Genomic DNA, 261,942 nt, shown 5'->3' with positions numbered 1-261,942 from the left:
AGGAAACAGAGATTCAGAAATTGAACAATTTGTCCAGGGTAACTCTAACAGTAAGTACCCACCCAGGTCTGCCTGATGCCACAACCTCTGATGACATCTGAATCTGCACCATACTTCATAGACACCAATCCAGAATCAAGGCTTCCAGATGACAAGGGACAGTCCCTACCCTCTGTCCAAACCACCACTGGGCCCCTGTGGTTTGACCATGGTGGAGGAAAGGTGACAGAAGGCACCTGGCTGGCTCAGTTGGTGGAGCATACAACTCTTGATATTGGAGTCATAAGTTGAAACCCCACGATAGGTATAGAGATTACTTAAAATCTTTTAAAAAAGAAAGAAAAAGAAGAAGCTATCCTTTCCCCCACTCTGGACTCTCCTGAATGCAAGCCACCCTTTGAGGTTCTGATGCCCCCACTGCTGTTCTATTAAAGGAGAGAGTATGGAGCACAGAGAATTGCCCTCCCAGACCCCAGATTTGACACCAGCCATTTTCTAGACTCAAATTGCAAACCTCCAGCAACATGGACCTTACAGCTTCTGGAAACCTTGCCCATCCCCTGATAGTTTGGACTGTTAGAAAGTTCTTTCTTCCATTGAATTGAAGCTGATCTTTATAGCCTTTAACCACTTGTCTTTAGGACAAGTCCCCATCCTCTTCTGCAGACTCTACAGTCAAGCTTTCTGTTCAAACCACAGGATCACCCTTTCCCAGTTGTGTGACCTTGGGCAAATTTGTTAGAGGTTCAACGCCTGAATTTTGGTTGGTTTCCCACTGTTCCTCTGGAAGCTAATGCCAGATTTACCCAGCGTGTTCCTCACTGATCCACAATCTTTTCCCATTTTCTGTGCATCACTTTATACAATGCTTTTGCAACGGCAAAGTGTTTTCCCATGCCTTGTCTTACTAGACCCTGGAGAACAGGGTTGCTACAAAAGGAAGGGGGCAAGATAGTCATGTAGTTATCTCAGTTTTGCAGGTGAGGCTGGTCTCTACCCTGAATACCAGACTTACCTCCAAACGTATACTCCTCACTCCTATCAGTTAGCTTTCCAGGGCCTCCATACCCTTGCTTTCCCTTTCTTCCTGGTGTTTTTCAATGCTTACCCCTCTGTCCAAACCACCATTTCCCTTACTTCACTTTTCCCTTACTTACTCATTCTTTAGGCTCCAACAGAGGTGTCACTTCCTTCAGGGATTTCTTTGCCTCCACCTACTCACCCCCCTACCACCTCTTCACTTGTTCTTATGGTACCCTATATTTCGACAACAGAGTATTTCCCCCACTTTATTATATTTGGTTATTTGTCTTTCCCGTTTGCTGCTAGAATGTAACATCATGAAGTCAGAGACTATATCTGTCTTCTTCATTGTGTGCCCAGCACACAACACAAAGCTTGGAAAAGAGTAATAGTTTGTTAAATTAAATGTTCATTGAATTGGGGGGGGGGTGCCTGGGTGGCTCAGTCAGTTAAGCAACTGACTTCAGTTCAGGTCATGATCTTATGGAGTCCCCCATCGGGTTCTGTGCTGACAGCTTGGAGCCTGGAGCCCGCTTCAGATTCTCTCTCTCTCTCTCTCTCTCTCTCTCTGCTCCTCCCCCACTCATGCTCTGCCTTTCTCTACCTCTCAAAAACAAACATAAAAAAATGAATTAAAATGACTGTTTGTTGAATGAACAAATGAGTGACTTGCTCAGGGTTGCATGAATAATAATGGCCAAAAGTAGAATCCAGGTTTTATTTCTAAGTCCAAGAATTCTTTTTACCATCTTCTGAACCAAACCTAATTCTTACCCTTAACCCTTGCTGTTTGCCCCTGTCCCCACTTAATTCCTTAGAATCTTAGATTGTTTATCTGGAAGAAAGTTCAGAGCTCATCTGATTCAACCCCTTCATTTTGTATATAAGAAAATCATGAAGAAGAAGAAGAAGAAGAAGAAGAAGAAGAAGAAGAAGAGAGAAAAAGAAAACCATAGAGGTTAAGAGGCTTACCTAAGGCCACACAATAAATTGCGCTGTCCTTCCTGACCACCAGACTGGTGCTTTCTCAGAGCTCATCAGTGAGTTCATGGACTCACAGGGCTTTGTCTTCAGGGTGAGAGTAGTAGCAAATAATTCTACCCAAGTCCCTGCTTTTATGCTCTCTAGCTGCTCAAAAGTCCAGACCCCAAGAGTTTATTCTGAGATGTCTCACAAGCAGAAGTTTCAGACCAGACAGGATGGAGGGGGAATGTATGTGTTGTGGGGAGGAGCAGGTCATGGGAGCCAAGGATACAAACGTGAAAACCAGGCTGTGCAGCACAGCCCCACGTTGTGGGGTCCCTCGAGGCCCCACTGTGGCAACACCACTCCCTCTGCCCCTGATGCTGACCTTTGGGGCCAGAGATCAATAACCTGGGACATTGGCTTCAGCCCCCTTTAGCCCTCCAGTGACCACAGGCTGTTCAGAAGAGCTAGCAGGACTCAGGGTCATTAAGTAACTGTCACTCTTCCCCAGCCCCACTCAGGGCACTGCTGGGGGAGGGGCCAGGAATGGGAAACATCACAGGGAGACATAGGTATGGCCAGCTCTCCTCCCCACCAGGGAGTTACTTCTATCTCTTCTTGACCCCCACCCTTTCCCCAAGATTAACTCTTGCTCTCTCTGTCCCCCCCCCCCCAACATATCCCTAGCACTGAGCTCTGACCCTCCTCCCCGAACCCAATCTCTTGGTTGGGCCTCCATTCTGTTTGTTGAGCTTTATCCCTCCCTCACAGAAACCCTACATCTCTCTTAGCTGAATCTCCTGTGGTTGCCCCCCCACCCCCCAGATTGTGCTGTATAATCTGGAGATGTTTTATGCTTTTTCAGCCAAAGCAGTAGACAGGAATTCTTTATTCACCATTTTCTAAATATCTCATACCAGGTATTTTCTCATCCCCTTCTTCTCCCCAAGAGCGAATCCGCTTTCCTGTCTCTAACATTAACAGGATCCTGTTTCAGAAACACACTCACCCACCCCAGCCTCAGCCCCTCCCAACTTTCCATGATCCTTGCCCACCATTTCTTCCCCACATCCAGCCCAATTCTCCAGCCAATCACTTCTGATTGATTGATTAAGGAGGAGGAAAGAGGATCGATGGAAGAATCTGGGCCTATTCTTATTCAAAGCTAAAGGTCCGGAGGGGGGGAACGGATATTAATTGTGGGGAGGATCAGAGATCCGCTATGGAGCTGGGAGGAGGGTGAGGTGTTCTGCAGTGTGGGGGAGGATGGGTGCAAGGCTTAGACTGTTCTCTAAAGGCTGGAAGGAGAGTTGGGATGGAACTTATAGAAGTGAGAAGGCATAAATTGGTAGAAGTCATAAATGAGGTTGGGATCCCCAAGACTACTGCGGTGAGAAATTTACCACCTCATCATTCTTCCCTACTAAGAGGAAGTCCTCTGTCCCTCGTGCTCTGGTGTCCAGCAGGGGGCGCTCTGTCTCCATATTTCCCCTTTATTCACCCAACAGAACCAAGTTCTTTGCTCCTTCATTCATTCAAAAGTATTGAGCCCCCTGTGTGCCAGGCACTGTGCACCGGACACAACGCCACTGGACTGCAAAAATGCAAGTACGAACCAGACAGACAAAGACCCATTCTTTGCGGTGCTAGCAGGATAGAATTACAGTGAATAAATAATTACAGAGATTTAATTTAAGGGAAAGGGGATCAGGACAGACTTCCTGCAAAACTGACTTTTAAACTGAGACTTGGCAGATTCCTAAATCTTGGCCAGGTGACGATGTGGAAAAGAAGTTTAGATGGGTGTGTTGGGGGTAGAGAACAATGTGCAAAGACCCTGAAGCAGGAAAGATCAGGACCCCTTCAGAGGGAAGGAAAGAGGCCTTCATGGTGGCTGCATTCAGCTTTGGTCAGAGCTTTAACCCTTTGTATTGTGGAACATGCACAGCTGGAGCCTTGGGCTTTCCTAGGCTCAGTTCTCTTGATAATTGCTTTTTTTTTTTTTTTTTTTTTTTTGAGAAAGGGAGGCGTGAAAGTCAGCAGGTCGCTAGGGCCTTTCTAGAGCGACCAAGCTTGGAAGGGAGAATTCCCGTTATCCCTTCCTAAGCTCAAAACTTTTTTTTTGTCCAGGAGTGCAACAGAAGTAGATTTAGTTTCAGTAGATTTAGTAGATTTAGAAGTAGGTTTAAGCTCAGGGGCCCTCCCGTGGCTGTGGGGCAGTGAAGTCATGTGCTCACATATTTTCATGAAACGGGCCCAAATGAGATATTTTAATCACAGCTGGGAATTTGAAAGGGGGCATACCAGCAGTGACTCTGTTGAAAAGTAGTATAGAGGTGTGCCAGGCAGTTAATTAATACAAATATGTTTAATGAGGTTTGTGGTATTTTTCAGCTTTCGAAAGATGTGATTTTATCATGCCTTCTTTTCTCGTTCTAAATAAACATTCTCTAGGGGTATACATTTTATGTTTATAATCTAGTTTTCCTTTGTTTAAAGAGGACCTCCTAAATTATAAAAGCTCCAGGTCCAGTACCCCTGGATCTGCCTGAGTGGGACTCCAGAGCCCCATCTTCTGGTGCCAGATCTTAACTGGCCCCTGGCCCCTCCCTCTCCCTTTGCTCTGTGGTCCACACTCCCTGGGCAGACAGCTCATGGGTAAGGAGAATGCTAAGGGGATAGAGCTGCCCCTTGGCTCCTGGGGGAAGCATGTTGAGGGGTACAGAGTGCCAGACTGCCGCTGCCCAGCCCCTCCTGAAGAGGAGACATCTCGAACTATCCAAGGTCTTTAGGCTACAATGAGAGTCTGTGGGAGTGCTGCCATCTGCTCATTCATTAGTTCATTCCTGCATCGTGTTGTTGACCCACCCAGCAGCTCTAAGGGGCCTTGTTGGCTTTGATGTCTGTTTCACTGGTGTGTGTTAGGCTTGCGTCAGGGGCATCTCTGTAGACCCACTTCCCCAGCGGTGCTGCGGACAAATAGGGCCCATTCCACTGGAGATGCTTAGGTATTTTGAGATGGGGTAGGGGGAGGGAGGTGAGAATGTTTTGAATGGTGTGATTTCTTAGGACAGATAGAGACTCTGAGCAAGGGATGCATCCCCATTAGACACTGGATGATACTGACCCTTCAGACCCACACAGAAGATCCCTGGATCTGAGGCTTGGAGATCTGGGTTCAAATCCTTTTTTTAATTTTAGTTTACTTATTTATTTTGAGAGAGAGAGAGAGAGAGAGAGAGAGAGAGAAAGCATGCAAGCAGGGGAGAGGCAGAGAGAGAGGAGAGAGAGAATCCCAAACTGGTTCTGTGCTGTCAGTGAAGAGCCCGACTCGGGGCTTAATCTCACAAACTTGAGATCATGACCTGAGGTGAGATCAAGAGTCAGATGCCAACTGAGTCACCCCAGGGCCCCATCTGGGTTCAAATCCTGCTTCACCCGTTAATTTAACAGCCTGAGCAAGTACTCTCAGTTCTCTAAACCCTGTACCCACATTTGCAAAATAAGGATGTCACGGGACTTTTTCAAGTTGTACATGAATTGCCAATGAGATAATTGATGGCCAAATGTTATAACTTTCTAATTTGAGATCATCTCAGGCTTACAGAAAAGTTGCAAGAAGAATAAATGAATTCCTGTATCCCCTTACCCAGATTATCCAAATGTTAGCAATCTACCTCATTTATTATTATTCTCTCCTCTCCTACTTCCTCTATCACACTTAACTATTTCGGAGTGAATTGCTAACCTTATCCCTTTATCCCTAAATACGTCAGACCGTGTTTCTTAAAAATGCAAAGATATTCTCAAACATAATCATAATACAATTATCAAAGTCAGCATGATATAATACAATCTACTTGACCTTACTTGAGTTTTTGCAATTGTTCTACCAAAGTTCTAATAATGTCTTTTCTTGTCTAGAATCAATCCAGGATTACTCATTCCATTAAATTCTCACATCCCTATCTCTTTAATCTGGAATAAGTCTTTTATTGTTTCTCCACATTTTCTTTCTTTATTTGAGAGAGAGAGAGAGAGAGAGAGAGAGAGCATGAGTGAGAGAGGGGCAGAGAGGGAGAGGGAAAGAATCCCAAGCAGGCTCCACTCTCGGCACCGTCAGCACAGAGCCAGACATGAGACTCAGACCCATGAACCGTGAGATCATGACCTGAGCCGAAATCGAGTCTGACGCTCAACTGACAGAGCCACCCAGGGGCCCCATGACCTGACATTTAAAAAAATAATAGGCCAGTTATTTTGTTAAGTATCCTTCCATATAGGTTTGTCTACTGTCGATGATTAGATTCAAGTTTTGCATTCTGGGCAGGCACATCACAGAAAAGATACTCCTCTCTCAGTACATGATGTCAAGAAGGAAATTATATTTATTTGAACCATTATGTGTTGAGGTTGAATTGGTTGGTTGAAGTGTCAGGTTTCTCCACTGCAAAGTGACTATATTTTCCCTACAGGGATTTTTTAGGGACATATGCTGAGATGACATAAATATCCTGTTTCTCCAACCTTTCACCCCATAGTTTTAGCATCCGTTCGTTGGATGCTAAATCAGTTTTTATCAAATGGTGATGGTTATCAAATGGTGATTTTCTAATTACATTATCTCTGCATTTATTAGAAGAGGTTTGCCTTCGCCATTTGTTTACTCATTTATTGATATCAGAATGGACTCATGGATTCCCACTTTTCAACGGGCTATAATCCATTCTATCATTTATTTTGATGTTTAAATTGTCCTCGGTTGGGCCAGCGGGAACCCCTTCAAACTGTTTCCTGGTCCTGGGTCCTCATCTTTCTTGGAGCACTCTCTTGCTTTCTGGCACTTTCATCCGTTCCAGGCTGACCTGTGCTTTCCCAGCCCAGCACTGAGATCAGCCGTCTCTTCAAGGAGCCAAGTGTTTTACAAACTGAGAATGATAAGCGGGAGCTGTACTCCTATTTGTCTAGGGAATTGTGTTTGTAGAACCCAACATCCCAAATTTCTTAAAGAGCCTTGACCTTAAAAAAGAGCTGAGCATTGGGGCGCCTGGGTGGCTCAGTTGGTTAAGCATCTGACTTCGGCTCAGGTCATGATCTCACAGTTTGTGAGTTCGAGCCCCGCGTCGGGCTCTGTGCTGACAGCTCAGAGCCTGGAGTCTGCTTCATATTCTGTGTCTCCCTCTCTCTCTGCCCCTTCCCTGCTCATGCTGTGTCTCTGTCCCAAAAATAAATAAACATTAAAAAAAAAAAAAAGAGCTGAGCATGAACATCAATCTTGCTTAGTGGTTTTGTGATCTTAGGTAATATGAAACGGAAACAATAATGCCTAGCCCCCAGAGTTGTGGTGAGGATGTCAACTCTAAGAAGGCAAGGATCAGGGGCACCTGGGTGGCTCAGTCAGTTGAGTGTCCGACTTCGGCTCAGGTCATGATCTCACGGTTCGTGGGTTTGAGCCCTGCATCGGGCTCTGTGCTGATGGCTCAGAGCCTAGAGCCTGCTTCAGATTCTGTGTCTCCCTCTCTCTCTGTTCCTCCTCTGCTCTCACTCTGTCTCTCTCTCTCTCTCTCAAAAATAAAGATTAAAAAAATTTTTTAAGAAGGCAAAGATCATTGTATGCTTTTGACTGTAGTGCCTCTGGCACCTAGCAAACCGAGCAAGGGCCAGTGCACACAAGGAGCTTGAAGGAATGAGCTGTAGTGTGAGCATCGTGCCTGGTACGCAGCAGGCAGTGGGGACCACTGTTCGTGTTTACTGCATGTGGTCTGTTTTGTGGACTGTTTGTATATGCACAGAGTTAGAGCTGTTGCCAGGAGTCACTGGTTGGCTGGAGGCCTCTGCCCCTTTTAGAGGCAGGAAGGCTTCTGGCCGAACAAGCAGAACTGAACTAGGCTGAGTGTGCGAGGAAGAAGGCCTAAGATGGGTAGTAAAGTCCAGAGAAAGCTACAGGTGGCAGCCAGAAGGAGCGTGGCAAGGCTGGACCTGTAGCACAGGACAGGGTGGAGGGCACTGATGGAGGCAGACTTCTGGGAGATACAGAGAAGCTTTGCACGAGACTTGGGGAGATGAGTGGACAAGGCTGCGTTTCGGAGGCTCCACATGAAACTCCTGACTCAATGCAAGATACATCTCAAGGGGAGACCAGGACATGACTACCTAGGAACCCCTAGTTAGATGGGGGAGAGACAGACTCTGCTCCTGGGGATCTTACACCTTGACCTTCTCACCACTAACCTTGCCCCCTTCCTCCTCATTCTGCTCCAGATCCCCCTCCAAATCTGATTGGGCCTTCAGACCCTCGGCTTGTCCCCCATCTGTCCAGAAGGCCTTGTGATCTTGCACCAGGCTACATTTCTTAAAAGCCCCCTCCTTGGAAAACAGTTTAAACATGCTAAGATTTAGGAATTTTTGTACCCATGGACCCTTCTTGAGTCTCCAAAGAATAATCATTACAACAAAAGATGACTGGGGAGGGGCGCCCGGGTAGCTCAGTTGGTTAGGTATCTGACTCTTGGTTTCCGCTCAGGTCATGATCACCTGGTTTGTGAGATTGCTTCCCTAATTTGTGACAGAAAAAAAATGACACATGGGAAAAGGATGGGCTTTTTGAAGAATCATTCCGGGTCAATTTGTATAATGTATGAAGAAAAAATAAATTTTGATCCCCATCTCCACCTAAAAGAAATAGATTAAAAAAAAAAAAAAAAACCCACCACCACCACCACCACAACAACGCCCTCCTTCACTCAGCCTCTGGGGGTTTCCTGGAAACGGGGTGGCGCTGAGTCTGCTTCAAAGTAGCCAAGGGTTATTTTGGAAGGTGACACCTTACCCCTGTCTACCACAGCCCCCTTTCCAAAGCCATGTCACCTTCTAGCACCCACAAGTGCTCGGACAGCTGACAGGGGGGAACCAGAAGTTCAGAAGTGGAGTCAGTCTGCTCAGGAAGGCCACAGGCAGAGGATGGTGGGGGGGGCGAGGTCCCTGCTTGGCACGCCCAAGGTGGGAAGTGCAGAACCAGTAGGCCCTGGAGCCACAAAAGCAGTTACGTTGCCATGAAGTCCTCTGCCTGGGAGTTTGTCTCTAAGGGGCACTGAACAGCAGGTCCCCAGAGACAGGTATGAGCTTCTCTTGTTTGAACCCATTTTAAGGTGTAGAAACTAACGACTTGAAGAAGCTCCCGGAACAAGCCAGTGACAATATTATGCTAGAACCCACATTTCCCACTCAGTCCTGTACCTTCTGTCCACAATCCCAGTTGTCCCTTGGCTAGGAACCCATGGAATTCAGAACGCTCCAAAATGTTTTTTGAGACTTCATGTCGTTTTCTATTTTTTAAAAAATGTTTATTTGTTTTCAAGAGCGAGCATGGGCAGGGGAGAGGCAGAGAGAGAAGGGCAGAGGATCCAAAGTGGGCTCCGTGCTGACAGCAGAGAGGCCGACACGGCACTTGAACCGTGAGATCATAACTTGGGCCAAAGTTGGATGCTCAAGCGACTGAGCCACCCAGGTGCCCCTTCGTGGAGTATTTGAAAGCACAATCAAAGCTAGTGATGTTTTTTCTTTTAAAATTTATTGGAAAAGTATATGCCTCATAAAAGCTAAACACATTTCTATGATTGGCCTTGCTGTGACATGATTGCCTTTAATAAATGGTACGTTATGCCCAAGCATTGTGCATGCCCCAACTGTTAATGGCATAAATCCCTCACCACATTCTCTCCGAGGCCATGTTTCCCATGGCTTGCCCCCAGGCAGTGACTAGGCAGGCAAGGACTGAAAGGCAGGGCCATCTTGGGAGATGAGGGAGTCCTCTGATGGGCAATTTTGAATTGAAAACTCTCCCTTGGCTCTGCTGAAACTTTCTCAGAATTGTATCACGGTCTAAGACTTTTCCTGCCCAACCTTCATTCCTTCCTCTGTCCTCCATGCCCAGTCTTCTGCCCAGGCCTCCCAGCTTCATCTGGTTCCTTGCCCATTTTCCCTCACTAGTGTTTTCCCCAATAAATCTATCCCACATCTAACCATCTCTTGACATCTGCTTCCAGAGGGGCCTGAACTAACACCTTCCTACAAGCTCCACAAGCTATTCCCCAAGGAGGAAATGCATTGTTTCAGTCCAACAGATATTTCCCCACTTTTGTATTTAATGCATCCACCAACCACACACTGAATCGCATTTAAGATATTTCATAATTCAGGGCGCCTGGGTGGCTTAGTCGGTTGGGCATCTGACTTTGGCTCGGGTCATGATCTCACCATTTCGTGAGTTCGAGCCCCACGACAGGCTCAGAGCCTGGAGCCTGCTTCGGATTCTGTGTCTCCCTCTCTCTTTGCTCCTCCCCTGCCCTCGGACTCTCTCTTTCCAAAATAAACATTAAAAGAGAAAGATATTTCATAATTTCACTGTGTCCTGCAACTTTTCTTACAGTTTCAGTGGCTGGGATACTCAATGCTTGTTGTCTACCCTAAATAGGAATCGATTTTTGATTTCTTGTAGCAGTTAATTTGTGACGCCTCTGTTGCTTTGTGAGAGGCTGGGATATCTCCTTTAATCTGGAGGTCATGACCTCCTGGCAGTATTCTAATATATTCTTACTTTATGAGTGTTCTGTGGGAAATGAGTTTGTGAAGAGCTGGCCCAAACCCACCTGGAACATATGTACCCTCTCAGTTCCTGATGCTGCTCAGGACAATGGGCGTTAGACAGCTTCTTCTGGCCGAGGGCAGAGCAGTCTGCAGTCTTCCAGGATCGGTGCCTGCCCATCCCGTGCAGAAAAGAGGACCCTCCGTTTTGTCAGCCACCTTGTGTTGACCTCATTGGTTTCCTTTGATGTGTTAAGAATGACCAGATCTAGAGGTGATAACCCTTGGGGGTTTTGATCAAGGTGTCGAAAACATTTTTGAGTTAACTAAAAGATTTTTACTATAAATGGTGTCTTTAAATTTTTCTCCTATGCTTTCCAAAGTGTTTTCACAAGTTGTTCATTTAGATTATTTATTTATTTATTTATTTTTGAGAAAGAGAGAGAGAGAGAGGGCACAAGTGAACAAGGGGTAGAGAGAGAGAGAGAGAGAGGGAAAGAGAGAGAGAAGCGGGGCTCACATAAAGTGGGGGTCTTGTTTTTTTTTTTTACCCGAAGCAGGGCTCATGCTCACCTGATGGGGGACTTGAACTCTGGAATGTGAGGTCATGATCTGAGCAGAAGTCAGATACTTAACTTACCAGTGAGCCACCCAGGCGCCCTAAAGTTTATTTTATTATTTCTTTGAGTAGGCTTCATGCCCAGCATGAGCCCAATGCTGAGCTTGAACTCACGACCTTGAGATCAAGACCTGAGCTGAGATCAAGGGTTGGACACTTAACCGACTGAAGCACCTCAGCACCCCTCATTTAGTTCTTAAAAAAACACTGATTCTTAGAGTATAGGCTCTGACGTTAGGCCTGGGTTCAAATCCTTGTTTGTTATGTACCCTTGGGCCAATCATTCAAAATCTCTGAGCCTTATTTGCTTGTCTGTGGAATAGAGATGATACCTCTTCGGCAGGATGAAGCGAGGCCATGTATACTTAGTAGTGGGCTGGCCAGGGGCTCCATCAGACTAGCTCACAGACAGAACCAGGGGGTCTGGGAAGGCGCTGAAGCATTGAGTCATTAGTGGCACAGTGAGATGGCCTTCTCAGCCACGGGTGGGCAGAAGTAAAGCTCCCTGCTCTATATTCCCTCAAAGCTTTTCTCTATCTCTTAAAGCTCTTCATCATTACCCCTTATGGTGTTCTTTTCTACCCAGACCAGGAGATTTTGGTGGCCAGAAGGTGCGGAGTCTACTGAGGTTCAGACATTGTGGGCTGGAATGGATCCAGGAAGTCATTGTGTACAAGGCCTGCCCCCAGGATGATGAGATGGCCAAGACACTGAGCCACAGCCACTGGGTCCGATGGGCCAGCGAGCCCACTTGTCAGAGTTGAAGGAGCTGCTACCATGAGGGACCCTGATGTGTCAGACAGCAAGCAGTGCCGGTGTCAGCTCCCCTACCCTTTGCTGACAGAGCGGGACCCAGGTATGCGGGGGATATCCTTCCCATTTCTGAAAGCAGAACATGGCTTTGGTATGGTAGGTATGACTTGGTGGCTCAGCGCTTGGGGAGCCTCAGAAGACAGTGTCCTCGGCTTCCCATGGACATAGATGGTGGCATTCCTCAGGTGGCACGTCTGGGAGCCCACAAGACCATCCCCAAAACTTCCCAGAAATAATCCTCCTAACAGCTCCCATTCATCCAGCTTCTTCTCGGGGCAAGGTGCTGGGTTAGGACTTTCCATGCACGGCCTGCTACAACCCTCATAACAACACCAAGACTTGGATCTGTTACTAGTCCTATTTTGTACTTAAGGAAACTGAAGCTAAGGCATGTTACAGAACTTGCTCAAGGTGCAAGCTAGAGTGGCAAAGGTGGGATTTGAATGTAGTCCGGTTGACTCTGGGGCCTTGGGCTATTCACCAAAATATTGAACACCCTCAAGGAGAAATGACCGAGGGAGGCTTCAAGGTTGGGTTGGAATGAAATTTAAGTCATTTCTTTTAACATGTCCTCATTTACTCTCAAGCCTGGTAAAGCCTGGGTGTTTGGGTTACATTTGCATCCTGGCTGCTCTAGGCACCTACCTGGCATCTGTAACTGTTTGTTGTGACACAGCTATGGCAGCAGGAGTCGGGACCATGGGCTTTCCTCCAAGACTCTTGCCTCTGGTGCCCAGAGGAATCTGTCTGGCCTTGGAAGTGCCTCCTGCCCAGAGCTCAGAGGTTCTCCTAGTCCTAAGCATGAACACTGCATCTCAGTGGTCCTACCTCCCTTGATCTTTGTACATGAGCAAAGATGGTAAAAATCTTAACAGACTTGGTTTGTGATTCATTTCTGCTACTTATTGGCTGTGTGATCCTAGACAAGTTAATGAGCCTTTCTGAGCTCAGTTTCTTAACTGTAAAATTGGAGGAAGAATAGCCACCCCATAGGGTTGTGGTGAGGAATGAATGAGGGAATAGGTGTCTAGCCCTTCACTCACTAAAAGAAATCTATCATAACAACAGAAAAGTTCCAAGTCTTCTCCTCTTCATTATTACTATCACCATTATTTTGTATGGCTTCTCAACCTCATGGTTTCTACAGCCCAATAAGGAAGATTCTGGGTTCTCTCCCTGAAGCAGGGAGGCAAGTTAGAGCCAAACCTGAGAGCTGGGACACCTAAGTTCTCTCAGCAAGGCCACCAAGTTTGCCATGGAACCACGGGAAAATCACTTTCCCTCTCCAAAGACCAGTTTCCCCATTGGCAGGTATAATGGTGCCTTGTTCACCTCACTGGGCTGTTGGGAGATTAACAGGCTACAAGGGGCATAAAAGCATTTGTAAGGGGTCAAGCCCTAGAAGGGGTTATTGTGTTTCTTGAAAGAAGAGTAAGGGATACAGGAACCCAGAGGAGCCAAACCGTCTCCTGCCTCCAAGCCTTTGCCTAGAACCCATCCTCCTCCTTGTCTGCCTCATTTATTCATTCAACATAAACTGATTGGGATCCATACCAGGAAAAAAAAAAAAAAAAAGGTGCTTCAAACCTTGATCCTGGGCCGGAAAGGATCCTGTGAGGACACTCTTGCAAAAATGGCTGACTTAGTGCCTTTGACCTCTTCATTTTCACCCTCCAAATTTTATCCAAATGTATCTAAATTAGCAGAACCGTATTCACACCCAGAGTCCAAGCTGCAAGGGAGTCTGGAAAATGTAGTTCTTTTTTTTTTTTTCCACGTTCCACCTGTGTCCACCTGCGCAGTACAGGAAGGCACGCCAGGAGGAAGCAAGGGTTATAGATGCTACGCCACCATTTCCACCACCCTTTCTGCCGGGGCAGAGTCTGTACATTGAATTATTCTGGCCAGGGTCTGCTCTTGCCCACATACCCTTACAACGATGGTGTGGGGATGCTGACATATAGGTTTTAATAGAGACTTCACTGAGGACTCATTTCTTGGAGCTGCCATCCCAGCAGGAGGCATTTATGGGAAACTCCAAGAAGGCATCCCCGTGTCAGGAAAACAAGAATACCCTCATTTTTCTCTCTTTTTCTTAACAGTTTTAAGATATAAAACATATATTATGCGATTCATCCATTTAAAGTGTACAATTCAGGGGTACCTGGGTGGCTCAGTCGGTTGAGCATCTGACTCTTAGTTTCAGCTCAGGTCATGGTCTCGCAGTTTGTGGGATCGAGCCCTGCTTCAGGTTCTGTGATGACAGTGTGGAGCTTGCTTGAGATTCTCCCTCCCTCTCTCTCTGCCCCTCCCCCACTCATGTGAGTGTGCTCTCTCTCTCTCTAAATAGACTTTAAAAAGTGTATAATTCAGTGGTTTTTAGAGAGAGTTGTGCAACAACCATGATTTATTTTAGAACATCATCAGTAAAAGTAGACCTTCCTCATTTGCTCCCAAAACTGCCTGCTCTAAGCAATCACTAATCTACTTTCGGTCTTTCCATAGATTTGCGTGTTCTGGACATTTTACATAAGTGGAATCATATGTCACCTTTGTGACTGACCTCTTTCTTTCACTTAACATAATGTGTCAGTGTTCATATTGTAGCATGTGTAAGTACTTTATTTCTTTTCATGGATGAAGAATATTCCATTGTATGAGTATACAACATTTTGTTTATCCGTTCATCAATTTTTTTTTTTGAAAGAGAGAGTGCATGAGCTCTCGAGAGCAGGGAGGGGCAGAGGGGGAGAGAGATAGAATCTTAAGTAGGCTCCATGCCCAGTGCAGAGCCCCACATGAGGCTCAATCTCACAGATCGTGAGATCATGATCTGAGCTGAAATCAAGAGTGGGAGGTTTAACCAACTGAACCACCGAGGCACCATATCCATTCATCAATTGATGGACATTTGGGTTGTCTTCACTTCTTAGCTTTACAACAAATGCTGTGGGGAGGGGTGGAGATTGAGCCTCACGTTGGGCACTCTCTCTCTCAAAAGAAAAAAGCCAAACAAAAAACAAAAAACTAAAAAACTAATGCTGCTATGAACTTTGTGTGCAAGTTTTTGTATGCACATATGTTTTCAATTCTCTTAGGTATATATGTCTAAGTAGAACTGCTGGGTCATATGGGAACTCTCTGTTTAACTTTTTGAATGACACCAAACTATTTTCCACAGTGGCTGCACCATTTTGCATTCCCACCACCAGCAATGTGTAAGGATTCTGATTTCTCCACTTTGAGCCAACACTTGTCTTTTTTTATACATGCATATAATCTCTATACCCAGTGTGAGGCTCGAACTCATGATCCTGAGATCAAGAGTTGAATGCTCTACCGATGTAGCCAGCTGGGTGTCCCTTATTTTATATATAACATATAAAAAATATAATATATATATACATATATATATACATATATATATACATATATATACATTTAAAATTACAATCATTCTAATGGGAGTGAAACAGTGATTCATTGTGGCTTTGATTTGCTTTGCCCTAATGACATATGATGTTGAACATTTCTCTACATGCTTACTGACCATTTATACATCTTCCTTGGAGAAATGTCTGAATGAACACTTTTGCCCATTTTTAGTTGGGCTACTTTTCCTTTCTTATTGAATTGTAAAGGTTGTTTATATATTCTGGATACAAATTCCTTATTAGGTATATGATTTGAAAATATGTTTTCCCGTTCTGTGGGTTGTCTTTTCACACTTTAAACACAATAATTTATTTTTTTTTAAGTTTATTTATTTATTTTGAGACAGCGTGCGAGTGGGGGACAGGCAGAGAGAGAGGGAGAGAGAGAATCTGAAGCAGGCTCCGCGCTAACAGTGCAGAGCCCAACACAGGGTTTGATCTCACAAGCTGTGAGATCATGACCTGAGCCGAAAGCAAGAGTTGGACGCTTAACTGACTGAGCTACCCAGGCGCCCCTAAAATGAAAAACTTTTGTGCTTCAAAGGATTCCATCAAGAAAGGAAATTGTGGTTTTACATTTTTTTTTAAGTAAAATAAATGTTGGCAAAGTTGTAGTGAAATTGGAACACTCATACATTCTTGGTGGGACTGCAAAATGGTGCAGCTGCTGTGGAAAACAGTTTGGTGGTTCCTCAAAGAGTTGAATAAAGAATTACCATATGACGCAGAAATTCTACTCCTAGGCATATACCCAGAAGAACTGAAAACAGGTATTCAAACAAGCACCTGGATACACATGTTCATAGCAGCACTAGGATGGTTGTAATTTTTAAAAAATGTTTATTTATTGATTTTCAGAGAGAGAGAGGGAGAACGTGAGTGGGAAAGGGGCAGAGGGAGGGAGAGAGAGAGAGAGAGAGAGAGAGAGAGTCCCAAGTAGGGTCTGCACCACCAGGGCAGAGCCTGACACGGGTTCGATCCTACAAACCATGAGATCATGACCAGAGCCAAAATCAACAGCCTGATGCCCAACCGACTGAGCCATCCAGGCACCCCGGATGGTTGTAAGTTTTAAAAATAGATAATAAAGGGCACCTGGCTGGCTCAGTTGGCAGAGCATCTGATTTCTCTACATCGTTGCCAACACTTGTCTTTTATTACACACAGTTGTTTTGTAATGTCTATGCCCAATGTTGGGCTCAAACTCACAAAAACGAGATCGAGAGTTGGATAAAGACATTAGTCATTCTTGGGGTGCCAAGGACATCCACGTGCATGCTCTGTAGCATTGCATAGCAGTTAAGAGTGTATCGGTCCTACTGGATTTGAATCGAGTGTGTCACCTATCCACTTGGAAAGGGTGAGATGAGAGGATGGGTGGAATGACTCAGATGTCGTTTGAAGACATCTCTTAATTTTGTCCTCAGGACCGGGAGGTCATGGGTAGATGCAGGAGAAGATGCAAGAATTTGAGGCCCCTTCTGCAGATGTGAAAGCTGGTGCGCCCTATCTCAGGATCTCCCCGCCCTGGGGTGTGAAGCCAAAACGAACTCATTGCATCTGACAGACTGTCCAGGGAGATGAGATAAGTGGGTGTCAGGCAGAAGGAGGAAGGTGTCAACCACAGAGCAGAGGGAGGTGAGAGCATGGAGCTCCCCACCCTTACCTCTGTCCTCGGAGTGACATCGCACACAGCTGCTTAACTTCTGAACCAGTGATGGTCCCAGATCTCCTCCTGACCTGGATTGCATACCTGGTGTCCTTCAAACTATCCATGCAACAGAGATCCAGGACCCACGCGCTGGGCCAGCCAGGAGTTCAGCCGGCTGGCCAAACGTTTGGAGGTGGCCATGGTGATGGACTGGAGAAGTTTTTGAGGTTTTCAAAGAGGAAGTAGGGCTTTTGCCTGTGGGCCCATTGTTTCTCCCTCTTACTGAACAAGTCAGCTCGACACCCCTGGCTGTGCTTTGCTTCCCAAAGTAGAGGGTGCCTATTCTAATAGTAAGTCCTGAGAATTGTATCCCGCTTTCTATTTCAGCAGCAACCAACAAGCCTTCTGGTAACTGAACTGTGAATTTCCAAGGTCTAGGTCGTATTCCCACAGGCTGTATTCCCAGCAAGTAGTCCAGTGCCTGAGACAGAGTTCTCATAGTCCTGAAGGGAATCCAGACTCTACTGTTCCACGTTTGTGGCTCTTTTTACCTCTTCAAAGTGGCCCTCCAATAATTCTTTCTTGGGCTCCCCCTTCCTCCCTGGGACATTGCAGTCCCAACTTGGGTCTTGTGATCTGAAGCCAGTCCCTCTCTTTCTCTGAGTTTCAGTTTTCCTGCCTGTAAAACAGGAATAATAGTACCCACCTCGGAGGGTCACTGTGCTGACTGAGTTAAGCAAAACACATCAAAGTGCGCTGCAGGGTTCCTGGCACATGGTGAGCGCCCAAATGCCGAAAACCATAATTATTGTGGAGCGTGGACTGGCGTGGGGACAGGACAGTATTGGGTGAGCACGATGGTCTCCAACTAGGGGCGGATGAATAAAGCAATAAAACAGAATGTAGTTAATCTTTCCAAGTGTGCTGCTCAAATTCTGGTCTTTCCAAAGTGAGCCAGGAACATTCATCACAATTTTAACACTATTAGGAAGCTGCCTAACTTGCTTGCCTAACTAGGCAAAGATTGATGTACAATGTTAACATTAATCCACATTTGTCAAGTGCTTGCTTTGGGCCAGGCACTGGCCTAAGAGCTTTAGGTGAATCAACTGGAGGAATTTTCAAAAGAACATTGTGAAGCAAGTACTATTATTATCCTCACTTGACAGATAAGGAAAGAGGCACAGAGAGGTTAAGTGACTTACTGTACGGTCACAGAGCTGGGATTAAGTCCCAGCTAGTGTTCTTAATCACTCTGCATACTACTTCCATACGGAGGTCTTTTCCAACCTTGTGTGGAAGAGGGAAGAATTGAGGAGTCCACACTACAGGAATGCCAGTTGGTCCAACCCTGCTGTGGAACACTATGCAATCAGGAAAAAGCAGGAGGCAGATGTGTTTGTTCTGCATGAAATGATGGTCACAGCAGATTGTTGGATGGAAAGAGCTACAGAAAAGTATATGTGTCTTATAAACTAGGTTGTATAAAAACAAAGTTAAAAAGTGCACTTACTCGTTTGTAGGTTCATATGTAAATGTCAGGGGCTAAACACCAAAAAATTCACATTGGTCCCTAGGAAATTGTGAAGGAGGGGAGCTTCCATTTTTTTTTTTTTTTTTTGTCTTTTTGTTCTCTGCTGTTTGAAATGTTTACCGCTAGTATGTTTTATCTTGTAATTAACAGAACGAAGAAGAAAGTAAGCGTCCATGAGCCAGGAGCCTGAAGACCCTTGTCCAGCCCTCCAGCTCTTGTCAAAGGCCTCTCTGGTGCCCCCCGCTTATCCCTGAAGGCTCCGAATCCTCTCTCCCATCCACAAGCACTTCCCAAGCCCCCCTGTGGTCACTGAGGACTTGCCTTGGCCTGGGTCTCTCATCTGGGTCCAGGTATCTGCACAGGTTCCCTGGCTAAGAGGCTGTAGTTCTATGCCTGAGCTACCCCACAGGGATGTGAAACATGGTGACATCACAGTTAGGCTGATGACATCACGGTGGACTTGGAGGCTGACAGGACAGAAGACCTGGCAGGGCCCAGGAGATGAGAACAAGGAAGGGGTTGGCAGGTGGAGGCTGTTTTGGGTGGGAACTCGAGGCCCTATGTCCTCAGCCCACCTCCCAGGACATTCCTAGCCAGGCCTTTCAGGGACCGGACAGTCAGAAATCTCCAAGTCTACTTCCTTTTTTGTTTCGAATCAAGAGGTTTACAGACTTTTCTGAGAGTTGGGAGCAAGAGTGTGATGCCGGGGTGGGTGGAGTTAGCAGGTGGAAGATAGGAAGCCAAAGGTGCAGGTGACTCCTCCTCGGAGATGAGACTGGGGTTTTCTGTGGGTGCCTAGCCAGGCCCTGGCTCCCCTGTGATTCCAACAAGGCTGCGCGGGAAGGCAGGCTTGTGGCCTTGGAGGCTGGGAGGGCTCCAGCTTTTGGGGCATGCAGTTTGGGTGGATCAAGGCTACAAGCGGCACCAGGGAGGAGCTCCTTCACCAATCTGAAGGATAGTGAGAGGGCAGCTGAGAAAGGCGGGAAGCTCTTTGTACAGGTAGCTGACTACTCAGATCCTGAAGGCTCAGTATTCCAGCCTGAACGCTGTTGCTTATCTTTTGTTCTGGGCATATGTTATGGAGATTCTCGGGTTAAGCTACAGAAACCATTCCAGGAGGGTTGAAGAAAAGCAATTCCATTAAAAGATATGGGGAAGCTCACAGAATGTCTGGAAATGCTGTAGAGCCAGACTTGGAGAATGGGCTGGATCAGGAGAAGCTGAGACCACCCCCCCCCCCCACCCAGGACCCAGCTCAGAGAGGATTCTGCAACACCCTCTGAACCCCTTTCTTTCCTCTGTTGCCCTGGAAGCCGACGTGGCATGATGTGCAGAGTGGAGTCTATACTTACCTGCCTCTTTAGGGCCCCTGGTTTCTGATCCAGTCTGGATGGGGGCATCCAGTTGGCCCAGTCCATGTCATGTGCCCGTATCACGTGCTGGGTTCGGGGAGGTCGGAATTAAGTGTGTGGCCATCTTGGCTTTTATAGTGGGAGGTGCATTCTGCCTCCCTCCAGATGCATGTGTGGGGGGGGAATTCCACATTCTGAGCATCCAAGAAACCCAACAAATGTCTGCACTGGAAATAAAAATGAGTAGACAGTGGTTTCTGTCCCTGAGACACTCACAGGCACATAGGGGTCATTATGTGGGCAAATAATTCTGATGGGAAGTGATGGAGGCCATGGTGGAGGTGGTCACCAGCCAGGGGCTGGGCTGGCAAAGAAACACCGGTCATATGCCCCTGCTCGTGGTCGAGTGTCCAAGATGTCCCTGTATGCTCCAGGCCGCCTCGATGGAATGGCTGGGTGGAGTCTGATGAGTGGTTGGGCCTGTGTCACACGGGGCCAGACATTGTGTGATACGGATCCACCAACTGGGCAGAATTTGAGTCTCTAGAAATGTGTGCCTTTTCTTGCTCTCACAAATAATGAAACTGCTTGGCCTAAAAAACTGCTTCCTAACCAATGGAGCTTCTCTTTTGATATCTAGCCATTCCTTATATGCATTTTGCTATGCCACTGAATCACCTCTTACCCCTGTTGGGGTCTCAGCTCAGTATCGGGATGAGAGAAAGGATTTCTCAGGATAGGCAGATCAGAGATGGGACGAGAAAGAGGAGGGTGTATTTGCTGCCTCCGGGGCCTCTGCTCCGTGAGATCAGATTCCTTCTCTTCTCTGCTCCACTCCATATCCTTCCGTGTTGCCTGCTCTGGTCTATGTCTATAACTGTCCCTGTCCCTGTACCACCATCACTGTCCTCCCTGTCATCATCACTGCCCGGTTCCATCTTGGCCAGGCCCCTGTCTCCAGAAGGACCCCAGCTTCAGCCATTGAGCCTTGCTGTGTCCCTCTTGGCCTCACATAGCCCCACCCCACTCGCCCCAGCTCCACACACTGATATTCCAGAACCCCAGTTTGTAGTGGTCCCAAATCAGCACATTGTCCTGAAGAGTTGCCACAGGTAGGTAAAAGCTGGTGGGTGGGTCCCTCTCATCAGGTCTCACAGCCCACCCCCCCGCCTGCCCCCTTCTTCCTACTTGTGGCAACTTCAAATGAAGCACCTTCCTGTCACACTCACTGGGGCCTCAACCACAGGCAGCAGCTGCCCGCCTGCCCACCTCCCTGCATCCCTCAGAGGGAACTTCTGCAGAACCAGGTGAAGAGGCTCACGCAGGCAGGTGAAAAGCCTCTGCTGGGCAGGGTCGGGAGGAGTGGGGGAAGGGAAAAAGGAGACTGTGCTTTGGCAGGCTGAGACACTCGAGTGAACGTGCTAGGGTCCGCGTCCGAGGAGCACTGGAGGAGGAGGGAAGTGTGGCCACTGAGGAGAAGGGGAATGAGCCTTGGGACACTTGCTGAGCTGAGGTGGTCCCTGTGCTGTGTGGCCTTCGGTGAAAAGAAGGCAGAGAAGCGGACAGCTGAGCAATCAGAGAATCTTCATGTCAGGCCAGTCAGGGGACCCAGGGGACTCTTGGCCTGCTTTCTCAGACTGTCCCTGGTGAGGGAGCTGAGCCTGGGTAGTCTGGGCAGCAGGACCTTAGGGCTTCCTCTGCTGCCCAGAAAAGCTGTGTCGATGATCTCTGAGTTCACTCAGAAGTACCTTCCATGAGGATCTTCCTCTCCGTCCTCTTCCCCAGGGATGAGCATAAGGCCAGCTCAGCTCCTCACCTCTGATTGTCTCCATTCGATCTTCTTCCTGCACCTACCAAGAAAGCATCATTGGCTTCTAAATGTCAGTACTGAGTCCTTAGACATCAGCCTGTCCAACCCTCGTGTTTTGCAGATAGGGAAACTGAGGCCAGGAGGGGCAGTGACTCAAAGTCACACGGTGGTGTAGTGGAACGGCCAGCTCTAGAAGCCAGGCTCCTGTGTGGAGGTCCTTCACTGCTCACCTGTGACTGACCTGTCTTCCCATCAGGTAGTAGGGGCATGAAGGGGGAGTCTGCTCCAGAATTGGGTTGTTGCCACAAGACTCAACCTCTGGGGAGTACAGGGAGCTCCCTGTCCTCCAGCCTGGACTTCCAGCTCTGCCAAGGCAACCAGGTAAGGAGGGATCCCAGCCCAATCTTTGAGGGCAGCCTGCTTACAAAGGGAGAGGACATTAGGATGAAGTGGGGGGGGAGGGGGAAATCTGAAGGGACCAGATTCCCACTGGCCCCTGGTCCTAAGCACTCCTACCCTGCCTGGTACATCATGGAGATGTGCCCTGGGGGTGCCAGAGACCCTCTCCCATGCCCCAGGGGCCAGACCTTTCCTGTGGGGCATGAGAAGGGATAGCATAGCGCCTGCAGGAGGCTTGGCTGTATGACCACGACCTGGGCCTTAGCGGGAGGGAAGCTCAGGGCCATCTTGTGGGGTTTACAGTCTTTGATGAGGGTTTTCTCCAAGTTCATCTAGGCTCCATTCAAAACACAGTAGATGGTCTGAGACACAGTGAGGCCAAAGGGGTCAGGAAGGAAGGAAGGGAGAGAGACCAGGGCTAGGTGAGGGGTTGTAGAGGATAGGAGGAGGGCAGTACTGGGGTGGGTACAAAAGTCTTTGGGGAAATCTTCAAATGAGGGATGGGGAAGCCGTTTGAGTGACAGACATGATACAGGGTGGGTCTTAGCTTCTCCTCTTTTGGAAACCAAACTGGAGCCGGGACCATCCTGGGAACACAGGTGTCCCTGTCTCCCACCCCCAAGTCCCTTGCCCCCTGTCTGCCAGGTCTCCTCAGCTCGCAGGCCACTTCCTGACACTGTGGATGCCCATGGCTCATCTTGTGCCAGCTGGCTGTGCCCCTTGCCGCTGGCGCCAGCCAAGTCTGCCTTGCTGACCTGTCCCCAGGGCCTGGACCTATACCTGTGTGCCCTGCAGCCGGCATCGCTGGGCATGGCCCCACAAGGTCTCAGAAGCGACACCTTGAGCACAAGTAAGCCAGGGCAGAGGGCTGCACCGTGAAGGAGGCAGCGGGTGGGAGAGGACTCTTAGATTTCAGGACAGGAAAGGGAGGGGACCCAGTGTCACTGGTGAGGACGGAGCCTCAGGCATGCTTTACTTCCATATTCTGGCCTGGAGTCCTGGCCTGGGGCAGGGCGGGGCTTTCAGGGTGACACCTGAGCCAGAGGAGGTGGATGGACAGTGGCTTTCTCAGGCAAGAGCATGGGACCTGGAGTAGGAGTAGTCCGAGTCCTGGGACTGAGGATGGAGCCCTGTGCCTAGAATGTTTGAGCTAAAGGAGTCTTCATTATGAGATAGGAGCACTGACCGGGAGCCAGAGAGCTGAGGATAGAGTCCTGGTTCTGCCCTTCCCGGCTCTGTGACCTTGGGCACGTCACCGAGGCCAGTTTCTTCTTCCATGGGAGTAGGATGTCACTATACCTATGTTCTAGATTTGCTGCACTGTAACGCACCATTTCATCACACAACTGTAACCTCCTGGAGGGCAGACTGCTGCTCGGTCCCTTATTTCCCCAGTACAGAGCACAGAGTGAAACGACAGGTCAGCAAAGTTGGCTGAGCGAATAAATGAGGATCCAAGCAGACATCTACTTTGTGACCTTTTTTCTTTTCAGTATTTCACCTTATAGGTCTCCCACCTTGTCTCCCACCTCCCTGGCTGTTGTGCCTCAGTCTCCCTTCCTCGCTCTTCTCTGCCTACCTCCTAAATATCCCCATGCTCCATAACTCAGTCCAAAGCCTTCTTCTGTCCCCTCCCCCACCCTTTAGTCTCACCTCTTCTCTTCTTTCCCGCCTCTCCTGTTCACTTTACGGAGGGTAATAGTGCTGTTTGACAGCTACTTCTTTCCTGCAAGAAAGGAAATGATCCGTACTTGTGCTGTTTACGACCGTACCTACTGAGCCTTTTAAACGTGGCTCGTGTGAATGAAGAACCGAATTCTTATTGTACTTATTTTAAGTAGTTGAAACGTCATCACATGAGTCAAGTGGCTACCGTTTTGGACACAGCAGATCAAGGGTCGTCCTTATGCAGTCTCCTCGGGGTCCCTGGCACCCAGATTTATGTCTTCAGCTTGGACCTCTCTTTTATAAACTCCAAACCAAACAGATAAACAAACAACCAAACAAATTCCAAACCAATTCATCCAACTACCTACTTGGCTTCTCCACTTGGATGTCTAATAAGGTTCTTTTTTGTTTTTAATGTTTATTCATTTTTGAGAGACAGAGACAGAAGGTGGTGGGGGGGGGGGGGACAGAGAGAGAGGGAGACACAGAATCCCAAGCAGGCTCCAGGCTCTGAGCTGTCAGCACAGAGCCCGACACGGAGCTCAAACGCATGAACTGAGATCATGACCCCAGCCAAAGTCAGACGCTTAACCGACTGAGCCACCCAAGCGCCCCTCTAGTAGGCTTCCTGATCATCTTCTCTCCCTAAAATGGTTGAGCACCACAGACATACTAGGTCCTTTTGTTGGCAAGTCCAAGTGCAGACCAGGAAGGCCCAGGGAGGGGAAATGCCTGCCCAAGTCATCCAACAGGCTTGCAAGGCTATGGCGATTTCCCAGCCTGAGCAGGGCAGGTTAGATGGGGAACAGAGCTTTCCCCCAGGTAGTGGGGCCCTGACCACTGTCTTCCTTTTCCCGCTCAGCGCTCCAGCCCCCAGGGCTGCATGCAGGCTCCACTGATGGCGAGAAACTCACGGCCAAGCACTCTGCGAGCAGGGACCAGAGGGGAAGCCAATGGGAAAGAGCTGGAGAGGGGGCCCACTGCCCATCCTTCTGTCCCCACAGCAGCTCTTGCCCACCCCCCTGGCAGAACAGAAAGAGCCCCATCCCCTTAGCTTTCTGCTCCTGTCTGTCCTGCCTGCTGCCCACTCCCATCTCCAAAGAGCTCCCATTCCGCCTTCACCCCTTCTGTCCTGCATATCCACTTCTCCTGCCTCCTCTTTACCTGCTTGCCTATGGGGCCCTACCTTCTGTCCGATGCCCCTGCCTCTTCATGCAGCCCCCAGATCCCTCCCACCCCATCATGGCTATGCCCAGCTTGCTGATGAGTGTCAATGAGCCTGGGCCCCCCACGGCCCAGAGGGAGACCCTGTATCCTTACCCAGGGGCCTCCCAAGCCTCTGGCCAGATCCAGCCTTTCCAGGCCTGGAATCCAGGCCCTGGAACTGCCAGGACCTACTCCTCAGGGCAAAAGAGTGCTGGCAGGGCGGCTCCAGCGAGGCGGACCCCACTGGGCTCCCGGACAGGCACCGCAGCACTGCCTTACCCACTGAAGAAAGAGAATGGCAAAATCCTGTACGAGTGCAATGTGTGCGGCAAGAACTTCGGGCAGCTCTCCAACCTCAAGGTATCTGCGTCTTGGGCTCCGCTGCTCCCCTCGGCATCCTTCAATGACCCCGTGCTATCCTGCTTCCAGAATCAAGGGCCTTAAAGCCAGAGCAACTCCTGGGCAGCCTCTAGGCTGTGACCTGGAATGCTTCCTTTGGCCTCTCGGTGTCATGTTTGTGGAGAGGAGACGACAAAATGGCCGCCAAAAGTCCTCTCCACTCTAAGAGATAGTCTGTGAGAGCGTCCACTGCACTCAAACATGGGGAAACTGAGGGAAAGTTTTGCCCAAAGTTACTTCGATTTAATGGTGAAGTTAGGCCTTGATATTAGCCTCTCAACCTCTAGTGCAAAGCCCTTTCTGGATCCCCAGTTAAGCCTCTTCTTGTTTATTTGTTTGAAGGTCTGGTGGGGGCATAAATTTTAGTGAGCCCACGCCACCCACCTGACAACCAGCTTTTTTCACGTGGGACCCCATGAAGCAGCACAGTGCCGTTGGGACCATCATCCACATCGCCCAGAGGGGACCCCATGGGCACACCTCTGTGTGTCAGCAGAGATGGGGATCTACGCACATGTTGGCGGCACTGAAGTTGAGGAAATATTATGGTTGTTGAGGAAGGACGCTTCCGGGTCCCCAGGGCATGGGTGCTTAAATTTTAATGAGCCTCAAACCACCCAGAGAGCTAGGAAACATGCAGACTCCTAGGTTCCAACCCCAGGGATCTTGAGTCAGCTGGCCTGGGGCAAGGCCTGAAAATCTGCATTTTTAAAAAAATTTATTTTGTGAGAGAGAGAACACAAGGGAGAGAGAGCACGAGTGGGGAAGGGGCAGAGAGAGAGCCAGAGAGAGAATCCCAAACAGGATCCACACTGTCAGCACAGAGCCTGACACGGGGCTCGATCTCACGAACCGGGAGATCATGACCTGAGCCAAGATCAAGAGTCAGAGGCTTAACCAAATGAGCCACCCGGGCACCTCATTATTTATTTATTTATTTATTTGTTTGTTTGTTTGTTTGTTAGTTAATGAGAACGTGCATCTTTAACATGCTCCCAGATGGTGCTGATGCTGCTGGTCTGTGGACCACACTTTGAGTCGCACCGCCTTACCTAGCCTTCTGACCACTGTCATGTCCCCTCCTGCAGGGCAGCAGAAAGAGTGAGGGTATCCTGGGGAAAGGCAAGAGGGGCCCTGGGGGCAGTGATAGAGAAGCAAGGGGATTGAGAAGCCTCAGGGCTAAATAGGGGTCCCGTGGGGATGTGGGGAGAGATTGGGACGGGATCCCAGACCCTGCCGGAGGGGTCTGGGCAGTTGGCAACATTTGTCCCACACCTGGCTCAGGTCCATCTGCGTGTGCACAGTGGGGAGCGCCCATTCCAGTGTGCCCTGTGCCAGAAGCGCTTCACTCAGCTCGCCCACCTGCAGAAGCACCAGTTGGTGCATACCGGGGAGCGGCCCCACAAATGCCTGGTGAGACCCTACTTCCCCTCCCCTGTACTCCTGGGGGCTGGTGAGTAGTTCCAGGGCCCCGGAGGGATGGCACCTGTAGCCTCTATTCCCCAATCCTCCTGAGCAGGTGGAGACAGGACTGGAGGCAAGGGTGGAGGTGGGGAGGGAGGTGGAGGGAGGTGAAAATGACCCGAGTCAGCCTGGAAGGGCCAGAATGTGATACGGGAGCTCACTCCCTGGGCCTGGCGTGAGGAATAGAGATGAAGGCCTATGGGAGGAGAATAACAAAGTTGGGGGTGCTGGGGAGTGAATACCTATTACCTACTTCCCAGGGCTGCTGCAGAAGTAAAAGGCCCAGTGTGTGAAAGTACGCACTACGGGTAACACCAGCTTGGTGTTAGCTCCCTCTCTCTGAAACTCACCACAGCCCTTGGGAAGTCAGAACAGCAGGAATGCTTCCCCCGTTTTACAGAGGCAGTCGTGAAAGAAATATAGAGGTTCTAAGTCTGGGCTACTTGGGTTCCAATTCCAGCTCTACCTCCAGCTTGTTGTGTGATCTTTGGCTAGTGGCTCGCCTCCTCTGAGCCTCGCTCTCTCGCTGAAATACAGGAGCTATACTGGTACTTAGTCATGCTTCTCCAGGGTCCTGGGGAAGACGATGTGAGACCAACTCCTGGCATGCCGCAGCTCCCAGTAAATGTTAATTACGCCCGCTAAAGCTGTAGACCCACGCACGAGGATCCTATGTGATTATCTCGTTCAGTCCATCATCCCTGTGAGGTTAGGTGTTTATAGTAACGTGTTACCAATAAGGAAACCAAGGCTCAGACAGAAGTCACCTATGCGAGGTCACACAGGGAGTAAGAACCAGGATACTAACCCAGGTCTGCCTGGCTCCAATGGGCCAGACGCTGTGGGTCCCAGGGAGAAATCATCAGGGGAAAGCTTCCGGGCCTGCATTACAGGGGGGTGGGGAGGGGGTGTCCAAGGTGGGGAGGGGAGCAGAGCTCCTGAGCCAGCCAGGTGGGCAGAGCTGACACCAGCGCCCGTTCCCACCAGATGTGCCACAAGCGCTTCAGCAGCTCCAGCAACCTCAAGACCCACCTGCGGATGCACTCAGGGGCCCGGCCCTTCGGATGCAGTGTCTGCCCAAGTCGCTTCACCCGGCATGTTCACCTGAAGCTGCACCAGCGGCTGCATGCCCGCCGGCCCTGCGGCTTAGCTCACACCCACCTGCCCCTGGCGTCTCTTGCCTGCTTTGCCCGATGACACCAGGAAGCCCTAGGTCTTGTGGGGGTGTCATCAGAGAGGCAGCTGGGCTGGGATTCGGAAAAGGTCAAGAGGTCCTCAGCATCTGGGGCAAGTAAGGGCAGCCAGCCTGAGCCCTGGTGCCAGGACTGTCCTGGGGAGGGGGCAGGGCAGAGCGATTAAAGGATTTTTCTCTATGGCAAGTCGAGGCCTCCTGAGCTTCAACAGTGGCGGGGGAAGCCACTGTGTATTGGTCAGACTTCGCAATCCACCAGGTCAGGGGACACAGCCACGGAGATTCTGTGATGCTCTCCCCTGGGGTGGGGCAGGCAGCCATCTCCTGCTCCTGGTCTGGGACAAGGCCCTCCAATCTCAGCTTGCCAGTGGGTAGTTCGGCCTTCCAGGACTCTGCACGGTGCAGACTGCCGCCACGCACCGGGCACATTGCTCTTTTTCCTGAACAGATGTTCCAGCACCTGCCCAGATGCATGTCTGCTGCTTCCCACCACTTTCTTGTCTCACAGTTCGTAAGAAGCCACTGTGCCTCCTTAGCTGGTATTCCCTGTCACGGTCAGGGGGTGGGGTGAGCTCCTCCCTCTGCACCTGCTAGGAGCTGAGCCCCCTGTGGGGTGGAGGGACAAGAACACAAGGATGTCGATGTCTACTCATGACCCGGAAGCAAGATATCCCCCTGTGTGCCAGGACCAGCCACCAAAGAGGGCAAAGGGCTAAGGAGGTGCGAGCTCAGGGAAGAGGTAGAGGCTCTACAAGGAGTATAAGGAGGGAAGAACTGGCAAAGAGAGCCTGAGGAGCTAGGACCCTCCTGATGACCTTTCTCTCTGCAGTCCCAGAGGATGCCCTCAGATGTGCAAGGTCTTCTGCCCCCCACTTGGGAGTTAGCAACAGGTGGGGAAAGGGCACTGCCTGAGAAGCAAGATTATTAATCACAATAAACAGTAGCTATTATTGGGGTGCCTGGGTGACTCAGTGGCTAAGAATCCACCGACTCTTGATTTGGACTCAGGTCATGATCTCACGATTTGTGAGATCCAGTACAGAGCCTGCTTGGGATTCTCTCCCCCTCTCCCCCTGTGCCCCCCCCCCCAACACTCATGTGAGGGCGCTCTCTCTCTCTCTCTCTCTCAAAATAAATAAAGTATAAGAAAATACCAATAGCTATTATTAAACAGTAATATGGGAATGCAAACTGGTGCAGCCACTCTGGAAAACAATATGGAGGTTCCTCAAAAAATTAAAAATAGAACTTCCTTAGGACCCAGCAATTGCACTACGAGGTATTTACCAAGGGATACAGGTGTGCTGTTTTGAAGGGGCACGTGCACCCCAATGTTTATAGCAGCACTATCGACAATAGCCAAAGTGTGGAAAGAGCCCAAATGTCCATTGGCTGATGAATGGATGAAGAAGATGTGGTTTATATATACAATGTAGTACTACTCAGCGATGAGAAAGAATGAAATCTTGCCATTTGCAACTACGTGGATGGAACTGGAGGGTATCAGGCTAAGCGAAATTAGTCAGAGAAAGACAAATATCATATGACTTCCCTCATATGAGGACTTTAAGATACAAAACAGATGAGAATAAGGGAAGGGAAGCAAAAATAATATAGAAACAGGGAGGGGGACAAAACTTAAGAGACTCTTAAATATGGAGAACAAACAGAGGGCTACTGGAGGGGTTGTGGGAGGGGAGATGGGCTAAATGGGTGAGGGGCATTAAGGAATCTACTCCTGAAATCATTGTTGATCTATATGCTAACTAACTTGGATATAAATCAAGAAAATAAATTAAATAAACTAAAAAAACCCCAGTAATAACTGGCCAACTTCCAGCAGGGGGCCTCCATTCGCACCCCTGTGGGTTTGAGAGCGGCTTCCCCACCAGGGACTGGGCAAGATTCACCCTGTGTTGTAGGCTCCCCAGGAGCGCAAGAGAAAACTCTTATGGGGAGCCCCTCTTGTCAGGGCAATGGCGGGGTGGGCTTTGGCCTTCCCCGCAGTAATCAAGGTCCGAGTTTAAGCCCACCTCGTCACCTCTTTGGCTCTGCGCCAGATGCCAACCCCTCGGGCTAGGCCCCACCCACTCCGCAAGACCAAGCCCACACCGGTCTTGATCCCGCCCCTGCGTTCTAGCCCCTCCTTCTCGGGGGAGGGGAGAGACCTCTCATTCCTCCCTGCCTCTTGACCCCCGCAGGACCTAGGTTCCTCTTTCCCCGCCCACCTCGTGCAAGGCCAGCATGGGGGCTGCCAGCACCCGGTGTACCCCTGGCGCCTCCCCATGCCTAAAGAAGTAGCGCGGACCTGACTGAGAGCATGGCCTGGGCGGGGGTGGGCGAGGCTCTGGCGGAGAGGCCCGGGTTGGGGGCGGCCCCTGCGGAGCGCACCCCGTGCCCTGCGCCGCGCACCCCGTGCCCTGCGCCAAGGGTAGCATCTGGGTCAGTCCCCCGCCCATCCCGAGTGCGGGCGGGGCTGCTGTTTGCTCCGGGGGGCGGGCCGGGGAAGGCGTTTCCCTGCAAATAAGCGGATCCGGGTGGCCCCCGTGGCTCCGGAGCGGTCTGGTGTCCCGAAGCCCGGGGCTTTGCCTTTGCCATGGCCGAGCGGCACGGGGGCCTGGGGGCACGCCTGGCCCGCCGCTTGGCAGGGCTAGGGCTCGGGAGGAAGCGCAGGGGGAAGAGGACCCCGGAGGAGGCCAGAGCTCGGGATAGGTGAGGGGGATGGAGGAGGGCCGCAGGGGCTCCCCTTGGCCCTAGGGATGTGTGTGTGCGCGCGCGCGCGCGTGTGTGTGTGTGTGTGTGTGTGTGCGCGCGCGCGCGCGTGTGTGAGTGAGTGAGCGCGTAGTGGATGTTCAAATAAGCATGTATGAGTGTCTCGGAGCATAAAAATATACGTGTCAGTGTACTAAGATTTTGGATACGTGAATGTGAAAACGATCTTTATAAAAGTATCTGTGCTCTTTTAAAACTTTAAAACAACTTTTGCAATTCCGTAAACGCGATAGGCGGCCTGCAGACAGTGATTTCCTCTCCTGACACAGTTTAAAGGCAAATGCGGTAGCTCCCCCCGCCCCTGTGGACTTTGATTCTCACATCACAGTCCAGTTTACCTCTGGTCTTCGTTCCCTTTGTCATGAGCAGGACAGGTACCTGAATTGCCTCCAACTGCACTGCATTTGCCCTTACGTGCCACAGAAAGGATTTCCCCTGTCGTCCCAGACTGTAATAACAATAAACTTTATTTGCCTTTCATGCCCTACCTGGATTATCTCGTTTAATCCTCACAGCAGCTCTTACGAGGCAGGTATTTCATGTGATTCAGATATAGAAATGGAGGTTCAGAGAGGTGAAGTCACCTGCCCAGTCACACAGCTGGGAAGTGGCCGAGCCTGGTTACAGGCCTAAGCGGCCTGACTCCAGAGCCTACATCCTGAAAGCCCTGGATGTGCTAGAGAGATTTCAGGACTGCAGAGCCAGGGGGCCAGAGCCTCATCCTAACCCTAGGTGCCACTGGGCTTGTCACCTTGAACAAATTGCTTCCTCTCTGAGCCTATTCACTGGTGGCTAATGTCTAAGTGAAAGGGAAAAGGCTCTGGATGGCAAAGCTGAATGGCTGGGAGGGAGGACAGTGAAGAGGATCCCAGCAGCTCACAGTGGAATCTGAAAAGAGCTAGGAATGTGCTCTCAGGCACGGGGTATTGTGTATCTACGGAGTTATCCAGCAATTTGTTCTGATCTTATCATGACAGAGCTGTCTTTGGCCCCTCTGGGAGGGGTGGGAGCGTGATGGGGGCAGAGTGAGAGGAGGGGTTGTACTGTTCTTCCACACCAAAGAGAGAGGGGAGGGGAGGGCCTAGCCACCCTGAAAGCCTGGAAGCCTGGATGCCCCGGGAGGGGAGTACCCACACCCTGACACTGCCCTGCCCGCCCCCACTTGGAAGACACACCCTCTCCCATTACCCTGTATGGCAGGAACCTGCCCTATAGGCCCAGGTGGCACTGCCCCTCCCTTTCCCCACTTGAGAGGAGGCAGGGTTGGCATGCAGGTGAGTCAGGGGTTGGGAGGACAGGGGAGGGACTGCACATGCTCGTGGGCCAGCGTGATGATACATCCCATGCATGCACTTGGAGTTGATTCTCACCAGACGTGGGACTAGGACTCCAGCACTAAGGCACAGGCCTCTGATCCCTGCTGATTGCCTGGAGTTGGGCGCAAGGTGCATGGAGGAGGCAGTCAAGGCACTTCCCCATCTTGCCCCCATTAGTGCTGTGATGTCTAACCAGCTTTTGGAGTGGGACGGTCCTAGTGTCTTAACTCCAAGGGTCACTAGCTGTGTGACTCCAGGCAAGTCACTTCACCTTTCTGGACTTCGGTTTCCTTACTGAAAAACTATGGGCATGATATCGACCTTCTAGGATTATTGTGAGGCTCGAAGAAGATCATATGAGCACCATACCTAAGGCTAAGCCCGGCATGGCATGGGGAGGGCCTCCACAAATGGCAAGCTTTTGAATTATTGAGGTGCTGTCCTGCTTCTATATTCTGACCCTGCTACAGACCTAGTCCTCATTTTTGCCTCAAGCTTATCCTTGTCTCTTTCTCTCTCTTTGGGAGTACACAGCTGGGGGAGGGAGCAGAGAGGAGGCTGCTGCATAGACCTTGCCCCACTCGCAAGGTTTCAGGAGCTCAGCCTGCCTGTGTGCCCTGAGAGAAGTGGGGAAGGACCCCAAGTTCCAGTCTAGGGGTGGGAGAGGAGGAAGCTACTTCACTCCCTTCCCTTTGCTTCCTTCCTAGACCCTGGGGTGGCCAGAGCTGCCCTGACCTGGCCCAGGGCCTGGGCAGCACCAACAATGTCAGCCTCAAGGTAAGAAAGAATCCGAAGGGGTGGGAGAGGAGGAGGGCCAGAAGCTTGGGGAGGAGCTGGGCAGGCCCTGAGAACCCGGAGTTCTCTCATCCTCCCTCTGCCACTGATTCACTGTGTGACCCTGAGTAGATGTCCCCCCTCCCCCACCTCTGAACTTCAGTTTCCCTATCTGCAAAATGGGGACAATAATGCAGCTCAGAGGTGTTGTGAGAAAGAAAGTAAACATGTAAAACATCCAGCATGAGGCACTAGCTGTTCTGGAAGCATAAGCTTCGTAATGCTCAGGCCCTCTGGGGAGGCACTGAGGGCCAGTGCCTATTCCCAGGACCCCCTTCTCCACCCTCCCTCCTCTAGCTTGACCTTGTCTCATCCTTGGCCCCCGCCTTCCTGGCATGGCTCCCCAGGGGGTAAAGCTGGGCCAGTGGTTTAACCCTCTGGCCACAGTATCCCCATCTTCAGTGGGGACCCGAGCCATGGCTTGAACAGTGACAGGGTGTCCTCCCTTTAGAGAAGCAAATAGCCTTCTCTGGAAATGGCTCAAGCAGCCATGTGTCTGTGGTCCTGAATGCCATTAGTAATAACTAGCATTTAATTGAGTACTCATTATGTGCCGTTTACCCTGCACGGCTTATCTCCTACAGTCTTCACAGCACTCCCAGGAAGCAGGTACTGTTATCATCACACCCATTTTACACACGGGGACACTGAGAGTGTGCCAGGAAGTACCAGAGCTGGGATCTGAGCCCGGGTTGCCTCGCTGCAGGCCCCTACATTAACCACTGTACCCTCTTGAGGTGTTTAGCCCCTGAGGAAAGAGAGACTGAATCTATTTCATAGATGAGTAAATTGACGTATTTGGGATCAAGGGCCGCTGCTAGGAGGAATTTTGACCCCAGACGTGGCTCCTCTGTTGCCAAGGACACAAGCCTGTCCCTGAAAATTGGTGGTTTGGGGAGCAGTGTCCATATGGATCTGGGATCCCTGGCCCTGTCTTCTCATTCCCACGGCCCAGCTGGGCCCCAGAGGAAGACAGCAGATGGAGGTTAGGTTTGCCCCACTTTCGGGGGAACCCCCTTCCCTGGCTCCCCCACGGCTCAGGTGCACCTCTGCGCCCAGTGTGTTTGGAAATCTCAGGCTGTGAGGGTACTGGGGAGGGGGCTGCGAGCTGTCTGGAAGCCCGAAGCAGGCAGAGGCCACAGGCACTTGTAGCACGCATGCCCATGCAGCCCCTAATCCCCAGAGCAGCTGGTGCCACAGGGCCAGAGGCCTGTGGATGCCTGGGAAGGCAGCAGTCGGCCTGAGAGTTGGGCCCTCACTGAGTGACTTTAGTCAAGTCAGTGTCCTCTCTGGGCCTCACTTTCCTCATATGTAGAATGGGAGGGGGTGAGTTAAATGCCGTGGGCCTTCCCAGAGCTCTGCCCTTTTGTCTAGTTCTCACGGGCCTTACGGCACCTCTGCTCAGCTTCTCCTGTGCCAAGGAGGGCAGTCAAGGGTGTTCAGAGGCACTTGGGGGGACAGGAGAAAGTGCTGTTGCCGGACCCCTGTCTCTGCTTTCCCCCAGGCCCAATCCCAGAGCTGCTCAGAATGGGACCTTCGGGCAGGGAGCCGTGGTTCCTGGCTTTGGAAGAGACGACACAGCTCAGGGGGACCCACTCAACCCCTGGGGCGCCTATGGAGGCCAGCTGTGGGCAGTGCTTCTGACCTGGCCAACTGTGCCTCTGTGGGACCGGAGAGCCTGGCGCTGGCAGCAGAGACTGCTAGAGACTTGGCCCTCGTGCCCGCTGCTGCTCCTGGGTGTTTGGAACAAGGAACCTCAGGCTGCGCTTGCCTGCAACCCCCCTACACTGCTCCAGACGTTCCTCTGAGGCCTGAGCCACACGGCCACCTGGAAGACCTGTTGCCCCGCCCAGCATCCTTCCCCACGGCCCAGGGAGCAAAGGGCGAGCCTGTGCCAGCAGGGCCGGTGCTGCCAGATCCAGCCCAGACCCTGCCCCGGAGTCCCTCTGCCAGGAGGACCCGCTACCACATCACTATCACCCTACAGGGCCATGGGCAGGCACCTGGGGAGGAGCACGAGGAGCCTAAACCGGCCCAACCAGCTCTCCACCCCTGCGGCCCTGAGGAATCCAGGGGCTGGCGGGAGCCTCCCCAGGGGCCCCGCCCCATCACGGGGTGCCTGACAGACCTGCCCCAGGAATCCCGGCCGAGAGCCCCACTGCATCGGGAGATCGCAGCCCAGCGGCAGGAGCTCCGGGCCCACCGGACACCTAGATCCCCACACAGACGGTGAGTAGAGGTCAGTCCCCACATGGGGCGACAACAGGAGGGGAAACCGGCCTGGCTGTCCCGCTCTCGGGTCTCTGGTCTCTGGGCTTTTCCAATTCAAGGCTCATTCACTCAGCTCCCTGAGCATGAGCTGACTGTACCATCTCCTCCCGACCCCAGCTCTGCCCTCCTCTCCCTCCCCTCACCCACAGGCTGCCTCCAGGAACGACTGCCGCTCTCCTCCTCTGTCCACCTGAGGAGGGAGATAGCCTGTCATAGAAGGGATGGGGGAGGGTCACCTTCTCAGCAACACCCACCACTCACTCCCTGGTGCTGTTCAGGAGACCTCAGACCCAGCCTGCGAATGGACACCCAGCCTAAGCGCTGGGTGTCCGGGGGCAAGCTGCTTAACCTCTCTGGGTCTTGAGCTGTTGAGTAGATTTGGTAGCTGGAGGTGAGGAAGGAGGAGGTGGACACAGGACATGCTTTGAACTCCAGGAGTTGGTCTGTCCAAATAGTAGGGATGCTTGTTACTAACGCCTCGGTCGCAGCGTAATTACCCTACCTGGCTCTGGGGTGGCTACCATAGGAACAGCGCAAGGCTCCCAAGCCTTCGTTTTTATTTGTATTGAAATGACTCTCCTGAATCTGCCTGGTAGGCCCAGAGCTAGAAGGGTGGGTCCCCTCAAACTCACTGAGGAGGGGGTAACATCTCTAGGGCCGCCAGGCCTCAAACCGGGCTCTGAAAAGTTCCTAGTGATGATGGTGGTGGCTATTATTTGTGGCTTGTTTTCTAAGCATAATTCGTTTCAGTCCTCAAATAGCCCCATGAAGTAGGACTAAAGTTGCTCACCGCCCCCATTACAATAGGGACACTAAGGCTCAGAGAGGTTACATCACTTGCCCAAAGTCAACTAGAAAGCAAAGGGGTCCGATATTTGAACCTGGATGCCTGTGCTCTAACCACTGCTTTATCCTGCCTCTCCCGGAGGCTTCGCTGGTCCTGTGCAGACAGCAGAGGGTGGAATGCGGTTGCCGTAGAGGGTTTTCAGGGACCTCGCGGAGGTGGATTTGGCAGCAGCAGGAATGCCCAGACCCCTGGGCAGGAGTTGGGGTACCTCGTCCTGTGGCAAGGAAGAGGGAGAGGTGGACCCGGGCTTGCTCAGAGACCTGCTCCAGTGCCCCAGCTGGGAGAGAAGGGCTGCAGAGAGAGGGAAGGTAGGCAGCAGAGGCAGACCTCGGAGAGGAGAAGGAAGAAGCAGTAGGTTCAGCTGAGGGGACCTGGGCTCTATCTGCCACTCCCTGGCTAGTTGGGGACTCGGTAGCTAATGACAGACTCTAACCAGAGGCTAAGGCTCAGGTACAGAAGCAGGAAGCAGACCTCCAGGGATAGCCTCCTTCTAGGTCCCCTTTCTGGGGAAGCATGTCTGGGCCAGGATTGGCAGATATTGGGACAGGGGGGAGGCGCGACACAGTTGGGGCTGTAAGTGGGAATGTGTAAGATACGTGTGCGTCCATGTGTGTGTCCGTGTTCAAGTGCAGGCAAATTTCACGAGGAGGAGGAGGGGGACGGCTGTGAGTGGCCTGTGTGTCTTGTGAACAGGCACGTGTGTCATTGTGTCTGTGTGTTTCCGTGCGTGTGTGACCTGCATGTCCGCTGTGTCTCTGAGTGTCTGTAACTCTGACTCTGTGTCTGACCGTGTGGGTCCGTGTAAGCGTCCCGGTCTGTCTTTGTGCCTGGGTGACTCGGTGGGTCCGTGCTAGTGACTGTGTGTCAGTGTGTGCCTGTATGACGCAGCGTGTGTTTGTGGGCCTGTGGGCCTGTGGGCTGGTTTGGCCTAGTTTGGGGGTGACTCACAGGTAAGCGGGGAGAATCCAGGACTTGTTGGGTTAGACAAGGCTCTTTCCCACACTCCCCCCACCCCCTCCTCAGCCTCTCCCTTTTCCTGCCCTACACACCTCGCTTGGAGGTCACAGTCACCCTGCCAACAGGTCCATGTTGGTCTGGGCCCCTGAAAAAGAGATGGCTGTGGGAATGAGGACTTCTGCTAGCCTAGAAAGGGCATCCTGGGTCATCGGGGGGTGTCTTCAGAGCAAGGATGAAAGGGGGAAGCTATGGGCAGGCAGATTTCCAGCAGAGTTTGAAGAACACTTTAGCAGTCATGACTGTCCAGGGATGGGACAGGTCAACTGTCAAATGGTGACCTCTGTATCCTAGAAATGTGCAGGCAGAAGGCGATGAGCACATGTTTATGGAATGAGTGACTGGCAGGGGTGTTGCTCACGGGCTGGGCTGGCTTGAGAAAGGCGTGGAATCCTACTTGCTGGCAGGTCATTTACAGTATTTGATCTGATGACCAGTGGCTTCCTTTGAAGCTCTTCTTCAGTTGCTTTGCCAAAACCAATGGGGCCTTCCAAATGTGGTTCCTGTTTTTAAATCGAATTCTTTGATCCCTGGACTCCTAGGATACCACTTCTGGGTACAACAAAGCAGGGCCTAGCACATCACCTAAAACTGTTAGCATTGGATGAATGAATGAATGAATGAATCAATCAATCAATCAATCGATCAATGACTTAAAACCCAGGCTCTGCCACTTACTATCAATGCCCCCGGGGGTAGGGAATCTCACTGAAATCGTACTTACTATTTTTTCAGAAATTAAGAGGAGACTCAGTGGGGGGCTCAGCGAAAAGGTGAGCTCCTTGTCAGGAGTCCCAGCAAGCAGACAGGGTTCTGATGGAAGAAAAGGGACCCCTTAGTGAGGACAGGAGGAGGCCAGGGCCTCAGCCAAGGGCTGTGATCTAGGGCCTCAGGCGTCTGGTTGTGTCCTGCTCTCAGGAATTCTGGTCTGAGGAAAGGATTGGGGATTCATGTCAGCCCCCTACCTTTCCCATTCACAAGGCCGTTCCAGGGCACTCATAGCTTCCATGGTTCTGGAGTCAAGCAGGCTTCCCTGGGCCTCAACCCCTTTCATCTCTGCTCCTCATAAAACCTGAGTCACTGTGAGGGCCACAGAGCAGGATCAAAGTTCTGGGTTCCACCAGGCTCTCAGGAGGGAAGAAGATAGAAATGGGGGAGGGAAGTTGGGGGCATAGGTGCATTTCTGGCCTTAGCTTCTCTTATAATGGCCCTCAGGGGCTGCCTCATGGATAGGAGGAGTGGCCTTAAAGACAGGCTGGCCCTGAGGCTAAGGATGAAAGGCCTGACCTCTTGGGTCCTTGAGATCTGACAATAAGACTGTCTAGGTCAGTGCAGCTTGGAAGTTGGGGTGGGGGCTGGGTGGTCCCTCCAGGACTACTGTGGTTCCCTTTAAAAGTAAATCTCCAGGGGCGCCTTGGGTGGCTCAGTCGGTTGAGCGTTGAGCGTCGAACTTCTTCAGCTCAGGTCAGGATCTCGTGGTCTGTGAATTCGAGCCCACGGGCTCTGTGCTGACAGCTCAGGGCCTGGAGCCTGCTTCGGATTCTGTGTTTCCCTCTCTCTCTGCCCCTTTCCCATTCATGCTGTCTCTCTGTCTCTCTCTCAAAAATGAATAAATGTTTAAAAAATTTAATAAAACAACAAAAAAAGTAAACCTCCAAACCAGGGTCTCCGTTCACCAGATAATTACATTAAGGAGTTTGGTTTGGTGGTTAAGCATATAGAGTTGGGGTTCAGTCTTGCCTCTGCCGCAGTGTGATTCTGGGCAAGTTTCTTTTTTCTTTTTGAGAAAGACAGAGAGAGTGCAAGCAGGGGAGGGGCAGAGAGAGAGGGAGAATCTCAAGCAGGTTCTGCGCTGACAGCGCAGAGTCTGGGCGAGTTTCTTAACCTCCCTGAGCCTTTTTTTGTCCTCTTCTGCAAAATGGGAATGTTTGTTTATAAGTTATTCTTTGAGGCATCAAATGCATGAGATTCTTTTGAAGATTCAGTAGGACAATGAACATAAAGCAGCTAGCAAGCCTGGCCCAGAGTAAGCCCTCAACACATGGCTGTTATTATTACTATTACCATTCTTTTTAATGTTTATTTATTTTTGAGAGAGAGAGAGACAGAGCAGGAGAAGAAATGGGAGGAGATAGCAGAGAGAGAGGGAGACAGAATCCAAAGCAAGCTCCAGGCTCTGAGCTGTCACCACAGAGCCCGACGCGGGGCTCGAACCCACGAACCGTGAGATCATGACCTGAGCCGAGGTCGGATGCTTAACCACCTGAGCCACCCAGGTGCCCCTATTATTACTATTTCTATTAAACCAGAGAGATTCACCTGAGAGTTTCTAGAGAACAGAGGTCTTCTTCTTAGGCAGTTGGTATTATGACCCCCTATCCAGTAAAGGAGGTAATGGAGACCCAGAGAGATCGAGGGAGTGTCAGAAAACAAAATAAGACCCAGGCCCCGGCTCTCAAGATCGGAATTTGAGATGTGTCTACTGAAGAGGCTCACAGGAATAGCAGGATATGCTCAGAGCCTTGGCCTAGGGGACAGGAGGAAGCCGTCTGGACACGGACTCAGATGTGATTTCTTTTAAAAAAAAGATTTTTTTTTAACGTTTATTTATTTTTGAGACAGAGAGAGACAGAGCATGAACGGGGGAGGGTCAGAGAGAGGGAGACACAGAATCCGAAACAGGCTCCAGGCTCTGAGCTGTCAGCACAGAGCCCGACGCGGGGCTAGAACTCACGGACTGCAAAATCATGACCTGAGCCGAAGTCGGCCGCTCAACCGACTGAGCCACCCAGGCGCCCCTCAGGCGTGATTTCTAACCACAGCCTGGCAACTCAGCATCTCCCTCACCCTGGGCCCGCCGCTCCTCTTCTCTGACCCTCAGTTTCTTCATCTGCACAAATAATCCCAGAGGAGAAAATTGAGGGAAAATACATTCAAATCCAAAGTGCTGTGTCCTGCAGGGCTTCGTTCAGGCCCACAGATGCACTCAGATGTGCACTTAGGCTTGGATAGCTATCACCAACATGCTCTTGCCGGTACACGCGTGTGCACGCCTGCTACCATTTGGTCACGGTTCTCCGAGGCGACTGTGGGAAATCTATGCGCCAGTGGTTTCCTTTTTACTTTTTAATGTTTACTTATTTTTGAGAGAGAAAGAGAGAGCTGGGGAGGGGCAGAGAGAGAGGAAGACAGAGGATCCAAAGCAGGCTCCGTGCTGTCAGTGCAGAGCCCGATGCAGGGCTCGAACGCACGAGCCACGAGATCGTGACCTGAGCTGAAGTCAGACGCTTAGCTGACTGAGCCACCCAGGTGCCCCAGTGGTTTCATTTTTAAGCGACTTTTCATTCTTTTTCTCTCCTGGAGCCGGACAATAACTATGAAGCATATCCTTACCGTTCCAGTTTTGTGGCTGGGGATCCTGAAGCTCGAAGGGGAGAAGCGGTCGGCCCAAGATCATCCAGCTAGTAAGCAATAGGGTCAGGGGAAGCTCAGCTTTGCCTGAGGTCACAGCCCACCTTTCCTTCCCTTCCCTTATAATGGTCAGGAACAGGATCAAAACAGTTGCCTGGTTTTCTAGTTTTTGGCTCCTTGGAGGACTAGACCCAGGGCTCCTTGGGCAGAGTTGCAGCCCCTTCCATAGACCAGTGAGTCTGCCCCATATGCTTTTTTGCCGTCTCCCTTCTCTCTCCTTTAGGCTCAGGCCTCAAGTTCACCCCTTGAAGAACCCCTGGCATTGGGGACCATCTGAAAGTGGGGAGATAGTGGGAGAGCTGGGAGTATCACGCCCATTTTACAGATGAAGAAACAAAGACCCAAAAAGTCAAATGACTTGCCTGGGGTTACTGAGCTCGGGCTTGGCAGGGGTGGTGCCTCTGTCCTGCCGAGAATCACTCTCACCACCCCCTGACTCTGTCTCTCTTCTTCCTGGCACCATCTGCAGGCAGCTGGACTACAGTGAGCCAAGGACGCCTCAGGACAGGTTGCTGGGGCCCAACATGGAGGAGGCAGGTGGGCCCCCAGCTCAGGCTGAGGCTCCAGTGGTGAGTGCCACGCTGATGTGGCGGCGGCCCCCTGCCCAGGAAGAGATGAGACACCGTTTTCACAAGGTGTCCCTAGTGTCGGGGGCCCGGATAGAAGCCCCCCCGGAGGAGATGCTTGAGTACAGCCACGGCCGAGAGGAAGTCAATGGTTTTGCAGCACGGGAAGAAACAACGATAAATTGCCAGGGACCCCGGGATGAGGCTGACTCCAGGAGCTTCCAGAGCCATGGGCCCATCTTTTCCAAGAAGTACATACTAGCCCCCAAGGAGAAAAGGCCAGTGGGAAGGCTGAAGGAGGCCGTAGGCCAGGGCGATGGCAGTCCCCAGGAGCCCAGGACTGAGCCAGCAAGCCGGGGAGCCGTGGCCAGGACTGAGATTTTGGTGCCCCTGCCTGGGCCCCGCGAGCCAAGCCCCCACCCGGGTGTAAGTCTCATCAGCGGGAGCCCCCGGAGCCTCGAGGAACGGCGAGTGACACGCACTGTGCAGACCACCGTGGTGGTGGGAGGGCACGTGGAGCGACGGGTGAACAGCTCTGTGACTGTGGGGCCAGTGCTCTCGGGCGAGGCCCTGCCACGGGGCCGCAATGTTGCTCGCGTCGCACGGGCAGTGGCGGTGAGCCCCCAAGCTGAGGGCTCACCTAGCCGCAGTCAAGCCCGGGAGCTGATTAGTAGCCTTGTGCCTGGCGAGCGTAGCCTACCTGCCAGCCGGCTTCCTAGGCCCACGGCTGTTGTGCCAAGGAGCCCGGGTCTGGGCAGCACGGTGGGGGCAGCCTTGGGGCAGCTGCCTGACACGGGGATGGCAGAGCCAAAGGACAGATCTGCTCTGGCCCCTGCACGCGTCCCAGAGGATGTACACCCACCTCAGAACCTGGACGTCCCTGCAGCTCACCCAGACCAAGACCAGAGCAGAGCCCCAGAGGCCAGAGCCTCTGAGGTCCCAAGGGTGCAGGGAGCCCCCCGCTCCACCCAGCTCCCTCTCCAGACTTCTCAGGACCATGCACCATTACCTTCCTCTCCCAGACACCAGGCCCATCCCCCCTCCCTGGGCCCAGCCCATCCTCCAGAGCAGCCTGTGGTGCCTACTCACCCTAGGACCCAGCTCAGTGGCAAGCCCAGGGGACCCCAGGCGCTGCCCTCCGTAAAGAGGGAAGGACTCACAGATCCCTCTGCTCTCACCATCCCGCCCGCGGTGAAGACCGAGGTTGTTGTTACAGTCCCTGGACAGCCTCTTGCTCCATCTTCTACAAGGAGGAAGGCTGTCCCCAGCTCAGGAGGGCTTTCTGCTTCGTCCCCCCCAAGGAATAAGTTTGTTCAGGACTCTGAAGATGTCACTATTTTCTCCTTTACCCAGAAAGAGGGAGCACAGGGCCCTGGTGTTCTGGCTGACCCACCCTCCGCCCAGAAAGAGGTTGTGCAGGGTCGCAGTGCTCCTGTCACCTCATCCCCCAAGCCAGCCAAGGTTGTCCAGGCCCCAGAAGGCAGCCCTAGCTCCCAAAAAGAGGCTGTCCAGAGTATGGAAGGCGGCCTTGCTCCTCTCGTCAAGGATGAGGCTGTTCGAGGCCTGACTGCTTCCACTTTCCTATCCCCCCAGCAGGGTGAGGTTGTTGGCGGCTCTGCAGTGAGCCCCATCTCATCTCCAACCCAAAAGGAGGCTATCCAGGGTCCTGGTGCTTCTGCTGCTCCGTTCTCCACCCAGAAAGTGATTGTCCAGGACACTGCTGTTCTCCCTGCCCCCTCCTCCGTAGGCAAGTTGTCCCCCAGCCCGGGAGGTCTTCCTGCCCCAGTACTGATGGGGGCAGAGGCCAGTCTAGAGTCGCAGCTTGTCCCTGACTCCATTGAGGGCAAGATGCTCCCAGAGACAGCCAAGGAGGAGGAGGTGGCCCTGGCTGCTGACCTGGAGATTTTTCTGGATACTCTGCGGAGCATGGAGCCCCCGGAGATCCTCCGTACTCACCGGCTGCCACGAGCCCCCCGCTCCTCCTACCTGGCCATGTACGCCACGTTGCCCGCCATCGAGGAGGACCAGCCTGGATCGTGCGTGCTGGGACCCGGTCCCCAAGAGGTGCCCACACGAGAAGAGAAAGAGGAGGAGGAGGAAGAAGAGGAGGAAGAACCAGAGAATCCTTACTTAAGCGATGATGAGAAGCTCCAGCGTAGGCAGGAGAGCTCCAGGCCCAGCTCCTCCTGGGCCTCTCGCCCTGCCAGGTCCCCCCAGGCCTCTAGTTCTCCTCTGGAGATGATGAAGAAGCACGTAGCAGATGCCAAGGGCCCCCACCCAGAGCTGGGGCCCGAGTGGCAGGCGGGGAGCAGGCCCATTTCTCGTCTTGGAGGCAGCCTTCTCTTTGGAGGTCGGGCGCCTGGCACCCAGAAGGCCCCCGCCTTGGAACCACTGGGCACAAAACTGTCTGCTCTGCCACCCCACATGGCACCAGGGCTCAGGAAGGTGCCAGGACAGCTGCCTCTGCTCTGCAGTGAAAGGCCACTGCCAGAGAAACCTGCATGTGCCCGGCCCCTGGAGGAGTGGGTGAGTGAGGCCTTGGGTGAGCAAGGGAGGGTGCCTGGCCTCGCCTGGGGCAGGGTCTGGATGGTATGAGGACCATGGTGCTGGGAACAGAGTCTCGAGAAGCCAGAGGATTGGGTCTGATGTCTAGTTCAGTGTGACCTTACACAAGCCACATCTTTCTGGGCCTCAGTTGCCCTATTCACACAGCAGAAGGTTTGCACTGTGAAGTCCAAAGGGCTTAGTGGCCCTGATCTCTTGGAAGCTGGGGAAGGGGAGCAAGAGGCACCCACCCCTGGGATGGGGTGACAAGGTCCCTGGAGGTTGGTGACATCCTCTGCAGGCCAGCTCCTTGGGAGTGGAGGCCAACAGGGAATATGTGGGATCCTCGGAATGGCAGGTTGTGGGAGGCGGTAAGGAGGCAACTCCGTAAGACTTTTTATCACCTCCATGCCAGAGCCCAGCATTGAAGACCCAGGGCAAGCGGAACACCAGGCCTGGAAAGGTAGGGTGGGCACGTGGGGTGGGGGGGCAGCCGGAAGCAAAGACCTAGGGACAGGGCCTGAGGATTTCCTCTGTGTCTTCTCCAGATGATCCTCTTCTCAGAGCCTGGCTGCCAAGGCAGCAGCAAGGAGGTCTGGCAAGACGTTGCCGACACCTCCGGCTGGGCCAGCATGGCCTCCGTGAGGGTGGTTCGAGGCTGGTGAGCGCAGACTGCCAGGGTGGGGCTGGGGGGCTGCTTGTGGACCTGGGGGATGCCGGGGCAGTGAGATGTGCCCAGGCCAACCTGGCAGAAACCCCTTTCAACCACCCTGCCTGTGGGTACGTCCTCTCCCCATCACTGACCCTGGGTCTCTGTGCCCACAGTTGGGTGCTATACGAAGAACCAGAGTTCCGGGGCCGGAAGCTGGTCCTGCCGGAAGGAGATTTGGAACTAGGAGCCCTGTCGCCAGCATGGAGCAAGCAAGGCATTGGCTCCCTGAGGCGGGTTGTCCGGGTGAGTGGCTGGGAGCGGGGGTCAGATGTTGCCCTGCCTTCCCCAGGCCCCAGCTCCTGAGGAAGGGGACAGCCGCAGGTGCCTGGAGTTGTCTATAGGTAGTCACCTCTAGCTTCTTGACCTCCAAGCCACCTGGGGAAGAAAGAGGTTTTGGGGTGCACAGCCTGGCTTGGGGAGGGGCAGGCAGAGGCCAAGCCCCAGCTTCGGAAAGCAGCCTGGGGAAGTCTGAGCTGGCGTTGGAGAAGGTTCGGTTAGAGCAACAGAAATGAGGGGAAGGGTCTGTGGGTGCTGGCCCACCACCCAGGGCCCAGGATTTCAGGCCCACATGCAGACTTAGGGTGCCACAGACGTCTGTTCATTCATTTGCTCACTGATGCTGCTTAGTAGTTTGCTGTGTGCCAGGCACCATGCCAGGCAGTGGGTTGGAGGAGGAGACCTGCCCTCTGCCCTCTGCCCTGCAGGACTCATGCACATGAGCGTATGAGGGTTGGGTTTGAAGCCGGAAAGCCATATAAGCAGATTAGGGATTTATAAACATCCCTCTGGCTGCTGGGAGGAGAAATCCCTGAGCCGGGAACATGAGGCAGGGCTGTGATTTCCAGGTGAGGAACCCCTCTGAATTTTGAGGGAGAGGTGTGTGGTTTGAAAAGGCATAGTCAAGGGGCGCCTGGGTGGCTCAGTCGGTTAAGCGGCCGACTTCGGCTCAGGTCATGATCTCGCGGTCCGTGAGTTCAAGCCCCGCGTCGGGCTCTGTGCTGACAGCTCAGAGCCTGGCGCCTGTTTCAGATTCTGTGTCTCCCTCTCTCTGACCCTCCCCCGTTCATGCTCTGTCTCTCTCTGTCTCAAAAATAAATAAACGTTAAAAAAAATTAAAAAAAAAATGAAAAGGCATAGTCAATATTCTAGTTTCATATCCGTAAGGTGGGGGAAAAATACCGTTTTCATAACCCAAATTTACAAACTACCAAAATTAAGCTGGGTAACACCATCTTGACCACCAGGGAGACACAGAAGAGAAAGCAATAGCTCTGAAAGCAAGGCCGATCAGATTTTTTTTTTTTTTTTAATGAAAGTACAAATAACCCTAAGACAGAGCTGTTGCAATCCTCCTGGTAAGAGAGGACGAGAGCTGACGAGTCTTAACTAGGGCAGTGGCCCAGCTATGCGAAGGGGGAATAGTTTTGAAAGCCTCTCCAGAAACACCCAAGTGTTTGTGGACAATTTATTGTGAGCTTCTCACAATAAATTCATCTTCATGTAGGAGGTAACGAGGTACGGGAGAAAAAAAACAAGGGCTTTGAAGTCAGGTGGACCTAGTTTCATGTCATTCGTTCAGCATTGATTGGGCGCCTAGTGTGTTCCAGGCACGTGGGAGGTGCTGGTTGCAACAGAGAACAAAAACTACATTGCTCTGTTCTTTGCCCTGCTACGCACAGGCTTTGTGCCCTCAGGCAGGCCGCTCAACTTCACTGAGCCTCACTTTCCTAGCCTGTGAATGGAGTCATAACTCCCGTTGGGAGGGCCAAGTGGGATGGGGTAGGGCACGCCCTTAGCAGCGTCCCCTGCCCTCAGTAGATACTTCCTAAGCGTTTGATGAGGAGTGAGGGAATGAAAACGATCCTAGTGGGGAAGAAACACCCAGAATGCAGATAGGATCCGCTGCTGCCTAGGATAAGATGTGGGTAGAAGCCAGTCTGGACAAGGGCGGGAATTGTATACAGAGGAAGAGTCAAAGTTAGGCCTCAGGAAGTGGCTGTCCATCCAGTTCGTCTCTCAACCGGGCTGGAAATCAGGCTATCCGGGGCATGGCAATTGGCAGGCTCTTGCTGGGAACTTTGGTAACCGGTACCAAAGGCCCAGCACCAAAGAAAGGGCTTTGGTCTCAGGCTTGTGTGGCCGACCTTGCAGAGAACACCCCAGTCACCTTCCTGGCTTCTGCGGAGATGGCCACAGAGGTTTCCCAGAAGTTCCCTGGGGCCTGGGCTGGACAGACTTGAGGAAGCAGATACTGGTGGGGAGGTAGTCTCTGAGGGGTTCTGTTTTACTCTTCCTTTTCCACCTCTCTCCTTCTGCAGGACTACATTACCCCAGAGATCATCTTGTACTCTGAAGAGAGCCTCAAGGGGGAGCAAGTGAAGCTAACAGATGCCTTGGAGGACCCCCAGGGCCTGGAGAGGCCCCTGCGGGTGGCATCTGCCACTGTCTCTGCAGGACTGTGAGTCTGGGCTATTCTGGAATCCCTTCATTTGGCATTCATTGTGCTGGGGACATAGAGGTGATAGGACACAGCTCTTGCCCTCAAGAAGTGCTTAGTCTACTGGAGGCAACAGTCGAGTAAGAAGACAGTGGCAGAGTTCTGGGATGGGGGAGCATAGAAAAGCACCAAACCAGAGAAGAGCACCTGAAGTCAGAGAAGCCTTCTTGGAGGAGGAAGCACCTCAGCTGGGGTGAATTGGCCCCAGAAGAATCTCAGCACAGTGAGAGCAGGGCACGAAGGGCTTTTGTATATTTTGTTCACTGCTGTATCCCTGATGCCTGAAGCAGAGGCCGGCACAGGGTTGATGCCCCTAAATATTTGTTAATTGAATGGGGAAGAGTATATCTAGCAGAGGGAACAACACCCACCAAGGCCCAGAGGTGAGAGATCTAAGCCTTGAAAGTTCAGTCTGGCCCAAGAAGGCAGCAAGTGGGGAGATGTGAGGCCCAGGAAGAAGGCAGGGAGACAGATCAAAGGGCCTCTGTGCATCTGGGCTGTATTGTGGGCTAACGGGGAACTACTTGGGGTCCCTAAGTGGGTATGTGTGCAGGAGAGAACTCTCCAGCTGCTGCATGAAATTAGAGAGTGCCAGGCCAGAGGAAGGGGGGACTGATGGAGTGGTTACTGCAAGAGATTATGGGGGCCTGGGGTGCCTGGGTGGCTCAGTCGGTTAAGCGTCTGACTTCGGCGCAGGCCATGATCTCTTGGTCCATGAGTTTGAGCCCGGCTTCGGACTCTGTGCTGACAGCTTGGAGCCTAGAGCCTGCTTCAGATTCTGTGTTTCTGTCTGTCTCTGCCCCTCCCCTCCACCGTGCTCTGTCTCTGTCTCTCTCTTTCAAAAATAAATCAACATTTTAAAAAATGAAAAAAAAAGATTATGGGGGCCTGAAATATCCCCCAGCATCCCCTTGCTGGGGGGCCTCTTCTCCTAAAACTTCTTCCCTCTAAGCCTTCCCCCCATCCACCAGTCTGTGTCCCTGGGTATCTGGGATACAGCCGCCTCTCTGCCTCCCCCCCCACCAGGTGGCTGCTGTACCCTAAACCCTTCTTTGAAGGCACTCCCTACATCCTGGAGCCTGGAGAATACCCCACCTCGGAGGCCTGGGGTACATCAGACCCCAGTGTGGGCTCCTTAAAGCCCATGAGATTGGTAAGGGGCAGGTGGTCCCAAGTTACCTTGTCCTGGAGCCTGGGGGAAGAAGCAGAGCCTGGGAGCTGCTTCTGGGGACGGGGGCTGAGGACAGGGGGAATTAACCCAAGGGATGGGGGAGAGGGAAGTCACGGGGTTGGCCATTTTTAGGGGGGTCTCAGGATCAAGTAATTCCTGAGTCACCAGCCCCATCTGTCTTCCTCTATCTCTGGGCTGGTGTCTCAGCTCTGTCTCCTCTGCAGGGGTGCCCAAATGTGGAGAAGCCAGGGGAGCCCAAGGTAAGAGTCTGGGCTGCAGGGTCAAGGAGGGCCTTTGGGTGGGTTGTGTGTATTTGTATGGCTCTCATAGGCTGAAGCGGAAGACAGGAGAGGAGAGTGCTGGGAAACAGAAGCTGAGAAGCTGGGTCTGGAAGGGTGGAATCCTATGAGCTCACTGGGAAGTGGCTTCTGATGTGTAAGGACCAGGTCAGAGGTCAGAGAAGAGGCAGGAGTTACCTAAGGGAATGGAGCTCAGTGAGAGAGTAGGAGGACTTAGCTCTGGGCTGACGCTGGGCAGAGCCATCTGGGCTGGCTGAGTGTATTTGGGTCCAGATGCCTCCCCACAACCCTCCCACCACCCTTTCTGCCAGGTTGTGGTTTATGAGGCCACAGGCTTTCAGGGCCAGAGCTGGGAAGTAAGCAGAGACATCTACAACCTTCAGCAGCCAGAGGACAGCCAGAGCCCCCACCTGGCCTCCGTGGGGTCCCTGCGAGTTCTTGGGGGCTGGTGAGGACTCAGAACCTTTCCTTCTACTTCATCCTCCCTTCTGGCCTCTACCCTCAGAGATGGGGAATGCCCCGGGCTGCCTAGGGGTGGGGGCAGCTGTCTTACCCACCCGAGGTCCTTCCCTGACCCTGTCTGTCTGCCTCTGCCTTTCCCCAGCTGGGTGGGCTACCAGAAAGCAGGCTTCCGGGGCCACCAGTATCTGCTGGAGGAAGGGGAATATCCTGATTGGTCACACTGGGGAGGCTATAACGAGGTGCTGACCTCCCTGAGGGTCATCCGGACGGTAAGCAGGAGCAACTGGGCCATCCCTCTGCCTGTGGGTACAGGCGGACTCCCCCCAGTACAATCTGTTGAGCGAAGAGTTTGTGCTCTCTTTCCCTGTTCTCCAGAGCAGCTGGAAGTGTTCCCTGAGGTCTAGCTTCTCTCCGGCCTGCTGCCTTTCCCCGGGCCACACTCACTGATCGCCTCATTCCAAAGTCCCCTGGTGGGCTGCGTCCGCGGGGCCTGGGCACTCCTTGGGGTTTCCGTGGGTGGGCAGGAGAAACCTGACTATCCCTGGGGCCCAGGACTTCGGGAACCCGGCCGTGGTGCTGTTTGAGGCCATGGACTTCGAAGGGCACGGCGTGGAGGTGAGCGAGGCATTGCCGGACGTGGAGCTGGCGCGACACGGCCCCCACACGCAGGCCATCCACGTGCTCAGCGGCGTGTGAGTTACCCTGGCTCCGGGAGCTAGGCGGGTCTGGAGCGGGTCCAGCGGAGAAGCCGGCCTCGTCCTGCTGACCCGCGCCCCGTCCTTCCTGCAGGTGGGTGGCCTATGAGAAGGTGGGCTTCTCCGGGGAGCAGTACGTCCTGGAGAAGGGCGTGTACCGCAACTGCGATGACTGGGGAGCGGGCAACAGCGCCCTCGCCTCGCTGCAGCCAGTCCTGCAGGTGCGTGCCGGCGGTGGGGCGGGGCCATGGGGGAGGGGCTTAGTGCCTGGGAGGTGCCCCCACGGTGGGGGCGGGACTGGAAGAAGCCGGCTCGGCGCGCGTGGGGCGGGGCCTCTGGGAAGGGGCGGAGCTAATGCCTGCCTGAGAAGCGGGAGTGCCATAGAAAGGGTAGGGAAACTGAGGCTAGAGTCTGGCACTCTCCTTGAGTCTCGAAACTTTGGGCCCTCCCTGCAGGTCGGGGAGCACAATCTGCACTTTGTCTCAAAGGTAAGGAGCCTGTGGGGGTCTGTCTCCTTTTCCCCATTCTCTCCCACTGCATCGCCCTCCATTCTCATCTCTTTCTGTCTCTACCTCCAGATTCAGTTTTTCTCCGGCCCCAACTTCCTGGGCGACCACATCTCCTTTGAAGATGACCAGACCTCTCTGCCTGCCTCCTTCCAGCCCCAGTCCTGCCGTGTCTACGGCGGCAGGTGAGGACGTGGGGGAGGTGGGAAGTGGGGCGCACCTGCCCAGAAGTGCTTAACTCAGCTTGGAGATCTGGGCTGCAGGAAGGTCTTTCAAATGATTTCTTTCCTTGGGCTTCCTTGAGATAAGCTATTTTGTCCCGAAGCATTCAATCTTAACACAAAGTAAAATAAAGTTTTAATGGAAAACCTAAAACTTGATGGTATAATATAAAGAACCCCAATCTTGTTTCATGTATCTCTCTGCCTTTTCTTTTTTCTTTTTTCTTTTCTTTTCTCTTCTTTTCTTTTCTTTTCCTTTCCTTTCCTTTCCTTTTCTTTTCTCGTCTCTTCTCTTCTCTTCTCTTCTCTTCTCTTCTCTTCTCTTCCCTTTCCTTTCCTTTCCTTTCCTTTCCTTTCCTTTTCTTTTCTTTTCTCTTCTTTTCTTTTCTTTTTAGTGGAGGATTTAAAATCCCCAACCCTTGGGGTGCCTGGGTGGCTCAGTTGGCTAACCATCCAACTCTTGGTTTCAGCTCAGGTCATGATCTCACAGTTTGTGTGTTCGAGCCCCTCATCAGGCTCTGGGCACTGGGCTGTCAGCTCCGAGCCTGCTTGGGATCCTCTCCCTCTCTCTGCCCTTTCCTTGCTTGTGCGCTCTCTCTCTCTCTGTCAAAACAAATAAATAGACCAAAAAAAAAAAAATCCCCAACCAAACATAAAGTTTCACAGGTAAATACTTCAATATATATCTCTAATAAGAAAGAAACCCTCCCAACTCGCATAGCCACAGTTTATTATCCCATTTTCTAAAATAAATACTTGTTAATATTACCTAGTGCCCAGTCTATGTTCAAATTTCTCCCATTGTCTCAAAAAATGCCTTTGTGAAATTGGTTTGTTTTTCTCAGAATCCAAACAAGGTCCACACATCGCTTTTGGTCAATTGGTCTTTAATTTAGAGTAGTTCCCCTTCCTTCCCTTTGTTTTATACCATTTGTTTGTTTAAAGAAACCCAGTAGGGGCGCCTGGGTGGCTCAGTCAGTTAAGCGGCCGACTTCAGCTCAGGTCACGATCTCGTGGTCCGTGAGTTCGAGCCCCGCGTCGGGCTCTGGGCTGATGGCTCAGAGCCTGGAGCCTGCTTCCGATTCTGTGTCTCCCTCTCTCTGTGCCCCTCCCCCGTTCATGCTCTGTCTCTCTCTGTCTTAAAACTAAATAAAACGTTAAAAAAAAAATTAAAGAAACCCAGTAATTTGCCCTGTAAGTTTCCCATCTTCTGTATTTGGCTCATTGCTTCCTTGTGGTGTCTTTTTTTTCCTTTGTGCCCCATATTTCCTGTAAACTGGTAGATCTGAAGGCTTGATGAGATTCAGGGTGTTTTCTGGGCAAGAAATCTATGTAGGTGGTACCCTGTACTTCTTACTACATTACCTCATGCACAGGTCTGGCTGTCCCACCTTTAATGATATCAAGACGCCTACATTATAAGATCTGCAATTTATCTCTCACCTAATGGTTTTAGCATCCACTGATGATATTTGCCTAGACTCACTATTTCTTTAGAGGTTACAAAATGATGGTTTTAAGATTTAGGGTATTCCTTCTATAGATGTTATCTGGAATACTTCCATAAAAAAGAACTTTCCTTTTCAACTATTTGCTTACCTGAAATAGTTTATACAAAAAAGGCAGTTTGCTCCTTTTCCAAGGATCAATTCTCTTGATCAATTTTCAGGATAATTTCTGAACTGGTTGGTGCCCTAGCAACCTCGAGAGCTGAGTAATGAAGTATTTTTTTTTTTAAGTGTTGTTACGAATGCATGGATTTATATGCAATTGAAATGTCTTAGTGCATTTATGTGCTCTAATCATTCTATCTTTGGCAAATGGGAGCCCCTTCAAATTGCCTGCTTCTGAGATGACTCCAATAGTTTTTTGTGATTTCCTTGTTTTTCTGGTACAATAAGATGCTCTAGGATCACTTTGTACATTTTTCCCCTAAACTTGGAGTCAGTTATGTACCAAGGGACTCTGATTCCAATGGTATTTAGATGGAAGCTGGGTGTTTCAAAACTATAATACTAAATTACTACTAACAGCATAAAGCAGTGAATGCTGTTTGAGGCTTCTCCATGGTTCTTTTTGTCCTCGGGACATTCACTAAAATCCCTTTTGGTATGAACAGTTCAAAATATCATTTTTAAGACATTTGAAATAATACTTTTGTGTGTGTGGTTATGCCACCAACCTGATATACAGTTAGGTTCATTTGTTTTATTTAATTTATTTAAATTTTTAAGAATACTTTTCATTTTTATTTATTTATTTTTTTTTTTAGAGAGAGAGCATGCACAAGTGGGGGAGAGGGGCACAGGGAGAGAGAGAGAGAGAGAGAGAGAGAGAGAGAGAGAGAGAGAGAGTATTTTAAGCAGGCTCCATGCTCAGTGTGGAGCCGACATGGGGCTCGATCCCATGACCCTGGGATCATCACCTGAGCTGAAACCAAGAGTCAGAAGCTCAACCGACTGAGCCACCCAGGCACCCCTAATTGTTTTTGCATTACATAAAGCATTTACAATATCCCTGTCTTAGCTTGGGCTGCTAACAAAATATCATAGACTGGGGGTGGGGGGTGTGTTTGAACAACAGGAATTTGTTTCATCACAGTTCTGGAGGCTGGGAAGTTCAAAGTCAAGGTGCAGGTTCATTTGGCTCTCCTGTGAGGGCTTGCTTCCTGGCTGGTAGCTAGCAGCCTTCTTCCTGTGTCCTCACCTAGTGGAGACAGCACTTCCTCCTCTTATAGGGACACTGTTCCCATCATGGGGCGCCACCCTCCTGACCTCATGTGAACCTTCCAAAGGCCATCGTTTTTGAGGTTAGGGCTTCAACATGTGAATTTTGGAGAGACATTCAGTCCAGAACAGTTCCAAAGCCAAGTCAGTCAATAAGATCTATCTCTATCCCTGCGATCTTTCCCCCCCTCCTTCCCCATAGATAATCTTTTTATTTTTATTTCTAGTGTTTAGTTAATTCATCTATTGTTTTTTCTAATGAAAATATAAGCAAATATACTTTCTTACATAAATTTGCATCTAACTATAGAAACCAAATATATTTGTTGCCCTTCTCCCTCATTTTCTTACACAAAAAGAAGCATACTACAACCTGGTGAGTATACTGAGGACCACTGAATCGTACAGAGTGAATTTTATGGTATGCGAATTTTATCTCAAATTTTTTTTTTCAACTTTTTTTTTTTTTAAATTTTTTTATTTTTGGGACAGAGAGAAACAGAGCATGAACGGGGGAGGGGCAGAGAGAGAGGGAGACACAGAATCGGAAACAGGCTCCAGGCTCCGAGCCATCAGCCCAGAGCCTGACGCGGGGCTCGAACTCACGGACCGCGAGATCGTGACCTGGCTGAAGTCCGACGCTTAACCGACTGCGCCACCCAGGCGCCCCTCAATTTTTTTTTTTTAAGAGAAGCATACTATAAACGCTGTTCTGCACCTTTTTTCCCTAACAGTTTGGAGATCACTTTACATCCCCTTAAGAGCTCTTCCTCATTCCTTTTTACCGCTGTATTATTATACTCGACACTCTTAGTTGATTCAACTATCCCCCACTGATGGACACTCAGGCTGCTTCCACTCTTTGTCCTTGCAGACAGTGCTGTATGAAAAGCCTTGTGCGTGTGCCATTTCATGTTTTTGAAGGAGGTTTTGAGATTCCATGAAATGGGATTGCGAGTAATTGTGAATAGAGTTCTGCTCGATGTTGCCAAATTTCCCTCCATAGGGGCAGTAGGATTTCATCCAGTCAGTTCTTAAGTCTTGACCTCAGTCTCTGCTGCTCAGGGCCTGTTCATCCTTGACCTCCCATAGACGAGGGGTGGCGGGGGGTGGTCACAATCAAGTCTGCATCCACTCTGCTGCATCTCAGAGGGTCTGGGAAGGCCAAGCACAGGACAGGGCAGGCTCAAATACCTACTTATGCCCTCCTACTCTTCCCCTTCCCTAGCTGGATCCTGTTTGATGAGAAGAACTTTGAAGGTGACCAGCACATTCTCTCCGAGGGCGAGTTTCCCACTCTCACAGCCATGGGCTGCCTAGCCTCCGGAGTCCTGGGCTCTCTCCAGAAGGTACCCCTGGTGAGTACCCTTGTCCAGTTCTGGGCAACCGCTGAGGCAGGGGATGCTGCTGGGGGAGTGTGGGCGCCGAGTCTGTCCTCACTGTCGGCTCGGCTGCTGGGGCTTGAATCCAGTCTTCCTCAGAACGACCCCAGCTTCCCCTGACCCCATGGCTTCAAAGTCAGTTCCACTTACTAGAGACTTATTGAGCACCCACTGTGACAGGTCTTGGGGACACTAACACAAACCAGACAGAGCCCTGATGTCAAGGAACCCATGACCACACTGACATAAAGATTACAATGCAGAGTGGTGTGTCCAGATGTAGAGGTGGTATGGGGACAGTAGGGACTAGTGCCTCTGGGGTGGGCAGGGGACGGCAGCCAGACTGCTGAGGTGGGGCTTCTGTGCAGGAAGGAGTGGAACAGAGAGCCATCTCTGCTGCGCGGTGGAAGACAGAAGGGTGGGACAAGGCAGTGGGGTTGCTGCTACAGTAAGCCAGAATAAACGATGATGTCCTGCACCAGGGAGGAGACGGAGGGAAGTGACACAGGCCATGTTAAGGAGTCAGAGTCTATAGGACCGGGTGGGCCTGCTGTTAGAGCACAGCAGACAGCTGACCACTGAGCCCCTACCAGGCTCTGGGCAGTGTTTCAAAGGCTTCCATGCACTAAGATGTTTAGTCCTCACCAAAGCCCGAAGAGGTTTGTTACTACCATCCGCTCCCTTTTCCACATGTGAAACTGAGGCACAGAGAGGTCATGCGACTTGCCCCAGGTCACACAGCTGGTAACAAGCAGAGCCAGGTTCTCCCAGAGGCAGCCCCGCTGCTGAGTCCAAGCTTTACAACTATGTGCTGGGCTCTGAACGCAGACAGACTGGATTCTGAAGCCCAGCTCGAGGGATTTGAGCAAGTGGTTTAATCTCCTCCAGACTCAGTTTCCCCTCTGTTAAGCAGGGATAATCAGAGCACCTACCTTATAAGGTTGTTGAGAAGTTATAACGAGGTCAGGTAAAACACTTAGCACAGAATCTGGTGTGTGGTAAGCCCCGAATATGTGAGAACTGCCATAATTACCCATATTATTATTATTACTGTTCTTAGAAGTACCATGGACTGGCACTAGGGGGAGGTTTGAGGGGACAGTAGGGGGCCCAGTCTGGTACATGCTGCATCTGAGAATCTGGGGGACACCCAGCTGGGGGTGTCCAGGAGCCCAGGACCCTGTGAGGCAGACCTCAGGAGGGAAGAGGGCCTGAAATACTGATCTGGGAATCGGAGTATCTGGAATTGGGGGCTGAGTCTGGCGCCGGGGCTCTCTCAGCCTCACCCCTTCTCCATACCCCTGGCCCCAGCACTTTTCAGAGCCCTCCATTTTTCTGTATGGACTGGAGTGTTTTGAAGGGAAGGAGATCGAGCTGGACAGGGAGGTCCGCAGCCTGCAAGCCGAGGGCTTCAACAACCACGTGCTGTCCGTGCGGATCAGGGGGGGCGTGTGAGTGTGTTGGGGGGGCATAAGGGCGGGGGCTGCTAGGGAGCGAGGGCTGGGTCTCTGGCCTCTTGCCCCTTCCCACCTCCCCTCCACTCCCCACCCCCATCCAGGAGGGAGGGAAAGGTTCAGGCTAAGGAGGGTCTTGGACCCCAGCCCAGGTTCTCCAGGACCCTCCTCTGCTCTGCAAACTGCCACTTCCCAGCCTCCCTCTCCTCCCTCGGGACCCTAACACCAGGCAGAGGAGTCTCAGCATGAGAGAAAAGGAGATGGAGAATGTTCTCTCATCTGTGCCTCCTCCTCTGTCTGTCTGTCTGTCTGTCTTCCTCTATGCATCTCTGGCACCTGCTGGACCCAGCTGGGTGCTGTGTGAGCACAGTGACTTCCGGGGACGCCAGTGGCTGGTGGGCAGCTGTGAGATCACCAACTGGCTGACTTACAGCGGGACGCAGAGGGTGGGTTCCCTCTACCCCATCAAGCAGGTGGGTAGCATGTCGGGTTGTGTGTTTCCCACATTTCCCAAACTCAGCCTTTGTGTATTTTTGTCACAGTTTTGCCACGTTGTCACTCCTCTTGAACCATTATCTACTTAACACTGTTCTCTAAACCAACTCACTTGTTTTTTACACTTTGTCCTTATCCTAAGGGCTGATAACCATAAAATCATGGGTTTGATGTGTATGTATGATTTTTCTTTAATTGACATGATAATAAACACAGTACCGTTGAATTTTTAGCAATAAGTTCATCCACTTAGGGTTAAAAATCACCTCACATACCAATCAGCAATAATAAGCAGGCCTCACTCTGGGAGACACTATCCACTCCTGAGTTTCTCCGTCTGTGAGCACGTGTCTGGACCTGTTTCTCATTTATGTGCATGTGCATTGAGGTGGAGGCATGGCTGTGGTGTGTGTGTGTGTGTGTGTGTGTGTGTGTGTGTGCAGGCGTGCACATGCCTGTCTGAGGATATTGCTGTGGCCGTGATATCATTTGTATCCATGTGTCTGTGCTTCGCAGGTGACACGGTTGGGTGTGAGGTGTGTATATGACCACACATGCCTGTTTTTGTGACACTGTTGAGACAGTATGAGGGTATTTGTGTGGCCCTTGTATTTACACTCTTAGGGCATCATTTCTAGAAGAAACGTTGGAAGTTGTCTCCAGCCCTCACATTTACAGTTGGGAAAATAAAGGTCCACAGAAGGAAACAAGGATTCGCTCTGTAATCTTGGGCAAGTACTGTACCTCCATGGACCTCAATGTCCTCATCTTTAAATATTAAAAAAGAATTTCTTAATGTTTATTTATTTTTGAGAAAGAGAGAGACAGAGTGCAAGCAGGGGAGGGGCAGAGAGAGAGGGAGACACAGAATCTGAAGCAGGCTCCAGGCTCTGAGCTGTCAGCACAGAGCCCGACGCGAGGATTAAACTCACGAACTGTGAGATCATGACCTGAGCCGAAGTCGGATGCTTAACCAACTGAGCCGCCCAGGCGCCCCTCAATTTCTTCATCTTTAAAAGAGGGATAACATAGGGGTGCCTGGCTGGCTCAGTTGGTAGAGCACATGACTCTTGATCTCAGGGTCGTGAGTTTGAGCCCCATGTTGGGTGTAGAGATTACTTACCAAAAAACTAAAAAAATAAAATCTGTTGAATAAAATAAAATGAGGGGGTGCCTGGGTGGCTTAGTCAGTTAAGCGTCTGATTTCGGCTCAGGTCATGATCTCACCACTTGTGAGTTCAAGCCCCGTGTCGGGCTCTGTGCTGACAGCTCAGAGCCTGGAGCCTGCTTTGGATTCTGTGTCTCCCTTTCTCTCTGCCCCTCCCTCGCTCATGCTCTGTGTCTCTCTCTCTCTCAAGAATAAATAAAACATTAAATTTTTTAAAATAAAATAAAATGAGGATGACATATATGATGGAATTTTCTGGAGGACTAAAGACAGACAGTGTTTATAAAACCCGCAGGATGGTACTTGAGTGGGTAGGCATTCCACACACGTTAGGTATGATTCTTCTGTTATTACCATCACCACTATTCAAGGCCGCCGGCCGATTTGTGGCAGAGCCTGGTCTGATGTGTGACAGCTGGATGCCCTCCCCACCATGGTACTTCTTCAGCATGGACACGTGTGTGTGTGTGTGTGTGTGTGTGTGTGAGTGTGTGTGTCTGTATTCCTGCATACATCCATCCTTTTAGCAAACATGGGGTGTGGGGTAGGCTGGGGGAGGGGCCTGCACATCAGTTAGGAAGCGTGTTTGCACGGCTGTGTGTATCTGTGTGTTTGTATCTGCCACAAACTTCTGTGCAACCGTGTGGACCTTGGGTGTTGCTGCCAGTGCGTCCCTCTGCACATGGCTGTGGGTGTTTGTGGACGCGGAGCCGTGTGGCCGTGGGTGTGCACCACAGATGTGCTCCCCGGTGCGTGGGTGTGAAAGAAAGGGTGGCTTAGAAGCAGGGCCCAGGAAGGGTTCAGGGCATGGAGGAGGGCTTGGGAGCTTGGGATCCTGGCGGGTCCAGAGTTGAGGGTGTCAGGGGCCCAGTGGGAGCATCCCTGCCCAGGGGTCCCTCGCTCAACCTCCCCTGCTCACCAGCGCCGGGCTTATTTCCGCCTCTGGAATACTGCACTGAGGGGATTCCTGGCCATGCCGGACCATGTGGAGGACATGAAGGCGGGCCGTGTGGTGGTCTCCCAGCCCCAAGAGGGAGGCAGCTTCATCTGGTACTATGAGGACGGGCTGCTCAAGAACCAGGTACGAGTTGAGGGGCGGAGACAGTGACCCCAGAGCCTCAGGCACTCAAAGGCCCATTTCCAGGGGAAATGCCAGCCTGCCCGTCAGAAGCAGGACCTGCCCTTGGGCCAGAGAGATAGAGAGATGCCAGGACACAGATGCCAGGACCCTGGGCAGGTAGAGGATGCAGGCGCCGCTTCCCTGGGCAGTTTGGGCTCTTCTCTGGGCCTCGGTTCCCCATCTGTAAAACGAGAGCGTTGAACCAGACCCTTCTAAGGGACCTGCCAGCTCTGATATCCTGGGGAGAACTTGGGTCCCATTTGTAATGACAGATTCATGGGGCGCCTGGGTGGCTCAGTCGGTTAAGCCTCCGACTTCGGCTCAGGTCACGATCTCACGGCTCGTGAGTTCGAGCCCCGCATCGGGCTCTGTGCCGACAACTCAGAGCCTGGAGCCTGCTTCAGATTCTGTGTCTCCCTCTCTCTGCCCCTCCCCCACTTGTGCGCGCGCGCGTGCGCGCGCTCTCTCTCTCTCTCAAGAATAAATAAACATTAAACAATAATAATAATGATGATAGATTCACTCCACAAACATCTCCCGAGCACCTACTATGTGCTAGGCCCTGTTCTAGGGGCCGGGAATACAGCAGTGAGAAGACGGAAATGACTCCTGCCCTCCCGAAGCATACATCGTGGCGGGGGGAGAGACAGAGACAATTTAAATGAGTCAAATATCTCTGTGCCTTGGGTGATGCGAAGCGCAGGAGAAAAAAGTAACTAGAGGAGACTAGGGAGTACCGGTAGCTGTGACAAGGCCGACTCGCCCCCAGAGGGTGGCATTTGAGGGAGCCATCTGTGTAGATGTGCGAAGGAAGAGTGTTCCAGGCAGAGGCAGCAACAAGTGGAAAGGCTCTTGGGAGGGAAGGTTACGGCGGTGCGCACCTTTGTAGGCCATCGAAGGGGTTTCGTCTTTTACTTACCCTCCATTTCATAGGTGACGAAACTAGAGCACAGAGAAGTTAAGTAACAAGCTGAAAGTCACACAGTCAATTAGTGTGTGAGAGCTTGTCCGATGTTAAATCCTGTGCGTTGGGAGTCAGCCATGAAAGTCTTCCTGGACGAGCTACTTTTTTTCCAGACCTTTGATGGTCTTTCACACCGAACCCTCACAACAGCCAGCACTCAGGGATTCCCATCCCCAAGGGAAACAAAACTCAGAAGAATTAAGAGATTGGCCGAGGGTCACAGTCCACGAGAGCCAGGATTCAAAGCTGGGCGTGTCAAGGGTGTCGGGCTGGAGGAGACCCTGTGGGGAGGAACAGTGCCTGATCACCTGCTGGGGCCTCAGGTGGCCCCTACCATGAGCCTGCAGGTGATTGGGCCCCCCAGCACGGGCTCCAAGGTGGTACTGTGGGCTGAGAGCCGCCTGCCCCGCCAGACGTGGAGCATCAGCGAATCGGGCCACATCTGCAGCGAGATGTTCGAAGGCCGGATCCTGGATGTGAAGGGTAAGGGGGCACATGTGCGGGAGAAGGCACCTGAGGCAGCTGCGGGCAGTGGAGTCCTCAGCAATCTCTGACCATCTTCCCCATCTCTTACCCCTTCCCACAGGCGGCCGGGGCTATGACCGGGACCACGCAGTGCTGTGGGAGGTGGCCAAGGACCGGGCGTCCCAGATCTGGACAGTCCATGTGCTCTGACCACCCCCACCTCCCAGCCCTGGAGGCTTTCCCTGGGATGAAATGTTTTTATAGGTTTTTTTGTCGTTGTTGTAACATGAGCTATTTTCTAATATGCTCCCAGGTATCCTCATCTTTGTGCACCTCGATATTTGGGGCTGGGGTGCGGAATTGTTCACCTGCCTTCTTTGCCCCGTACTCGCCCTACTTTTCTCCCAGCTCAGGTTCTAGGGCTCAGGTGTAAGGCCTCCCTCTGCCACCAGAGGGAGCCCTGGGCCCAGACTAACTGTGAGTGTGGTCTTTAAAGCTGTCTATCCCCCCTCAATTGATGGGTTCCAAGAGCCTGCTCTGAGACCAGTCTGGCGCTGAGCTGTGGGGCACAAACACGGGCCAAGCCCCTTGGTACCTGCCCTCAGAGAACTCACAGTCCAGTGGCAGATTTTGACAGGTAGGGTGATACACTGAGTGATAAGAACGGAAGTAGAAGGATGCACCGGGGAGGAACCTGAACCACTTAGGGGCACAGGGCAGGCCGCTCGGAGGAAGGGATGCTCCTTCCTGAGGTGTGGAGAATGGGAAGGAGTCAGCCAGGCTAGGGGGTGGTACAGGGAGAGTGTTCTAGGGAGGCAGACAGTGTGATGGGGTCACAGTGGGCCAGGCAGGGGAAGTGAGTGGGAGACACAACATTCGCCTTGCCCACCAGCACTCCTCTTAATTTCCCCCCGCTCCGGTCTCAAGGCCTAGAGGTCTGGCCTCTCAGTCAAAGAAGCTAGGACAGGGGGTCTGAGTTCTTAACCCAGCCCAGAGAGGGCAGGACCTAGAAGAACAGCCCCCTCCATCACCCAATTGAGCCAGCACTTCCCGGTCCCTTGGCCAAGGTCTTCTAGGAAGAGGCAGAAACGGTCAAGGCCCTTGGGGGCTTCTCTGGGTCTCCCTTCCCTCCTCATAGCTCCCAGTACCACCACCGCAGACACAGGAGGGTAGAAGTGGTTAGAGCAGTTGTGCGTCCTTCCTGCCTTCCCAGCCTGGGGTCGGCGGGGAGGAAGTGGGCGGCCTCCTCTTCATCCTTCTCAGCACCCCTGCTGGACCAACATCCAGTATCCGGTGAGGACAGGAGGGTGACTGTGGGGCTGAGCCCTTGCAGCTGGGGACGTCCAGGGATGGGGTTGGGGCTTCCTCTGGGACCATCGTGCCCAAACACCCAGGGATGGGTGAAGCAGGTGCAATTAAAGAGGTTGGTGAGGGTGGCAGGCTCTGGGCCATGTCCCTGCGCAGGGATCCTAAGGGGAGAGGCCAAGGCACTGGGACTTCAAGGCAGGAACGCTGGGGTCAGCGCCCTCTGGTGCTACCTCTCCTCCTTCCCCTGCATGAGAAGGTCCTTGGTGCTACCGCCAACCTGGCTCTTGGGGCCCAGTGACGTCCAGTGACCACACACGGGACCCCACTCCAAGTACAGGACAACTTTATTGACCTCCAGCTGGGTGGTACTTGCCCCCTGCACATCAGTACCTCCTGGTGTTGGTCATGCCTCCAAGGCACTACCTGTCAATTCCCACAACCTGGTCATCTCTGGCACCAACCCCTCCCAGGGGCTGGGTGGGAGGAGCTTCTCTTGCTAGAGATGATGGCAGCCGAGCGATGGTCTCAGGGGGCACGGGGCTAGGGCTGAGGCATGTCACCTCAGCTGAGGTAGAAGAACTGGACGAGGATGTTGGCCAGGAAGAGAAGGACACTGCCGCCGCTCAGGCTGCTGAGGGGCGGGGTCGCACTCTTGGGTTTCTTGGTGGTGGTGGCGGCGGTGGTGGTGTTTCCCAGGACTCCGGTCTGTATCTGCAAAAGAAGAAGTAGGACGAGCTCGGGGCACTTACAAAGCTCATGTTATCTAGAGACCTAGTTCCCCTACCCTGATACCATAGTTCTCAATTCTCTGTCCCTCATGACCACGACTTCTGCCGCAAGGCCCTGCAAGGACAGTTGGTTGCTTCCTGCCATGACACAGCCAAGGTGAAAGGGGGTTCCTCCTCCCCTTACCACGGGACCTTCCTTTCACCTCCGCTAAGCCACCAGCTCCTCCAGGGCATGGGGGATGGGAACCTGTGGTCTAGGCGCCTGACCTGACTAGCTGGGCTAGGGTCTGAGACTCTGAGCCTGTTTCCTCGTCTTCTGAATGAGCCCATCATATAGTCTTGAGGTCCTGTGTCCCACGGCCGGGCGGGGAGAAGGTACCTGGCAACGGGTGGGTGGGTGCGGAGGTGGGGAATGTGTGACCTCTTGCTGGAGGAAAGCACCAGATGGTTGATCAAACTGTTCTCAGTGCTTGATCAGGCTGCAACTAAAGCTGCTCTTGATGGAGATTAAGCTGTTTTTGATGGTGATCAAGCTGTTCTTGATGCTTGATCAAGCTGTTCTTGATCAAGAACTTGATGGCTCTGGTCTCCTACCAGGACTAGTGCCCTCAGGGCACATGGGATACTGTGAAAGCTGCCTCCTGGAATAGCAGCTGAGTCTGAGTCTGCGGCTGTTTCTGGAGGGGATTTCCTTCTTCTTTGCATTCCCAGACACACTGGCTTCTCTCCCTGGGGGGATCCCTGCTATCTCCACGACCAGGTCTGGCTCCACCTGAACATGTCTTGGCCCCTTCCCAACAGGGCCACTTCCCCAGCTCCCCGCGGATTGATGCCTTCCTCACTCAGAGATGCTTCAGCCCTTATCCCACAACACCCCCTGGCGTGCCTCAGTGTGCCTGGTGCCCTGTGAATGCTCCCCAGCCTCAGGTCCAGGATTCTGCCCAGAGACAGACCTCAAGCAGTCTGACCCCAGCCAGAAGGGCTGGAATGCTGGGACCAGGCCCCTGAGTCCTCGGTTCCCCTGCTGGAGCCTGTGTTCCCATGCAAGAAGGCTCAGTGCCGGGAAGCCTGTATTTCCTCCCTCCCATGCCAGGCAGGTCTGGAGAATCCTGGGTGGTGGTGCCAGGGGCTCCCAGGGTCTGTTCTTACCTGAATCATAACCAGGAGACTGATGGTGAGTAGGAGGAAGAGGAAGCCCTTCATCTTGGGGGAATCTTGGTGGCTCTCTTGGTAGCAGCTTTTAGAGATGAAGGCAGGGTTGTCTGCAGGCTGCTTGGCTTGGCTGCTTTTGAACCAGGAGGCAGGGGAGGCGGGGTAGAAGCGGGAAGAAGGAGGGCCCAGGGGTGGGGGTGCTGCTTCCTTTTTACAGAATTCAGGATTGAGTACACCAGGCCCTAGATTCTTAAGGCCCCCTGTAGATGGTGGGTTCTGGATGGGAACCGAGGCCAGTCTGGGGACGGAGGTGGGCAAAACAATGCAGCAGCTGCGGAGACAGTAAGCAGGGCTCTGGGCCTGGAGTCATGCAGAGTGGGCACGGAATCTTGGTTTAATCGCCTATCAACCCTGAGACCCTGGGCCAGAAACTGTCCCTCTCTGACTTTTAACACAAGAGCTGCCAGGGATTAAATGCAATGTAATTAAGACCAGAGCAGGGGAGGGGAGCGGATTTAAGACCTAGAATTTTGTAATTTGGATACAGAAAATAGCAGATCGGTTGTTTGTACTGTCGACCTTAAAACATTTCTTTGATCAGCAAAAATGGGTTTATTCAGGAAGAGCAGAGAAGTGCAATTTGGGATAAGCAAGCGACACCCAAAACCAGAAGATAGATAAACAAAAGAGAGAAACTTTATTTAAAACAGAAGGAGGAGGAAGTTGGGAGGGGTTGTTTTGAACAAAAGTGCCTGCAAGTCCAGAGTCATGATGATTTCTCATTGGCTGAGTTGCTGGGTAGTCAGTTTCTTTTAGGAGTTTGCCGTGTACAGCTTTTCCTGTTGGGGTCTGTAAACTGACAGTTCTTTCTGTCATTGAGGTTGAGTGGTATGGCAGGAGAGCTCCCCCTTCTAGCCTCTTTGACTCCATTTTACTGAGGTTTCCTTTTATATCCACATTTCCTTCTTCTGATCAAGAACTTTCTTGAGAAGCATCTCTGATCAAGAGTCAGGTTTTCCTAATTCAGTGGCCTTTTGTCCCTCAGTGCCAGGAAGTGCCTTTCCTGGGTGTCATGTCCCAATCCGAGGGCAATTGTACAGGCTGGAAACTCACATTTGAGTGAGAAGGAGGGGAATCAGGAGAATTCTCAGGCATTTCCCAGCTAGAGTCCATAGTTATCAAGGATGTAGTATTGGAGATCATCTCTTTATTGGGTACATTATTTTACAAAGGTTTGACAGGCAACAAGCATAGAAACAAAAGTAACACGACAGGGGTGCCTGGGTGGCTTAGTCAGTTAAGCATCCAACTCTTGATTTCAGCTCAGGTCATGATCTCACGGTTCATGAGTTCGAGCCCCACATTGAGCTCTGTGCTGACAGAGCCTGTTTGGGATCCTCTCTCTCTCTCTCTCTCTCCCTCTGCCCCTCCCCCACTCATGCACACACACACACACACACACACACACACACACACTCTCTCTCTCTCTCTCTCTCTCTCTCTCTCAAAAGAAATAAACTTAAAAAAAAAAAAGGTAACACTACAATTCCAAATCGTATGGTGGTTCCAAACCAGGAGGACCCTTGCTCTGAAAGTAGCCAACTGAAAATATTGGCACGTATTCCAACTTAGGGGAGAAAAGTTCTCCCTGTGGAGGCAAAACCCCAAGTCCCGTATGCCTCCTGGAAATGCCTGCTTAACTTGGCCACAAAAGCAGAACAGTGAATACTCTGCAAGAGCCCATTGAAAGAATTAACTGATTTGCAAAGATACAGTGCAGGTGTGAACATAAAGCTCCAGTTGGTGAACTTTTTGCAAAACAGCAAAACTTCAAATGTGTTTTTTGTTTTAATTTTTTTTAACGTTTATTTATTATTGAGAGAGAGAGACCGAGCAGGGGCAGAAAGACGGGGAGACACAGAATCCAAAGCAGGCTCCAGGCTCTGAGCTGTCAGCACAGAGCCTGATGCGGGGCTTGACTCACAAACCGTGAGGTCATGACCTGAGCCAAAGCCAGACACTTAACTGAGCCACCCAGGCGTCCCTCAGTGTGTGTGTGTGTGTGTGTTTTAAATGTCTATTTACTTTTGAGAGAGTGAGTGGGGAAGGTGCAGAAAGAGAGGGGGACAGAGGATCCAAAGTGGGCTCCATGCTGACAGCAGAGGGCCTGATGCTGGGCTCACGAACTGTGAGATCATGACCTGAGCCAAAGTCGGATCCTTAACCGACTGGGCCACCCAAGCGCCCCCTACCAAAGTGTGGTTACTTTTAATGGAAGCAATTAGGCCTTTGCAATATTGAGGTATATCTCCTTCTATTAAATGTGGGTCAAAGGAGGCAGGGGCCAAGTGCATTGGATGTCCTGTGACTATCCAGGGGGTGGATCTGAGATTTAGAAGGAACAATGGCAATGTGTCAGGCCAAGGTATTTGGAGGGTTTCTACAATCTTTGCCAGTTGAGGTTTATTAGTGCCATATTCAACTGGCCCTGAGGGTGGAGGCACAATTGTGTGGGGCTCGAACTCATGAGCTGTGAGATCATGACCTGAGTTGAAGTTGGACGCTTAACCAACTGAGCCACCCAGGCGCCCCTTAATGGTCTTTCTTTTAGGTGACTCATCTAGGGTACAAGTGAGGTGGTTTGCCAACTCAGTTAAATCTGGAGTAGACATAGTTTCCCATTCCATCCTGGTCCTTTTAACTAAAAGAGAAAGATCCTGGCTTAGCCCATTAATAAATTTGAAGGTCTCCCCAAGAGAATCTAACATCTAAAGGAAGACCAGAATTTTCTTTGGAAACAATCTGAAGTTAATTTTAACAGTCATGAACAGGTTCATCAGATTTTTGTGTGCAAGCCTGAATTTTGTTCCCATGACAGGTTTAGGAAAAACTGTTGCAATTGCTCGGTTGAACTTTTTGGCAAGTGTTCCAGCATTTTGCCATGAGTTAGGGGCTTGTTTTTTAAAATCCTGTTCATGATGTTCCCATCAGGCAAGCTTTATCCAAGGTTTGGCTTGGTCCTCACCAACAAATCTGAGAAACTGGTCTGGTGAATTTGAATAGCTAGTAATTCTTCAACAATCCTGTGAGGGTCTTCAGTCAGTTTCATAGGAAACTCTTTAGCTATGACTCACAATTCAGCCTTCATCCAGGGAACAGAAGACTTTTGGGGGTAATTGAATCCTCAGAAGACTTTCTTTTTATTATTTTTTTTAAAATCCTCAGATGACTTGACTTTAAAGGGGTCATGTGTCTGGAAACAAAGAAAAGGGGAGAGGGAAAAGAGAGGCCTCATAAGCCCTTTGTCTTTAATTTTTTGCCTTGGTCTAGAAATTGTATTTTGCCGAAAGGCGATTTTAGATTCCTGATAACATTTGGAAGCTTTAAAACATCAAAAGAGGCATCCCATTCAGTTTTGACAATTTTAGATCCACGGTTGTTCAATTCAGTTTTGAGAAAAGTAAGTTTGAAGATATCGAAAGTTCCCCATAATGAGCATTCATGTTCTAAATTTTGGTTAAGTGATCCATTTAGTTAGAAATGCACATGAAATTTTTAAACATAATTTTTAAACATAAAACCAGCTGGTGTGCCAGAAAGGAGGGACACATTCTCAAAGCATTTTGGTTCCTGGGATCTCATTTGATACAGGTTTTTCTAGAGGGGAAAAAATATATATCCTAAACAGTCTAGTTCCAATGGGAATAGTTTCAAAAAGCAGTCAAACCAAAACCCAAACAAGTACTCTAAGAAAGGACAAATCCTTAAAACAGATCCTGAATAAAGCCTAGAGAGCTTAAAACACACTAATGAGTGGAGCTTGAAATCCAACAGTTACCTGCAAGCTCCAGTGTCAGTGAGAAAGCAGTGAGCTCAATGGTCCTGGTAGGTACTAGCACCTGTTTGCTCACCAGCCTCAGAGTTGTTGAGGCGGTGGGGTGGGGTGGGGAGGGGATAGGGTCATCTCTGGATCCCACTTCTGACACCAAGTAATGTCAACCTTGAAATAAAACTATCAGTTATTCGGGGCGCCTGGGTGGCGCAGTCGGTTGAGCGTCCGACTTCAGCCAGGTCACGATCTCGCGGTCCGTGAGTTCGAGCCCCCCTGTCAGGCTCTGGGCTGATGGCTCAGAGCCTGGAGCCTGTTTCCGATTCTGTGTCTCCCTCTCTCTCAGCCCCTCCCCCGTTCATGCTCTGTCTCTCTCTGTCCCAAAAATAAATAAACGTTGAAAAGAAAAATAAAAAAAAAAAACAAAAAAAACCTATCAGTTATTCTACTAGCAAAAATGGGTTTATTTGGGATACTAGAGAATTACATTTTAGGACAAGCAACCTACAGCAAATACCATAGGCTAGTCCAACAAGCAAAGAAGAGAAATGTTATTTTATGAAGAAGGAGGAAGTTGGGTAGAGTTGTTTTGAACAAAAGTCCAATAGAGAAAAGCATGAGATCAAGGTGATGACAGTTTCTCATTGGCTGAGTTGCTAGTTCACTTCTTGTAGGAGATGCAATGTACATCTCTTCCTGTTGAGGCTATAATTCATGGTTCTTTCATACTGACAATTCTTCTGTTGGGGTCCATAATTGACAATTCTTCCTGGAATTGGCCTTGAGTGAGATGGCATGAGAGCTCCCCCTTCTGGCCTCCCGACCCATTTTAATGAGGCTTCCCTTTATTAATTTTCACAGTATCAATCTAGGATGGATGGGAGGAGGGCTAGTTGAGGGACAAGCAGGTGACTAAAACTGTAGCAGAAGGGATTCCGGGTAGGGATGGCCATGAAGTTCCAGCATGGGGTGGAGAATGAGATAAATCACAAAACTGCTTAGATTGTGCTCTATTCTATTTTTTTTTAATTTTTATTTGTAATGTTTATTTATTTTTGAGAGAGAGAGAGCACGCGAGCTTGAGTGGGGGAGGGGCACAGAGAGGGGTAGATACAGAATTCGAAGCAGGCTCCAGGCTCTGAGCTGTCAGCACAGAGCCTGAAGTGGGGCTTGAACCTACGAACCACGAGATCATGACCTGAGCTGAAGTCTGGCACTTAACCGACTGAGCCACCCAGGTGCACTGGTGCTCTATTCTTTATGCATTCTCTTACTTTATTCTTTCAGTGGGGCTCTACAATAGGTTTTATAAATATCCCCATTTTCTGATGAAGAAACTGAGACTTAGATATTAAGTGACCTGTACAACGTGGCAAATGGTGGAGCCAACCCCATTTGAACTTGAATACCACAGCCATGTATGTAACCTCTGGGGCTTCCCCAGAAGTTACTGTTTAAGTCTTGATTTCCCGCCCCTCTCCCTCCTAGAGGACTCAGTGGTTGACTCAAGCCCAGCCATAGCCTCACCCACTCACCCTTCCTTAGTCTATTTTGTGCCGTATTTGCATGGCAGGTAGTAAAAGAAAACCCCTTTCACTTCCCTTCTGTGGTTTTAAGCCTCATGTTGCAAGCCTTAGAAAAACCTGAGTGGGCCTTAGGGGCCTCTAACCCTGGCTAAAAAGAAAGAAAAAAGAACTGAGAGTGGAGACCCCTGGGAGAAAGCCAGGAAAGGGAGGGAGCAGGAGTCTTGAGGCCCCAGGGGGGAGGGGGGTCCGGAGGGAAGTGGGAGGAGCTCTCAACTACCCATCACTGGAGTCTGAGCCTTGGGAGGAAGAGGGAGGGGGTTGCAGCACATATTACAATATGGTCTGTCCTGCATCCTTCATCCCCACTGAGAGAGGGGTGTGATCCAATAACACCACAGAGCACTCTAAGGTAAATCTTCCTCAATCCGCCCATCCATCCACCCATCTGCCTATCCATCCATCTCAGGCAATATATTGACACCTACCGTGTGGCAGGCAAGATGAATGAGTGAGGGTCCCTTCAGGTGAGGACTTCATAGAGGGAGACAAATACCGTAATAATCACAAAACTGAACAGGAAATGCTGTAACAGCAGCAGGACTATTAGAATGCACAGTGTGATTCTGGTTGGGAGGAATGGGGGTATTCATGGAGGAGGGGACACTGGAGCTAGTTCTTGAAAGATCAAGGTGGGTTTTCCCAGGGGAAAAAGGCAAAAGTATATGTTCTCATTGAACACAGGACAGAGCATGATAGTTTCTGGAACACTGAGAAGGGTGGAGGGCAGAACTCATAATCTGAAGGCCCTTTAAATGCCAGGCTAAACTAGAGATGGTGGGTGCTTGACTCAAGGCAGCCTTGATATGGGTGGGGGAGAGGGGAAGTTGGGAGAGATGGCCAGGGTTTTATTCAGAAGGAATGTATGGACTCGGAGGATTTCTCTCTCCTTTATTATTTACTTTTCCCTCCTCAGCTGCTAGGACCCAATAAACTCTTTAACCCCAAAGGAGTCATAATTGATAAGGGTCTTTCAGGAAATGATCTAAAAGCAAAGAGGACTCTGTCCATTCTCAAGAAGAGAGACTTCCACCACCATCTAATGCCAAGTCTGGGGTCTACTTCCTCATCTTACAGGTGGGAAAATAGGCCCAGAGACAACCTTGTTCTGGGCCTCCTTCCTGTCAGTCCAGGATCTGTCCACTGTTGTCAAATAGTGAACACCCACCCCGGGACAGAATGAAGAAGAGGCCGAGTGGCCCCCACCCCAGAAGTCCAGAGGGAATCCTTGGAAGCCAGACAGAATGGCCTCCAATATCCTCTCACACCTAAGTCTTATATGAGCCTGGAGACCTCGGAAAGATTTCCAGAACCATCCAAGGTGAGGGATAGTGAATTCTAAGTCCAAAAAATAACTATGAGGTGAGCTTAGACTCCCTTGTTTTGTTTTCCTAACTTTGTTTCTAGAAAGCAACTTTTTAAAATCAGGAATGTGACAACGGTATGAGATTTCATTTGCACAAGAATCCTATAAGGTGGGTTCTGTTAGTATCTCTATTTTACAGATATGGAAACTGAGGTTCAGTGAAGTAGCTTGAGCAGGAACAGCCAGCTAGCAAGTGACAGAGCTCAGCTTTATAGACTTGATAAGTTATGCTGGCCCATAATATATCCTCGATAAATGATGGCTATAATTATTTGCAAGTTTCTATGTGAAATGTATACTTGTTTTATAATAAGGCTCTTACTTGTTGCAATAAATGTTTTTTAAAAGACTAATAAACTGGCCTACTGGGGCAGAGGGCTCCCACCTCTCTCACAAGAAAGAGATATTTACTGAGTGTCTGCTGTTCCAGGATCTCAGGCTGGGCTTCAGGCTCTGGGTAGGAGGGAGTTATGTGGTAAATCCTGATGCCAGGGTAAATGCCAGTTCATGCTCCCCAGTCTTGTTGAGGTGGGAGGCAGTAGACAGACCACAGCAGTCTCATGAGGCCAGAACCCCTTCCCTCTGACTTCCCCATGCTTTGGTCCTTGCTTACCTTCAAGAGAAGAATGAATGTAAGCGAGGTGACAGTATAAAGTTGCTAATCCCCTGACCATGGCTCCAACCCCCCAAAAACACTTGGCCCAGGATGACCTCAAAGTTTCTCAACTCCTATACCTCAAGCCTCAGAGAAATTTCTGGGAGCAGCTCAATGGCAAGAGAGCTCTCCCACCTCCGACTTCCAGTCACACCTTCCACCTGAATCCCTACCTTGGCAGTGGGCCTGGACCACCAGCACCTTGGCTTATCTTTGCCTGCCTGTTTTACCAAAGTGGGAGCTTCTAGAAAGAGCACAGATTTTGGAGGCAGACAGTTCTGGGTTTGAATCTACTTTTACCGATCACCTGCATAGTCCCAAACAAATCACTTTCCTTTCCCGAGCCTGTTTTCTCATCAGTAAACCTCATAATGTTGGCATCTGGCACTTGGAAGACACACATTAATTCGTAGTTGCCTCTCACTCCAATGGGTGGGTAAGGAACCCCTCAAGTTGCTGCCCCTCCCCTGAATTCAGTAGTCAAATGGAAAATGTTACAAAGTGCAGTCTGAAATATGCAGAGAGACAGTTTTGGTGGTTGAGTCCAGGCATAAGGAAGTCGGTGCCTGAGAGTAGGAGTCATAGGTTTTTAGACCACCGCAGCTGAAAGGTTGAGAGGCAATGATAAAGATAGTTAAAAGCAGGAAATGTTTTTGAAAACTTACTTTGAATGGGTGTTGTGATAGGTACTGTGAATACGTTATTTCCTTTACTCCTCAGGGCAACCCTGGGGGGGAGGGTATTATCCCCATTTTACAGATGAAGAAACTAAGGCGCATAACTTGCCCAAGGACACACAAGTCAGACACCTGGACTCCTGAGACTAGAGTCCATGTTCTCTAGTTGATCTAACCTAACATCTTACTTTTTAAGATGAAGCTGGGGAGAATTGTCTCATTCAAAGTCAATGTCTTATCCAAAGGCAAAGGGAGTCTCACCTGAACTTTTACACAAAGGAACAAGGATTTGAGCATCCCTGTAGGGCGCCATCTGGTTAAGAAGTGAGCAGAGAAATTCAGATTTAGGAAACATTTATTAAGTACTTGCATCATTTCAATTCATGCTCAAAAAAGCCCCCGTGATGTACTGTACTGATCAGATGGGGAAACAGACTCAGCGGGATAATCTCCCCCAAAAATCAACTTAGCAAAAACGGTTGCACTGTCCGATTACACATTCAGGTTTCGGCGGCTTCGTGAGTCTCCCCGCTTTCGCGGGGGGAGGGAATAAAGAAAACCTCCATTTCTCCAGACTCCCGAGTCCCTTCACAGTGGTGGATTCTGGGATTTGCAGCATTCCGCGAAGAGTTCAGACTCGTGGGCCAATAGAATCCGAGCACAGGCGGCGGTACTCTCGAATTAGCCAATGAGAAGCGTACGGGTCCCGGTCGCCTGGGAAACGGCGTGACAACAAGATGGCGGCGCCGCGGGACGGCTGGGTGGCCCTGCGGGGTGAGTCTTTGCTCAAACCTTTGCGGCTCCGGAGTCTCCCACGCAGGCTGGGGTCCTCGCTCCGAGAGCCCGAGGACCCGCGAGCCCCACGGCCGGGTTGCCCAGCAGTCTCCCGCGTCATGGGAGCGGCTTCGAGTCCCCGCCGACCGTGGCTTCCCGAGGAGGCGAGAGGAGGCGACGCAGCTCCCAGGGAAGGGTTAGGTCGTGACAGAAGTCGCGTCGTGAGCGCTTCCAGCTGTAGACAGAGGACTTGAAGGCGTGCAGGCGGCCGGGTCCTGTCGGCGCTGGAGAGCACTGGGGCCTGGGGTGGGGGGTGCCAATAGGCTGAGTACGTGTGACGAAGGACGTTACCAGTCAAGCACAACCCTGACTTGGGTCCCAAAGATGTAGGGGCATGGGACACAGCTTTCCTCTCAAAGTCCCGGTCTGAAGGGGAGACAGTCCAACCTTTAGGAGCCTCCAGCCTGAGGGGGGAGGTCACAGCCCCTGGAAGCCCTCTCGTGAGGGGAGTAGACGTGGCTCTATCCTCCGGCCCACCCGCGGTCGGAGGGAGGAGACGGAGTCCTGCGCTGAGGAGTCCCCAGACTATAGGGAGAGGCAGCCGTCACCCTCAGGGGTCCCTGATAACCCATGGGAAAATTAATCTGGAGACAGTGTGTTGGATTGGCCTGGAGTGAGACAGGAATCAGGGAAGTCAGGTGGCCTCCGTTGTGATAGCCCCAAGGAAGGGCAGTGAGAGCCCCACTAGGATGACCAAAGTAGGCATGGAAAGGAGGAGCTCTGTGGGAGACACTGCAGTTTAACCCACAAGATATGGTAATTGATGGGATTAAGAGAGAAGGAAGGAGAGGAAAATTTTGTGGTTGGATGATGTGGCCCCATTAAGAAGGGAGAAGTGGGAGGAGCTTATTTTGAGGGAAGATGTTGGGTTTGGTTTGGGGACCAGATCCCTTTTTTTCTGTGATAGCTTTGTTGAGATATAATTCCCATGCTATGTATTTCACGCCTTTGAAATGTAAATTTCAGTAGTTTTTAGGATATTCATGAGAGTTGGGCAACCATCACCACAATTTAGAACATTTTCATCAGTCTAAAAAGAAACTCTGTACCCTTTAGCACTTACTCCCATTAACCCCCCCACCCCCACCCCCACCTGCTGCGCCCAGCCCTAGTCAACTAATCTACTTTGTGTCTCCAGATTGTCCATTCTGAACATTTTATATCAGTGGGGTCATAACATGTGGTATTTTGTGATTGACATCTTTCCTTTAGCATAATGTTTTCAAGGTTCATTCATGTGGCAACATGGGATTCATTTCTTTTTATTGCCGAGAATACTCCATAGTAAGGATGTACCAGATTTCTTTATCCATTCATTGGTTGATGAACATTTGGGTTGTTCCCATTTTTTGGATATTATGAGTAATGCTGCTATGAACATGTATACAAGTTTTTGTGTGGACGTAAGTTTTCATTTCTCTTGGGTACACCCCTGGGAGCAGAATTGCTGAGCCAGGTAGGTAACTGTTTAGCCTTTTAAGGAGCTGCCAGACCATTTTACACAGCCACTGCACCATTTTACATTCCAGCTAAGGTTCCAATTTCCCCACCTCCTCACTGACACTTGTTAATTTCTGTCTTTTTTTTTTTTTTTAACCAGTTTCTTTTGAAGGGTCATTATGGTGATGAAAATTTGGAGAAGGGGGAATGATCGGGTTCGATGAAAGTTCGTGGAGGGCAGTGTTAGCCACAAAAGGAACATCGCCTGTTAGCACGATAAAAACGTTCTAAAAATTGATTGTGGTGATGGTTTCACAAATCTAAGAATATACTACAAACCACTGAATTATACACTTTGAAAGGGTTAAGTATGTGAATTAGATCTCAATAAAGCTCTTTTTTTTTTTTTTTTTTTTTTTAGGTCAGTACTGTATGATTCCATTTATGGAACATTCTTGAAGTAAGAAAACAGTAGTGGTTGCCAGGGGTTGGGGATGGTAGAGGGAGGAGTGTGGGTGTGACTAGCAAGGGGCTGACATGAGGGAGATCGTTATGGAAATGGATGAGCCGGCAGGGACTGGGGCAGGCTAGGGGCATATTTGGAAGGCTGGATGATGGGGGCATGAGTCCCAAACTCCAGAAGGCCGTCTCCAGCTGGTACCAGTCCCCTTGCTGGGAGGCTTCAGGGGCACCAGTGGAAGCCAGTGCCACACATTTTCAAAGTGGAACTGCCTTGGATTTGTCCTAAAAAGACTTGATTCAAGCCCTGATAGAGGTCCTTTGGTTCTAGGATTTCTAGATACTAGCCACATAATATACTTAATTCATTGAATAGAGTAGTGGTCTTTAATTCCATCCCTGATGTGCATTCATCTTTCCAGAAGGAAGAGGGAAGGAAGGGAAAGAGGGAGGAAGGGAAATGAGCATGTGTGAGTGCCCCCGTTGTCTAATAACAAACATCACAGCAGCCACAGTTCACATTAAAAAAAAAAAAAAAAAAATTTTTTTTAAGATTTTATTTTAGCTTATTTATTTTTTTAAAGATTTTTTTTTAGGGGCGCTTGGGTGGCTCAGTCGGTTAAGCGTCTGACTTCGGCCCAGGTCATGATCCCGTGCTTTGTGGGTTCGAGCCCATCAGGCTTGGAGCCTGGAGCCTGCTTCCGATTCTGTGTCTCCTTCTCTCTCTGCCCCTCCCCTACTTGCGCTCTGTCTCTCTGTCTCCCAAAAATAAATAAATGTTCTTTAAAAAATTTTAAAGTTATTTTTTATTTTTAAGTAATCTTTATACCCAACGTCGGGCTTCAACTCACAATCCTGAGATCAAGAGTTGCAGGCTCCACCAACTGAGCCGGCCAGGCGCCCCCACAGTTCACATTTTTAAGTGTTTCCTTTCAGTGTGGCACTGGGCTCCGTGCCTTATGTAAGTTTTCCCTGAATCCCTTGATAACCCTGCCTGGCTGGTACTACCACCAACCCCACTTTATACCAAGGAAGCCAAGGCACGGGTTATTCTGGTGGATGGCAGAGCCTGTGCAGAGCCTGGGCCCTTGACCTCCCTTCCACAAAGAGTGCCTTGGCCGCATTCTGCCCTTGGGTTGCCCCTCTGTGGCTCTGAGAATCAGTGATACCTGGGTTCTTGTGGGAGGGGAGGGGACATTTGGGCTTTGTGTCAACCAGCTCCTTGATGGATAGACAAAAACTCCGGGCCTTCTGGGTAGTCTTATGCCCCGGCTCTAAGTTGGGAGAGTCCCAGGCTTCCAGCCCATCTCTGTACCCCACCCCTCCCCCATCGCCCTTTCCCAGCCAGGCCAGGGGCCTCCAGGATCAGAGCAGAGAGCAGGATATCCAGAGGATCGGGCAGACATCCAGCACAGGGGGCCTGAGGCAAAGCTGCCTCCAGAAACCTCTTCAGGGGAGTGGGAAGAAGTGAGGGGTGCTGCTCCCTGGACAAGGCTCCCTCCTGGGACAAGGGGCCAGGAAGAGGACGTTTCCCTGGTCCCGAAGCCCTGGGTCCCCTCTGTCCCCAAGGACTGACTTCCTTCTTCCTTCTTTCTTCTCAGGGAGTTCCTGACAGCTAAAATCTAGAAGCAGAACTATGAGCTCGCCTTTGGCCTCCCTTGGCAAGACCCGAAGAGTCCCCCTGGAGTCAGAGCCTGTGAATCCAGGGTAAGGAGCCAGCCTCAGGGGGGGTGTCTTTGCGTTCATGCCCCTGCCTCCTCTTGCCACTACCCCCCCCCGCCCCCGTCCCCCAGTGGACTAGGAGAATGGCTCCTAGTGTCTCAGGGAAAACAAGGAGGAGTCACATAGCTTTCCCTGACCCCTTTATCTTTCTCAAAAATTTTTAACTCCTTCATCACGTCTGAGCAAACACTGGGCTGGGCCCTGTGGTAGGTATGGGCCGGGTGGGAGAGGCACAGCCCCCATGTTAGTCTGCAAGCATTGATGGTACCCCTTCTCCGGCCCGGCCATGGGGGCGTGGGAGGGTGGGGTCTCTCGGCAAAGGGAGTCCTTTACATCTGTCCAGCACTTTCATCCTTTCGAAGCATTTTCTTTACCTCTCTCCTTTCTCTTCTGAATACCGCTTTGAGTCATTTGAAGGCCAAGGAGATCCAGAGCGGTTAAGCGACAGGCCTGGGGTCCCAAAGCCATTTCAGAACAGAGCTGGGGCTGGGCTCCTGGGCCTGGGATCTCTTGTCTTCCACCCAAGCCTCTGCCCCTCAGCCCTTCCCCTCCCTTCTCCGTTGGGAGGAGGGGACACCTCAAAGCCTGTCCCTTGGCTTGTCCCAGTGCCAGGGATGGGATTCGGGGAGGGGATGGCCCTGGGAGGCAGAGGCCCAGCCTCCCTCTCCTTTAGGCTCGGCTGGGGATCTGGTGCCCAGAGCCACTCCCCTGATGACACTCCTAACTTGTCTGTCTTCCTTCTCCTTCCTGCCCGGGTTCCCAGGAGGCGAGGGATAAAAATCTACGGAGATGGTAAGTGTGGGATCTTCCCTGTGTGTCCCCCTCACCTCCCACCTGCTGGGTCTTCCTGGGGTCGGGCAGGTGGAGAGAAGGAGAGCGATTGCTGCACTGCTCCCTGTGGCTCCCCCAGCCCTCGAGGACAGGGCGTCCTGGCAGCTCTCTGATCAGAAGGCCCCACACCCTTAGCAGAGGTGTCATTGCTAACATTTGAAGCCCTCCACTCGCTGTGGGGTTGGCTGGTGGGGTTTGAGCCCCATCCTCCTCCTGACAGCCTCCTCTAGCCCATTACAGCCTTTTCTCCCTGAAGCCCCATCCTTGCGTTGCTGACCCATCCTCGCTGCAGGCTCAGACCTTTGCATCCCAACCCCATTCTTGCCTCCACCGTGCTGCTGGCATTGGCCACTCGGGTCCCCTCCAGAGCCAGGCCGGGACAACTGCAAGAAGAAGCCTGTTCTCGTTGGATCCTTGCTCCCTGATGTCCCATGTGTTCTATCCGCATATACTTGGGGGTACAGAGTACAGGCTGCTTCATCCTGGCCAGAGCCCAAGGCCGCAGTTTCCTCCGAGGCTCAGCCCCAGAACAGTGACCTGGGCATCTCTGTCTGCAGAAGACGAGGTAGATATGCTGAAGGACGGACGTGGCTCAGAAGAAAGGATCTCTGTCCCTTCCTGCTATGGAGGTATAGGTGCTCCAGTGAGTAGGCAAGGTGAGAACAGAGGCCTAAACAGGTCTGGGTCCCCAGCAGCAGGAGAAGGGGCGAGGCCCAGAGACTCATGGACCTACTCTGGCCTGTTCTGGGTGAGCCCACGGTTCCCAGGCTGCCCTCCTTACCTGGCCTGCACTGTCTCCCAAGGGCTGTGGTGACACTGACCCCAGAGGTGCCCAGATGGGGCTCACAGGGAAGCATCCGGGAGGAGGGAGAATGGAATGGGCCTGGGCACAGGGGAGGCATGGGCGGGCAGGGGCGGAGTTTGCTGTGGGCCTGGAGGAGCTGGGCATGAGGTCAGAATGTTCTACTAGGTGTGATATCTTGGATAAGCAACCTCCTGTCTCTCTGCCTCCACTTCCTCTGTGAGGTGGGAGGCAGTCCTGCACCAAACACCCCTCCTTGTTATAGGACAGGGAACTGAGGTGGGAAAGGAGACCAGAAGCACCTGGCCCCACAACCATTCAGACACAAAGTCGGGATCTCCTGCATCCCAGCCGAGGACACTTTCATTAGTAATCGCAACAACCAGGGCTCCTTGAGGAGCCATCCTGCGCGCTCTCTGCCTCTCCCCTGGCGCTTGCTCCCCACCCCACTCTCAGCTGGCATTTGTCCCCACCAAGGTCACAGTCCAGGACTTGCCTGCCTGTCTGGCTTCTGTGCACAGCAGCATTCCACATCGGCCACCAGGCACCGTGCCCTCCTCCGATCGCCCTGGGCTCTTAGCTGCCATGACACTGCTCTCCCAGATTTCTTTCTGCTCCCCAGGCTCTTTCCTCTCTTTGCTAGCTTCTTCTTTTCCTCCCAGCTTTTCAGTGTGACGCTCCTCCCCTGGGTTCTCCTCTCTCTCCCCGCTCCGCCTTGGGAGCTCATCAGTGCTGTCTGTGCTGACCAGGCCCAGAGGTCTATATATCCGTTACAAAGCCTTGACTACAAGTCAGAGAAAACTCTTCTGAACATTGAGGAGGACTTGTCCTGCCCACCAAGAAGTCCAGGAAGCAGCTCCAGGGTTGTTAATCCATTGACTCGAAGACATCCATGAACAGGTTTCTCCGTCTTTCCACTGAGCCATCCTTGACATGTTAGCCCATGTGGCTGGATGGTGACAAATGCAGTTCCTGCTTCACACACAGGGCAGCACGCAGGGGAAGGAGAGGACCCATTCCTTCCCGTGTGTCTCTCTTGTTTTCCTTCTTTTCTTCCTTTCTTTCTTTCTTTCTTTCTTTCTTTCTTTCTTTCTTTCTTTCTCTCTCTCTCTCTCTCTCTCTCTCTCTCTCTCTCTCTTTCTTTCTTTCTTTCAATTTACCTCCAAGTTAGTTAGCATATAGTGCAACAATGATTTCAGGAGTAGATTCCTTAATGCCCCTTACCCATTTAGCCCGTACCGCCTCCCAGGACCCCTCTAGTCACCCTCTGTTTGTTCTCCATATTTAAGAGTCTCTTATGTTTTGTCCCCCTCCCTGTTTTTATATTAGTTTTGCTTCCCTTCCCTTGTATTCATCTGTTCTGTGTCTTAAAGTCCTCATATGCTTGAAGTCATATATTTGTCTTTCTCTGACTAATTTCGCTTAGCATAATACCCTCCAGTTCCATCCACGTAGTTGCGAAAGGCAAGATTTCATTCTCTTTGATTGCCGAGTAATACTCCATTGTATATATATACACACCACATCTTCTTTATCCATTCATCCATCGGTGGACATTTGGGCTCTTTCCATACTTTGGCTATTGCTGATAGTGCTGCTATAAACTTTGGGGTACATGTGTCCCTTCGAAACAGCACACCTGTCTCCCTTGGATAAATACCTAGTAGTGCAATTGCTGGGTTGTAGAGTAGTTCTATTTTTAATTTTTTAAGGAACCTCCATACTATTTTTCAGAATGGCTGCACCAGTTTGCATTCCCACCAACAATGCAAAAGAGATCCTCTCTCTCCGCATCCTCGCCAACATCTGTTGTTGCCTGAGTTGCTCATGTTAGCCATTCTGACAGGTGTGAGGTGGTATCTCATTGTGGTTTTGATTTGTATTCCCCTGATGATGAGTGATGTTGAACATTTTTTCATGTGTCGGTTGGCCATCTGGATGTCTTCTTTGGAGAAATGTCTATTCGTGTCTTTTGCCCATTTCTTCACTGGATTATTTGTTTTTTGGATGTTGAGTTTGGTAAGTTCTTTATAGAATACTAACCTTTATCTGATATGTTGTTGTATGTAAATATCTTCTCCCATTCTGTCAGTTGCCTTTTAGTTTTGCTGACTGTTTCCTTCGCTGTTGCAGAAGCTTTTTATTTTGATGAGGTCCCAGTAGTTCACTTTTGCTTTTGTTTCCCTTGCCTCCGCAGATGTGTGGGGTAAGAAGTTGCTGCGGCCGAGGTCAAAGAGGTTTTTGTCTGCTTTCTCCTCGAGGATTTTGATGGCTTCCTGTCTTACATTGAGGTCTTTCATCCGTTTTGAGTTTATTTTTGTGTATGGGGTGAGAAAATGGTCCAGGTTCATTTTTCTGCATGTTGCTGTCCAGTTTTCCCAGCACCAGTTGCTGAAGAGACTGTCTTCAGCAAGGATATTCTTTCCTGCTTTGTCAAAGATTAGTTGGCCTTACATGTGTGGGTCCATTTCTGGGTTTTCTATTCTGTTCCATTGATCTGAGTGTCTGTTTTTGTGCCGTCTTGTTTCCTTTCCCCAAATTTCTAATTTTGAGGAACTTGCAGCCTACAAAGCAATTAAAATAATGGTACAGTGCACACCCATATAAATGTCTGTTATCTAGATGCCACAGTTGGTGATATTTGGCCACTAATTTGTTTTCTCTCTGTCCATATACACATATGTACGAATGTAAATGTCTTTTTTTGAGGAACCGCTTAGAAATCAATTTTAGATATCATGACATTTCACCTCTAAAAACTTCAGCATGCATCTCCTACAAAGGAGGACTCACGTGACCCCGGGACCGGGACCGCACCCAAGAAGGCGCAGGACTCAGGACTGCTGTGGAGCACCACTTCTGCGCTCAGATCTCCCGACTTCCGAAGTAGCTCATAGCTATTGTTTTTCCTGATCTAGGTTCTGGTCAGGGCCGTGCACTGCATTTGACTGTTAACACCTCTGTGGAACAGAGTCCTTGCCTTTTGAAAAAGTGACACGGACTCTGTGAGGAGCCAGGCCATGCGGGTCTGTGTACTTGTTTGTCGTTGGTGCGGACTTGCTCCTCTCTCCGCTGTGTTCCTGTAAACGGGGGGTGGGGGTGGGGGTGGCAAGGTGTAGGCGCTTCATTTGATTGAGGGTGACTTTCTGAAAATGCTTCACTGGTCATGTGACCTGTATGGTACAGCACTCACTCATACTCATTGGACACCTCACTGCACCTCTGCCTCAGTTTCCTAAAGCAGTTCATTTCCTCAGGGGCACATTGTGAGGACAGCATGAGCTGATATGTGTGAAGTATTTAGGACAGTCCCTATTATCTAAGTGGCAGCTGTTAGTATCACCCTTATTTCTGCTTCTGCGGACCCCTGTCCCCCCTCCACTGGACCCCCACACTTCAGCCTCAGCTCCAGGACTTTGTCTGTTTGGTAGTCCCTGTATTCCATGACTCGGAGCTGGTGGCCACCCTGTCGAGGAAGTTGCGGGACCTGGAACAGCAAGTGAAGGCTCAGACTGATGAGCTGCTGTCCAAGGTGGGACCCCCAGCGGTGGGGGTAGGCCCAGGGTCTGGTCTGAGGGGTGGAGGGGCCCAGGCTGGGGAGGCCAGTGAGTTCACTGCCACAGTAGGCCAGGGTGGGTGGGTTCTAGGACCATCTCTTCCACTGAACTTCCCAGTTCAAGGGCCAGGTATGGCCTGGGGCTGATCTGGGTCCCCGGGAGCTGAGCAGAGAAGCTAAGGGTCTTCTCTATAGCTGAGTAAGGCCACTAGCCTTGGACCACGTGGCAGCAGTGACTGCTGAGCGCTGGGCCACTTGGGCACACTCCACGCCTATCCCCATTTCAGTGGAACCACAAGGATATCTGAGGCATAGGAGCAGCGGCTGTGCCAAAGGATGGCAGGGGCAGGGTCTTTCAACTCCCCGGTGCCCCACAGAGGCAAAAAGTTTGGATCTTCCCATCTGGAAGATGGGTTCTCTTGTGCTCTGGGAACCCTCAGGCCTGCCTGCTCCCCCTTGTCTTGTTGCTGTAGGATCGGAAGATACGGGCCCTGGAGGAAATGTTGCAGACCCTCCGGGAGCACCAGGGTAAGGGGCATTCCCGGTGGGCTGGTCAGCCTTCCTGGGGCACCTCCCTTGGGCCGGTGGCTCCTGGACATCAGGGCTCCAAGAGCATCAAGCTGAGTCCTATGGTGAGGCCTGGACAGCTGAGCCCGGAGAGAGGCAATGACGCACTCAGGGCAGTGCCCTCCTATGTGGGACCGGGTCCCCCCGAATGCAGACATAGCCCAGCCCCGAGCATAGGGTGCGCCATGTCGGGGAACATGGTGCCCTCAGGAGCCCCCGGGTCGGGGGGCTGAGAGGGGTGGCTGGCGGTCTCCTGAGAGTCAGTCTAGGCATCCCTGCCTCAAGGTCAGGGGGAGAGTTTTCAGGGGACCCCTCGAGTTCTCAAGGGGCAGCCTCTCCAGATGACCCTCAGGGCAGAACGCCGGGCGAGGCCAGAGGTGGTCTGGCAGCCTCCTTGCTGGGGCGGCAGAACCCTTCCTGATCTTTCCCTGAAGGCAAGGTCACCCTGCAGCGGCAGAAGCAGCTGGAGACCACGTGCTTGCAGCTGCAGCGGCAGGTGGGGGAGATGGAGGTAAGAGAGGCGCCTGCCCCTCAGGACCTGGCTGGGAGCCCGCCTGTCTGGGTCTCCCTCCCATATATCCCACGTGGGGCCCTGCCCCGTGTTTCCCTCCTCGGGACTAACCTGAGGAGCTGGGGCAGAGAGGATGGATTTGAGTCTGCTTTGCGGGTGGCGCTCCCGGGCCTCTCAGGGTCGTGGCTGAGGCCCGGGTGGAGGGGCTGCCACTGACTGAGACCCGGAGGCGCAGAGGTTTAGGAGGCGGGGGGGACCCGGAGTCGTGACCGTTGGGGATGAGTTCGTGTTGAGTGAGGCAAGATGTCTAAGCGAAGACGGCTGGGAATGTGAAACCGAGAAGGGGTGATGTGTGTTGCAAGAGATGAAGACGGAAGAGGGCCGCTGGGTTTGGCACCAGGCAGGCTGTTGGTGGCCGCACCCGCGCAGTTCCAGTCAGTTGTGGAGAAAGGGGCTGGGTAGAGTGGGTTCAGGAGAGAAGGAGCTGAGGAAGCAGTGACAGGAAGTGTAGACAAGTCAGAAGTTTTCCTGTGGTGGAGGGGACGTGAGGCCCGGCCCTAGAGAGGCTGCGTGTGGCTCACCGCGTCCTCAGTCCTGTGCAGCCCGTGTCCCTGCCGCTCCTCCGCTCAGGCCAGATGCATGGGGTGCCCCGCTGCCATCAGGGCCACCTTCCGTGCGGCCCTCCATGCCAGACCCTGCTTTAAGCACTCGGCCTGAATTACCGTCCTGGGTCCTCACAAGCTTATGGGCCAGGCGTTGTCATCTCTGCTTTCCAAGGAAGAGCCCGAGGCTCTAGGAGGTGAAGTGGCTTCCCAAGGTCACAGCCAGAAAGCTCCCAAGACCCTGGGGCCCATCTTTTCTGCCCAGTTGACTCTGGGAGCCGAGGCCTGAGGCTGGGGCCTGGGTGGATGCTGCCTGTTCCCCGAGGGGCTGAACTGACTGTGCCCCCTGGGACCTTTCCCTTCTCTTTGCACAGCGGTTCCTCAGTGACTACGGGCTGCAGTGGGTGGGTGAGCCCGAGGACCAGGAGGACTCAGAAGACAACTCAGACTCAGAGGATGGCAACACAGACTGGATGACAGCCAAGAAGTTCTGGAAGCCAGGTAGAGTAGGGCGTCTGCCCCTGGCCCCTCCTACAAAGGGAATTCTCCAACAACACCTTCCTTTGGGCCAGTAGCTGTCCAGAGACCATGCCATTCGTGCTCCTGACACAAGAACTGGGAGGAAAGGCCTCAGCCTCCATCACTGACCACCTAACCCGCCACCACTTTCTTCCTGTGGTCTTGCCTCCAACTCTCTCCTGGCTCATCTTTCGAAGGCTCCAGGGACCCTGAGATACAAGATGTAACAAGACCCCAGGCTTTGTCTCAGGCTCCACTCCATAGTTTACAAAATATCATCCATCCAGAAGATTTTCAAAAACGATTTCTCTGCTTTGGAAGCTGCCCCTCAGTCCCAGGGCTCAGTCCCCTCTTTGGACCTCCTTTATTAGCTTCACTTCCAGCCAGACCGTTGAAAGGGACCTGTTTCCGTGAGATTCCACCAGTCTTTATTTTTAACTTGACTGCTAATATCTAGAGGGCTGCACCCCATAGATTTGGGGCCATAGAAAGCCCGGGTCCATTCTCTTCAAAGCATGGAGGTGATTGCCTAGAAGGTACACTTCTCCAGGCTCCAGAGTCAGTCAGCCCGGGGCCCTTCTCTTCATTCCATCACCCATTCCAGGTGTGGCTTGGGCACGTGACTTCTGTCCTCTGAGCCTCCAGTCCCCCATCAATAAATGATGGTGTACCCTTCCCCGCAGAGTTGGAAGGAGTCAGTGGGTTAGACGCAGAGCACCTAGCACTGACCTTGCATATCATCAGCCCAACAAGTAGGGGGTTTTATTGTTCTACACAGTCAGATGGCAGTGGCAGCCTCATAGAAGCACTGATGAGCATAGCTCCCGAGGGGAGTGTTTGGAAGATGACAATACTGTCCTGATTTCAAGACAGGCTTGTTGCTGAGTGAAGAATGAGACTCAAAACATGGGAGTCCTGTCTCCCATTCAGGCCTGCGTCCTGGCCAGACCCCCTAAATCTTAGGGCACAGCTCCCTCACTGCTTTGTTCTACTAAACACGTCACTTCTCATTGGAAGTGGAGCTTGCAAAGCATTTTCGTGAATAGCTTTGACGTGGGCCAGGGCTTGTTCCATTTTATAGATGGGAAAACGGAGGCACTTAAGTCTCTGACTGTTGAGTGAAGAGGGCAAGACTTAAGGCTGAGAGCCTATTTAGGAGGTAGGTACAGTCATCCAGGCAGACAATGAGATGATGTCCTGTGGAAGGGTGATCCTGGCGGGCAGGGCGAGGAAGGGCAGGGCAGAGATTTAGGGGGTGGAATCCATGCCCTTGGTGATTGTGCGTTAGGGAGCTGACAGGAGGAATTGGGGATGACCCTGGGACACCCCCTCCTGCGGTGAGAGGCCAAGCCCTGGAAGGTGACTGCCAGATGCTGTAAGGGCGTTTCTGGGGTCCAGGGCCAGAGGCCTGCCAGCACCATGCCCTGGGCCCCCCGCATGTCCCTGCTGGCTGGAGGGCAGGCTTCCTCCTGGCCAGTGGGGGCCTTGCTGCTCCTTTGGGGGTCAGACCAGCCAGCTGGTTTCCGGACCTGGCCCTGTGGATTCCCACCCTCTCCTGCCAGAAACAGAGCTGACTTCACTCTGCTCTGTGTTGTTTGTTTATGCCCACAAGAGGCCGGCTCTGAAGCTGAGTGCCTCACAGCCAAAGCAACTTGTGAAAACCCTCTGCCAAAACTCCATCTGTGTGTCCTCTTCCTTTGGCTTTCTTTTTATTTATTTTTAAAATGTTTATTTATTTATTTTGAGAGAGAGAGAGAGACAGAATGGGGAAAGGGCAGAGAGAGAGAGAGAGAGAGAGAGAGAGAGAGAATCCCAAGCAGGCTCCACACTGTCAGAGCAGAGCCTGACATGGGGCTCGATCTCACGACTGAAATCATGATAGCTGAAATCAAGAGTCAGACACACTCAACCGACTGAGCCACCCAAGCACCCCTTCCTTTGGCTTCCTGATTCTTCAACATGGAGGGGCCTCAACTGAGCTCTTCTGCCAGATGAACGAGATGCTTTTCATCTCCAGCAGCTTTTCCTCCTGGTCCATTCCTTCTCCTCCCCCTGCTTTGTCCCCAGGTGCCAGGCTGCTTCTGCCCCCGGGGCCCTCGGGTACACAAAACCGGCCCTTTGCTGGCCCCATACCCTGGCTCGTTTCTCTGGCTCTCCCTCTGTTGGATACCACTCCCCGCAGGTTCCAGGCAGCAGACCGGTTGGGGGTGGCCCAGGGCATCTGTATTGGGCCAACCAGTCTAGAGGCAGGACTCCTGCCTTGGGGAGGGCAGTCCACTGCCCTTTAAGGGGACCCAGCACAGGGGAAGCCTTGCAAGGACTTGGCCTCAGGCTGGATCATTCACCCTTTCCCACCCTCCCCGCGGGTAAATTGAGCATTAAATAGGATGCCAGGTGCTTTGGGGTATGCGGAGACATGAAAGGGACAGTCCTACTCTGGTCACGACCCATGGCCAGGTGTTGAGCCTCAGGGCTGAGAGCTCCTCACTCCCCCTTGTCCCCTCTGAGCTCCCTGCTCTCAATCATCTCAGTCGTCTCTGAGCTCCTCCTCCTCCTTCTCTGTCCCCCGTGAAGCTGCTCACTCTCCGACCCTTCACCAGCAACTTCCTGCCATCCCCCTACATCCCCGCTCCCCCTGCAGCCTCTGCCTGTCCCCTGGCACCCTTCCTCCCAAGCCCCAGCCTCCTGCACCTGGGTGGAGCCTCTTCCCTCCCCTGCCCGGAAGCTGTGCCGTTTCCAGTCTTCACTCATCCCTGAGCCTCCCTTGAGTCCCTGGAACTGGCCTGGATTAGACCCTAGGCAGGCTAGGCTCCTCCCCACCCTCAGCCCCCCCATCAGGCCTGTGCTGTGTCCCCCGAAGTGCCTGGTCCTCTTTTGTCCCCTCTTTGGAAGCTTAGCTCAAACCCAACCTCATGGAGTACCTGCTCGAGTGCCTGCGGCCAAGACTGTGCCACCTGCACTGTGCCCAGCATGTGGGAAGGGGCTCTGCATTGGGGTGACAGGGTTAAAGGCTCCAGCTGAGGAGTGGGGGACCTGTGTGGGCAAACTGTTTCACCTCTCAGAGTCTGTGTCCTCATCTGTGGAGCGAGGAGATGGTGTGTGACGCCCGGGCCCCTGAGAGCACCGAATGCCACAATGCACGTGGGGGTTCTTGCAGGCTGCTGCATGGTGGCTGATCGGTGACCACGAGCATGGCTGCTTGGCCCCTGTCAGGCCCCAGAGTGCCCAGCACGGTGCTTGGCCTGTGGGCAAGGGCTTGGGCCCACGCACATATTGGTGGGGGTGCCTGGGTGCCCAGGCCTAGAGAGTCAGGCATGCCAGGACCGTGCAGAGCACGGATGAGGTGGGAACAGGCAGTATGATGCTCAACCGTGGGGGCCAGAGAATTGGTTGTGGTCTCCCCTGGCAGTGATCAGACTCTGAGGCCTTGTTTTCTTTCCACTGGTTCCCCTGAGGAGCAGAGTGAATGCAGGTCCCCAGAGCAGGGCCAGGCTTGCAGGTGTGTGGAGATAGCGGGTCTATTTCTGGTTCAGCCTTTGGGGGAGGTGGTGGGGACAGGCCTGCTGGGGCCCCGGGGCACCACGTTGGTATTCACAGCAGCACGTGTGTCCTTCCTGCAGGGGTGATGAGCCAGCCCAGGGCAGGCCCACCACTCACCTGCTGAGAGTGGCAGGGTCTGGCCCTCCTCTGGGCTCCGCAGCCTCCACGGTGGCACTTACCACGTGCCATTGTCCCTGCTGTCACCCTGTCTCCTTCATTCAAGTATGATCTTGAGGGGGGAAGGACTCTGGGTATGGGGATACCCATGATTCCCAGGGCCTTGCAGAGCTTGGACGCTCCGGACATGTTGGCGGGATGGAGGGATGGATCCAGAATGTGCTTCCTGAGCACCCACTAGGGCTGGATGCTCTAGCCTGCATTCAAGGAGTGCCCTTGTGGCTGGCAAGACCAGCAAATGGAAAAGGACAACAGCCTGTGCCAAGGCCCGCAGGCTCCAGGGACTCGGGAGGCTTAGTCTCCAGGAGAGGGGCTCCTGGCAAGGCGTCTCAGAGGGCATGGTGAGTGAGCACACTGAGCCAGTGATGAGCAAGAGGGTGTGGTGTTAGTGACAACAGCCACCATCTGCCAGGCACTTCCTGTGAGCCTCAGAGCCACCTGTGAAGTGAGGACTTTTATTATCATTTTATAGAAGAGGAAGCCAAGACCCAAAGAGCTAGGCCCGCTTGCTCAGGGATCACACAGCTTGGAAGTAGTAATCCTGGCACCGTGGCTCCAGAGAGTGATGGGGGAACAGGCCGAGGGGAGGCTGGGGTACCCGGGCTTCGAGGGTCTCAGGAGTTGAGCCAAGGAGCTTGATCTTGGTCTCCATGCCTAACTCCTCTTTTTAATAGAATCACGGGCTCCCAAAGTTGTCTGAGGCCTCAGAGATTATCTCTCCCTGAACCACACCCCTCCTGAGAAAGGGACCCCAGGGAGCAGAGGCAGCCTGCATGAGGCACCGAGAACAGAAGCTTAGAGTCACCTGGGCCCTGAAAGCTGCAGGAGCGGGAGCAGGTCGCTTTCCAAGGTTTAGTTTCCTCACCTGTAAAACGGGAGTGGTAACAGCTGCCTCTAGGTGCTAGGCACAAAGTAAACACCGAGTCGTCCTTACAGTCCGTTCCTCCTGCTGGATCTTGCGGGGCGGGCGGGATAGAGGTTCCTATTCTGTCCCATCCCAAGGAAGAGAGAGAGAGGAAATGCCTCATTAGACCTCTGACCTGCCTCACCCCATGTGACCTGGCAAGAGGCCGGGCTTCTTGTTGCGTACTCCCGGCTGGCCATGCCAGGATTCCTGCCTTATTCTCTCAGCCCAGGTCCGCCTGGTGCTGTGGTTCTATCTCCTGGGCCCCTTGTCTCCCCCTGGGCTGCTGCACCCCATACGTGCCCAGCCCACCTGGCTTTCACTTCTCCATGCCTTAGCCCCACTGGCTGAGAGCCTCCAGCACTATTTTCCTCAGCAAACTCTTTTCCCTCTAGTTGCTTCTTGGCATCCTCCCCTGGGCTTCCACCAGCCCTTTCCACTGCCGACCATCCCGTGCCCATCAGCTCTCTGAAAAAGCCTTGGCCCCAGCGTATCTGAGTGGTCCTGGGTCCGCTTGATGTGATCTCCGTGGGCCAAGTCATCTGACTTTTCTGGGCCTCACTATCTCCACCTGTAAGAGTACAGGGGTGGGGACAGGAGTTCGATGAGATGAGCTTTCGCGTTATTTTTAGGCTTACCAATGTGTTCTGAATGTAGTTTGTTGTTAAAGCAAAATAGTGGCTTGATATTGTTCTGAGTCATACCAGGAATGCCCAGAATGTCCTGTGAGTTTTTCTTGGGAATCTCAGGAACTCTAGGGGACCCCAGGAGGAGGTGGGGGGCCGGTGCAGCCCCTGCAACCTAGGAGATGTAGGGGAGGGGGAAGTCCAGCTGGGGCCTACCATTTCAGCAGCCACAGAGGCAACAGGAAACAGAGCCACCCACATCTGTACTTCCTCCGCACAGCCACCACACCTATAGAGCCATTGCACCACTCTGAGGAAAGGAATTCGGTCCCCAGAGTCCCGACCCACATCCTGTCGCAGCCTGGCTGTCCTGGTGAAAATAGCATCCAAGAAGGCCCTGAAAGTCACTGAGGTTTTGTAGGGTCACACCCCTAGTAGATTGGGAGCCAGATCGACTAGGGACTAAGGCCCTTAGTCAAGGACTAAGGACTAATAACAGGCCCCTGGCCTGTCCCTCTCCAGCATCCCACCTGCCCTCCAGCCTTTCCACTCTGGCATCTGTTGTGGCTGTCCCCACCACCCCCTGAAGCGTATGCACCCCTGTGTGCACAACACATTTTTCAGAAGAGGAGGCCAAAGCGTCTTTCAGCTTCTCAAAGGGATGTGTGACCCCGGAAATAGTTGTGTGTCCCCTAGCTGTTCTGTCCAGCAGCTGTCCTGACATCCCCCCCCCCCCAGTAGCCACGTGTCCCTACCCCCAGGCTCCCCATCCGGATGGTGCCGATGGGTGGGAAAAGCAGACTCTAGAGTCAGTTCCTCCTCTAATTTGCCAAGTGACCTGGGGCAAGTCATTTTTTATCTCCGTGGGCCTGTTTCCTCATGTGTAAAATGGAGATCAATGACTGCTGCGTCATAGCTTCTGGATCGGCCTGAGGTCCGTTTGTGCAAGGTGGGGTTGGTAACAGTAACCAGCTGGACAGAGTGCTTGCTCCGAGCTGGCCCTCACTTGGCCATCTTCCTGGACCTCGGTAGCCATCCTGGGAGGCAGACACTATCACAGCCTTCTAGGAGAGAATGCTGTCGTGCAGAGCATTGAATGACTTGACCAAGGTCACACAGGTGGAAGCCGCAGAGCTGGGATTTGAACCCAGACAGACTTCATCCAGAGCTGGGAGCTCTGCATTGCGTTTTTCAGTGGCTGACCCCGTGCCTGACATGGGCAGAGCTGGGATCAGATCCTGCTCCTGCCACTTACTCCGTGCATCCCTAGGCAGCCATTAACCCCTGACCTGCGGTTTCCTCATCTGAAGAATGGGGGTGATTGTAGCCCCTACAGCATAGGGTTGGTATGAAGAGACAGTGGCATTATAGGCATTAAGCCTCTAGCATACGGCGAGTGTTCAATACAAGACAGCTATTATCTAGTGGTAGTTGTCCTTCTTCCTCCCCAGGTGGCCACCTAAGGAGGTGCGAAGGCCACTGCTTAGCATGCAAGGGGCCATGGAAACCAGGGCTGCTGGGGCACACAGCTGCCATGAAGAGAGGCTCATGGGTGTTTATCCTCTTTACCAGGGGACTCATTGGCGCCCCCCGAGGTGGACTTTGACAGGCTCCTGGCCAGCCTGAAGGATCTCAGTGAGCTGGTGGTAGAGGGTGACACCCAGGTGACACCAATGCCCGGGGGAGCACGGCTCCATGTCCTTGAGCCCATCCCACTGAAGCTCTATCGGAATGGCCTCATGATGTTCGATGGGCCCTTCCGGCCCTTCCATGACCCCTCCACACAGGTAGGAGGGGTGGGGAGGGGAGACAGGCCACTCTGGTGCCCTTGCCCCCTCCCCTTGCTCACCATTAGTTGGTGGTGGGGGGCCCAGCCCACCCCCCACAGGTACCCAAGCCCACGTGCAACTTGCAGAAACAACCCCTCCCCCCCACCAAGTCCTGGGGCCCTGAATATGTGCAGAGTGTGACCCACTGGGTAAGCCCGGGGCCCGGGGCCCGCCGTCTGGACAGGAAGCAGAGCGGTAGGTGCCGCACGGGTCCAGTCGGGCCTCACTCTTCTGATCCCTGCCGCAGCGCTGCCTCCGAGACATTCTGGACGGCTTCTTCCCCTCAGAGCTCCAGCGACTGTACCCTGACGGGGTCCCCTTTAAGGTGATGGGCTGCTCCTCAAACCACCCTGTGTGGGGATTTGGGAGGGGGTGGGGACAAACAGCTTCCTCAGGCATCACCCGATCTGAGGTGGGAAGCCACTGCCCCACCTAAGGGGACCCCAGTCTCTGATGACCTCTGGGGAGGAGGGTGAGCCTGAAGCCCAGCCAAGAAGGGCAGGGAGGCTGCAGGGGCTGCAGTTGCCCGGTTAGCAAGGGCACCGGCGTGTGGCTAAGCGGCAGGCAGTGCCCCCTGCTGGCACCCTGGAGGCACAGCCTTCGGCCTTGTAGGCCCAGTGCCCCTCCCCAGCGCCCAGGACACCCTGACAGCCTGGGGTCCCTGAGACTCCATGCAAAAGTGGCCTGACTTGCCCCAGGGGCTCCTGAAGCCATCTGATGGGTACGGAAGGCAGTGCCGTGGGGACAAATGTGGGCCTGAAGGACACGGCATGAGCCATCCCCCTGCCGGCGGGGGTGAGATGAGGGGTGCAGTGGGGGGAACTCCTGAGCCGCAGCCGGAAGGCGGTGCGTCATGCCACAGCAAGGGTGCACGAGGGCGTGTGTGCCACCCCCACCCCCCCGGGCTTGGAAAACCGTGTGAGTCACGACTGGAGGTGTTGGAGGTAGTGCCTGCCAAGGCGGACTCTGCCCTCTCCTAACACCCTGGTCCCTTGCTTCCTGGCTGGCTCCTGAGAGGGGCTGTCTGGGGAGGATGGCAGTACAGTGGCTCTAGCTGGCAGTGGCGAGGGGTGCTTGCAGGAGGAGCTGAGCCCAGGTAGGTGAGAGCAGCATGAACTGCAGCTCTCTTGGGGCCTCAGTTTCTTCATCCGTAAAATGGGGATTGCACCAGACCGTCCCTCGAGCCTGTTCCTGGGGGGGGGGGGGGGTTGGGAGGGCGTGCTCTGGGCGAGCAAGGGTGGGGGTGGAGCCCAGGGCTGAAGGTCGAGGCCCACCGCTTTCACCCTTCCTTCTTGCCAGGTCAGTGATCTGCGCAATCAGGTCTACCCGGAGAATAGGCTGGAACTGTTCCCAGGTGAGGGCCGCGTGGTGGGCTGGCAGAGGATTCGCAAGCCCGTGGACAGGATGGAGCCCCCAGGTGAGCTTGGCCCTGAGGCCGAGCCAGGCGGCAGGGCCGCTGTGTGGGACAGGCTCCAGGTGGCCTCCTCCACCATCACCCGTCACTCCCAGTCCCTCCCCAGGCCAAGGCTCCCAATGCACTCCCTGCAGGCTCCAGGATGACTGCTGAGAAGTTTCTGAACAGGCTCCCCAAGTTTGTGATCCGGCGGGGCGAGGTGATTGACATCCGGGGCCCCATCCGGGACACCCTGCAGGTGAGGCCAGCCCTAGCTCCCCCAAGCCATCTTGGGCTCCCTGGCCCAACCTACCAGAGCAGTGGCTTGTCTGGAGACTCAGGCTCGAGGGCTGCTGAAGGGGGCCTGGAGGGAGAAATGAGGCTCTCAAGGCAGTTCCACTGTCTCCTGAAAACAGTCTGGGGAGGGCTGCATCCAGAGATGGGCTGTCTCCGTGGCAGTATGGCTGTAAGAAGGGGAGAGCCAGAGTCTAGGCCAGGGGTGAGCCCAGGGCCCACGCCACCCCCTCGAGGTCCAGACCAGACTATCCAGTTCAGTCCTGGATACCCCTTCCTGGCCCTCAGAAACATCCTCCTCCTTCCTCACTCCCCATCCCGCGGCTCCTCCCCGTCTCCACCCGTGAAAGTAACAAACCTCAGTTTCCCACCACACCGCCTCCTTCACCGCACATTGCCAGAATCCACGTCTTCTCTCTGTTCCCTCCGCCCGCCATGCTAGTCGAGGCTCCAGAGTAGCCCTCTCAGATACCTGCAGTGGCCTCTCACTGGCCTGCCACCTCCCCTCCTGCCTTGTCAGCTGTCCTCCCCCAGCAGTCCTTGTGCTTCTGTAAAAACATAAGTTGGATCTGGGCCTTCCCTGTTGAAACCCTTCAGTGGTTCTCGGGTAAGGCCAAGCTCTTATCTGGCACTCAAGGCCCACCACTCCTTGTCGGTCCTCTTCCCACCTCTAACCTTTTCTTTTTTCCAGTCCAACCTGATTCTCAGCTTTAGCCACATGAACTGCTGACACTTTCCCAAATAGGTCACCTCCAGAGAAGCCTTCCCTGACCAGGGGATCTCTGCCCATGTTGTCTGGAACATCCCTGTGCCCATTCCATTTCTATGGACTCCTCATCCTTAGTCACTGCTCAGGGGTGGTTTCCCCTGGGAAGCTGGTCATTGTGTGGGGTTCTGTCTCCCCCACTACGCTGAGGGACTTCAAGGCTTCTTAGGGGAATGATGGGGTTGCCTTCCAAAGCTTCCCTTCCATTTCTTCTGCTTGGGCCCCAGTTTACACAGAACACCCCTCCCCTTTTGGCTCACTGGTCTCATCCATCCCTGGTAAGGAATAAGTCCCCTCTAAGGATTGGGGGGAAGGGTGTGACTCTAGCAGAGCCCAGGGCTCTGTCCTCTTTCATCGATGCCTTCCAGAACTGCTGCCCGTTGCCTGCCCGGATCCAGGAGATTGTGGTGGAGACACCAGCCTTGGCTGCTGAGCGTGAGAGGTGAGGGCATGGTGAAGAGGTGAGGACCTTGGGGTTGGGCCACCAGGGGGCACTGATGGCCTCTAGGTCCACAGGAGCCAGGAGTCCCCCGAGTCACAGACGCCCCTGCTCTCCATGCTGCGCATCAAGTCTGAGAATGGCGAGCAGGCCTTCTTGCTGATGATGCGGCCCGAGGACACTGTTGGCGATGTGCGCACCCTGCTTGCACAGGCCAGGTGGGCATGGTGTGGGCCCGGCAGCTATGGGGAGGGGGGTCTCTGGTCCCAGGACACGGCCTGATCAGTTCTGCCCGGTCCCCAGAGCCGTGGACGCCACAACCTTCGAGATCATCAGTACATTCCCACCCACGGTCTACCACGACGACACGGTCACGCTGCAGGCTGCAGGCTTGGTGCCCAACGCAGCGCTGCTGCTTCGGGCTAGCCGGGCCCCACTGCCTGCCCCAGGCCCTGGCCCCTGATCCAAATAAAGCGCCCGCTCCCACACTGGCTGCTCCGCGCACACAAGGCTCTCTTGGCGGGGGCAGCCCAGCTGGGCGCCAGAGAAGGCTGGGGGGAAGGGGCGGTGCAGACCCGCCCCTCGGTAACTCGAGCTCCGGCTGGCGGGCCTAGCTGCTGGGTCTTTGTCCTCTAGGTTCCTTTCTCCCCAGAAGGGCTAAGCAGATCCAGTGGAGGGAAGGCAGGCTCCAGCTCAGCCTCAGCTGGTGCAGAAGGGCCTCATGTGCAAGCGTGCCGCGAGCAGGTCCCTGTGCACAGACACAGAGAACCACACGCACATGTGGCCACTTCCCCAACATTCTGCACAAAGCCACTGTGCCCAAACTGGCAGAACTGCGGCCATGAACCCACTTCCATGACACGCCCATACTTAGCCAGGATGCTGGAACCCAGGCAGGCAGCCACATGGCGCGGTCACATTACCGACAGGCATACAGATGTGCTACACTCACCAAGCCGGGCGTGTCAGGACACTATCACATGCATGTGAATCAGGAAGTGACCCACCCACACTGTTTGGAGAAACGCTGGTCCACACAGTTATGCATATGCCAGACATACACCCACATACGTGCGCAATCATACACAGAGGTGCCACACAGGAGACGGCCCGACCGACCTGCCCGTGGGACCACGGCCTCAGACAATCCCATCTACCAGCCTTGCTCAGACCAAGGACTCAGGCCATATCAAACAGACACGGTGTCAGTGGAATGGGACATTTAATTGTCTCTAGGGGACAAGGAATGCGGGGCCTTTGGCAGAGCCCTGGCTAATGGAACCCACAAAGGTGCCCATCAGCCAGTGCCAGGCAGGGTGGCAGCCTCAGGGCCTGGCTGACAACAGCCAGCACTTGGGCTGTTGCTTAAGACAATTTCTGAGACTAGTGGGTAAGGAATGTTGCCTTTGAATGGAGAAGAGGGGGCTAAATTAGAGAGGGGGAGGAGGGGGGCTTGGGTTGCGGGGAGAGATTCTAAGGTCGGAAGGCTAGGAATGACAGGGAGTTGGTCACAAGGTCCTTCATGGCCGGCGGTGGCTGCGGGGGGACGTGGTGATGGAGTCCAGTGGGCTCAGGCCAGTTTCAGGAACTCCTGCAGTGTGTTTTGTTCCACAGCCTCCACGAAAAGCTCATAGTCCTAGGCGAGGGGAGGGGAGAGATGGTCAACCTGACTGCTGGTGTTTTGTCCCAGGTCTGACTGACTTCTGAGTCAGCAGAAGTCCTACACTTCCCCACTCCCAACCCCCGGGGTTCATACCCCACAGTACTGGTCCCCGTTGACAATCTGGGGTGGGGTGGCCTTGGGGTTGCCCGCCAAGGCTCGCATCTCATCCCGCAGGGCGTTGTCCTGGGAGATGTCCACTAGCTGGTACTGGATGCGCTTCCCATCCAGGATGCGGGTCACCTCGCTCTGCTGGGACTTGATCTGGGGGTAGAGGGCGGGCAGGGGTTAGTGAGCAGGCTGGAGGATTTACGGGGGAAACCTGGGCAGAAAGACAGGGACTGTGGCCAGTAGTTTTTGTGTCCCTCCACACCCTGGGCGAGGGTTCTGGCCACTAGGGAGTTAGGAGGATGAGTCAGGTTTGCAGCGGGGCAGGATGAGAAGAGGGACCACCATGAGGAGGGGAGTCAGAACGAAGGGAAGTGGGATAAAGTTCAGAGTGGAGAGAACCAGGAACTCAGCGAGGGGAAGGCAGGGCAGGCCTTGGTGGAGGCAGGTTAAGGGGCCACCCCTGCCTAGGTACACACAAAGTGGGGGAGAGGAAGAGCACGATCAGGACGTGATCGGGGTCGCAGGGGGGTTGCAGAGAGTGCGTGTCTGAGAGATGGGATGGGCGCGGGCAGCTCGTCCCGGGGCTGCTAAGGATCCAGGATGCCCAACGGAGGAGTTCAAGGCACAGACTCGGGGCCCGCGTTGGGACTCGACCCAGGAGGCCGAGCCCCGCACCTTCTCGCCCCCCGCTCCGCCCTGGGGGCGGGTCTTCGGCGCCGGGCCGTAGCGCCCGGACTCCGCCGCCCAAGCTTTCACCCGGGGCGTGCACTCACTTCGCGGGAGCCGGTGACCGACGTGCTGTAGACGCGCAGGCCGCTCATGCTGCGGGTGGACTGGCAAGCCGACAAGCGGACGGATGGCTGGCTGTAGCGGCAGCCGCACGGCCTGGAGACGACGCCGCCGCGCTCGGGAGCGGTTTCCTTCCTGCTCTGCCCGCGAGTCACCGCTCTCAGGACCAATGGGCGGCGCGGGCAGGCGTGCGGCCGGGGCGGAGCCTGAGCGACCCCGCCCCGCGCGCCGCTGCCCCCTCCCCTCCCCCTCAGTGACGGGGCGCGCCGAGGACCCTAGTGCTGCGCGAGGCCGTCCCCCTCCCGCGCCTTCCCTGATCTGGGGTTCAGCGTGAGGTGGGGGGAGGGGGCTGGTGGCCGGAAAGGCCAGGGAGGGCCTGGGTGACGGCTTGGCAAAGGCCTTTTCAGCGTCGCCCGGGTTTACTGCACCCAGCTACCCACCCTCAGTGCCACGATAGCACGGCGCAGCTGGAGCTTTGAAGGCTTGGGCTGTTTTGAAACCTACAGTTCCTTGGCTAGGGAATCTTGCTCCAAGGGACCCCTTCCCACAGTCCCCGGGTGACACTCATACATGGCTAACCCCATGGCACACCAAAGCAGGGACAGCCCCTGCTGGGAGATTTCCCCACAAGTTCCTCTCTACTCAGGCAAGTCTAGACAAGGAAGGGTGGTGGCCGGAGACAGGGCCACACCCTCAAGGCACCAGATGGAGGCCAAGGTAAGAGTTTGCTAGCTCTAGAACGGGTGGAGGCAGCAGTTGGTCGGGACTCCGGGGAGCCCGGCCCGCCCTTGTTCAAGATCCACAGCTGGTCTCAGGGTGGCCCTAGCTCAACTCCAACCCCAGATGGCATTCTAAAGCTGCTCCTGCTCCCAGAAAAAATCCAGGGGGTTGAGAGACTCATCAGCCCAAATTGGGCTCAGCTGTCTGTCTGGGGTTGGCCAGGACTGCCCTCACAGGCCCCCCACCCCACCCCAGGGCTCAAATAGCAGCCCAGAAAGACCACTTTAGCTCCGTGAGGCAAACAGGGCCCTGCCTGGCTCCAGGGAAGCCACTTCCTCACAGCAACCTAGAAGCAGACTTCCTCTCAGAGACTTACTGAAACTCTTTCCAACGACAGACTTGCTCAATGACTCAGGGCAGCTTCACCCAATAGAAAGTAGTGTCAGAAGAGATCTTATTTGTCCCCATAGAGAACACCAGAGGAGCGGAAGTGGTAGAAACACAGATGAGAGCCTGGACCTGCCAAAGGTCCCTCCTTGCTGCTGTCTGGGGAACTTGGCTAAACACCCGGGCCTTGGTTCCAATAAGGCAAAATGAGGGGTGGAGTAAGGGATGGTGATAATGGTGATAGAAAACTGAGGAGTTTGTTAAATATTTTATTTTGTAATCAAAATAGGCAATACAAACCAGTTGACATAACAAGGATTCATATAAATAACTGCTTATAAACTTTGAGGAAAAATACCCGTGAGCATGGTGGCTGGGCTCCCAACACAGGGTGGAGACCAACCAGGCAGCTCTGCTTTTAGGAGGCAGGAAGGAGCCCAGAGGCTGAGGGGATGGCTGGGTGGGGCTGCTCTGAATGGAAGGGATACATCACTCCATAAATAAGACACAAAATTGTAAAAACACTTAACGAGTCTCATTCAGACCCAAGAATGAGGTCCAGGATGCTTCTCTGACAGCTCAAAGCTTAGCAACAAACTCAGTGGCTGGCTTCTGAACTGCTCAGTGCTCCTCCATACCCTTACAAAGCCTTGGCTTGGCCTGGCTCCAGATCTAGAGGAGGCCTGGGGCCAGCCCAACAACCGGATACAAACAATTGTGTTCTGAGATGCTCCATACATGAGAAGGCAAGAGAAAATAAAAAGCACAGGGTCCCCAAAGGCCCCAGAGAAACAAAACCCAGCAAATACGGAAAGCTAGAACTTAGAGCCAAGCTATACCGGGTACTCTGAACTTTCAAAGGGGCCCCAGAGCAATAAAGGGAAAGGACCCTGCCCCTAAACAAAAGAGAGGCACAAATCAGGACTGGGCTCTGGCCTCAGCCCCAGGAGGAGGAGGTGAGTAACTTGACAGTTGCCCTGTGGCAATATGAGGGAAAATCCTGCCCAAACCCAGAACCATAGAGAAGAGTTTACAAGGGGGCTACCTGGATGGCCTGAGAACAAAGGAGAAGGGAGCTGTGCTAACCACATGGCCAGGGCCCCATGGGACAGAGCAGCTGGAGAATGGGGTATCCTGCAAAATGGCATGACAGCTCAGATTAAGGAGACCTGGATACAATCCCTAGGCCAATTCTAGTGGGTGCTTTGCTAATAAACAGATCACCCTGAGGCATCTGTGAGAACAAGAGTCCTGAGGAAGCAGCAGTGGGACCAGGCCAAAGAATACCCCGAAAGCCAACTTAGATCCCAGGCAGGCTAGCCGACTGGTCTGAGAATTCTCACATGGCCACTGTGACTGGTACTCAGCCTTTCCAGTGGACATCAGCAGGACCAAAGTATGGAGTGGGAATGAACGTGGATCCATCCAGAGGACGGAAAAGGGAAGTGAGCAGCCTGTTTACCTTTGACGTCAGCCTGGGGCTGGGAACAGTCTGTGAGGACTTACCAGTTAACCTGCAAAAGTTAATTAGTAACTCACCCTCAAAGGGTAAATCAGTATGACAGGACAAATGCAATCCAACAAGGCAAAGCCAGTGTGGGGCAGGGCAGGCACAGTTCCTTAATCAGCCCTTGGCCCCAGATGCAGGTTCTTACCCCCCTCCATCCCTTCTCTCTGGGAATAGCAGCAAATAGGAGGCAAGAGATTGTCAGGGCAGGACCTGCAAGACTGGGCTCTCAGCAGACCAGATCTTCCCTGGGGGAACGGAGTCTATGCCACCCCCAGCATTCCTCACTGAGTGACACAGTTTTCTCCCATATCCTGGGCATATCTGTCTGACATGGTGGTCCTTAAGTCCTCGATGTCACGGCGCAGCTGTTGAACCTCTTCTAGTTTCCTCCTGATCACATCTGGCTTCTGCAAATCTAGTTGAATCCCTGGGTGCTGTGCAGCTGGGGAGAAGAGCATTTCAAGAGAATGTTAGTGAGTCAGTTAGGAGATGCTTTCAATGGAGGGGGTGGTATGGATACGCAGTACTTTGAGACCCATGGTCTTAAAACACATGTTTTTAAAAAAGCAGATGGGGACAGTGGGCTGAAAACTTGCTAAGGGCCATTTTCTGTTTGTCCCGCATTCAAGTACCCATAAGGATGACTGCTTCCAAAACAGATCTACTGAGTATCTACTTTGCAAAACACATAAGCTCCCAGGGGCAGTGACCAGGTCTACAGAGCCTTGATCACACAAAGGATGGGAAAATTGGATGGGGGTGACAGAAGAATGAAAGCCACTCTCTCCTGTGTCCCAGACTGGCCTGAGGACTCACAGTGAATGCCCAGGAGCAGGGAGAGATTGGGGTCATGGCCCTGGGCCCTCTGGGTCACAATGCTACAGACAGCCTGCAGATCTTGAAGGCAACTGGCCAACTCCTGGTGCAGTTCAAATGCCAGCTGGGCTGTATCTGGTGAAGATGGAGACCCTGGTTGGGCTTGACGCAGGTGTTCCTGGAGTGTCAGATTCTTCTCGATCAGGTCCTGGTTCTGTACTGAAAGCTGAGCCGACAGATGGGCAAACACATTAACCCAAGCCCAGGGAAGGGCAGACTATTTATACATGTACGTGAATACACGAGTCACAGGGGATATCGCCCCTCCCCACCACTACCAACAGGCTTAGCACTCCCCCTATTCCCAAAACTGGGCCTAAGTTCTCCTGCAGGTAGGTCAGGCCCATAGGGTTCCAGTACTGGCGTCTTCCCCAGCAGACTCTGAGTCATCAGCCTCCAGGTTTCTGTTCAGGAGCCAGAGAAGATACTCCCGCCCCTCGGAACTCTATCTGAAGGCAGTCCCTCAGCCAACTCTGTTAACCAGGCTATTAGAGGAGGCTTAACGTGAACTGTGAAATCTGAGGAGACACTGGTTTCAATCTCTCCCTGCCACCCTGACAAAAGTGGCCACCAGCCAGCCTGATCAGAGTGTGTCAGAGGAATAAAGGGGGCAAGAAAGACAACAATACAGCTAGTGGCCACTGGGTGGGGGCCTGAGGGAGCTAGGAACCTGGAGGACACAGCACTGGAATGTGCCCTGCTTGCATTTTTACACCTTCACCTCAGTAGAATCAGGCTTTTCTACAAAGACCAGCTATTCATGTATGTGTCTCCTTCTCTCTCTCTCCCTGAACAGCTTAACCCATTTTCCCCTCCCTCCCTCTATTCTGTTTTAAAAACACTGAATAGAGTTCTTCCTCCAGTCCCAGCCTTTCACGTACACTGGGCCATGTGACAATCCCAGCTCTGAGAGACTCCTTCCTAGGTCAGTGAACTTGGTCACCCCTTGCTGACAGCTCTGTATACTCCATGAGGACCACCGAGCTCTCAGTCTTCTTGAACCCTTCCTCCCCAACCCCACAAACCTGTGGCTAAAGGAAAACAAAGGGAGAGAGACTGACTTCTTGCATCCAAAACACTTTCCTGGGTAGATATGGCCTAAGATGGGATTACGACCTTTAACAGAAAGGATGATGCGGCGTCCCTTTCCATTCTTCTGTCAAAAACAGCTGTTCAGCAGGGACCTCTCAAACATGAGGGCTCTTGTGGGAGTAGGGATGGGGAAGGTACACTGAGAAACCAGGCTTGTGGAGGCAGTACCACGAGGCCCAGATGCTGCTGCTCACCTCTTTCACGGCTGTGCGAAGCTGCTGCAGGGCTGTCTCCCTCCGCTGGGCCTCCTCTTTCAGGGCCTGGCTTGCTCCTTCTTCCTGAGCCACCTCCTGCTCTAGGCTCTGAATCCCAGGGCAAGGAGTGGTAGGATTGCATATGAGGAGTAACACATCTGGTTTAGACCATGTCACCTCTGGCCTGGACTCTATAGTAAAGCCCCACCCCGCCCATACACAGCTTAGCGATTATCTTAGAAAAGCCCTCATCTGCTACTTCCCTTTGAAACCCTCCTATAGTTGCTGACCAATTAGAGGTCAGCTCCTCAGCAGGGCATTCCAGACTAGTCTGGCCCTTACCTACTTTTCTAGCCACATCTCTTTTCACCTTCCACACAGCCTCTACTCCAGCCACATCAAATGACTGCACAGCCTTCATTCCCAAAGGCTCTAGCTCCAAACTTGCTCACTCTCCTTCCCCTTTGTCTAGGCTACTCTTCTGCTCTATAACCCAGGAAACCTTCAAGGCCCACCTGAGCCTTCCTTAATCCGCAAATCAGATTCTATTAATCCTACTCTCGCCCTGCTACTCATACTTCCATCATGGCTCATGAGTACACTTGTTGGCAGTGCACATGGTTCCCCCCCCCCACAACTTTCTTGAGGGCAAGAAAGGTCTATTCAGTTGAGTTCAGTACTTACTGAACACTGTGACAGGCACTGAGGATACTGAAAAGAATACCAAACAATACCAGTCTTTGAGGAGCCCACAGCCAAAGCCCTTGAGAATACTGTGTATTAAATGCTTCTGACAGAGATAAGGGGTAGGAGTGCTCCCACAGTCACCTAATCTAGTTAGGAGGGAGAGGGGGAGAGGGAGGGAGAGAGAGAGAGAGAGTGTGTGTGTAGGGATGGTCAGGGTCAGGGACAGGGAGGTATTTAGGTTTGTTATTTTTTGCCTCTCATTCTATTCATTCCAACTCCCCTCCCCCAATTTTGAAACTTATTTGAATAAAGTATTTAAAAATTTTCTGAATTTTCCCATTTTGTATTAATAAAAAACTGCCAAAGGAGAACATCTCATCACCATGAAATACCCAAGGTGACAGTTTTGAATCTACTTGATTCCAGCAAATTCATCTGATATTTTAATTTGCCTGAGAAGTTTCATCATGGGTCAATGTAAAAGGTGGGGCTTTTTTGGGGCACCTGGGTGGTTCAGTTGGTTGAGCATCTTACTTTGGCTCAGGTCATGATCTTGCAGCTCGTGAGTTTGAACCCTGCATTGGGCTCTGTGCTGACAACTCAGAGCCTGGCACCTGCTTCAGATTCTCTCTCCATCTCTCTGTCCCTCTCCCACTCACGCACTCTCTCTTAAATATAAATAAAGTATTTAAAAAATATATATATATTAAAAAAAAGTTGGGCTTTTTCAACCTTTTTGAGAGCTGAGGGTTTCAGGGTATGTATTTGAGACACATTAAAAGCTCTACTAGGAACCTGGGATTTTCAATGAATATAAACACTCACTAGGCTTGACTATCTTCTTATAGGACTTGAAATAGGGGAACTAGACAGACGTAGCCCAACCTACATGATGGCAAAGGCAGGACTGCAGCTTTGAGCTGCTCTCAGAGTGAGTGCATTTCACAGTTTTGATGAGAAAACCTCTTTTGGAGTCCAAAGAGTGCACCTGCTTTATCTAGGGTTTTTTGGAGAACCCAATTAAGGACACCTCCCTACTCTGGCCCAAAATAGAAACCAGGAGTTGTCTTTAGTTTTTCCTTATTCTCTAACCCCCTACATCTTGTCAGTCACTGATTCCTCTTAATTCCACTTCCTAAAATTCACTTGAATCTGTCCCTCACAGCTTCTTCTCCTTGCTATGCTGCCAGGTTCCTTCATCATCTCTCACCAGGATTTCTGCAATAATCCACCAGCCTCCAGCCTTGTTTCTCTCCAAGTGCCAATCTTTCCACACTCAAGCCTGAGTTGCAAATCTGACTACCTCACACCTAAATTACATTCTATTCGCACTGTCAGTATGGAGCCCGATGTAGGGATTGAGCCCACGAACTGTGAGATCATGACCTGAGCCAAAATTGAGTTGGACTCTTAACCGAACGAGCCACCCAAGTGCTCCGTGTGCTATTCCTTCTATCTGGAATTCTAAAACCAAAGTATTCAGCTCTTCTTTGCCTAGCTAACTTTTCCTCCTTGTTCCAGGCTCATGATCTCCAGAAACCCTTCCTTAACCTGCCCTGCTTTCACTGACTCTTCTATGCTCCCCCAAAGCAGCAAGGACATTGTTCTCATAATATTGTGCTAAAACCTCTTCCCCACAAGATTGCAGGCTAAAAGCACTGATTGGGTCTCATTCTTGCTATACTCCTAACACTGAGCAAATTGTATGACACAGAATATAGAGTTGGCCGAATTCTAGAGATTCCATCAAGTCCTGCTCACCGTGTCATAAGGACACCAGCTCACCTGTACTTGTGAACGCAGCTGATCCATCTTCTGTTGTTGCTTCTCCACAATCTGAAAGGCAAAGTTATCAAGGAAGGCTATAAGCACAGGCTGATGGTAAGGTCAGAGGGCAAGAGGCTACATCAGGATCTACGGTCTATTAGTGCCACTGTGGCTATAGCCAATCAATAGTGAAACCAGGGTGAAAGCAATTTAGCTCTACTTACAGAAAAAAACCCAGATTCCCTATCCTAGCTATAGCTAGCTAGCTTCACACTTCTGTACTCTACTCACAAAGAGGTTTAAACTGGAATGTAATGTGGACTATGACCACTACTGGGAGGAAGTGGGGAATTCACTCGGATAACTGTGGGCCAGTAGAATAAACTTTATATATAACCAGTGTACATTTTAGTTCTTTAGTAGAGGACAGGACCAAAAATTCAGTTTAATGAAGTCTGGCCTATCCAGAGCTGTGATGAATGCTATTATTTATAGCTTTGGTCACAAGGCTGTTCAAGGAGAGACCACGAATAGGCCATTTCCTGTCCTTTGAGACCTCAGGTATTCTCTGAACCATTTCTGGGGTATATTTATTTATTTTGAGAGAGCAAGTAGGGGAGGGGCAGAGAGCGGGGGGATAGAGAGAGAATCCCAAGCAGGCTCTGTGCTCTCAGCACAGAGCGCAAGCGGGGCTCAATCTGATGAGCTGAAAGATCATGACCTGAACTGAGATCAAGAGTCGGACACTTAAACAACTGAGCCACCCAGGTGCCCCTCTGGGTCTTTTTTTTTTTTTTTAACCTACCTATCAGTCTCACTAATAGGTTTGGACTCTTTCTTCTCTGCTAAATTAGGGCCACTTTGCCAGTTAGAACTCTGCCCAATGCAAGAGGTTCTGTGTGGGGCCTAAGCCATGAATGAAGTGCACCAAGCATCAATGTACCATTTTGGAGCATCTAGTTTGGATGTTCAAAAGCATATCCTCTCCTAATTCTGCTTGCCTGTTGTAAGAATAAATATCTAAAATGCAAACTTATTATGCAGGGGTGACTTCTCAGAAAAGAGAGGAAAGCTCTGGGTAATGCATCTTAGGTGGCCCAGGGCCAGAAATTCATGGTTCCTTCCCAGTACACAATCTTCTCTTCCTTCTCAGCCTGCCCTCTATTACAGCCTGGACACACTCAGTCACCTTTCGGAGGGAATCACATTCTTTCTGCCAGGACTCCATTTCCACTTTTGGACCTTCTCCCTGTTGGGCTGGACCTTCTCCACTGGCCTCCTCCACACACTGCTTATCTTGCAGGCTGAAAGACAGTGGCCTCTTTAAGAATTTTGAAGTCAGGCAGATGTGGCTTTGCCTCCTGATTCTATTATTTATTGTACGTTTGGGGTAAGACACTCAGGCCCTTCCAAGCCATATCTGGGGATAACGTGTTAGGTCTGTTGTAACATAGGGTGTACCACACACAAGTTGCCTAGCGTATGTTAGTTCTCTTCCCTAGAGGCCAGCATCTATCCACTCTTCCACCAATTCTCTACCTGCCCAATGCTCTTTTATATTTGTTTTGATATTTAAAAATAAACACTCATCACATGTATTTAGATTATAAAAGTCATACATGTATACTGTAGAAATTTTGGAAAACAAAATCTTTTTTTCTTGGCACACATAGTCTGGGGCAGGGTCAACTTTGACCCCAACCTCTCTTCTGACTCCAACCGAAGGTCTCCTCCAATGGATCCCCACAATCACTTTCATTATGGCTCATCTGCTGAGACAAACAACAGGGTCACTATGGTTGAATTTGGGATGAGAAATCCAATCCATCCCATTAGAAACTGGATTTGGTCCAAGAGGCTGTCGAAACACAGCCATCACATTTTCAGAAACTGCAACTGATATGGAAGAGGCTCTCAAAATACCCTGAGAGTACATTATGGCATCTTGTTTTGTTCTTAGAACCTGTTGTGGCAATCGAGAACAATCCCTAGGGCTGAAGAGAAACAGATGTTCCTAGTAGCCTTTAGCTTACAAGGTTCAAAATGTAGATCACCCCCCACCCTTAACATCAGGATCTGCTTTTGCAAATATACAGTTAACTAATTTCCCAGTATATAAAGTAGTTCCCTTCGCTCAACACATACATACTCAAGGATTACTATCATTATTATTATTATTATTATTATTATTATTATTATGCCAGGCACTGGGTTGGACCTTCCAAAGGATATAATGACAAACCCCCACTGCACTACTACACCCTCCACTCTCCATCTCAAAGACCTATTCCTTGCCCATAAGCAGCTATCCTATTATTCATATTCCAAAGAAACGAAGCTCAGAAAAGTAAAGTGATTTGCTCTAAGTCACACAGGTAGTAAGTAGGATAGACCTAACTCTCCACTCCTTTCCTCAACTACACAAGAGTATTTATTTACCTATGTCTACTGGAGAATTCTGCTCCTCTCTGTCTCAGGCTTTCCAGTTGACCCTCCTTCTCTCTGCAGGCTGCCTGGGTTTCCTCCAGCAAACTCTCCAGCTCGGTTACTCTCTCCTGCAGCTCTGTACTCTTCAATTCAGAATCCTTAAGCTGAGAGACAGGATCCCATACTTACGGTCAATAAGCCAAGGAATACTGCATATCTCAAAAAAATGTGCAGTCCAATTGCAAATTGGACAGATGTGAGTCTGGACTTGACTCCTTTGGGTTTTTCCTTTAGGAAGCCACAGGGTAACTGCATACAGCAGAGGCTGAGGAAGTCCCCCTGCTTGGCCACTCCTTGCTAGCCCCAGGTATGCCCAGACATTGCTGCTACCTGCTGGCTCTGCTTCTGATGATCTTCCAGGGTGGGCAGGTCAGCCAGGTAACGCTCCAAGGTCTCAATACGCTGCTGCTTCTCCCGGTTCTGCTCTGACTCCTTCTGACATTTCTTTTTCAAATTATTGATATGTTTATCACGACCCTTGACCTAAGGAAAGAAGTCAAGAATCTGTCTCCACTGACTCCTCTAGGACTCTGAACATCACCTTTTTTTCTGAAATGACCATTGTCTCTGCCCTTAGAGCTGTAAATGTCGTTCTACTACAATGAAGACAGGGAGCTGTTCAAATTTTGCCATTTGAAATTAGGGCATAAACTGCAGAGTTAACACACCTGAACGTTCCAATCAAGGGTAGGAAAGAAGGGCTCCTTGGGGAGTTTTTAAAAACTGGTAGCACTTCTACATACAGGCATACCTGGGTGACGCTGCAGGTTTGGTTCCAGACCACTGCAATAAAGTGAGTATCACAATAAAACACGTCAAATGAATTTTTTGGTTTCCTAGTTCACATAAAAGTTATGTTTACACTACACTGTAGTCTATGAGGTGTGCAATAGCATTGTGTCTAAAAAAACAATGTACATGTCTTAATTAAAATATACTTTATTGCTAAAATAGGCTGATCATCATCTGAGCTTTCAGCAAGTCTTAATCACAGATCACAGGTCACTAAAACAAACATAATCATAATGAGAAAGTTTGAAATACTGCAAGAATTACCAAAATATAACACAGAGACATGAAATAAGCAAATGCTGTTGGAAAAATGGCACCAAAAGATTTTTATCAAGGCAGGGTTGCCACAAATCTTCAATTTGTAAAAAATGCAGTATTTGAGACACACGATAAAGTGAAGCACAATAAAACAAGGTATGCCTGTAATAAAGAATCCATCTGGTTTTTGTCCTGGGGTTCTGGGAAAAAACTTCTATACTCTTAGGATTTGCCAAACAATATGAGCATCTCTGTTATTCATAGTGGTCTGGTCTGTTCCAGTGAAATAGGTAATGCTTTCTTCCCTGAACAGAACATGTGATTTAAAGCTAAGCAATCATCTGGAAGGGCTAATGAGACTGTAAACTTCTTGAAAGGAGGAGCTGTGTCCATTTTGCTTATTATTATAGCCCCCACACATAAAAGCCATAGCTCAGTGCTTGGCACAAAGTGGGCACTCAACCAAGATTTGCTGAATGTACACTTTTTCTCCACTATTACGGTTTTTTCTTTGGCTTATGAAAAAAGGATGCTAGAGAAAGTAGAGAAAAAGTAAGGCATATCTACTGATGTCAAAAGGAGACACAGACCTAATTTAATCCAAAGGTAAGAAAGTACTAAGAGTGGATCCCTGAAAATCAGCCAAAGGCTGTATCCCAGGTATAATCTCTACCCTTTCAAGCTCTAAACCAGTGAGTCTCACATTTTAATATGCATCAGACTCAGCTGGGAAACTTATTGAAAATGCTGATAACCAACTCTGAATTTAAAAAAATGGTGGATTACCCAAAGACCTTTATCTCTTCTTCTAAAACATCTCTCAAATGACAGGAAGGAAATTAGAGTACTAATTTTAAAAAGCTAATAGAGGAAGAGATAAAAGTATATGAGAGATTTCAACGTGTTTACAGAAGATGAAAGTGGACAGGGGATAAATTACTCAAAGAGTTATAACCACAGTGGGCATTACAGACAATTTGGAGAACAATGTGCCCTTCACACCGTCCCAGTACTTTTCAACTCAAAGCACCAGGTACATCTGAGGCAGGTATCAGCCATATATCTGAAAAATAGGGCACTCATTGGAAGTTTATATACAGGTTAGCTGGATACCATTTTCACCCTAAGTTTCCCCAATAGGAGACTGCAGATTTATTCTCCAGAGAAATCAGAGAGATTCCAGACTCAAGGATATCAGTCACAGCAGAGTGTGCAGCACTGGGTTGCAAGGAAGTATAAGTAAAAATCTATATAGAGAACTGTGGGACTCTAAGCCTAATCTCCTTCTCAGTATTGAGATCCTAAAAGCCAAAAGCATTCCTGTCCCTAGCCTCACAACTAGGCAGGAGGCTGAAGATTCTTTTCTGGAGAGAGTGAGGTAAGATACTCAGATACTAATATTTGAGGGTCCTCGAGAGAGAAGGTAGTCCAAGTCTGATCATCCTATAGTGAACTCCACCAGTCAACTATCACGAAGCTAGAGCTTCTATCCAGTTTTTAAATACTTCATTCTTAAACAGAAGTGCCCATTCATTCAAGGATCACTAAGCCTCTGACATGAAAGACACCAAAACAAAATAAAAGGTTCTGAAAAAAACAAGAAACAATACTATAAGCAGATGTAGACATGCCAAAATTATAATCAGTATTATCAGAGAGAGAAGATATTGCATCCATGAGACAAAACGAGCAAAAATCTCAGGAATATACTCAGAAATATAGAGAAAAGAAGAGTTAAGGGTAGAAATCTTTGTGGAGTTGAGCTGGGCACAGAGCTACTAATATTTATTATAAACATATTGGTATTTTATTATTTCAACTTGGATACACGTATTTTGATTAAAAGTTTTTTTTAACAAGCCTCTAAGTCCTTGCTATACCAGTGGCACCAACATCACCTGGGAACTTGTTAAAAATGCAAGATCCTAGGCACACCCCACCCCAGAATTACTAAATCTGGATCTGTATTTTATTTTTATTTTTTTAAATTTTAATGTTTATTTATTTTTGACAGAGAGAGAGAGAGAGAGAGAGCGAGCATGAGCGGGGGAGGGACAGAGAGAGAGGGAGACACAGAATCAGAAGCAGGCTCCAGGCTCTGAGCAAGCTGTCAGCACAGAGCCCGAGTGAGGCTCGAACCCACAGACTGGGAGATCATGACCTGAGCCGAAGTCAGACGCTCAACCAACTGAGCCACCCAGGTGCCCCTGGATCTGTATTTTAAACAAGATCACCCAGTGATTCTTAGGCGCATTAAAGTTTAAGAAGCACTGATCTGGTTGATTTTGATGCAAGTGGTCCAGAACTAAACATTATTAAACTGGTTTCCAAGAACATCTGCATTAGAGCAAACTGTGAACAGAAGCAAAGATTTTAAATTGGCTCCTTCTATGATGACCAGTCTTGGCCTAAGGCAATTCTTTGTTTTGTTTTTTAATGTTTATTTATTTTGAGACACAGAGAGAACACAAGCAGGGGAGGGGCAGGGGGGGGGGGAGGGGGAGGGGGAGGGGAGGGAGAGGGAGAGGGAGAATGAATCCCAAGTTGGCTCTGTGCTGTCCGCACAGAGCCCAACAACACAGGGCTTGATCTCATGAACCATGAGATCATGACCTGAGCTGAAATCAAGAGCTGGATGCTTAATGAACTGAGCCAGGCACCCAGGCACCCCACTCTAAGGCAATTTTAAGAGCACTAGCACAAATGTAAAAATTCCCAAACTGGCTGCACACATGGAATTCTTCTCTACTTTTTAGGCAGAATAAGGAAAAACCAGTCTGAATGATATAAATTTACCACAGGTGTTTAAACACTTGCAACAGTACCATCTGGTATGACTGCCCAGGCTGGTTTTCTACCCAAGCCAGCTGGGGGCCTATCACAACCTGGGGTAGTGAGGGACTTTGTCTGTGGTACTTTTGTGGAGATAAGCAAAAAGGAGAGGTGCCATTTCCAGTAGACCAGTCCTGCATGAAAAGTCAGTGTAAGATCTCACCCAGTTGGCTCCTCCTAGTGTCAAGAATGGGGGCCAGAAACAGCTTAGGGTTTGACAGGAGAGGGCTGACTGCCAACTCCTTTGTGAATTAGAGAGCTACCAGCTCCTTAGCTCACCCTTTCTTCCTGTTTCTTCCCCTCCTCTGAGTGCTTCTGCAATGCCACTTTGAGTGATTCTCTGATGAGCTGGATTTCAACTTCTGAAGCAGAGAGTTTCTTTTCAAGCTCCATCTTTTCTTTGCTTAGGGCTTCTGTCTTCTGTGCAAACTGCGCACGTAAGAAAGTGTTCTCTCGCTGCAATTCCTGCATAAAGATTCTGGGTATGTGACTGTTCCTTACCCTTACAGCCCCATGTACTTTACTTATCCTCAGTATTCTTTGTGGTCAAATATCATCTTTCTCTAAGAATTTCTTTAAGTAGTGCTTCTCACCGTGTGGTTCTAGGACTAACATCTTCAGCATCACCTGGGAATTTGTCAGAGATACAAATTCTTGAGCCCAACTCCCAGCCCACCAAATCAGAAACTCTGGGGATAGGGCCCAATAATCTGTGTCTTAATAAGCCCTCCAGGTGATTCTGATGCACACTCAAATTTCAGAATCACTGCCTTAAAGCAACGCCTGAGGTGCTAGTAGTAAAATGGAAGGAACACAGGATAAGATCTCAGAAGACCTGTGCTCAAGGCCTGGTCCTCCTCTATTTTCTACATGACCTTAGGCAAAAATTCTTCCTCTTTCTTGAGCCTCAATATTTTCATCAGCAAATTAGAGGACTGAACTAGATTTTATATAAGGGCCCTTCTCACTCTAACATTCTGATGCCATAACATAGAACACAATCTTAATAGGTCCACTAGGTGACAAAGCCAGTACTATAATCTGCCTAATACCCATCACTCAAAAGCTCATATTGCAGAAGAAGCTTGGTCAACAAAGCAAGATTTTTTTTTAGGAGCCATTGCCATTAGTGAAAACATGGCTTCCTTTAGCTGCTTCTAGACATGGAAGAATAAAAATGAGAATGGCTGTAAATCCCGTTACCTCTGCCTCCCCCTCCATTTGGCTAAAGGCTGGGAGATTAAGACTTAGAACATCACCCAACTCTAGAACCTTACTATGTACCTTGCTCTGCCTTCCTCTTCTCCCAAGTATGTCCTGACACCAAGGCATACCTGATTTTACCCTTAAATCTTTTCTGCTCCCACAAAGGCAGAACAGGGGATGCTTTATAATTAGGATGTCTACTCTTTGAGGGCTTTGCTTTGTCCTTCCTTTGAGGGCAAGGACATTTTACATCACTTGATCCCTTTTCTATCTCCTGGATACCTAACAGTACGAAGCAAAGGGAAGATACTGAGTTATGACAATCAGAGTACCATTCTGGCTGCCAATGCTTACCTGCAGCCTCAGCAAGCAGACATCCCCGAAGGGGGCAGGGCGGCCCAAAAGGGCACTGTGGACTTGTAGTTCACTCTCTCGTACTTTCTGCTCCAGCTGAGAAATGTGCTTCCTTTGCCTGCAAAAGCCAGCAGAATGAGGTCCAGGGTCCTGACACTAACCTACTTGCAATATGAGCCCCCACCTTCCTTAGTTGAGTACAATTCATAGTATATAAAACAAAGGCCTTGCATTATGGGCAGTATTGTTTTACTGAAGGAAGAAGAGAAAATAAGAAAACTGACTTGGGAAATAAGGAAAGATCAGCTGCAAAGAACTGGCTGCCCCCTACAGGCACTTCCAGAGCCCCTGAGGACACACAATTGGCCTATCACATTAGTCAGATAAAGGACTCGGTGCTTATCAACCTAGCTCTACCAAGAGGCAAGGTGTAGACCCAAACAGAGGGGGATGTGCTATCCTTGGGAAGACCTCATTAGGTGCCATCAATGGGGGCTGGGAGAGCAGAGGCTGATCTTAGGGCACCCCTTGCCCTCTTACTTGTCAATGAGGAGCTCCTTTTCCTTCAGAAGGTGTTCATTACTGTTCAAGATGCTGATCCATTGTGCTGGTTCTAATGTGGGCAGTGGAGGAGCAAAAGCAGCGGGATGGTGGCAGACGGCTCCATTCTGAAGCTGGAAGACAAGCAGGCCCAGAGAGGCTTGACCTTGACCCACAAGCACCTGAAAACACCTGAGGAGTACCCAGCTGGGTCTCTAGTCAAGGTTCACTTTGGCTCAGCCTGAGAAGGCCCAGTGTTTATGAAATAATTTTAGCTCTGATGCATGACTGGAAAGAACCTGCCAGGGAGACTTCTGCCAACTGGACACTCCCTGCTCAGAAAGGCTCTAGGTTCTAAGAAAAGGTCACTTATCTTTCATTATCTGGCAAGAGAGGCAAACCAGGAGCTAAGATGTCCTCACCAACCAGGAAAGGAGAATGTATCCTGCTTCTTTCCTTTCCTTTCCACTCTTAAGCAGTACAAGGCCTTTTTTTTTTATCTTTTTAAACACAAAATTGATATAATAGAAGGAAAACAGGAGTTTAGAGATGGGTTTTAAACCTTAGCTCTGCCACTTACCAGCTTTGTGACTCTGGACAGATTACTTATTCTAAGAACTTGGTAAAATTTTTACATTTACCTCATCAAAGTGCTACAAGATTTAAATAAGATTCTGTATGTGAAAGTCTCTGCCCTAGTGACTGGTACACAGTATGTAGTACATGATCATTGTTAATGTTATACTTTTTGGGGTCTTCTGCTGTAACCCTCTACTCTGGAGGACCTATCTGGTGTTTAATGAGACCACCAACATGGCATTCACAAGCCTTCACTTCCTATCTACAAACATCTTCTCTTTTTCTTACAAATGTTTTCTTTAGAATCGAAATTTATAGGACAAAACCTATATAGTTCTAAGATCTGCACAGAACCTGTGAAATCCAAGGAAAGGGGTCTCTACCTGCATTTGCTCCATCTGTAAACGGATCAACTCCAGCTGCTGTCGACACGTGCTGAGCTCACAAGATCGCTCACGGGGATGCCAAGGGTCAGGGTTCGGCTGCCATACCTGAGAGGGTATAGGCTTGGAGAAGCCAGGAGCAGGCTGGAGTCCCAAAGGGAGCACTCCACTGCTGTTAGGGTGAGGTCCATTCCGCTCACATACCACCCCACTGCCCGGTGCCTTCTTGGTCTCAGGCAACACTTTGTATAACTCCTTGTTTGTGTCGGCTCTTGGGTTGTGGAAGTGGACTTGGTAGTGGGGATCTGAATAAAATGTCTCCATCACTGCCGACTGATTAAGGGTAGACTCCATACTGGGAATATCAAACTTCCTCACCTCTTCTTCTCTTTCATGGCCCACTGCTGGAAACCAGGACTGCTCAATTCCATTTTCTCCGGTAGCACCACAGAGATACATGAAATCTCTAGATAGGCCTGGAGAACGTTTCATTGCACCAAGGTCTCCATTTCTTGTCATCCCCACACCTTCAGCCAGCCCTGATAAAGGGAGTTTGGAGGAAGAGGGTCCAGAAGGTATAGAATTTGGCTTGGCAGGAGAGGTCCCCAAAGTAGAAGGTATCACATGGGCTGTTGGAATGGTTACGTGGCTTTTGATGGGCTGGAAAGGAGGGCTGCTACTTGAGCTACAAAAATCTGCAAAGAGAATAGATTTCCGTAAGTCAAACTGAAGGAGCATACTTTTTTGAGTATGGCTGCCACACCAGACATTCTCTGTCCTGAGACCAGGCAGAGTGGACACTATTATCACAAGTATCAGGCAGAAAGACAAGGCAGCCTAACTTAGAAGTATGTATTCTAGGATCTCAAATGCCATTCACAAGGTAAACCAACCAAAGGCAACATTAGCTTTACTTTTAATTTACACTCTGTCCTTTGTACATGAATAAAAAATCTTGCCAGTCAACAAACAAAGCTTAAAACTGAACTTAAAAAAAAAAAAATCACTTACTTAAGGGAAATGGATTAGGTCTTACTCTTCTGGGAGTTGGGGAACTCTCAAGCTATAATCCAATCCAATAAAAATATTCTTTCCAAGGGAGGGCTGCCAGAATCCTCTGTGGCCTCCAAAAGCTTCCCAGCAAAGGTAAGCAATGAATCTAAACTATCCAAAGAAAAGGGTACAGTGGATAGTGCTGCTCTGTATCCAGGACAGGGAGTACAGCATCTGAATCAGGATTCTATTCTCTCTCCCACGCACCAGACCTGACTGCCTGGATATGTGAAGTTATTCTTAGTAACTCTCAGGTTTCACTCCAGCACAGTAAGCACTCTCAAGTGGGTACACACTGAAATCCTCTATTTTATATTTTGCTTTTCACTTCCCCCTTGTTTGTATCTAACTGTGACTTCTCACTTTTCCTTTAGATTCGATTTATGTTTCCTTTAGCTCTTGATTGGTCTTGGGAGACAACTCTCTGATTAGCTCCGCTGCAAAAGGTTCACATTTCTACATTACTTCCAACTTTCAAGTACTACTCTGAAAAAGATTACAGGGTCACAGAACTAATGTGCCAAGGAAGTGGACTGCAAGCAAACAACAAGACAGTAACATTAGGAAACATACCTGTTACTTTCACCAGGAAAAAACTGAGTAAGGGGACAAGGAATAGAAATGTCTTCCTTTTTCAACTATGTCCAGTACTCATTTCCAAACCAAGCACATCTACCATGGAGAAGAATGGACTACCAATTTAATTCATTTCTCTTTTTCCTTTCCATCAACCAACACAGAACACACTCAGCTAATGAAGACAGATACTATAACCTTACTATAGATTGGCTACCATCTTCTGATATGCATTTGTAAGCAGCTCTTTAAAAACATGGACATGCCAAATTATCCCTTATCATGTATGGGATAAGGCAAAGTATCTAATCTCCTATACTCAGATGATCTTGGGGATATAAAAAGCCATACTAAAACAAAACAAAAACCAAATCAAAACAACAACAGTTATTTCTGATAAATGTGTCTGCCTCTCAGGACCAAGACAGAAGAACATTTCAGAGGCAAAGGATACAGTTTTTGATGTCCCATAACATAAACATAGGAATAGTCAACAAGGATAAGGTAGACTGGTGGTGATGAAAACTTCCAAGGATAGTAAGCTCCCAACTTGAAATCCTCTGTTAACAACATCATAACATCCACTCTCACCAAGGGTCTCTGCTCTCAAAGTATAATTATGGAACAGAAGACAGTGAGGTTGCAGCATATGAGGGGCTGCTATTACACTGAACTCTGCGACACCTCCTTCCATTCTTCATCTACAGCACCATTCACTCTTAAGACTCACCAAATTCAGTTTTGAGCCCACAACTCCCAAAGTAGTAATGCCAAAACCAAAGCCAAGAAGAAAGGTACCAAATGACCCAGGAGAATATGGTTTTCCTAATTTTCTAGGAGTGTGTTTCATCTACAGACAAAAGAACAGAGGAAAATCTTGGGGCGCTCAGTTGGTTAAGTGTTTGACTCTTGATTTCGTCTCAGATCATGATCTCACGATGGTGAGATCAAGCCCCATGCTGGGTTCTGCACCGATGATGTGGAGCCTGCTTGGGATTCTCTCTCTCAACCTCTCTGCCCCTCCCCAACTTATATGTGCTCTCTCTCTCTCTCTCACACACGCACACACACAAACTTTTAAAAAATAAAAAAATAAAAAGAATAAAGTAAAATCTTCATCATTTGTCACTTATCTATTAGGTTTATCTACTTATAGTAAGGAATCTGCTGTGATTCTGATAAACTGGTATTAAATGTCAAGTTACACCCTAAGTCTGGTTTGTATTTTGAAACAAACAGCAACACTTATTTTCAAAAGGGCCACTTACCTTCTACAATTTTCAAAGGCTTTCAAAATTTAAAGTATAGGATATGTGATTTTTTGGAGAGAAAAGTCTACAGTTCTCAGAATCATTGGGTTTTGGCCACTTTAAGGGTATTCATATTTCTAAATCTCTCCTCTCAACAATACCCACTGCCCTGCTCCACCCTCTCTCCCCCAATTCTAACAACTCTGCTTTCTTGGTAAGGGGTAGATTTCCCTATAACTAAATCTTTTTTTTTTTTTTTTTTTTTTTTTTAGTAGGCTTCACGCCCAGCGCAGAGCCCAATGTGGGGCTTAAACTCACCACCCAGAGAGCAAGATCTGAGCTGAGATCAAGAGTCAGACACTTAATGGAATGAGCCACCCAGATGTCTCAGCTATTGCTAAATCTTGATCATTTCTGTCTATATCTCATACTGGTTTATGAAGTAAGGTAGTCTGAACTAAGCCAGAGACTATTTCAGTCTTTAGCAAAATGCTGAAAGCCTCTGAGTTCTCAAGTATATATCTCTACCAGTCCCTTGAGAATCTTCAAGGTAAAACATCTTAATGAGGGGTGGAAACAAAACCAAGCCTGTTTAGTTTAAAGATGCAACAATGAAAAAAAAAAAAAAGATGCAACAATGAACTATATTTTATACCAGTCAAAAGGGTTCTTGTCAACTGGGCTCCAAACAAAACCAAGCTAGATTCATAAACAAAATGAACAAGAATTAAGATAAAGACCATTGTACAAAACTGTTTTGGCAGAGAAGACACCTTGGATCCTTTAAAAAAAACAAAAACAAACAAACTTCTAGACCAATGGCTTTGGTCACTACATCAAGGCTACTATAATTTTGGGGTGCTTGGGTGGCTCAGTCAGTTAAGCGTCTGACTTCGGCTCAGGCCATGATCTCGCGGTTCCTGAGTTCGAGGCCCGTGTCGGGCTCTGTGCTGACAGCTCGGAGCCTGGAGCCTGCTTCGGATTCTGTCTTGCTCTCTCTCTGCCCCTCCCCTGCTCACGCTCTCTCTCTGTCTCAAAAATAAATTAAAACATTAAAAAAAAATTTTTTTTAAGAATGCACAAGAGGAAATATATATATTTTTTCCCCAAAGGAATAAAAAGCATACAATCTGTGTAATGATGTGACTGAATTAAATACAGTCAGTCAATTCAGTAGGCAGAGTATCTAGACCACAGTTTGATTTTTAAAAGATTATTTAGTCAAAATGAAAAAGGTTTCATGACTGCACATGTAGACAAAACCTAGGGGCGCGTGGATGGCTAAATCAGTTAAGTGTCCGACTCTTGATTTTGGCTCAGGTCATGATCTCATGGTTCCTGGGATCGAGCCCGCATCGGATTCCATGCTGACAGAGTGCAGTCTGTTTGGGATTCTCTCCCTCTCTCTCTGTCCTGCTTGTATAGGCACACACGCTCTCTTTCTCAAAATAAATAAACTTAAAAAATTTAAAAAACAAATATAACTCACATCCATTCAATTCATCCACTTGAAGTGTACAAGTCAATGGTTTTTACTATATTCAGTGGTGTATAACCATCACAAAAATCAATTATTGAACATTTTATCACCACAAAAAGAAACGTCTTATCCTTTAGCAGTCACATTCCATTTCCCCTAACTTCCCTAGCCTTGGGCAATCACTAAGTTATTTTCTGTCTCTATAGATTGGCCTATTCTAGACATTTCACATAAATGGAATCATACAATATGTGGCCTTTTGTGTCTGGCTTTATTTAGCATAAATATTTTAAAAGTTCATCCGTTTTGTAGCATGTATTAGTACTTAATTTCTTTTTATTGCAGAAAAATGTACTATTATATGGATATACTACATTCTACTCATCCATTCATCAGTTAATAAACATTTGGGGTTGTTTCCATTTTTTGGCTACTATGTATAATGCTATGAACATTCCTATAACAAGATTATGTGTGGAAAGGTGTTTTCATTTCTTTTGGGTAGGTGGAGTGGAACTGTTGAGTCATAGGGTGACTCCATGTTTACCTTTTTGAAGATCTGCCAAACTGCTTTCCAAAGCAGCTATAACATTTTACATTCCCACCAGTACTGTATAGAGGTTCCAATTTCTTTAGATTCTCACCAACACTTGTTATTATGTTTTTGATTATAGCCATCCTAGTGGCTGTGACATCTGATCAAATACTAGTGACTAGTTTTGTGACTTTAATCAAGTCATCTAAACACTTTGAAATTCAGCTTTCTCATCTGTAAAATGGAAATAATAAAATATTTCATAGAGTTCTTAAAGACATTAATGAAAAATGTAGAAAAAATTTAGTATAGTATCCATCACAAAGTATTTAATAAATAGTTTTTAGTTATTATTATGAGGTCCTCTGCCCTCTAAGAACTCACTATCTAAATGCAAAAATAAAATACTCTTGGGGCACCTGGCTGGCTCAGTTGCTAGAGCATGTGACTCTTGAGCTAGGGGTTTTGAGTCTGAGCCCTACATAGGGTATACAGATTAAATAAACAAACAAACTAACTAACTAACTAAAAAGAAAAAACTCTTGTAAAGTACTGTCTGGCAGTTATTACTTAATTTATGTGCCCCCAAAATGGCAGGCACAATAAAGATACAAGATTGCAGACAGGGAGATCAGTAATGGGTGGAAGGGATGAGAAAAGTCTTATCATACCCTTTACTAGATTTTGAAATATAAGATCAGCATAGCTGGGAAGGGCAAGAGGAGGTGGAAACAGCACGAATGGGCCCAGATTAAAGAAGGAAAGCACTCAGGGACATGTGGCTGGCTCAGTAGGTAGAGTGTACAACTCTTGATCTCAGTTGGTGTTGTGAGGTCAAGGCCCATGCTGGGTGTGAAGATAACGTAAAAAATAAAATCTTAAAAAAAAAAAAAAAAAGGAAAGAGTTCAGATAGCCAAAAATAACAACAACAAAAGTTCTGTGCTTTTTCATAACATAATAAAACACCATACTTGGTGACAGTTAAGAAATATGTCTGAATGGGTGGAATAAGGCCAGATCACAGAACTCAGCAAGGCTCCTGAACTTTATCCTCCAAGTAATAGAAGCAGTTGAGAATTTACAGGAAAGGAAAACTATGAAATCAGGCTTTTAGAAATTAGTCTGGCAGTAGAGGGAAACACTTGAAGCCAAGAAACCTACTAGAAAGTTGTTTAAGATAGGACAAACAGTAAAAATTGAGAGGAAAGGACCAGTTGTAAGAAACATGGGAGTAAGAAAAATCAAGCAAACTCCCTGGCTGAAGGGACTGAGTTATGAATACTCTGGAAATGACAATATACCTGGAACACAATGTGAAAATGACAACACATATTGATAATCAAAACATTAATTCACACTTACCCTCTGCAATGTCTGAGCATGATGTGCCAATGGCTGTGTCCCCACTGTCAGCTACACTTGAACAGCGGCTGAAGCGACTCCGAAAAGCCTCTGAGATAACTGGGGTCTGCCATTCAGTCCCCAGGGAACTGCCCTTTTGAATTACACCGGAACCTGAAACAAGTGTCATTTCCCACCTTTAGTGTGAACCAGCTGATATAACCCCCACAAGACTGTTTAAATAAATCACTTAAACCTATGAAAAAATAGCAGCACCCTACCCTTCTCTCTCCTGTACCTATTTCAGTTACTCTGAGTTAGTTAATTTTATTTTTTTATTTTGAGAGAGAGTACAAGTAAGGGAGGAGCAGAGAGAGAGGGAGAGAGAATCTCCACGCTGAGCATGAAGCCCAGTGCTGGGCTCAATGTCACGACCCTGAGATCATGACCTGAGCCTAAATCAAGAATCAAACGCTTAACCAACTGAGCCACCCAGGTGCCCTTGAGTTAGTTAATTTTAATGGAAATAGCATGAGAGTTGAGAATGTTCACAGACAGAAATAAGACTTACCAAGAACCCAGAAGTACTGGGATGGAAAACAATACTATTTAATAGTAGCTACTACCATGTTTTGAAACCTAGAAGCCATAACACTTTATCAACATGATCTCATCTTCCTTACTGAACAGTATCATCACCCCTATTTTACAATGGATAGAGCTGAGATTTGAACCCAGGTTGTTTAGATTCCAATATCCACATTCTTTCCCCTTACAGGGTTGCTTTTGGCATTCTGAGCATGACAATTCTTCAATGTGTAGTCTATAAGTGGCAGGATGGCTTAGTATCCCTGGTCACTATTAAAAGCCAGTAGCAGCCCTAACCCCATCCCACCATCACTGTGAAACCTGAAAATACCCCATATGCTTCCAAATGTTCCCTAGGTTAATAGGCAGTCCAGTCTGTTGTTGAAAATCATTGCTTGACTGAACAAGGATACCCTGTGGGCAGGGTGAATCCAGATCAAGGTAAGTCTTGAAAGTCAATCTGAAGAGTTTAAGACTTTGAGTGCAATGCAAAGAAACCACTAAAATTTCCGAGTGGGTAAGACAAAACAAGACTAATGAGATATTTTTAATTCTGTTAGCTTGCTATTTAAAGGCCAGTAAGTAGAAAATATTCAGTAAATAATTTGCTAGTATTTATTGTTAAAAAACCACTAATTTTCTAAACTGTATCTGATGATCAGTGTAAACAGACAAAGAGGAAATGGTGTCTACTTATCCATTTAAAGTGTCAGAGTTTGAGTTGAAATCAGAAAATAAAGTTCTACAGACTCTTTGATTTAGTGGGAAGCAAATGATATCTCAACACAAACCACCCTCTCTCTTGTTCCAGTTTTAGTGCTTCTCCCATCTTTTTCACCCACTTTCTTCTAATTTTGCTACACTTCTGCTTTCTACTGAAGGCACCCTAACTTTCTCCAAGGACACCTTTTTATTCTTTGGGTCACAGTGGACTGCCTGATTTGAAAGAATTTATACACATGCAGTAATCAGTAATAATCTTTCATAGAAGATATACCCAACAATCAGAGCTTCTGATCAGCCTAAGATTAGCTGGTGTTACTATCTGTACTAAGCACTAGAAAGAAAGTAATCTGACTTCTTGATGAGTCTATATGGCGTTCTCTCTCTAGTTAGCTTACAATTTGCCAGACCCTTTGAAATAAGGAAAACTGATTAAGAGCCTCTATTACCATCTTCCTGGCCTCTTACTGGAAATCACTTCTTGTTTTACTACTAACCTTCCATTCTTTATGGGTACCACTTTTCTATCTGCTCACTCCACACATCAATTCGGAAGAGGTATTTGTTAAAATAAAATTTTATTTTGATATAGGTAAAGAGGCTTATGCTTACTTCCAAATTCAAATTTGAAAGCAAAATTTTTTGTGTGTTATGTCACATGTCCTATCACCAGCATCTTCATCAAAATATTAAGACCATCATTAATTGAATGAGAGATTACTAAAGACAAAAGCCATCAGAAGAGCAGTGAGTTTTGTTAGAAATTGCTACATCCCAAAAACTTGTGTGTTATACACATAATTATCATAAGAAATTGTACAATCCAGCCCTGAAACAATGTGTGGCATATAGCAGATGATCAATAAATATTTGCTGAATGAATCTTGAATTGATTCAACAAATGCTTTTTAAAATGCATAATTTCTGCAAGGCAGCATGCCTAGGAGAATACAACAAATATCTAACAAATGTCTGCTGTAAGGCACTGTGGGATTTTAAAGTTAAATAAAGCATATCCTGGGGCACCTGGGTGGCTCAGTCGGTTAAGTGTCTGACTTTGGCTTGGGTCATGATCTTGCATTTCATGAGTTCCAGCCCCACACCGGGTACTGTGCTGACAGCTCGGAGCCTGGAGCCTGCTTCGGATTCTGTGTCTTCCTCTCTCTCTCTGTCCCTCCCCTGCTCACCTTCTCTCTCTCTCTCAAAAATGAATGAAGATTAAAAAAAATAAAATAAAGCATATCCTTAGCTGAATAAAATGTACCCTTTTCTTCATAAATACCCCAGATTCAAAAAGTTATTTTTCTATGCTACTTCCTACTTGAATATACTGTATCTACTTAATATGTTTATTGTGTATACATATATTTATATATGTTTAATATACTTAATATATCCACTTAGTATATCTGCTGAGCTTTCAAAATCTTGTCAATCCACTCTAAAGATAAATTCCTGAGTCTCTAGTGACAACATAACTGAGACTGTAGGCATCCAAGAAGAATTCCAATCTTTGTGGGCTAGCAGATGACTGACACACCCACAGGACTACAAAGACAACATAGAACACAGTAATTTATGCTGTGTTTTTCTGATTTCAAATGAAACTATGTTCCAAAGTCATTCTGTTCCTTCATGTGTCCTCCCCTCCAAAACAATCACGTGGGCTTGTTGGAAGCCATGTAGGACCCGAGATAAACAGTTGTTCTCTTGGAGAGGACTGTTTTTCTATTGAATATAGCCTCCTGTTATTTTTGTTCTTTTCAAGCATTTCAGTGAATGCTTGTTTGCTGAATATTTCCTTTAAAGGAAACTTGTTACGGAACAACAGAGCAAAAGTCAGAATTTAAACCAGAAAACTTTGACTACTCACCTGGTGAAGTCACATGAGAGATCCTCTCACTTGGGTATTTCTCCTGCATGGCCATCAATAGTTATTTGAGCCAACTGCAGAATGAAGGAATAACCAGTCAGATCTCTCCATTACTTTTAATTCCCTATAACTCACTCCCATTCAACCCAAACTGCCAAAACCACACAGAATAGTCTTTAGTCCTCCACTTGTTTTACTCCTAAAGATATTTTTTAAGGCAAAGCAACTCCTAATACTCCCTCCTACTTCTCTTCCTAAACTAAGGGAGAGAAAACCTAGAACCAAATAGAGATTCCCAATACTGATCCTACATGATCCTAGAACCCCTCAATTGCTGCAAAAATTAAAAATGATATATTTTTTAAATGTTTATTTTGAGAGAGAGAGCATGAGCAGGGGAGGGGCACAGAGAAAGGGAGAGACAGAATCCCAAGCAGGCTCTGCATCACCAGCACAGAGCCAGAGGTGAGGCCTGAACTCACTATGAGATCATGACCTGAGCTGAAGCCAAGAGTCACCAGGCACCCCCAAAATAATATTACTTTTATTTATTGTTTTAAGTTTATTTATTTGAGAGAGAGAAACAGAACACATGAGTGGAGGAAGGGGCAGAGACAGAGGGAGAGAGAGAGAATCCCAAGCAGGCTCTGCACTGTCAGCGCAAAGCCCAATGTGGGGCTCAAACTCACAAACTGTCAGATCATGACCTGAGCTGAAGTCAAGAGCCAGATGCTCAACCGACTGAGCCACCCAGGCACCCCTAATATTACTTTTAATTAACAAACTTTGCCATGGATTTTCTTAGCCATGAAAATAGGATGGGGGAGTGGAGTGGAGAAAGAACTAAACAACCAAACCACCAGTGGAATATTATACCTTCAGTTACAATTAACTTAAGTTCTCCTATTCCTCCAGTAATGAAAGTTAGTCATATGATTCACAAACAGAATTCTTGGTCATAAGCATAACTCCAATTCTCAGCTGGGAACATGAGGTTTTCTTCCCATTTCCCCACTTCTTAAAACACATTTATTCTAATGTTAGGCTGTGAGAATTCAGCATAAGTCTGATTACTATCTGTGTAAACAAAAGCTTTAATTAACTGTACCTAAAAGTAGGAAATATCTTATTTTTGAATAGTATTTAAGAGGCATGGCAGTACAGGGAAGTGGTTCAGAGTATGCACGTGTGATCAGACAGCCTGAATGTGAAGTCTGACTTCTCAATTAGCTGTGTAACCTTGGGGAAATTTCTTAATATCTATGTGCTTCAGTTCCTTCATATAAAAATGAGGATAAAAACAAAACCTAATTCATGCTAATTCATTTAGAATTAATTCAAAACAGTGCCTGACACATATTAAGTGCTTAATTACATTTTTATTATTATTACTTGTCAGTTTATGTCAATAAAAAAGAGGTACATTGTGGTCCCTGGAAGATAAAGTATGAATTTAGAAACTGAATTTATAAGAGCTCCCAAAGAGTTTGGAACAAAATCAGTCAGTAGATCACAATTCTTAAGAGGTGAAATTCAACTCTGAAGGGAAAACAAAGGCTATATGGGTACAGATTTCTCTAGTATGCTTTACTGACCTCTATAGTTTTCTCTTAGTAACAACAACCCAAACCCTCACTTATTCACTGCATCTACATTAATGGTACTATCCCCTGAAATCCCAGGTCTTGACAAAGTGGGTAAGAGATTGTTCAGTAAAAGCTTCAACATATACGGCTATTATCATTCAGTGTGTTAATGGTGACACAGAAGGATTAGATTATCTGCCTAGTAGTGATATCAAATGGTCACTATCAAAATCCTTTCCTTCACTCATTTCTTTAAAGTGTAACAAAAATGGTAGTAGGCCCATTGGATTCTGAGCCCTTTGCAAATTCAGAAGAGTTGAAGATAGGATGACAAAAGAACTCTCAATTAAAGAGTTACTCTAGGGGCACTTGGGTGGCTCAGTCAGTTAGGTGTCAAATTCAGCTCAGGTCATGATATCATGGTTCACGAGTTTGAGCCCCACGGTTGGCTCTGCTGACAGCTCAGAGCTTGGAGCCTGCTTCGATTCTGTCTCCCTCTCTCTGACCCTCCCCTGCTCATGCTCTGTTTCTGTCTCTCTCAAAATAAATAAAAACATTTAAAATTTTTAATAAAATATTTTTTTTAAAAAGTTACTCTATAACTCAGCAATTCCACTACTAAGTATATGTTCAGGAGAAAAAAAAAACATGCTCACACAAAATCTTGTATATGAATGTTCAGAGCAGCATTATTTATAACAGCCAAAAAGAAAAAAACTTCAAATGTCTATCAACTGATGAATGGATAAATTCCACTTATATGAAATGTCCAGAACTGGCAAATCCACATAGATAGATTAGTGGTTGCCAAGGACTAAGAGGAGGGGCAATAGGGAGTGACTGCTAATGGATATGGGGGTTCTTTCCAGGGTGATCAAAATCTCCTGAGATTTGATAGTGGTGATGGCTGCACAACCTTGTGAATGTACTAAAACCACTGAATTGTACACATGTAAAATTGAATTTTATTGTATGTGAATTATAATTAAAAAAAAGAACTCCCAAAAGAAGCAAAACAATATGGAAGAGATCATTCTTAACTTTTTCCTACTAAGTTCAGAAGTAGATGAGCTATTGGTGGAAGTTTTTAGGATCATTTGAAGGAGATAAAGATTTCCTGAAATAAAAGTGAGAGAAATGAATATACAAGAAGTAATGTAAATAACCAATTACACAGCCAAGAAAGGTAGGAGTGAATGGAAGCAGACAAAAAAAAAAAAAAAGCACTCAACATTGATGGTTTCTATCTTCAAAGCCCTTTAAACTATTTATTCATCCAACAAATTTAATATGTATTCAGTACTTTCTACCCACCTATCACTATGCTAAACACTCTATAAGTATCATGTCTTATCAATGCTCACATCAAACCTATGAGGCAATTACTAGTATTACCCTCATTTCATGGATGAAAAAATGAAGGCTTACAGAGGTGAAGGTCATACAGCCAGAAGAGGCTTCAAAGCCAGGACTGTGCTCTAATGCTAAAGGAGTCTAGTTAGCATTTTTCTGTGTGTGACAAAAAGAAATACAGGAAGTTACCAAGGCACCACAAGTTGGGGGTTTCTGCTTCAGACCCAGCCAGAGCAGCAAGCCCCAAAGAAGTTGGGAGCAGGGACAGCTCATACAATTTCTTCACTTTGCCCCTGGTCACCACACAGGCTCTCTTTTCCAAGGTGCTACCCAAGAGTTAGGTTTTGACTGTTATATTTCTCTCCCTAAAGAATTATATAATCTTAGTGTGGAATGTCACACTTGGCAGCTGCTGAGAACCACATCAAGACAGGAATGGATTTGAAAGGATACACAGCTGACACAAGCACAGTAAGAATCTCACACCATCAGGGTGCCTGGGTGGCTCAGTCAGTTGAGCCTCCAACTCTTGATTTCGGCTCAGATCATGGGCTTGCGGTTTGTGGGATCAAGCCCCGCATCAGGCTCTGTGCTGTTAGTGCAGAGCCTACTTGGGATTCTCTCTCCCTTGTGCATGCGGTCTTTCAAAATAAACAAAGATACATTAAAAAAAAAAAAAAAAATCTCACACCATCACACTGTCATGACCATGATCATTCATTAAACCATACCTAAAGAAAGAGAAGCCAAATCCTTGCCAAGAAGTTATCTTTACAAAGTCCTGAGAAAAGGACTTTGGATAAGTAATGAGGCATGGTTATCTTAATCATCCTGGTATTATCGGCCCTCCTGACCCAGCACACAGTATTCAATTCATCAACCAAAATTTACTGAGTGCTTACTATTCGCCTGGCTCTGTGCCATATGCTGGAAATATACTGGCGTAAAAGACAAACAGGGCTCTGATCCTCCTGTTTTATCGTGAAGTGCTGGATACCTTCTATTGAACAAACATGCTGTAACCCACTAAACTTATGGTTCATCCAAAGCACCAGCTCCTCCTCGTCTAGAGCAGGGTTCGGAAAATCGGGATGCTCCTGGCATTTTCGGTCAGATAAGTGTTGGGGAGAGCCGGGGGGGGGGGGGGGGGTTCTGTCCTGTGTAAGGTGGATGTTTAGCGGCATCCTTGACTTCCAGATGCCAGGAGCAATCCCCGAGCTGTAGAGCTGCAAATGTCTCCGGACGTCGTCAAATATCCCGTGGGGAGCAAAGTCGGCTCAGAAACTCTAGCCTGGCGCCTTCACAAGTGCTGTCTGTCCCCCAACCATAACTCTCTACTCACCCTTTAAGCCTCAGCCTCAACTTCGCTTCCTCATGGAGGGCTCCCTGCCCTCCCGAACTACGCCGGCGCCTGGTGCTTAGCGCTCTGCGTACTTGACCAGCCCACACCACTGAGTGCTAACGAACGAGTCGTCACCCGAGCAATGTCGCCTCTTCTCCCGGGACTGCGTGCCGCGTGAAGGCAACCAACGTGCTTCCCGCCGTCCCGCCGGCGACTGGCACGGGGCCTACCCTTTACAAAGGTAAAGCAACTGTGTGGAGTGAAGGATGGAGAAAGCCAGGCAAAGAGGGCGGGGACGCGAGCGAGTCTCGAGGGGGCGTGAGCGGGGTATTATTTTAGGAAGCCCAGCGGGTGAGAGACCCATAGAGGACGGCTTAGCGGCTCTGCGCATGCGCCTCGCTGTCCTGCGGCCCCCGAAGGCGGCAGGTCAGGAGTGTTTCTGGGGCTCCTCCGGGGCTCCCCAAGGTGGGGCGGGGTCTGTCAGCCCGTCAAGGGCTCCTGAGGGGAGGAGGACTTACGTGGGGCCGAAAGCGAGCGGCGAAATCCCTCACCCTGGGACGCCGACTGCGGCCACCACGTCAGCCGCAGGCAGCAGTTCCCTCCCTCGGCTCGCCTAACGGCCGTTACACACCCGCCAGGACGCGCGCCTCAGAGCGCGCGCCGCCCCGCCCCCGCCCCCTTCTGCCCGCCTGGGGCCAATCAGGAGTCGGGCCGCGCCGGTGTCCCGCCCCTGCACGCTGCGCTCGGCGCCGGGAGCGGACGGATCTCTCTGCGCATGACCTCACCGCCCTTCGGAACCTTCTGCCCTGCCCCTAGCCAGGTCTCGCCTGTGGGCGGAGCCCTCCAGACTCCGGTCTGAAGTGGTTTGCTGGGCTTGGGCGGATCAGGAAGCTGGATGCCAGGGAAAATCTTTCAGGAACCCCTGCCCCCAACCGGTCCCACCCTTCTCCCATTCCCCACTACCTATAAGTGGGCCCACCTGAGATAAAGCAAAGGGTCAGGTGGTGGTCCGGAGTTAGGGTGTGGCCTGGGTCACTGCCTCATCAGGGTTAGGGCTCATCTGTGTGGCTGGGGCAGGGCGTGGGCTGGGTTAGGGTCGCCAGTGGTCAAGACTGTGACCAGGACTCAGGTTGAAGAGTAACTAACAGATCGATCTTGCCTCCCTACCCAAACTCCGTCCCCAGGAAAAGAACTAAGTTCATTTGCGTTAATGTATACTTCAGAATCAGACCGGGGAATTGTTAAAAGGAGGAACAAAGCCATCAGCCAAAGGATAGTGACAAATTCCGGGTTTCTGGAAACCTGACCTGGGAGGGAGAGGCATTAAAAAGTTGGGATTTCTTAACTTTGAAGAACCAGACTTAAAGAGAATTAATTACTGGATCAAATTCAGTCTAGAGTTAGGACTCTGGGGATGTGCTCCAAAGTTCTATCCCCACCCTGGTCTCATAACATTTTAAGGTAACAATATAGAAGGCATAAAATAGCAGATTTAATGGATAATGAATCTGGGTATGATGTGATAGATGCATTTAGGGGATATTCTCTAAATTAGGACCAGAAACCTTTCTTAAATAGTAAGGATAGGTGTCTAAATGAATAAATTTGTAGACTGGTGGGTAGGAGATAGACTAATGGGTGGTGGAAACCTCTACTTGATTGCTTCTGTTTCTTTTGTGGAAAACATCTGTGAAGAGGGAGGGAACGGGCATATAGGGGACTGAGAAGAACGGAGAGCATTTGAAGAGCTGATACAGAGAACGGAAGACAAAGCTAACTGGAAACAGTGGAAGTGCTGAGATTTAAATTTACAAATGGCACATAGTGCATTTATGCAGTTTTCTCCAATGGATATCTGTCCTTTTTTTTTTTTTTTTAATTTTTAGGGGTGCCTGGGTGGCTTAGCTGGGTAAGCATCTGACTCTTGATTTCAGCTTGGGTCATGATCTCGTGGTTGGTGGGTTCAGGGTCAGGCTCTGTGCTGACAGTATGGAGCCTGTTTGAATTCTCTCTTTCCTCTCTGTTTCCCAGTCTGCCCCTCCCTCACTTGCTCTCTCTCAAATAAAAAAAATAAACTTAAAAAAAGATTTTTTTTTACGGAATCTCTACACCCAATGTGGGGGCTCAAACTCACAACCTGGAGATCAAGAGTCAAATACTCCACCTTGACTAAGCTGGCCAGGTACCCTGGATATCTGTATTTTAAAAGTAACTCCATTATCATACTACTAATTTTCAAATGTGAATGAGTCTTCATGTCTTAACAAAGATCAGATGTTAATTTCAGAGAATATTCACAATCAGTTTTTAGATATGAGATAGTCTTAAATCTTCAGTTACTTTATTATTTTTAAAAGACCTGGCGTTCCTGGGTGGCTCAGTCAGTTGAGCGTCTGACTCTTAATTTCAGCTTGGATCATGATCTCATGGTTTGTGGGTTCAGGCTCCATGGGGGGCCCTGTGCTGGCAGTATGGGGCCTGCTTGGGATTCTCTCTCTCCCTCTCTCTCTGCCCCTCACCCACCCGTTCCCTCTCTCTCTCTCTCTCTCTCTCTCTCTCTCTCTCTCAAAATAAACAAGTAAAAAAAAAAAAAAAAGACTTGCTGCAAATTTAATAAAATTTGGAATTATCACCTGAGTGAAAAAAGACTTGGCCAGATATATCCCACCCCAGCTTAATCAAAGAAAATAAGAAAATAAACTAACTGCATCTTAGTTGTAATCATATCATTAGAGATACTGCTTTCACATGCATTAGTGTTGTCTAGTGGCTTATATTATAAGCATCTATTGTTACACAGCACAGAGGCTTCTTTCATTGGTCAACTAAATATAGTTTAAGCTCAGTAGCTTCTTTGTTTACTTGATTTTGTTTCATTCTATTTTTTTGAGATATTTAAGCATAGCACAATCAGTAATATTTTGCCTTTTTCCTTCAGGATATACATACATATATATATATATATATATATATATATATATATATATATATATAATGTTTATTTATTTTGAGAGAGAGCAGGAGAGGGGCAGAGAGAGGGAGAGAGAGAGAATCCCAAGCAGGCTCTGCACTGCCAACACAGAGCCCGATGTGGGGCTCGAACCCATGAATTGAACCGATAGATCATGATCTGAGCCAAAATCAAGTCAGACACTCAATGGACTAAGCCACCCAGGCACCCCACCTTCAGGATATATTTTAAATAAGGGCAAAAGTGGGGCGCCTGGGTGGCTCAGTCGGTTAAGCGTCCGACTTCGGCTCAGGTCATGATCTCGCGGTATGTGAGTTCGAGCCCCGCGTCGGGCTCTGTGCTGACAGCTCAGAGCCTGGAGCCTGTTTCCGATTCTGTGTCTCCCTCTCTCTCTGACCCTCCCCCGTTTATGCTCTGTCTCTCTCTCTCTGTCTCAAAAATAAATAAACGTTAAAAAAAAATTTTTTTTTTTAAATAATAAGGGCAAAAGTTAAGATTTAAATAGACCAAAAGGTCTATTTAAATACTCTACTCCAGGCCTATAAAGTGAATATGAAATCCCAATGAAATGTAATTACTTGCATGCTGATTTAATAAATGTGTGACTTTTTGGGTGCCTGGGTAGCTCAGTCAGTTAAGGGGCTGACTTAGGCTCAGGTCATGTTCTCATAGTTGGTGAGTCTGAGCCCCATGTTGGTTCTGTGCTGACAGCTCAGAGCCTGGAGCCTCTTCAGATTCTGTGTCTCCCTCTCTCTTCCCCTCCCCTCACACACTCTTCTCTCTCTCTCTCTCTCTCTCTTTCTCTGTCAAAAATAAATAAACATTAAAAATTTTTAAAAAATGTGTGATTTTGGTGTGCTTAAAATAATATAGGGGTTCCTGGGCGGCTTAGTTGGTTGAGTGTCCGACTCTTGATTTCGGCTTAGGTAATGATCCCAGGGTCATGGGATCAAGCCCCACATAGGTCTCCATGCAGAGCATGCAGCCTGCTTAAGATTCTCTATCTGCCCTTCTCCCTCGCTCGCATACACACCCTCTCAAAAATTTTTTTAATTAAAATTTTAAAAATGATAATATGGACTGATCATCTGATTTAATTTTTAGGAGCTATTAAAGCATTAAATGAGAAGAAAAGTTCTTGCAAATAAAATGTTAAGACTGTTAAATTTGACTTTTTTTAACGTCTTTTTTTTTTTTTTTTTTTTTTTTGGGAGCACAATTGGGGGAGAGGGACAGAAGGGAAAAGAGAGAATCCTTTTTTTTCTTTAAGTTTATTTATTTTGAGAGGTGAGGGGGAAGAGGGACAGAGGGAGAGGAGAGAGAATCCCAAGCACGCACAGCCCAATGCAGGGCTCAATCTCATGAACCATGAGATCATGACCTGAGCCAAAATCAAGAGTTGGATGCTCAATCGACTGAGCCACCCAGAAGCCCCAAGACTGTTAAATTTAACTTTTATTGTTTGTACCAAAATACTTTCCCAAGAAATTGATTTCCAAAATGGTCATAGATATCAATCAAAAGTATTTCAAAAACAAAACAAACAAAAAAGAGGCACAAGGGCCTTCTTGTGGTTTTGTAAAAGTGCCACTCTGCCAACCTGTTAAGCCTGTCCTGTCTCCTGGTCCACACCACCTACTTCCTGCACTCAGCTGTCCTTTCTGTAAGGTTAACAACTGTGTCTTGTGTAGGCTTACCACAGGAACTGGGGCATAGTAGGTTCCAACCCATTTTTGAATGGATACATGATAGTAGCACAAACACTGATGCCTATAGAGAATAAAGTGACTTCTCACAACTACACACACTCATGAAGTGCTGAAGCTTTGTAGTCAGATTACACAGAAAAGGAGTCAAAGTAGGAAAATTCCTTGTTGTTTATTGGCTATACTCCCTGCCCAGTCCCCTACCGTATTGAGCAGCCCAATCCTATCCTTGGAAGAGTTCCAGAGATGGGAAGGGATGGTGGGATGAGGAAGCACAGCTTGAGGCTCAGCAGCCACATTCCTTACCAGATAGTAGTTGGGACACACTGGGGTTTCATCTTGTCTCCCTAACTAGAGGACAGACTACTCGTCTCTCCCTACATCTTCCTCTACCCCACCCTTACTTCAGGCAACAAAACTAGAAGCCAAGGGCTAGAGTTGGGGAAGATATCTCGGCAGGATTTTATCACAGCATCAAGCCTATCACCATCAGAATAAAGACAGCCATCCAGGCTTCTGCAGGAAAGAAACAAATGATTACCAACAGGGTTCAGTGGATTTAGGCTTAGATATTCCACTTTGGGGAATTATTTAGTAATCCACTCATGCATTCTTTCAACAAAGGTTTCCCACTGTCCCGACAGTCCCTCCCTTGGGGGTGAGAGATGGAGTACAGGGATGAAACGTACTCTAGTTCAATGTGGACCCCACTCATCTCCTCTCACTTATTACCTGCCTGACCCTAACCCCCTACTCTAAGTCATTTCTGTCTAGTCTCAGGTTCTGACAAAGTGTAAAGCTCTAACTGTAAGTACCAACAACCCACAATGACAACTCTGCTGTGTACTGCTGAGGAATCTGAGACTCTAAGAGGGTAACTGACTTTTCCCAAGTCACACAGAGATGAGCAGAGATAGGATCCAAGACCAGCACCAGTCAGAACCCAGTGTGCACCCCCCAGACCCTGGTGCACCCGCCAGAATTTCACACCAATCCCTGTGTACCAATCTGCCAAACACGTGCTGCTGGAGGCATTGAACTCAAACCACATAGAAAAGAAGATTGAACTCCAGGAAACATTCTGACAGGATTCCCATTGTTGCATCAAGATTGGGCAAGAGGGCTGACCCTTTGTTGAAGCAGGGCCTCACAATGGTGTGATGATGAGTCTTCTGCCTCTAATAAGAACGGACTTACTAAGATAGGCTTTTCCATGAGGGTCGGAGTTTTGGAGGACTGTTATGAAAGGAGAGACTGTTCCAGACCAGCAAGGAAGATACACAAAAGTAGGCTGGCACAAGGGACAAACAGACTACAAGAAGAGTGAGCTGGTGTGGCGGGAAAGGTGGGAGTAGGAGGAGAGGAGTAGAAACTGAATGAGAACATGATCCGTGAGGAGAGGGGACCCTTCCTGAGCAGAGGAGAAGCTGAAGAGGATATAGGTTTGGGGAGGATATGGACCTGGATTAAGAGAGGAGTGTGAGGACATGAAGGTAGGAGGGGTCTCAGAGCAGGTCAGTGGGATGCTTTGCAAGAGGAGTCAGAGAGGCGCCTAAATGACCCAGTTACCGCTAATCCGGATGGGCTCCGAACGCCACCCAGCCAGCGCCGGTCTTCAGGCGCCCTTGCATCGGAATCTCCCAGGCTCGATTTCTCCCAGGCGAACTCTTCTGCCTACAGGTCGGCGGGAGACAAGCAAGCCTCAGGGTAGCGAGGTCCCTCCCCGCCCCAGCAAGGGCGGGCATTTGCGCGAGACTCCGGGGAGCCAGGTGTGTTCCCCCAAATCCCGCCCCTTAGGTCAACCACTGGACCCTTGCAACACAAGCCCCGCCTCCGGTTCCTGCCCCCGGCAGGATAGGCCAATCCCCAACACCGCCATCCTCCAGGCCCCGCCTTAGTCCCGCCCCCAGGGTGGCAGCATTGGTGTATTGCTACGTGTCTGGCTCCAGTGGGCCGCCTCCACCGGCGCCAGGCGTAGGCTAAGGAAACTGCCAGGATCCCCCAGGGCTGCCAGCTCACCGGCTGGCAGGGGTGTCCCTCCCGCTTGTCACACAGGGTCACTCGGCTGCGTAAGTAGAACGTGTCGCTGGTCACGAAGTGGAACAGGTTGAAGGCCAGCGTCACCTGCAGAGAGGCCCCGTTGGCCCGCAGGCCTCCTAGCAGCCGGTTGCTGACTGGGCAGCTGTGGAAAGAGGCTGCAGTCATTGTTAGGAATCCTGGCTTGGGCCAGCGGTGTGGACGGACAAACACTGATTTCCCCCTTTTCGCTTGTGCTGTTTGTGAACGCTGCGTGTCGTACTGAGAACTTTACGTGCATTATTTGATTTCATCTTCACATCAATCCTATATGCTTTATATACTTTTGCCTCTTCCCCTTTCTCTCCTCCAACTCCTTTCTTCCCTCCATTTCTTTCTTTTCTTTCTTTCTTTCTTTCTTTCCTTTCTTTCTTTCTTTCCATCTTTTCATTCCTACTATGTTTTTATTTCTTCTCCTTCCCTTCTCTTCACTATTATTATTTTGATGGTGTGTTAGGGGTAATTCATGGAAAGATAATCTTTTAGTTTTCTTTGTCTTAGTTTTGTTTTTCTAAGGCTCTCTCCTTTCGATAATTTTTTGCTTGACTGGGCATAGTTTATCAGTGATCACTTATTTAGCAATAATTGTTCCAAGTTGAAAAAAGAAACTTCAGTTATTGATGGCAATGTAGGGATTAGTGGCAACCTCTGATAGACATAGAAAATTCTGAGCTAAGGGATTAGGAGCCAATGGTCTGAACTGTCCATGCTATTGTCATGGTGACTTTTTTGAGGTGACAATAACCTAAATGTAAACGCTTCACTATAACTAGTAATATTTGGATCGGCCTGTGCTATAGACTTCATGGTGGAAGGAAACTCTTACTATATACAGGTTCTGTTCTAGGTCCTAGGTCCTTGGGAGAATTAGGGAACATGAGTGAACAAAACAGACCCAAACCTCCTATTCTCTTGTGGTAAGGGAAGACAGTAAATAATTTAATTTTTTAAAAAGCAAATTATCTCATGTAATATGGCATATAGTTAGGAGGTGATACACAGATGAAAGAAACTGATCTAGAATGGATGAGGGGAGCGTAGTTGCAATTTTAAATAGCATGGGCCAGTAGGCTTCCTTGAGATGGTAACATTTTATCAAAGACTTGAAGGAGATGACAGTTTTCCCTATGGGTATCTGAGTTGAGGGTTTCTAGGAAGAGAAACCAGCCAATGCAAAAGCCTAAGGGACAGCAAATTACTTACCCACTGAGTTGCCTGTCCACACAGATGCCACCTCCTTTGGGCATTAGGGAGTCACCTGTCTGATCTCTGTCTCTTGTACTCCTCAAAGCCCATTTAGTCTTTTTACTCCATGGTCTTTATTCTGGGGCTCAAGCTCACCATCAATAAGTCCATTCTAGGTACCACCTTGACAGAGCCTTTCCTTTTTAAGGAGATAAGGAAACTGAGGTTCAGAAAGGTTAATTAGGTTGCTCAAGTTTCTTCAGGGAGCAGCCTGGCTGCTGTGCCCCCCCCCCCCATACCTTTAATCACTAGGTTCTATTTACTCCTGACAAAGGAAGAATTACATGCTAGGACAGATTTGGTGGTGTTTCAGAACCCGGACTCTAAAGTGTGAATAGACCAACGGTGTGCCCTTGGTCAGGTAATTTCAACTCTCTGAACCCACTCTAATCCCCTCATCTGGAAAGCAGGGGGAAATAATACTTCCTAGGTCTATTTTCAGGAATCAGTGAGGTAATGAATGATTCACTGTGCTCTGTGAAGATCTGTTAATATTAATGAAATACAACCTAGAAGTCAGGAGACCCAGCTTGTTCTTCTGACCACAAGCTGTTAAAGGTAAAGACCTGGCCTTCCCAGCACCGAGAAAGGTCTACCAGTTGTGTGAACTGAGCCTCAGTTTCTCCATCTATAAAATGGGAATAAAAATGCAACGATCTCATACAGTGTGTTGTGAGGCTTAAAGGAATTAATATATGTGAAGTAATTTGAACATGCCTGGCATGGGGTAAATGCTGTGTCAGTATTAGCTATTAAATGTAATGCATGTCAGGTATATTGCATAGTGTGTAGCGCTTTGAAATGTCAGTTTTGGTTTTGTTTTTTTACATCTATCATTGTAGGCCCTTAATACTTGAAGAAAAAGTAAAAGGAATGAATGTTATTTATTGGCTGTAATCTTGGACAGGCTTTAATCTCCTTGTGCCCTAGTTTACTCATCTGCAAAATGAGAATGACAATACTTGCATTCATTCAACAAACATTCACCCAGTACTTTACTTTCTCCCAGTGTTTATGTACCCAGGATACAGACGAAAGAGACAGGATCTGTGCTCATGGGAACAAACGCACTCAGCACAAGCCACAGACCAAGAGCTAGTGTGGCATTGGTAGGAAGGTACTGTGGCCTGACAGACACCGCTCCTTCACAAAGTGGTAGATGGACTTAATGGTACCAGTCCTAGAGATCATCATCTGGCAAAGGCCTCATTGGCCACCAGGGCAAATCTGTCTGGATCAATGCTTATGACTCCGAAAACCATATAGAGACGTTTGCCAAGAGGAAATGGTCTGTTCTCAAGTACAGATGAGAGCTGAGGGTCCATGAAGATGCCCAGGATGATGATGACATCCCCAGTGCACAGAACAGGGATGGTGGCATATCTGGAGAGTGACCAGAGTGAGACTCTCACCATGAAACTGCAGAGGGAGGGACAGTCACTCACCTTCTGCCTTGCACCCAAGGTCACTGAACACTGGTAGCCATAGTAAATAAGGGGACAGGAGGAGCAAATCTGCTAACATTCCTCCTGGACTTTCTGAAAAATGAGGGGCCGCCTAGGACCATTGAAGCCATCCAAGCCAACCTACCTCATGGTAATTTACATAAAGGACCCATAATGCATTACTTCATGGGAGCATTTTCTTTTTTTTTGTTTTGTGATCTCATATATTTCAACCTAGACTTTATATTGTTATATTACGTACTTTCATTTAATTAATTAAAATATAATTTATTGTCAAATTGGCTAATATACAGTGTGTAAAGTGTGCTCTTGGTTTTTGGGGTAGATTCCCATGGTTCATCGCTTGCATACCACACCCAGTGCTCATCATTGGAGCATTTTCTTTCTTCCACAAATGCTTTGAGTTCCAATCTAAGAGGTGCCTATGATTGGTGGTTGGGCATAGGGGGCCAACATCTTCAGAGTATTGACTCCTTTTGCCTGGATTAGAGGTAGCAATGAGAACTCAGGAAGCTTTGCAGAGCCCAGCCCAAGAGGCAGTTGACAGAAAAGAACTCACGGGAAGACCTCAGGGTTGGACTGAAGCTGAGCATTGTGGAGGCAGTATTGATGAAGGCAGGGTGAACCTGCAGAAGAGGCATCTCCAGAGAATAAAGGTTGGTCTAGGAAGAAACAGGGAGGCGCCCATTACCTTCAGATCTCCAGGGGAAACACCTCCCATCTTCACTGGCTGCAAGTTGTTTATTGAACTAAAAGTAATGGGCCAAGTTTACTGAGCATGAGCTGTACGTCAGGCACTGGGACCTGACCACAACTCTCTGAGGAGGGTTATTAGTTATTAGTTCCTATTTTACAGAAGAGCAAACTGAGGATTAGAAAGTTAAAAGACTAGCCCAAAGCAAGTAACAGAGCCAGAATGTAACATCTCTCTGATCCCAGAGCCCATGTTCTTAACCTCTGTGCCAGTGGTTCTTAAATTTCAGTGTGCATTTTCTCTTGGAAAATAGGTAAGGAATCACTGGAGTCCGTGGTTAAAATTGCCAACTCCTGGTCCCTATCCCAAGATTTGGATATCTTTTTGGTATTTTATTGTTTTCTCTAAGAAAATCAAAATGATGTTTTTTGTTGCTATGAACAAGGCAGTTTATTAAAAAGGACACCGATAGAGAGTTCTGGGGGCAGAGCAGTGGACTTAAGTTATTGTAAACTGAAACTGCCAATTCTGTCCATGACCTTAAGCAAGACACCCCATGACTCTCTGGGTGGCAGAACTAGACATAATGGTAGACACTGAGAAGAACTAAATGATCCCTTTAGGACAAACTCTGGTTTTCAAACTGATTCCAGGAGCCCCAGAATCTCCCTTGAAGGGACAGGAAGCCCATCTACACACTGGGGAGCTGGTTTAGCAGAGGTCACCCTTCCTCCTCCCCTATTCAATCAGAGCTCTCCTGTTTTTATATTTGGCTTTTATGTAAGATCTCTTCCAAACAAAGGAGGTGACAGCATCAGTGAGCAATTAGGAGCACAAACCAGCCCTGTTAGTAACTAATTGTGTGACTTGGGAAAAATCGCTCTACTTCTCGGAGCCTTAGATTGTTCATCCGTAAAATGGGAACTTCACAGGATTATCGTGACGCTTTAAGGATAGGGCATAAAAAAAGATTTTGACCCACAGCGCATGGCAAGAAACCAATAAATATTGGTTGTGATTGCAGTTGCTCTTGTTTTAAAGGGTTTTTGTGGCTGTCAAGTTTGGAAACCAATATCTCAATCCATCGAACATGGCGTCATTTATAAGGACATTCCCAGTCTGATGGGGGACAACATGGTCTTTTCCCCAAAAAAGACTGGTCTGATAGCTAAGACTTGACTCCATTCCAGAGAATTTTTCCTCAGTCAGATGGATATAAAGTCACAACTGGTGCCCAGTCACCCATTTCTCAGTCCTCCCTGCACCCCACTCCTCCCCTAGACACTCCCCCATTGTTAACAGGCAGCCCGTCCCAGCTTGCTTACAGAGAGGCAGAGTCCACAAGTACCCTCCTTCTTCTCCAGCACGAAGACCTGCACACGGTGATCCTCCTCTATCTTGCTGACACTGGGACATCCTGAGAAGGTGCCTTCCCTAAGGATCCAGCGGTAAGTCTTCAGGAAGCAGCTGCTCAGAACCACCTCAATTGTCTGTGGCTGGCAGTGCAGGGCCACCAACACTAGGGACAGTTCTGCAGGAGGACAAGAGCCAGTGCAAGGGCTCCTGGGATGATGCCATAGGAAAGGGTACTAGTTCTAATCTGGGTAGAAGAGACATTGTGGGTGTATTAGCCTAACCCACAATGACTCCCTTAAACAAAGACTCCCCTCACGGGAGGTGAGACCCTTATACCATGATGGCCCTGGGGGACCCTGATCCCTGGCCTCAACTGATCCACTCACAGTCTCTTTCCCAGGAACTGAGCCTAAAAGAAGGTGATATAAAGCTTGAGATTCTGAGACAGCAGTTCTTGGTCATGCGTGCTAAGAGGCAGGGGAGCCAGTGTGTGGAGAAAGGAACAAAGTAGGTGTAGGTGCAGAATGAGACAGAGGCAACTCCCTGGTTCCTGCCACTTTGACAGTCCCAAGTCCTAGACCCTGGAGAACCTGCTTGGAGCCTATCCATGGCCTCCAGGAGACACCTTATAATAAATTCTCCTGTCTTCCCTGAGCAGCCCAACCAAACAGTTGGTTTCTGTCACTTGCCTTGCAAGATTATTTTTAGAGATGCTAATTTGTTTTGTTCTTTGATTTCCCTCACATTCCAACAGGTAGCCTGGGCCTTGGGGATTTTGAAGGGCTTACACTGCTTGAATCAAGGCTCCTGTCTTATAAAGGTCGAATCTGAAGAGACAACACAGGGGTGCTTGGCTGGCTCAGTTGGTGGAACATGTGACTTGATCTCGGAGTTGTGAGTTCGAGCCCCACGTTGAGTGTAGAGATTACTTAAAAATGAAATCTTTTTGGGGTGCCTGGGTGGCTCAGTTGGTTAAGCGTCTGACAGTTGATTTCAGCTTAGGTCGTGATCTCACGGTTCCTGAGATCGAGCCCCAGGTCAGGCTCCACACTGACAGGGCGGAACCTGCCTGGGGTATATCTCTCTCCCTCTTTCTCTGCCCCTCCCCTGCTTGTGAGCCTGCTCTCTCACTCTCAAAACAAATAACCTTAAAAAGAAAAAAAAACTTTAATTTTTTTCTTATTTTAGAGAGAAACAGAGCTGGGGAAGGGGCAGAGAGAGGGGGGGAGAGAGAGAGAGAGACAGAGAGAGAGAGAGAGAGAGAGAGAGAATCTCAAGCAGGCTCCGTGCTCAGCACAGAGACGACATAGGGCTTGATCCCATGACCCTGGGATCATGACCTGAGCTGAATTCAACTGACTGAGCCTCCCAGGTGCCTTCCCGAAAATAAAATCTTAAAAAAAAAAAAATGAAGAGACAACCCTGAGGGAGGGGAGGGAGCGCCTTTGGGAGCCAGGAGCAGGAGGCTGGGGTGTTTTCAAGCCCTCTTCAGGACTTTTTAGTCTCATGAGCCAACAAATTGTTTTATTTCATGGTTTCAATTTTATTTATTATTTATTTTGCTCAAGCCAATTGGGAATAGGTTTTCTGCCACTTGCAACACACTGTGTCCTGATACCTTTTTTTTGGGTGATGAATGAGAAGCTGATACTCAACCCTTCCTTCCTTTCTGTACCTGCTCTTTCCACACTTTCCACTGAATTTGAGATGACCTGTTTAAAAGTCATTAAAAAGCAAAATGTAATGGAGATATCAGTGTAAAATATTTCTGGACTTGTTTTATTATTTTGAATTTAAAGACTTTACCCCCTTTCCTTTTTTTTTTTTTTTTAACATTTATTTATTATTGAGAGATGGAGAGACACAGAGCGTGAGCAGGGGAGGGGTAGACACAGAATCGGAAGCAGGCTCCAGGCTCCGAGCTGTCAGCACAGAGCCCTACGTGGGGCCTGAACTCACAAACTGAGAGGTCATGACCTGAGCCGCAGTCGGCTGCCCAACCGACTGAGCCACCCAGGCACCCCACCCCCTTTCCTTTTTAAATAAGTTCACTGTTTCTGTTTTGGCAGGCATATTTGGTCAGAGGGATGGGTTACAATTTAAGGGCAGGTGTGTGAGACGGGGCAAGGTGGGGGTTAAGTCAGCCACATAACTTTCTGCTATTGCAATCAATAGTATATTGTGATACAGAATGCCAAATAATAATATTGATAACAGCTAACCCTCAAACATGAATGCTATGCAGTAAATGTGCTCTTAACCCCGGCAGAAGAAAATGAGGCACAGTTCAAACCCAGACAGTCTATCTTGCAGACTTTATGTTCTTAGTAACCTGGAAAAAAATTAACACAAAAAGAAAAGCTGTCTCATCCTTAGTGCACAAAAACACAATAATATGCTTCATAACTTCTGTGGAGGGATACACACAGTATTTCACAAGTGAGCACACTATCCTGGTCTCACCAAGACAATTTGTTGACATGGGGACAACCTTCTAATGAGCCAGCACCTACTCGGGACGTGGCTAAAACCCCCTGGGTTGGACTTGTCACCCCAGTCACTTCTGCCTGCCCAGCACTGCTCTACTCTCATCTGAATTCCTCTCCTCTGTCGCCAGGTGTATTCCAAGGTGCTGCATAAATGTTCCTCAGAATGAGGATTCTGGGGACAGATAATCTTGGGAAATGCATACTATAATCTGCTTTCAAAATCTGATTTTTAAGGGAGTCAATGGTAGATGGTGGAATATTAAAGCCTCTAAAAAGTCCCGAGTCAAGAAACCATTTTGTTTAATCCAGTATTTCCTCCAATATATTTAACAACAGAACACCACCCTTTTTTTGTGTAATGTCTATCGAAATCCCAAAGCACTGGTGTCCCACAAAACACAGTCTGAGAAATACTGGCCTGTAAGTTAAACACTGCCTAGCTGTGAATGTAATGGAAACTTCATCCCAAGGCTAGATTATCCAGAGAGCAGAAGAGGAATGCTAAAGAAGTATTTTTTGAAGGAACTTGATATTTGGAATTTTTTAATGTTAATTTATTTTTGAAAGAGAGAGAGAGAGAGAGAGAGAGAGAGAGAATGAGTGGGGAGGGGCAGAGAGAGGGAAACACAGAATCCCAAGCAGGCTCCAGGCTCCCAGCTGTCAGCACAGAGCCTGACGCCGGGCTTGAACTCACGAGCCGTGAGATCATGACCTGAGTCAAAGTTGGACCTTTAACCGACTAAGCCACCCAGGTGCCCCTGAGTTTGAGATTTTAAAAAGCAGAGTAGTCATTTTAGGAAAATAAGAATTTTATAAAATTGAAAGGTTTGGGAGTTAGAATTATTTTGACTATGGGGGACATAGATTTGGGGGATACTATCATCTTTTTGATTCCCAGGACCCAGCTTCTGCCCTGCCAGAGGGTGAGTCTGGGAGTTAGTTGTGCCACGTGAGGGAGGCCCTGTGAACTCAGCCTCTCTGTAGTATCTGCCACACTGGTCTTGTCCCATCAACTATCTAGCCCCTCCTGGCCTCTTCTGGGGGCTACAGCCTTTGTCTTTCATGGATCATCAGTTCCTTCCTCTGGGAAGATTCATTCTCTGGACAGTATTGGGGCCCTGGGAGCTGATGAATTATCCATTCTATCTCTGATACGGAGTGAATTTTTATGCTCCCCCCCCCCCCGCCCCAGCAATCCATATGTTAAATCCTAACACCTAATACAAGGGTATTAGGAGGGGAGGCTTTGGGGGTGATTATATCATGCAGATGGAGCCTTCATGGATGGGATTAGTACCCCTATAAAAGAGACCCCAGGGGGCACCTGGGTGGCTCAGTCAGTTAAGCAGCTGACTCTTGATTTACATGCAGGTCATGATCTCATGATTTGTGAGATTGAGCCCCACATCAGGCTCCACCCTGACATCAGAAAGCCTGTTTGGGATTCTCCTTCTCTCTCTCTCTCTCTCTCTCTCTCTCTCTCTCTCTCTCTCCCCCTCCCCCACACATTCTCTCTCTCCCTCCCTCTCTCTCTCTCTCAAAATAAATAAAAAATATTAAAGAAAATATTTTCTCTCTCCCTTTCTCTCTACCCTCCCCGCCCAACCCAGAAAAGAGACCTCACAGAACTCCCTTGCCCCTTGCACTATAAAGAAGATAGCTGTCTGTGAACCAAGAAGTGGGCTCTTATCAGATACTTAATCTGCCCGTGCCTTGACCTTGGACTGTGAGCCTCCAGAACTGTGAGAAGTAAAATTCTGTTGTTTATAAGACACCGGGTCTGGTATTTTGTTACAGCAGCCTGAACTTACTACAACAACCTCATGTGCTCAGCTACCTAGCCTCTTACTAGAAATCACCTCTACCCCAGTAGACTCTTTAGAGGCCAATGTCTGACCAAATCTCACTGGCCCTCCCATGGCCTTTGGACACTCATTTGTCTGGGCCTTCACAGAGTTCTGATGTCCACTCTGGCCCCCACCTCTTCTTTGCTGTACAGACACGAGTTGTTCAGACTCACCCGAGTAGGCATAATAGCTGTTATCAGCTACTCCCCCTTCAGCTGGGTACTTGTCCGGAGCACAGGCTCATGCTCCAGGACTACTGCTCTGGGTGGGTTTAGGGGAAGCTTGACTGGACCCAGTCCTATCAGAGGGCTGTGTTGTCCCTGAGGAGCTGGGGATAAGGGCTATCAAATGAGCAGCTGCTGTCTCAGGTGACTGGGCTGCTGCAGTGAGGGCACCAGGGGCTGATTCCACTGGCCCAGAAGGTGTCCGTGTGGCAGAGCCGTGATGTGTTTCAGACAGCGTGCTCACCATGCTGGGGTGGGGGTGCGCCTATAGTTTCTCCTTCCTGAGTCCCAGATATGGTTGTTCTAGAAGCAGCTGTCCCTAGGGTGGTCAGGGTCAGTGTGGATAACTGCACTCGTTGTCCTGGATATAGAGATTCTTTCACATCAGTGGTCTTGTTCAATGCTGTTGAGGATTTCATTGTAGCTGACTTCTCAGAGACAGTGGCTGTCATGGACCTTGATGATGTAATGTCATCGCCTGGTATGTTTAACGCTGCTGGAGCAGTGATCTTGGCTGACATCTGAGAGTCAGTGGACAATGATGATTCCAATCCATTGATTATGGAGCTTGATGCTAAACGGGGTGTGGTTGGAGCTCTCTGATTCTGTTTTAGGGTCTTAGCTGAAGTGGCCATGCTGGACAAGGCCGCGCTTCTGGATCTCTCCTCTTGGGTCTCATGTACGGGGGTTGTCTGTTCAGTGGACCCAGCAGAGCGGATGGCTTGTGGTAAAGTGGGAGGAGTAGCTGGTGTTGTATTCTTCCGGGACTCTGACGTTGCTGTCCTCCTGATTGTTGGTGATGCGTTAATCGGAACTGCAGACATGTTGTCTCTCCCATTGCTGGATGGAGCTGAGGTTGTCAATGAGGATACTGTAGGTCCCTTAGGCAGAGAGACTTTTGTGGAGTCTGCTGTATTTGATTCAACCCCCTGGGTTGTAATAATGCCTGTAAACAAACAAAAAGAATCCAATGCACCTGTTCTCTCCACCAATCCAGAGTTCTTTTCAAATGTTCTCACTTGACCAAGTATCTTTTTTAAAAAAAATTGTTAATGTTTATTTTTGAGAGACAGAGAGAGAGAGAGAGAGAGCGCATGAGCAGGGGACGAGAGGGAGACAGAATCTGAAGCAGGCTCCAGCCTCCAAGCTGTCAGCACACAGCCCGATGTGGGGCTCAAACTCATGAATCATGAGATCTGACCTGAGCCAAAGTCGGACGCTTAACTGACTGAGCCACCCAGGTGCCTCTTAACCAAGTATCTTTATTAGAAGATTCAATAAAGCGGCGCCTAGGTGGCGTAGTCGGTTAAGCGTCTGACTTTGGATCAGGTCAAGATGTCACTGCTCGTGAGTTCAAGCCCCACATCAGGCTCTGTGCTAACAGCTCAGAGCCTAGAGCCTGTTTCAGATTCTGTCTCCGTCTCTCCGCACCTCCCCTGATCTCTCTGTCTGTCTCTCTCTCTCTCAGATAGAACATAAAAAAAATTAAAAAAAGAAGATTCAATAAAAATAATATCAGCACCAACTACATTATTACTGCCTCACATTCATTTATGTGCCAGCTCTGTGCTAACACATAGTAACTGATGCATGATCTTAATTCATCTTATTTTTTAAATGTTTTATTTTTATTTTTGAGAGAGAGAGAGAGAGCGCACGCGTGCAAGTGGGGGAGGGGCAGAGAGAAGAGGGAGACACAGAATCCAAAGCAGGCTCCAGGCTCTGAGTTGACAACATAGAGCCTGACGCAGGGCTCAAACTCACGAACCGTGAAATCATGACCTTAGCCAAAGTCGGATACTTAACTGACTGAGCACCCAGGCACCCCGTCCTAACTCATGAATTTAACTAGTGCTGGCAACTATGTCTTCTGCTCAATAACCACTCTATTTTTTTTTTCACATTTCTTTTTGAGAGACAGAGACAGAGCATGAGTGGGAGAGGGGCAGAGAGGAGGACATAGAATCGGGAGCAGGCTCCAGGCTCTGAGCTGTACACATAGAGCTTGACGCAGGGCTCAAACTCACAACCATGAGATCATGACCTGAGCCAAAGTCAGACTCTCAACCGACTGAGCCACCCAGGCACCCCTCAGTGACTCCTCCAGAGATAGCAAAAGGCAGAAATCTGCCATAGCATTTGGTCTTTGGTATCTGGCTGCCTTTTTTGGTGTGAGTTTCCTACTGCATTGAATATGGTTCTAATATTGAAAGATATATGTTATTTTTTAAGAAGGCTCCAACACCCAGTGCAGAGCCCAACACAGGGCTTGAACTCATGACCCTGAGATCAAGAGTCAGATGCTTAACCAACTGAGCCAACCAGGCACCCCAACAATATTTTGGTATAATGTGAACCCTAATTGCAAACCAAGTGCTTTATTTAATGCAATAGCAGTCCAGGATAGTTTTTGACATCATTCAATTTCACCTTGTCCAAGTAAGGCCCTGCTTCAATGCACGAGCATTGGTATGGTGAATCCTGACAAAGAACCTGAGGTAAGGATTATTATTTCTTAAAAAAAAATTTTTTTAATGTCTATTTACTTTGAGAGAGAGAGAGAGCAAGCGGGGGATGGTCAGAGAGAGGGAGACAGAGAATCCCAAGCAGGCTGGGCACTGTTAGTGCAGAGCCTGATGTGGGGCTTGAACTCACAAACTATGAGATCATGACCTAAGCCAAAATCAGGAGTTGGATGCTTAACCAACTGAGCCACCTAGGCGCCCCAAGGGTTATTATTTCTATTTATCAGATGAAGAAACTGAGGCTCAGACAAGTGAAGAGGTTTGTGCAAGGTCACACAGCCAGGAAGTGGTGACGCTGCATTTGAAACAACGTCCATCAGATTCGGGAGCCCGGTGTCTCCCCTAACACACCGTACCAACTTGCAAAAACACAGCTTCCTTCTCATGGTTGAGCCAAACCACTCTCTCTAGAGAGAAAGGCCCAAATCAGCTATCCTGAGCTGGATCCCTTGGAAATCTTCCTCTTTCCCTTGCGCGAAGGGCAGAAATAGGTCCTTGACCTGAAGCTCTGTCATTGCATCCTTGGCACAGTAGCCAAAGGGCTAATTCAGAAAACTAGAAGTTGACTCAGCACAGGTAGCAGGCTCGTCCTTCCCACAATCTAGGTCTGAAGAGGCACTGACCCTCGTGTTCAATTCTGCCCCCACACAGCACCTGCTCCTTCCACACTCCACTTTATTCTAGCTCTGTGCAGAGCTGAGGGGTCACAGTAGGGCAGGAGAGCTGGCCAGAATGCATGAAAGAGTAGACCAAGGCTCTAGACCTGGCTCTGTTACTGACTTGCTGTGTCATCTTGAGGAAGACCCAAACCTCTTGGTACTTCCATGTCCCCTCAAAACGGTGAGGAACAGAGAAGTCCTTTACACTCTAGTGATCTGTGGGTTTGCAACATAAATCCTGGCTGTAATGAAGAGATGTCTTGCCACAGGCGTCTCAAGGTTTTATTTGCAGGGAGAGATGTTTCCATCGGATCTGATTTTGTTTTTCCCGCATCTGGTTAACCAGTTGTTCCTGCTGCCTTATGGAAAAGTCCATCCTTTCCCCGGTGATTTGTCACGCTGTCATTATGTATCCAGACCAACTTCCATGCTCTTTCATCCCATTGGTCTGTTGTCTATCACTGTACCGGCACCGTGTTTCTTTCACGTAAATCTCAGGATCTGGTAGAGTGAGTCTCCCATCTTGCTCTTCAAAATTATCTTGGCTTTTGTTTGCCTTTGGTTCTTCCATATATTTTAGAATCTCCTTATCAAGTTCTACACAAACCCTGTTGGGATCTTGTTTGGAAGTGTGATACTTAGTAAGAGCTGACAATTTCATGATACTGAGGTTTCCTGACCACAGCATTTTTTTTTGAGAAGCAGTGGAGTGTAGACTGGCCTCTGAAGTCAGACCTGGCATAGAATCCCAGCTCTGTGATAGGGGACAAATCACTTCACGTCCATGAGTCTCAGTATCCTCAACTCTACAACAGGGATGATAATGGTCACTGATGGTCATGGGGGTTAAATGAGATAACACCTGTAAAGCACTTAGCACGGTTCTTAGCATATAGTACGTGCTCAATGAATAGAACCTGTTGTTGGTAATGACTGTCCCCTTCTCCTCTCGCCAAGATTTATATCTGCTTCCTGGGTGCTTTGCCAAGGATACTTCTCCCTTGCAAAAGCTATGGACTTGTGGGAGTGGTGAGATGTGCAATGTCCTGCGCCTTCCCAATATCTACCTTCATACTGTCCTAGGAGCTCAGTGTCCAGGGCTGTACTCCTTCTTCAGGCTCGGTGAGGCATTGGAGGTGGCAGTTGTTCTTTGTTGGAGGAGGGCAGGGGATGGCAGCAGGGGTCCAAGATCTTGGGTCCCCAGTTCTGGGCCATCTTGGAGGGAACTAGTTTGCTGGAACCCCAAGCTCTTGGCCAGGCCCAGATGGGAAGGATAGACAGCAAGGGAGACACAACTGGGATGACAGACAAGATGGAGTAGACAAAGACAACATCCTGGAAGAGGATAGAGGGGCAAAGCCAGAAGTCCCTTGAAGGTTATCCTGTCATGCTCCTGCCTCCAAACTCATCGGTGCCTCAAGCCTTTCAGACAATTTAGGATTGGGGCTAGTGATGGCTGTGCTCACATTGCAAGATTTTCCTGGGTACACTACCTTCTGTCTCTTCTTCTCTTGTCACCTTCTTCCCTTGTCTGGCCAGCCAGAAGAGGGGCTGTGAGAGCCCCCCCAGAAGAGGATAGATAGAAAGGGTATATGGGGGTACTCACCAGGAAGACTGAAGGCTCCATCCCCAGTAAATAGCAGTTAGCAGTAAAAGCCACTGGATGCCCATGGCTCTGCCCATGTTGATGGTCCTGGAAATCATGGATAAGGAGTCTCAGCTTGAACAGGGGAACAGACAGCAGCTCCAAGACAGTGAGGCACTGCTGGCACTGGTGCCATCTCTCATCTGCCTGCTGAGTTACCACCCCACCCCCAGCTGTCCAGACTCCTTCCCAGCTGGCCCCAGGGGGTGCTTTACGGGGCTGGAACCAATGCAGACCAGAGGGGGATGGAGGGTGGATTTTCTCATTAGTTGCAATCAGTGGGCCTCTGGGGACTCCCATTCCAACTGGTGAATATCCCTAAGGCCGCTAACTGTTAGCCTTTGTTGAACAGCTGGGCAGAACTCTCGGCCTTCCAGGCTTCTCCCCAACCCAACCCAAGGGAATCTGAGTCTCAGGGACGTGGATGATCTTACTGGTCTCCCAACTCTTGAGCTAAAAGTTGGCCATTTGATTTTAGAGCTGGAGAGCAATCTCCCCCTCGCCCCACTGCACAGGTGGGAAAAATAAGGCCCAGTGACTTACCCAAGGATGAGAATCCAGTCCTCCAAGGCAGTTCTTCCTATTGCCCATGACTTCCGCAGCTCTCTCAGACTCTTTGCATTACCCAGCTCAGGAATTTGCTGTGGCTCTCAATGGTCTTTAGTGTGAAGGTCCCAAGACCTCACAGGTCCTAGGTTCCCCACTAGACCTCATTCACTGGACCCACAGACTCCTCCTGCTATCTTCCAGCAAGTTCCAGTGCCCCTCTCCTCTGAAAAGCCTACCAGGACCCATGCTTTGCCAGTTACTCTCCATTGCCCCAGCATAAAACTGCTTGTATTTGCACGACTTGATCAATGGTGACCTCAACAGACTAGGGCTCCCCAGAATAAGGACCACTCTTCTCTACCTTCAGAGAGGGAGGGTAGGGCTGTCTCCATCAGACCAGGCTCCTAACCATGAGGACCAAATTCCCTCCCACTGCCACCCCCCCCCAACCAAAAAAAAAATTAGAACACTAAGGGCAGAGATTATATCTCTACCATTAAGTCACAAATTTTCAGGGTGCAGATTCTCTCTCCCATTAGATTAGAAGCTCTAGAGGGCTGTCAGTAACTCTCCCACCAGACAAACAGGCTTTTGGCAAGAATTGCCCCAAGGGGTTTGTAGAGCCACCATTCAGACATACTGATCCCAACGCAAAATTTTATTGTCAATACACAGATGCCTGGCCCCACTGGCCTCACCTTTCTCCTCTTGGTGCTTAAGCCCACTTAGGCCCCATCTAGCTCTGGCCTAATGCAGAGGACCAGGGATGCCCATCCTTAGGACAAACCCTGGCTGCCTTAGCCAGCACCCCCGCTAGGTGCTCATCCTTGCTGTGGGGCTCCCTCTCTCATCCAGCATCCTTGTCCATCTGAATTCCTCTGAACCTGGGGCTCACAGGTACAAGCCCTGGACATGCCACCCCCTTCTCAGCCCCAGGCATCTGCCGAGGTGTAAGGGAGAGGATGGGCTCAGACCAGGCTGTGCCAAGTCACACTAGAGGTGCAGGAAGATGCAGCAGCTGGGTGTGTGTGCGCAGGTCCCTTGGCTCCCGTCCTGCCTCTCAGCGGCTGGCCTTGTGTTTGTTAAGGAGCAGGTTTGTGTTGGATTCCTGAACCTGCAAACCAAGGGGTTTTCTTGTCGATCCCTCACCTTCACATGGCAAACACTGCCTTGCTCCCCTCCCCTCCTGGCAGCTACCCTGCCAGGCCTCCCAGGGAAGTCCTTCATATGTCTGACTCTAGCTGCCTTAGTATCCACTCTGAGCTTGGGAGCCCAGGCTGTGGACATTCACAAGGCTCCAGGCCATTCTAGCCCAGTCAGGTGGTTTTGGGAAGTGGAGAAAGGAAATTAAGTTATGTGGGTGTGTGCCTTTTTCTCCCTAAAAGCTTCCTCCCTCAGGAGGAGGCTGTGTGTGTGTGTGTGTGTGTGTGTGTGTAAATATATATATACATATATATATGTATATATATATATATATATATATATATTTTTTTTTTTTTTTAAGAGAGAGAGAAAGGGAGCACAAGCAGGGGTAGTGGGGCAGAGGGAGAGAGAGAATCTTAAGCAGGCTCCATGCTTATCCCAGAGCACAACACAGGGCTCAATCCCATAGCCCTGGGATCATGACCTGAGCCCAAATCAAGAGTCAGACCCTCAACTGACTGAGCCACCCAGGTGCCCCAAGAGGAGGCCATTCTTATGCACCCTGGAGAGAACCCAGGGGCCCTCTGCCCCCAGTGGGCCTAGGTATCTGCCACTAAGCAGAAACTGAGCTGGCTCAAGCCACCCTAGGAAGGGGTAGGTTTGAAGGCATTAGAAACATAAGTGGCTCCATGGGAGGAGCCTGAAGGGAGCCGGCAGAGGCTCTCTGAGGAGGAAAGGGTGGAACCTAACCGATCAGCTGTGGCTGAGGGAGCGCAGTCCGTGCACAGAAGTCTAGAAGGTAGACCAGTCTTGAAATCGACAGAAAGTTTGACTAATAGGGCAGAGCCTGAGCTGGGTGGGGTGGCTGGACGAGCACTTATTGGGTAGGAAAGGGAAGCTGCATGAACCTTATCCCTGTTGATGAGCGCAGTGATCAAGTCTTGCTGGCAAGTCATGTCGTGGATGTCCAGGGAGGACCCACTCGCCACCGACAGGCTCAGGGACACATGCTTGTGCATCAGCTCCTCCTCCTGCTCCTGGTTGAAGCGGATGGAGCGCACCTCCTCTACTATCCTGGGGGCAGAGGGGTGAGTACTTTCCAAGGGCTGAGGGAGTTTGGAGGGGAAGGAGAAAAAGGGGGGCAGACCCCACATCTCTTCCCTGGCATCCACCCTGCTTTGCCCTCCCCCCTCACTCCTATGGAGATCCAGCCAAAGCTGTGCGCTCACTTGGATGGAAGAACAGGGAGGTCTGGAGATTCTAGCTCCTGCACCCACAGACCCCGGTCAAGTAGGGCCCCAGGGTCCGTGGTATACAATGGTGATGGCCCCGAGGTCTGCGCTCAGCCCAGACTTACGGGACTCGGGGTACCCCCAATACCCGGCCTACATGTTAAGCTCATCTCGGATCTCCTTGTACTGCATCAAGTTCTCCTGTATTGCCTCGAGCACCAGGCAAAAGTTGTCACAGGTGTTTTCCGAGAGGTTAGACAGGTTGCCCCCCGTAAGTGGCTCCTGGGGGAGGCCAGACATCTCCAAACGGGCGACCGCACAGTGCACCAGTGGCAGGTAGTTACTTCCAACCTCCTCCTCCTTGCCTGTCTGGGAAGAGGGAAAGGGACAGAGCTCAGCCGGCACCCCTCCCCCAGTCCCTTCCTGCTTGGCTTCAGGGAGGATGAGTCTCCTAGGATACCAGGGTTCTAATGCCCCTCATTGAGCTCCAACAGATCTTAGCCTCCCTACGCTGTTGTTGGGAGGCTTCAGATGCATAAGCCCTTTCCCTACCTCTTTGAAAATTCTTAGCCCCTTTTTAAAATTTAGCACCCAGTTTCCCTCCTGATAAATCCTACCCAGCCAACTTCTAAAGCCCTGTCTACTCTGAAGTCATAGCCCACAGCCGTCAACATTTTGGAAGTACTCCACCCTCCACCCCCACCGACCTTTTGGAAGTTCTACCCCTGAATGAGTAGCACTGCAGCTAACATTTAATGAGTTGTATGTGTGTGCCAACTACTGTTCATTTATGTCCATAATTCTCATAATAGTCCTATGAGAAAATAACTATTATTATTCCCATTTTGCAGAAGAAATTGAGGCTTAAATTGGTTATCTGCCCAAAGGTCACCCAGCCACTCAGTTTTGAGTTGCCATAGAAATAAGGCATCTAGGGGGCGCCTGAGTGGCTCAGTCAGTTAAGTGTCAGCTCTGGTCATGATCTCATGGTTCATGGGTTCAGGTCCCATATTGAGCTCTGTGCTGGCAGTGTGGAGCCTGCTTGGGATCCTCTCTCTCTAGCTCTCTCTCTCTCTCTCTCTGCCCCTCCCCCCTTGTGCACGCGCATGCTCTCTCTCTCTCTCAAAATAAAAAAACTTTAAAAATCTAGGAAATCCATACCCCTCAGATGTCACTCAAGGTAGGGGATGCTGCCCCCAGGTCTCAGGCTTGACTTTCCCCAGGCCCTCGAGTGTGGAAGCATGTGCATGTGCGCTCACATACACACATACACACACATATGTGCACATATACACAGTCAAGTCAGTACATTCTGCCCCCTCCTCCCTTCTGCCCTCCCATCCCACTCACCTCACGGAAGGTTGTCTGATGCAGTTGTCCATGCTCGCCTGCCTTCATCATCTGCTCCAGATTGGTGGTCACCACAACGACCAACAGGTTGATGCCAATGAAGGCACCGATGGTGATGAAGATGGCGAAGTAGACAGCACCCCCAATCTCCATTGCGTACTCTCTTGTCTCCATCCTGGAGATGGCAGACAGGGGCCCCATCACCTCCCTGGCCCTTTGAGCCTCGATTTCCCCATCTAGGAAACGGGGACACTACCTCAAGGCCCACTGGGTCTTCTGCTACCTCACTGCTGTTGTGCTGATCGAATGCCTGTTCCTGACTGTCATAGAAGCTGCTCTTTGTTGAGCACATAGGGCCTCAAGCCAGCCCTCTAAGGTGGGGATGTGTCCATCGGCATTATCAAGTTTAATCTATTGGCTACACTCTTTATTCATGATTTTCTTATTTTAAAAAATAACTCAAGCTCATAATAGGAGAATTAGAAGGAAGATATATAGGAAAAAAACCCCATCTACTATTAATACCTTGTTATGAATCTCCTATAAAATATTTTCCTAAAGAATAGGTCTTTCTTTCTCTCTTTCCATACACACACACGCACACACGCACGCGCGCGCATATAGAGATACTCTGTGCCAGGCTCTATGCTAAGAGATTTAAATAGATTTTCTCTGTTGATCCTTACAGCAATTCAGACACAGTTAATTACAATAATTCCCAATCAGCAGGTGAGGAAGCTGAGGCTCAGAAGAGAGATGAAGGAATTTATCCAAGGTTGCATGGCTAGTGTGATGGAGCAAAGACTCAAAAGCCCAGCCTCCAGTATACCTTTATTGTACACTCTATGATTTTCCCACTACCTACGTCATAATGGGTGGTGCCCACAGAAAGCCTTTACCAGCTGTGCTTCTAGTCTCACAAGAGATAAAAAGAAATCAGTCAGGAGGACCCACTTCCTAGAGTGCACTGGAAACAAATAGGGTAATGGAAAAGAACAGAACCTGGTGGCCATCTATGGCCCCAAATGGCCTTGGGCAGCAGGTGTAAGAATGAAATGAGGCTCTGAGTTCCCAGGAATCCAGGCAGCTTGGTGGGCTCAGATGTGGGCTGGGAGGCTGTCCTGAAACCACAGAGCTGCTCTCTTGCTCAAGACCTACCCAGTTGTTTAGCATGACAGGAGAATGATGAACAGGCCTGCAGTAGGACTTTGAACAGGTGGAATTTCAAGGGGAACAACACTTCAAGCAGGCCACAAACCCAGAGGCCCCAGTCTCAGGGGTCTCCCTTTCCCCAGTTTGAAGTTCCAGGCACCCCCCTCCTGCTGGGCACATCCTCATCCCAAGCTCTGGACCACCCACTCCCACTGCCTCGCCCCACTGGGCTGGAGGCCCGGAAGCCCCACAGACACTCACTGAAAGTCCCTGTAGATGTCCACCCAGCCATCTTGGGTGATGCAGATGAAAAGGGTGTACAGGGCAACCTGCATGTTCTGGAAATGCATGGGCACAAACGCACCAAAGAGAGTGACCCCGAACACGGAGAACACCTGCCAGAGAAACCAGAGAAGATGCCTGGACTTCACCCAGGGACCTTGGGGACAGGACATGCACATGCCACGCAAATGAACACCGCCAAGGGAATGACAGGGATTCAGGCCCATAGGCCTCTCCTCTTCTTCCAGACACCCCTGTATCCCCAATGACCCAGGGGCCCTGCTCAGGGAAGGGGAGGATTGAGGGCAAGGGAGGGCACTGACCAGCATGAAGAAGAGGATGAGGGTCATGATATTGGCCATGTCAGGCACCGACTGCAGGATGACACGGATGATCCGGGCCAGAGGCTCCACCGCCATGCACACGTGCACCAGACGAAGCGCCCTGTGGCACAGCCTCTCAGGGGTGCCCCCTGGCCCCTCCCAGGCCCCTCCTCCCCCCGCCCCTGACCTGCCCAGCCAGGCAGAACTGATCCCCACCTCATCTCCTTCCCGGGGTCCAGACAGTTCCCCTTCTTCTCCCGAGTTCCCAGCTCACCTGAGAGTATAGGTGATAGAGATAGCACTGAGTTCATTAATGAAGAACCCCAGGAGCAAGATAAAGATGATAAGGAAGTTGAGGATGTTCCAGCCGTCCTGGGGGGGTTGGGGGGGCCAGCCCCAGTGGGGTCTATCAGGCCCAGCCTGTGGGGACATCCTGGGTCTGCCCTCCCACTGCCCCAAGGTTGGGAGGCTCAGTGTTCCTCTCAGAGCAGGGCCAGTCATCTGCCATCCACTGCTGTTACTTATCTGCTTTCCCCAAACGTGCCACAAAACACACATGCCCTCCCTGTCTCGTCCGTGTGTCCACAGCCAAGTGCAGTCTCAGAGAGACACAGTGGAGACTCTCACGTATACACAGCTAGTTCCTAAGCTGAGCAGCCACCTGGGCTAGCGCACTGCTGAAAATGGCCTGGCCCTACGGTTAGGTGACAGGAGAGTGTTTGGATGCTCCAGGCTTTGTGTGGCTCACACTATAATTAATAATACAATAAAAGTAAATACTAATAAAAACATTCAAGAACACTACTTCGGTAGCCAGTTCAGAAGTACACTGGCCCTCACTGTACGAGAGAGAGACAGAGACAGAGACAGGAAATTTTTACAAGCCTTCTGTCCAGTAAGGCACAACGTTACATAGGGGTGGGGACTGAGGAAGGAACCTCATGTATGAAAAGTTCAAGCACAGCCACGAAAGGGAATTTATCTAACAAATTTATCTAACAAACAGTGGATACATTTATGTTTTAGCCAGTGATCCCACTACTAAAATCTGACCCACGGAAACTCTGGTTCAAGTACAAAATGACACCTGTGTAAGGTTGAAAACAACTAAAGTGTCCCACAATGAGACACCGATTGAATAAACCACGGAACATTTATTCAATGGAGCGCTGTGTAGCAAAAAAGACAAATGGGAAATATCTCCATGTACTGATACAGAAAGGTTGCCAGGATCCATTAAGTGACAAAAGCAAAGTGCCAGGGGAGGGAGGAGGAAGGCAAAGGCAAACAAAGGAAGGGAGGGAGAGGAGGGATGGAGGACAAAGGCAAAAGAAAACCAAAGTATACACACATTAGCTTATGATCGCAAAGTACACACCGATAGGCTATAAATCTAAAAAGATTACCTGGGGTGGAGGGGAAGAGATGAAGGGAGGGAGTGGAAGGAAGAATTCTCTGTATACCTTTCAATATAGTTTTCGACCAATCCATATCTGCATTCAATATTCAAAAAGAAAACTTTTTTTTTTTAACGTTTTATTTATTTTTGACACAGGGAGAGACAGATCATGAACAGGGGAGGGTCAGAGAGAGGGAGACACAGAATCTGAAACAGGCTCCAGGCTCTGAGCTGTCAGCACAGAGCCCGACGCGGGGCTCGAACTCACGGACCGCGAGATCATGACCTGAGCCGAAGTCGGCCGCCCAACCGACTGAGCCACCCAGGCGCCCCAAGAAAACTTTTTCTAATGGAAAAAAAAAGTTCTTAAACGTATCAGGTAGAACAGTGAACACAAGCCCTCCTGGAATCCCACATTCGGCGTGCCTGTGCCTACACGTACATCAGGAGACGCAAGTCAGCCTGGCCACAGATCCGGCGCTCTAACCAGCCAGTATTAAGCTCCTACTATATGCCAGACCCTGCACCAGATCCTGAGGATACAAGAGGACTTCTGCCCTGCAGGGCACACAATTTCCAGGAAGACAGATTGACAGTAAATTGAAACTCCATGTGAGAGAGATTGTCAGGAAGACACAGTAACACCTAACCTGGCCTGGGAGAGGCGGGAGGACTTCCTGGAAGAGAAGATCTCTGAACGAGTCTGAAGCTGTAAGCAGGAGTAGAGCAAATGAATAAAGTGGCAGGGAGCTCATAGACGAGAAGTCAGCTTGCACAAAGGCATGGAGGCGAGAAGCAGCGGTGTGTGCGGATGCGTGAGGGTGCGTGCGCGTGCGTGTGCGGGTGCGTGCGGGTATGCGCTGGGGAGTGCAGCTGCAAGCAGTCTGGTAGCCGGAACTTCAAGGGCAAGGCAGGGAAAGATGAGGCTGCAGAAATAAGCAAGGGCCACATCGTGGAAGGCCTTAAGCACTATAAAGCCTTTGGACCTGATCCTATAAACAACAGGGAGCCAGGGCAGGATTTTAAGGATACTTTGGCCTGTGCCTTGGGGAGATTACTTTGATGGGGGGGGGGGGGGGAGGGGTATCCTGGAGGCTAAAGCAACATCCTAGTGGGAGAAGACCAGGCAAGAGCTAGAGAGGGGTAGCAAAGATGCAGAGGCGGCAAGACGTTTGAGAAATCGTTAGGCGGTGAAACTGATTAATAGGCTGTGGGGGTCAGGAGGAAAAAGGAATCCACAAGAGTAGAAGAAAAGGAAGAGCTGGGGACAAAACTTTGGGGATTCCTACATGGTGGGGTCATATTTTGAGATCTTAATTTACAGGCTTTCCACTTTCCTGCATTTTCTCTTTCCCTCCCCCAGCCTCCCCCCTCCACAACGGCCAGGGGGGTGAGGGAAGAGGCAGAAACAATCTCTAACAAACCCTGGTTTTCACCCTGGCCCCTGATGAAGGTTAGGGTTTAGGACATGAGTTCTCAGCCAGAGATGATTTTGCCCTCCAAGGGACATTTGGCAATGTCTGGGGACATTCTTGGTTGTCACAACTAGGAAGGTGCTGAGGGGCATCTAGTGGGGAGAGGCCAGGAATGCTTCAGAACACCCTCCAGTGCACAGGACAGCCCCCACAACAAAGGATCATCCAGGCCAAAAGGTCTATAGTGCTGAGGTTGAGAACCCTGGGTTTAAGGGACAAGCAGAGTGGCTGGGAGGAGCACAAGATTCTCAGGCTTGCTTCAATTCCCTTGTCCTAATGAAAGCCTGGGGGTTAACCTTGAAAGTGCAGGCCCCCTGGGGTGCCTGGTTGCTCAGCCCATAGAGGGTGTGACTTGCGATCTCAGGGTCCTTTGTTGAGTTCAAGCCCCACAATGGGCGTGGAGCTTACTTAAATAAAAATTAAAAAAATTAAAGAAGCATTGCTAAGAAAGTGCAGACCCCCTACTGCTGCTGAAAAAAAAAATCTCAAGAAGATACAAAGGAGGAAATGTTTTCTCTTATGGAACAGATGTCTGCCTGCCCCCAGGGCTAATTCTGATAAAGTGGACCATTGAAATGTTCACACAAAGCACGGTACCTACTCCCCTCCCATCGAGTGAGGAAACACTAAGGGTGTGCACCATCCCTTCGATGTTCTGTTAATGAACATCCTTGCAAATGTTATTTGCACAAAGCAGTCTTTAAGACGCCCAGACTTCAGCAATGTTGTTCTGGGTTCAACTACACCGTGTTCTGTGAACCTCTGACCCCTGGAAAGCTTAGAATTCTAACTGGTTGTCCTAGTAATGGTATTAAAAAAATTTTTTTTTAATGTTTATTTATTTTGAGAGAGAGAGAAAGAGAGACAGACTGTGAGTGGGGGAGGTGCAGAGAGAGAGGGAGACACAGAATCCGAAGCAGGCTCCAGGCTCTGAGCTGGTAGCACAGAGCCCGAAACGGGGCTCAAACCCACAAACCGTGAGATCATGACCTGAGCCGAAGTCGGCCGCTCAAATGACAGTCACCCAGGCGCCCCCTGGTAACTGTATTTAAATGATACTTCCTTTTTTTGAAAGGTATAAAGACTTGATAGTCTTGTTGTTGTTGTTTTCTTTTAATATTTTATTTTAGGGGTGCCTGGGTGGCTCAGTTGGTTAAGCAGCTGACTGTGGCTCAGGTCATGATCTCGTGGTTCATGACTCGAGCCCCATGTTGGGCTCTGTGCTGATCGCAGGAGCCTGCTTTGGATTTTGTGTCGCCCTCTCTCTCTGCCCCTCCCCTGCTCATGCTCTGTCTCTGTCTCTCTCTCTCAGAAATAAACATTAAAAAAACTGTTTTAGGGGCGCCTGGGTGGCTCAGTCGGTTAAGCGGCCGACTTCGGCTCAGGTCATGATCTCGCGGTCTGTGAGTTCGAGCCCCTGGAGCCTGCTTCCGGTTCTGTGTCTCCCTCTCTCTGACCCTCCCCCATTCATGCTCTGTCTCTCTCTGTCTCAAAAATAAATAAACGTTAAAAAAAAATTTAAAAAAAAAACTGTTTTATATGCCTGAAAAAACATATTTTATTTTAAGTAGTCTCTATACCCAACATGGGCTTGAACTCACAACCCTGAGATCAAGGGTTGCATGCTCCACTGAGTGAGCCAGCCAGGTGCCCCTAGTAGGTTTTCTTAAAATCTCTTCTCAGACATGGCCAAAGGCAAAATAAATCCCTTGACTTCAGAAATGACTTGACTATAGGGGTTTGCACAAGTGCTCACTTGTGAGGGGCAAAGAGAGAGGGGCAAAGAGAGAGGGGTAGAGAGAAAATCCCAAGCAGGCTCCATGTGGTCAGCTTAAAGCCCAATGAGGGGTTCGACCTGGGGCTCAAACTCACGAACTATGAGATCATGACCTGAGCCAAAATCAAGAGTCAGACACTTAACTGACTGAGCCACCCAGGTGCCCCAGTACAAATTACTTTCTACTGCATCACAGACATCTCAGAAGTAGTTGGTCTCTCTCTCCACACAACACACACACACACACACACACACACACACACACACACACACAGACCCTCGGCTCATAGGACCAGAAGCCCAGGAGTGGGGTGCAGTCCCTAAGGAGTTGGGGTGATGGCCGAAAGGACCCAGGATCTCACCTTCCAGAAAATCCAGAAGCCATTTAACCAGCCGAGGAGGACCTCACAGATAAGGATGGTCAGCACAATGTCATCTATGGTAGAGAACAACTCATAGTGTTTCTATATGAAAGACAGAGAAAAAGAGAAGGGCAGAGAGGTCAGTGGAACAGAGCCTGGGCAAGGCTGGGCAGGGGGGCATCTGTGGGGGGAAGGGCAGGCCCGTAATCCTGCTGCTCTTCATCCTCAGCAACTTGGCAGCTGCCTTTAGTCCACATTGTCCATGTACATGCCAGGCACCGTGCTAAGGCCCCACATGTGTCATCCATGTCAGCATCACCATCGTCCTCCAAAGTGGGCTTTATTCCCGTCTCACAGATGAGGAATCAGAGAGGTGCCTGAGGCCACAGAGTTAGCAATAAAGACTGTTGTCTGACTATAGGGGCGCCGGGGTGGCTCAGTTGGCTGGGCGTCCGACTTCAGCTCAGGTCGTGATCTCGTGGTCCGTGAGTTCGAGCCCCACGTCGGGCTCTGTGCAGACAGCTCAGAGCCTGGAGCCTGCTTCCAATTCTGTGTCTCCCTCTCTCTGGCCCTCCCCCACTCACACTCTGTCTCACTCTCTCTCTCAAACATAAGTAAACATTAAAAAAAGAATTAGGAAAAAAAGACTGTTGTCTGACTATAAACCTTTGCTCCTAACCTCTGGAGCAGGGATACTTGAAAAAGGGAGGTGGCTGAGAGGCAGAACAGGCTCCAGGATTGGAAGGAAAGGCCCTGGCCGCTGAGACAGAGGGCACCAAGCCTCATCCCTCCTTCTCTGGTTGTCCCAGCCACTCCTGCTGCTTTGTCTCCCAAATCTCCCAGACAAGGCCTGACCGACTTCCTTCATATGCCACCCCCCACCCCACCACCCCGCCGCCGGCCTACTCACGGGTCCAGTTCCCTGGGTGGATGGACTCATGGATGGATGGCCATGACCTTGAATTCTGTTTAAAATCCAACTCACTGGGGCGCCTGGGTGGCTCAGTCGGTTAAGCATCCAACTGTTGATTTCGGCTCGGGTCATGACCTCCCAGTTCGTGGGACTGAACCCCACATTGGGCTTGGCACTGACAGCATGGAGCCTGCTTGGGAATCTCTCTCTCCCACTCTCCCTGCCCCGTTCCAGCTTTCTCTCAGTCTCTCTCAACATAAATAAATAAACATTAAAAAAAAAAAAATCCAACTCACTTTCCCCCAATCTCCCATGAAGCTGTAACCCTACTATAGTTTGTGACCCTGTTAACAGCTCCCAGCCTCCAACTCCACCCTGGCAGTTACCAAAGTCCCTTGGACTCCTCTCTTTCTCCACTTCCATGGCCAACAGACTCAGTGCCTCAAGGTTCACTACCACACGCAGAGGCCTCCTGGTACCCACAACCTTGCCCTCACCCATATCCACTGGCCAGTGAGAGGCTGGGCAGAGTTTCTTAAACCCAGATGGGAGATTAAGGTTTTGGGCTCCCTGCCTGTTCCAAATTCCCTAAGGGTGTCATGGGCCAGGGATGTCGGTCTATAACAAGGAAGAGCTTTCTGTCCCCTCAGCTCCACCCCGCTGACTCCCGGGGGCAATAAACTCTCTGCACTATTTGCTGCAAGAGCTTCCTAAATACTCCATCCGCCTTCTCCAAGTCATGAGCATCCATGGCTAAATCAGAGTTGCTTCCTCCACCCACAAGCCTGCTATGGCTCCCAATGGCATAGGGACAAGGTTCAAAACCAGTCTGGTATTCACAGGCCATGACCTTCATGGACACATATCCTACACCAGAGCTTTTAGCTAGCATTTTTTGACTGGGACCTATAGTAAGAGGTGAATTTTGTATTTCACATCCTCCCTCTTTCCCCCTCCCCCACTCTCTCGCGTGTGCACACACGTACAATTTCTATTTCATTCTTTTTCATTCTACTTCATTCTGTATCAGAATGCTGGTATCTGCAGTCTAAACTGATTTCATGATCCGTTGAGGGGTTGAAGCTGCCTTGTAGTTCTACTCGTGCTGCAATCTTGGCTGTTGGGTGTCTGCCTCCACCACATGGGAGGCAGCTCCTGTCAAGGCCACAGGAACTAAATCCAAGGGATGCTCCATGATCCTTCTCTGGCCTCCTCTCTTGCCATTTCTGGCCCCAGACCAGACAGCACACTCTCCTGGGTCCTCCCCACTCTACTGGTCACTCCTCCTCAGTCTCCTTTCATGCACCTCCTCCGTTCTCTGTCCTTCAGTTGGAGACTCTCCTCAGAGCTCCGTCCTGGCGTTCTTCCCTTCTCACTGGATATGCTCTTCCCACGTGACCTCGTCTACTCCTTTAGCTTCTGGCAACCATCCACCCAGACGCTGGCAGCCCTCACGTTGGAATCTCCACCCCCGAGCTCTCAGCAGGATCTCAGAGTTGAGCTCTAACCTCTCACTAGACATCTCTATGTGGATATTGCATGGGCGCCTCAAATGCTACTCAATTCAAAGTGACCTCGGCATTCTCCCCAAACCCACTCATTGTCCTATGTCCCCACGTCCCAACAAACAGCACCATCCCCACACAGTTACTCAAGCCACTTCTTGCTCTCCCCTTCCCTACACGTGTGAGACGATGATGTATGTTAAAAAAGGTGGCACATAGGAAGTGCTTATGAAGTGTTTGCTATAAGGAAAAGCAGTCGGGAGGCCCATGGATTCAACTCCTGGAGAGTTTCAAATGCATGTGACCTCTTTTACCAACGGCCATGGCCCTGGTCCAAGACCCACCATCTTTCACTAAACACCACAACACGGTCTTGCCAGACCATCTTTTCCCATTCTTGGCACCCTCCCTTCCGTGGTCCACAATGTAGCAGCCAGTGTAAGTTTTCTGAAACACACGTCTGGTTATGTTACTTTTGCGCTTTAAACCCTTCCCTGACTTTCCAACGACATAGGATAGAGGCCATCCTCCTTAAGATAACTTAAAAACCCCGCACCATCTAGCTGCTGACCATCTCTCTGAAATCATCAGCCACCATATTGGACATTTTTAAAACACTGACTTCAAATAGCATAATTCACGTATGTAGTATACGCCTTGTAAAGAAATTAAAACATTGATAAGACCAAAGTCATACTGGACTTCCAGACCGACACACAGAACTCGCTCACGAGCTGTTTTGCCCACCCTAAACACTCTTTCCCACCGCTCTTTGCCTGGCCAACTCCTACTCACTCTTCGTTCTTAGCGGAAGCATCCTTTTCTCCAGGAAGGCTTCCCTGACCCTACCGGGATGCTTACTCTGAGCTCCCATGTACTCTGACACTCAGGCATTTGTAATGACATGCACGAGTCTGAGACAGGATTGGGTCTGCTATGATCATGCCCGGAACCCCAGAACAGAGTGATTCTCACTTTGTGACTATTTGTTAAAATGGGATACCCTTGGTGTGCCTGGGTGGCTCAGTCGGTTAAGCCTCCAACTTGGGCTCAGGTCATGATCTCACGGTTCATGGATTCGAGTCCCACATTGGGCTGTCAGTGCAGAGCCTGCTTGGGATTCTCTCTCTCTTCCTTGCCCTCTATGCCTCTCCCTCACTTGTGTTTTCTCTCTCTCTCAAAAATAAATAAACTTAAAAATGTGTGTATGTACATATATATGTGTATACACACACACACACACACACACACATAATGGGATACCCTTCCCAACCAGGCACCCATTTGTCTGCCTCTGCTCACACCATTTTTCTCCTGCCCTTCCTCTCTACAAATCCAATGCCTTCCTCAAATCTGGGCCCCCTCCACCACGAGGTCTTCCTTGATCTCTAGTTCCCTGGAACGTCAGAATTGACAGGCCCTTGAAGAACATTCAATCCAATCACCATGAACAGATGAGGAGTCTGGGGCCCCGAGAGAAAAGTGCCTCACCCAGCCCTTGCCCCATTAGATCAGTGGGAGCAGAGGTCAGGCTGGAGTCCCACCTGGCCAAGGAAGGAGTTGGTGCGCAGAGCAATGGTGATGGCGTTGACCACCAGCAGCAAGGCCAGCAGCAGCTGGAAGGCTGGGTGACGAAGCAGCTGCTTGATGTACATGCGAGTGATGAACTCCTGCATGTCCCAGGTATCCTGGGAGAGGGCAGGGGACCTTCCTTCAGGCAGGTGTCACGGTGGGAGGCCTCTGCCTGGACGTTTGTTCTCAGTGAATGGGGTCCCGGGGGGGGGGGGGCCACTCTAAGGGGAGAAGTTGCCTGAGAGGGGTCATGAAATGGGGGCATCAGTGTAGGGGTAACTACCTATACGGCCACTAAAAGCGGGTGACTGTTGGGGGATCTTTGTGGGGATCATTGGAAGGGAGACTTCTGGGGTCTCTGCTGGTGACTGTCATTATATAAGGGTTCCCGTAGGGAGCACTGCCTGGAGGTTACTAACATGCCAGGAGGGGGCCAACACAGGGATCACTGCTGGGGAGGGTCCTCGGGGGTTGTTTAGAAAATAGAAGGGGCAGAGTTATTCTGATGGCCTGTTGCCCCCTGGGCACAGCTGCAGAAGGGTGACTGTGGGGTGGGGGTTGCTGCCGGCTGCAGCCCAGGCCTCCTCCTTACCCTCGTGCTAGTGATGTCTCTGCGGTTGATCAGTACTTGCTCCTCCGGCCGGGCATAGGGCTCGTGAGTGGCCCTCTGTGAGGGTGAGGAGAGGGCCCATCAGTGCGGCCACTGCCCCTGGGGACCCAGTGCGGTGTCCTGTGCCCCACCCTACGCTGGTATGCCCAGCTCGGGTGGGCCGAGGCAGGGGCCACCTACCATGACGTTCAAAGGTTTGATGTTGATGTCGGTCCACTGCTGCCACCAAGTCCTTCGGTTATCCATCATAGCTGCTCCGTTTCCTCCCACTTATCAAAGAAACTTCATTCCAAGTGGCCTTGCTCCCCCTCGTGGTGAAATCATAGAGGACTCTGTGACCTCCAGCTGTCTGCATTCCACCAAGGAATTCTGACTGTAAGAGAAGCTCCTCCCACTGACTCCCCTTGGTCCCCAGGGAGGAAGCCAGGGACACTAAGGGGCTGGGCTGCGGTCAGCGGTCAGAGGCTGATGGGAACAGGTCAGGTCTCTTGTGCGGCCTGGATGGAGAGATACAGGGGCATGTCCCTGCTCTGGGTCCAGGAGCTGGAGGTAAGACTTGGAGGAGTGAAGAGCAGTGTTTGGCCCAGAGGCCCTCCTCCCAGCAAACCTCAACCTGTGCTCCTCCCCGTGGGCTAAACCATCCACCGCCCTAGTCTCCAGGCCCGCCCACCCTGCCCTTCCATGCAAGATGGGTTTCTCTATCTAGAGTAAAAGGCTGGTTTCTGTTTCTCTTTGAGCCCCCGGGGATGGGGCAGGAGAGCACCCTCTGGTCTTCAAAGGGCTGGGGAGAGATGGGCATGAGTGGAAGCCCTCACTAGCACGGATCAGAAGCCCATCATCCTGGCAGGCATGGAGCTCCAGGAATAGGGCCCAGGCCAGTGTGAACGCATGGCAGACTAGTTACCAAGAGCATTCGTGCCCTTCTGACATCTTTCCATGGAAGTCAAAGGCACATGTGGATTCATTTTAGATAAACTGATTTTATTCTGTTGAAAGTGTCTCTTGCGTGAAATGAACACTTACACAGGCTGGCTTGGGGGAGGGAGAAGTGTACAGTCTTACGCCCCTGTAGGTCAGAGGGGGAGAGAGAATTCCTTAGCCCCGCTTCTCACTCCTTAATTGGCAAGAGAGGATGGCACAGAGCTCACTTCACCTTAGCCCACTCTGAGGGACAGAGGAACAGAAATGGTGGACGCCGAGGCAAAGGGGGGCACCTTGGGGTGATACATGGACTAGTGCTACCTTCAACTTTGAATAGAACCCGGGGATGCTCTGTCCTGGGCATGTCAGAGGCTGCAGGCTGAGGTGGTCCTCAAGGCCACAGGTCAGGAGCCAGGGTACTAGCCAGGGTCAGAGGTCAGGAGGTCCGCGGTTGCTCTCTGGGGTCAGGGGGCAGAGATGGGACTGTTCCTCGGGTTCAGAGGGCAGGGGGTGGGAAGACTGTTCTCTGGAGTCAGAGATCAGGACTTGGGAGTGGCCTTCAGCCTGCATCAAGCCCCAGGCTCCCAGGCTCTCTGAGTAGAGCTCCTGGTTCCGCTCCTTCCACCGCCGGAACTTCTCTCCAGTCAGCTCAGGGTCGCCTAGCACTTCCTCCAAGGCCTGCAGCTCCTGCAGCTTTGCCTGTGAAGAGGGTGGGGGCTAAGGGGTCATGATCACCCAGGGAGAAGGGCAGAGCCCAAGCCCAGAGCTAACTCTGGAGTCCGGTGCTTAGAACCCCGCACCTGGCCCGGTCTAGCACTGATCCTTAAATTCAGAGTCTGGCTCCGGGAACCTAGAACTTGGCCCAGCCCACAGCTGAGCCCAGAGCTCAAGGCCAGGAACCAGAGCCGAAAGCCCAGAGCCCAGTCCTTCACCACGCCCAGTGCCCTCCAGCTGACCTTGAGTGTGCTCTGTAGCGCGCGCACACGGTGCACTCGTTCATTGAGCTGGGGGTCTCGGTTGCGCCGCATAAAAGAGCTCCGCCATTGTTCATGAGTGAGAGGCTGTGGCTGGCCCAGGAGGGACACGCCACCCTGCCTCAGCCCCCACACCATTCCTTCCAGTGCCCCTTCACTGTTGTCTGTGGGAGGGGGGAGCAGATGAGGATGTGCCCATCCCAGCCTCCACCACCCCCACCCCACCATCCATCCCAGCTCCCAGCCCCAGCACAGCACCTGCTGGTGGGCCAAAGGAAGTCCGTGGGCCACCCTGCATGGGGGTGGCTGCAGGTAATGTGTCTCCATGGAGTGGACTCCAAGCTCGGGCTTGGCTGGGCTGTGGGCAGGGTAGAAGGAGAGAAGGGTGGCATTCCGACCCCCATGGTCTGCCATTTGCCCCCTACCAGTCTCCTACTCACCGAGCCCGAGCGGGACCCAGCCTCATCGTCAGGATCTTCTGCTTCTGTCTCACTGTAGCAGTCTGGGGGGGGGGGGGGGGGAACAGGAGCAGTTGGGGAGCCCACTCAGCATCACAGGGTTTCGGGAGGCCAGGGAGTGGGCTAGAGCATTAGAGTTCCCAGCCCCCATTCCAGGAAAGACAGAGGCTCAGCTGAGACCTGGTGAGACACCCACCTTCCTCGCGGGGCAGGGAGGCCCGGCCTGGAGACTGGTACTTGGAAATGCAGGTGATGAGATGGCGCACCCACCTGTGGAGGGGCAAACGGGTCTCAGGGAGCTGCCATTTACTATATGTCTGGGTTTTCCACCTATATCGTCTCCTGATTTAATCTCTAGAGCACTTCTGAGAGGTAGGAACCCTTTATTTTATTTTATTTTATTTTATTTTATTTTATTTTATTTTAAGCAGGCTCCATGCCCAGTGTGGAGCCCAACACGGGGCTTGAACTCATGATCCTGAGATCAAGACCTGAGGTGAGATCAAAAGGCAGACACTTAGCCAACTGAGCCACACAGTCACCCAGTCCAGCCACGCAGGAACTTTTATTAACCCATTTTATAGATGATGAAACTGAGGCTCAGAGAAGTGAATGCCTTGACTAGCTCCTATCTGAGAGCTGGGATTTGAATCCAGGTTTCCAAGCACCCAAGCACTCATGTGGAAGCTGGGAGGTCAGGGGGGTGGCACTCACATGCTCAGATCCTCCAGGGTATCAGCAGCAAAAATGAAGGGTTTGTACACGTCATGGGTGAGCTGGAACACACTGCCAGGGAGCACAGGGCCTGGGTCAGCCTGGCTGTGCCCATCCAGAACTGGACTGGGAATCCCAGCTACCTGCTGCCCCCGCTTCCCCGCTCTCCCTTTCTTGCCCGACCCCCCCCAGCTTATCACAGTCCAGGACTTAACTACTTTTTCTTCTGATCCTGTCCACTTTCCAGACTGTAGTTGGAAACATTGATGAGGCCCTCAGCCTTCTCATCCTGGGGGGGAATCATAGCGTGAGGGTCAGCTCGAAGGCCCAACACCCTCGAGGCCCAGTCAGGTTCTTGGAGCGGGGGAGGGGAGAGGGTGTGTTCTGGGCTCTCCAACCACAAATCTCCCCTTGCCTAGAGCTCAGGGCAGGAATCTGGGGTGGGGGCAGGGTTATGACCAAGGGGCACCTTTGAGACAGCAAAGGGGAACCAAAGATATCCAGGCAAACAGCCAGAGAGAAAAGACTGGCTATACATTTGTTCTGTCATTAGACACACACGAAGCTGCTTCATACCCCTGAGCTTTGCAAATGCTGCTCTCCGTTCCTGGTTTTTTTCTCCTTTCCATCCAACTAACCCTCAGGCATTGATTTCTCAGGGGGCCTTCTCCACTCTTCAGGCTGGACTGTCTACCTCTGCTGAGCTGCTCCCCATCCTTGGGCTTTTCCTTCATCACGGCCTGTGTCCCCTGAACTGTCCTTGAGTGTGTGTACATCCTCCCCCCACCAGCCTAGAGGAGCAGGAACTGCCCAAGTCTTCCCTGTGTCCCTAGTACCCGGCTAAGAGCTGGGTGCACGGTAGGTACCTGAATGTTTGTTGAATGAATAAACAGTTGAACAAATGGCCCATCACTAGGACAGACAGAGTAACAGAAGAGGAAGGAGAGGTGGGCAGAATAAACGTGATTCTTTCTGCACTGCCCGCGATACCTTTCCCAGACTGCTTTTCTACACATATTCACTCATTTCTCTCCAAAAAGCATCCTCGTTTTACAGATAGGGCTCGGGGGGCAGGGGGGTCTGCGGCCTGCCTGTGACCACAGATGGAGTGGATGGTGGAATAAGGACAAGAACCACGGCTCTGACTCACTTGCTGACCTGTGTTGGGGTGGGGGGTGGCGCTCACCTGGGGCTGGCGGTACCAGTAGAGCGTGTGTCTCTTGAGCACGAACCAGCAGCGGCGCCAGCGCGGACCCATGAAGCCACCAGCCACCTTGCGCAGCAGGAGCCAGCCGTCACAGTCTGGCTGGCCCAGCTCCCGGCATGACACCCGCCGGCGACTCAGCCGCGTTGCCACACCTGCAGCACAGCACGGCCTGGGTGATCAGGGACCGGCAAGGCATCCTGGACCCCCAAACCTGCTCCCCACTCCCCCACCAGCGTTCCCCGGTGGTATTGCTGAACCCAGACTCTACGCCTGAAATGTTACAGGTGTCTCCCTGAGGTAGGGCTGACTCTTCCCGTTTTATTTATTTATGTATTTATTTATTTTTGAGAGAGTGCAAGTGGGGGAGGGGCAGAGAGGGAAGGGACAGAGGATCTGAGGTGGGCTGTGCGCTGACAGCAGTGAGCCCGATGCGGGGCTCGAACTCACAAACCACGAGATCATGACCTGTGCCGAAGTCAGCCACTCAACCGACTGAGCCACCCAGGCGCCCCCAGCCCTTCCCATTTTAGAGACGAGGAGATGAAAAATCAGAGGATAAGCCATTGGCCCAAAGTCACAGAGCAGGTGAGAGGGCCAGGCTGGGAGCACAGGTCTGTCTGACCCCAGAAACAGCTGTTCAAGAGAAGCTGTGTGTGAAATGTGAGGGGTGGTCTTGCCAAGCATTGTAAACACTTCTAAGAGCTCATATCAGGGGACCTCCACCCAGTCAGGTACATCTTTTACCTTTTGACTTCTTCTGACGAGGGACAGGACTCTGAAAAGACCATAAGGGGGGTTAGAGAAGGATCTGGGGCCGGAGCCACACACCCCTCCTCGCTGAGCCCTCACCTTACCTTGTCAGGGTGCTCCTGGGGTTCCCGAGTCATTGCTACCCCTGCTGGGAGTGTGGCTGGGGGTGCAGGGAAAATGGGTAGGGATTCAGGGTCAAGGGAGGTAGAGTCTGTCAGGGAGGAAGGAGAGAGAGGAGGGCCCATGAGCCTAGCCCCAGGCTGGGCAGTAGGGTGAGGGTGTTGGAGTCTGGGGATCAGAGCCAAGCATCCCACATGCCTTGCCTGGGGCATCTACCACCTGGTGGGAGTTTGAAACTACCTGTCCAGGCAGCGCTGGGTCCAGGACTTGGGTTTGAAGTCAGGTCGAAGGCAAAGACGTCTTCGGGTGGGGCCCTGGGGAGAGCAAGGGGAGATGAAAGGAGTGAGCCCGTGGCTCCCCCTCCTCCCCTTGCACCCGCAGCAGAGCCATTACCTGGGAGACTGTGGGGTGAGAGCCAGCGAGGAGATCGTCAGCTGTGGGGAGCCGAGGGCCCGAGGAGGGGTCTGGGGAACAACCAGAAATGGTGACAGAGCTGATGACGATGGGGGTCTGAAAGCAGTCTGTGGGCAGGGCTGAGGGACAGTTACCTGTGGGGGGGTCTTTGGTACTGGGACCTTCTTCAGCACTAAGCTGACCCCGGCTGGCTCTCGAAGCAGCTCCCTCACCACGTTCTTATGGGGCCAGCCCACCTGGGGGACAGGGCAGGGGGAAGGACAGGGACTCTGGGATGATGGAGCTGGCCAGGAAGCTCTGGAGTAAGCCAACAGCCCTCGCCCTTGGCCTCCTGCCATTCCTCCTCCAGGAGGCCTCCATCAGCCCCTATACCTTGCCTCTGCCAAGGCCACTCTGACCTGTGGGAGCTGGTTCACTTCACGGGAGGCAGCTCCCACAGCCCTGGTCTCCCCAAGGGACCCTCCCCACCCACCAGCCCTGGGCTCTACTCAGTAGCCCCTTCACCTCCCGCCGTGTGCCTCTCTCCCTCACTCACCACCACCTGCTCGTTGACCTGGACAATCTCGTCTCCAGGCAGGATCTGCAGCCGGGAGTCCGCAGAGACCTGGTATGGGGGGTGGGGCTCATAGGGTGTGCTTTCCATGGGCCTGAAGCCGGCTCAGCCGGAGGGTAAGACGGCAGCTGAGAAGAGCGTGGGATTCTCACCTGAGTGCCCACGCGGGACACGAAGTGCAGGCAGTTACTGGTGGTGTGGATTTCCAGACCCTGCCAAAGCAGAGGCTGCAGTCATTGAGAGTATGAGGGAACTGGGATTCCTGGGTCGGGGGAATGGGGGAGAGAGCTGGCCCCAGATTGGCACTGCCCACCTCGCTGTGTGACCTAGGGCCTGCCACTCCTCTCTGGGCCCCTGCCTCCTCCTCCAGTAAGGGCCAGAGGGAAGCTGGTCCCCTGACTAACGAAGTAGGAGATTCTCAGCAGCCCTCCTGAAGGGACAAGCAGGGATGGGGCAGGGACAGGGCAGGGCTGGAGGCTCCTGTTTTCCTAACTAGTCAAAGATTAAGGCAGAAAAGTCCATGTCCTTTCCCCAGTCCCCTAACCTGCCAGGTCTGTGTCCAGGACTGGAATGTGTCACCTGAGACCATACCAGCTAAAGCCCCTCAGGACTGGAGAGAGTGCTGAATGACAGTGTGTCCCCAGGAAAGTTCTCTGGGCCTTTTTTAACAGCTGTACAGAAAAGGCCTTCCAGCCATAACAGTACAGGGTTCTGTGGGATGCTATAGCCAAATCCGAGGGCCCGGACAAGGCCGCCAAGGGGTCAGCGCTCACCAAAGGATCGTCCAGCTGCACACGCTCCAGCACAGCCGTCTGCTCTAGAAGCTCCTGGGGGCTGCAGCTCAGGATGGCATGGCAGATCTCTACCACATGGCTGCACTGGGGGTGGGGGAGCAGGATGTCTAGCTTGAGCCCCCATCCCACCGCCACCCCTACTCCCCACTCAACCCCACACTCACAATGCTCAGGACTTTGCTCTCCTTCTCAGCTGCCGGACTGTTCTGGAAGCAGAGAGGACAGTTTTCTCTGAGTCGGGGGCACTGCCTTCTCAGAGGACAGGGTGGGCTTCCCCAAAGTCCCTCCCTGCGTCCTGTATGCTGGTCTCCTCCCAGAACTACAGGGCCTCAGAGCTTTGACTCCAAGGTCTTGTCCCCTGATGCCAGGCCCCAGAAGTCACCATACATGCCCTCCCCCACCCCACCCTCTCCTGAGAGTCAAACTTTCTGAGCTGCCCCTGCCAGCTAGGAGACCCCAGGCCCTCATTGCCCCCTACCCAGCGGCCAGGCCTCTCTTCTTCCTGCCTCTGCCTCTTCCCAACCCCCACAGCCGATCCTGTGCTGATTCACAGGTTATAAAAAGCTCTAGCCTGACTTGGTCCCTACAAACTGGGCCAAGCCTGGCCCCTGGTTCTTCTACCTCCTGCAAGGCCTGGCCCAGCTCCGCGCACAACTCCCCAATCTTCTGACAGGCCGAGAAGTCGTTTAAGCGAGAGAAGAGGTACCTGACGGGGGAAGTATGGAGCAGTGGTTAGGAGGCTGTGCTGACCGGTCAAGTCATGGAACCGCTCAGAGCCAACGACTCATTTGGGGATAGATAACGCTTACTCTGATGGTTTTGATGGGGGCAAAGAAGATGATGGATAAATCTAAAGAGCTTAGCACCAGACTTATTTGTCAAGTGCCTGATATGTCCCAAGGCCTGTTCTAGGAACATGATTACAGCAATAATGATATAACTTCAGCTGCTGTGAGGTGTCTGGAGCTCTAAGAACACCCAACAGGGAAGGCTTCCCAGAGGAGGTGACATTTGAACTGGGACCTGTGGGACAAGCAGCAGCACTGAAGAGTGGAGAAGCTCTCTATGCAGTGCTATGAATGAGTGGGAACCCAGGCATCCCGGTGCCCCTGCACTGACCAAATAACCTCTTCGCCCTGCTCCACAATATCTGAACAAGAGCCAAGCTCTGTTCTCTCCCACACCCCGGAGGAGGCCAGGGATGAGAAGGGTCCCTTCACCGTCAGCCCAACCAGGGTCCTGGGAGGAGCCCGAGGTACCTGTTGAGCCAGAAGAGGAGGGCACGGGCCTCATGCACCAGTTCCACAGCCGCGCTAAGGACATCAGCAGGGGGCTCAGCACAGCCTTCCAGGTGGCCTCCGACTAAGCTCTGGAAGGCCTGGGTCACCTCCAGCAATCCCTCCGTCAGGCTCTGCAGATTCTCTGTCTGTCGCCCAGAGCTCTGCACCAGAGTAAAGGCAGATTATCTCCTGACAGTGGCCAGCCCCCCCATCAGCAACCCCCCAGGTGGATGGAAGCTGCAGCCAGTGTGGCCACCATTCACTCACCAAGGCCCGGAGCTGTTCCACCCCCTCCAGGATGAGCTCCTGGTGGCCCAGAGGCCATACGGTCAGAGCCTCAAGGCTTTGGGGACAGAGCTGGAGCAGGTACTTGCCAGGCAGCTCCCAGTCCTCAAAGCAATAGTCCTGCAGGGAGTCATCGAGGCCTGGAGGGAGAACAGGGGCCAGCATGGAGGGAGCCGGGAGTGCCAGGGCCTTTCAGGCCACTTTTTCACCCCCACAAAGCCCCTTTCCCTCCCATCTGTTCCTACCACAATCTGGGGACCCATTTCACAGAGGGAAACTCTGAGTTGCCCTCAGCTACTGAGTTGAGTAGAAGAGTAGGGGATAATGGCTCTCAAAGGGTCTCCAGAGCACCTGCAGTGACAGCCTCACTGGAGAACTTGTTAGAAATACACAAATTCTCGGGGCGCCTGGGTGGCTCAGTGGGTTAAGTGTCCGACTTTCAGTTTTGGCTCAGGTCAGGATCTTGCGGTTTGTGAATTCAAGCGCCACATGGGGCTCGGCGCTGGCAGCGCGGAGCCTGCTTGGGATCCCCTTTCCCCTCTCTCTCTGTCCCTCCTCCACCTGCAGTGTCCCTGTTTCTCTCAAAAATAAATAAATGGACTTAAAAACCCCCACAAATTCTCAACCCCACCCCCTGAATCAGAACTCCGAGTAGGCACCGCATTTTGCATTTTAACCAAATCTCCAGGTGCTTTACTCAAGTCTGAGAACCATGGGGATGGTGATAAGAGCACAAGACCTTGGAGTCAGGAAGACCTGAGGGCTAGTACGTGAGCAAGTAACTTAACTGCTCTATGCCTCAGTTTCCTCACCTGTGAAATGGCAATAATAAAAGCACCTACCTTCTAATCCTGTGCGTATTAAGTGACATGACTGAGATATTTCAAACACTTGGCCTATTCCCAGGTTCATGGTAGACAGTAACAGCCACCACAGTATTATCACCAGACTCTTTAGCCTGGTCTGCAAGGTCCTGTATGATCCGGGCACTAAGTCCCTGTAGTGTAACTCCTGAGATGCTCTTCTGCCTCAGGGTCCTCGCATGTCTTATTTCTTCTGCCCAGACTGTTCTAGCTCCCTCACTCCCCTTTTTAATTCAACTGCCTCCAGGAAGCCTTCCATGACTTCCCAGGGTAAGTCGGAGGGCTCTCCTGCTCCCTCTGCCCCTGTGCCTCCACTAACACCTGCACTTGAGCATCGACCTCTCCCACTTGGTCACCCCCTCAGGCTCTGGGCCATAACTAACTGTTCATCTCTAACTCCAGCCCATGTCTGGCACAACGCGGGCCTAAAATAGGGAAAATGTCTATTGAAGGCTTATTATGTGCTGAGCGAAATGTTAAGGGCTTTACACATATTAACACAATCGGTTCTCACTGAACATAGGAGTTAAAGATTATTGTTATCCTCATTTTATAGGTGGGAAAATTGATAAAAATAGAGATTAAGTAGCTTGCTCACTCTTTGAAGGAATTCCTTCCATTCCAAGTCAGGCTCCATCATTGGGGAATGTGAGTGTCACTGACAGCTCTCCTTCATCCCCTTGTGTGACATTAAGAACACTAGACTAAGAGTTCATGGACCTGTTACTCCATGAGCAGCTCTTTGCCACGTACAGTGACCCTGTTGTGCTGCCTTCCTCCCAAAAGGCTCCTACATTGAGCCACACATACGAGGCACCTGCCATGAATGTCTCGTTTTGTCTACTTCATGAGATCATTGTTGACTTTCTCATCATGTGGATAGAGAAACTGAGACCTCTGGTCACAGAGCTGGTGAGTGGAGGGGCGTGGCCTGGAACCCAGCCTGGGAGTCTGACTCCAGCCCCGAATCCCGCTTTTTAGGGGCTGGTGGCCTGGAGCCTGCCAGCAGCCTGCCAACAGCGCACTCTGCTCCCATCAGGAGGGGGACTCCCCTCCCCTCTCCCAGCTGCACTCCTGGCCCGTTTCCCACCCACCGGGGCTCACTGCCTCTGGCCAGCATCTCCTCCCCTGAGGCTCCCAGGCTGGGGTTGTGCCAACCCCTTCAGTGTGACTGGGGCTTCTGCTTCTCTCCCTGGGCGCCTCAAGGTGAGAAGGGAAAGGACAGGAGGGCCGGCCATATTCCAAAGCCCGAGCAAGTCACTTCCTGGCTCAGTGCGTCAGTTTCCGCTTCTGGAAAATGGGTTTAATAACAGCCCACTGAGCTCTGGGGCGGAGGGGAGATGAAGGAGATTGAGTGGGCGTGGGCCACCCCCCTGTTTTCATTACACAACCACCCCGCCTCCCCACGGCCACCTTGGCAGCCCCTTGCGATGCTGGGGCGATGAGTGACCCCCTTCTGAGTTCTCGGAACCCCCGGGGTCATCTCGCCTATCCTGCCTAGCACAGTCCCGGGTGGGTAAAAGGCAGACACTCTATAAATTGTTGACTAACCGACAGACCTGGAATGTCCTTTTCCCCTTTCCTCTCCCCGTCCCCGGGCCCCTCAAGCCCAACTCTGCCCAGGCCCCACCCACCTCTCAGCCAAGCTGCCACCTTCGCGGGGGTCCAGGTCGCCACTGGCTCCATGGCCGAGACCGGCCCGCTGGGATCCGCTCCCGCCCGGTCCCGCCCGCGCAGGAATTTCCGCTCCCGGAGTCTGGCCTGGGGAGAGGCGGGGGCCGGCCGGGGCCGGCCGGGGCGGGGCTCTGGGCGGAGCCACCAGCTTACCTGGGCCCACGTGGACGGCCAGGTGAGGCGCGGCGACAGCCATTGGCCCCCCCGGCCTGTCCGCCTCCTGCCCCGCCCTTCAGGCATCCTTAGGCAGCGGGGCCGCTGGACCCGGAGGCGGTGTCACTGGTGACTCAGGCGACTTTAGAGCGCGCCTGGGATCCCGCCCCAAGCTGGATTGTCCTTTAGGTTCCGCAGGAACAAAACAAAACAAAACAAAACAAACACAAAACTGCATAAAGGTGAGCAGTGAGCTCAGCAGCAAAGTACAGAAGTTCGAGAGCCAGAGCTCTGGCTGCAAATGCCAGCTGTACGGCTAGTTAGCTATGTGCCCCTATCTACCATGTCAGTTTCTCTGTTAAATGGGTTGCGGTGCAGATACCTGCGTTATTAGCTCTCAAATTTCTCGAACAGCGATTTTTAGCACCCCCCGTTTCTGCACACAGACGCTTTTGGCTATGGACCATTTCTCAGAATAGTGCTTTTGGAAGCATTAAAAAATGCTGGAGATTACAAGGAAGAGAATTATAACCAAAATATACTTAAAGACACAAATTTATGATTGGGGCGCCCGGCTGGCTCAGTCGGTAAAACATGCAACTCTTGATCTCCAGGTTGTGAGTCTGAGCCCCTTGTTGGGTGTAGAAATTACTTGAAAAAATAAAATCTTAACCCCCCCCCCAACATTTATGATATAGTAATGGGTTTATTAGCATGAAATAACAAGACTGGAAGTTAAAGTTAAATTTTCCTTTTCTTTCATGCTTATTTTTATTTTTGAGAGAGAGAGGGAGGGAGGGGCAGAGAGAGAGGGGAGACAAAGGATCCAAAACAAGCTCTCTGCTGACAGCAGCAAGCCTGCTGTGGGGCTCTAACTCACGAACCATGAATTCATGTCCTGAGTCGAAGTTGGACACTCAACTGATTGAGCCACCCAGGTGCCCCAAAATTTTCCTTTTCTAATGATATCAGCTAAACTGTGGGGTGGTCTTTGACTCACCTTTTCACATGTATTTATCAGTTAACCACTAAATATAAGGAATCAGAAGAATAATGGAGAAGCCTGGGTTACTGGTGTGAGAACAAGTGGATTTACCATTTGGTCACTGACCTTCTACTGGGCTCAGAGGTGCCCAATCAATGGCAGCTATGTCGCAGGAGTGTCTGAAGGAGTGTGATTTAATGGTGGGCTAATAACTATCACAATTCTGAAACAGTTATGAGCATATATAATGTTGAGACACTTGCAATAACTACAATTTGAATGAAAAAATCTGTGATTTAGAGGCGCCTGGGTGGCTCAGTCAACTGAGCGTCTGACTTTGGCTCAGGTCACGACCTTACGGTTCATGAGTTCAAGCCCCACATCGGGCTCTGTGCTGACAGCTCAGGGCCTGGAGCCTGCTTTGGATTCTGTGTCTCCCTCTCTCTCTGCCCCTCCCTCTCTCAAAAATAAACATTAAAAAAAAAAATAAATATTAAAAAAATTTTTTTGGGGGGCGCCTGGGTGGCTCAGTCGGTTAAGCGGCCGACTTCGGCTCAGGTCATGATCTCGCGGTCCGTGAGTTCGAGCCCCGCGTCAGGCTCTGTGCTGACAGCTCAGAGCCTGGAGCCTGTTTCAGACTCTGTGTCTCCCTCTCTCTGACCCTCCCCCATTCATGCTCTGTCTCTCTCTGTCTCAAAAATAAATAAATGTTAAAAAAAAAATTAAAAAAAATAAAAAAAAAATTTTTTTAAAAATCTGTGATTTCAATTGGTGACAAAGCCACAGATACTGCTAATACTTCAATCCATATAGAAGGAAGTGGTAAATTTTGGTTACAGTTTAGTGAAAATATATCACTTTTTTTCCCATCCGAGTTTATCGGCCCTCTGTATTCTGAATCCCAGTTAAGAGCTTTTCTCTTAGAACAATAATCTGTGACATACGATTTGTAGCTATCACCACCACCACCACCATCCCAGGCCAGGAGACTCCCAGGACTTTGGAATCAGACAGAATCACTTCCATTTGCTATGTGACTGCACCCAATTTCAACACCTCTCTGAACTGTTCCTTCCTGTCTAAAACAAAGACACTTAGACCTTAGTGCTGTGAAGATTTCCTTGAAGTATTTTGAAATCTGTCAAATGGGATGGATCTGAGCTATTATTATTGCTTTAGTTCTATGGAGAGGGGCCTGGGAAGGCTTCCCAGGGCCTGCCCCTCTGACTGTGTCACTTTGGAATCCCTACCAGTGCCCCAGTACCCAGCCTTCAAAGCCTGACATGATCTTGCCCCCAAATCCAAATTCTGCACTTGGCCTACGGATGGCCCATATAATGGGTGTGTTAGTTGCCATCATTTAATAATTTCACATACAAATTGAGTTCTCTGGAACTTAGCCCGCTCCCCTGGCTCCCTCCTACCATTACATGTGGCATCAAACAAGAATGCAGATTGTTATCTGCATCTTTCAGGGTCCTCGAAGGTACCTGCAGGCTTGACTCCCTCTCTGGTGAACCAGCAGGCTCCACTGTGCAACACAGCCCTCCCCTCTCTGGCTTTGTCCTTGGCCCCATTCATGCATCCTCATACCCTGAGCTGCACATGTCCTTTCATCACTCCTCCGTTTTGCCCTCTTCCTTCAACAGCCTCCCTGCGGCGCTCTGGGGAAGCCCAGGAAACACACACCTGTCTCCACCACCCTGATTTCATCAAACACCTACCCTGAGCCAGCCTGAACACACAGTCTTGTAGGGCAGAAACAGACAGGAACTCACCACTCACATGCACCCCTAAAAGGATTGGGGGCCTGACGTCCACAACATTGCCTTTATTTTTAAAAACTATTTATTCATTTAAGAGGTCATCTCTACACCCGACGTGGGACTTGAGCTCACAACCCAAGATCAAGAGTCGCATGCTCTTCCAACCGAGGCAGCCAGGCACCCCACATAACCTTGCCTTTATTTTCTGCTCCTAGCACCTGGCAGGGCTAGGCAGTTAAGGGCAGAGTAAATGGTAGCTTCTATTTTAACGTTTATTTATTTTTGAGACAGACAGAGACAGAGCATGAACGGGGGAGGGGCACAGAGAGAGAGGGAGACACAGAATCGGAAGCAGGCTCCAGGCTCTGAGCCATCAGTCCAGAGCCCGACGCGGGGCTCGAACTCACGGACCGTGAGATCGTGACCTGAGCTGAAGTCGGAGGCTTAACCGACTGAGCCACCCAGGCGCCCCAAGGTAGCTTCTATTTTAAAGGTAGTTTTCTGAGTTTATAAAAGTTCCTTCTGCATCTTTGTTGTAAAATATTCAAAGGTTAGCAGTAGGTCATTATATCTCTATTCTAGGCCCAAGTGGGGACCACTGTAAAGTTTCCATTCTCTGCATATGCAGGTACTCTGTATACTATTCTGAAAACATGTTGTTGTTGTTCATATTATAAGATAACCAATACCAAATGAATTAATACATGTTAAGTGCTTATAATACTGCCTGGCACAGTCAGCTGTTTTTTAACATGCCATGGACAGCTCTCTTAATCAGTATATGCTAATTTCCTTTTATTATTGTCCCCAAGCCAAGAATAGGAAAGTCCCTGTGGGAACTTCATCTTGCAGAAAGAAGTGATATGTGCCCTCCCCCCGCCAAAGTAATGGGCGTTGATGTAACAGAAACCAAGTGAAAAGGCTCACCAATGTTCAGGGCGACCAGGGACGGCTAATAAGGCACCCTGCCCCTCCTATGCTGAGGGCTGACTCGTGATATCCGACCATCTGAGGAGTAGGGATAGAGCCAGGACCCGGGCTGGGGAGACCCTCCCAGTACCTGGTCCAGGTCTAAGACTCCTGAGCGCTGCCAGGCAAGGCCTTTCCTGCCCTACCCAGCCTGGCCTCCCTGGTGAGTGGGGGAGGTGCTGCTCAGGCCTGATGCTGATCTCTCTTGACAGCTGCTCCTGAAGCTGGCAGGATGGGCAGGCGGGGGAAGGGACCAGATTTAAAGGTTCAGCTGCCCCGCCCCCTGCCAGACCTGGGAGGGCAGACGCTGGTGAGCATCCTCTGAGGTATGGCTCCCATGGATATGAGAGGTCAGACACCTCTATGCCCTGATTTCCACTCCTTGGTATTATGAACACCACTAATCCTCATTCCTGCTTCCACCCCACAGGCCGCCAAGGAAGACTAGTGGCACCCACCATGAGATTTCGACGCCTGACCCCTGGCTACTTCCGGGTGCTACAGGTAAGTACCTCTAACCTACGGCTTCAGCCACGGACCCCCTCTTTCCCCTACCATAGCTGGGCTAACACCCCCAGCATCCAGGCTGTCACGTTTCCTGCCGCCTGAGCGGCCAGGGCCCAGATGGGCAGTGAAGCGAGAGGGATTGGGGTGGAATCTCCCTGGGGCAGCAATGGCATCCATATCTCCTTCACCCAGCTGTACCCTCTCAGCTCCTTCCCACCCCCCCACCTTCCCAGAAGTCTCAACTGACCCCTCAGATGGACCCTCTGTGTACCTCCAGATGCAGATAGCTGGGGAGCTCAAAGCAGAGCCCCGGAGTCCACTGGCCGGGGTAGTGGCTACACTGCTGGCTGTCCTTGGACTGGGTGGCTCCTGCTATGCTGTCTGGAAGATGGTGGGGCAGCGGCGGCCGCCACAGGCCTGATGATAAAGTAGGCAGCCTCATGCCCGGGTCCTGGGGGAGGTGACTCAGTGGGGGCTGCAATCTCGGGAGCCCACTTCTTTTCTGAGGGTCAGTCCCTGATCTTCCCTCTCCCCTTCACTGACCTGGGCTCCATCTTGGGGCTCCAGCTCAGATGCCAGGACCCCTGAGGGAAAGCAAGGCTGTAGGTTCCAAAGCCGGACCAAGTGGGGAATGGACACCGTCAGCCCTGTAAACAAGAGTTACAGAGAAACCCCTACAGGGCAGGAGTTTGGAGGAGTGGCCTGGAGGTTAGAGTCAGAGACAAGTCGTCTTCATCCAGTTCCTTTATTGGGGGTGAGGGCACCCAGAAGAGGCCATCCACTTCCCAAACCCAGGGCCAAAATAGGTTGGCACAGTCTTTGCCAGCCTAGCCCTTGCACCACTGTCCATGGGCAGTTCCCCTGCCCTACATCCTCAGGCCATGTCAGGGAGATGTGTCCATCTCGGGGGCCTCAGTGGATACTTCTGTGGGCACGGCCAGCCGCTGGGGGGGCACATAAGAGCCCATACCCGCTGCCCTTTCGGCCTCCTCCTGACTGTAGGGCTCCACGCTCAGCTGCTTTAGCCTGGTTGAAAGAAGAGAGAGAGTTGGGAGCTGACCAGATGCAAGCCCTGTCTGCCCAGCACCCGTCCACCAGTCCTCTCCTTACTCCTTCATACCTCTTCTTGTGGTCTTTGGATCGGAAGTGGGTCTTCAGGGTGGTGGAATCGACGAAGTACCTCCTGTAGGGATGGGAGGTGGGTAAGGAGGAGAGTGAGGTGATGCATCTCAGGTATGCCTATCTCTCTGACGCGGGGCTCTGAGCCTGAAGTGATGGGAGGTCAGCAGAACCCGCGCGTCCTGGGACCCGGACCTCACGCCCCCGTCCCGTCCTGCGTACCCTTCTCCTCCCCAGGCCAGGCCCGGCCGGGACTCACGCGCAGGCCAGACAGCGATGCAGGCCGCCCCCTGGCAGGTCGGGGTCGGGCTCGGAGCCCAGGTCTGGACGAGACCGTGCGGGAACCTGGGGCCGCAGCTCGCGGTGAATTTCGTCCAGGTCCGGCTGCCGCCGCTTCGCCTTCATCTGGCGGGCCAGGGAGTGGGCTCGGTGAGCACCCGTCCGACGGGAGCGACCCATGGCCAGTGACGGCGGGGCCAGGGGGCCCAGAGACGGGTCAGGGGCACACGTGCGGGCGCTTCCGGATTGCTGGATGACGTCAAGGACGCCCGGGGGCGGAGCAGGTTCGTCCAGACTGCCTCAGATGACGTCACTCGCGCAGGCCGCTCCTTGAGCGCCCCCAGGCGGCGGTCGACGTCAGAGACGGAGCGCCGGGCGGGGCCCAAAGCTGCGGCTTCCGCCCAGGGCGAGGCTTTGGCCCGGGAGCGGCTGGGTGGTGCGGACCCCCGGGGGATTCCGCCCCCTGACCTCCGGTCCCTTCTGGCCCGACCTGTCTCTACTCCATCCCTTGGCACTATCACCCCATGCTTGTTCCCAGATCTTAGACTCCACGGTCAGCAAGGGGAGGGAATATGCCTTGAGCATCTCTGGGAGGCACTGAAAAATGTCTGTGATGTGAATAAATGAATTAATGAGTGCGAGTGAGTAAGTTTGGGATCTGGCCCCCACAGGGACTCCTGAGATACCTCCAGTTCCTGACAAAGCGCTCACCACTTCTCACCGTTCCCCAGTTATTCCCTTGGGTTTCCGTCCTTCGTGCACCCCCTGTCAAATCCGTGAGCAAGGAGTGCTCTGCTCAGGCATCTCCTCAGACTGCACGGGGTCAGCAACTCTCACAAGAAGTGGAAGGGCTGGCAGAAGCACCTCTCATCTTTGCCCCCTTTCTCTGAGCCCTGGGCTCCCTGGTGTGGGCTGGCAGCAAAGGCAGAGATACAGCCTAGGTATTTTGTGCTCAGAGTGGGGGGAAGGCCAGAGAGCCTTTCTCCGTTCATTGGAGCCTGGTGCCTTCCTGGCTGACCAGAGGAGCTCAGCAATAATTCAGGGGCTCCAGCTCTTTGGAACCTGTTGCCAGGAAACAGGGAGACATGCACGTGCGTCCCTGGGGAGAGGAATCGGTTTCCAGCCCAGACAAAGCAGAGAAATGTAAGCCCAGGGTGCTAGCCAGGGGCTTTGAGACCTCCCCACTCCAGTTCACAGTTGAGTGGGGACATAGGGCAGGCCCTGCTGAAGGCACAACTGGTATGGCTACAGTCACAGGGGCACCAGTGTGGGTCTTGGGCCCAAGGACTTTATAAATGGACTTTGTGAATGCAAGCAGATTTTTTTTGGAGCCATTGCAAGAGATCAAATTCAAGTACCCGTAGGGCCAGGAAGCGGGCCTCCGTGGAGAGAGATGTCTCCATTATTCTTAGCCAATATGGGTCAAGACGAGGGGCTGAGGCCACAGAAGCCAGCTCTGTCCTGTCTCCACCCCAGACTCCTCTGGATCAGCTCACCTGCCTGACAGTGTGCCAGCTGGGGAGGCTGGTGCATCTTTAATGAAGTCACCTGATCCCTGGGACAGGCTCTGGGCCTCACCAAGTTCCTGGAGCCAGACCCGCTGGGTGCCCACTGAGTCACTGCCTTCCTGAGCTTGGGTGCCAGGTCTGTTTTCCCTGCAGCCATGAACCAGGCCTTCTGGAAAACCTACAAGTCCAAAGTGTTACAGACCCTCAGTGGGGAATCTGAGGAAGACCTGGCAGAGGAGGTGGGTACCATCCATGTTTGCTGGGTGGGTCATGGGCAGAGAGAGCAGGAGTGAGATACAATGAAGAGCAAGGGACAGGCTCTGTGAGGGGAGGCACATTTGTGCAGAAACAATTGGCACCTTCAAGGATGACAGATGGCCTGGTGCCGAAAGCCAGGATATTTCAGGAAACTGAGGAAGAAGATTGGGGGGCCACGGGAAAAATGGTCATTGTCTCCCACGACAGACTCCATCTCCAAAGATGGCAGCCAAGGGCTGCCACATGGAAGAGACCAGGAGGCAGTAGCCACATGGGGCACATGCAGCTTGACACAACTTCCTAATGGGCAGAGCTAAGCAGAATTGGGATGGCTTGCCTGGAGAGGAAGTGAGGCCTATGGTCCTAGAAGTCGTGCTTGCCCTTAGAGGGTCACTGTTGCAGCATCAGATCAGAGACAGACTTGGAGCATGTTTATTCTGACATTTAAAAAAAATCAAAAAGGCTCTGACACTGGGAACGGTCTTACATCTAGAGGCTGTAATAAGTAGCAGTTCGTGCAAACAGATGTGGCAGGGGCAGGAACTAGTTCTATAGGGTGTGTGTGTGTGTGTGTGTGTGTGTGTGTGTGTGCGCATATCTCCATCTTTGTGTCTGTGGATGGGTGGAGAGGTTTAGTGTGCTGTAGATGGGCCTCTGTGCTGCTGCCTGCATTTCTGTAAGTTCACAGGTGTGAATGGTATAACAGTGTACGTGTCCTTGTATAGGTGCCTCACAGCACGTACAGCTATGTACAGGCGAAGAGGCATAGCCCTGTGGAGGCATGCTCATGTACAGGTGTGTGTCTACATCAGCATGCATGCCGTTGTCCACACATTTTTGGGTGTGTGTGGATACGTCCATGGGTGGGCAGGTATGTGGGCTCGAGGGTGTCTGCAGGGGTTTCCTATACAGGTAAGGTATGTGACTGGTGACTTTGTGTAGAGGTACACTTGTATGTATTTATGGAGGGCGTGAGGGGACCAGATGGGTGTTTAGTTGTGGGGGGTTGGGGTGCCGGGGTGTGTGTACCAGGCTAGCAGCGGGGGAGGGAAGTCCCATTCCTCTGGGACCTCTCTCATGCTGGGAGGGGTCTTGTGTCCCAGAGAGGGAACCCAGCGTTAGTGGACTCTGAGCCGGCAGAACCTACCGAAGAGGCTTTCCATCCCATGTCCCAGTTGGCCCGCCGGGTGAGTTCTTCCTTCTTTACCCCAGCCCTGGGGAGTCTGGAGGAGGCTGCTGTGGGATCCTGGGAGGTGGTGCTATGACCCTTCCCTGACTCCCAGCCCCTTCCTCCTAGGTTCAGGGGGTCGGGGTGAAAGGTTGGCTGACAATGTCGTCTCTGTTTAACAAAGAAGATGAGGACAAGCTGCTGCCACCGGAGCCCTGTGCCGACCAGTACGTGTTGGTGGGGGCTGGGATGGGCCTGGGGTCTCCCTTCTCCCACATCCTTTCCTTCTGGTCTATTTGTCTTTCTGACCAAGGAGGGAGGGGGAGAGGCAGCCACGGGCTGTTTCAGTTTCTCTCAGCAGGAAAGAGGCCAAATCATCATCTCTGGAGATTAGGTTAGATCTCAGGAGGACTTTAAGGGCTGTTGGGATTGAGGTGCTAGAAGGTATTTTAGGCTCTTTTTCCCCATCCACATGGGAGGGGTCATCTCCCTACAATCAGGGAACAGAAGACAGAAACTTTAGGCTCTTGGAACTGAGGGTGGTCCAGATCAGTGGTTCCCAATACCCTCATCCTCCTAGGGAATTTCTGCCAGACCCTCCTTCAAAGATTCTGATTCAGCAGGTGCAGGATGAGGCCTGGGGTCTATATTTGCAGCCAGGCTCCTGAAGACCTGAGGCAGGCTAGTCTAGGGACCACTATCTTGCTGGGGATTAGGGGATGGTACCCGGGCCAGCTCCTTTCTCCTAGCTCTATTTTGGCACACACTGCCTCCCTGCCCTTTCCTTCAGCCCAGTCCTGCCTCCTTCCTCTGACATTCCCTTATTCCTTTCTCCCCTCCAGTCCCCCTGACCCACCCATCTCTCCAGCTCCGGGGTTTCCTTTCTGTCCCCTGGCGCTCATCTCTTGTCCCTCCCAGAGCTCCAAGGACCCTTCCTTAGACCTGAGGCTCCCACCTCAAGCCTCATCACCGTTCCTTGACTGCCCTTCCCCTCCATGCCACCTCCCCAGTCCTCCTCCCGGCTAAGCCTCTGATCTAGGCGTTTCTCATTCCTCTGGGTCTCCTCACCTGTCCGTTTCTCCAGGGTTCCCTCATTTTCCTAGTCCCCCTTTCCCTCCACCCCAGAACATTGCCCCTGCCCCCGCCCCCGCCCCCGCCCTGCCTCTTTCCCCAGCGCTGCAACCCCGGCTTCGAAGATCCTTTCTCGAAGAGTCTGACCTCGCCCCTTCCCCCGGATGGCGACCTGCGCGGGGTCTCACTCCTCCCGCTAGCACCGCTGGGCCCCGCCACTCTCTCCGGTCCCCTCCCACAGCTTTCCGGACCCGGCACCTCAGGCTTCCCTTCTCTGGCCTTGCCCCTCTCCCCGAGTTCCTTCCCTAAACCCCGGACCCCTACTCTCTCCCCAGGGATCTTGGTCTCGGCCCCCTCTTCTCAGACCCCTCCCCTAATCCCCTGACCCTGTCCCACTCCGGCCTCCTTTCCCAGTGCCTCTGAACCCTCCCCTGGCCTCCAGGTCCTGACCTGCGTCCAGTCTCCCGGCACGCCCCCCCCCCCCTCCCGTCATCTGACCTCACCCTGGCTTCCCCGGCCCCACTCTTAGCGTCTGCACCCCGTCTCCCCTCTTCGTCCTCTCCTCCCGCCTCTCGGCCGGCCCCTGACCCGTCCCTCTCCCGCAGCCCGCTGGCGGCGAAGTCTCCCTCGCAGGCGGTGGCCGCGGCGGAGGCGGAGCCGCGAGGGTCCGGATTCTGGGACACGTTCGCCAGCAGGTGGCAGCAGCAGCAGGCGGCCGCGGCGTCAATACTGCGCGGCGCCGAACCCACCCGGGAGCCGGACCCCGAAGCCGGGGACGAGGCCGCGGAGGAGGCCGCCGAGCGCCCGGAGCCTGGGGAGGCCGACACTGTGGCCGGCTTCAAGTGGGGCTTCCTCACCCACAAACTGGCCGAGATGAGGGTGAAGGCTGCGCCCAAGGGTGACTAGCCGGCCGGTCCAACAAGGCGCCTGCTCTTCCCCTCGCCCCCTCCCCCCCCCCCCCCATAAAAGCCCTGACCCTGACCCGACACCCTGTGTGACCGCGTGCTTTTGTCCGGACCTCAGGGATGACTGCTTCTGGGTGGGCAACCTCAAGGCGGGGTCCAGCTCAAAGCGTCCTCCCCCTCTCCCCCCAAAAACGTACAGGGAGAAAATGACCAGACAGTCCTGGTGTCAGGAAAGGTTGTGTCCCATTTACACTACAACTTTCCAGGAAGCTGAGGAGCCCCAGAGGACAGGGCCCGTTGCCCTGTTCAGCCTCTTTTCATTAGACAAACGTTGCCTGTGGCCCTTTTATGTGCACAGTCCCTGTACTCGGGGAAGGAAGGTCAGAGACAAAGGAAAGAACTCAAACTACCAGCGGGTCCCACACAAAGTGACAAGTTGAGGCATAAAAATAAGGCTGTACTTGGGAGCTCGGAGGAGATGAGGCCGATTGGGAAATTCAGGAATTTCTGAGGGAGAATGAATATATGTAATCTTAGAAGGATGAGTGGAAAAAAAGGGGAAGGTAACTCAAGCAAAGGGAGGATGACCGTAAACAAAGACTTGGATGTGTGGACGTGTGTGAGGCAAACAGGGGACCCTGTGTGTCTCTGACGGAAAGGAAGACAGTGGCAGGATGTGAGGCTCCTGGTTGGCAAAATCCTCATTTGAAGAGTCCCTTCCTTTACTGTCCTCAATTCTGCATTCTTCACATCTCAGCCCATTCATAGCCAGTAACCAAAAGGGGGCAGCAAATCTCCAGGAATGCCGGCGGCCTTTCCGGGCGGGGGGGTGGGGGGGGGATCCCAGGTTTTGGGGGCAGACCCCTCGGCAGAACTCCCCAAACGCGCTATTCCAGGCTCCCAGCTTTAGTTTGGACCGACCTCAGGTCAGGATCAGTGGGGAAGATGATCATAATAGAGATACTACCAATTCAGTAGCGGTCTTAGCGGCTGTCGTTTATTGAACATTTCCTATACGCCAGCCACTTGGCCATGAGCTTTAGGACCCTTTCAAAAATACTTTGATCACCGAGGGGTGCAGCTGTGATTCGGAGAGGTTAAGTGTCTGCCTAGGGTCACGCAGTGAGCCTGGAACCCACACTCCAAACCCACGCACCTAACCACGCAAGTCCGCCCCGCCTCTTTCCTCAATATGGAATCGCTAATCCAACATCACGACTCCTTTAAATAACATTGTGGCTTTATTCAGCAGATTCTCTGATCTCCCACCCCAGACCTCTCTCCCCAGACCCGGCCTCCACAGGGGCCACATAGCTGCCCCCTCCCCCTCCGCCGTCTGCGCTGGGAAGGGCCTTTGGGAATCATTTTGTCCCAGCCTCCCAAGGTTCACAAGGGGAAGCCCAGATCCAGAGGGAAGGTCTCGCCCCACGGCACCCGGCGCGTCAGAGGCAGGGCGTCCCTTCCGGTGCCCGGGTCCAGCCCCGCGCCCACCCCTTAACCCTGCCCGGACCCCGGACTTCCCGGAAGCCCGCTCCCGAGCGGCCGCAATCACACCTCGGACTCGCGCGGCGGGTCGCGGGCGCGCTGGCAGCCGTACAGCCACTGGATGACGCGCGCGTTGCGCTCCACCACGGACACCGGGGGGCGCCCGTCCCGCGCCGAGCCCGCGGCCTCCGAGCCGCCGCCGCCGCCGCCCCCGCCGCCGCCAGCACCGTCCGGACGATCCGTGTCGCTGGACGTCCAGTCGCTGGTGTCCCCGGAGCCGGGCGGCGGCGGCGCCCCGGGCTGGGGGCTGGCGTCGGCGCCCCAGCTCTGCGGAGAGAAGCGCTCAGCGCCCAGCACCTCCACCAGCGCGCGCTCCAGGCCGCAGTAGTTGAAGAAGCGCTCCTTCTCCGACAAGGGCAGTGAGCATGTGGGGCACAGCGCCCGCTTTCCTGACGCTTCCGGGGCATCTTGGGGAGCGGCCCAAGCCCCAGGAGCCGCTGGTCGCTCGGTTGGGCCGGGACTGCTCGAGGTGGCGTCGCGGGGGGCCCCCAGGAAGAGGCGCCGCACCAGCCCCTGGCCCTTGGCGTTCTCTTTGTTCACCGAAGCCTTGCAGTCCCGCTTCTGGCGGTAGAAGATGAGGGAGTCAGGCCTTGGCAGCCGCCTGCCGCTGCTCCGGCGGGCGGGCCTGGGCGTCCTGGGCGATCCAGGGGGTCCCAACTCATTGTAGGGGTGCGGGGAGAGCGGTCCGGGACCCCCACGCAGGGCTGGCTCCTGACGTCGTGCTATCACTTGGTGTGTCTTGACATACTTGGCTTTGTCGGCCTCCAACCTCTCCACAGCGCTGGGGGTCCGTCCCCTGGACGGGGTGGAGGGAGAGGCCAGGATCATCTTAGCGGAGCTGGGCAGGATAGTACCCCATAAGCCACTGGAGGGAGGAAGCCAGTTGAGGAGCCAAGAACAATTGGTCGGGACTCCCTGGTACCTACAGGGAAGGAGGAATGGTCAGTGGGAAAGAGTAGATGGCCCTGCACCTCTCCTGTAGGCATTCCTGGGAATAGGATCAGCCAGCCACCCCTCCCCCATCCAAATCAACCAGTGCCGTGTCCAGGGGGCAGAAGCTCAGGCCACCTCTTCCCCTGCTCTCCTATCCCTCAAAGAGGTTGAGCAGGGGCTCCCTGGCCGCCCAGAAAAAAAAATGCCCCTTTGGGGCACCTGGGTGGCTCAGTCGGTTAAGCACCGACTTCGGCTCGGGTGGTGATCTCACAGTCCGTGAGTTCGAGCCCCGCGTCAGGCTCTGTGCTAACAGCTCAGAGCCTGGAGCCTGCTTTGGATTCTGTGTCTCCCTCTCTCTCTGCCCCTCCCCTGCTCATGCTCTGTCTGTCTGTCTCAAAAATAATAAATAAAAACATTAAAAAAAATTTTTAATGCCCCTTTGAGGGTGCCCTAATCTGGCCACGGAGCCATGCCAAGCAAGCATCAGCAAGCAGGACACTTGGAAAAGGAAGTGGGGCTGGTCCCAGCTCAATTCCCGCAAGTGGCCTCAACCGGAAAAAATACCTCTTCCCAACCCAGCAACTTTGAATCCTAGACAAGAAGGCTCCCCAGCCACAGGCTGGCTCTGGCGGGGCCCACCCTTCCCTCCCTGAAGCACTGGGGGTCAGGGATATAACTACAGGGTAGGAACCTCCAGTAATTGCAGCCAACTGCCCTGCCCAGTCCCAGCAGGGCCATGGGGAAGGAGAGAGAGCTGGTCACGAGGTCAGATCAGCCAGCTACCTGCCACCTCTGTACCTCTGCCAAGGAAATTCCCCAATGCCCAACTGTAAACATCACCTCTGCATTTCCATTTCACGGAGAAGGAAACTGATAGAGAGCAAGGGGCTTAATCAGGTCTTACTGAGAGTTAGGAGACGGGTCTCTAACCTCTCACTGCAGCACTAGTCCAGCTGGCGCCTCTCCTTGCCTATCAGAACTTCCCTCTTGTGTTTTGCTTCTATTCCTGCTGCTATAAAACCAAGCAGTTTCCATGAGATGTGGGCCCTTTGCCTCACTCAAAAGTTCCCTCCACAAATTCTTCCCCATAACCGGCCAGCATTCCCGGAAATCTGCCCTCGGGGTCCCTGCCCTCTTCTCATCCTGAGACCCTGTGACCCTTGTCCGCCACCTCCACTCGGCCACTGGGGAAGAGGACCTGGAGCGGTTGTAAATCAAGAGCTGACAGTTCCACTGGCAGTAACAGAGGGGGCCACCCACATGGCTCAGCAAACCCCATGCCACCCCTGCTCCCTGAATCCTCCATTCAGTTGAAAGGGAGACATAAGTTCTGGGGGCTGAGGGGACCTGACCTCCAGTCTAGAGGCAACAAAAGAACAGAACTTGCCAGGGATAGAGGGAGGGTCCCCGCCCCCAGAGGCCTTGGAACAGAGACCCTGCCAACCCCCCCAGCCCAGCATAGCCAGTTCAGCTTTACTGGCTCTGTCTCTGTCTCTCTCTGTGTCTCTCTGCCTCTGTCTCTGTCTCTCTGTCTCTCTGTCTCTCTGTCTCTCTCTCTCTCTCTCTCTCTCTCTCACACACACACACACACACACACACACACACACACACCTATCTAGTGTTTAGTAAGTCAGTCCATAGGTAGTTGGTGGCTGGGAACTCAGGCAGCAAGGAGAGCCTGGAAGTGTCCTTCCTCCCAGCTCTCAAGAAATAACACCAGGCAATGGGTCAGATTCCAAGGTCCCAGGAGGGCACTGTGCTTGTCTGACCTCATGGTTATCCTCCCATCCCCTTCTCCTCTTCCCAGCCCAGAGGAGCAAGGCTATAAAAAGTCCTTAAACACAGGGACCAAAATAATCTGCCGTCCGCTGTCTCTTCCCTGCCTCCTGGGTTGGCCCTGATGCTCGACCACAGATGTTCCACCCTAGAAGCCTGGCAGACATTAGGATGCCCTCCGTCCATTTGCCCACCTTCTCCCAGTCCTGTGGTTAGTGGTCTGAACTTTGCTCGCGGCTTCAGCTCTGGACATGGGCTGGGAGATTTGTTCGCTGGCTTCGTGTCAGCCTCCCAGCTCTAGGGTCCCTGAGTGCCTGCCCACCCCAGCCTGGGCTCAGGATGCACTCACCTCTGAGTATGGAGGCTGAATGCAGGGGTCCCTGGGAAGGACCACAGGAGGCCAGGAGGGACAGCAAGGACTGGAAGTAACTTTGGTAGCAGCCAAACCTCACTCTCCACAGGAAAAGGCGAGAGAGCCTCCACCCCCCCCCCCCTCCAGATTAACCCTTGCCTTCCTGACCAGGAGCCTGGTCTCCAGTTAACTCCTTCCTGGTCACAGTCTCAGGGCTGGAGAGGACCCTTGGACCAGGTCCAGCTCCTTTATTTTACAGCTGGCCACACAGGCCCTGACAGGTTAAATGATTTGTATGGAGGCACAGTGAGCTTGGGACACTGCCAGGACCCTAGATAAGGTCTCCTGATTCCCTAGCTTCCTCCAGAGGCCTGGGGTAGGGACATTCTATTCATGTGGGGCCAGTCCCCTCTGCTAGGCGTTTGCAGAACCTCTTGGTTAAATGGGAAGGCAGAGCAGGGTCCTAACTGACTGTGCTGTTTCCTCTGTAGCAGGTTTAGGCCTGTCCTGATTGGGGTGTGTGGATGGTGTCAAGCCTGCTCTCCCTAGGGGTGAGGCCAGGAATCTGCAGCCTAAGGGTGGGGGCATGGGTGCCGCAGATGTGCGGGGTGAGCCTGTCCTAGCAAGTCTTGGGAAGACAGCCACCTTGGAGCCCACTGGAGGTGCCTCTGCCCATGGTCCTCTTATGGCCAATGAGATTGGCTGGGAAGAGGTGGTGAAGGAAGGATTCTGGGGCCAAGCCTGGGTCCTTTGGTCTCCTTTCTCCCTTGTCCCACCAGGGACTTCTAGAGCTGACATCTCATGTCTCAAGGGGGAGCCCTGTCCCCGCAGTGCTTGGTGCCAGGAGACCTCTTTCCTTCTCCCCAGTAAACTGCAGCACCCAGAGCAAAAAAGTCAATGTCCCTGCCAAGGGGCCCCTGCCCTCCTTCAACTGACCACTTTCCACAAATCCCTTTCCCTCTCATGTAGAACTTTCAATGTCTGCAAAGTACATTCACACCTGTGCTCTTGGATCTCCTTTGTCTATCCTAAAAACCCTAGGGCCCCCCCCCCCCAGCAGAGGTGACCATCCCACTTGATGGATGAAGAAACAGGATCTTGCCAAAACTCAACTCCAAAACCACTCTCCACTGTACCCTCTGTCTGTAAAGTAAGGTAATGAGACTGAAAAAATCAGAGGCCCATTTGCTGGTAAGAGATTTTTATCACCTAGTTAAAGGAAGGTTTTTGTTTTTTGGGTTTTTTTTGGTCCATGATAGTTCCATATTGTATTATTACGGCTCTTTGAGAAGTGCTTTCATCTACATGATCACAGTTCATCCCTCGGACAATCTTTGGGGAATAGTAGGTTTTAGTTCCCCCATTTGACAGTTGAGAATACCGAGACTCAGAGATGTGAAATGACTGATCCAAGCTCACACAAGGCAAAGAACTTCTACTGGGAGATTAATATATGCTGGACACTGTTCTGTGTGTGCTTCATGCCATGACTAATACGTTTAATTCTCCAAACAACCCAGTGAAATGGGTACTTTCTTTCTCCTAATTTTATAGATGCAGGTTGGAGTCTTGGCCCATAGTGCTGAGATCTGGTGGTGAAGGGGTTAAGCGTGGAGGCTGGGCAGGGCCCAGCTGGGATGCTGTCAATGGCAGGAAACCTGGCCCGTGAAGGAGGGGGAGGATGGGGCTGTTGTGTCTGACAACCCCCATCCCTTTGGTCTTAAAGGAGCATCCGGGTTGGGAAGGGCAGGTGGGGTGGGGTGGGGAGTGGGCTTCTCAGCTCTTTTCTAGGACAGATGCTGGACTGCAGAATGAGGGATTCAGAGTGGAACGCAGGGGCTGCCCTGGGGCAGCCCCTGGTCTGATGAGGGTGACTAGAAGGGACTCTGCTTGTAGGAGCACTCCATCAGATGGGGGAGGCAGCCCCAGCCCTCGGAGTGCCCAGTCAGAGGGGGGAGACACAGCTCTGGAGTCCGAGGTGGGGGATGGTCAAGTAGCCTTGCTCTCACCAGCGCACAGTCTGAGGGGTGACAGTACCCTGTCCCGGGATGCCAATGGAAACAGACCCTCTACTGTGCTGGCGGAGCAGGCTCATGGAGGAGAGGTCAAACTGGATTGGCCTTCTGGGTAAGAGAGCCCTGCAAGTCAGTGAGAGAGTGAGGAGTGGGGAGATCATGAGGTGGAGCTCCAGCTGCCTGCCCCCGCCCCGTCTCTGGGTCACACTTGCCATGAACGGATCATCTGTCTTTCTGGTAATGGATCCCTAGGGACATCCTTAAAGTGGCTCCTTCCGGTGCTAGAGGCAGGACCCTGGGCCTGTGGGAGGCCAAATCTGAGAGATACTTCCTTCCTATTTCCAAGCTCATTCCCGGATCACCTTGATGATCAGTTGGAAATGGGCTGAGTCAGAACTGGCTCCTTCCGGAGAAGAGGGGCGGGGTGGGGAGGCTGGGGGAGCAGCTCTGGTCAGTGTCGGGAATAATGAGAAGGCTCTGGGAGGCCTTCAGATCCAGCCTCAGGCCCCCCCGACCCACACTGTCACCTCTCTTAGCAGCCAGCTACAGGCCCCTCACCACAGCCACACACACCTCAGCCCCTGCCTTTGATTCTGACCCTGGTGTAACCGCTCACTGGCTGTGTGGCCTGGAGCAAGAACTCAACCTCTCTGAGTTCCCTTCTGTGTAAAATCGGAATGAGAAGACCCCGGTCTTGAGTGGCACAAAGAAGTGGCAGCTGAGAAAGCCCCTGGTGCCTCAAGGTGCTCATAAATGTTAGATGGATCTGCCTCTTAGCCCCTGCCCTGCAATGACACCTCCGGCCTAAATTGTTTCTAACCCCACAGTCTCAGCTGCTGTCAACAAATCATTCTGAACTCTGCTCTGCGCTGTGGGGTCAGCAGCAGGGTCAGACCGGTTTCTGCCCTCAGGGAGCTCAGCCTGCTTAGGGGTGGATTGGGGGGCTGGGGCAGGACAGACTGATCACAACTTCAGCCAGAGCAGCGCTTCTTTCTGTGACGGAGATGAACAAAGCAGGGGAGAGGGGAGGACGTGTGTTCTGCCACAGAAGAGGGGGGGTACGTTTTTCAAACAGGGGGTATCTGGGCCTGGAAGGGATTTCTGGCAGGGGTGGGATGTCTGGTGGGGTCTGGAGGAGGGGGGTGTTGGGGGAGGGATGGTGAAAGCTACAGGCCCCAAAACAGCAGGAGCCAGGGTGTCAGGGAGGGGACTGCAGGGGGTGTGGAGAAGGGAGGGGAGGAGGGGGAGAGAGAGGGAGGAGGGGGAGAGAGGGACAGAGGGAGGGAGAGGCTCAGGAGGGCTGAGAGACAAGATGAGGTGCCTAGAAGGGAGGAGATGCGTGAGGTGGTGGGGGGTCCTGAGAAAAGGCGGCTCAGAGGAGAGGGCTCAGGGAGGGGTCAGGAGCTGCCAGCTGGAGGGGCCCCCTGCGCCATGTGCGCCCCCACGGAGATCAGAGCCGCTATCCTGTAATTCGGGACCTTCCGTTTAGGAAAGAATCTCAGCCACAACAATAGCCTGGCTCCCGCTCTGCCTCCGAGGGGTGCGGCCTCTGGGCAGAGCCGTTGCCCAGCACCCACCGGGGGAGGGAAGGGCAGCGGGGTCGCGGAGAGGAAGGTGTCATGACACGCTGTTGGTGGAGCCCCTCCGCGTTGCCAGTGAACACAGTGAGTAAGAGAGAGGCTGTCCGCTCGCACAGCGCTTCCAGCCCAGGGTTAGAATAAGGAAACCAACTCCATTTACTGTCCGCTGTGCGCGAGGCGCTGCGCTCCTTGCGACACCTGCTTCTTCCCAAACCCTAGGGGGTGCGGGGAGGGAGCGGGCAGAGGCGGAGAAGTGACTCGGCCAGGGTCACACGGCTTGGAGGCGGCAGAGCCGGGCCTGCAGAGCGGACTCGCACCCACAGGGCAGCACCCGCGGCCCGGGCTCTTGGGCAGATCTGCTCTCCCTCGAGGTGGAGCTCGGAGTCTTCCGGACGCACGCACGGGCGGGCACGAGGGCAGCCCCCGGTGGCAGCGCTTCCCCACCTGCTGGCACCTCCTCCGCCCCCACGCCTTTCTCTGGTCACCCTCACTTTCCTCCGCTGGCCTCAGCGAGGGCGCCTCTTGATCCAGTGCAAGGAACCCAAACCATCCAGTCTCCGCTTAGCGGAGTAGGGAACACACACATGGGAGAGCAGTCGGGGGCAGGGTTCGCGTGGAACGCGGCGGCAAGAAATGTATCCTCCTGCAAACATTGACAAATATGCGTTCATAATGACAAGTTGAAAAATATGTCTTGGTGTTTCTTTTTAACACAGAGAAAGCCATGAAAATATCAAACATGACTGAATTTAATTATTATTGCACACGTATGGGTATTTTGGTCAAGGGCCAACAATAGTGGATGAGTAAGAAAATAAACATGGGAGTAATTCACAAATTGTTCTAGCTTTATTCCGTAAAATCTATTTTTCTTGTCTTGATTTAAGCAAAGTTACTAAATATGTTACTATAGTGAAAAGCTTCAGGGGTGCTTAGCTGGTTCAGTCATTAGAGCATGTGACTTAATCTCAGGGTCATGAGTTCTAGACCCAGGTTGGGTGTAGAGATTGCTTAAAAAAAAAAAAAAGTTTCATATCACTCGCGTTGTACTGGCAGTAATGCCCTGCTAGCCTCTCTGCAGTTGTTTTCTTGTTAGTTTTTTTTAACATTTCTATTTGGTGAAAGTTTGATCTGTTGACATAGTAGGAAATAGAATTGAACATAAAAATTTTAGTGTTTTTAATGTTTATTTATTTAAAAACATTTTTAATGTTTATTTCTTTTTGAGAGAGACAGAGGGTGGGGGGGTGAGGAGCAGAGGGAGAGAGAGAGACAGAGCGAGACTGCGCATGAGAGAGAGAGAGAGAGAGAATGAGCGGGGGAGGGACAGAGACAGAGAGAGGGAGACACAGAATCCAAAGCAGGCTCTAGGCTCTGAGCTGTCAGCACAGAGCACAACGCAGGGCTCGAACTCAGGAACTGTGAAATCATGACCTGAGCCAAAGTCAGACACTTAACCCACTGAACCACCCAGGCGCCCCTCAAGCATTTATTATTATTTTTTTTTTATTTTTTCAACTTTATTTATTTTTTTTAATTTTTCTTTTTAACGTTTATTTATTTTTGAGACAGAGAGAGACAGAGCATGAACGGGGGAGGGTCAGAGAGAGAGGGAGACACAGAATCTGAAACAGGCTCCAGGCTCTGAGAGGTCAGCACAGAGCCCAACGCTGGGCTCAAACTCACCGACTGCGAGATCATGACCTGAGCCGAAGTCGGACGCTTAGCCGACTGAGCCGCCCAGGCGCCCCTCAACTTTATTTTAAGCAATCTCTACATCCAACGTGGGGCTTGAACCCAGGTGCCCCCAACATAAAAATCTTAAAGCAATACTTAAATTTAGAGATGAACTATTGCACTTATTTTTAAGAATGTTTATTTATTGTCGAGAGTGAGCAAGCAGGGGAGGGGCAGAGAGAGAGGGAGAGAGAGAATCCCTAGCAGGCTCTGCGCTGTCAGCACAGAGCCTGATGGGGGACTCCAACCCACGAACCATGAGATCATGACCTGAGCTGAAGTCAGATGCTTAACCCACTGAGCCACCCAGGTGCCCCAAGGTGATTTTGATATCGGGACCCCTTTGAAGAGCAGGGATCCCTCTAGTCAGTTCTAAGGGTGGCACAGAGCTGTGGGTGTGTGTCACATTGAACACACCCAATGGTGGGGACCTACCCTTCTGTATGTGAGGAGGGTAATTCCCGGAAAAGGTGGAGGTTGAGAGCTGGGCAGATACCCAAAAAAGTGAGTATTACAACCATCATCCCTAATATCATCACAGCATCGTAACTAACACCTTAATATTGTCACGGGTTTATAATCGTCACCTTCTTCACAGTCATTGCCAGCTTCTCCATCGTTTCCAGCACCATGAACCTCTGTGGTTTTGGCCACTCAGCAATTACCCTCACCCTACCCTGACCTTGGCCACCTGTGCTCTTAGAATGGAGAAACTTGACTCAGGGTGGGGTGCTTGACCTAGGCTTGGGTCAAAAAGCCTATCACATTTCTCTGGCCCCAGTTCTTCATTTAAAGATGGGCATGTAACTCAATTACAGCCGAGGGGAATTTTGCCGAGACCGTTGAGACAAATCTCTCTCCTCTTTGCTGTGCAAGAACCTGGGAAGACAGAGCCCAGAGAGTCCAGCCTGCCCGAAGACTGCGTCAGCAGAGAGGAAGCAGTATTGAGAGTCAGAGACAGTGAAAATGGACCTTGATGAGTGGGGCCTTTTTATCTAATCATATCTGAAGCAAACCTCTACGTGGTCTTCACAGTTGGGGAAGCCAATACCTTTCCCTTTGGCTTAACCCTGCTGGGTTGATTTTTCAGTCACCTACGTCCAAAATAAACTGGAAGGAAACACCATTCTCTCCAAAACCAGGGTCATAATCAGAGTGCCTGCAGCATTGAACATGAGAAGCCTTCGTTAGCTTACCATTCTAACCTATCTCCGCACTAATTTCTCAGGAATGTTGAACAAATGCTTCCAGGTTTGTTGTGAAGCAGACTCAAGAGAACAGAAGTTCTCATTAAGGAGTCAGGAGACCAAAGTTCTGGTCCTGACTTTGACATGAACTCACTCTTGGTCTGGAGCAAGTCGCTCTGTCTTGAGTGTCAGATTCAGATCTATTAAAAGGAGGAAAGTGGATTATACCAGTGGCTCCCCAGTGCTATTCCTTGGTGGATTCCAGTCGGCTACATAAAATTTACCTGGGGAGCTTGCTAACAAGACAGATGCCAGACCTCTGTCCTTGGAGAACCTAATTTAATAGATCTGGTGGGGAGTCAAGACGGAAAGACTAGGGGCGCCTGGGTGGCTCAGTCAGTTAAGCGTCTGACTTTGGCTCCGGTCATGATCTCACAGTTCGTGGGTTCAAGCCCCGCATTTGGGCTCTTTGCTGTCAGCATGGAGCCTGCTTTGGATCCTCTGTCCACTCTCTCTCTGCCCCTCCCCTGCTCACGCTGTCTTTCAAAAATAAACATTAAAAAAAAAAAGAAGGAAAGACTATAACAGTGGCTCAGACTGATTTTATTGATATGAAGTACCTTCCTAGAGATTCTAGATGTAATGTGTTATCTCTTGCAACTGAAAGTAGCTCTAATATTGCTTGTTCAGTTGACTGAAACATGAGGTGTATTTAGGGAGGTTGAGATGTTGGCATATCTCTGGTGAATGTGTCTCATGTCTAAGAAGATAGGAATGTTGCAGAAGATTTATCATGTGAAATTGTATATGTTCCCTAATCCCACTGAGTACATCCCCCTACCCCCCGCCCCCCACAAGAGGGCTCAGAGGGTAGTTCTTCACCTCCGTGTTGAGATAAGCATAAGTGAGAACACCAGGATCCTTGGAAAATTTTATGGTGGATGTGCTCTGCAGTTGGGGTATATTGGGAGAGGAATCACTGAGATGGGTTCCCCTGATTTCATTAGGGGTGATGGGGTCCTGGAGGAGGAGAGGCCAAGTGGCAGGGCTGAATTGCCAGACTCAAGGCGGATGTTTTCACTGCAGGATAAAGTGATCACCAGCATGTTTTGACTTGCCGGGATCTTTTTTTTTTTTTTTTTTTTTTTTTTTTTAATGATTTTTAACGTTTATTTATTTTTGGGACAGAGAGAGACAGAGCATGAACGGGGGAGGGGCAGAGAGAGAGGGAGACACAGAATTGGAAACAGGCTCCAGGCTCTGAGCCATCAGCCCAGAGCCTGACGCGGGGCTCGAACTCCCGGACCGCGAGATCGTGACCTGGCTGAAGTCGGACGCTTAACCGACTGCGCCACCCAGGCGCCCCTTGCCGGGATCTTTGATCAGAGTGTCCTAGCAGTGAAATAGACGAGCAGCTTATTCAATTGATACCACTGACTTATATAAACACCTCCAAGTCTTATGGCCAGAAGCCAAAGGTGAATTGTCACCGTGGAGCATCTCAGCCTTGTGTCCTATGTCCAGATCCAAGCCAGTTCACAGAGCTGATGTCCTGATTGAACAGGAGGCCAGGTTCCTTAAGGGAGGACCCTGTAGCACTGCCATAGTGTATAGTGTGTGTCTTTCTCCAAGGAAGGGGGAAGCGAAAACTCAGACCTTTCAGGAATTACTAGACATTGACTTTGAATTGACGCTAAACATCTGGGAACCCAGGATTGAACATGTCTAAAACTAACCTCCTGATCTATCTCTTATCACCCCAGATCCATTTCAGCATCCTTCCAATTGCTCAGGCCAAAACCTTGGAGCCCTCTTGGACACATGTCTTTCCATCACATTCCACATTTAATCCATCAGCAACATCGGTTGGCTCTATGTTTACAACACATCTGGATTTATGTCACCTCTGTCCCACTGCACTCCTATCACCCCGGTCCAAACAGTTGTCCTCTCGTGCCTGGATCGCTGCAGTGGCCTGTAAGGCTCCCGCCTAACCTCATCCCACTCAGCAGCTAGATGAGTCCTTTGCAAGTGGAAGTTAATTACCTTATAGCTTCTCTGCTCAAGTTCCTGAAAAGGACTCCTCCCTGAGTGAAAGCCAACGCCCTCAAAGGCTCACAAGGGTTTACATAAGCCCACCTTATCTCTGGCTGTCCTCCCTCTCAGCCACTCTGCCCCAGATACTTTGACCCCACGACCGTGTCTACCTTAGGGCTTTGAGCCACTACCTGGAATGCGTTCTCTTTAGATCTCTGCTTTGCTGACTCCTTCAGCTTGTTTTAAGCCTTTGTTCAGCTCTCACCCCAGTGAGATCTCCCCTGACCATTTTATTTAATAATTCTCCAGCATCTTTCTGCAGTATTTGCAACACATTTTATTCTGCTCTTTTTCTTTGCATCTACTTATTTTTTTTTTAACTTAGCACATTCTAACATACTAAATAATTTACTTATTTACGTTCATAAATATCTCCCCCACCTAGAGTGTAAGTTCAGTGAGGGAAGGGACCTTTGTTTTATTCACTGATATATCCTGAGTACCTCGAATCAGGCCTTGCACTCAGTGGGTGCTCAAGATACTTGTTTCATGGATGGATTTTGAAGAAACCCTGGAGAGACTGTGAAGGGGGCTCGAGAGGGTCCCTTGAGAGGGTAGGTCTTGGGACCGAGTGATGCAAAATTCAGGTCCCAGAAGGCCTTCTAAAACCATACAATTTCCCCTTCTGGCCAGTGAGACTCAAGGGAAAGTCTGCTGCAGGAGCCTAGGGAAGTTTTCCTGCTCTCAAGGAGACCCAGGGAGAAATGGTCTCTATCCTCCTCTAGGTGAGCTGTCTAGATGTGATTCTTATAACTATTTTGGTTGTCTGGGACCCTGAGGAGAGCGAGTCTAAGGAAAAAGCAAACAGTGGGTGTGTGTGGATAATCTGGGTCCTTTCCTCATAATGTGCCCTCAAGGAATGGCTTACTGTCCCCACCTGTGGGCTGTGCGGTCAGCCAACTGTCAGTGCTTGTCACCTCCTTCAGGGTCTGCCTCTGCTGCTGAGAGTCCCTTTACTCAAGGACAAGCCCTTCCTAGGGTGGCCCCCCAACTTGTGATTGAGGAAGGTGAGGGTATAAAGATCTGGCCTTTTGGCCCCAAGTGGCACATCAATGACACTGATGGGCAATTTTATTCCAAAGCATCGACCAACTCAAAGACTTTTACGTGACACTGTGTCCCCATAGGAAGAAAACAGGAACCAAGGGGTGAAAGCAGGAGCGATCCCATTTGCTATTATTCTAATAACCCAGTGAAGACCTTTTACGTCCCAGCCCTGCCACTCTGGGCCCTGCTGGGTGAGAGGTCCTCGCTCTCAAAAGGATTTGCATTGAATTATAAGCTCCGTCTGCCTCCTGGGTGTTCTGAGCTTCTTGTATCTAGGAACCAATGGTTAAGAAAAGGGGTCACTGTCGTGGCAGAGGTGTTTGACCCTGTTTATGAATAGGAATAAAGCTGCTGTTCCATAATTGGGATAGTTGATTCCAGGTGACCTACCTGGGTGCTTCTTGGTGGTCCCTGGCCCAGTTGTGACTGTAAATGACCACGTAATGCAACCCTGGCCTGAGAAGGCCCTGGCGACCAGGGGCTCAGGCTCCTTGAGGATGAGGGTCTGGATCATGCCACCAGGTGAGCCACTGAGGCCAGCAGAAGTGGCACCTGGCGGGGGGGGGGGGGCAGTGCGGGCGGATCTAGAACGGATAGAAGAGGAGGGACATCAGGAGTCTCCATTGTGGCCCTGAGACCATCTGCAGCAGTGGGGGATCTAGTTCGCCCCACTAAAATTCCTCTTCCGAGTTTCTCCTCCTGGGACTCCCTGGCCAGTGGACTCCTGAAGGAGCTGCCTTTCAATTGTTTATGGGGAAGTGGATTCAAGCAGCTCCACGATGGTCTGTGGTAGACCCCAATTTTCTTTCTTTTTGTATTTTAAGTTTATTTTGAGAGAGACAGAGACAGCGTGAGCGGGGGAGGGCAGAGAGACAGGGTGAGAGAGAGAATCTGAAGCAGGCTCTGCACCGTCAGCACGGAGCCTGATGCAGGGCTCGAACTCATGAAACCGTGAGATGCCGACCTGATCCAAAACCAAGAGTCAAAGCTTAACCCACTGGGCCACCCAGGCGCCCCGACAGTAACTTTCAAGAAAGGGCTTGCTGCCCATCTGTGGCAAGTGCAGTCGGCCTGAAGCTGTCGCCTCCTTTAGAGTGGGCTTCGCCTGCTAAGAGCCCCCTCACATAAGGTCATACCCTTCCCAGGGCAACCTGTGTGTGGTGACCGGAAGAGATGGGGTGTGAAGGTCTGGCCATTCCAGCCCGATGCAGGACACCGACTGGCGATGCTCACGCCAGAGCTCTGTGCCAGGACCTCAGAGCGAGGTCTCGCCAGCCTGCATCGCAGTTCAACTTCTTCCCCTGCCTGAGCCTGGTTCCTGCCCCTTGTTTCATAGGGGTTGTTGCCGAAGAAACATCTTCTGCCTGAGCTCTGTCTCGAGGTCTGCTTTCAGAGAACTCAGCAATGTATTATTCTTGGAACACACCCAGCCTCCAGGAACAATTTGCTGTCTCCAGCCCCCTCCAGAGACCACCTGAAGGGGGCTTCTGAGCAGCTCCCCCAACACGTCTTTCTACTCTATTTGAAATTTAGCTCTACTCTGTTTGAAATAATTAAGCACCCACTAGTTTCAGAGCCTTGATAATTTTTTAAGTGCCTTCCAGGGAGACTGGGAGTAAATATTTTCTCCATAAAGGGCCTAGACCCTGAGTGGTCGGTTCCCCCTCGGCCTCCTGAGGTTTCAGCCACAGGTAGAGTGGCCATCCTTGCCCGCCCTAGTGATCTGAAAGAGATGGCTTGTCAGGAGCCTAGGCCAAATCCCTTCCATGACATCTGTGGTTAGTCACTTAAAAAAAAATTTTGTTTTTTAATGTGTATTTATTTCCTGAGAGACAGAAAGAGTGTGAGCAGGAGAGGGGCAGAGAGAGAGGGAGACACAGAATCTGAAGCAGACTCCAGGCTCTGAGCTGTCTGCACAGAGCCCGACGTGGGGCCGGAACCCACAGACCGTGAGATCATGACCTGAGCCGAAGTCAGATGCCTGACTGACTGAGCCACCCAGGTGCCCCTGCGGTTGGTCACTTCTTAGAGACTGCCCCCAACAATACTCTGAGATTAGGTGAGCTTGGCACCGTGAGACACAGGCCACAGTGATAATTTTGTTTCCAAATTATCCCACTCTACCCTCCAATGTTTACAGGAAGCAGGTCGGTTGAGTCAAGGAGATGTAGAGGCTCAGACTGGGGAGAGGTTTCCCAGGGACACGCACAGGGCACCTTGCCTTTGAGCAAAGTATCCCAGGCTCATCCACCAGAGGGCAGGCTTCACCCTTCAAGGAGCCTTTCTGATTCGCCTTCACCTTGGGACTCTCTTTTCCAACCTCCAATCGCCCCAGGGTCCACACGGCTGCCAGGCATCTCTCTGCACATCCTGGACCTCCTTAGTGCTGCTGTTCCCCCTGGTGACCACTCTGATAGTTGTTTACCTGGACGCTTGGTGTTTTGTAATGCCAGTTAACCGGTAAGAGCAGTAATTCCTTCATTTCTATTTTTTTTCCTGTAGTTTATGAAATATCTTCACATACATTATCTCATCTGGTTTGCAAGGCAACTTGGAAACATAATTTATTATATGGTCACTTAAAAAATGTTTATTTGGTTTGAGAGAGCGAGTGAGCGGGGGAGGGACAGAGAGAGAAGGAGAGAGAGAATCCCAAGCTGGGTCTATGCTGTCAGCCCAGAACCAAGGCAGGGCTCAACTGCACGTGAGATCATGACCTAAGCTGAGCTGAAATCAAGAGCTGGATGCTTAAGCGACTGAGCCACCCAGGGGCTCCTGTATATGGCCACTTTTTGGAAGAGGTAACTGAGGTTCACAGAGGTGAAGTGGCTACACTTGGTAAAGTCACGTAGTGAGTTTCTGGTGCTACTATAATTGACATCTGTTAAGCATTTGCTATGTGCCAAGAATGGTATACAAGCTGGCTTGTAATTTACTTCATTCTGCAGTAATGGGGACCGTGGAGTATTGACAGCAGGGATAGACAAATAGATGACTGGAACTTACAGAACTTATTAATTAAAATCTCCAATGTTCTTACTGGGTATTTGTTTCCTTGATCTATCAGTTTCTAAGAGGGCTTAGATCTGCCTTTTGTAAACAGAACATCATTGGATTTTGCTCTTTTATTTGGTCTGACATCCTTTATCTCTAAACTCATTCATTGAGATTAATGTATATTTACTTTTCTCATCTTCTAATGGGCATTGTATTTTTGTACTCCCCCCCTCTTTTTTTTCTTTAAAACATCTTTGGGATCGACCCCCAACTGCCTGCCTCTGTTCATTTGGAAATTATAGGTTCCATGCCTTTGAATATTTTTTCAAGTGTTACGTTGGCCATTCTAACCTAATAATTTGCTGAGTTCTCGGTTTCAATTAGCATATTTTTCATTTTCAGAAATTGTATTTGGTTCTTTTTCAGGTTTACTAGTTCCCACATAATATCAAGTTTCTCTTTTAGTTTATGAATATATCAAGGTTATTTTATGTTGTGTGTCTGATGATCCCAATATTTTTGAAGGTCTGTTTCTACCGTCTCTCAGTTCTATGTGTTCTCCCTCGTGGTGCCTTGTTACCTTGTGTGTTTGGTTATTTTTCACTGTGAGCAGCTTGCATTTCCCTAGAAGTTTGTAGGAATTATTTGAAGCCTGTGTTGACATTGACAATATGCATTTATTTCTGTCAATAATGTGCTGGTACTACCCCCCCACACCACTTTAAATTCTTTGTTTAAGGATTTTAGGATTACATAAGTAATGTGATTTGACTTCGGATTTCAGAAAGGGGCTGGCTTGCAGATTGTGAATTTTTTTTTTTTTTTTTTTTTTTTTTTTTGAGAGAGAGAGAGAGAGGGAGTGCTTGTGTGCAGGAGGGGCAGAGAGAGAGAGAACCTTAAGCAAGTTCCATGCCCAGTGCAGAGCCCAACACAGGACTTGATCCCATGACCATGAGATCATAACCTGAGCTGAAATCAAGTCGGATGCTTAACCAACTGAGCCACCCAGGCGCCCTGAAAATTATGAATTAAAAAAAATTCTTTAAACGTTTATTTTTGAGAGACAGAGAAAGACAGAGCATGAGTGGGGGAGGAGCAGAGAGAGAGAGACACAGAATCCGAAGCAGGCTCTAGGCTCTGAGCTGTCGGCACAGAGCCCTACAAGGGGCTCAAACTCTCAAGCCCTGAGATTGTGACCTGGGCCAAAGTCTGATGCTTAACCGACTGAGCTACCCAGGCGCTCTGAGCCTGTGCATGAGAGCAAATGCTAGAACAAAAAGACACAATAGTTTTTTTTGTTTTTTTTGTTTTTTTTTTTTAGCTTTGATCACAAATTTGTATTCCTCTGCTTGTCTTTGAGGACCTTTCATAATCTGATCACATTGTATTCACCCACTCTCTTTTTCCTGACATACGTGCCCCGAAATAGTCCTTCTGGGCATCTTCGTGATCTCTTTAGTTTGTGACTTGCTGCAGCGCAGTGAAGAAGCAGTGACCACCGTCGTGGGCCCTCAGAGCCTAGGCTCAGATCCTGAGAGAACTGTAGACCTCCGGCAGGTTACCCACCCTCTCCTGGGCTTCTGTTTCTTTACCTGTAAACTGTCAAAGAACAGTAGGCAGTTTGCAGGGTTAGGGGATTCTATGAGTCAATGCAGGTAGAACAGGTGAAGTAGGGCCTGGCACATAAAATTGCAGGTGTTGGGGCGTCTGGGTGGCTCGGTCAGTTGAGTGTCTGACTTCAGCTCGGATCATGATCTCATGGTTCATGAGTTCGAGCCCCACGTTGGGCCCTGTGCTGACAGCTCAGAGCCTAGAGCCTGCTTCCGATTCTGTGTCTCTCTTTCTCTCTGCCCCCTCCCCCACTTGCACTCTGTCTCTCTCTCTCTCTCTCAAAAGTGAATAGACTTTAAAAAACATTTTTTTAAACTGCAGGTGTGTTTTAGCTGTTACTACTAATCTCTCCTATGTAGTGGGTTGTTATTAGTTCCCTATAGCTCATCTGTAAACTGGGAGAGGATTCTCGTGAATAAAATAGTTTTATTATCACTTTAAAATTTTTTATTTATTTTAAAAAATGTTATTTAATTATTTATTTTGAGAGAGAGAGAGACACAGAGAACACAAGCAGGGGAAGGGGCAGAGACAGAGGGAGAGACAATCCCAAGCAGGCTCCGCGCTGTCAGCGAGAGCCTGATGTGGGGCTTGATCCCACAGACTGAGAGATCCTGACCTGAGCCAAAATCAAGAGTTGGGTGCCCAACTAACTGAGACACTCAGGCGCCCCTAGTTTTTTAAACCAAATATTGTCACTTTTTTTTTTTTTTTTGTAATTTCAAGTTTTTATTTAAATTCCAGTTAGTTAACGTACATAAATAAAATAGTTTTAAAAAGTACCTAACGGGGTTGCCTGGGTGGCTCCGTCGGTTGGATGCCCGACTCTTGATTTTGGCTCAGGTCATAATCTCGCAGTTGGTGGGCTCCAGACCCCGGGGCAGGCTCTGAGCTGACAGCTTGGAGTCTGCTTGGGATTCTCTGCCTCCCTCTCTCTGTGCCCCTCCCCCACTTCACACTCTCTCCCTCTGTCTCTCTCAGGATAAATAAATAAGCTTAAAAAAAAAAGTACCTAACACAGTGCCTGGCACATAGTAGGGCTAATTTTCTGGAATGGCAGTTTTCCTGCTGCCATTTTAAGAGGGTGATAGCGCCCTCTCTACTGAGGTCTAGGGCTTCGTTTGTCCCTGTGGAGAGACAAGTGCTTTGCGTTTCAAGTCTCAAGGGCAACGAAATGGCTCAAAATGTTGAAAGACAGAGGAACGAGCAACCCTACCCACCTCAGCAAAGGTAGTAACTAGCTCCTGAGACCGAGGGGATGGACCGGTGGCTGATTCTGTGAGAATTGAGCTCCAACTGACCCATGGTAGCAAGATTTCTAACTGGATGGAATGTGACTCCGGCTCCGGTGTTTCAATAGGGCTGGACTGTGGGGATTTGGTCCATAAGCATCTTAGTGGACAGCGTGAGGATCAGAGGCCTTTCTCCAAGTCTTAGGGATAATTCTGGAGAAGTTCCCTCTAATCTTGGCTGTTTGAGGAGGATGAATAAATATGATGCTTCCTATCTCTTGGTGTCTTGGAGGAAATTTATAGTGATACATTGTATGTTTTATTTTCTCAATGGAGGGCAGGGATGTGCGTGACCTTCCTCTGTAAATCTCACAACCCTTTCATTAGTACTTTTCCGTGTTGAATTGAATCATTAAATTTTAGAACTGGAAGGGCTCGTAGAAATTATCCCAAGTGAGTACTGACAGTAATGAATTATTCTGAAGGCCAACGATACCATCCTATTTGATTCTTTTTGTCCTATGTGTCTAAAAGAAATCCTGAAGTCAGGAAGTTTCTTCTCTAAGGACTGGGCTTAGGCTGAAAGGTGGGCCCAGGTAAACATGTAATTTATCTTCAAAGAACATTTCCTTCTCCACAGCCCATTGTAGCCCACGGGCACTGACGTTCTTTTGGGAAAGACTAGGAGAACCACCGGTTTTGATGTGATTACAGCAGAGGGGTTGAGGGTCCACCAGATTGCACCAGCTTCCGGAAGTCCTGCCTGCTAGACCGGAACAGGCACGGCCCAAGACAGGTCTCTGGAGCAGGCCCATTAGTTAGCCAGCTGGAGAAGGACCAGAGCCTCTGCAGACAGAGTAGTGTTCTGACATGTAGACCTAGACAAGAATGGTTGTCAACCAGTCAACCTCCAGCCTGCCCTGGGCTCATCTGTGACTTAGCTTTCCAATCTCTTCGGTGTCCATTCTTCTCCTTTCAATATCCACTCCATTTTCCCTGCACCCAAAGTTCTCATGCAATAGTCCCTTATGTGCCCCTTTGTTAAGGGGCGCCCTGGGTGGCTCAAGTCAGGTAAGTGTCCGACTCTTGATTTCGGCTCAGGTCATGATCTCATGGTTCATGAGTTCGAGCCCCGAGTTGGGCTCTGTGCTGACAGCGTGGAGCCTGCTTGGGATTTCTCTCTCCCCCTGTCTCTCTCTGCCCCTCTCTGGCTCTCTCCCCTCTTGTCTCTCAAAAATACACAAACATAAAAAGAAGAATTTGCTATGCTATGAACTGTTCTTATGAAAACATGCTTATTCACATAAAATTTTGCTTACAATTCTAGTGGGTCCACTGACAATCCCGGATTCCTTTGTTGGATTCCTGCTTAAGAATACCCACCCTTGAGTAACGTACCTGATAGTGATTTAATGCATTACCTCTTCTGTTTCTCAGAAACACAGCTGCTGTTCTACTATGAGGTAGACAGTCTGAGAGTGAGGATAGGGACTTGAGTTTGGGATGGGGTGCGGAAACGTGTCTGTGCTGTTGGTTGTTAGAGGAGGTAAGCGAATCTAAAAAACACTAGGACTTGTTCTGCCTATCCCACAGTCTGAGCAGTATTGTTTCAATTGCACTATTTTAACCTGTTTTCACATTAGAATTACTAATACTTAAAAAATATTAACGTGCATGCCCTGCTCACTGAAATTCTTTTATTAATATGAAATGGATCCTAGGCATCAGTGTTTTAAAAATTTAAATGGCTTTATTGAAGTATAATCGATGTAAAATAAAATGCATAAATTTAAGTGTATAGTTTGGTGAATTCTATGTATGAAACCCATGAACGTACCCATCATCCCCAAAGTTTCCCCTGAAATTACAGGCAAACATTTTCCTGAGGAAAGTAACGCCTTCATCACGTTATCCCAAAGGGGAGAAGAATCAAAGCCACAGCTGAAGACTGGCTTATCGGGAACCCATTCATTCATTCAACATATTGTCAAAATCAGAACCCAGTTAACAATAATGGCGACGATTTGAGAAGTTAATGTACCAGATACTATGCGAGGCACTTTATGTGTATTATCTCTGACCCATACAAAAATTCTGAAATGTAAATACATCATGTCAGTTTTACAGATAAGGGAACTAAGGCTCAGAATGAAGTGACTTGCCCAATGCCACATATTATGTAGGTATTTGCAAAAGCGAGTGTTCAGTAGGAGATCTGCTATAGTGAACCTGTGCTTCAGCCTCTAGGCCATGATGCCTTTAGTAATACCAAGTTACCTAATTCTGCTCAGAACAAGTTAAGCTTGAAATACCAGGGCTGAACAGGAACCGAAAGAGTGAAGTCAAAGACATCTTTTTTTTTTTTTTTTTTTACAATTCTCTTCTAACCAATGAGAAATCATTACAAAAGAGAAAGTACTGCCTTTAAAAGACGCCAGACAGCACTGTGCCCTCAAGAGGTGTGGTAGGTTTTCTCAAGTTGTTATCTAACCACAAACCAACTGTCTATCATTACGCTGCATTTTAGAGGACATCTATGATTGGTTGGCTAAGAGAGCAACATTTAAATTTAAAGACCAAAACAACCAGGGGTCATTTTCAGTGGGAAAGATAAAGCTTTGTTATTAGAGAAAACTCCAGCTGGAGTCTGAGATTAGGCATTAAAACCCTTACCATTACCTCACTAACTGGTGTACTACTATTAATTTCTTCATCAAGAAACCAGCCCGTATTTTAAGTAAAACCCACTGCAAAGATATGTTAAAAACCACGTGAAGGCTCTTTGTAAACTGCAAGGGATTACAAACAAGCTAGTAAATACAAATATTTATAGCTCAAGATTTAATTAAAAAATTAGTCTCAAAACAGAAAGCAAAATTTGCCTGTGTACAAAGGTTATGCCAGGAGAAGGTGGCAGAGTGAGAAGCAGCCACAAGTCCTGATGCCTAAGTTCCTACTTGCCGCTGGATCACATGTAGCGTTAATGTTTTCTGCCTCCAGTTTTTCCCTCTGCTGGTCTATTGGGCCACTAAGTGCACTGTATCCTCAGTACTTTGTTTATTCTGGAGAAGACATACACAATAAAACCTATAAAAGAAAAAAAGCGGGCCAGATGACTTTACAGAAAGGAAACCATGGTTTCAAGTTATGGATTGAAAAATGACTTCCTCTTGGTACATTTACTGTACTTCATTCTGAGTCTGGGATGCATCCTCAGCTTAAGGAGATAGAAAGATTAATGGAAAAAAAAAACATTTATTTCAGGCAATATAAGTTCTTCTGACAAATACAGCAAGAGAGTAAGCATTAAAATTTTAGAGAACTTGAAATGCTGAAATTCCTATAACCCAATCATCTTTTCCTCAGTAATAGCTTCTATTACAGAAAGTTTCACTTAATAGATAAGGCTGAAAATAACATTGTTTCAAATTTTGTACCCTCTATTTTATGTTCATGAGGTAAAGCACTACAGAACTATACAGAGCCACCAAATCAGCAATATAGAATTTCAGGGTTTTTTTTTTGTTGTTGAAACTCACTTTATTTAAAAAAAAAGTCATGAACAATAAATTACAATCATTTCCCCCTTTTATAAATTCTTCATAAAATATATTTGACAATTTTAAAAGAAAATTTCAAAAGTTGCTTTCATTTTTGAAGTGCTGATGACTTATTTTTTGACCATTTTGTCATGCTGGTGAATTATTTTGTAGCTGCTACAATAGTTTGATTGATAAACATTTTACAATTAAAAACAACAACAACAAAGAGGAAAAAACAGACCAGCAGAAAGAACTATTCAGTGTGCTATTTATCTGACACTTAACACTTACTTCATCATAATGACAAAGTATCCCTTAGCACCAAAAATCTACAGGAACCCCATCTTTCTAAGTGACATCTAGTGCAAAATAACATTCTAGGAACTAACTGTACAACCCCATATTTTAACTGGCCACAGCTGCCTATGAGCTTATTTGAAATATTTGGTCTTTTTTCAATTAAGACAAATTTCATAAAACACTATAAACCATGGCAAGAGACTCTGAGGAATAATAATTGTTTATTGAGTACCTATTATGGGCAAGGCACTGTGCACAAATTCTCGCTTTCGTTTTTCCTCTAGCAAATATCCAGGAATTTCCAAGTATCGCTAACCTTTTATTTCTTACTCCTGGCTGGAAAAGGCTTGTAGGGTTATATACCATTTTTAAACTGTCATTTTATCAACTGACCTTTAGTGCTGAGCTCACAGTAGGTACTTAATAAATACCTCCTGACCAAAAGAACAAATAGAGACAAAGAATTTACTATCATTTTGCTTGGTATCATAGGCTATTTTAGAATACAAGGACTGAGAAAATTCCAGAAGAAACCTCCTGATCACCTCATACCTTTGCTGCCAATGAAAGAAAGATTTCCACTTCACAGGTGAAATCTTTCAAAATAGGTAATTTAAAATTAGCTATTTTAAATGAAGCAAGACCAAAACTATGTACTTAGGGAACCATGACTCTAAGCACATAGATATTTGAAGAGCAAATGAAGCACCGGCATGCTATCACCTGAATCATCATGAATCTCTGCTGAAGTGCCACCTTACTGGTGTGACACTAGAATACTTTTCACTTCCAATAACTCAATCCCCTTGGCCAGATCTGTGTTACAGTAATTTGGTGATCCAGAGGGTCAATGGTCATGAGGTTCCAGTGTATTTCCACCTCTAATTTCCAAAAAGCTTCTTGTATTTATTGGCTTGAAAGTGATGTTAAAAGTATATGATTTTTTTATTTTAAAAGGTTTATTAAAAAAAATAATAAAAGGCTTTAGTTCAATAAAGCCTTTCAGTCCCAATTTCAAACTTCCAGATCAAGTAACACATAGTTCAGAAATTTTACATACTCTAATTTTTTGTGCTTTTTCACCTTCTCTAGTCCCCAAATACACTTTAAGGAAAAAATTATGTTAGCAAAATTCCAAAAGTTGTAGAAGTTCAAAAAAACAGAGGAGACACATTGGGTGCCAACTATGCTTCAATTAAAAAAAAAAAAAACTCAAGAAAAAAAAAAGCGAGGAGACTATGCAAACTATTAACAATTTCGGTATTCTAATACTTTTTTTTTTTTTTTTTTTACTTTTGACCAAAGATTCTAGTGCTTTATAAAGACTAACCTAGATACAATGGTCTTAAAGTCTATCTAACCTTAAAGGCTAATATTGTTTTAGGAAAACTTTCCTTAGATTTTAATTATCTGCATGTATATAGGAAAGCAAACTGGAGACAACCATACAGGGTTAAAAATCAAACTAACTTCAAGAAGAGTAACAGTCTATTGGTTTTTTACATAGACCATACCAAGTGTGATTGTATAAAATCAATAATGTTTCTACTTGAAAGATGTAATTGATGCCACAATATTTTATCCATTTGTCACACTGTATAGGTATCATCTCCCACTTTAGAAAAAGGTGATCAACATTTAACACAACCATATCACTACCGTTACTGTGTCAAATTAGACAAGAGAAAATAGCATTAGTGCTAAAATGAAAGGAATTCCAGTGATTACACAAGAGACCATATCAGGGCAGGCGATGTGAGGGTAGATTTCTTTTGATTTCTTCAACTTTATGCTGAGGCTTAGACAAAGTCTTGAAATCAAAAATTAATATATCAAGTAGGGCAGTTCATATATAGCAAAGTTTTCAGAAACAGAGGAATCCTGTGTTCAGATTTATATCAGATTGCAGATGCTCAAGTGCAGACATGTTCCAGTGCAGTGGTTTAATTGGTTAATTGAATGCTTGGTTACTTAAAGAAGGTGATTGAATCAAGGTCCTTGCCAACCTGCTACCACATGATTGCATGGCTAATTCAACTCCTGCAGCTATAGGGCACTGGAGAGCTCAAACATACTTCAGCAGCTTTGGATCACTTAATTTTATGTTTAGTTAGATAATTTTAGACCCTCCAAAATGATGCCTTAAAAAAAAGCTGTATAATATTACAAAAATAAAAAATGTGGTATGATTTCATTAGAGGGAAGGACAGGGTAGGAAGATGAGGGAAAGTTCTTTTATTTTTCATCACTGAGTTCACCAGCAAATCTCAAAAACCCAAACCTACATCAAATAATTTAAACAGAAGTGGCATTTTCTTCATATGGAATGCAAAATGCACACATTCACATACTTACATATACATAAATATATACATATATGTTTCCTTTACAAAGCTTCAAAGGTTGCATTACCAGCATGCAAACCTCTTCTTCCATGGAAATTCCTAATACTGACAAGGAATGTCTAAAATACTTAGAGACTTATTTCCAGAAAACTGGACTTTCTTCTCCTCTTGGCTCTTAGAGAATTTTCCTGCCAAACTTCCAATGATCATTTTAAAAAATGTACACCCACATTGGTAATACACACTTAAAACATACTAACAAAATGGCCAGCTTGGACTTAAGAAAAATGAAAAAAAACACCCCACAATAAAATCTAAACCCTTAGAAGGTGGAGTTTAGCTTTTTATATTCTTTTTCAGCCACATTATGTTGTTGCATCACTGTGAAAACATAAGCAGCATACCATCCGAGATATTTGCAAACAATGTATGTGTCACGTTTCCCAGCTGCTATCTTTAAATGCAATTTGTACTAATCTGAGTTCTAGTTCAAAAGCATCTGGGCGATCCTGAGGGTTTGCAGCCAGCATTTCCTTAATCAGTTGTTTCATTCGCCCATTCATAGACTTTTTCTTCACAGGAATGAGAAGTTCCATTTTGGGATTTTCCAGAAGCGCCTCTCCAACGGGCACAATCTCAGTTCCTTGTTTTACATAACTCCCTAAGAGTTCCTTCTTTGTCTCTGTGTCTATGAATGTGATCCTTTCCAGCATTGCCCAGATGATAATCCCCAGAGCAAAGATGTCAGCTTTTGCTGTGTAATGTCCCTCCCACACTTCAGGTGCCATGTAGAAATCTGTTCCACACGCTGTGGAAAGGAAACACTTGTTTACACTGACAGGTTCTTCTGGGTTCTGCCCAGAGGCTGAACAAACTTTACTGAGACCAAAATCGGCCACTTTCAGTGTGGGTTCCAAGTCACTGGTATCCAACCTGCTTTGAGAAATCAGGATGTTATCAGGCTTAAGATCTCGGTGGATGATCTGGTTTTTATGCAAGAAAGCCAGAGCACTGCTCAGCTGAAGCATAAAGCTGGTGTTAGTTTTACGATTGGGTTTCCTGGACAACAGATACTCATTCATATCTCCGCCGTCGCAAAAATCCATCACAAACCACAAGTAATAGGCGCTTCTGGGATCAAAGGCAATTTCTCCTTTTAATGAAGTCTCTACAAGCTATAAGAGGGAAAAAATAAATGGATTACAATCATCTGCACAGTTTATAAAATTCAGCTATAGGGGCACCTGGGTGGCTCAGTCGGTTAAGGGTCCAACTTCAACTCAGGTCATGATCTCACAGTTTGTGGGTTCGGGCCCTGCGTCGGGCTCTTTGCTGACAACTCAGAGCCTGGAGCCTGCTTTGGATTCTGTGTCCCCTCTCCCTCTGTTCTCCCTGCTCACGCTCTCTCTCAAAAATAAATAAAAAACATTAAAAAAATTAAAATTCAGCTATAGAAAATAAGTGACTGGTTAAGTGAGACTCCCAATTTTAAGTGGAAATTCCATGAATGTTTTATTTGGTCAGTGCTTTTATATGTGCATTTTATTTTAAACTTCAGTACTTCAAACTGTCATTTTGCTCCTAATGAATACCACCAAAGCTCTAAGTCAAGACATAAAAATTTAAAAAATAAAATGGCTTGGGGTGCCTGGGTGGCTCAGTCGGTTAAGCATCTGACTTCGGCTCAGGTCATGATTTCATGGTGGGTGAGTTGGAGCTCCGCATCAGACCCTGTTCTGACAGCTCAGAGCCTGGAGCCTGCTTCCAGATTCTGTGTCTCCCTCTCTCTCTGCCCCTTCCCTGCTCATGCTCTCTCTCAAAAAAATAAACATTAAAAAAAATTTTTTTTAAAAATTAAATAGCTTTAGGGGTGCCTAGCTGGCTTAGTTGGTGGAACATAGGACTCCTTATCTCAGGGTCATGAGTTCAAGCCCCACATTGGGTATAGAACTTACAATCAATCAATCACTCAATCAATAGCTTTATTTTGAAAAGTGTCCAACTGGCTATATATTTTGTGTGTGTGTTAATGGAGCTGAACTCTACCCACCTAGCTAATAGCTTCATGAAAAAGTCAAAGTTTTTGGGGCGCCTGGGTGGCTCAGTTAGTTGAGCAACCGACTTTGGCTCTGGCCACGATCTCATGGTTCATGAGTTTGAGCCCCGTGTCGGGCTCTGTGCTGACAGCTCAGAGCCTGGAGCCTGCATCAGATTCTGTGTCTCCCTCTCTCTCTGCCCTTCCCCCACTCATGCTCTGTCTCAGAAATAAATAAACATTAAAAAAAAAAGTCAAAGTTTCAGCAGCCACATCTGGGAGACTGCCAGCTGGGATATAAACATCCATTAGGAATTTCTATTCAATTAAATGGCCTGAAATAACTTTCTTGTTCACTGGGACATACACTATCAAATAATCTGTGATATTAAGAGAAAAATGATCAAGGAACACTAGTTGTTACAGAAATAAAGCCTTCCTGTAGCCACTGATAAAAATAAAGACTGACATTATTGCTTCATAAACTTCTACAGGCAGAACGCAAATACATTGGCAATCACTGGAGGCTTCTAAAACCAATTTATAAAAAAACATTTACATTTTGAAATAAAAATTCAAATCTGAGTTTGTAGATTTCTTTTATACAAGCTGAAAACCTAGAACAAATTGCTATTTCATTTGTTATGATTATCTAACTATAACTCTATTACCTTAAATTCAAGAATATTACTTCACTGAATATGAATTGTCATTCTAAAATATAGATACAGTGCTTTGAAAGCATTTGTCCCATAGTGTCCTTTTCAAACCCACTGAATAGAAGCTCAGTAGGGAAGATGAAGAGTTGTTAAAGAATGAATGAACTGGGGGGGCACCTGGGTGGCTCAGTCGGATGAGCCTCCGACTTTGGCTCAGGTCATGATCTCATGGCCTGTGAGTTCGAGCCCCGCGCTGGGCTCTGTGCTGACAGCTCAGAGCCTGGAGCCTGCTTCAGATTCTGTCTCCCTCTCTCTCTGCCCCTAACCCACTTGCATTCGGTCTCTCTCTCAAAAATAAGTAAATATTAAAAAAAAAAAATTTAAAAGAATGAATGAACTGCTAATTTTACGTTTAAGTCCACTAGTACGTCCTCTTGTCATTTTGGAGGGCAGAAGCAAAGAGCACCTTTTCATGCCATCTCCCCCAATGGCAAACAGCTGTAATTGCAACTGTCTGCAGATGTCTTTGGCATGCATTTTCTTTGTTGTATGTGTTTGCCAGTGAGCCAGAACAGTCTAGAAAGGTACAAATCACACAATTATTTACCAAGTGCACTATTACTAAATATGCTGAGATTAAAGACCAGCGTCATCACTCCTTCATTTCCTCTCTTCTGTCTTTACTCTCAAAATCAAACTTCCTAAATAGCTTTGAGCAATGCAGAGTCCTAAACCATTCAAAGAATGGTTTAGAATAAGGCCAGATAAGTAATGGTCAAAGTCCATTCAAAGAATGGTTTAGAATAAGGCCAGATAAGTAAATATTTTAGGCTTGATAAGCCACATAAGGTCTCTGTTTCATATTCTTTTTCATTTTTTTTTCTTTTTCTTAAAAACTCTTTAAAAATGTAAAAACTGGGGGCACCTGGGTGGCTCAGTCAGTTGTGTCTGACTTTGGCTCAGGTCATGATCTCATGGTTTGTGAGTTCAAGCCTTGCACCAGGCTCTCTGGGCTCTCTGCTGACAGCGAGGAGCTTCTTTGTCCCCCTCTCACTCTGCCCCTCCTCCCACACTCTTTCTTTCAAAAATAAATAAACATTAAAAAAAAAAAAACGCTAAAAATTAGGTGTGCCTGGTGGCTCCGTCCATTAAGTGCCTGACTTGATTTCAGCTCAGATCATGATCTCATAGTTCGTGGGACTGAGACCCATGTGAGGCTCTGCGCTGGCAGGGCGGAGCCTGCTTGGGATTCTGTCTCCCTAGCTCTCTGCACCTCCCCCGCTCACATTCTTTCTATCTCTCAAAATGAATAAACAAACTTAAAAAAAAAAGTAAAAACTATTTTTAGCATCTGGGCCATATAAAAACTAGCTGAGGGCTATAGTTTGAGGGTCACTGGTTGAGAGCTATAGAAGTACAGTGCCCAATCTGCTTATTTCCACGTGTAGAGGATGTCATCAGCCATAGGTTCTCTTGGCTCAAGTCCTTCAATAGCTTCCCTGATCTCTTAGGATACAATCTAAGCTCTTTAACATGGGCTATGGGATCCTCTAACCTTGCTGATATTTCCAGTCTCATCTAAAACAACTCTCCCAGTATAGTATAGCCTTATTATCTTCTTTCACTCCTTAGAATGTTTTGTACTTTTTGCTTTAAGATATTTGTACGTACAGTTCTTTCTGGCTGTGAAGTTTTCTCACTCACTCATCTGGCTAACTCCTCTTTATCTTTCATGTTTCCACTGTTTCAGTTGAAACAGTTCCTGTGTGTGTGTATGTATGCATATATATTTGAGAGACAGTGGGGGAGGGGCAGAGAGAGAAGGAGAGAGAGAGAATCCCAAGCAGGCTCCACACTGTCAGTGTAAAGCCTGACGTGTGACTCGAACCCACAAACCATGAGATAAGACCTGAGCTGAAGTCGGAGGCTTAACCAACTGAACCACCCAGGTATCCCTCAGTTGAAAGTTCATAATTCCTGAACCCCAGAATTATGTCAGGTTCTCTATCATATGCTCCTATATCATCCTGTACCTCTCATTCACGACACTTATTATAAGTTATACAGACTGGCCACTAAGTTCCTATGGTGAGACTACATCCTCTGTTAATTATTTGTTTTACATTTTCTTCTAGGTAAGGTTTTTAGCTATTAGGAACTGGTTTAATCTTTTAGAACAAGGAAAATACTTAGAAAAACACAGAGCAAAACAAAAATTCGTGTAAAGAATGGAGAAAACCAGGGATAGGGACTCTGTGGTCACATTATAGATTTAATTGTTTTTATCAGACGTAAATTTAGAGAAGGTATTTGCTAAATGTGTTGATCAATGTCTGGTGAACTAAATAAATCCATAGAAAAGACAATTTTAACAATGACCTACTATTGAGTACTTCCTATGTGCCAAATATTATACCTGCATCATCTCTAATTTTGACAACTCCCATGGAAGGTAAAAATTATTATTTCTATTTTACGTCTGAAGATACAGATGCTAGGAAGACATGAGCTATTTAGCCAAGGTCATACAGCTAGCAAAAGTGCTACAAGTCGAACACAGGTCTACCAAGCTTTCAAAGATGTAAGAGTACAAATAAAAAGGTGCTTTAGATTAAAAAAAAAAAAAAAAGCACTGAATCAAGTCTGGAAGTACTTTACATCTTAAAGCCTTGAAAGACCACCTAATGCCTAGCTACTATGAAGGTTGCTTGATCTGGATCAAGGATACCATCAGCAATAAGTCATTTATTTAAACGTCTTTGTATCTGTAGTCCAAGAGAGATTATATATCTTGGTCTCCAAAATTCAACGCAAAGTTCAGCAAGGTTCTATTCACTTTTAAGAGGGAATGTGGTGAGACTGTTTCTAATATCTCCTATCAGTGCAACGGACATAATAAGCACTTTTAGAAATGTAAATAATAAATCAAATAGAGGCTAAATAGTTGGGCTTTATAGTCACTGCCTTAAGAGGTTTCATGGCAGAGCATGCTAAACTACGATATAAATTAGGTTCTCAAGATTGATATTTGTTTACCATATGATGAAACCTGCAGGTTTCTAATTACACAGATTAATGTGTTTGTCTTCCTTGTTGTTCCTAGTCCAAAGGCTTTTGTTATTTTAAAATCATACTTCTGTACCCTGATGGTAAATTCTGAATTTAGACATACTCATAGAAAGTTATTTCTTTTTCCAAGAATGACTGGACTTAAGAAATTTTCGTCTGGCCTTTAACTACCTATGTTTTAAATACCTTTTCTATGCAGCAAGTATAGGCCTCCTAGAGATTTTGATCTATGTCAGAAGCCAACCTAAAAAAATCTAGCAAATCTTTTCTGTTTTCCTATGTTAATGCTTTCTCCAGGTCTACAAAAAAAGTAATTTGGAGGCAAGAGTAATTTGGAAGTTAAGGGAACACAAGTTTTAGCAGTCAGATAGTCTCCTATATTCAGCTTCCAATTCTGTCACTTGCTAGATAGGCGACTTTAATAAATTCATTATTTATTCTAAGCCTCAGTTTCTTCATTTGTAATGATGATAATAATAATACCACCTTCACAAGACTGTTCTGAGCAACTGCCTTTAAAGCACTTAGCACAGAACTGAGTAGGAACCCAAACATTAGCGATTAGCACTATTAATAACATTCAAGTGTTATGCCACATACCTCATGAAAATTAACTGGAGTTGCATGGTTAAGAAACCACGTAACCCTCTAAAACAGCAGAGGCTTTTGTTCAAACTACTGATTTATAAAGAAATGCCCAATTATCCATATGGGTACTGCTATTGATTGTGGAGTTTTCATTTCTTCTGTCTTCTGTTCCCCAAAAGATTGATTTCAAATAAATGAATTTATTAGACTCTGATCTCAATCACTTCTCTAGTTCCTACATTGCCCCATTCCCATGCAGATTGGCAAGTATCATGGCATAACAGGTGGCTTATGTTATTTTTAGGTATTTGCATCATAGGTTTAAATAAAACCTTGTTTTAAAGCAAACATCTACTCAGTTCTTGGCAGACCCCTATCTACTCCTAACTATATAAACACCTGCATTTAAAAGTACAAGTTTATCTGACGCTTTTATTTCTCTTTTTGCTGACCAATGCTATGTTCAAGTCACTTCTATTTCCCATTCAACCACACATACCTGTAAATAAAGGGAAGAATTAGAGCCATGGGACATTTTTTGCACCATCCCATCTTTTTGTAAGATGCATTCCTCCAAGTGAATCACATTTGGATGTTGGCTCTTGATACTGCTTAGGGCCCAGAACTCACGCAGGGCTAATTCAACATTTTCAGGTGCATGGCATCGAATCTTCTTCACTGCCACCCGTGCAGAGGTCTTTCTGATGACTGCTTCATACACAACACCGTAACTGCCTCGGCCTACCTCCCGTATTAGATCGTACTTTGGCTGGCTACTCACCATCTTCAAGGTCAAAGTTTCTGGAAAAATCAACAAAGTTTGCTCTGTTGAAATTAAGTATACTTACTGGCTTATATACCTTCTTATGTATGATTTAGTTATCTGTTTCACTGTTTGTACTGCTTGAAGGGTAACTGTTATAACTTAGGCAAATCTAAATATTTTAATAATAATAATAATAATAATAATAATAATAATAATAAATCAGCTAACACTTAGGTAGTACTTACCATGTATCAGGAACTGTTCCAAGCACTTTATAATATTAAATTCATTTAATCCTCACAACAATATTTTGAAGCAGACACTATTATGGTCATTTTATAGATGAGAAAACTAAAGCACAGTTTAAGCAACATGTCTAAGGTCAAACAGCTACCAACTGGTGGACCTGGGATTTGAAACCAGGTCATCTGGCTCTGACCCTCATAACTGTAACCACTACGTTATACTGCCTCTTACACAAACTGCTTCAAAATATTACTGTTAAAAACAAACCAAAAAATTTGTTTTTTCTTGATCAGTAAGTAAAAATGATAAACAATACTCCAGCTTCTCCTTAAAGCTGACACACACACACACAAGTTCACAAAAATGTCAAAACAAAAACAAAAAACCCCCACAGTTAGAAATACAAACACCTGGCTTGGGCTTAAGGACTGAAAGTGAACCACATTACATATAGAACTGAAAATGTGTAGTTGTTCTTTTTTTTTTTTTGTAGTAAACTGTCAAACTGTATATGTCCTTAATTTAATTTTATGTTATTTCCTCATTTCTTGCAAAATAAATGAAAAGAAAGTTTGTGGAGAAAAATGGTCTTTTAAAAATAAAGCGCCTGGGTGGCTGAATAGGTTGAGCAACAGATTCTTGACTTTGGCTCAGGTCATGATCCCAGAATCCTGGGATTGAGCCCTGCATCTGGCTCTGCGCTGAACATGCAGCCTACTAAAGATTCTCTTTCTCTTTCTCTCTCTCTCTCTCTCCCCCTCCCTCCCTCCCTCCCTCTGCCCCTTTCCCACCCAAGCTCGCGCTCTCTCAAAATAAATAAACTTAAAATAAAATAAAACAAGCTACTTGGAATATGGTTACCTTTCTGTTGTTGAGTTTGACAACAGCTATTTAGATCTAGACCATTTTTGCCACCAAAACCTTCTCCTCCATATGAAGGGGCTCTCTGGCAGAGATCTTTCAACTTGAAAAATCATTTAAAGGCAGAAGCAAAGGCCCTACCCAGAAATGCTCGCGAGTTGTATCAAGAAAGTTGAAAGCATGCCACCTCATTCTCCAAAAAATGTTGAGATTCTCACGAGCTTCGGGAACAAATCTCATTTGCAGCTGGCCACGATGCGCAAGAGATCGTGCAATCTTCATAGCGGACAGTTTGGGGGGTACAAGAAGCTACTGACTCTTGACCCTGAAAAACTGGGTCCAGCTACTCTAAGTCCATAGGGAAGATTTAATAAAGAAAATGAAAGCTTCTGAGATTACTTCTTCGTCCCACTTCCTCTAACTGGAACCCCCCCCCCCCCCGTTCAAATTCCTATTGCATTTCCTAGTGTCTGATTTCCTGCTACGGAATCCGTGCCCCAGGTCCACAGCAGCCTTTCTTTCCCGCTCTCCGTGGATCGCCCATTACTCTCCGTGTCAAAGTGGCTCGTGGCCTGCAGGCTGGCCCGTACCCCCACACGAAAGGGCACCCCAATAAGCGGGAGGGAGGGCGTGTATGAAATCCCTGGATGCGAACCTGAGCGGCCGGCCGGCCCTGCTAGCCCAGCGCCGGGCCGCCGGCCGGCCGGGCCCCACACCTGCCGGGCCCGGGAAGGGCCAGCCCTGGGCAGAGGTGTTGCCCGACGCGGCGGCTCAGCGCCCCGCTCATTGGCCGAGGATCAGGCCCTCCCCCTCCTCGGCGGCGTCCTGACCAAACCCGGAGGGGATCCTCCCGAGGCCCTTCACCCCGAGGAGCCAGTCCTGCAGCTGCCCTGACTCCTGGGGCTGGCGGCTGAGGCCCAGAGCCTGGGCAGGAGGCCAGGGGCAGAAAGGGAGGCCGCAGCCGGGGCCGGTGGCCTGAGGAGTGCGGGCCGGAGGCCTTCCCTAGGAGGATTCCGCTGACAGGTCTGTGACAGGCCTCCCGGGGAGGGAGGCGCATGCAGGGCTCTCGGCTCTGCAGCAGGGCCTCTCTGCCAGCCCTTAAGGGCCAGATTTACCTCAGGGTAGCCGCCGCCGCTTCTCCCTCTCACGGGCTCTGCAGGCCGCCATTATCGGGCAGCTCGCGCCTCAGCCGCGGCGGCCTCCAGTCAGAGACCGGCGCGCGCCCCCGTGGTGCGCGCGGACACACCCCCTTACGCCGTGCGGCCCCGCCCCCCCTCCGGCTTTCCGTAGCGCGAGCCGGGACGCCGAGCGCCATCCTTATTGGGCGCGCGCCCCGCGCTCCGCGGTCCTCCTCCCTCTCCCGAGGCTTTCAGGAGCCGGGAGTCGCCGAAGGTGTGCGCGCCCCGGAACGCACCACTAGTGCCCCTCCCCGCAGGGGTGGCCGGGTCCGGGAACGCGGAGGCCGCTGCACGCCGGGACTCGGTATCCGTAAAGCCGCAGCGGGCGCGCACGGCCCGCGGCCCCTGGGATGGTCTGCGGCAGCAGGTCCGGGCCTGGGGGTGCGCGCGCCCGGCGCAGCCTCCCCGCTCCCTCCCCGCCCCCCTTCCCACCTACCGAGCTGCGGGCAGGTGTGCGGGGGTCGCTGGGGCGGAACGCCTGGTGCATCTTCTTCGGCTCGGGCCTGGGGTGCCTGCGGGACGCGGAGCTCTTCGGCGGGCCCGCGGGGAGGCGCGGCCCGAGCTGGGAGGCCTGGCGTCCGCCCCGCCGGGAGGGAGGCTGCACCTTTTGTCAGAGTCACTGAGCCATGTTTGCGGACGGTGCAGTTGCCCAGGCGGCGGCGGCGCGGGACTGGGTGCGATCATCTGGGAGGACGCCGTCCCCTGCCCCGCCGGCGCGGTGGTATCTCCCTTAAAGAACCCGGCGCCTCATTGTTCCCGGGCCCCGGCCGCCGGGAGTCGGGGGCGCCCTGCCCGGCGCCGAGAGGAAGGGGAGGCGGTGCCGGCCCCTGGCGCCCTGCCCGGCGGCTGCCCCCGCGTGGAGTCCGGATCCAACCCGCGAGCGGCGACGGGCGGCGGTCCGAGGCAGCCGGGGCCGGGATGGACCGCGAAGACGGCTGTACTCTCGCGGCCAGACTGACAGCGGTCCGTCAGATCCCGGCCCTCAGTCGCCTGACAGCCAGCCCGGGACTGTCAGCGACTCAGAGGCTCGGACCAAACCATTATTCAGTTAGTTACACAGATCAGTAAGCATCCGCCAGAAACGTCCGTTCCTTGTTTGCCAATTTATTCTGCATCTACTATTTGTCAATAAAGTGGCTGTTCCTCCTCCCAGTGGTGCATTGGCACGATGTGCAAAGCATCCCTGTCACCAATCTCAAGGATCAACCACTTACCCATTTTATTTTCTGTCCTCTATTTATGGACCTTCTCCCGAGAGTCTGGGACTGGGTTAGGTCTTTAAATTAGCTTTACTAATCCTGACCAAACCTCACAAGGGCAGGCTTACTAATCCTGTTTTTACAGGTGAGGAAACAGACCTCTGCCTTATTTGACCAAATGGTGTGTTTTTGTGGGGTGTGTGTGCCTGCTTTGAATACCCACTCTCCTGGTGTAACTGCCTCCCGCACCCCCCCCCCCCCACCAACCCTGCCCCAAACCCAACAATACCTGGCTCTATAATCGGTTCAGACTTTTGTTTTAAGTACCATCTACCATTCTTTAGCTGTCTGCTGGGAATACTGACGCTAGCCAAGGCTGTTTCTGCCCTTGAAAGTAGAGGGAAACTATGGAAGGCCTTATTACCTGTGTGGGTAACTGATCAGAATCAGGAGAGGGGTATCTCTTCTGGTCAGAAGAGCCTTTTTCCTTTTGTTGTGTCAGTAAATACAGGAATCCCTCATCTGACGCTGACTGCAGAACAGACTTGAAATCCATCCCCAGAACCCCCAAAGATAGGCAGTGAGGTGAAATCAACGTGTTACGGAGGATGAAGCTTAAATAATTTGGGGTATCTCTTCAGGAAAAACATTACAGAATGGCTCCATGAACACACTGCTGAGACCTTGGAAAGTGTCTCTATAGGGGACTCAAGCTTAAGCTTCATTAGCTTCAGGGTAGATCTGCCTGGCTTATTAAGTTACAACATTATTTGTTTGCCCATAGGACTTTCACTAGACTGAGAGTTCCTGGGGACAGGAATCTTATCTATCTGTGATTCGTCTCTGAAGCCTCCTCTATCTGATATGGGACCAAAACACACCTGAGGATAGTACTACATTGCTTGTGAGGAGACAAAACAATGTAACTCATTAAGAAAATCTGGCAACACAAAGCCACTCTATGTATATATTTACTATTTCACCCAGCAATCCTAAGCCAAATCCTAAACTTCTTAGAATCAATCCTAGTGATACATTGGCAAAAATACAAAAAGCTGTATGCACAAGGCTATTATTCATTATGGCATTTTTTTATAGCAAAACACTGGAAACTGCTCACAGGTCAATAAAGAACTGGCTGAATAAATTACATTACATGCACAGGATAAAGTGCTAGGCAGCTATAAAAAGATATATGAAAGACTTCTTACATATACCAATAAACATACTAACCTGGAGTGATGTCGATATATATTGCTAGTGAAATAAAATGCACAATAGTGTTTAGATGCTATCTTCTGTATAAGTAATGGAGTGATATAAATTTACATTAATTGCTTATATTTACAAGTTAGACAATGGAAGAATAAACCCCAGTCTTCTAAAAATGGTTGCCTTTGTGAGATGGAGAGGGCAGGGATGGAAATGAGACTTCTGTGAATGTACTTTATGATACAGTGACTGTTTGGGAAACTTGTAAATGTTTTGCATATGTATAAAACAAAGTTAAGTAAAGAGAATAAAACACTCCACAAAAATAAAAAACAGATGGGAGCAAATGAGCCATTACATGTCAGACTGATGGCAAAACTACACGGAGAAAATCATTTCAAGTGGCTTTATGCGTATTTTGACTGTACTTCTCTAATGGGATATAATCGAAGGACAACTAGAACTGCATACAAATATTAAATTTCACTTACTAGTCTGGTTGTTAGTAGTAATATTGACACTGCTATTTTGAAACTATGATAGCTATTTAAAGATAAAGCCAATAAGCATGTTAATGTCATTAGGCATCAAGAATTTCAACATATGAGAAAAAGTTAAAAATATTAAACAAGCCTAGGATAATTTTAGATCTGAGTTAGATAGCAGAATGAACAAAGTACATATTGTCCTCTTAAAAAATGTTTTCTAGCTCTCTGCTGAAAAGGCCTAGAAACAATCACGAACACCCCTAATAACACCCCTAGTAACAAACACCCCTAATGCACCGATTTGATCTCCACATACCATTTTCCAGTTTCAAAAAAAGTAAAAAGTAAGCAAAGAGAATCAAGGCTCCTTAGATAAATGGCTGGTTCCAGATCTGGATCATCTCATGCCTGGAAGCCAGGAAGCCATCAAAGACTATTGGGGTCACGTAAGGATGACTGAGGAACCGATATGAAGGGGTCCCACTGGCCAAAGATGGAACAATTTCGGCATTAAAAGAACAATAATGACTTCAGTAGGTTAGAACACATACAATATATAAAAACCCATTAGTTAATAATAATGATACTTAAGGAAAACAGCATGTTTGTTACCCATGGAGTTTTATAGGGAGTCAACTAATTACTGTGAACATTGATAAAAGGAAATAATCAAACATTTTTTTTCTGGTCATTCCTCCGGTTATATTGTACGTAGGCAAATAGTAGGTAAAAGTTATTTTTTTGGTAGAAGAATTCCGACTAATAAATGCAAAAGAAACGATAGGATTAGAAAATCATGATTTTGCAAACCTTAGTGAAGTAATGAGTCTGGGTGAGGATCATGAAATGATGCTAAAACAATTGGATAAAAGGTGTTGGGGAATTTTGTAATGGAAAGCTTAGGCTGACAGTGCCTGAACCCAGTGATCAAACTTAACATCACCAGGATTCAGCACTCTCCAAGAAATATTGTTGCCTTAAAAAGCAAAAAAGAAGCTAAGTCTAATCAATCCAAGATCTAATTACCGGTTTACCAGAAATAAGGGAGATAGACAAATCAGCCATAATCAGCCAAACTCAAAATGTGGGACATTCTACTACACAAGTGACCTGGTTTTTGCAACAAATTCATGGTGTGAAATTTCAAAAGGAAGACAGAACGTTAAAGCATAAAAATCAAGATACTTGCCAAATGCAATAACCTTATTTGGATCCTGATTCAAGCGAGCTACTGTCAAAAGACATGTTTGGTACAATCAGGGAAATTTGAACATGGACTGATAGATTAAATTAAGGAATTATTGTCCTTTTTCGTTAGGTGCAATAATGGCATAGTGCCTGTGAAAATAAAAGCCTTTTTCAATTAGAATAGCACATGGATGTGTTACGGATAAAGTGTAATGAGGTCTGGGCTATGCTTTACAACCCCACAAGCAGTATAGCAAACAAAAAGAGGGAGGAAGATTGGTAAAATGTTGATAGTTGTTGAAACCTGGTGCTGGGTACATGGGGTCCACTATTCTACTTTGGTATATGTCTGAATTTTTCCATTATAACAAGTTAGACAACTATGCTCAAAAAATTAAATGACAGTTTTAGACAGGTGGGAACTTGGATGTAGCAATCCTGCCCCCTTGTGGCAGGTTCTATTAGTACGGCTGGTGCCCCAGCCTTTAAGGCAGGTCTGAATTCCCAGACGGGCCTAGAGCCACGTTGTAAAATCTCACAGGAACCCTGGGAAATGAGTAGTATTAGTACACCATTTCTAAGCTGAGAAAAGGGAGACTTAGAGGAACTCAGTAACTTAAGTTCCTAGGAAGTCATTGGTGGACCCAAGACTCCAGGTCCAAGTCCTATAAATTGCTGTGTTTCCAGACTTTACTTTTCCTATCTGAACAAAGGGGTCCCATGCAAAGAGGCAGGTGGAGATGCCCCTAATTACGATAGGTCCATAGGAAGCAAATCACTGGGGAGCAATTTTGCCTGTAAAATACAGATAAATATAAATAGGTACTATAAATGTAAATAAAATAGGTAATATTCATATTCCTCCCTGTGCCAGCACTGTGCAAACAGGACACTTTTACAACCGAGGAAGCAGTGGTTCTAAGAAGACAGAGTCACACAGCTAGGAAATATCTGAATTGGGACTTGAACCCTGGTCTGACTACAATGCCCATGTGTTTTTTAATTAATTTTTTGAGATATAGTTTGCATACAGTGGAACGCTTACATCTTAAGAGTATAACGATTGTGTTTTGAAGTTCAACTATTTTAACTATAGTATCCTGCTTGTCTCACTTTTAGCATGGATAGAAATATTAATTTTTTCATGGATAGTTTTTTTTTTTTTTCTACGTAGGAATGGGAGCCATGAAAGAGAAGAAAATGGTCAAGAAAGGAAGCTTGCATGGTAAGGTCAAAGTTCACAGTTCTGCCTAGAGCTGACCAGCCCTCTGATAACTTTTTTTTTTCCTTATAGGAGAGGGTGGCTCCTATTTTTATCTCCTGTCTTCTTTTAGAAGAATCTCCTCATGCCCTCTCAGCCAGTTAAACATACAATTAAGATCATACAATGGATCTCAAATGGGTCAGGTTGCCTTTCAGGGCCATTTGGCAGAATGTCTGGAGACATTTTGGTTATCACACTGGGAGGGTAGGTGCTGCTGACATCCAGTAGGTAGAGACCGAGGATGCTGCTACAATGCACAAGAGAGTCACCCACTGCAAAGAATGATCCTGCTTAAAATGTCAATAGTGTGGAAATCGAAGTAACAGCAGTAGACCAACTGTGCAAATGCAGCTTCAGGGCAAGTCTCAGTCTCCTTTCCCACCAGGCTGCTGGCCCTAAATTCCTCCTCTGCAGAAATTCTGGAGACATGACTGATGCTTTATCAGAGACATGGTACCCTCTGAACTCATCTCACCCTAGGCTAGTCACAAGGTGTTATCAACATACTACTAAATTATTAAGGATGACTAACCAGGCTTACTAGTGACTGGGGAACAGCTCCTATCTCGCCATAGCAGGGAGAATCACCATCCATGTTCTCTCCCCTCTCCTTCCCAGCCACATCTCTGCAGGGGGAGGCTGATGGAGAAACTCCTTTAAGGAGAGTGCCAGCTCTGGCACTAACATGCTTTGTGACCTTGAACAAGTCTCCCTGTTCCGTGCCTCAGTTTCTTCATTATACATAATGAGGGGACCAGCTCATCTCTACAGATCTTTCCAGCTCTGACATCTGATTCTTTAGTTCTACACCTCCACCAAGCAGATTGAAATGCTTATTTCTGATCCAGCCCCCAAACAAGTGATTTAGGGTACCAAGAAGGTCGTGGGCCAGGCACAACTTCAGCTGTTTTGTCTTTGGATGGGTCCTAGTTGTCTCCTCAGTGAGGACTGAGAACAGCTGGAGCAGCTAGTAGTTAAGACCAACCTCCCCATCCCCTGTCCTTGGTGCCAAGAGCTGCTGCTAGGCGGTGTCCCCATCTGATAGCCAATATGGTTGAGGAGGGCCACAAGACAAGGTCCCAAGAGCATCTCAAACTGAGGATTCATTCAGCTCCTCAGCAGATACTAAGATGTTGGAGCTTTGGCTGCCCCTGGCCTTTCTGGAAGTTGTGTTACAAGGGCAGAAACCCAATCAAACTGACTTAAAAGGAATAGTTGGCAGGTGTGCCTGAGAGGAACTGAGATGGGAATACCAGTTGTAGGAAAGGTTTGATCCAGCAGCTCACATATCACCAAAGACTCAGCTTTCTGTATGCTGCCTCCCACTTTGCCGACTACATCTTAAGGCCGGCTTCTCTGATGGGCCCAGGTGGTAGGCAGCAGTCCCAGGGGTTCAGCCTCAGGAGTTTGCCCCTGCAGGAAAGAGAAAGTCAGCCACTCCATTCCTCAACAACAGTCCTGAGATTGAGTCTTTGGATCTGATTGGCTCACTAAGGATTGTGGGCCTTCCTTGATCAAGCTCTGTGTCCTGGAGAATACGGTTTATTTACTGGTGGGGGCAGTTAGCAAATATCACTTCACAAACTCCTCCCAAAGAGTTAATCTGTGCCTGGCACATGGTGGGCACTTTCTTCATCCATAAGTCAACAGCTATTTAGTGAGCAACTACTATGTGCAAGAAATTATGCTAGATGCTGGTGAAAAGGCAGTGAACAAGAAGACAAGGTCCCTGCCCTCATAGCCTAGCCGGGGTGACAGACGCCCAAACAACCGAAGACAGTACAATGTCATTTAGTGCCACAGGAGGTTACATGAGCCCAGAGGAGAGACCCGAAATTGTTCTTACGTGAAAGGGATACAAGATCAGGGAAAGCTTTAAACAAGAAGTGACATTTAAATTGAGATTCAAGGGGGCACCTGGGTGGCTCAGTCGGTTAAGCATCCGACTTCAGCTCAAGTTATGATCTCATGGTTGGTGAGTTCAAACCTCTCGTTCGTTGGGCTCTGTGCTGACAGCTCAGAACCTGGAGCCTGCTTCAGATTCTCTGTTTCCCTTTCTTTCTGCTCCTCCCCTGCTCACACTCTGTCTCTCTCAAAAATTAAACATTTAAAAAATTTTTAAAAAGAGTCTTTTGTGTTTTGTCCTGCTCTGTTTTTATATTACTTTTGCTTTCCTTTCCTTATGTTCATCTGTTTTGTATCTTAAATTTCTCATATGAGTGAAGTCATATATTTGTCTTTCTCTGACTAATTTCGCTTAGCCTGATACCCTCCAGTTCCATCCACGTAGTTGCAAGTGGCAAGATTTCATTCTTTTTGGTTGCCGAATAATACTCCATTGTATATATATACCACATCTTCTTTATCCATTCATCCATCGATGGACGTTTGGGCTCTTTCCATACTTTGGCTATTGTTGATAGTGCTGCTATAAACATGGGGGTGTATGTGCCCCTTCGAAACAGCACAACTGTCTCCCTTGGATAAATGCCTAGTAGTGCAATTGCTGGGTCATAGGGTAGTTCTATTTTTAATTTTTTGAGGAACTTCCATACTGTTTTCCAAAGTGGCTGCACCAGTTTGCATTCCCACCAACAACGCAAAGGAGATCCTCTTTCTCTCCCTCCTCGCCAACATCTGCTGTTGCCTGAATTGTTAATGTTAGCTGTTCTGACAGGTGTGAGGTGGTATCTCATTGTGGCTTTGATTTATGTTTCCCTGATGATGAGTGAGGTTGAACATTTTTTCATGTGTCGATTGGCCATCTGGATGTCTTTGGAGAAGTGTCTATTCATGTCTTTTGTCGATTTCTTCACTGGATTATTTGTTTTTTGGGGTGTTGAGTTTGCTAAGTTCTTTATAGATTTTGGATACTAACCCTTTATCTGAGATGTCATTTGCAAATATCTTCTCCCATTCCATTGGTTGCCTTTTGGTTTTGTTGATTGCTTCCTTCACTGTGCAGAAGCTTTTTATTTTGATGAAGTCCCGATAGTTCATTTTTGCTTTTGTTTCCCTTGCCTCTGGAGACGTGTGGAGTAAGAAGTTGCTGTGGCTGAGGTCAAAGAGGTTTTTGCCTGCTTTCTCCTCTGGGATTTTGATGGCTTCCTGTCTTACGTTTAGGTCTTTCATCTATTTTGAGTTTGTTTTTGTGTCTGGTGTAAGAAAGTGGTCCAGGTTCGTTCTTCTGCATGTCGCTGTCCAGTTTTCTCAACACCACTTGCTGAAGAGACTGTCTTTATTCCACTGATATTCTTTCCTGCTTTGTCGAAGATTAGTTGGCCATACGTTTGAGGGTTCCTGTTCCTGTTTCTTAATAGGGCCCAACCCCAGTTGAAGGGGGCAGAGGTGTGCTGATCAGCCTTAAACGTCCAACATGAGGCAGGAGCCAGATCCTGCAGGGTCCGGTAGACCCTGTTATGGATCTTGAGATAAAAGTGAGTCATCGAAGTTGTTTTTTTAAATTGTGGTAAAATATATATAACATAAAGTTGACTTTTTTTTGTTTTTAACCTTAAGTAAGTCTCCACATCCAGCATGGGGCTTGAACTGACGACCCTGAGATCAAGAGTCACATGCTCCACTGAATGAGCCAGCCAGGTGCCCCAAAGTTGATCATTTTTAAGGGTACAGTTCAGTGTTAAGTACATTCACAGTGTGGCACAGCCATCACCATCCATCTCCAGAACTCCTTCATCTTCCGAAACTGAACCTCTGTCCCCGTTAAGCACTAACTCCCCATCCCCTCTCCTTCTCAGCCTCTGGCAACTGCCATCCTACTTTCTGTCTCTATGAACTTGCCTGTTCCAGGTAACTCATAAAAACACTGTATGATATTTAAGCGTATTTGTCCTTTTGTGTCTGCCTTCTTTCACTTAGCATAATGCCTTCAATTCATGCATCAAGCGTCAGCATTTCTTCGTGTTAAGGCTGAATAATCTTCCATTGTATGTACACACCACATTTTGCTTACCCATTCATCCTTCCATCACCGACGGGGTTTAAGTAGAGATTTTAAACATGATCAGATTTGCAGTTTAAAAGATCACTTAGCTGCCAGGTGGAGGTTGGACCAAGGGTGGCGGAGGAACGGCGGGAAGTTGGCTGCAAAGGTCTAGGCCAGAGGCGATGGGTGGTGGCGTAGATGAGGCTGTGACCAGGAAAGAGGGGACAATTAGACTGAAGGGCAGGTGGGAGATTGTACAGGATCTGGGGTTTGGAAATTTGGCATGAGAAGGAGGAATTGTCAAAGAATGTGGGGCTGACCTCAGTTTTCCTTAAGGACCCAGATCTGAGGGAGTCCGCTGAGCTGAAGATAAGATGTCCTCTCCTCACATGTCAGAGCTTCCTTCTCACCAGCCCTACCTTCTGGGGAACACAGACTGAGCCACCGAGAAACTTTCTCATAAGCTGGCTTTCCCTGTGGCCTTCTAACAGAGAGAGGGCACGCCAGTATGCACATTCTTGTTTCCCTGACTGTTCAATGTATCTTGGTAAATTCCTAGATTGATATCTGCTTTAGTGATTGAATCTGCCTCTGCCGCTTGGTTTTTGTTAATCCATCGGTGAAAGATGAATTCCCTTTCAGTGTGCTTCGAGAAGTCATGGTTCTGATGTGGTAAAGCTCAGCCCCAAACTCAGGACCAAGAGAGATCCTGCCTAGTGAGCCTTTCTCATGCCCGTCAGACCTCTGTCGCACTGTATTATATGCCGGGAATTCTTAAAATTCTAGGCGATTCTAGCCAAGAAGGCAGGTGCCTGAGCTGCACTCTGGTTATGCTGTGTGGTTGTAGCTTGCTCCTCCCACTGCTGGTGGGACCCTACAACATTCTAGGGAAGCAACCTGTCAATGTTTACTAAGTACCCTTTCAAAAATCAATCCCATTTCTGAGAGTCTAGGCTAAGGAGGTAATTGAAAATGTGACAGTCCCTGTAGCATTACTGATAACAGTGAGAAACTGAAAGCAAAAAATGTGTCCAACAATATATCGATAGGATGGGATATTCTGCAGCCATTAGAAAGTAGGCATTCCCAAAAGAGTAGGTCCTCTTCTTAAACAGGTGAGACTAATCTTTGTGGAAGTGGGGTGGTTATTGATGGGGAAGGTGAAGGAGTCTTCTAGGGTGATGGAAATGTTCTGGATCTTAACCTGGGTGATGGTGACGTGGATGAGTACATATGTAAAAATTCCTTGAACTCTGCATTTCCTGTTTGTGTTCTCTGTTTGTGTGATGAGACCTCGATGGAAAAGAATGAGTTCTGAAGGCAATGCCCGCTAGAATGTAAGCTCCTAGAGGGGATGGCTTTGTCTGTTCCCGCTGGTGGCCGTGTGCCCAGAGCCCAGAGCCACGCTCAGCACGGACCAGGCCCTCAGTTCAATCCTATTGGACGATTATAGAAAACGTTTGGGATAACACGTTAAATGAAAAACAAGTCCCAAGGCTGCACGGCTTTTCAGTACGCTGTGACTGTCGAGTTGTAAAAATGATGGACAGGAGAATAATCGGAAGGAAATGGAGTAAATGTGGTTGTGTTGAATGGTGCAGTATGGGAGAGGAGTTTTTAAAGTTTCCTTGATGAACGTCTCCTTTCCCTTCTATTATTCTGCACGGAACATCGCTTAGAAATAGCCGATGATGGAGTCTAACACTGATTGAGCGCTTATTCTGTGCCAGGCTTTTTTTTTTTTTTTTTTTAATTTTTTTTTTAACATTTTATTTATTTTTGAGAGAGGGAGAGACAGAGCATGAACAGGGGAGGGTCAGAGAGAGGGAGACACAGAATCTGAAACAGGCTCCAGGCTCTGAGCTGTCAGCACAGAGCCCAACGCGGGGCTCGAACTCACGGACCGCGAGATCATGACCTGAGCCGAAGTCGCCGCTTAACCGACTGAACCACCCAGGCGCCCCTGTGCCAGGCTTTTTAAGCTTGCAGAAATGTACCCTTTACTTTTATTAACTAGGCTGATTTTCACAACAACCCTATGGACGTGGGCGTTTCTCCCTGTTTTACAGACAGGGGAACAGAGGCACAGAGCAGTTCAAGAACCTTACCGAAGCTACACAGCCCTAAATGGCAGACCTGGAAGGGAGGCCCAGCAGTCTGGCGGTAAGTGGTTAAGCGACCACTGTGCCACGCCGCCCCTCGAAAGCTAATGCCAAGCGCCTAGATTTGAGGCCTTTGTGACTACGAGCCCAGGGACAAATGGGCCTCTTTGCTTTCCTGTCCCTGTGATTGACTGTCTCTCCCAAATAGTCAAACACCTCAAAGGAGTGAAGAGATGTGTGAGGGAGGGAGAACCAGAACGGCAAGAGAAGAGGTGAGCAGAGGGGTAATCACAGGCCTGGTTTCCCTGTCACCCGCCTCCCCACACCAGAAGCCCGGGGAGAGCATCTCCTCTCCCAGGCTGGCTCTGGCCCTGCCCCTCGGACGAACAGGCCCTGTCCTGCCTGGAAGCTCATCCCTTCCCATCCCCGGTACGAGTCAGCTCTGCTCCTGGAGGTTAAGGGGACGGGGCCACCGTGTTTACCAGGACTCGAGCAGGACACACGTCTTTGGCTCCGTCACCCACAGGAGCGCTTGCTGCTGTTGGCAGACGGTTTTGAGTCCCTGCCCGGCTGCTCCCTGCTGTGAGGCCTGGGGCAACTTACTTGACCTCTCACCAGCCTCAATTTCTCTGTATATTAAGTGGAGGTACTAAAAGTACAGGTAGGGATTGAACGCAACAGTGTGGGTGATGCATTTGGCACTGTGGCCCTCAAAGCAGGGTAACTGGTATGTCATTATCATCATCATCATCATCATCATCATCATCATCATCATCATCCTGCCACCCTCATCCTCTTCAGGGTCATGGGAGGCTTGGAGAGATGGGCTGAAAGGCATTCAGAGTCTTGGCTGCCAGGATGCCTTTCTAATCAGCACCAACGTCAGACTCCAGCTATTAATACCCAGCCAGCCCCACCAGTCCGTAGATTTAGCGTTCCAAAGAGGAGGTACAGAGGTGGAGAGGGCGGGTCTGGGGAACAGGTGGCTGAGGACTGGAGAAGGAGCCCTTTCTCTGTGGGAACAACCCTTCCCAGCCTCGCAGGCCGACTTGGCCTGTCCCCCAGACACCCTCCACCTGTGGTCTAGGGTCTGGGAAGGTGTGAAATTCCTGCCTGAAGCTGAGCTGCAGGCAGTCAGACTGTCAGTCCCCTAAGGGCACAGCACTGTCCTTCCAGGAATCCAATGTCCCGAGTGAGCAGGGCCCCCCACTTGGGCCTCCAGAAAAGACAAACCAGCTCATGGCAGTGTGGAACGTGAGGGCGGAGAGAGCCCCCGGAGCTCCCAATCTCTCCTCCTGACTTAGAGCACAGCCTCCCATACACAGCTGGGTGACGGGGCAGATGGATGCGCCCCAGCCTTAGTTTCCTCCTGTTCCCTGGGAATAATCATTTTCAACCCTTTCGCACCATAGAAACATTTTCACTCGGCTGTGGAAAGAACAAATGGAATGATTCACCTGGAGCACGGGGCTCAGTGCGCAGTAAGTGTGCGGTGAAGAGAGGCTGTTGGGAGCCCAGTTTCTTCATCTTATACATGACTTCTCGTTCCTTCCTGCATGAGCGGCGGCAGACTCAAGGAGCAAAGATCTTCCGGGAATTTCCCAGTCCCCCACCGGAGCTAAGAATTCTATCCATGAATGTTTCTTTGTTTTCTTATACTGATTAAAAAAAAATTTTTTTTTAATGTTTTATTTATTCTTGAGGGAAAGAGAGACAGAGTATGAGCGGGGACGGGGCACAGAGAGAGGGAGACACATAATCCAAAGCAGGCTCCAGGCTCTGAGCCATCAGCCCAGAGCCCGACGCGGGACTCGAACTCATGAATCATGAGATCATGACCTGAGCCGAAGTCGGACGCTCAACCGACTGAGCCATGCAGGCGCCCCTCTTATACTGATTTTTGAAAAATGAATAACCTATTTTTCATTTTTTAATGTGTATTTATTTTGAGAGAGAGAGAGAGACAGAGAGAGAGAGCGTGAGCAGGGTAGAGGCAGAGAGAGGGAGAGAGAATCCCGAACAGGTGCCACACTGTCAGCAGAGCCCGATGTGGGGCTTGGCCCCACTAACGGTGAGATCATGACCTGAGCCGAAATCGAGAGCCAGATGCTTAAATGACTGAGCCACCCAGGCACCCCTAATAACCTATTTTAAAAACATTATTTATTTATTAAAATTGTTTTCAATGTTTATTATTTAATTTCAAGTGAGAGAGAGAGAGAGAGACAGAGAGAGAGAGAGAGAGAGACAGAATGCGAATGGGGGAGGATTATAGAGAGGGAGGGAGACACAGCATCTGAAGCAGGCTCCAGGCTCCAAGCTGTCAGCACAGAACCTGAAGATGCAGGGCTGGAACTCATGAACTGTGAGATCATGACCTGAGCCGAAGTCAGATGCTTAAGTGACTGAGCCACCCAGGCACCCCAATAACCTATTTTTTAGAGCAGTTTTACATTCACAGCAAAATTGAGCAGAAGGTGCAGACAGTCCCCATATATCCCCTGTCTCCCCCATCAATATCCACCACCATCAACATGATGCACCAGTGTGGCATATTTTTACAATCAATGAACCCGCTTTGACATGTCATTATTACCCAAAGTCCTTAGCTCACATTACAGTTCACTCTTAGCATGTAAGAGTTTCTATAAATGTATATGACATGTATCTACCATTATAGTATTATACAGAATATTTTTACTGCCCTAAAAATTCCATATGCTTCACTTATTCATCTCTCCCTTTCCCCAAACCCCTGGAAACCACTGAACTTTTTACTGTCTCCATATTGCCTTCTTCAGGATGTCATAAGGTTGGAATCACATAATATATAGTCTTTTCAGATTGGTTTCTTTCACTTAGTAATATAATATGCCTTTAAATTTCTTCCATGTCTTTATGAGTGGCTTGATAGCTCGCTCTCTCTCTCTCTCTCTCTCTCTCTCTCTCTCACTCTCTCTCTCTCTTTGTGCTGAATAATATTCCACTGTATGGTTGTACCATAGTTTATTTATCCATTCACTTGCTGGAGGACATTTGGTTGCTTTCAAGTTTTGGCAATTATGAGTAAAGCCTCTATAAATATTTACATGCAGGTTTTTGTGTGGGCATAAGTTTTCAACTCATTTGGGCACATACTGAGGAACCTGATTCCTGTATCTTCTGGTAAGAGTATGTTGAGTTTTATAAGAAATTGCCAAACTGGGTTCCAAAGTGGCTGTGCCATTTTACCTCCCCCCAGAATGAATGAGAGTTCCTGTTTCTCCACATCCTTGCCAGCATTTGGTGATGTCAGTGTTTTGAATTTGGGTCATTCTAATGGACGTGTCATGGTATCTCATTTTTGTTTTAATTTTCAATTCCCTAATGACATATGATGTTGAGCATCTTTTCATATGCTTATTTGCCATCCATATGTCTTCTTTGGTGAGCTCTTCAGATCTTCTGTCCGTGTTTTAATTGAGTTGTTCATTTTCTTATTGTTGACTTTTAAGCGTTCTTTGCAGACGTTGGGTCACGGTTCTTTATCAAACATGTCTTTTGCAAATATTTCCTCCCATCCATGGCTTGTTTTCTCATTCTCTGGATTGATTTTTATTACTGATTCTGTTTTTTTATTCTTGCGATTGAAAAAAAAGTATTCTTATAAGTATGTGTTACATGAATAGAATGTAGCTTGGTTTTGCCAGTGCCTTCCTTCATCTATGAAGGACCCCACTTTTGTCAGATGTACCAGGCAGTCTGCATGTTCAGTATTGTGGCCCAGAGAGGGAGCGTAACTTGCTTGAGATCGCACAGCATGTTTGCTAAGATGATATATCCCTCTCATGTGCTTAGCCTTCCCAGTAATCAGAGAACTGTCTTCTTTGGTCTGTGTGAGACTCCTGGAATGCTGCTTCTTTTTTCTTAACTTTAAACGAATTAGGTAGACCGTCAGGTGACAATAGCAGGTATTTTTCATAAAGGAAAAAAGAAATTAAAAAGGCCTCATCATCATGCCACCTCAATAAATCTTTTTCACTTTTCTGACAGTTTTGTCCGTCCGTCTAGCAAAGGCTGGGACGAGGTGTGCACAAAACTGTCATAGTGATCATCGTGGTTTCTTCTTTTTTATGTTACCTTTTCCCAGGTTTTAGTTTGCAAAATGATATTTGAGAATGGCTGCTTAATATATTTTTTAACTTTTTTTATATGTATTTTTGAGAGAGAGAGACAGCATGAGCAGGGGAGGGGCAGAGAGGGAGACACAGAATCCAAAGCAGGCTCCAGGCTCTGAGCGGTTAGCACAGAGCCTGATGCAGGGCTCGAACCCGCGGACCGCAAGATCATAACCTGAGCTGAAGTCGGATGCTTAACTGACTGAGCCACCAGGGCTTATATCTTATTTGAAGCAGCCCCCCTGACTGTAAGTCTCACTCCATCCCACTGTCCTGTTTTCTTCTCTTGATAGTATTTATTACTCTCAGAAATTATCTTTATTTATTTTCATGTCTGTCTTCTCCTAACAGAGAATGTAAGCTCTGTGAGGCCAGGGGACTTTTCGATCTCACTTGCTCTGTGTCTCCAGTGATTACAACAGTGCCTGGCACATAGCCTATCAATAAATATTTAATTGACTCAAGAATTCAGAAGACCACAGTTTTCTGAGTTGCTCATTGACTACCCAATTTTTTTTTTTTTTTACTGACTAGTCGACTTGTTAGTTTATTTCAAGGGAATCAAGTGGTTGGGGAGGAGGGTTTTGGATTCCTCTCTCCCCTTTGTCATTTATTAACTTTGTGACGTTGGCCAGTATATTTAGCTTCTCCGAATCTAGGTTTCCTTATTTGTAATGAGGGTAATATCAGTGCCTGTCTTGTAGCCACTACAAGGTAGTTACCGTGAGGATTTAATAAAAATAATACGTGGCAAGTGCTTAGCACAATGCGCATGAAATACAGCACGAGTGACATTAGCCGTTCATCACTGGCACCCTAAGTACTCCCCAGGTGTTGTCTCATGTGATCCTCAAAACTGCCCAGATTACAGGACCATATTTGTATGTGTCTGTGAAAATCCACTGAGTTGCACATTTATTTGTATACCTTTCTGTATTTGGATTGTAGTCGATAGAAAGTTTGCCTAACAACAACAAAAAGCCAATGAGGTAGGAGCCGTCATCATCCCCATTTTACAGATTGGGAAACTGAGGGTCAAAGAGGTAAGTCATTGGCTCAAGATCACAAGAGAGCTGAAGCTCTGCGACCCGTGCTCTTAACAACAGCTCTTCATGCCCCACGTGCTGCCTGGCCTGTTCAAACACTCAGTAAACAAACAGTAGCTTTTATTGTGGTTAACATTCAACATTTTTGTTGTTGAAAAATTTTCTTCTATTTTCTTTTATTTTTTTTAAGTTAATTTATTTATTTGTTTTGAGAGAGAGAGCAGGGGAGGAGGAGAGAGAGAGGGAGAGAGAATCTCAAGCAAACCCCATGCTCAGTGTGGAGCCCAACGTGGGGCCGAACCACGACCCGAGCTGATATCAAGAGTCGGATGCTTAACCTACTGAGCCACCTGGGCACCCCTACATTTTTTTCTTCTATTTTAAATAATGCTTCAGAGTACATCTTTGGGCATTTTTGGCTTTTCTCTGCTTTTGAATTATTTCCCTTAGATAAAACCCCAAGGATAGAATTAACGGCGGGAAATGCCTAGAGAGCTGAAGTGACTTTGCTCAAGGTCACATATAAGTAGTGGTGCTTGGAGTAGGGCCATCATGCACAGTTAGTTGTACAGGTTGTTCACTTCACAAGGGCGATTGATCCAGGGGTAAGTGGGCTTCCCAGAGGGGGTCCAGTCCAGGTCCAGCTGAGCCTTTGGCAATGTTTGAAGGGGCAGAGGTAAAAGGGCATTCCAAGTAGGGGCACATAGGAGAAGAGAATGAGGAGAGCGTGATGGGGAAACCAGTTTCAAAGGAGCAGAGAATCAGAAAAAGGGGGATATGAGGAGATAGGTAGGGCTGGGTCATTCATTCATTCCCTAAATATTTGCTAGGCTCCTACTGTATGTTGGGAGCTGTGGATACAGCAGTGAACAAGCCCATCCAATCCTGGTACTCATGGAACAGGTACTTTATTGGTTGGGGGTGGGGACGACAATTGACAAGGAAATTGAGTAAAACAATTATAGATTTTGAAAAATAGTGGACAAAGTAGGTGCTGAGTCCAGGAACAATGCGATGGGGACCTATTTAAATAGAGTGCTAAGGAAGGCCTCTTTGGAGAGGTAACATCTTAGTTGAGAAGGGGAAGACTATTCCAGGCAGGGCACCCAGCACATGCAAAGGCCCTGAGGTGGGTGCTACAGAGAGGACATTCAAAGCCAGACACGAGAGGGTCTGGAGGAGTTGTAAGTTCAGAAGTCATTTCAGACAGTCTCAAGCAAAGGACTCTTGTCTCCATCCCAGTCTGATCTTTCTTCTAGGTTCAGTTTCATTTTGTCTACTGGTTGACCCCACAAAGCAGTCACCTCAAAGTTACACATCTTCCCCAACTAGCTTTCTATCTCCAGTTGTCCTTCTAGTTCTCTACACTCTCCCAGACTGTTGCCAAGCTCCTTGATTCTTCCTTCCTCATTCCCTCACTTCTATCCCTGCTTTGGCCACCTTCCTAGACCAGGGAAGCAGCCAGGTAGTCTCATGCAGGGGGCCACACACACAACAAGCACTTTGGAGGCATGCAGACATGGGTTCAAATCTCAGCTCTGCCATTCAGTATATCTCATTGGGGCTTGGTTTACAGGGAGTTAGTTATATGGCGGCTAGGGAGTCAAATGAGATGATGATGTAAATGACAGCAGCTGGCACACAGTAGGTATTTGATAAGTGACAGTGCCTTGCCCTTTCCCTACCAATCTTGGGAACCATCTTGTTTTCTTCATACCTTGACTCTTCATATTTGGGAAGCAGAGAGATGGTAAAGGTCGGGGTAACCACCAACTCCCTAAATATCTCTTTGGGGGAATCAAATCCCCAAGTATCCCCTTTTCCAAGAATTTTAAACAGATAGCTTAATTTGTAAGTACAATACCTACTATTAAGTGAAGGCTTACTACGTGCTGGTTACCGTGCTAAGTGCCTTACATACACTCTTTTCTTGTCCTCATGACAGTCCTGTGAAGGTATTTCCATTGCTATCCCCATTTTATAGCTCAGGAAACAGATTCAGAAAAGTAAAGCGACTGGTCTAAAGTCACAAAGTTCAGGGATGAAATTGGGACTTGAGCCCACATTTTTCTGGCACCATAAAAACCTGTGTGCCCAACCACCAGGCAATCCTGCCTCATAGCCCATCCGGCTAAAGCAGGGAGAACCAACATGTTTCATTTCTTGAGTGCAGAAGGCCCAGAGGTGAGAGATTTCCTGAATCCCATAATGGACCGGACACTAAGCTGCAGACCCACAACTGCCCCAGCAGAGCAAAATCGGTGGTCTAAGACCTCAGGGTGGCCTAGACCTTCATCCCTAGTGCTGGAGGACCTCCCCACGGCAACAGAGCCATAAACACAAGCAGCTCTTTCAACAGGACGCTGAGCCTGAGTCATGGAGTATTTATAGACGGGCCTCTACTCTTCCCTCAGCTCTGCCAGGATTTATCAGGTTCACTTGGGGCTCGGAGGGTGACAACTTGTTTATCATCCAAGGTGCCCAAGCGGGCTGTTGGGACATTCTCCGAGAACGAGGTCTGGTGGCCTGCCCGTGTTTAGACCTGACCTGACCCCCATACATCAGACTGAGGCAACATCAGCTGTTCCACCTTCTCCCAAATACCCCCACACCCAGCCCTCCCACAACCACACCCACACCCAGTGAACTTACGGTCTCAGGGTAAAATGGGACGGAAATGTTACTTCTTTTGGGAAGACATCTTGGATTACTCTGGAAAGGTTAAAAATTTTCCCTAGCCCCACTGCTCTTGGGAAGTGAAGCCTCACATTGGTCAGATAATTGAATTTGTCATAATAATGTTAACTAAGGACCTTCTCTGTACCCGATACCATGCTAAGAGTTTTAACATTACTTTGAAAAAGCCTCAGAATAACGTTACAGGTTGGATATTAATTTAATATCACCTTTATAGATGAGGCAACTGAGGCTCAGAGAGGTCAAGTAACTTGCCCAAGACCGCCAATCAGTGGGGCGAGCCTCAAAAATCTAGGTCTTCCTTGGTTCCAGAGCCAAAGCTGTGGGTGACCTTGGGCCAATTACTTCCCCTCTGAGCCTCTGTTTCTTTATCTGTAAAATGGAGTACTAATACCTACCTCTCATAGTCGTAAGGACTGAATAAAACTGGTATGTTGTAGGCTCCCAACCACTGATTGTGGACCCTAGCCCCCAGCCTCAACAATCGGTAATTTGGCTTGTTCTAAGCCACTTAGGACAATTAAGCAGGTCACACTGGACTCAAACTTCAGGGACTTGAATCCAGGACCCAGACTCTTCCAGTCACCACTGCCCCACCCTTTGTTCCTTCCCAAGAGTAGGGGCAGAGGAATGAGGGAGTAGAAGGGGCGTTGGGAGGTTAGGGGGTGGCTGTGCTCAGAGGCACAGAGGAGAGACCATGCTCTCACTCTTGGGATCTGTTTTGGATGGTGCCGGGCTCCAGGCTGCTGGCAGCCAGAGCTGGAGGTCTCAGTGCTGAGTTAACAGAGCAGCCCCTGGGGCCATATTTAGTGGTTGAGTGCTGACCCCAGTTGGGTGGCTTGGCTGCAGGCACTAGGCAGAACCTGCATTTATAACCCCTCATAGGTGGCCCCTGCAAAAAAACGGTGGGCTGGCTTTCTGAGTCTGAGTCTGAAGGCAACCCGCTCCTCTTTGCTGTCTTGGGCCCCTCCCTCCCCAGCCCAGTGCAGGGCACCCAACTCAAGGTTCAGACAGATTTGGGTTCAAGGCCTGGCTCTTCCACTTACGACCTGTATGACCTTAGGCAAGGTACTTAACCTTGGCGTCCTGATCTAGAAATGGAGATCATCACACATGCTTCATAGGGCAGTGATGATTAAATCAGGTCCCCTTCTTTCTTCCCCTCCCCCACTACCACTAGGGCCCATGACCTCTAAATGCACTCCCTAAGGCCTTGACCTGGGTGTTCCAGGGGTCCTAGGCTGCTCACCTCTCACAGTGCTTCCAGAAACCCTACTCCTAAGTCCCCTCTGGCCTGTTGGCCAGGGCCCAGCTCTGACAGAGGTGACGGCCCAGCTTCCTCAGTTGCAGCTCAGGTTTCCTGCTGGGCTTCAGTGAGAAGTCTCAGCTCTTTGAGACTTAATCCATAGGAACAGTGACTTTTTAAAAAAGTGGGATTTCTTTCCAGCCATTTTCTATGCCTGTACAACATTTCTGATTTCTACGCTTCTTTACATAAACATAGATATAATCTTAACAGAAAAGAATCAGATTACATACAAACGACGTCTGTCTTTCTGCTTGTGGCTAACAATATATTGCCGACATCTTTTGATACTGGTATTCAATATAGAAAGCTCAAGGTCATTTTTTAAAATTAGAGAAATACTTATGTATATATGTACTTTATGCATGGGCAGTCGGAATTCTTATTGGGGTATGCTTTGTTTTATTTTTAAGTAAACTTTTCCTTGAAGTATAACATACATTCAGAAAAGTGCACAATTCACAAGGATACAGTTCAAAGCACCCTCACAAAGGGAGTGTACCTGAATAGCTCAAACTGAGATCAAGAGCCAGATCATGACCAGTGCTCCAGAGTCTGGCTTGTGACCCCTTCCGGCCCCTGCACCAAGGGCAGCACTCTCTTGATTTCTAACAGCTCAGATTAGTTAGGACTTTTTTGAACTTTATAAAGAGAATCATGTACGTACTCTTTTGTTCAACATTCTTTGAGATTCATCTATGTTGTTTCCCGTGGCAATATTTGTTCATTCTCACTGGTGTATAGCATTCACTGTGTGACCACACAACAATTTATTTGTTCGTTCCATTGATGGACATTGGAGTCGTTTCCAAAGTTTTGCCACTACAAGCAATACTGCAAAAAACATCCTTGTATTTAAATGGATCTATGGATCTGATTATCTATTTAACTGTCTCTAGTTGGCTAAATATATCTTTCTGTCATTATCTTTCTAGGATTTTGATAAGATAGATGCCTCAGAATAGAACTGCTGAGTCACATGTATAAATACTTTACAGTTTGATTTTGTAAAATCGTACCCCCGCCCCAAAGTCAAGGGTAGTGGCAGTGTCTATTGCCCTACACTTTCACCAAAGTTGTATATTATTAATTTTTAATAGTTTTGCCAATCTGGTAGGGGGAAAATTAGATTTTATTGTGGTTTTAATGAGATTTTGAAAATTAGTGAGGAGAAGCCTCTTGCTTGTTTTTGTTTTGGGCGAGGGGGCATTGTCATTTATTCTCTTGTGCATTGCCTTTTTGTATCATTTGCTTATTTTTAAAACTTTAACGTATTATGGGTATTGACACTTGGTCTTTACGTGTGTTTCTACTGTTCCCAACGGTCACTTGTCTTTTAGCTTTGTTTATGGAGCAACTGCCAGTTTAAATATAGTTTGTTTTCCTCCTGCTTACTGTTTATGATCTGGATCGTCCTGAGGGTGTGTGTGGCAAACCCCAGGTTCAAGCTGGTGGGGGGAGAGCAGCAGGCCAGGTGGGGTGGGCAGGTGGCCCCCAAGACCGTCTCTCTGGAGTACAAGTACCTGAACATTCGGGTCAGCACTGAGCCCCCGGGAACCTTGAGTTTGCTGCAAGCCTTCCAAATGCCATCTGGACCCTACTGTCAGGGGAGTCTCTTTGCACAGCCCAGGGCCAGCATTAACTGGGCCGTAGAGGGAGGGCAAGTTTGAGAGCAAGGGTAAGCAGCCCGCCTCTCTGAGTTCAAGTCCTGTCTTCTCCTGCTCAGGCTGCCATAACAAAATACCACAGGCTGGGTGGCTTAAACACCAGAAATTTCTCATGGCTCTGGAGGCTGGGAAACCTAGACGAAGGCACAGGCAAGGTGGGCTCCATTCTGAGGCCTCTTCTCTTGGCTTGTAGATGGCTGCCATCTTGCTGTATGTTCACATGACCTTCCCTCAGTGCATGTGTGTGAGAAGAGAGAGAGAGCGAGAGCAGGCTCTTTTGTGTCTCTAAGGCCACTAGTCCTTACCTCCCAAAGGCCCCATCACCAAATATGATCACACTGGTGTTTAGTACTTTGATATATGATTTTGGAGAGACACAAACAATGCCCCAAGCCATTTCCTAGAGGTGTAACCTTAGGCAAGTTACCTAAACTCTGTGGGACCCAATTTCCTTATCTATAAAATGGGCATGATAGTAGTGCCAACCTCATGAATTAATAAAGAAATTAATAGCTATAAAACACTTAGAACAGACCGTGATAGCTGTTCAAGATAGCTGTCAAGGTTTCTTGCCTCCTGGTATTCATGCCCATCTGTGGTCCCCTCCGACACTATATCATGGTTGGTCTGTGTGACCAATAGAGTATAGTGGAAATAATATTGTGTCGTGTCTGAGGCTAGGTCATTAGAGAACCTTCGCTCTGTTGGATCACTCCATCTGGGGGAAACCAGCCACCATGCTCTGAGGATACTCAAGCAACCTTGTGGAGAGGTACACGTGCTAAGGAACTGAGGCTGCCCACCAACTTGCCGACCATGTGGGTCGGCCATCTTGGAAGTGGATCCTCCAGCTCCAGTCAAGTCTTAAGATATAAGCTGCACTGCAGCCCCAGCCAACATCTTAACTGCAGCCTCCTTAGAGGCACTGAGCTGGAACCACTCTGCTTAGCTGCTCCTGAATTCCTGACCCACAGAAAACTATATGAGATAATCAATGTTTACTATTGTTTTAAGCTGCTAAGTTTTGGGAAAACCTGTTGTGTAGCCATAAAGAATACACAGACCATGGGGTTATTCATAGTAACTGTTCAGTAAATGCCAGCCGGTGTTATTCCCTTGACTGTGAAAATCTTAGCCACGGTGTTTTTCAAGTGTCTGTCACGTGCCAAGTATGTGCCATATGCTGGGCATATGGACTCCTATCTCTGTGCCATCAATTTTCAGCAAGGCCTAGAGTGTTGGGGGCAGACAGTCACCCCAAATCCTAGACTCTTGGGGTTGAAAGACCCAGAGCTATTGTTACTCAACCCAACTCTCATTTTCAAGATGAGCAAACTGAGACACAGAGGTCGTGTAACCCACCGTACGTATCGGAGCTGATATAGAAGAGCCTGAACCAGAACCCAGATCCACTGGTGCCTGGGCAGCCCCTTTTTTGTTGCTCTGCCTTCTAATAAGGGACAATTGCATCTTACAGTTTATAAAGCCCTTTCAGTATTTTATTTGGGGATCATCAATGCAGAGCTCCCTCCAGACCCTATTGGTATCCATATCCCTAGGGCAGTCTATTTCTCTAAAGGCCACCCACTCCCCAGAGCCCTTATAGCTGCCCACAATGGCTGTCTGGACCTGGAAACAACAGGAAGAGGCCTGTGGGGCTCCCGGCCCTGAGTGATGAGAACCTGAAAACACTCTGCTCTTCTTCCACGGCACGTGGGCTTTACCCTGGCACCTGGTTCGTTGCATCACAACCCCAGATCCCACTGATCTGCCTCTGCCAACTGTTTGGTCTTTAGCTTCTGGATAAAGGACCTATCAGTTTGATCCTGTGATTTGGGATGACTCTTTGTTGAGGATGACACTGAAGCATGTGACAGAGAGCTCAAGCTGTAAGAAAAACAGTCTTCGTCCCCCACCCCCACCCCCCACCCCCGACTTCTGAGGGTGTTCAGGCACCACAGAGGCTCCAGGGGAAATCCAGAGGAAGAGGCAGGGCAGATCCACCCTCTGGGACAGTCATAGGGGCCAGGGCAGGAACAGTACATGCATGGAAGGGATCCATGGTGTACCAAGGAAACGTTTAAGCAAGCCCAAGCTATGCGGAAATGAAAGGCGAAACGGAGGATTGCTTCCTCTCCAGCATCGCCACCCCCAGGCCTGTGTCAACCAGTCACCCACCCCTGGAAGTCTTCCTCTGAGAACCAGGCCACTGAGGACATGCGGACCCTTGGGGATCATTTCTTAATGGTTGCTCCATTTGGCAAACAAGAAACTGAAGGTGGGTGTGGCTGGCTGGGCATCACATTGCTGGTCTCTGGTAGTTTTCTCCTCCAACCAAGAGGTCTCAAAATCTCAGGTTTCCAGAAAGTTTTCTCTCTAGTGATAGTCAAAAATAGCACAGACGTTGGGGTTAAATCGTCCTTTCAGCTCTGCCTACACTAACTGCGGGACTTAGGGAAACTCCATAATCAATCTGTGCCTCAGTTTCCTCATCTGTAAAATGGGGATAAGTATGACCTACTCATGGTTGTTGTGAGGACTGAATGAAATAGTACCATGAAGCTTTTAGTAGATGCCCAGACTCTTGCAAGCAGTATATCAATCAAAAATAGTGTAATAATTGGGAACGCAAGCTGGTGCAGCCACTCTGGAAAACAGTATGGAGGTTCCTCAAAAAACTGAAAAGAGAACTACCCTATGACCCAGCAATTGCACTACTAGGCATTTATCCAAGGGATACAGGTGTGCTGTTTTGAAGGGACACATGTACCCCCATGTTTATAGCAGCACTATCAACAATAGCCAAAGTATGGAAAGAGCCCAAATGTCCATCAATGGATGAATGGATAAAGAAGATGTGGTGTATATATATATATATATATATATATATATATATACACAATGTAGTACTACTCAGCGATGAGAAAGAATGAAATCTTGCCATTTGCAACTACGTGGATGGAACTGGAGGGCATTATGCTAAGTGAAATTAGTCAGAGAAAGACAAAAACCATAGGACTTCACTCATCTGAGGACTTTTTTTTTTTTTTTTTTCAACGTTTATTTATTTTTGGGACAGAGAGAGACAGAGCATGAACGGGGGAGGAGCAGAGAGAGAGGGAGACACAGAATCGGAAACAGGCTCCAGGCTCTGAGCCATCAGCCCACAGCCCGACGCGGGGCTCGAACTCACGGACCGCGAGATCGTGACCTGGCTGAAGTCGGACGCTTAACCAACTGCACCACCCAGGCGCCCCTATCTGAGGACTTTAAGAGACAAAACAGATGAACATAAGGGAAGGAAAACAAAAATAATATAGAAACAGGGAGGGGGGACCAAATACAAGAGACTCATAAATATGGAGAACAAACTGAGGGTTACTGGAGGGGTTGTGGGAGCGGGGCTGGGCTAAATGGGGAAGAGGCATTAAGGAATCTGCTCCTGAGATCATTGTTGCACTGTATGCTAACTAAGTTGGATGTAAATTAAAAAAAATTAAAAATAAAATTTAAAAAATAGTGTAATAATTATTATTACTTCCCATCACCTCTTTTTATTGTCAGGTCCAGACCATTGCCCCTGCTGCTTTGCCTAACCCCTACCCAGCTGGGACCCCCTTGGGTACTAAGCTCCTCCCACTAGTAACAGACTTTGGGGGCAGTCCCAGATGAAGTCTGTCTCTTAGCTGGGTGATGTTCTGCAAGTTACTTAACTTCTCTGAACTTCAGTTTCTGATATGTCAAAATGAGGATCATAATACCCTGAATCATTCTCTGACAAATCAATGGCACAGAAGAATGGCAGAGAAGGCAATTGCTATAGATTAAAAGCCATTGATGAGATGAAAACAGTGAATTATCATGTGGAAGACCTTATTTGGATCTCATTTGTAAAACTAACTGTAAAAAGACATTTGAGACAATCAGCATCCTTGGAAGATGGTTTGGAAACTAGATAATATTAAGAAATTCTTGTTATTTTTGTTAGATGTGATGATGGCATTGTGATTATGTACCAAGAAAATCCTTATCGGTTAGAAATGCTTACTGAAGTATTTATGGATAAAATTGCTTGATGTCTAAGGTCTGCTTTAAAATATCAGACAAAAGAAGTGTGTGGGGTATTAGATGAAGTAAGATTGGGGAACTGTTGGTAACAGTTGAAACTGAGTTTGGTTATATGAGTTCATTATACTATTCTCTCTACTTCTGTGTGTTTAAAATTTTCATTAATAAACAGTAAAAATAAAAAATAAAAGCATAAACAGAGGCACCTGGGTGGCTTAGTTGGTTGGGTGTCCAACTCTTCATCTCAGCTCAGGTCTTGATCTCTGGGTTGTGAGTTCAGGCCCCATGTTGAGCTTCATGTTGGGTGTGAAAAAAAACCAATCAATCAATCAATCAATCAATCAAACAATAAAAAGTAAAAATAAATAAGCAAGGAGACATGAAGGGAGGGAAGCAGTAAAATGTAGTCGTCAAAAGCTCTGGGCTCAGATGCACCACTGATATTCTGTGTTTGTCTTTTCATCTGTCAGGCCATAGCTTTCTAGTATGTTCCAGTAACTGGTAATGGTACTGGTTTATAACTTCCTGGTTCTGATCCTGGCTCTGCCACTCACTAGCTGGGGTACTTTGCCAAGTGACTTAACCTCTCTGAGTCTCTTTGCTCAGCTGCTTTTGGGAAAATCATGATCAGTGCCTCACTGAGTTATTTTGAGGACTGAACAAGGGAGCGTGGATGGGAAGGGCTTAGCACAATGCCTGGCATGCAGTAAGCACTCAATAAATGCTTTGGTGTGAGGAGCACAGGTTTAGGAGTCAGGCTAACTTGGATGTGAACCCAGCTCTGCTGTGCCACTTGTGGCTGTGTGACTTTGGCCAAGCCAATTAATTCTCTGAATCTTGTTTCCTCCTGGGAAAACGAGGATCATAATACCTCCCTTGCAGATCTGTTGTGAGGATTAAATGGCAAGATGTGTTTTGATGCCCAGCATGGCCCACGTGGGAATTCCCCTTCCTCACCCCTTGACTTTCAGCAGTGCTGGCCTGGCCAAGGCCCAGGCTGGAGTCGATCCCACTGTCCATTTGCGTGGTTTTTGCACCTGGACTGCCAACTGTGGCTGGGGAAAGTCAACAGAACCATGTGAATGGCTCCTCGCAAATAGCAAAGCCGGGTTATGAAACACCAGCGAGGCTCTTCTGCCCTTGCACAGCCCTTCTATCCCTCTCTGGGGGACTTCCTCTTGTGCTTCGCACTGGCTGGGCCACCCACTCATGCTACCCTTCCCCCTGCTTCCCCCTCAGAAGTTGATCTCAACTCCCTCTTGACTGAGGTCATCAATATGAGCACCTTTCTCTCCACTTCCCAGTACTGGATTCTCAGTTCCATCCTCTCCTCTTTCCTATCCTCCCAACTAAAGACAAAGAGTGTACTTCTCTTCCAAGGCTGTAGCATTTGCTCAGTCACCCTCCTCCCAATCTTCCAGTACTTTCTTTCCAATGTGTCAGTCAAAACAAACAGAAAATGCTCAAATACCTTAATCTTTCCCAAGTCTAACAGTGATCCAAGTCTAACAACACATCCTGTTGTTCCCTTACTTACCTCACTCATTCAGTGGGTGGCTCAGTTGGTTAAGTATCTGACTTCAGCTCAGGTCATGATCTCATGGTTGGTGAGTTTGAGCCCTGAATTTGGCTCTGGGCTGACAGCTTGGAGCCTGGAGCCTGCTTCAGATTCTGTGTCTCCCTCTCTCTCTGCCACTTCCTAACTCACACTCTGTCTCTTTCTCTCTCTCTCAAAAATAGATAAACATTAAAAAAAAATTTAACTCATTCATTCACTAGTCCACTCATTTAAGAAATATTTGTTGAGTACCTACTGTGTCACTGGGGGTACAGAATCCACAGAGACAGTCTTTATCCTCAAAGTCTTCAAGGTCCAGAGGGAGAATCATACTCACAGGCATATAATGGTAAGATAACAAGTGGGGTGCAAAGATCGACCATGCTTGATGCAGAGATTGACGAGGTGTGCAGTGGGGGGCAGGGGAGCCCAAGGATAGCTCTCAGCTTTCTGGTCTGCACAAATAGGTGAACGGTGGTGGTGTTCACAGAGACATGAGACTAGGAAAACACAAGGAGGTGCTAGGTGCTCTGCTTGGGGGTCTGATGAGTTTGAGGTGCTATTGGAACATCACAGCAGAGATCTCCAACAAATCTTCAGCTTAAGGGAGAGAGAGATCTGAACTGGAATTAGAGATCTGAGGATCATTGGCACATCGAGATGGAGTCTTGAATGTATATAGAGTGATCTCTGCTGCAAGTAACAAGAGTAATTACACTATGATGCCCTTTGTTATCTCACATCCTAAATAGTCAGGGGTGGGGGACAGCTCCAGGGGCAGGTAAACTGGTAGCACAGTGATGTCATCAATGACCAGGGCGTTATCTATAGTACTTTTTTGCTGTTTTCAGGGAGTGGATGTCTTCCTGAGATTTCCCCGCCATCTTGGTTGCAGGATAGCTGCCCTACCCGCTTACAGCCCCATTCAAGGCAAGAATGAAGCTTTCCTTTGGAATTTCACTTTTCATCTGGGGGGGGGAGGGGAGGATCCTTCATCTTTAGCCCACTTCTGTGAGTCCTTGGGTCTCCGAGGCCATAACTGTGTCACTTAGGCAAAGGAGAATGGGATTATGTTGACAGGTTTAAGGCTTAGTCTCCTGGGGCCTTGGAGAAGTCCACCTCCCTGGAGAATGGTGCTGATATCTGAACAAGGCTGTGTGAGCAAGGAAGAAGAGATGGCCTCTTTTCAACCCTCCCCCTTCTTCCAACCCATAGCTGACTTGGCAGTGTTGACCTGCAGTTCAGTAGAGTCAAGCACATCTGCATATCCTAGAGCCATTTCTTCCAATCTGTGTTACTTCATGTCAGTTATTTTATTGTTTGTCCTGGAGTTTCCTTATCTGCGGAATGGGAATAGAACAGTTCTTACGTTGTTGGCTGTTGGGGTGCTGAAATGAAACAATGCATGCGAAGTGCTTAACACAGTGCCTGGCACTTGGTAAGTGCTCAGCAAAGGCTAGCCATTAATATTTTGGGGGGGACCACCCTCTCCTTAAAATTCTCCGGCCTCATGGGGTGCCTGGCTGGCTCAGTAGGTGGAAAGCGTGACTCTTGATCTCGGAGTTGTGAGTTTGAGCCTCACGTTGGCTGTAGAGATTACTTAAAAAAAGATTCTTAAAAAAAAAAAAAAAAGCTAGGTGCTCTGCTTGGGGGGTATAATGAGTTTGAGGTGCTGTTGGAACATCACAGCAGAGATCTCCAACAAATCTCGTCCTCCTGTCCTCTGGGCCTCTCCTTCTTCTGTGACTGGTTACTCCTCTTCTTCTCACTCCCATTTTCTTCCCTTCCCAAAGTTGGTTGGCTCCTCTGCCCTCACCACTCACTGGACCTTGTCTCAAGGTTCCAAGGCTCTTCTCCAGGCTGAGCTGATCCAACCTACCCTCCTACCGCCCTTTTTTTCATGAGACCCTGGACACTGCTGTATGTTCTGCAGCCTTTTAGGCTTATCCTGGGGCCTGCTGTCACTGCTCCCACTCTCGTCCCGGCCCCTGACACTGGCTGGTCCCATATCCCTTTGCATGAGATTCTCCCTTAAAAATAGTCATTGGAACTGCTCTAATGACTTCCATCTGCCACCACAGAAGATGTCCAGAAAAACATAGAGAAAAATTTAAATTTGTGCAGAGAGGAGAGGGGAGCATCTGGATAACCTCTACGTGTCCAGGTAGGGTTTTGTGGCCCCACGTGATGGCTATTTCTGCTTGTCTCCCTCCCTAGGCTGTGAGCTTCTCAGGACAGGAAAAGCATTACTCACCCATCTCTCACCCTGGTGTCTGCTGTGTAGTTAGTACTCAGAAAAATGTCTGATGAATGAAAAGGATTCGTGGCTTTGCCACTGACTTTCGAAGTGACTTTGAATAAGGCCCTTTCTTTCCCTAGACCTCAGTGTCAAAATCTATAAAACAAGGGTTCTGCACTATGTCTCAAGGAAGCCCTTTCATCATTAAAGTGAACTTAGTGGTCAGTGGATGCAGGAGGGATGGGCTAGCTGGGGTGGGGTCTGAAGGTCTCTAGCAACATGCTGTGCTCAGGGATGGGGTCAGAGAGAGGGACTGCCCAGACTCCTCTTCTTGAGTACTTGGGAGCTAGTCAGTACTCTAGAGGAGGGGATTTAGGGCAGTGAGGGATCACTGGCTATTAACCCTGCAAATCCCAGTAGCCCACTCCTTGGGTCCCATAGCTGGCTTACCAGGCTGGTATGGGAGGAAGACTAGTTTCTGCAGGAAATTCTGGTACCCACTCCTCCCCCCACGCCTGCCCATGAACAGGCTGTTCTTGTTTACGACCCTCCTCCCAGGAGAACAGTGATTGCTCATCCCTACATGTGATTTGAGAGGGCCGGTCTTTCAGGCCTGGAGGAAACTCAAGCCCCAGCCAGCCACTTGGCATTGGAATGTTCAGCTGGTCCCCTCCTGGGGCTCATGTGACCAGGACCCAGCTATAAATATCAGAGGGGCCGCGGACCAAGACAGAATTTGGGCGCCAGGAGAAGAAGGCAAAGAGGCTCTGGCTGGGTACTTTGTGACAAAGGCAAGACCCCAGGTCTACTTAGAGTGAGGCAGGTGAAGGAGGCAGCCAGGTGAACCCCCAAACCTCCTGACAATATGGATTATAAGTCAAGCCTGATCCAGGATGGGAACCCCATGGAGAACCTGGAGAAGCAGCTGATCTGTCCCATCTGCCTGGAGATGTTTACCAAGCCGGTGGTCATCTTGCCGTGTCAGCACAACCTCTGCCGGAAGTGTGCCAATGACATCTTCCAGGTCAGTGCTTGGGCACAGCCCCGTCCTGGGGCCCCAGGTGGCCACTCAGTGTTCCTGTGGTGAAAGCCGTTCTCTCTTAGTCTAGGACTTCTAAACCAGGGCTGGTTTTCTCCCGTCTAGAGCGAAGCCCCTGCAGAGGCCTCTGGGCTGGGGGCGGGGGGCTCGGAGGCGGCTCTGGCTGCCCCATTCCTTCTCCATGACGCGTGTTTCCCCTCCCCACCCTGCCCGCAGCCCCCACCGCTGCCCTGAGCCCACAGTTGACTCTCCAATCAGGAGTCAAATGCCTCAAGCGATAAGTGGGAGAGGCAGGAGAGAGAAACCAGACCCCTGAGGCTGGAGCCAGCTCCCTGGTGGCAGGGGGCCCAGAGCTTTAGGAGGAGGGTGGCCAGGAGGCACTGGGCAATAGAGGCACCTTCCCTTTCAAGTCTGTTGCCGGTAATAAGGGGCTGGAAGGGATCCATCTTCTTAACAAAGGAATGGGAGGGGCGTCCTGGCTGGGAAGCAGCCCTTTACAAAAGGTTCTCTTACTCTTCTATCTTTCAAGTAGAGGCCTACATAGTTGGCTGTAGAGATAATGCCCACTGCATGAATGGGTAAACGGAGGCTTAAGAGTGAGAAGGTTGCTTGCCCAAAGTCATTCAGAGGATAGCCGTGGCTTGAACCTAGGTCTGCTGACTCCCAAACTCGCTGACTGCTATGTTACTTCTCGAGTGTTCCCCGTGTAAGTGGGTTGGCTCTCATCTCAGGATGGGGAGCTCCAGGTCGAATGATTTGACAAGAACGGTTGAGGGAAGCAGGAAGAAGGACGATGGGAGATCGTCCCAGGCCTCACCTCTGCCCTTGCCGCCCGCAGGCCGCAAATCCCTTCTGGACCAATCGGGTCGGGTCTGTGTCCATGTCTGGGGGCCGTTTCCGCTGCCCCTCCTGCCGCCATGAGGTGATCATGGATCGTCATGGAGTGTATGGCCTGCAGAGGAATCTGCTGGTGGAGAACATCATTGATATCTACAAGCAGGAGTGTTCCAGGTCAGTGTGCTTTGCTGCTGGGGGCCCGTCCTTCCTCCCCAGATGGCCAGTGCCCAGCTCTCCCAGGCTCCTTCCCATCAGCCCAGGATCCAGTGCCCTGGCTGGAAGAGACACACTAGTCAGTCCAGAGAGCCATGTCCGGCTTCCTCAGGCAGAACAGAGGCTCATTCCCATCTCCAACACTGGCTCTCGGTGTCACTCAGTGAATGGGAAGGGGCCCAGACATCAGGCTGCCCTCCTGGGAGAGACTGAGACAGGAACCAGGGGAAGGCCGAGTTGTGAGAGGGAGAGGAAGACCCTGGGGCCAGCTAGTGGCTGTGACAGGCAGAGAAAAGGGCCCAGAGAGAACGCGGCCAGTTTCTCCATAGTGAAGGCAACAACTACCATCCCAGGCCCCGGGGACGCTTCCTCCTGCTGCTGCACAATAATCCCGTGGATCAGGCATGATTTTTATCATCCCCATTCCACGGATGCGGAAGCTGAGGCTCAAAGAGGCGAAGTCAATTACCTAAGCTTTCCCAGCTGGGGAGTGGAATGGGCTGGGAATGGGCCCTGCAGATCTGGCCCCAGGTCTCCCTGTTTGTAAAACAGCAGCTCTGTCTCAGGCAGAGAGAGACAGAGAGACAGAGAGACAGAGAGAGAGAGACGGCCACCAGGGAGATCTTTACAAATCCAGACACCTGACAAGACTCCCAGGCTGCTGCCCTCGCATCCTTTGGTCCTAAACCGTCACCAGGTGCCTGCCTGCTGGCAGTGTCCTGCCTAAGGAGAGGTGACAGACCAATGTCAGTGAGAAAAAGCCCTGACTCTGTCACTAATCTACTGTGGGAATCTCTGGTGAGTCTTTGAGCCTTCATTTCCCCTGTCTGCAGAAGGGGACAGTGAGGTTTGTTCCTGTGGCTGTCAAATAGAGCTTTGATGGGAAATGTTAAAAATATCAAATATTTATTGAGCACCTCCCGTGTCCAGGCACGGTACTAAGCATCTTCCATGCACGATCCCTATTTAATTCTCACAGTAATCCATACGGCATTCTTAGCCGCATTTTCCAATGAGGAAATGGAAGCTCAGAGAGGGTCAGAGGTTTGTCTAAGGCTCCTCAGCAAGTGTGAAGCGGAGAGAGAGCCTGTCTGACTCCATGGTGAACACTCCTGACTGCTGTTGCCTCTCGTGTTGCTGGAGTTCAGCACTGCAAAAGTGCATATACATTACTGATCATTATCATAATAACGAAATCAATATTGCATCTAAACAGTAGCCTCCCCGCCCCCCAGTGTCGACCTATGAAGAGCATGTTATGTTTGAACCCTTCAAGGCCTTTCCACATCGTTGAATGGCAATGATAGCCGCCCTTTTTGGGGGGTCTGCTCTGTGCCAGGCTCTACACGCTCATTGCAGACAACTGCCATGATCCCAGTGGCTCTGGGATAAAACCAAGCTTCAGAGAGGTGAAATCACTTGCCCAAGGTCACAAAATGAGTGAATGGAGGAACAGTCTGGATTTGAACCAGATGCTGATGCCTGGGGTTGGAAGAATGGGCATCTGGTATGGCAGTGGGCACGGGCACCAGACCCTCAGGGTCTTCCCTCACCTCTGCCACTACAGCCATTCCAGAGCTCGATTCCCTGGGTGGGTGGGTAGAGAGTGACCCCTGCCGGCATTGGGTGGGGAGGGCGCTGGGTTAAAAGTCTGGAGAGGGGTTGATTTAAGAACCAGCGGAGACAATAATGTCTGGGGGTGTGATCAGTTGTCCAAAGCTGTTCAGGGGTGAGGCCCTGGCAGGGACGGGGGACGGTCGCCATTTGACATTTATGAGATGCTTGCTGTGGTAGGGGCTGGGAAAGCAGAGGTGGTGTAGACATGGTGTTGGCTCTAAATGAGTGTAGTCTAGCTGGGGAAATAGGAGCTAGACCCAAAAAAACTGAACCTCAGGGAGGAAGTAACCGATACCCCAAGAGAAGCACAAATAAGATGCCAGAGTCCCTAAGTAAAGAAAACGACTGAGGGAGAAAGAATGCATGTTTGGGAAGGAGAAAACTGGACGCTGGAGAGACTTTCTGGATTGTAAGCCAAGGCTCAGGCTGGGCTGTTGGTCATCCCTGGGCTGCCCTTTTTCTGATTGTGTGACTTGGGGCGCACACATTTCTTCCTTCTCTGAGCCCGATGACACCCTCACGGCATACTTACTGATAGATTCTCTCCACCTGTTGAATTACCACCTCCTCCAAGACACGTACCGTACCCTGCAAATTCCGGGGTGAAGAGAATAGACAGGTTTCCCTGCTGTGGTGGAGGTTACAGTCTGGTGGATTAAATATAGAATTCAGTGAGGCCATGAGTATAAATTGCTTTGCTCAGGTCAGGCCTGTAGTAACCATGAGCTACGGGGACTATAATTAGATCAATGCACTCTTGCCTCCCCTGCCCTGACTTGATGGGCGACCTTGGGCAAGTCAATTCACCTTCCTGGGGTTCAGTTTCCTCTTCTCAAAAATGTGCCCGGTTCTGACTCTGGGATTCTACAACCTTTCCCATGTCCTGCACTGGCAGGGTCCTATGGCAACTCCATCACCCAGAGTTTGGGGCCAAGGATCTGAGGACAGCCTCGGTGTCCCTGGCTTTCCTGGTTCTGGGTCCCCAGAAAATGAAAAGGGTTGGGAACAGCCAATCACTGAGAGCTCAGGCCATAGATCTGGGGGTGGCCCCCTGGAGCTGGGGAGGAGGCAGGGACTCGGAACGCTCACCGTGTGACTTGCGACTCTTCACTGCAGTCGGCCCCTACAGAAGGGCAAACACCCCATGTGCAAGGAGCACGAAGATGAGAAAATCAACATCTACTGTCTCACGTGCGAGATGCCCACGTGCTCCATGTGCAAGGTGTTTGGGGCTCACAAGGCCTGTGAGGTGGCCCCGCTGCAGAGCGTCTTCCAGGGACAAAAGGTACGGGCTGGTGCCACTTCTACCCCCAGCCTGGGTCTGCCAGGCATGGCCAGATGATTCAGGATGTGGATGTGATCCCTGTAGATCTGCTGAGCCGGCCTTTCAGGAATAGTCCCTCTGGAGGGACTTCCCAGGCCACAGGGACAGCAGCTCCTGCCTTCCTGGGAGAGGTGGCTGAGCTCATGGGTTATACTTAGAGCCACTTGAGAGCATCTGGGTGTGGCCACAGGGGAGAGACCGGACCCCTGGGCCAGGCCACCAGGGTCCTCTCAGGCCACGACCTTTGCATCCCAGTGTGCTTTGGGCCCAGATACCTCTTCCTGTGCTGGTGACCTCTCCTAAGCAGGGGGTGGCTGGGAGCCCTCTCCCTTGGCCTCCAGGCCTGTGGGAGCCCTATCATCCTGTCCATGCAGTAAGCTGTGGCCCCTCTTTCCGGACACTTCTTCCCTGCCTCCCACCCTTCTCTTGATCTCTCCCTTCTAGAACTCTCCAACTCTGTTTCTTTCCTGCATCCCTTCTTTCCTAGGAACAAGCCCTTCCTCTGCCAGAATGTTGCTGTGCTTTTTCCTCATTTCCCCTTCCTGGGCCTCATCTGCAAAATAAGGGATGCGGTATTTCTCCGATGCTCTCTGCTCTGGCCCTGAGCTGCACCTCAGCAAGAGGCTCTTTCTAGCAGAGAGGGGAGTGAGGGTGCCACCCCCAAGAAGACAGGCCCTGAGACTATTTTTGTGTCTCCTCCCCTGATCCCCCATCCCCTCCCCCCATCTAGACGGAGCTGAGTAACTGTATCTCCATGCTGGTGGCGGGGAACGACCGAGTACAGACCATCATCACTCAGCTGGAGGACTCCTGTCGAGTAACCAAGGTGAGGGGAAGAAGAACTTCAGACTCTGGGGGTCTGAAGCCTCCTGGTGCAGCCTGGTCTCTGGGGTGAAGGCTCCCCTGTGGGTTGTGGCTAATGGTTGGGGCCTGGAGGCAGGGATGGTGGAGGAGGGACGGACTAATCCATTCATCCACTCATTTACCAAATGCTTCTGGAACATGGCTGTGTGTCAGGCCCTGCCAAAGGCACTGGGGACGGGTGGTGAACAAGACAGACCTGGTTCCTGACTTCAGGAGCATCCCAACAATAATTCCCAGTATTTATTCAGCACTTGTAGTTTTCAGAGCCTTGTCTTTGATATGCTGTAGACTAAAGCTTCTCAGACTTGAAAGTGCATTCAAATCCACCCTGGAATCCTATTAAAGTTCAAGTTCTGATTCAGTAGGTCTGGAAGGAGGCACGAGATTCTGCATTTCTTTGTGCCCCAGTTGCTGGTCCATGGACCACAACACAGTGAGTAGCAACACTGTAGAGGCAGAAGGAAACTTTTCTATCCCAGTAAAAGCATCCGTGACTTTCCACTCCACTTGACGTGGGGTCTGGAGATGAGAAGGGGGGGAAATGGATCATCATACTCCTAGTGGAGGAAGAGTTGTGTGAAGGATGGCCTCAAAGGAAGGAGGGAGACATCGTTACTACTCACGAGGTGCTCCCAGTCTGACAGAGGATGCTAGAGCCCCCATTCTTATGAGATACTATGATTATACCCATTTTACAGGTAAGGAAACTGAGATGTAATAACATCTATGAAAGCAGGGAGCCTCAGTGAGTCGGCCACTAGAGGAAGAACTGTTTCTCTGCCCCTGCAGATATAGAGCTTCCCAAATCCAGTCTTGGTTGTAAAATGGGGAGGAGGGGGGTGGGAGGAGAGTGGCTTGGGAGCACACAGGAAGCCCAGAATCCATCATCCCACTTGACCCTGGAGTCTATTTTTGAGGAAGGGGCTAGCTTTCTCCGTGACACCAGCCTCCAAACGTCCCAGGAGGGAAGTGCTGGGGATAGAGAGGAGGACCCCACAGGATGTGACTCTGAGATTTCTGTCCCCAGGACAACAGTCACCAGGTGAAGGAAGAGCTGAGCCAGAAGTTTGACATACTGTACGCCATCTTGGACGAGAAGAAGAGCGAGTTACTGCAGCGGATCACGCGGGAGCAGGAGGAGAAGCTCAGCTTCATCGAGGCCCTCATCCAGCAGTACCGGGAGCAACTGGACAAATCCACTAAGCTGGTGGAGACAGCCATCCAGTCCCTGGACGAGCCTGGTGGGGCCATCTTTCTCTTGGTGAGCAGGACTAGGAGGGTGTGGGCAAGTCGCTTCAACCCACCAGTTCTGTCTAAGGTGTGAGCCACGCTCCATCACTGGTCACCCACGTGCCCCTGGGCAAACCACTTAAAGCTCTAAGCCTCAGTGTCCTCATCTGTAAAACGGGCCTGCAACAATTCCTACCTTCCTTCCTCTTAGCTGATTTTATAAGGATCAAATAGGAGGGTATTTGTGAAATGGCTTTGTAAGCTACAAAATGTGGTATTCATGTGGAGGCCATTTGTTGAGCACCAACTGTAGGCCAGCCACAGAGAGGACTGAGACACAGCCCTGCCCTAAGAAAAGCTTGTTGGGGGAGACACAAAAGGATCAGCTTATAAGGCACAAAGCCCGGTCCACAGTATGTGCTTAGGAAATACAGGAAATTTTTCTGTAGAAAACAAGACATTGGGTATAAAAAGGTGACTAGGGTATGATTCTCATCTTGGGGGTTTGGGGGTTTAAGAGTGTTTCGAATGATACCCCTAAAATCCAAGCTTCCAGCCACGACAGTGGATGGGTCCTAGGGTGATGACCGACACCTGTGCGGACCATGAACAGAGGGAAAAGGTACAAGCTCTGTTCAACTCAGGGCAGGGAGCAGGTCACAAGGGGGCTAGGGACTGGCACCAAGTGCCCATCTGTGGCACCGTGACTGGTTTTGCTGACTTCTTGGGGCTACTTCTTCTGCAGTCCTAACCTTTGCTCTCTCTCTTTCCTCCCACAGAGTGCTAAGCAACTCATCAAAAGGTCAGTGTCTCTCTAGAGCTCTGATCCTAGCTCCCACCAGGGCCTCTCACTTCTGTCCAGTGGGTCTCCCCCTTTGCATTAGGTCTACTGGGAGGGTCTACCTCAGGCTAGCTTTCCTGGGCTTTGCATCCCCTGTCTTCTTGGACCACCCATTCTGTTTGTGACTGGCGAGGAAACACTCCACCCTCCAGGGGGAGGCTTTAGGTGCCAGGCCTGGGTGTGGGCACAAGGATGTGCACAGGTGAGGGTTGGAGCTGAGACACCCTCTTCTTTCACTGAGGCCCAGCAATCTTACCCTGTGCCGCCGCCCCGTTTCTCTCTTCCTCCCTCACAGCATTGTGGAAGCTTCCAAGGGTTGCCAGCTGGGGAAGACAGAACAGGGCTTTGAAAACATGGACTACTTTACCTTGGACTTAGAGCACATAGCAGACACCCTGAGGGCCATCGACTTTGGGACAGGTAAAGGAGGTGGCTGTGCCATGCATGTACTTTTCCGCTGGACCCCTGGAAACTTGCTTCCCTTCTACTGAGCCCCGTGTGCAGGCAGATACACTAGCAAACTGTCAAACTCATATAGCCAACTTCTGGATGAGCCCAGAGCCTAGCACAGTGCCTGGTCCATAATTGGTGCTCGATAAATTATGTCTGGATCCACTGCACGGAGGCATGGGGCAGTAGAAAGAGCATGGCAACTGCAGTCTGGCAGATTAAGTTCAAATCCTGGTTCTGCCACTTGTTATCTGTGTGACCTTTGGTGAGCCCCCCCACCTCTCTGAGCTGCATTTTCTTTCTTAGTTTCTTTTTTCTTTTCTTAGTTTCTCTTTCTTCTTCTTTCTTTCTTTCTTTTTTTAAATTTTTATTATTTTAAGTAATCTCTACACCTAACGTGGGGCTCAAACTCATGACCCCGACATCAAGAGTTGCATGCTCCTCTCATTGAGTCAGCTAGGCGCCCCTGAGCTGCATTTTCTAACTTCAAAATTAGGTTGAACGTGGGCCTATGAGGGGCACCTGGGTGGCTCAGTTGGAGGAGCATGGGACTCTTGATCTCAAGGTTGTGACTTTAAGCCCCATGCTGGGCATGGAGCCTACTTTAAAAAAAAAAAAAAGCCACGGACCTACTAATAATGACCACATCATGGTGCTGTTGCAACAAATAACACAGAGCAGCTTGTCAGGTACTAGACATGTCCTAGTGATTGCCTAAAGCTGGTCTGCGCTTCAGCTTCTTAATGCTACATCTCTGATACTCACACACCTTAATTTACCTGTATTATATCCTCATTTCTGTTTGTAATTACTCTGTCATAGAGTATCTATAATAATTGTAGCAGCATCATCGTAACAATAATAAGGGAGAAATAATAAGGGAAAATGAGGAAACCGGATAAAGAGCAAAGATTTAATAATTTGCTCAAGGTCACACAGCTGCAAGGTAGCTATTTAGCAACAGAGAAAGAGAGTGGATCCAATTTTGCTGAATGTCGTATTGATTTGAGAGGTGATGCTCCACTGACCCAACTGAGAAAGACAGAGCTGGCACCTCTCCCACAAGCTTGTAGAATCTAGTGTTGAATCTGTGCTCAGAACCCCAAAATACCACATTCACGGGTAAGGATGAAATGCATCCCAAAGCTGAGATGCCAAGGGACTTGGGCATGTCCATGACTGTGGATCATCTGCTCCACTCTTACCCTCCTTAAGCTAAGACAGTCATGAGTGGATCGCACTGTGTGAACAGCACGACACTGTGGGACCCACGCTGCCTTCCACGATTGCCCTGAGGCTCAGGTCTTTCATACTGAGGGTATAAATGGGGGAGTGCATTTATCGAGCACTTTCTATGTCCCAGGCACTAAGCCTGTGACCTAAATTCTGTCATTGAACTTCATGAGGTAGTTTCTGTTGTCATCTCCATTTGTAGTTAAGGAAATAAAGCCAAGGGAGGGTCAGTGATTTGCTGGAGTCCACATGGCTAGTAAGTAGCCCTGTGGACTCCACCAAGGGCCATCTGGCTCCCAAGACCCTGGTGAGGATTCTCTGAGACAATGCATCTAGGCTTGACATGGCACTTGGCACATAATATGCGCCCAGCACAGGCTGCTAAGAGTAGTTACATTGTGATAATTAAACAGCAAAACCAACAGAAACCCCTGGGTTATGCACAGACCCCCAGCTACGCAGCTGGAAATTGGGCTGACCTGTTGGAGGCATGAACTCTTTCAAACCTCTCCCTACACACTCTGGACAAATGCTCTGGCTCTGCGGTGATCCCCTCAGGGCCCCAAAGCATCGAGGAAGTGGCTCGGGAGAGGGGGGTAGAGAACAGAAACGTCCCCTGTTAGTGGAGCTTGGAGGCAATGTCCCATTGCAAATGGGAAGGTGAGGACACAGGTTTTGTGGCTCAGTCACCGCCTGTCTGGGGCTCGCTCCAGAGAGCTTTGGAGCGGATGGCCCCAGGAGTGTCCCCCACCAACACAGCCACCCTCTGTAGGCTGTGGAATGAGGAAACCCGGACAGAGAGTGCTAGACAAGCAGATTTCAAAGGCTGAGCAAATTCCTTCAAGACAAGGACTCTGATCCCTGAGAATTCGGGGTTTTTGTCCATTCTCTCCAGGTGATACGTACCTGTCTAACTGAGAGATGTGCCCAAGCACAAGGTGTGCTTTCCCAAAGTCCCCCTCTGGTCACTGGTAGGTCAAGTGATAGGAGCCGCTGTTGCTACCAGACCAAAGGAGCGTCTTGAACCCTCTCCCTTGGAGGGCTGTGGGAAGCGAGGAGGAGGCCGGGGGAAGGAGGAAGGAAGCAGGGCTCTTTGCAGCTTAGGCTTGGCGGGCTCGTCACCTCTGGGGCCACTGATGTCACTGCATGGCCATGTGGCCCTAATGGGGGGCATGGGGAGGGGTTTGGAGAAATGCGGTCTCCTGCCTGGTGCCCCTTCGAGCAGCTTCTCTGAGGAACCGGCCTCATCCTAATACGATTGTTCTTTGTCACGTACAGATGAGGAAGAGGAAGAGTTCATTGACGAAGAAGATCAGGAAGAGGAAGAGTCCACAGAGGGAAAGGAAGAAGGTAAGAAATCCATCTGCCTTCATTCATTCGTTCATTCATTCATTCATTCATTCAACAACATGAAGTCCTGATGGTGTGTAAAGCGCCACGCGGGACCCTGGGAATGATGCCGATATAGGGCGATGATGCCGATACGTGTTTGACGCCTTTGTGAAGGCAAAGTCCTGTTCCCTTTAACCTTAGAGAGAAAAAAAAAAACAAACCACAAAAACCTAATCATAATAAAAAGCTCCCATTTTATATCTAAATGACCTTCCTGAGTGGAGAGCAATAATACAGTGTAACAGACACCAGGCTTGGCACTGAGGTGTTTTGTTTGACCAGCAGAATGCTGAAATTTAAAAAAATTTTTTTAAATATTTATTTCTGAGAGAGAGAGAGAGCGAGCGAGACTGAGCGTGAGCAGGGGAGGGGCAGAGAGAGGGGAAGACACAGAATCCGAGGTGTCAGCACAGAGCATGACACGGGGCTTGAGCTTGGGAACTGCGAGATCATGACCTGAGCCCAAGTCAGCCGCTCAACCGACTGAGCCACCCGGGTGCCCCATACTGGGCAGTATAATCCTGACCTGTTCCCAACGTTCTGAGTCTTGGGCTACTCATCTGTACATGGGGACAAAATACTACTGACCTCAAAAGGTTATGGTGGAGAGTAAATTAGATGATCATTTAACACAATGTCTGGCACCTAGAAAGGACATGTTTGCTAATTAGCAATTGTGTGCTAAAATTATTTTTCAAGCCAATTT

General features: G+C 49.4%; 13 protein-coding genes and 3 long non-coding RNA genes across 37 annotated transcripts in view; 8 read left to right on the top strand and 8 right to left on the bottom strand.

Annotated features, from left to right (window-relative positions):
• The first annotated feature begins 21,210 nt into the window (after positions 1-21,210).
• Positions 21,211-29,235, top strand: ZNF683 (zinc finger protein 683). Its single transcript, XM_027059982.2, is given in 7 exon segments — positions 21,211-21,304; positions 22,042-22,166; positions 22,830-23,034; positions 24,715-25,418; positions 26,742-26,870; positions 27,909-28,204; positions 28,206-29,235. Coding segments are annotated over 6 exon segments (1,731 nt in total). The 5' UTR covers positions 21,211-21,304; positions 22,042-22,052; the 3' UTR covers positions 28,489-29,235.
• Positions 29,236-30,574: 1,339 nt separating this feature from the next.
• Positions 30,575-60,392, top strand: CRYBG2 (crystallin beta-gamma domain containing 2). The gene is made up of 22 exons (XM_027059984.2): positions 30,575-30,825; positions 32,909-32,978; positions 34,540-35,264; positions 41,108-43,730; positions 44,164-44,211; positions 44,297-44,409; positions 44,574-44,703; positions 46,779-46,918; positions 47,984-48,110; positions 48,353-48,388; positions 48,739-48,875; positions 49,032-49,158; positions 49,442-49,581; positions 49,679-49,805; positions 50,040-50,072; positions 50,163-50,275; positions 54,266-54,395; positions 55,731-55,870; positions 56,223-56,346; positions 58,459-58,617; positions 59,944-60,103; positions 60,207-60,392. Exons 1-22 carry the CDS (start codon positions 30,710-30,712, stop codon positions 60,293-60,295), a joined length of 5,607 nt encoding a protein of 1,868 aa, XP_026915785.2. The 5' UTR covers positions 30,575-30,709; the 3' UTR covers positions 60,296-60,392.
• Positions 60,393-71,889: 11,497 nt separating this feature from the next.
• Positions 71,890-93,685, top strand: UBXN11 (UBX domain protein 11). 5 transcript variants are annotated; one of them, XM_027059993.2, is made up of 15 exons: positions 71,896-72,157; positions 75,718-75,823; positions 76,602-76,630; positions 77,227-77,325; positions 80,903-81,003; positions 81,501-81,555; positions 82,029-82,105; positions 83,082-83,208; positions 90,046-90,260; positions 90,550-90,627; positions 91,602-91,656; positions 91,851-91,954; positions 93,124-93,197; positions 93,272-93,412; positions 93,498-93,685. In XM_027059993.2, exons 2-15 carry the CDS (start codon positions 75,753-75,755, stop codon positions 93,655-93,657), a joined length of 1,386 nt encoding a protein of 461 aa, XP_026915794.2. In that variant the 5' UTR covers positions 71,896-72,157; positions 75,718-75,752; the 3' UTR covers positions 93,658-93,685. The 5 variants fall into 5 exon arrangements, 4 of the variants coding, with proteins under 4 accessions (XP_026915795.2, XP_026915794.2, XP_026915792.2 ...); XR_003420337.2 differs by having other exon boundaries at positions 71,899-72,157; positions 91,602-91,719; positions 93,264-93,412; XM_027059991.2 differs by having other exon boundaries at positions 71,900-72,157; positions 91,602-91,719.
• Positions 78,541-89,078, bottom strand: LOC128313074 (uncharacterized). 2 transcript variants are annotated; one of them, XR_008293241.1, is made up of 3 exons: positions 88,160-89,071; positions 87,809-87,930; positions 78,541-87,381 (listed from the first exon to the last, which is right to left on the bottom strand). It is a non-coding gene; the product is annotated as an uncharacterized LOC128313074 (long non-coding RNA). The 2 variants fall into 2 exon arrangements; XR_008293239.1 differs by having other exon boundaries at positions 87,809-89,078.
• Positions 93,686-94,399: 714 nt separating the features above from the next.
• Positions 94,400-95,929, bottom strand: SH3BGRL3 (SH3 domain binding glutamate rich protein like 3). Its single transcript, XM_027059996.2, has 3 exons — positions 95,739-95,929; positions 94,951-95,118; positions 94,400-94,830 (listed from the first exon to the last, which is right to left on the bottom strand). Exons 1-3 carry the CDS (start codon positions 95,784-95,786, stop codon positions 94,765-94,767), a joined length of 282 nt encoding a protein of 93 aa, XP_026915797.1. The 5' UTR covers positions 95,787-95,929; the 3' UTR covers positions 94,400-94,764.
• Positions 94,400-132,547, bottom strand: CEP85 (centrosomal protein 85). 6 transcript variants are annotated; one of them, XM_053209446.1, is made up of 16 exons: positions 126,638-126,667; positions 124,853-124,933; positions 121,839-121,912; positions 118,676-118,828; positions 112,419-113,113; positions 111,457-111,590; positions 110,917-111,034; positions 109,636-109,821; positions 105,805-105,957; positions 105,427-105,578; positions 104,177-104,291; positions 103,006-103,056; positions 100,534-100,641; positions 99,188-99,413; positions 95,739-98,813; positions 94,400-94,830 (listed from the first exon to the last, which is right to left on the bottom strand). In XM_053209446.1, exons 3-15 carry the CDS (start codon positions 121,891-121,893, stop codon positions 98,653-98,655), a joined length of 2,307 nt encoding a protein of 768 aa, XP_053065421.1. In that variant the 5' UTR covers positions 121,894-121,912; positions 124,853-124,933; positions 126,638-126,667; the 3' UTR covers positions 94,400-94,830; positions 95,739-98,652. The 6 variants fall into 6 exon arrangements, with proteins under 6 accessions (XP_053065421.1, XP_026915787.2, XP_026915786.2 ...); XM_027059986.2 differs by lacking the exons at positions 124,853-124,933; positions 126,638-126,667 and adding an exon at positions 132,366-132,547; XM_027059985.2 differs by lacking the exon at positions 124,853-124,933 and having other exon boundaries at positions 126,638-126,784.
• Positions 130,244-135,871, top strand: LOC113599472 (uncharacterized). The gene is made up of 2 exons (XR_003420338.2): positions 130,244-132,865; positions 135,127-135,871. It is a non-coding gene; the product is annotated as an uncharacterized LOC113599472 (long non-coding RNA).
• A 3,161-nt stretch (positions 135,872-139,032) lies between these two features.
• CATSPER4 (cation channel sperm associated 4) lies at positions 139,033-163,522 on the bottom strand. 4 transcript variants are annotated; one of them, XM_015075135.3, is made up of 13 exons: positions 162,847-163,522; positions 162,649-162,723; positions 162,029-162,172; positions 158,067-158,168; positions 153,328-153,425; positions 153,054-153,174; positions 152,710-152,843; positions 151,297-151,471; positions 150,104-150,315; positions 149,623-149,788; positions 147,566-148,685; positions 146,984-147,070; positions 139,034-143,139 (listed from the first exon to the last, which is right to left on the bottom strand). In XM_015075135.3, the coding sequence occupies exons 1-11, from the start codon at positions 162,913-162,915 to the stop codon at positions 148,632-148,634; spliced, it is 1,350 nt and encodes a 449-aa protein (XP_014930621.1). In that variant the 5' UTR covers positions 162,916-163,522; the 3' UTR covers positions 139,034-143,139; positions 146,984-147,070; positions 147,566-148,631. The 4 variants fall into 4 exon arrangements, with proteins under 4 accessions (XP_053065407.1, XP_014930621.1, XP_053065409.1 ...); XM_053209432.1 differs by lacking the exon at positions 162,029-162,172 and having other exon boundaries at positions 139,033-143,139; XM_053209439.1 differs by lacking the exons at positions 139,034-143,139; positions 146,984-147,070; positions 147,566-148,685 and having other exon boundaries at positions 149,648-149,788; positions 150,104-150,311.
• Positions 163,523-163,617: 95 nt separating this feature from the next.
• On the bottom strand, positions 163,618-173,961 carry CNKSR1 (connector enhancer of kinase suppressor of Ras 1). 4 transcript variants are annotated; one of them, XM_027059998.2, is made up of 21 exons: positions 173,827-173,961; positions 171,119-171,276; positions 170,831-171,012; positions 170,193-170,277; positions 169,736-169,777; positions 169,551-169,655; positions 168,930-168,989; positions 168,760-168,828; positions 168,359-168,460; positions 168,204-168,274; positions 168,051-168,124; positions 167,795-167,901; positions 167,685-167,715; positions 166,920-167,092; positions 165,949-166,022; positions 165,734-165,805; positions 165,216-165,289; positions 165,002-165,063; positions 164,820-164,919; positions 164,544-164,725; positions 163,618-164,286 (listed from the first exon to the last, which is right to left on the bottom strand). In XM_027059998.2, exons 1-21 carry the CDS (start codon positions 173,867-173,869, stop codon positions 164,017-164,019), a joined length of 2,136 nt encoding a protein of 711 aa, XP_026915799.2. In that variant the 5' UTR covers positions 173,870-173,961; the 3' UTR covers positions 163,618-164,016. The 4 variants fall into 4 exon arrangements, with proteins under 4 accessions (XP_026915799.2, XP_026915798.2, XP_053065386.1 ...); XM_027059997.2 differs by lacking the exon at positions 173,827-173,961 and adding an exon at positions 173,634-173,792; XM_053209411.1 differs by lacking the exons at positions 170,193-170,277; positions 171,119-171,276; positions 173,827-173,961 and having other exon boundaries at positions 168,760-168,989; positions 170,831-170,945.
• Positions 173,962-178,005: 4,044 nt separating this feature from the next.
• On the top strand, positions 178,006-178,530 carry ZNF593OS (ZNF593 opposite strand). The gene is made up of 2 exons (XM_053216118.1): positions 178,006-178,050; positions 178,331-178,530. The coding sequence occupies exons 1-2, from the start codon at positions 178,006-178,008 to the stop codon at positions 178,472-178,474; spliced, it is 189 nt and encodes a 62-aa protein (XP_053072093.1). The 3' UTR covers positions 178,475-178,530.
• Positions 178,531-178,784: 254 nt separating this feature from the next.
• On the bottom strand, positions 178,785-179,761 carry ZNF593 (zinc finger protein 593). Its single transcript, XM_027060002.2, has 3 exons — positions 179,432-179,761; positions 179,174-179,236; positions 178,785-179,079 (listed from the first exon to the last, which is right to left on the bottom strand). The coding sequence occupies exons 1-3, from the start codon at positions 179,629-179,631 to the stop codon at positions 178,938-178,940; spliced, it is 405 nt and encodes a 134-aa protein (XP_026915803.1). The 5' UTR covers positions 179,632-179,761; the 3' UTR covers positions 178,785-178,937.
• Positions 179,762-181,114: 1,353 nt separating this feature from the next.
• Positions 181,115-184,378, top strand: CC1H1orf232 (chromosome C1 C1orf232 homolog). The gene is made up of 4 exons (XM_053209424.1): positions 181,115-181,198; positions 182,321-182,404; positions 182,515-182,612; positions 184,062-184,378. The coding sequence occupies exons 1-4, from the start codon at positions 181,115-181,117 to the stop codon at positions 184,360-184,362; spliced, it is 567 nt and encodes a 188-aa protein (XP_053065399.1). The 3' UTR covers positions 184,363-184,378.
• A 1,205-nt stretch (positions 184,379-185,583) lies between these two features.
• On the bottom strand, positions 185,584-189,115 carry FAM110D (family with sequence similarity 110 member D). 3 transcript variants are annotated; one of them, XM_027060005.2, is made up of 2 exons: positions 188,965-189,115; positions 185,584-186,828 (listed from the first exon to the last, which is right to left on the bottom strand). In XM_027060005.2, the coding sequence occupies exon 2, from the start codon at positions 186,732-186,734 to the stop codon at positions 185,910-185,912; it is 825 nt and encodes a 274-aa protein (XP_026915806.1). In that variant the 5' UTR covers positions 186,735-186,828; positions 188,965-189,115; the 3' UTR covers positions 185,584-185,909. The 3 variants fall into 3 exon arrangements, with proteins under 3 accessions (XP_026915806.1, XP_026915804.1, XP_026915805.1); XM_027060003.2 differs by lacking the exon at positions 188,965-189,115 and adding an exon at positions 188,810-188,943; XM_027060004.2 differs by lacking the exon at positions 188,965-189,115 and adding an exon at positions 187,404-187,505.
• An 18,181-nt stretch (positions 189,116-207,296) lies between these two features.
• PDIK1L (PDLIM1 interacting kinase 1 like) lies at positions 207,297-220,637 on the bottom strand. 4 transcript variants are annotated; one of them, XM_027060008.2, is made up of 3 exons: positions 220,496-220,637; positions 217,508-217,809; positions 207,297-211,832 (listed from the first exon to the last, which is right to left on the bottom strand). In XM_027060008.2, the coding sequence occupies exons 2-3, from the start codon at positions 217,790-217,792 to the stop codon at positions 211,092-211,094; spliced, it is 1,026 nt and encodes a 341-aa protein (XP_026915809.1). In that variant the 5' UTR covers positions 217,793-217,809; positions 220,496-220,637; the 3' UTR covers positions 207,297-211,091. The 4 variants fall into 4 exon arrangements, with proteins under 4 accessions (XP_026915809.1, XP_026915807.1, XP_014930624.1 ...); XM_027060006.2 differs by lacking the exon at positions 220,496-220,637 and adding an exon at positions 219,997-220,153; XM_015075138.3 differs by lacking the exon at positions 220,496-220,637 and adding an exon at positions 219,023-219,549.
• LOC113599477 (uncharacterized) lies at positions 219,574-235,640 on the top strand. The gene is made up of 3 exons (XR_008293184.1): positions 219,574-219,904; positions 225,321-229,862; positions 231,426-235,640. It is a non-coding gene; the product is annotated as an uncharacterized LOC113599477 (long non-coding RNA).
• Positions 235,641-250,904: 15,264 nt separating this feature from the next.
• TRIM63 (tripartite motif containing 63) overlaps positions 250,905-261,942 on the top strand; it is an 11,852-nt gene continuing 814 nt past the window's right edge. The window contains exons 1-8 of the mRNA XM_015075141.3: positions 250,905-251,220; positions 252,074-252,246; positions 255,019-255,187; positions 255,957-256,052; positions 257,118-257,351; positions 258,100-258,122; positions 258,457-258,581; positions 261,123-261,194. Of these exons, the coding sequence (XP_014930627.2) occupies positions 251,062-251,220; positions 252,074-252,246; positions 255,019-255,187; positions 255,957-256,052; positions 257,118-257,351; positions 258,100-258,122; positions 258,457-258,581; positions 261,123-261,194 (1,051 nt within the window). The 5' untranslated portion in view covers positions 250,905-251,061. The remainder of the gene's footprint in view (positions 251,221-252,073; positions 252,247-255,018; positions 255,188-255,956; positions 256,053-257,117; positions 257,352-258,099; positions 258,123-258,456; positions 258,582-261,122; positions 261,195-261,942) is intronic.

The sequence above is a fragment of the Acinonyx jubatus genome, chromosome C1 (genome assembly GCF_027475565.1).
Source record: "Acinonyx jubatus isolate Ajub_Pintada_27869175 chromosome C1, VMU_Ajub_asm_v1.0, whole genome shotgun sequence".
Taxonomy (NCBI): Eukaryota; Metazoa; Chordata; class Mammalia; order Carnivora; family Felidae; genus Acinonyx; species Acinonyx jubatus.
The sequence above is the reverse complement of the archived record's forward strand: the minus strand, read 5'-3'. Positions and strand labels throughout refer to the sequence as shown.

What these genes read in the sequence shown, in the direction of transcription:
- CC1H1orf232 (XM_053209424.1), top strand. Translation starts at nt 181,115, where the DNA reads ATGAACCAGGCCTTCTGGAAAACCTACAAGTCCAAAGTGTTACAGACC. An exon ending in AGGAAGACCTGGCAGAGGAG is followed by an intron (nt 181,199 to 182,320) that starts GTGGGTACCATC and finishes CTTGTGTCCCAG; the next exon opens with AGAGGGAACCCAGCGTTAGT. An exon ending in TGTCCCAGTTGGCCCGCCGG is followed by an intron (nt 182,405 to 182,514) that starts GTGAGTTCTTCC and finishes CCTTCCTCCTAG; the next exon opens with GTTCAGGGGGTCGGGGTGAA.
- CATSPER4 (XM_015075135.3), bottom strand. Translation starts at nt 162,915, where the DNA reads ATGATGGATAACCGAAGGACTTGGTGGCAGCAGTGGACCGACATCAAC. An exon ending in CCAACTCCTTCCTTGGCCAG is followed by an intron (nt 158,169 to 162,028) that starts GTGGGACTCCAG and finishes TCTTTCATATAG; the next exon opens with AAACACTATGAGTTGTTCTC. An exon ending in TCATCCTCTTCTTCATGCTG is followed by an intron (nt 152,844 to 153,053) that starts GTCAGTGCCCTC and finishes TTTCTCTGGCAG; the next exon opens with GTGTTCTCCGTGTTCGGGGT.
- CEP85 (XM_027059986.2), bottom strand. Translation starts at nt 121,893, where the DNA reads ATGGCCATGCAGGAGAAATACCCAAGTGAGAGGATCTCTCATGTGACT. An exon ending in AATGTGATTCCCTCCGAAAG is followed by an intron (nt 103,057 to 104,176) that starts GTGACTGAGTGT and finishes TTTGCCTTTCAG; the next exon opens with ATTGTGGAGAAGCAACAACA. An exon ending in TTCGCACAGCCGTGAAAGAG is followed by an intron (nt 99,414 to 100,533) that starts GTGAGCAGCAGC and finishes CTGTCGGCTCAG; the next exon opens with CTTTCAGTACAGAACCAGGA.
- CNKSR1 (XM_027059997.2), bottom strand. Translation starts at nt 173,685, where the DNA reads ATGGAGCCAGTGGCGACCTGGACCCCCGCGAAGGTGGCAGCTTGGCTG. An exon ending in CAGGATCAGAAGAAAAAGTA is followed by an intron (nt 165,806 to 165,948) that starts GTTAAGTCCTGG and finishes GCTCCCTGGCAG; the next exon opens with TGTGTTCCAGCTCACCCATG. An exon ending in CTCCCTGCCCCGCGAGGAAG is followed by an intron (nt 165,064 to 165,215) that starts GTGGGTGTCTCA and finishes CCCCCCCCCCAG; the next exon opens with ACTGCTACAGTGAGACAGAA.
- CRYBG2 (XM_027059984.2), top strand. Translation starts at nt 30,710, where the DNA reads ATGGCCGAGCGGCACGGGGGCCTGGGGGCACGCCTGGCCCGCCGCTTG. An exon ending in TGCCGTGTCTACGGCGGCAG is followed by an intron (nt 50,276 to 54,265) that starts GTGAGGACGTGG and finishes CCCCTTCCCTAG; the next exon opens with CTGGATCCTGTTTGATGAGA. An exon ending in GTGCGGATCAGGGGGGGCGT is followed by an intron (nt 55,871 to 56,222) that starts GTGAGTGTGTTG and finishes TGCTGGACCCAG; the next exon opens with CTGGGTGCTGTGTGAGCACA.
- ZNF593 (XM_027060002.2), bottom strand. Translation starts at nt 179,631, where the DNA reads ATGGGTCGCTCCCGTCGGACGGGTGCTCACCGAGCCCACTCCCTGGCC. An exon ending in CATCGCTGTCTGGCCTGCGC is followed by an intron (nt 179,237 to 179,431) that starts GTGAGTCCCGGC and finishes CCATCCCTACAG; the next exon opens with GAGGTACTTCGTCGATTCCA. An exon ending in TCCAAAGACCACAAGAAGAG is followed by an intron (nt 179,080 to 179,173) that starts GTATGAAGGAGT and finishes TCTTTCAACCAG; the next exon opens with GCTAAAGCAGCTGAGCGTGG.
- PDIK1L (XM_027060008.2), bottom strand. Translation starts at nt 217,792, where the DNA reads ATGGTGAGTAGCCAGCCAAAGTACGATCTAATACGGGAGGTAGGCCGA. An exon ending in ATTCTTCCCTTTATTTACAG is followed by an intron (nt 211,833 to 217,507) that starts GTATGTGTGGTT and finishes TCCCTCTTATAG; the next exon opens with CTTGTAGAGACTTCATTAAA.
- UBXN11 (XM_027059991.2), top strand. Translation starts at nt 75,753, where the DNA reads ATGAGCTCGCCTTTGGCCTCCCTTGGCAAGACCCGAAGAGTCCCCCTG. An exon ending in GGACAGGATGGAGCCCCCAG is followed by an intron (nt 91,720 to 91,850) that starts GTGAGCTTGGCC and finishes CACTCCCTGCAG; the next exon opens with GCTCCAGGATGACTGCTGAG. An exon ending in TTGGCTGCTGAGCGTGAGAG is followed by an intron (nt 93,198 to 93,271) that starts GTGAGGGCATGG and finishes CTAGGTCCACAG; the next exon opens with GAGCCAGGAGTCCCCCGAGT.
- FAM110D (XM_027060003.2), bottom strand. Translation starts at nt 188,868, where the DNA reads ATGTCCAGAGCTGAAGCCGCGAGCAAAGTTCAGACCACTAACCACAGG. An exon ending in AACCACAGGACTGGGAGAAG is followed by an intron (nt 186,829 to 188,809) that starts GTGGGCAAATGG and finishes CCTTCCCTGTAG; the next exon opens with GTACCAGGGAGTCCCGACCA.
- ZNF593OS (XM_053216118.1), top strand. Translation starts at nt 178,006, where the DNA reads ATGAGATTTCGACGCCTGACCCCTGGCTACTTCCGGGTGCTACAG. An exon ending in GCTACTTCCGGGTGCTACAG is followed by an intron (nt 178,051 to 178,330) that starts GTAAGTACCTCT and finishes GTGTACCTCCAG; the next exon opens with ATGCAGATAGCTGGGGAGCT.
- SH3BGRL3 (XM_027059996.2), bottom strand. Translation starts at nt 95,786, where the DNA reads ATGAGCGGCCTGCGCGTCTACAGCACGTCGGTCACCGGCTCCCGCGAA. An exon ending in CGGTCACCGGCTCCCGCGAA is followed by an intron (nt 95,119 to 95,738) that starts GTGAGTGCACGC and finishes CTCTACCCCCAG; the next exon opens with ATCAAGTCCCAGCAGAGCGA. An exon ending in ACGGGGACCAGTACTGTGGG is followed by an intron (nt 94,831 to 94,950) that starts GTATGAACCCCG and finishes CCCCTCGCCTAG; the next exon opens with GACTATGAGCTTTTCGTGGA.